Source organism: Mustela nigripes, chromosome 7, assembly GCF_022355385.1.
Source record: "Mustela nigripes isolate SB6536 chromosome 7, MUSNIG.SB6536, whole genome shotgun sequence".
In the NCBI taxonomy this organism is placed as follows: domain Eukaryota; kingdom Metazoa; phylum Chordata; class Mammalia; order Carnivora; family Mustelidae; genus Mustela; species Mustela nigripes.
In genome coordinates this window covers 32,170,275-32,442,281 of record NC_081563.1, presented here as the reverse complement: position 1 = coordinate 32,442,281, position 272,007 = coordinate 32,170,275, and the positions used below count along the sequence as shown (strand labels likewise).

At 41.5% G+C, this 272,007-nt stretch overlaps 2 protein-coding genes, 1 long non-coding RNA gene and 1 pseudogene across 5 annotated transcripts; 1 reads left to right on the top strand and 3 right to left on the bottom strand.

Annotated features, from left to right (window-relative positions):
* The first annotated feature begins 29,638 nt into the window (after positions 1-29,638).
* Positions 29,639-70,517, top strand: THUMPD2 (THUMP domain containing 2). Of its 2 annotated transcripts, none has more exons than XM_059405522.1 (10): positions 29,639-29,792; positions 38,675-38,810; positions 40,193-40,602; positions 41,724-41,801; positions 44,248-44,300; positions 46,078-46,165; positions 55,692-55,763; positions 56,286-56,400; positions 66,732-66,840; positions 69,711-70,517. In XM_059405522.1, the coding sequence occupies exons 1-10, from the start codon at positions 29,667-29,669 to the stop codon at positions 70,033-70,035; spliced, it is 1,512 nt and encodes a 503-aa protein (XP_059261505.1). In that variant the 5' UTR covers positions 29,639-29,666; the 3' UTR covers positions 70,036-70,517. The 2 variants fall into 2 exon arrangements, with proteins under 2 accessions (XP_059261505.1, XP_059261503.1); XM_059405520.1 differs by having other exon boundaries at positions 46,063-46,165.
* A 16,025-nt stretch (positions 70,518-86,542) lies between these two features.
* On the bottom strand, positions 86,543-135,669 carry TMEM178A (transmembrane protein 178A). Of its 2 annotated transcripts, none has more exons than XM_059405518.1 (4): positions 135,152-135,669; positions 100,231-100,344; positions 97,613-97,750; positions 86,543-87,541 (listed from the first exon to the last, which is right to left on the bottom strand). In XM_059405518.1, exons 1-4 carry the CDS (start codon positions 135,549-135,551, stop codon positions 87,300-87,302), a joined length of 894 nt encoding a protein of 297 aa, XP_059261501.1. In that variant the 5' UTR covers positions 135,552-135,669; the 3' UTR covers positions 86,543-87,299. The 2 variants fall into 2 exon arrangements, with proteins under 2 accessions (XP_059261501.1, XP_059261502.1); XM_059405519.1 differs by lacking the exon at positions 135,152-135,669 and adding an exon at positions 114,223-114,314.
* A 58,904-nt stretch (positions 135,670-194,573) lies between these two features.
* On the bottom strand, positions 194,574-206,829 carry LOC132022284 (uncharacterized). Its single transcript, XR_009405573.1, has 3 exons — positions 206,745-206,829; positions 201,342-201,553; positions 194,574-194,658 (listed from the first exon to the last, which is right to left on the bottom strand). It is a non-coding gene; the product is annotated as an uncharacterized LOC132022284 (long non-coding RNA).
* A 6,026-nt stretch (positions 206,830-212,855) lies between these two features.
* Positions 212,856-213,213, bottom strand: LOC132022283 (MICOS complex subunit MIC13-like; annotated as a pseudogene).
* Positions 213,214-272,007: the final 58,794 nt, after the last annotated feature.

Here is a 272,007-nt window from a genome sequence, read left to right as displayed (position 1 = left end):
AAAAAAAAAAAAAAAACAAAGATTATGACCAATAAATATGTATAGATTTCAGCTAAGAATATAAAATTTGATAAGGAATCACAGTGATTTCTATTTTTCAAGTCTAAACTTTGCTGAGACAGCAAAATTTCATTTTGCATTCAAATGAGTGCTGCTTTGATAGGCGCAGAGGGGTGTGGGTTTTTGTAGAAGTAACCCAGCAATAATCAAAAACAAACCGTATCCATTCTTCCACAGACAAGAGATCTATACATTTCTTTTGGAGAAACTGGAAGCTTAAAATTGTGAAGAGTGATAATGTATTATTTTGTGTCTTTTGTAACAGCTTGATTATACATAAAAATCTAGGCTACAACCAAGAACCCAAAGTAATAAAGCTTGTACACAAAATGGTAATCCATTGTCATATAAGATGGGAAAGTAGTGTTTCCATAACAGTTTAAAAGAGTTTTCATCACCTTTGCTAACAAGGCACTAGTTTCTTTTGCTGCACCAAAACGTTATAGAACAAAATACAATTGCTTTCCTTCACCCAAGATGAAGCTTCTTGATGTAAAAACAAGAGAAATGGACTCATAAAACACTTGCATTTTATTTAGTTATCTTAGTCTCTTCTTTTCAAGGGAAGGGTGGCATCTTGTGGCACAAACACGACTTACTTCAATAAGCTTACTTTCCCTCTGAGCAAAACAGTTTGGAAAACGACATCTGGTTGGGAGCAATTATGCATATTTTTAAATTTCTTTTCCCTCCAGGACCAACCCCTCTCCTGCCCTATTGTGCTTGTAGTTGTTGTCAGAAGACAGAGAGCAATGGGTGGAAGGTGCTTGGTTTATTGAACACAATCTGACAGCCAAACCACCAGAACAAGATGCTTTCTACACAGCTTCACTTACCTCTTCTCCTGGGGCGGGGACCCTGATTTTCAGATTTCTCAAGATTTTTCTCTCCTTGCTTACTTAGCCTAAATGATTAACCCTTCCTATAATTACCATCTCAGGCAGTTTGCTTCTAAAAGCACTTGGCCTATTTCTGGGATAGAAAACAGTAGCTGTGGGTTTATAGCAATTCAGTGTTAGAATTTTAATCACAGGGCAGGGGAGAAGGAAAGAAAGCCCTGTGCACTTGGGGCCATGAAAGAGAGAAGCCAAAGTGTTCCCAAAATGTTAATTTCATACCAAAGGAAGGCAAGAACGCTGACACTATTATGACTTCCATGGGAGTGAACTTTAAGTATAAACTTCCAGCTCTTCAGAAGATCTAATTTGGGGAGAAGCGTGTTTTCCTTTACTTCTCAGTGACAAATAAGACTGAGGTCTGACTGTGTTTCTTCCACACCCTGAAACCACACCGGCAGTATGGTAGATACACGTGTGCGTGACACAGTGATTAGTCCATTTAACCCCTTTACAGCTTTCACAACCAAAGAGCATCAAAGCCTTGCATAGATGTTTTAAACCATGCTTATTAGGGCTCCCTATGTTCCTCTATAAAAATAACATCAGAGCACAAACTATTTCACAAGCAGATGATTTCAGTATACATGCTGTATGAGTAGACATTTCCCCATGGCATGAAATTTAATGACAACATAGTGTTGTCCATGTGGTATATTTTTTAATGCCACACAACCCCCCAACAATTGTTAAGCACTAGGGTAGTTCTCCTTCTAAATAATACTTTATAAATCTTTGTCACATTTCTGATTATTTTCTTGGGAAAAATTCCCTCAAAGGTAAAATATGAGTAAAATAATAAATATATTTCAAGAGTCTTAAAATATATTGCCAAATTGGCATTAGAAAACATGGTACCCATTTACATTCCTTGAGATACAGTTTCACATAACGATTTGAGTTTTATCACTTCTTTAAACCTTGCCATTTTTGATAGGTGAAAACTAGTGTTTCATTGCTAAAAGACGAATGTGTTCTAGTGGACAAAATATTTATTTACATATTTTATTATATATGATTTTCTTCATTTTCACATTTTCAAGCCCTTTGTCCATTTTTCTATTAAATTGTTTATTTTTAAATATTATTTGGAATAGTCTTTTTATGTGTTGAGAAAATCAACGCTTTAGCACCAAAAATAGAAAATATCATTCTCAACTTTTCAATTGCACTTTAATTCTACTTACGGTATTTTTTCTTTGGATTCTGGTTTACCATGTTTATATATCTTAGTCTGCCAGTAGTCTCTTTTCTTCCTTTTCTAGCACACTTCAAGTTGCCTAAGATTTGGACCCTTTATTCCTACCAGAAATTGGCTTTCTTTCTTCATCACTCTACGATTTGTAACAGATTGTATTTCATGTCTGAAAAGAATGGATTGATTATTCAATAAACAATGATCAGACAATTTAATATCCAAAAGGAAATAAAACTTAGATTCTTACAACAGACCTTATACATACATACAGGTATGTGTGATTTGCAGATGAGTTCAAGATCTAAAGATAAAATAAATAATAAATGAAAATAAAATAAATAATAAAGTAACTAGAAAAAGGAATGAAAAGAAATAAAGGCTTTAAATCTAAGAATCTTGTATTCAAGTCCAGCAGAGTAGCAGAGATAATGGGGGCTTGCCAAAACGGGTATATGGATGATGTCCAAAAGGACTGTAGTGCCCAAAGGCCTGGCCAAATATATTGTTCTGCCTAAGAGAACCTTCCCATATTCATGATGGTTTAGGAGAAGAACCCCAGTGATGACTGACCATGAGTTTCTCATCTCTGGGAAGGTACTGCAAGAGAGGCATATAATTGCAATTAAAGAATATAAGGGAATGGGGCAGTTCTTACACACCTGAGTGGGGTCACGGACTCATAACTGATAGATTATAGATATATCAATAGATGATAAAGATCAAAGTTCAGATTTGAGATATTTTAAAGCTCCTTAGAAAACAGCAAAAATACGGTAAAGATAGGTAAAGTATATGAAAAGAAAATTCACAGGGAAAACATGCAAACGGGGAATAGACATATGAAAAGATCCCTGACCCATTAGTAGTCAAGGAAATGCAAAATCAAACACCAATTAGACATCATGCTTTTATCTATAAAACTGGCAAAATCAATAGTATTGATATTAAACAATCTTGGGAAAACTGGCAAAAACTCTCAGATGAATGTAAATTCGCACAATCCTTTTGGAAAGACGTTTGGCAGTAACTCCTCATTTTTTAAATGTATAAACTTTTTGACTCAGAAATCCACGGGTGCATGCCCTAGAAAAATACTTGAAATTATGCACAAAAGGAGCACAAACATTTTTTCAGCATTATTTTTCTATTTTTCAATTTTACAAGAAAAAATTCAGTTAATGTCTTTTACATAATTTTTATATATTTCTATAGCTTAGAAGTGAGTTTGCTGAGGGTAAGAGTATACACATTTAAATTTCTATCTCAGTGAACTAATATCCCACTAAAATGGTCTAATGGGCTCTCCACCCACCTGGTTTGAGAATACCTATTTTCCTGTTCTTTTGCCAAATCAGGTATTGTCAACTTTTACCAAACAGTGATTGAGAGGATGATATTTTGGTTAAAAAATTTGCTTTTCGCTAGTTATTAGAGAGGTTTTCAGTTTTTATGCGGTGAAAGTTGTTTAGAGTCTCTTTTATAGCTTCTGAGTTTTAGAATTTTTTCCTAAAGCTATTTATTTTTTCACCTTTTTAAAAATTGTAGTAAACTGCCCATAACAAAATTTCGTACCTTTACCATTTTTAAGTGTACAGTTCAACATTATTAAGTACAACCAAATTGCAGTGCATCCAATGTCCAAAACTCATCACCTTGCAGAACAGAAATTTTTTACCCATCAACCAGCACTCCAATTCACCTTTTCTCCCACCCTGTAGCATCCATCATTCTACTTTCTTTCTCCATGAATATGATCCCTCTGGGCTCCTCATATAAGTGGAATCACATAACATTTGTCATTTTGTATCTGGCTTATTTCAATGCAATTTATTTTCAATATTGAAAAACTGGAAATAACCCACTACGAAACAGAATAAACTATAATTTGTCCATACTTTTTATTACATGCAATTATTTGCATATTTTATAAAACAGATGCAGATAGACTGGCCAAGAAGGAGGTGATTATAACTTAGACAAAGATTACCATCTTGGGTGCAGGTGTAAAAACTGGCCAGATTCTGGACATATTCTGAAGTTAGTGTCAACAGTATTTTCAACTGGATTGGACATGGGATTTGGAAGAAAGATGACACTAGTGTTTCTAGCCTGTAGAAAGGGAAGATTGAAGATAGTATTTCCTGAGGTTGGGAAGATGAATGGAGAAACAGGTTGGGATGTGAAGGAATTAAGAGATGACTTTTGATGGTATTCAATCTCAGATATAAAACTGACATCTACAGTTGCATATGAAAATAGTAGAATCATTTAAGTGCATTTATTTTAATTCACTGTCTCGTGCTTTGAGATTAAAGCAGTTTTTTAAAAGGATTCAGTAACTTCAACAGGCAGGCTTTTAATGTTGTTGTTGTTGTTGTTGTTTTTTAACATTAAAAAATGTGTACCATATGCAAATACAATCTTTTAGCCAAATTTGCATTTTAATATGGTGGTCTATTATACAATACTACCACCTGTGTAAAATGAGTCAAACACAGCTTAATAGGACTTGGATATAATTTATAATACAAAACAGAATTATCACATTTGGTGATTATCAAAACAGTAAGCTGAATAAAATGAGAAGTTCCATCTGTTACTACCTACCTTTCACCCCTACATGAAGGAAATGTAAGAGGGAAGAGTTACAGGAGTTTCTCCAAGTGGTTGTAGAGAATGAAAGTTCCCATTTGGCAAGGACCATGTGTTATTCATTTTTGTATCACCCACAATGGCTTGTGTGGAGTAGGCGTCCAATTAACATTAGTGGAATTTAATCAAAATCTATTGAGCTGTAAAGAAAAATGTCACAGTCATTACTCAATACATTTGCACAAGCATTTAGTATGGAATGTTAAAAAAAAAAAAAGCTCAACTTCTGTTAACTTCAATTATCTACAATACAGATAGTAACTAACAAAATAAGTGAAAAAGGATTAACTACCATAAAAACACTTGTACTTTGCAATTTGAGAGAAGCTGCTTGTCACCTTTAGGCCAGAAAAGGACTAAGAACTGTAAGTAAATTAAAATTCATTGATTTAATAACTTAGGAGAATAGATTGGAAGCAGCATGTACAGGAGGGTGTCTAGCTTATCTTAAGAGTATATACAAGAAGACTTACTCTAAGTGCTAACACTCAGATTCAATCCTAAAGGCACCTAACCCTGAAACAAACAAACTCGGTGGAAAGATATGTTCAAAATCTAGTCAGAGGATCAACTCATGCTACTCTGGAGCCTACCACCATCTGAAAACTGATTAATTTCATAATAGTATCAATTATCTCTCTTACATCCTCATCCTCTCCCTTTCATATGAGCTCTTTTTTGTCAGTATAGAAATCTTTTTCATCTCTATGTCATCTTTTGCAGGATGCTTCTAACTATTGCCCTACTTCTCTCCTCTACAACCTTTTCATAAAACATGCGACCTTCGCTCTCTCTGCTCCCTCAGCTACATCCATTCTTCTTGCCACCTCACCAGTAATTACCTTTGCCCAGGGAGCCAGTGATGTTTTGCCTGCCAAATTCATTTAATATTTTAGCACACCTAACTTGACTACTTTTTCTCCTTCCTTGGCTTCTCAAATATTTTAATGACTGTTCATTTTACTATAAAAATTCAGGCTAACAGCATTTTGTGTGAGGACTTACCTAGTTTGAAATCTGTCTTTATTTCAGAAACAAATGCCTGATGGGAAATAGATTAAGACATGTCACAATGAAGTCCCAAAAAAACTCATCATATTTAATCAGATAATCAACTTATAAATACAATTTAAGAAGCATGTGGCAGAATTAATAATCTCATCAACCAGAGCCTTTACTCCCAAGCTAAGGCCATGGATAAGAGCAGACCAATGTTCCTGATCCCTGTAGACAGGAAGTTCTCAAAGAAAAAAGGAATAGCAGACTAGGTAATTTGAACTAACCCTCTCACTGAGGACAACTAAAAAAGCTACACCCAAAAAATAAAATAACTTATGAAATTATGTAGTATTGCTAGGCCAAGACTAGACAAGAACTTAGAAAGGTAAGCCCAGCCACTTAAAGCTGCATTTTTTATAAAGGCACTTTTGAGCTTCAAAACAATGAAGCTCATTTGCATTTTAGAGTCATCTTGAGGCCAAAGAGACAAAAACCAAAGTTTGGATACTGCCAAGGGATGGGACTCTGATAAATCAGTTTCCACTTTCAAATAAAACTATGACAAACATGCCCTCAGGATAGATGTGAACTAAAAATAAATCAGCCAGAGCAGGGACTTGTAATCTAGTCTCCAATCAGCAGGATATCCAGGAATCTTAAACTTCGCATCAAGATTAAGAGGTCCCAGAATGGTAGCTCTCCAAAATACCTAGCTGAACCAAATGAAAGTCCTCTCTGGGAGAAGCCACCATCACCCTAGGTATCAAAATATTTTCCCAAATGTCTTTTAAAAACAATGTGCAGCACAGACTTAAAGATAACTAAGCACACAAGGAAATAAACACCCCAAGCAAAAAACAATATAAATAATAAGTAACAGAAATGACTCACATATATAGTTTACCCTTGAACAACATGGACTAGGGGCCCCACTCCCCATGCAGGCAAAAATCTATGTATAACTTCTGACTCCTCAATAACTAATTACTAAGAGCCTACTGTTAGCCAAAATCCTCACCAAGAATATAAACAGTCATAAAGCAACCTAAAGAAAATATTGTTTAAGAAAGCATAAGGAAGAGAGGCTCCTGGGTAACTCAGTGGGTTAAGCCTCTGTCTTCAGCTCAGATCATGATCTCAGGGTCCTGGGATCAAGCCCCACATTGGGCTGTCTGCTCAGCAGGGAGCCTGCTTCTTCCTCTCTCTCTCTCTGCCTGCCTCTCTGCCTATTTGTGATCTCTCTTTCTGTCAAATAAATAAAAAATCTTTAAAAGAAAAAAAAGCATAAGGAAGAGAAAGCACATTTACAATATTGTATCAAAAAGAAAATCTACATGTAAATGGACCTACCTGGTTCAAACCCACATTGTTCAAGGGTCAACTGTATACAAAAACTGTGTTTATTAAGTTGAAAGAAATAAAGGCCAAGATTGACATTTTCAGCTGAAACTGAAAACTATAACAATAATAAAGATAATGAGAAGAGAAACAAGTAAAAGACTAAAACTGAAAATTGTAATTCTTAAAATTAAGAATTCAGCAAATGGTCTGAATAATACACTGCACACAGAAAATTAGCCAACTAAAAGAGTGAAAGATCAAATGAAACTAGTATAGTACCAAAAATTCAGAAAAGAAAAAAAGGTACCTGGAGGATGTACTGAGAAGGTACAATAAATGTTTTGTTGGTGCTCCTCTTGGTTGTTCCTCCCCAGAGGAGAAAGAGGATGTGTCAGAGGCAATATCTATCTAAAAGAGAGAGTGGTTGAAAATAGTTTCACAGTGATGAAAGACATTCATCTACAAACTGAAGAAGAAAAATAAATTCTAAGCAGAATACATAAAAAGAAACACACCTAGACACATCATGTCAAAAAGGCAGAAAATAAAGACTATGAGAAAATCTTAAAAGCAACCATAGTAAAAAAAGCTTCGAAGCATCAAAAGTTAGACTATAACTAACTTCACAATAGCAACAATAGAAGCCAGGAAACAATGGAGTATCTTCAATGTGTGGGTGTGGAATTCCATATCCAGGGAAAATATCTTTCAAAAATGAAAACAAAATACTAACATTTTCAAATTAAAAAAAAAAAATACGAAGTCATCCCCAGAAGACCCATGTTAAAGGAAATGCTAAAAAAATATACTTCATGTGGGGTACCTGGGTGGCTCAGTGGGTTAAAGCCTCTGCCTTCGGCTCAGGTCATGATCCCACGGTCCTGGGATCGAGTGCTGCATCTGGCTCTCTGCTCCACGGGGAGCCTGCTTATCCCTCTCTCTCTGCCTACTTGTGATCCCTATCTGCCAAATTAATAAATAAAAGCCTTAAAATATATATATATATATATATATATATATATATATATATATACATATATATACACTTCATGCAAAGGAAAAATGATCTGAGGTGGAATCTGAAATGCAGCAAAGGATAAAGGATGAATAAGGTGGTAAAAATATGGGGTAAATACGAAGGAATATTAGCTGTATCAAATAAAAATAATGTCTTGTGACCTTTAAAGTGTTAATAAAAAAAATTACCTAGAAACAATAGCATATTGGGAGGGTAATTAATAGAATTAAAATACTCTTAAGGTTCTTGGATTACCTGGGAGAAGGGTAAAAATCTTGATGTACTTAAGCTTTCACAAGTTTTTAATGAGTAGTTTTGGTAATTATAAGTGTAACTTCTAATTTTGAAGGTAATCCCTTACAGGATACAATAAAATGTATAATTTTTAAAATAACAGACCTTTTAAAGATGGAATCATAACTAAATTCAAAAGGAGGCAAAAAAAAAAAAAAGAAAGAAAGAATACAATGAGAGAAAAATAAACAAAGAATAAGTGGGACAAATAGAAGACACAAAACAAAATGGCAGGTTTAAATCCAAACACTCACTAATTTCATTAAATGGGCAGAATCTCAGAATTAGAAAGTCCTCCTCAGCTAGTCACAGGAAGTGCTGAAACAATCACAGACCTCTCCTGGACACAGATGGAGGAAAGCCATCCTGTAAATTTTGTAGCTGGGAGAAGCAGAACAAAGTGCATTCTTCCTTGTGGCAACCTGATCTCAGAAGAAAGGGGAGGGGAAAAAAAGTGGCCGCTTCCTGTTCCCAAGTTTACCAGGCAAATAATTAACTATCTTCCGTCCCCCAAAGAAATGTATGTGGGAGCAGAGAGTGGTCAAGAATATAACAGTGATTGAGAAAGCTAGGGAAAAGTCAGCCCACCATTTTAAGAATATTTATTTTTTCTAGTCTAGACCACTATAACATATTTGTTTGAGAGGAGGTTAAGGACAGAGGAAGGGAGTGTACATATACCAGGTCAATCTTTATTTTAAATATATATATATATGGTGTGTGTGTGTGTATCAAATCTCAAGAAAACTATAAATTCTCAACCAGGGTTAGGGAGGTATAAGGAGATTATCTCAGCTATTTCTGGGAGTTATTAGAACAAAAATAAAGAGTGGTAGGAACAGATACAAATAATTAGGAGAGACAGGGAAAAAGGATGGGTTAATACAAATTTTCAGATTAAATATAATTCCTTCAAGGCTCTATGTCTGTCTTAACCTATATCCCTTAAAAAATATCAGTTGCACAAAAGCACTTTTTAAGAAGGTGCATTTTTTAACTAAAATTAGAGAGCAGTTTCAATCAAAGGGCTCAGAGTTAGAAAAGATATCATCTCAATCCCTCCATCTTTAAAAATACCCCTGAACTAGTCACCTCAAAAAGATAAAAATATATTCTATATTTAAAGACCTCCAGAGAAATATTTCACATGTCATCATCTCAGTAATTAATTTTAGCACTTAACACAAATTCTTTTTATCAACTAAATTATCATTCACAACCTTGAGAGGAATTTCTTTTAAAAATAAAAAAACTAAATTAATTTAACCTACATCTTAAATCTAATTTTTTTTCCTCATGGAAGATAAATATTACATGAGCTCCATAAAGCTAGTGGTAAGATGCCCTGTGGAACTCTCAAGCAAACCTCCCCACAAGAAGACTTACAAAAGGAGAAAGTTGCATGAAAATGAAAAAACAGAAAGAGCATCGCTCTTCATCATTATTGCTTGACAGATTGGGTGTAGTTGCAGGATTTATAATGCTGAAGTGAATTGCTTGACTTTGTGGAAATCAATGAAAGTAAAATTCAATTTAAACTTTTTATTAAAATAACATAAATTTTAAGATGTGACTTTCCTGTCAAAGTAAATCATCAAGACTGGTAAGGATTACTAGAGGTAGAACCAAAGAGTCATCATTCGAGCACATGAATTATACCCTTGAAAGTAGAGTGTTGGCCCTTTTGGGCCCATCACAAAAAGAGAAGCTGAGCCAAGTCCATATACTACAGGCACGCCATTCTTTCCATGTCATCAGTCACCAGAGATCGTGATTGAACTGTTAAGTCAATTATATAGTAATCACCAGAAGATTAATTATTACAATTACTACAGTTATTAAAATCAGTGAAATTTGGGAAGGAGCTATGGTATATGCTATCCTTTTCAAACATTGTGATACAGTTTGAGAACTGCCAATAGTATAAAGAATGAACCCTTGTAGCATGACATTGAACTAGCCCAGGCTGCTAGCTCCCTCTGCTGAACCCTACCCCAAAGAAGCAAAAGCAAAACAGTGCAAAAACAAGCAAAACAAAGCAAAAAACAACCAAGAAGAAATCAGATGCATTTAAAAAACTAACATAAACCTCCTAAGAGACACTGGAGACCTTAAAAGTGATTATGACTATGAGTAGGGTGGAAATGGCACTCTCACCAGGAGGTTTACAAACCAGGGCCTGAGTTTCAGACTCTTCTCCCTGGATACTCATTAAAATCCAAGGTAGCAAGTAGCCTGGGTAATATAAACTCAGATGAAAAAAATGGCATATGAAGAACATAAATGCTATAAAACAAAAAACAAGAAACAAAACAAAAAGTAAACAAAGTTGAAATAATGGAAGGAGCAGATGAAGAATTTAAAGGAGGCAATGGCTGAGTGTCCCACTCTTGGTTGCAGCTCAGGTCATGATCTCAGGGTGGTGAAATCGAGCCCCCACGTCGAGCTCCCCACTCAGCAGGGAATCTGCTTAAGATTCTCTCTTTCTCCCTCTCTCTCTTTGCCCCCCTACCGTGCTCTCTCTCTCTCAATTAGTAGATAACCCTTTAAAAAAAAAGCAATTTAAAGTAGGCATAATACCAAGGACTAGTTACATGATGTAGAAATAAGAATTTTAAAGAAGAACCAATGAAGAATCATGAAATACAGGATGGATGAAGTGGAAAACTAATTTAGTGAGCTGGAAGACCAAGTCAAAGAACCATTCCAGAAGAATTCAGGGATTAACAGACAGAATATATGTGGAATATTATAAACCTACATAAGAGATATGACAACAAATTGTCACCATCTGCTTGGTAGTATGATGGCAGAATAAATAAAAGGAAGGAAATATTTGAAGAATAAATGATTGATAGCTTCCCAGAATCAAAGATGAAAGACCTCAGATTAAGAAGGCATGTAGAGTGCCAAGAGTCAAACAGAAGAGAGAAGATAAAAAGAAAATTCAAAATCTAGGTATCAATAGGAAAAAATAAAGGATTTCAAAGTCTAAGGGAAAATTCTAGGAGCTTCTAGAAAGAAAAAATAGTTCAACTACAAAGAGTTAAATTCAGATTATCCTCTTAACAAATATACTAGAGTCAATGGAAATACATTTTTAAAGTACTTTAAGAAAAGAACATTAAACTTAATATTTTAAGTCTTGTAAAGTACATTTATTTATTTTTTTAAAGATTTTATTTGTTTATTTGAGAGAGAGAGAGAGCATGAGAGGAGAGAGAGGAGCAGAAGAAGCAGACTCTCTGCCAAGCAGGAAGCCTGATTCAGGATTCGATCCCGGGACTCCAGGATCATGACCTGGGCCAAAGGCAGTTGCTTAACCAACTGAGCCAACCAGGCTCCATAAAGTACACTTAAATAGGAGAAGGCAATAATATTCTTTGCATGCAAAGTCTCAGAAGGTTTACCACACAAAGACTTGCTGTGAAAACATTCTTAGAAAAAGTATTTTAATGGGAAGAAAAAAAAATAAGCCAGATATCAAGGAAATCAGGGTAAGCAAATAATTCAACAAAGCTTATTTTGTCTGAAAAAATTAATATACATAATAATCTAGAACTTAAATAGGTTGATACTAAATGGGCTTTCTTCAGGAAAGAGGGAAGTAAAGGTTGTAGTCAGAGAGAAAACTCCATTTTACAAGTGAGGAAACTGAGTCAGAGAAAGGTTAAGAAACTTGTAAAAGGACACAAAGCCAGTTAAAAGCAGTGTCAAGATTTAAACTCAAGCTATCTGACTCAAAGTACAGTCTTCAAGGGGAAGATATGAATATTGACAAAAATCAAGAACTATGAAAGAAAAAACAAACGTAAGAGTAGGTCTTAGTAAGGTTTAGGTAACCATCAGATAAACAAAAATTTAAAATGTAACTACCTAATCATCATAAGAATATTTGATTTATTCATTGAAAAGAAGGAGAAGAGGGGCACCTGGGTGACTCAGTCAGTTAAATGTCTATCTTTGGCTCAGGTCATGATCCCAGGGTACTGGAGTCAACCCCCACATCAGGCTCTCTGCTCTACGGGGAGCCTGCTTCTCCCTCTCCTTCTGCCTTCTGTTCCCCCTGCTTGTGTTCTTTCTCTCTCTCTCTCTGTCAAATAAGTAAATAAAATCTTTTGTTTAAAATGTAAAAAAAAAAAAAAAAAGAGAGAGAGAGAGAGAAAGAAGAAGAAAAGAAAAATATTAATCAAATGAAAGTATGATAAGGAGATCATTTGAATTAAATGGTCTCAATAACTCTAAACATGACCATAACTAAAATAAATGTAAATAGTTAAAAAAAAAGGCAAAGAGAAATAGAGTATCAAATTGGCATAAAAACAAAAAGATGCAAAAATAAGTTGTCTAGAGAGATACCCTTAAATACAGAAAAGTTGAAAATAAAAGGGAGGAAAAAGATATAATAGGTAAGTATTACCCAAAAAACAGAGGAGAAATTTTAATGTCAGATGAAAGTAAGTTCAAGGCCAAAAACAGCAGAGGAAAATATGAATATGATATACAGATTAAAAGAATATAAACCAAAAAGGTCCAATGATTATATCCCTTCATTTAGAGCTTATCATATTTCAAGCACTATTCTAAGAACACTTGATGTATTAATTCATCCAATCCTCAACAACCCCTTGGGGTAAATATCATTGTCATCCCCCATTTGGCAGAGAAGGGAACGGAGGCACAGAGGATTAAGACGCATCCACAGAACACTTTCAGACTGTCTGACTCAGAGCTGACATTCTCAACCTCTATTTTCTGCTACTCTTCTAAATTGTAAAGTAACAACAGATAGGTTTTTAAGGACATAAATCAAGAATAAACCATGAATTTATTCGGAAATTTTATCACACCCTATAGAAATTGATAGGTCAGGTAGAAAACAAAGTAATAAAACACGGATCAGCAAATCATGGCTTGCAGACTGGCCACCTACTTTTGTAAATAAAATTTTACAGGAACACAGCTGCACACATCCATTTCTATATCGTCTATAGCTGTTTCTGAGTTACAAAAGCAGAGTTGAGTAGTTACACTTTAACCTATGTTTACCCTCTGTCCTTTATGAAAGTTTGCCAGCACAAGGTTTAAACAAAATTAACTAGTTCCACCACTGATACAAAGAGCATTACACCCAGAGAAGAGGGTCTGCATATCTTTCACACAGTGCGTCAGATTCATTATTGTAAAGCTCTAATTCCCCCTGCCCTGCGTAATAACACAGCTGTCCAAAATATAACCCTGATCACAACATCAGAGAATTAACAAACACGAAGACCAAATAAGTGAGATGAAGATCAGTGCCTTAAGAAAAGGCATTTGAATGTGACAGTGAAATGCACAGATTGCTGGTGCTAATTTAAATGAGTGCAGAGTTATGAACTAGTAAAATGTCTCAATGTAACTGTGAATATTAGTCAACATTTCCTGCACAATTACTTGAAGCACCTACTGCACACATCTTGAAGGAGAAAGCTGGTAAGATCCTGGGTATTGAGATGCAGGAGCAAAAATTCTATTCTCAGTTCTACCCTTTAGCAGTGCTGTGTTTGGGAAAGTCACTTAACCACTCTGTGCCTCAATTTCCTCATCTGTAAATTGAGGCTAATAATAATAACCACCTGACATTATTAAGAGGGCATAGAGTCAAGAGGTAAGGTAATCCAAGTTTAAGAGGCTATCTTTTGTTTAGTTCTGTGACTATCTCCTAATAATGACTGTCATGAATGATGGTCAAGGCAGAGATTTTTTTTTTTTTTTTATCAATACCATAGAAAGCAAGACACTTGTGCCAAGGTTCTCTGTGATAGGAAATCAATTTTAAGAATAGAAGTGCAAAGTATATATTCTCCTTTTTTTTAAGGTTTTATTTATTTATTTGACAGACAGAAATCACAAGCAGGCAGAGAGGCAGGCAGAGAGAGAGGAGGAAGCAGGCTCCTCTCGGAGCAGAGAGCCCGATGTGGGGCTCGATCCCGGGACCCAGGGATCACGACCTGAGCCAAAGGCAGAGGCTTTAACCCACTGAGCCACCCAGACATCCCAGTATATATTCTCTTAACTCTAACTCTAACCATAATGCTGTTGTTCAAAAGACTATAACTTGTTCTGATCAAAGCTAAAGAAATAGGTTACCAGACTTTACCAATATTTAGGGAATCCATTTCTTAGCATATGGGCATCAAAAATAAAGACAGAATAAGAAACACTGGCAAAGCTCATGACTCAAAGATCTGGTGTAAGAGCAGAACTTAGACCCAGAATATGTCATTAATGGTGCTTGGGGGAAAGTTTAACTTTCCATACCCTAGATAAACATTTTAATGTATATACTCAAAAAATAACCATAACCTCTACAACAAAGGAAGCCTAGAGAGGAAGATTAGAGTACGTCCATCCCTTTAGGTAATGTTGCATCCAAGACTGTGAATCTCTTCTGTAGGAAATTTCTTATTGCAAATATTATCATTTATATAAACAGAAGCAACTGACTCATGGCTGACCTTGTGTATCATGGGCTTCATGTGACCTGAGACCCTTTATGTAAAACATGGGAATCTCCTAAGTGATCAAATCTCCTAAGTGATCATTAGAACTCTTAAAGCCCATCTTTTTTCTAAAGGTTGTTTTTTTTTTTTTTCTCTTGTGCCTGTTAGTCCTTGTAGGAGAGCCTCTTCTATTTTCTCATCAAGGCTCAGCAATAAAGATCACAACTGGTCATTTTCATTGAGACTATTATTTAGAAAATTCCAAAATAAACTTTGAAAACTTAATAGTTTGAGTGGTATCACTGTTCTTGCCAAAAGCTACACTGGTAAAATTAAATCTTGTATTTAAATAAATTATACTATCAGTTCCAAAGGAAAAATAATTAGAATGAGTTTATAAACACTCCATCTACTGATCTGCCTTTTCTTAAGGTATACTGAAAAAAAAATACTTTCTATGGTTTCTAAATATTTTTATTGAATTAGGTTTAACCATGCCCAAAACATATGGTTGTGCTGATTTTCAAAATCATTCAAACAACACAAAGTGTCTTGGAATTTAATACATATTTCCTTCTGGCATTTATCTTCTGAATGTATTGAACAGTTTTAAAAAAAAAGGATCACCTCATAAAATCTCATTTCTGTAGGCAGTGCTGGTGTTAATGCAATCAAGTAGCATAAACAGGAAAACCCTTATAAAAAATGGTTACCCGTGATGATTATTACTAGTGTTTAAATTTGTTTCTCAGGGATCACACTTCTTACACCTAATCCAGGATGCAAGACTGGATGATTTGCCTCTGTCAGATATTGAAGCCTGGTAAAATAAACAGTTTTCATTTGGTACCATAAAACTTGAGACCAGAAGGTTATCACAATAAGTCAGGGAGGCAATCAGAACATAGAGCAATCTGAACAGAATATTTTCTTCCCCTCTCACTTCGGGCTGAAATCATGCCACCATGAAACATCAGCCAGTCTAGACCACATCTCTGAAACATCAGCCAGTCTAGACCCTGACTTCCAGAGACTTCTGTTTGTTCTGCAAAAAATAATTTTATGAGCAAAATCTTATGATTATCAGTTGTTCTAAAGAGAACCATAAGAACTCCTGTACGTTGCTACTGTTTGGCTGAGAGTGAAACTGTATCCCTTTTCGTGGATATTTTTACCAAAAAAAAAAAAAAGCCTTCTCCCTGGTTTTCAGCATTTACGCTATTCTTTTTTTTTTTTTTTTTTTTAAAGCTCTCTTATTTATTTGAGAGAGAGAGAGAGCACAAGCAGAGGAAGCTGGCAGGCAGGAGAAAGCAGGTTCCTCACTGAGCAAGGAGCCTGATTCTGGACTCAGTAGCTGGACCCTGGGATGATGACCTGAGCCGAACACAGACACTTAGCCAGTTGAGTCACCTGGGCATTCCTATTTGCTATACTCTTTATCCCCCAAGTACATTTAAAAAAATATATTTAAGAAAAAAAATTTGCCGAAGGATAGCTAGTGAAGAAGAATTTTCCCTACTGAGTTCCCTATAAGAACCTCTATGATTAGTTGATAATAGTTAAATATCAATAATATTTAATTGCAATAGGTAAATAAAGTTTTAAAATTAAAAAATGTTTGAACATTTTTTAAAAATGTTAAAGAATCGAAGAAATAATATTGAAGCCCCAGTCTCTGGAGATCTTGGTATTTCTTTAGATACTAGTTTTCTACCATTATCTTCAAATAATTTTAAAAAACCTTTTTATGGATAAAGAATACATGTTCCATATATACAATGGAGTATTATGCCTCCATCAGAAAGGATGAATACCCAACTTTTGTATCAACATGGACGGGACTGGAGGAGATTATACTGAGTGAAATAAGTCAAGCACAGAGAGTCAATTATCATATGGTTTCACTTACTTGTGGAGCATAAGGAATAACATGGAGAACATTAGGTGAAGGAAAGGAAAAGTGAATTGGGGGAAATTGGAGGGGGAGATGAACCATGAGAGACTGTGGACTCTGAGAAATAAACTGAGGGTTTTGGAGGGGAGGGAGCTGGGGCGTTGGGTGAGCCTGGTGGTGTGTATTGAGGAGGGCACATATTGCATGGAGCACTGGGCGTTGTCCATAAACAATGAATCTTGGAACACAAAAAACAAAATTAAATTTTTTAAAAGAGGAAGAAAAAGAAAAAAAACTTTTTAAATGTGTCACATAAAAATTAATCATTTGTGTGCATGGTTTTATACATATCTCAAGCAATTAATTGAGGTAAAATCTGAAGAAGACTCTTAGAGGAAATTAATTCCTGTATCTGTCTCTTTCCCACCTCTTTGCATTCATGGTTGGTGGATTTTCTTGGGAACTCACTCAAATGCTGTTAAAGTGACCAAAGCAAGCAGGAGAGTCAAGAGTAACAAGAGAGGCACCTGCCAGAGGTCAGAAAGAAATGGCCACTACTGGTTATATTCCTTTTCTATTTCCAAATAGAGCAATATGTTGCAGTCACAATATCAGCTGTCAAATCTTACCAAAATAAACCAAAACCTAAAGGGAGCAGGGAACTCTTACATGGTCATTAACCCAGAAAGGTACTTTCTTAGAAAATGAGCTCTGTGAGCTTTGACCTTTTCAGTCTCATTCATTACCATATTCAAAGGACCTAAAACAGATATAATAACGATTTTTAAATACCATTGTTTTTAATTCTGTAAATTTAAACTGCAGAAAATAATGCCAACTTCTGGGTTCTGAAGATTACACACCATAAGATGTCTAATGACAATATAAGATAGACAGGAGGCCATATACTGGTGTTTCCCATATGCGTAGCTAAAAATCACACCTGGCACAGAGCTGATGGATGCTTGAAAAGATTTTTGGATCAATGAATTAATATTATTTTTAAAAATTAGATATGCCATTCTACCATGCTTATGTTAATGATTGGAAACATAAAAACATAAATGCTAAACTTAGAATTATAGTATACCAATCATGGTCTGGTGTGGGGTTTTTTGTGTTTTCTTTTTTTAATTTAAATTCAGTTAATTAATATAAAGTGTATTATTAGCTTCAGAGGTAGAGTTCAGTGATTCATCAGTCTTATATAACACCCAGGGCTCATTACATCAAATGCCCTCATTAATGCCTATCACCCAGTTACTCCATCCACAGCCCACCCCTGCCGCCTCCAGCAACCCTCAGTTTGTTTCCTATAAAAGAGTCTTTTATGGTTTGTCTCCCTCTCTGATTTTGTCTTTTTTTATTTTTCCCTCCCTTCCCGTTTTGTTTCTTAAATTCCACATGAGTGAGATTCTATAATTGTCTTTCTCTGATTGACTTATTTCCCTTAGCATGATACCCTCTAGTTCCATCTATGTCCTTACAAATGGCAAGATATCATTTTTTTTAGGATCTTATTTATTTATTTGACAGACAGAGATCACAAGTAGGCAGAGAGGCAGGCAGAGAGAGAGAAGGAAGCAGGCTCCCCACAGAGCAGAGAACCCGATGTGGGGCTCGATCCCAGGACCCTGGGATCATGACCTGAGCTGAAGGCATAGGCTTTAACCCACTGAGCCACCCAGGTGCCCAAGATATCATTTTTTGATGACTAAGTAGTACTCCATTATGTGTATGTATATATTATTATGTGTATGTATATATGTATTATATATACATATAAATATATATTCTTTATTTATTTATTTATTTATCCTTCTTTATCCATTCATCTGTAAATGGACATCTGGACTCTTTCCATACTTTGGCTCTTGTGGACATATTGCTATAAACATTGGGGTGCAGGTATTTACCTAGTAGTGCAGTTGCTGGCTCATAGGGTAGCTCTGTTTTCAACTTTTTAAGGAACCTCCATACTGTTTTACTGGCTGCACCAGCTTGCGTTTCCACCAATGGTATAAAAGTTTCCCCTTTCTCCTCATCCTCACCAACACCTGTCATTTCCTAACTTGTTAATTTTAGCCATTCTGACCAGTATGAGGGGGTATCTCATTGCAGTTTTGATTTGTATTTCCCCAATGCCAAGTGATGCTGAGAATTTTTTCAAGTATCTTTTGGCCATTTGGATGTCTTCTTTGGAAAAATGTCTGTTCATGTCTTCTGCCCATTTTTTGATTGGATTATTTGTTCTTTGGGTGTTGAGTTTGATAAGTTCTTTATAGACTTTTGGACACTAGCCCTTTATCTGATAAGAATTTGCAAATATCTTCTCCTATTCTGTCAGTTGTCTTTTGGTTTTGTTGACTGTTTCCTTTGCTGTGCAAAAGCTTGTTATTTGATGAAGTCACAATAGTTCATTTTTGCCTTTGTTTCCCTTGCCTTGGGAGACACGTCTAGCAAGAAGTTGCTGCAGCTGAGGTCACAGAGGTTGTTGCCTGTGTTCTCCTCTAGGATTTTGATAGACTCCTGTCTCACATTTAGGTCTTCCATCCATTTTGAGTCTCTTTTTGTGTGTGGTGTAAGGAAATGGTCCAGTTTCATTGTTCTGCATGTGGCTGTCCAATTTTCCCAACACCATTTGTTGAAGAGACTGTCTTCCTTCCACTGGCTATTCTTTCCTGCTTTGTCGAAGATTAGTTGGGTCCATTTCTGAGTTCTCTATTCTGTTCCATTGATCTATGTGTCTGTTTTTGTGCCAGTACCATACTGTCTTGATGATTACAGCTTTGTAATTGAGCTTGAAATCCAGAATTGTGATGCCACCAGCTTTTGTCTTCTTTTTCAACATTCCTTTGGCTATTCAGAGTCTTTTCTGGTTCCATACAAATTTTAGGATTATTTGTTTCAGCTTTGCGAAAAAGTTGATGGTATTTTGATAGGTATTGCATTGAATGTATAGATTGCTCTAGGTAGCACAGACATCTTAAAAATACTTGTTCTTCCAATCCATGAACATGGAACATTTTTAACCATGGTCTGTTTTTGATAATTTTATTCCAGTGTAATTTATGGGAAATATCATGGATGTTTGTGATAGCAGTTATATATTTAGACAAATTATTTTAGAGTTTTAGCCAGGTCTTCCAAAAAACATTTCATTTTGGGGATTTATTTGCATCTAATTTGAGTTTGGTCTAGGATACCCTTTGTTTCAGTTTGAAATGCTTTTGTAAGCAGGTAATTAACGAGAGAACCATTATTAGGGAGACTACACATAAAGACACTTACAGCTTACTTAGCAAGAAAAAGTAGATAGTCAGGGTTCAACAATGTTATTAGGGATCCAGGCTCTTTCCAACTTTCTGCTTCCCCTTTCTTAACTTGGGGTATTGTTCTTAATGCTTGTTGCCTCGTGGTCGCAAGATTGCAACTAGAGCATGAGGCATCACATATGCATTCAAGGCCGAAAAGAGGAAGATGCTACACCAGATGAGTTCTCTGGTATTTGTTTCTTTTATCAGAAAAGCAAAAAATTTTCCAGAAAACCCAGTGGAGATTCATTGCCCTGAACTAGGTCACGTGGCCAACCTCAGGTGGACAAGGATAAACAGCCTGGACAAGCCAATATCTGATAAAGAAGAACAGGATTGCCTGGCAATGGTTCTCTATTCTAGCGGGAGGTATTTTTAAAATTCTAGTGCCTAGGCCCCACTTCAAACCAGTTAAACCTCCCCCATGGAGGGGAAACAGGAATCTGTATGTGCAGCCAGGAATGAGAATCACAGACTGGACCATTCAAGAGTCATTGCTAGGACTGGCACTTTGTCATCATGAGAGAAATCTGGGTTTTGTTAAAAAGAGAAGAAATAAAGAGGTCGGGTTAGGAAAACACGTAATAGTGCCAGCCACACCCTTCAACTTACTATTAGTCCCATAACTCTATTTGAAGATTCATTCTGATGTTCCTTCTGACATTCATTCAACAGACATTTATTAAGCACCTCCTATGTGACAGGTTCTGGGGACAAAAGATGGATAAGTTCCATAACTTGGAGACTAGTGAAAGGGACGAATATGTAAGGAAAAAAAAATCCATCAAAATCCAGTATGACAGGCATGAGGAGAAGAAGGAAATGGGAAGTTGTTCAGCTTTACAAGATGAAAAGTTCTGGAGCTCCATAGCCCAACCACGGAGATGACTACGGTTAATGTTGCACATTTAAAAATAGTAAATTTTATGTTATGTGATTTTTATAATGAAAAAACAGAAACAAAACAAAACCAATCTGAGAGATAAATCCTAACAGAAGAATAAAGCTAAAAGCTCATGGAAGACAAAAGAATCTTTTTTTTTTCTTTTTTTTTTTCCTTGAGAATTTTTTTCATTCATCAAAATCTTGATGTGCATAATGATCCAACTATCTTTTTCAGTAATCATCTGTCTCTGCCCCGTGATTTCACCCTTTCTGACCTGATCTTAGGATATCAACCTTGTATAGAAAGTGATAGATAGAGGTAAATATCAGTTGCTGCTTTCTGGGACACCCAGAAGACACCATCATGGGAGAGGAATCAGCAGGCCACACAGCCAGAACATCAGACAAGGGGAACTGCCAGTCTCAGAAATCTTGGAAGGGTTGAGCTTGTGCCCTTTTCCAGTTCTCTTTATAAAGAGGCAAGTATCTCATGAAGGATCTCATTCATATTTTTGAAAATATTTAAGGCATTTCTTAGCCTTTCCTTCATTTTGGGCAGAGAGGCAAGCAGAGAGAGAGAAGAGGAGGAAGCAGACTCCCTGCAGAGTAGAGAGCCCGATGCGGGACTCAATCTCAGGACCCTGAGATCATGACCTGAGCAGAAGGCAGAGGCTTAACCCACTGAGCCACCCAGGTGCCCCTAAACTTCTCTACTTTTAAACCCATGTCAAAATGAAGTGATAATACAGGGTGCCCGGGTGGCTCAGTGGGCCTTTGGCTTAGGTCATGATCCCAGGGTCCTGGGATGGAGCCCTACATCCCGCTCTCTGCTCAGCAGGGAGCCTGCTTCCCCCATTTCTCTCTCTGCCTGCCTCTCTGCCTACTTGTGATCTCTGTCTGTCAAATAAATAAATAAATCTTTTTTAAAAATAAACTGATCATAATAGAAAAAATGCTATATTGACTCATAGAAATTAAATATGAAATTCATGGTCAGTTTGCAATCCACTTTTAGCATTTAAGCTTAGAACAGCTAGATTTGGATTAAACTTGTGCCTCATCTGCCTTCCTCCATTTTTTTCGTTGCATTTGTTCCTTAGTTTTATCTTATTATTGAGACATTTTTTTCTCAAGTATTTGAGTATCATTCTGGTAGCATCTGGGTAGAAGGCTAACCATAATTTAAAGAAGAGGGAGGAATTTCCCAACCAAGTTATCACTTCATGCAGTTTTCAACAAAGTTATGTGCGTCAATGTTTTTATTCTGTGTGTGATCAGTTTGAAAGAGCAAATGCTGACCATATTGAGCAATATATTTAAAACATATGGGTATCACATTGGTCTGGAATTGTTTGGGCTAACAATGGTTTCTAATTATTTGTTGTAAGTGCTCTGTCTTCTGAGGAAATCCAACTCTTCAAAACTGTCATTGTTGTTCTCAGTCCACAAAGAGTCTCTAAGTTTGTAAGAGTATCTCCCCGCTCTTCCAACACATACATTCTTTCACAACTTTAGAAACTTGTCATTTATAAGAAGCCAAGCTCACCACCTCAGTGGAGAAGAATGCTGCCAACTTAAAGAGCATGTGTGCTCAGCCCAAAAAGTCTGGGAAATCTACACTAGGATCTACATCCAATGTAGACAACCAACATAACATCCAGTACAAACTACACACGATGTCCAGATAACAGATTTAAGCAATTCTGATTAATATGATTAATCCTTGTGCTAGTGAAAAGCTAGTACTATTTTAAATGTTGCTTGAAAAAACTAGAAGAAAGTGATCATCCAAAAATATAAAATTGAGACTGTTAGGCCAAGCCATGATTCCCTGATTCTAATCCCCATTAGTTAACCTGCTCTGGGTTGCCCGAGATTGCAATGTCTACCAGTGATTAAATATTAAGACGCTTGGTTTATATAAAATTTGTTGTTCCAGCTGAGGGGATAAATGCAGTTGAACCCAGCTGTTGGCTGGATTTCCATCATTTGAAATTGGCCTGTCTCCCCATAGTATGTCAGTGGTGACCACACATCCCTCTCTGTACATTTCCTGGTAACAGACCGACACACTCAGGTTCTTACCAGCTCTGCTCTGAGTTTCTGCTTCTGCTGAATTTTCTCAGATCAGAAACATCCACAGGCCCTGTAAATGGTGCTGCCTCTTTTCCACATCACAATACCCTGATACTTCGAATCCTAAAATACCTCAGGCAAAAATCTATGTTTTGTCTATTTGTTTTACTGAAAGTTGGGATCACAGAAGAGGGTTTAATATGGTAACACCAGAAACAAATTTAAATTGAGCAGTGACTGTCCTTAGAAATTCTTTAGGTACCACACTACTGGTTGGATTATCCCCACTGGCCTCAGTTTCCCACGCTGGTGTCCCACACATCCCTTTCCTTATCAGATTTTCCCTCTCACAGTATTCTCTACCTCCTGTTGATTTTTATGCAGAGAAGCTTAGTAATTTCCATATTTCTCTGGTTGGTGACTTGAAGCCTTGCTGAACTCCATCAAGGAAATTTCCTAAAAACTATTTTGTACCTAAGATAAAGCCAGCTTTTAAGATTTTTCCCAACCTGGCTACATTTAGATTTTGAAGATTTAAGATAATCTATATGGTATAAGTTAATAGGGTAACAGGGCAATAAAGCAACATATTGTGATAAAAATACAAGTATTATCTGCCTGTAATCTAGAAGCTCATCTAGTACCAAATAATGTCTGGCATTATGTCCTATTCTGAAGGTATTTCATGGAGGAACCAAATGACAACCTAACCGCATGTTGCAGGTTGCACACTTTTATTTTGTATCTATATTGTCTGTTTAGCCAAGTAATTCATATCATTTTAAAAATTCATAACATTAAACATAAGTAGTATATATTTTTTTAAGATTTTATTTATTTATTTGACAGAGATCACAAGTAGGCAGAGGGGCAAGAAGAGAGAGAGAGAGGAGGAAGCAGGCTCCCCAATGAGCAGAGAGCCCCCAAGACCCTGAGACCATGACCTGAGCTGACAGCAGAGGCTTTAACCCACTAAGCCACCCAGGTGCCCCATAAGTAGTATATTCTTAATTATTAAATTTCAAGCTTTCTAAAAGAAGAGTGTTGAAAGACAAGCCTGATTATGTATGGCTATATATCAGAAAAAGGTTTTCAAGGGTGCTAAAAATTGTTTTTTTTCAAAATAGCACAAAATGTCCACGAGCAAGGAAAAATTATTTCCCCCCAACAAAAAGAAAAATAGAGATGAAAACATATTTATATGCTTGCTTGCTCCATAGTCCACTCTCAGTTCTCAAGGAGATAATGGGAGAAAAGTTGATTGAATTAAGCCAACATGCTAATAAAATCTTCAGATTCTATTCTGCCAAATACGATTCACATTAAAACAAGGTACTCTCTATTTGTATTTCTGAAGAAGTAGAATCTGTCTTTGGTTATTTTTGTTCATTTGTAGATTACATTTGCTTGAGTTTTAAGGTGATTCTGTTTAAATTGCTATTGTTAAAAGAGGCAAAATAAATGACCATCTACTAGAAAGAGTGAGTCTCACCAGAAAATGGAAGAAGGGAATATCAAAATACAGGAATCTGAGCTAGTCTGGGACATTTATGCGGTTTTCCTCGTACTAAGAAATAGGAAGATTGGTAATAACAAGCCTCTAATGGAAAATAATTCATAGTAAATATACACACAAATGCAGCACAAGGAAAAGGAATATTAAAACAACAATCTGAGTGAGGTGAACATAACTGCAAGAAGAAAATAACTTGATTTTATTTAGGCAATATAGTTCATTCAAGTAAATTGAAGAAAATTGCATACTCAGTCATTTGTTCAGTCAGCTAATGTATCAAAGAAATAATTTTCATATCCTCTTCCAGCTGGGACATTATAAAGGTCTATCAGATATAAATATGGTTTTATGAGCTCAAAATATACTTAAAACAAATAAAATCACACCAAATACCCTAGTGTTTTGAAATATGCATTAAATGCATGTCTTACTTTTCCCAAAAAGCACTGGGTATACTACAATATATTTGTACATCAAAATAATAATGAAATAATATTTTCATTGCATAACGACATAACTAAAGCAAGATAATACATATAAAAGAATTCTCTCTCTAGATCAAGGCATGGAGATTACACCTTTTGAATTTTGAAGCTACATTAAAACTACAGTGACATAAACATTAATGAATAAATAATATTCCACAGGCAGTACTTACATACACAATACAGTGATTTTCTGCTCAATTTCCTCTTTTCTAACTGTTTATTTAAAGGAGCACTATTCAAGGTAGTTACCATGTACATATAAGTGGTTTAAATGATTACTGTGTGACCAATAGCTTTTTCTCAAATTGCTTTTGTAGTTGCAACCATAAAAATTTGTTGATTCTTTCACAATCTATACTGACTTGTTTGGAATATGTGTCCAACAGACTTCTGTGTCCATATCTGAGGTTTTACCACAATGTTGTAACTCCACTGAATTCTAAAAAATCTATAAAACCTATAGTTACTACCCTGGGTGGTGTGAGCATGAGTTCACTGTATCTCCATGGTGTGTACAAACCTTGGGGAGATGAGTTTCAGAAGATGGAGAATTGGAGGGCCTGGGTGGCTCAGTCAGTCAAGTGTCTGCCTTCGCTCGGGTCATGATCTCAAGGTCCAGGAATCGAGCCCTGCATCAGGCTCCCTACTCAGTGCAGTGTCTGCTTCTCTCTCTCTTCCACTGCTCCTCCACACGCACGTGTGTTCTCTCTTTCTCTCTCTCTCTCAAATAAATAAAATCTTAAAAAGAAGAAGGAGGAGGAGGAGGAGGGGAAGGTAGAGGAGAAGAAAGAGGAGAAGAAGAATGTCCTGATTTAGCAAAAATGCTCAGAGGGAAATGAAAAACCACCAACATAACAAGTGCTCACTGGGCTTCAGGATAAGTTTATTTATGCAACTCCACTTTTTTATTAAGTGCCTACTATGTGCCAGGCCCAACTGTTTTCCTTTCCTTTCCATATATTGCACTGTGCTGTCATCCTTCATGTGTCTCTCTCAGCAATCCAGCACCATCACCATTACCACCCATTAAACTAGCAGTTTCTCCAAGGCTGGAACCTCGTTATATTAACTGATACACTAACATGGACTCAATAAATATTTATGAGTGAATAAATAATAAAGGTATAAAATATATAAATAGAAGCATGCTAGAAAGGCAGCAGAAAACATTCTGGAAGATGTGGCATTCTACCTGAGACTTAAAAAAAAGAAATGGAAGAGAAGATGATTCTAGACAAAGGAAGCAGTATAAGCAAAGGCCTGGGAAGAGGGAGAGAGTGGGCATTTTGGAGAAGTTGGCAATTGAATGGGGAGAAGGGGTCTGGCTCGCCACCAATCCCACTCAAATGTACCAGAACACTGGAGGTGTGAGGGCGTGGACAAGCATGACATATTGAAAGGATCCTAAAGGTCATTCTGACAAGTACTCCTAGTTAAGGAACATTATTTATAAAGCATGTGGGGAGAATAAAAAGGATGCTAAGGAAAGAGGGGAAGTAGTAGGCAAAATTGTGAAGAAGTTACCTTTGGGGTCCCTTCTATCCCCTCATTTCCCTCCATTGGCCTCAATCCTCTACCCTTTTACCCATACCTCACTCCTAAGGGCCCCCATTGGTGTGGTGGTTATTACAATCTCTCCTAGATGAGGAGGACTTTCTTAGAGGAAGTTACATTCCATTTAGTTACATTCCATCCAATTCAGCACAAATTAACTGAGAAACTACCATAGGCAAGCCAGATGCTTGTTATGGATGCTCAGATCAATGAAGTCATCCCATCCTTAAAGATCTCACAACCTAAAGCATTTGCATTTTAATATCTAAGTACATATATCAAACACTTTTTAAAAGATTTTATTTATTCATTTGAGAGAGAGAGAGAGAGAGCTGCATGAGAGCACAGGTACGCTGGGGAGGAGCAGAGGGAGAAGGACAAGCAGACTCCACATTGAATGTGGAGCCTATGGGGCTTGATCCCACGACACTGAGATCATGACCTGAGCCAAAACCAAGAGTCAGTCACTTAACTGACTGAGCCGCCAAGATGCCCCTATATCAAACACTTTTAAGAATTTAAGGAATTGGGCACCTGGGTGGCTCAGTAGGTTAAGCCTCTGCCTTCAGCTCAGATCATGTGTCCTGGGATCGAGCCCCACATTGGGCTCTCTGCTCAGCAGGGAGCCTGCTCCCCCACCACCACCCCGCATCTCTCTACCTACTTGTGATCTCTGTCAAATAAATAAAATCTTTTAGAAAAAAAAAGAATTAAAGGAATTCCAAAACATGGAGATCTTGAAGCAAATAATCACGCCCTAAATTCTTAAAATGGTCCTACTTAAAAGCATTTCTGTTGTAAAATTGTTCCTGACAACTGCCAACTTCCTACTTGTTGAATATGCAATATTAAAACAGCAAAGCTCATCTGGACATGCTAAGCATCCATAGGGGTCAGTGGTTCTTTTCCAGTAGAGATATATTTTAATGATAAGCAGAAATGATGGAGCAAAGAGTATTTGAGTAATGAGGAGAGAATTCCAGGTAACTCTCCTCTCAGAAAATCAATTATTTTCCCCCTAAACAGGCAAAACTCCAGCTCTTTCACCTCATCTCAAGCACTGTATGAAAGGCATTCTTGGAAGTGCTGTGCTACAGCAAGACCCAACAGTGAGCAAATGTACCTGCCCCCCCACCCCCACCAACTACAGCAAGAGTAGCCCCTGACCTTGCTGACCAAAGGCTCCTGGGGACAGAAAGGCAAAGAAGAAAGGAAAAGAGGATGTAAGGGGAAGATTTTCTGGAGGACTGCAGCCTCAGCTCAGCAGTGGTTCTGTCCAGGAAGGCATATTGCTAGCCATGGAGGAGTCACTTCTTCACCCACCGTGGGCAGCACCACCATAACATTACCTCTACCCACCTCTCTACTTTTATCTCTACCAAGTCTCCAACTCATATAATTATGCTCTAATAATACCTAACTGATGATGTGGCCTTCCTGTCCCTCAACCCACCCCACTCTCAGACACACATACAGTCAAATTTAGATCTGCTGCTCATACTGCCTGAAAGGCTATACCCTCCATCCCCAGAGAGAAAGAGTGATTTAACTCCTACACAACCTTCAAGGACTGGCTCAAGAGTGACTTTCATCAGGAAGCTCTCCCTGCTGCCTTTCAGTGTTACCACAGCATCTTGGGTACATCCTTATTAAATCAATCATACCATTCTCAAAACCCCATAAAGTCCAAACCCTTGCTCACTCATATTGGCATCCTCAAGGCTTAGGGTGAGGCCTGGCAGAGAGTGGGTGCCCAGTATTTACTGAACTATGTCTGGGTGCTCACCATCTTGGGGACAGAGTGTAGGAAGTACTAAGGAGGTTTCATGGGTTTCCCCCAGACAGACTTGAGTGTCAGGAATCCCAGAGTATAAAGAAGTTGGGATGAGCTATGTCAACTGCCAAAAGAACGAGAACATAGTCTGGAGACCAAAAAAAAAGAAAAAAAGAAAAAAGAAAAAGAAAGGAAAAACAAAAAAGAAAGGAAAGAAGGAAGGAAAGAATTTGTCAAAATGAAAGGATGTGAGAAGTTGTTTTAGGACTGAAATGTTGAAACACTTGTGTTGCATAATGCCATAAGAATTTTCTTACTACTGTGCCAGTAGACCAGGAGCTGGGGTGGGGTGGGGAGGAAAAGAGGGAGACCCCTTATTTGCCTAGGTCCCTCTGGGAAGCACATGAGAAGCACTATTTAATAGTTTCTATATGTCTTCATATAACTACATATATAACGTCTTTATAACTTCATATAACTGCAGAGCTAATGTAATGCTGTCCACTTTGTAATATGGATTCTACTCCTCCCACGTAATCTTTTCATTGCCAATTCAAAATCCAAAATTAAAGAAGTCCCTTCAATACTGTTAAGAGAGACAATTAAATCAGGTGGCCTAAACTGGATGGTGCATTCATTACCTTAGTAGAGCAAGAAATGTGACCTATTCCATGAACATGAAAACATTTAGTTGGAGAATAGGAATTTCTGCTCTGGGTCACAAGGATTCCCAGCTTTGGCCCAATTCTTGGTGTAGACAGAATAGGCCTCCTTATTTTAGCAGAGTAGTGGGGCGGGAATGAGAAGAGGAGTGGAGTAAGTCTGGAGAAATAGAAGAAAGCTCATTACACTGGCCATCAAGACCAGCCTCAGCTGTGCCACTAACTATACCTCGGCCTGTCTAGGGATCAACTTCCTCAGTTTCCAAAAATAAGACAGATGGATCAGATGATATATATCCTTTTTGTAGATCCAAGAACAGATCCCAATTGTATCCCTTCCATCTGTGATTCTAAATAGTCCCACAGGCCTAATCAGGGAAGTTCCAAGCAGTTAGCCAAGCCAACCCACGGGCTCGCCTCCCAGGGGACCGCACCCCCTAACCCCACCTCCGGCTCCACCCCGCCCTCCGGCCCCGGCGCACAGCGCCGGGAGCGCGGGGACGCGCCGTGCGCGCGCCCCAGGCCACGTGACCCCGAGGCGCGGGGCCGCGCGGGCCGCCATGGTGGCATCGCCGACAGGTTCCGGCTGGAGCCCCACAGCGGGCGCCAGGTTTTTCTGCACCGCGGGCCGCGGCCTGGAGCCCTTCCTGATGCGGGAGGTGCGGGCGCGGCTGGCGGCCACGCAGGTGAGTCAGCCTCACTGCGCGGCCCGGCGGAAAGGAGGGCGGCCCTGCTCCCTCCGTGCCCGGGTCCGTGTAGACCCTGGAAAGCGACGCGAGTCCCCAGCTTTCAACCCCCGGAGCCACCGAGGCTACGGTCCTGGGCCTCGGAGTTCTGACACATCCTTTAATTACTGCTGGAAAGAACCGCCAGTCGTTCTCCCCTCTCCTCCTATGACCTCTTATCTCACGTCTGTAGTTTTATTAAGGGGGGAGAGCGTTGAGCGAAGTTATTTCCTAGATTCTTTAATAGAAGGTATAGGATAGTGCCCCTGTCAGTGAGACCTGACGTAGTTAGAAGCCTTTCTCCATCCTTTACGTACAAATGCTGTCTTCAGGTTGGGTTACTTGAGTCCTGCCAGTTTCCTGATCACCACTGTATTCACTTCGTAGGATTGTTGAGAGGATTATATGATAAAGGGTATCTCCACTACACAGAGTAAATAGCAGCTACGAAAGTGATAACAGTCTTGGAGGCCTCGCAGTCCGACTTCTGGAGGAAGTTAACAGTCGGTGATATCTATCTGTTCCTTTCAAAGAGATGAACGAGGTTTGGAACTTGAGTTTAGTTCTAGAAAATGCGGGACTGGTTTCTTGAAAGCAGAGAGAAAAGATGTAATCGAAACAGACTCCCGTAACGTGGTGGGCTCTAGATGACAGTGTGCATGATGTGTTTTTGGAAAAGGAAAACTTACTAAATGAAATTGACCACGCCACTCTAGCAACCCCTTACAGCGCAAGCCACAAAAGGATTTTCTGCAGTGAGGGAGGTGGAGGCCTGGAGGATAGAGGGGGTCATGAAAAATGGTATCGGTTTGGGTCACAGAACTTAACAGAATGCTGAATGTAGCTAATCTAAAAAAGCAACAATGTAAGAACTGCGGACATTAAGTAAGCATTTAGTCTCTGTCAGGCCCGCGTTCTTAGGTCTTTACTCTGTATTCACCTGCTTAATTTTCACAACAACCCTGTGAGGTAGGCTCTACATTTAACAAGAAGGAAAATGAAGCATAGGTAAGTCCAATAAATTATTCAAGTCATGTAAAGTGGTAGACGTGGAATTTAAACCCAAGCTGCCTGAACTCAGGCATGAATATATAATCATGTCCAACCCAGGCAGGCCAGAACCTGGGTCCAGTTCCTTGGCTCCTGTGCAGCTGTTACATCATGCTGCACTGATTTGAGGGGGAAAAAATAAAAAAAGAATGTTAACTTAGAATTCTTAGTATGAAAAATAGAAGGCTTGACCCAAATGGAGTTACCTTCTCTGTTTGTTCTCCATCTTCTCTAAAGACAAAATGAGACACGGAGGACTAAAGTGTTCATCACAGAAACAAACAAACAAACAAATCAGTTCATTATAGGGACAAACTTCTTGGCAATGAGAAGAATTAAATACCAAAAGATTTAAGGATTCGTATTTTGATTGTGTATGTTTTAATGATAGATATGCTGGGACGCCTGGGTGGATTAGTCAGGTAAGTGTCTGCCTTCGGCTCAGGTCACGATTCTGGAGTCCTGGGACTGAGTGCCATTATCAGGCTCCCTGCTCAGTGGGGAGTCGGCTTCTCCCTCTCTCCCTCTCCCTGCTCCTTCTGACTCTCTTGCTCCCTCTCTCTCTCTCTCTCTAAAATAATTAAAAATCTTTAAAAAAAAAATAAGGATAGATATTCTTGGAAATGGAATCTGAACAAATAACCTGTGAAATTCCATCTCAGTTTCATGATATAAACTCTGAAAAGTTAAGGCAATCCTGAAAGAATAATGATAGCATCTAACGTTTATAAAGCACTTAAAGTGTGTCAGACACGTTTATGTACATTGGATATGATTTAATCCTCAAAAGAATCCTATGTGAGAGGTCATTTTCCCCTCCATTTTACAAAGAAATAAAAAGAAAACTGACTGCTACATGGTGCAGCCGGGACTTGTATCTGAAGCTTTTTTGCTTTGAAGCCTGTGTGCTTTACAACTACGTTAAATTATGGTGGGATACCGTCCGGAAGCATGTAGGTTATTTCTGTAACAGCATGGAAAAGAGTGTATGTAGACTTTAGAGGCCAAAGATATGTTCAAATCTTAATCTCCTTTTATAGATTTTTAAAATTTGGGCAAAATACTCAAATTTCTGAGCCTCACTTTCCTTGGATATAAAATGGAGATGATAACACCTACTTTAAAGATTAGAGCAGGGGTGCCTGGGTGGCTCAGTCTGTTAAGCATCTATCTTCAGCTCAGGTCAGGATCCCAGGATCTTGGGATCAAGCCCTACATTGGGCTCCCTGCTCAAAGGGAAGCCTGCTTCTCCCTCTCCCTCTGCTGCTCCCCCCGCTTGTGCGCTCTCTTTCAAATAAGTAAATAAATAATCTTCAAAAAAAAGGATTAGAGCAATCCTTGAGATAAAGATTGATAGCATGTGGAACACAATGTCTTGCAATTAATAGGTGATCAATAAATGTTCCCAAAGAATGAGTTGCACAGTAATACTTAAAATCATTCACACGGTAACAAGAGTCTGTTAGAAATTTTGGTTTGCTTCAAGAAATTGATGTAAAATCTGAATTTACAAAACAAATTAATTCAGAAGTGATTGTTTACTTTTACAAATGAATCACACCTTTCTAATCAGTGTTCTTCCACTTTTAGTGGAAAAACATGGGGAGCTTGTTGAAAATGCGTGTCTCTAGTTACCACCTCCAAAATTGTTTCTTCCAGTAGAAATGAACATAAGCCCAGTCATTTGCATTTTAACTCGCAAACTCTTCCCCCGATTTAGGTGCTTCCTTGAACATGCAGCTTGCGATAGAAGATGCCTTGTGTATTCTGTTTAGCTTTTTATCCTGGAGAATTTCAAACACACACTAAAGTAGAATAGTGTCGTGAATTATCACATACTCATCGACCGGCTGCAAGAACCATTCCAGAGTGAATTCTGCTTTAATGCTCCTCCCATTCCACCTATGTTATTTTGAAGCAAACTTAAGATAACTTCATCTGTAAATGTTTGTCTATATAGCAGTGGTGTCTTATCCACAGGAGCCATGTTCCAGGACCCCCAGTGAATGGCGGAGAACATGGATAGTGCTGACCCTACATATACTATCTTCTACTATATATACATACCCATATACATACATATAAATTGGGCACAGTAAGACATTAACAATAAATAAAATAGGACAATTATAAATATACAGTAATAAAAGTTATGTGAATGCGGTCTCTGCTCACTCTCCATCTCTTGAAATATCTTATCATTCAGTACTCACCCTTCTTGTGATGTTGTGACACGACGAAGTGCTGAGATGAAGTGAGGTGGAAGACTTTAGGCTACTATTGACTGACTTTCTGACGGTACTTCAGGAGGAGGATGGGGCTTTAGGAAGGTGATTGACTCCGGTGACCTTACACTGTTGACCTTACGTCAGAGCAGAGGTCTTCTGCTTCCTAATCACGTGGTTGAGCGCAGTCACTGCCGGAAGCTGTAGCGCAGATAAGGAGACTATATATCTGGAATGAGAGAACTCCTATAGCATAATATATATGGTATAATATAGAAGAGAAAACATAATGGCATGAACTGCAGTATCATCACATATAAAAATATTTTTTTAGAGATCTTATTTATTTGACAGAGAGAGACAGCCAGGGAGAGCAGGAACACACGCAGAGTGTGAGAAGCAGGCCCCCAGTGGAGCCAGGAGCTCAAAGCAGAGCTGGATCCCAGGACCCCGGGATCATGACCTGGGCTGAAGGCAGATGCTTAACGACTGAGCTACCCAGGCACTTCTAAAAATGATATCTTATCAAATATCTAGTCTGTTCAAATTTCAACTTGTCTCACTTTTGTTTTTAAGTTTGTGTATTTGGATGAGGATGCAAATAAGGGCCATGCATTATGACTGGCTGATATTCTTTTAAGTATCTTTTATTTTTCCAAAAAAAAATTTTTTAAGCCTGTTTTAATTTATAGATTTTCCCTTCACCTCTCTTCTTCCACCCTGCAATTTATTATTTGTTAAAGAAGCAGAGTTGTTTGTCCCATAGTCTAGAGCAAGGGCCAGACAACTTTTTCTTTAAAGATCCAGATGGATATTTTATGATTTCGTAGGTCACATATGTGGATCACTTTGTGGTTTCTGTTATCCGTTCTTTGTTGTTGTTTGTTTTTAAATCCCTTTAAAAATGTAAAGACCATTCTTAGCTCAGCAGACCTCATTTTCTGACCCCTAGTCTAGAGCTATGCTATCCAATAGGATGTGGTGGCTAGAATTAAGTTAAAAACTCTGTAAGTCATATTTCAAGTGTTCAGAAGCCACATATGGCTAGTGGTGACTGCATGGGACAGCACAGATAATGGAACGTTTTTGTCATCATGGGAAGTTGTTGGACAGCCGTGCTCGAGTTTCCCCTGGTCTAGATATTGCCAGTTGCATCTCCATGGTGTAGTTTAACATGCTTCTCCGTCCTTTCTGTTTCCTGTAAATTGGGATCTTGTAAGTTGTATCTAGAGTTTGGTCAGATTCAGGTTAGATTTTTTTGTTTCCTCCTGGTGGCAAACTTTGTAGGTTCCTGGGTATATTTAATAAATATTTAATTTATATTGTATAATTAATAAAATATATTCTATATACACATGTAATATATATTTATTTTACCTGGACTACTTTTCTTTAAAGAAATATATTGGTAAAAATTAAGCTTTACTTTATAACAATGTTTAATGTATTAAATACTGTTGTTTATTATAACAATAATAGCAAGAATATTTTTAAGATAAAATCAATAAAATAGAAGTGTACCTAATGCCAGCTAGCCAGAAAGGCCCTGTCAGTGAATTAATTGGTCCTCATAAACCCATATAGCAAAGACTTTTAACTTGGGTCCGAACCTGAATAAGTCAGCCAGTTTTTTATTTTTTAGTGGGATGTTGGTGATGGAGGGTAGTGGGGTAGATCTAACCAAATAACCAGATAGTTGGATTATTTCATAGTTATTTTACTTAATGGGGTAATTGTATAAGGTTGATTTTTTTTTTTAAGAGTCTCTTCATTTTTTGGAGGGAAATTTCTTGAATTTTTTAAATTAAGTAAATTGTATTTTTTCAGTTCTCCTCAAATGAATCAGAAAAACTCAAGTACCACCTCAGCTCTTCACTTAACAATTTAAAATTAATTCTAAAACAAAATGGCATCTGTAGAATTAGGAGAACTTTGATATCACGTATCCTCCTAAGCATTTTTACCTAGGCTTAAACGTTTAGTTTTTGTGTTAGATTTGAATGCCTGAATTTTAAAAGGAAGGCAAAACCACTAACTGCTTAGATATGCTAGCTGACAACAGAACTGTTTTTACTTTGATAAAGACTGTTATTTCATCTTCAAAAGTGTTAGACATAAAACCAGCTGGTTTTAGACACTTGGTTATGATTTAATTCCAAATGGAAAAAACAGATTGTATATATAAATAAATTTTCAAATAACAAATATTAGGATGAAATGTCCTAAAATGCCACATTTCTCCCCTGGGTATTGTAACTGAAATATGACCAATTATAAGCAGTAAACTAAAGAAAAAGATTAACACCGGCTTCAGCAGTTTTTAAACTCATAAGCACCAAAATTCATTCTCCCTACTGCTTTAAGGTATAATACTCTATGTTTACCTTTGGTGGAGGTAATGCTTTCATGATATATCATTATTTGATTCTCATAGTGACTGTTTTGCAATTTAGTAAACTGGTGGCTCAGTGGATTAAGCCTCTGCCTTCAGCTCAGGTTATGATCTCAGGGATCCTGCTTCCCCGACCCCCTCCTCTCTCTGCCTGCCTCTCTGCCTACTTGTGATCCATCTCTCTCTCTCTCTCTCTGTCAAATAAAATCTTCAAAAAAAGAAGTAAACTACTTCTGATTAGTTGTATATTACTTGTGAAAGGAATGTAAGCCTAATGTTAATTTTTAAATAAAGAGAATAATGCTGCTTTTGGTTTTGAAAATATATTTAGCATTTTAATGCCTCAAAACTTCTTACGATTTGTTTCCCCAAATAAATTAAGCCTTTAGTTCCTTTTAATTAACTTGATTTTCAATCTTGTTTTGTTGTTCCTCCCACCTCCCCAAAATGATATTTTTAGAGGAAGAACACTGTATAAAATGTTTCCCTTCATATTCACATAAGATAAGATCTTTCTACAATTAAAAAGTATAAATTAGGGGCACCTGGGTGGCTCAGTGGGTTAAAGCCTCTGCCTTCAGCTCAGGTCATGATCCCAGGGTCCTGGGATCGAGCCCCGCATCGGGCTCTTTGCTCAGCAGGGAGCCTGCTTCCTCCCCTCTCTCTCTGTCTGCCTCTCTGCCCACTTGTAATCTCTGTCTGTCAAATAAAATAAATAAAATCTTTTTTAAAAAAAAGTATAAATTAATATCTAGATCACTGACTAGGTTAAAATCACTGGTCTAGATGTTTTCATCAGTTTGCTTATAGAACTTAAATCTTAAAACCATACATTTTCAGTAAAATATTTCATTCAGTTCCCCCACAATCTTGGCAAGATATTTCATGTCAGTTAGCTTGTTTTGTGACAGCTTTAATATCAGCTATATTTTTATGTCAGGTAGCATAAACTCTAAACTTTTTTTTTTTTTTAAGATTTTATTTATTTATTTGTCAGAGAGACAGCGAGCGAGAGCGAGCACAGGCAGACAGAGAGGCAGGCAGAGTCAGAGGGAGAAGCAGGCTCCCTGCGGAGCAAGGAGCCCGATGTGGGACTTGATCCCAGGAAGCTGGGATCATGACCTGAGCCGAAGGCAGCTGCTTAACCAACTGAGCCACCCAGGCGTCCTGACTCTAAACTTTTTTTAAAACTTGTTTTCAAGTTCTAAGCATTTTGAGATATCTATTTAGTTTTGATTTTTGTGGGAAAATGTCACTTTTGTAATGAGAAAGAAGTTCTAGAAACTAGAAATTCTTTTTTTGTTACTCCTTATCCCCTTAAATGTTGAATCCTAAACATTCTTCTCATTCCCTGCTTTCTCAGTCTGTCTTGGTCAGCTGCACTTCTAGTACCTAAGCTGTTTGCGTTTTATTTAATTTGTTTTTCCAGCTTTATTGAAATATAACTGATATATACCATTGTGTAAATTTAAGACGTGCAACATGTTGACTTGATAAATTTCATATTGCAGATGATTAACACCATAGCATTAGCTAACACCTCCACCCAGTCACATAACTGTCATTACTTTTTTGTGGGAGAACATTTAAATCTATTAGCAACTTATAATTATATAATATAGTATTATATGCTATAATCACCACTCTGTACATTAGGTCCCCAAATCTTGTTAATCTTATAATGAAGTATTTGGGTTTTACTTGATGTCAACCTAGGGCTTCCTCTGCAGTGATTCTTTTTCATCAAGCTAGAATGGTAACCCCAAAAATTACCATCCCAAAAACTTAATTAGACCATATCAGATCAAGAATACAAAAATACTTGGAATTTAAGTTCCCATTGGATGGGAGCTGCCTAAACACATGGGACCCTCCAAATTCCCCATTACTTCAGTTCTAGGAGATAACTTCAAACCATCTTAGTCAGCCCATGGCCACCATTAAATTAAGACAACCCACATCCATCCTGAGCTTGAGAGAATTGGGTTGATCCCAAAAGTTTTAGGGGTCCATTGGTATTGCACACCACTTGCCATACCTCACCAGACTCTATCGTCAGTGCACTTTTTATTTTCATTTTTTCTCTGGCTTTTATAACCTATCCATCCTGTCTCCAAAGACTCTTTCTATGTGATGCATATTTCTTGCTGTTGTCTCTTTTCCAGCTCCACAGCCAAGTGTCTCATTATTGCGATCTCAGTAATCTGCTTCTTCCTCCAGCATAACAATCTACACTTAGTACTCTTCTAAAGTAATTTTTTCTGCTAGCTAATTCAGTGTGTCGCAGCTTTCATCAAAAGTCTGTAATGGTTGACCATTACCATCTGGGATACTCAGATTTTCATGACCATTTATCAGGCTGGGCTGAGCTACACCATCCATTCACCTGACACTGTCAATCACAGAGCATATTTTGCCATACTGACTTAGAGTTTGCTTCAGCGAGCCTGTCACTCCCACCTCTGCATCTTGCCCTTTCTTCTTTTAGAAACTCTCTTCCCAAATCACAGGGCCCTTTTCCGAGATTTTTACTAATGATGGTTCCTTATTCAGGCTCTTTGTTTTACCTTGTACCTAAGGTTATCAATGCATTTATTATATTAACTTTTTTTTGTTGTCTTCTGGGTTTAATTCAATTTATTTTCTTAAAAATTTTTAACATTTTAATTTGTATGCCAGTGTATAGGTATTAAATTATCACCCATCTTTAGGACATGTGCTGGATGCTTCCTAGTAGACCACGAGGTAGGTGTTTAATAAACGCCTACTGATGATGTTAACCTTGGGCTGGTCACCTGATTTGTCCTAGGAGTGCCTGTGCATGCGCACATGCACACACACACACACACACACACACACAGTCTTTACAAAAGGTACCATGACATAGATTGTAATCTTGGTCACTGTTTGACTTCATACAGGTTATTTAACCTATCCAAACCTCAGTTTCATAATCTAAGAAATGGGGGTGATAAAATCTACCTTAGAAGGCTGTTATAAACAAGAGCGGGAAAATGTATTCAGAGTGCCTAGCACAGTGTCTGACAAATAGTACATATTTTAAAAATGGTTGTTTTTATTGTCCATCTAGACGCTGCGTTTTAATTCATTAAGAGAGGAAAAGGGAATTGATTCTTACTCTGACACAAGACTACATTAATCTTTTCTGTTTCTAGGTTGAATATATTTCAGGAAAAGTTTTCTTTACCACCTGTTCTGACTTAAATATGCTGAAAAAATTAAAATCTGCAGAAAGATTATTTTTGCTGATTAAAAAGCAGTTTCCACTTAATGTTTCTTCTGTAAGTAAAGGTATGTATATGCCTGTTGCTTTTACCCCCATGATATATTGTATTCCAAAGTTTTCTGCTTGATAATTAATTTGTAGCCATTTTACATTTTTAAGATTCATTCATACCTGTGGGATCATTAATTATGTTTTTTTTCCATATTTCCTGATTATCACCATATTAATTGCATTATCAGCTAATTTTTTTCTCTTTGCAATCTGTTGCCTATTTTCTGAGCCTTAGTGTCCTAAGTCACATTTCTTCCATTTTAGTTATGTTCAGACACCATCTCTAGAGATACATACAGTCAGATGCATTTATTTAGACCTAGGAGCATGTAATAATCCAGAATGCATGGCTTTGTAAATAGATCAAAACTGTCACTTTATACATCTTAACCAATGAATTATATAATTAGAAAAAATACTATGTAATAAAATCTCCTGCTTAGGGGACCTTAAATTTAAGGTTTTGAATAAATTTATACCCACTTATAAACCATTACAGTTAAAGGGGGCTTAAGAGTTTCCCTCTCCACTTTCTAATTTTATAAGTATGCTACTAAAATAATTTAAGGATTTTCATAGAAGCAAATATCAGATACTACTATACTAGACATTGCCTTAAACTTTGCTTTAATCTCTGAGATCATGTAATATTGTGGTCTGTACTAAACTGCGTCTGTAAAAATGCAAATGGCAAGAAATCAAAACAGGTCAGAAAAGTTATTATACAGCAAATCCTAAGGTGTTATACCATGGGGTCATTATAATTTACTCCCAGCATTCCACACATTCTCATCTTTAGAGAATACAGTAATTACTCTTGGGTCACCTTGATGAATCTTGTTCATCAAAAAAAGATTACAATGTATTGAGTGTGCTGGCAGTCCCTAAGTTATGAATGGGTTGTATATCTGAAGCATTACTTTATGAAAACTCATTTTATGATGTACGCTAATGTTGTATGGTCTAAGATAGCTTCAGTATTCATTTTCTCTGTTTCTGAGCTTTGTTTTGCAATTTATTCTTTTTTTTAACTTAGTTTTTATAGGCAAGATCAGTGTTATATCAAAAATCAATAATACTCTAGGTGTATGCGTATATTGAAGGTATAGATATATATTATCATAGGACAAATGATCTTGCTAAAATATAAGGTAATTCTATAGGAATTTTAAAACAGTTTTGATGTTAAGTTTGGAGTATAAGTAAGAACTTTATTCTGCACAATATTCTTATGTTAGATTATATAAATCCCAGATGACGGTGAACCCACTATTCACGTAGCAGTTTAGTAAAACTTATTTTAAAGAAATAAAGATAATGGAATTTAGGGGTGATGAATGTAATAGACTGTTTTTAAGGCTTCGGTATAGGACAAATTGAGATCTTATTTATTTAGGAAACATATTTAATGAAATGCAAAGACTCGTAAATGATGGTCCAGAGAGCTGGTTGAGTGCCATTTCAGTTTGGAAAAATCTTCTTGAACTTGATGCAAAAAAGGACCAACTTTCTCAAAGAGATGCTAACCCACTAAAAAGAAAAGTAGGAGAAAATGATGTCACCAATCCTAAGAAATTAAAAACAGAACCAATGCAAGAGCTGCAAGAGAGCAGGGAATGCCAACCGGAAAAGCAAATGGAAGAAGAACCAGTGGAGCAAGGAGATTTTCTCATGAACAGAGAAAAATCTCAAAAAGCATTTCAGAATGAGGTAGTAAAAGCAGCTGATGACCCAAGCCAGAAGGACTTGACGTTCAGAGTTTCTTGTCGCTGCAGTGGAGCCATTGCAAAGACCTTTACCGCACAGGTACGCTTCCCTCCCAGGGTGAAGTTCCATTTTCTGAATTAACCACTCTTAGATTTGAAATGAGATGGCAGCCTTCCACAGAATAGCCTCAGCAGATAACCAGGCCTAATTTCATATAACTAAATCTCTTTAAAAATGTATTTTCCTTTTTAACTTTATCTCAGATACTTTAGAGTAATGGTACGCTATTCCATGTAATGACCTCCTTTTGATACTTTCTCCCCCAAAGTTTCCTTAAACTAATAGATATCCTTGACACTTGGAAATTCTAATATTTCTGTCCTAAGCTTTTTGGGTTTTTCATCAGTTCTGTGCTTATTAATTGGTTGCTCTACACTACACCTTGTATGTGTAATTGTCAGCAGCACCCAGACTGCAAAAACATAAATACAACACGAAGTGTCAACTGTCTACAGGAGAGCGAACATAGTTTCCTTCAAAACACTTTATCATTTGGCCCTTACGAAGTTCAGTGATACAAGAGCACAGATCTGGGTCCTTTGGCCAGCCTTAAAATCAGGTAGACCCTAAAGACTGAGTCTAATGCTACCGTTCTGTAATTTGTCAACATATAGGATTGTAGTAGCTCAAATACTTCATCTTTCACCTTGCATCTGTTTCCTAAAAACCACAATGATCATTTTTATCAATTCATGGTCTGGTTATTACTAGAATCGAAATTACACATGAATAGACATCAATGCCATAGGATATGTTGGGGGTTAGAAGAGGTAAAATGCAGCCTTCTTGCCTTGAACAGAAAATGCTTTTGTGTCGTTTGTTTTTTTTTTTTTTTTAAGATTTTATTTATTTATTTGTCAGAGAGAGAGTGAGTGAGAGCGAGCACAGGTAGAGTGGAAGGAAGAGTCAGAGGGAGAAGCAGGCTCCCTGTGGAGCAAGGAGCCCGATGTGGGACTCGATCCCAGGATGCTGGGATCATGACCTGAGCCGAAGGCAGCTGCTTAACCAACTGAGCCACCCAGGCGTCCCAGTCATATTTTAATATTGTAACCCTAAGTTACCATCAGATAGTCTGACTCATACTCTTTAGTTTTTGCTTACATTTAAATGTAAAATTTTCATTTTTAGTGTCTTTTTCTATAACTTTTCTGCTTTTTCAGGAAGTTGGAAGAGTAATTGGAATTGCTCTTATGAAACAGTTTGGATGGAAAGCAGATTTGAGGAATCCAAATTTAGAGGTATTGAATGTTTGTTTTATTTTATATCCCTGTAACCTAATTGTTTAAAGACAATGTCAACTATCTGTACTGTACTTTTCAGTTTTGCTTTAGAATTTTTTAAAAAGCATGTCTAGATGGATGGATCAAACAGTCTATTTTCTCTTTAGCAGTAGAATAGTGCAGGTAATTTTGTAGTACTTTTCACTGTGAAAATGTCTTATCCAAAGAAGATGTTTTGGGATGGAATTGTTTTGTTACAGTTGAATTTTTTAAAATTTATTGTACGGTTGCAGAGATGCTCTCTTCAATCACTATAATACGTAACAATCTCTAAAATAAGTCTAGCTAATGTTAAAAAAAAGAATGGTTAAAATAAAGTTTAAAAAAATAAAAGAATGGGAAACCAAAAGGCCCACAAAAAATCCAATATTATTGTAACAGTGACTTTGTTCAGATTTTGGGATCATGTTTTTCTTTTTTTTCTCTATTTTCAAAATGAATTTAATGAGGTTACATGAGATTTTTTTTCATTGAAACAAAGCGAAACACTTATATGGGGAAACCAGTGCTAGCTATAAAAATATTCTTCACAGAGCCCCTGAGTGACTCAGTTGGTTAAGGGTCCAACTCTTGATTCCTGCTCAGGTCATGATCTCAGGGTCCTCTGTGCTCATCAGGAATCTGCTTAAGACTTTTTCCACCTGCTCCCCCCCAGCTCATGATATATATGTGTGTGTGTATGTATATATATATATATATATATATATATATATATATATATTCTTCACTTTTATCTGATAAATTTGACAGGTAGTTTAGTTATTTTCATGATTCATTGACCCATAAATTTATTATTCTATAGCTTTGAATGCAGTAATAGCTGACTGTATTAGAACATTTTGTGTTTTTATTTTTCAATGTTTTCACTTGATATTCTCACTTTTATAAAGTAATACCTGATGTATTTTTTCATTACTGTCATGAAAAATATTTGGGGGCACCTGGGTGGCTCAGGTTGGTAAGCCTCTGCCTTCAGCAGAGGGCCCTGGGATCCAGCCCCATATCCAGCTCCCAGCTCAACAGGGTGTCTGCTTCTCCCTCTCCCTCTGCCTCTCCCCCAACTTATGCTCTCTCTGTCTCTCTCTCTCTCTCTCTCTCTCTCTCTCTCAAAAGAATAAATGAAACCTTTTTTTGAAAGAAGAGAGAAAGAAAAATATTTTGACCTCAAGGATGTTTTGACATGAGGGTGTCCTCCTTCTGTTTCTTCTTTCCAGCTCTCTTATCTTGTACTCTGCTGGTTCCCAGCTCCCCATTTCCCCTTGACCCTCTATCACTGCCTCAAAATTACACTTTTCTCATAGTTTGGCTCCTAAGTAAATATAGCTCATTTAATTCCTACCAGCCAGTTAGTGTAATTAATAATAGCTGTTAACATAATTGACAACAATAAAATCATACAGTAAAAACTGTGACCAAAATTAACAGCAGAATCAAATCTTAACAAATTTTGTTCAGCAAAATTCAGGGAAAAAAATTTATAGTGGGAGAAGCTAGTCTTAATAACATTTGATATATAAAAATATCAGTGTATCTTTTGAGTATCAATTTTAAATAGAAAAGAATTATAATAAATACTTTGGCTAAAATAAATAATGCAAAGCACTGGCAAGTTTAGCTTTAATGATCAAGGATTTAAATTGACTCAGTAGGGTCCATTCCAGGTCATTCTTTTCGTTATAAAAATAACCTTGGGGTCAAAGTATTAGAGATCAAATGCTCTTGAGGTCGAACAGCAGAGTTGGAATATTCCATAAACTTTATCAGACTATGAAAGTAAGAATCTAATTTTTAAAATTTAATTGAGCTGCTAATTATACTTGAGACATTTAAATCCTCTTTATGGCCTAACAGAAGAGGGGTAGTAGAGAGGCTGAAGCTCACTTATGGTTGGTAGAGAGAGAAAAGATCACCCTTGCTATGATGTCCTTGGCCTGAAGAAAATTTTGTTACCCTGGAAATATGTGTAACTTGTGATGGTCCTGTGTGACCTCCAGTCTTATTTGAAGTTAGAATTAGGGTGGGTTTAGGAAGTCTTCTCTAGCCCACAATGCTGAAAAGTCTGATCCAGTTATGATTATTCAGAGAATCTCTGGAAAGAAAGACCTCAAGATGTCTTCAGAGCATGAGTCTCCATATACCTTATATACCAGATTATCCTCAGAATCTTTCTATGCAATCTACTAAAAATGTACTTTGTCTCTGCTCAAGAAAAAATATTATGGAACATCTTTCCCTATATGATAAATAAGGCCTTGTATTTTTAATTAAAATATGGATTATTTATGAAATAAAATATAAAGTAAATTAATAAATAAAACAATTTCACAATGGAAGTTTTCCAGTAGTCAGTGCATTTGGTAAAGCAGTTTCTGTTTTTTTTTAACTTTTCTATTTGCTCTTTCAGATCTTCATACATCTAAATGACATTTACTCTGTGGTGGGAATCCCTGTGTTCAGGTAGATATTGTTCTCTAAGCTTCATGTTTGTCCCTTAAAGTCTGTAAAAGTAAGAACTTTATGTTCTTATTTATAATATGAAACATCAATATAACAGAGGAGGCTAATGGTAAAGCATTTAAGTTCTTTACTTGAGCCAGTAAAGTGTGTTCTTGGTGCTTAATGCATGTGATTTAATCTGGCTGGTTAGAGCTATAAAAGATTTGATTGTAATCATTCACTGATTATGTGATTCATACCGAAAATTATATCTAATTATTTCTATTATTAAATGATTTTCACAGGCCCTTAGTCTGTTAGCATCTGGAGTTTTTATTAAAATAGAAAATACAGCACAGTTCTTAAAATTCACATGTGAACATTCTACAAATTTCATTGCCATTATTCTTTTATTGTGGGAGAATATTTCTAGTTTTTAAAATCCACTTCAGGTATCTCTCTAATCTTGCAGAGTACTATTTGATAATAAATGCAAATGATTCATTTCCCTATTCCAAAATATTTGTTGAACACTTATCATATAACAGGTACTTTTCTAGATGCTCTGGAAAGAAAGAGCTATTGGATGAAAATAGTGATTTCAGTTCCTTGGAAGCAAGTAAATGTCATTGGCCTCTTCGAAACATTTTATATGCACATCCCTGTTTACAAGTATAATGTGATTTAGATACCCTTTTCCTGGATTCTAGGCATGGAATATTTGTAAAGATTATAAAAATTTAATAGGAATACCCCATTAGCTCTAAGCTCACTTTTATGCATCTGTAAGCCAGGATATAAAAAAGAATGCTTAAGGTTATTGTAATAGCTCTTCTCAAGCTTTCTTGTTCATTGCATTAGAAAGATAGAAATAATATTTTGAAAACCCCTATCAAATCTGGAAACACTGATAGTAACCGTGATGAGGTAGAGGATAAAGTATGAAGTGAAACATAATGGAGGCCAGTGAACTCATTTGGGAGATGTCTGCTTCAGCTCTTCATTCCACAAATTATTTTAGACAATGCAATGTCATGCTTCATTTCATCTTTTGAGAAAGATGCAAATGAGCAAAGAACAAATTTACAAAAGCAATTTTTTTCTAGAAAACAGATTTCAAGGGTTAGCATCCATTCAGCCCTACTTCCCATACCACATCCATATCACGGAACAGTATGTTCCTCTTGATGACTCCAGATCCAGCAAGAAAAGTTCCTGTATATTCCATATGGGAAAGCAGGAAAGTATATTAACAATTTGAGAAAGGTTTTTCCCTCCTATATGATTAGATTTTTATAAGTCAAACACTTAAGAGTTTAAATTTTAGTTTTCCAACAAATTTACCTTCCTTTTTTTTTTCTTTTTTAAGATTTTATTTATTTATTTGAGAGAGAGTACAAGTGGGCAGAGGGACATAGGGAGAGGGAAAAGCAGGCTCCCTGCTGAGCAAGGAGCCCAAAGACAAAGGGCTCATGATCCCAGGTATGGGAATTCCAGGGTACCCTGGGATCCTGACCTGAGCTACAGGCAGGTGCTTAACCGACTGAACCACCCAGGCACCGCGCAAATTTACGTTTTTGAAATACTCCACTGGCTGGTTAGTCAAGGTGCCAATTAGAGAAGGTATTTTTGTAAAAAAGTTAAAATATTCCATAATCTAACAGATATTTAGCTGTATGTTAGTTGAATATATTAAGATGAGTCACAGATGTGAACAGGTTAGTCATTTTTATTTATATCATGATCTTCTTTACTGCACAGTAATACTGAGTGTATCCTCAAGTTCTTTTCTCTGTAGGGTTCCTTTAGCCAGCAGAGCTTACATCAAGACTGCAGGCCTCAGGTCTACCATAGCATGGGCAATGGCCTCTCTTGCTGAAATTAAGGTAAGGAAAATGTTTGCATTCTTAATAATAGCAAGCTCCTTTGCATAATCAGCTGATTGGTGAACATCTTGGTTGCTTGCTTTCTTGTCCTTTCTTTTTTTCTCTTTTTTTCTATCCTTTTCTTTCTCTTTCTGTTGCCCTTACATTTATGAACTGCTACAGCGATATGTTTTTATATATTGCTGAACTTCTGAGAGTATTTTGACTATAAAAAAGCTGAGTCCAAAGATAGTTACATTTTTATTATTTCAAATCTTTTATGTCACAATCACATGGCCTGTAAAACCTCTACTTAAATTTTAAGTTTTTCTCTGTGACTAAGATCTGAATCAATTTTTGTAAGTATTCGGTGGATAGAAGAAAATGATTTTTTTTTTTAGTCAAGGAATGTCTGCCATATTACTGTTTTACTATCTGCACAATTCTGAAAAAGGCATTTCAAAATTTCATTAGGTTACTATATTTATATTTAAGTTTTTGCACTTCTGCTAGTTGTTGCCTTAGCTGCTGTCTAGTTTGCTATATGCACATTTATAACTTTTACTGTTTCATCAGGAATCATGCCTTTTTATTGGAACATAAAGTTCTCTTTATCTTGATTAGTGAGTTTAAACTTAAATTTCATGTCTTACATTTGTATTCCTTTCTTTTTCTTGGTATTTGCTGTATTTCTTTGCCACTGCTTTATTTTCAACTTTGCATTCAGTTTGTTTTTTCACAACACAACTCTGTTTTTTTTTTTTTTAATTTAATTTTTTCAGTGTTCCAAGATTAACTGTTTATGCACCACACCCAGTGCTCCATGCAATACGTGCCCTCCTTAATTTCCACCACCAGGCTCTCCCAACCCCTCACGCCCCTCCCCTCCAGAACTCTCAGTTCGTTCCTCAGAGTCCATAGTCATTCATGGTTTGTCTCCCCCTCCGATTTCCTCCAACTCACTTCTCCTCTCCAACTCCCAGTGTCCTTATGCTCCACAAGTAAGTGAAACCATATTATAATTGACTTTCTCTGCTTGACTTATTTCACTCAGCATAATCTCCTCCAGTCCCGTCTATGTTGATACAGAAGTTGGGTATTCATCCTTTCTGATGAAGGCATAATACTGCATTGTATATATGGACCATATCTTCTTTATCCATTTGTCTGTTGAAGTGCATCTTGGTTCTTTCTATAGTTTGGCGACTATGGCCATTGCTGCTATGAACATGGGGGTACAGATGGCCCTTCTTTTCACTGTATCTGCATCTTTGGGGTAAATACCAGTAGTGCAATTGCAGGGTCATAGGGCATCTCTATTTTTAATTTCTTAAGGAATCTCCACACTGTTTTCCAAAGTGGCTGCATTCCAAGTTGCATTCCCACCAACAGTGTAAGAGGGTTCTCCTTTCTCCACGTCCTCTCCAACACTTACTGTTTACTGTCTTATTAATTTTGGCCATTCTAACTGGTGTAAGGTGGTATGTCAGTGTGATTTTGATTTGAATCTCCCTGATGGCTAATACTGATGAACATTTTTTTCATGTGTCTGTTAGCCACTTGTATGTGTTCTTTGGAAAAGTGTCTGTTTACGTCTCTGCTCATTTTTTGACGTGATTATCTGTTTTTTGAGTGTTGAGTTGAAGGAGTTCTTTATAGATCTTGGATAAAAGCCCTTTGTCCACAGTGTCATTTGAGAATATTGTCTCCCATTCCGTGCGTTGCCTCTTTGTTTGGTTCACTGTTTCCTTTGATGTACATAAGCTTTTGATCTTGATAAAGTCCCAAAAGTTCATTTTTACTTTTGTTTCCTTTGCCTTTGGAGACATGTCTTTAAAGAAGTTGCTGTGGCCAATGTTGAAGAGGTTACTGCCTATCTTCTCCTCTAGGATTTTGATAGATTCCTGACTCACGTTAAGGTCTTTCATCCACTTCAAGTTTATCTTTGTGTATGGTGTAAGAGAATGGTCGAGTTTCATTCTTCTATATATAGCTGTCCAATTTTCCCAGCACCATTTATTGAAGAGACTGTCTTTTTTCTACTGTATATTTTTTCCTGCTTTGTCAATATTATTTGACCATAGAGTTGCAGGTCCATATCTGGGCTCTCCACTCTGTTCCACTGGTCTATGTGTCTATTTTTGTGCCAGTACCATGCTGTCTTGGTGATCACAGCTTTGTAGTAAAGCTTGAAATCAGGCAACGTGATGCCTCCAGTTTTGTTTTTTCTTTTTCAACATTTCCTTAGCAATGTGGGGTCTCTTCTGGTTCCATACAAATTTTGGGATTGTTTGTTCCAGGACTTGTGAAAAATGCCGGTGGAATTTTTATGGGGATGGCATTGCAAGTATAGATTGCTCTAGGAGTATAGACATTTTAACAATGTTTATTCTTCCAATCCATGAGCATGGAATGCTTTTCCATCTTTTTATGTCTTCTTCAGTTTCTTTCCTGAGTGTTCTGTAGTTCATCTAGTACAGATCCTTTACCTCTTTGGTAGGTTTATTCCCAGGTTTCTTATGGCTCTTGGTGCTATAGTAAATGGAATTGATTCTCTAATTTCCCTTTCTGTATTATCATTTTTAGTTTATAAGAAAGCATCTGATTTCTGTGCATTGATTTTGTATCCTGCCACATTACTGAATTGCTGTATGAGTTCTAGTAGTTTGGGGGTGGAGTCTTTTGGGTTTTCCATACAAAGTATCATGTCGTCTACAAAGAGAGAGAGTTTGACTTCTTCTTTGTCAATTTGAATGCCTTTTATTTCTTTTTGTTGTATGATTACTGTTGCTAGGGCTTCTAATACTATGTTGAACAAGAGTGGTGAAAGTGGACATCTTTGTCATGTTCCTTATCTCAAAGGGGAGCTGTCACCTTTCCCTGTTGAGAATGATATTCACTGTGGGTTTTTCATAGATAGATTTTATGAAGTTGAGGAATATTCCCTCCATTCCTTTGAAGCGTTTTAATCAGGAACGGATGCTGTATCTTGTCAAATGCTTTTTCTGCATCAATTGAGAGGACCATGTGGTTCTTCTCTCTTCTCTTACTGATTTGTTCTGTCACATTGATTGATCTGTGAATGTTGAACCACCCTTGCATCCCATGGATGAATCCCACCTGGTCATGGTGGATAATCTTTTTAATGTACTGTTGGATCCTATTAGCTAGGATCTTGTTGGGAATCTTGGCATCCATATTCATTAGGGATATTGGTCTGAAATTCTCCTTTTTGATGGGGTCTTTGCCTGGTTTAGGCTCTGTTTTTATCCACTCTGATAGTCTCAGTCTTCCAGTGAGAGAACGCAGTATTACGACAGACATGCTTGATTATATTCCTCCTATTTTACTCTGTTTATAACGTCTTACACTGTTTCTTAGTTTTATTTTTGCTAATTTGATCAAGTTACTTGATAATCATTTCATTTCTGTCCTTGAGGTTGGAGATATACTTTATTGTTCTGTTCTACTAATAGTTCCTATTTCCCAGCTCTCTTGATTAAACACATAGGACTCTGCTGTTTCTTTAAAACAAGATACGAACTCTTTCCACTGTCAAGACACTGTTTTTAACCACCAGGACCCTCTAAACTGGCCCTCTTCCCTATCATAATATGAGGCCTCTAAAGTGCTTTTCTTCTCTTCTCCTGACTCACCTTACTCCTCCCTACAACAAGACCTTTGAAACATTTTTATACCCTTCAACCCTCAACCCCCAACAACTAGATTGAACTAAATTATTTATCATGTGTCAGAATTTCCCTTGAAATATGCCCCTTACATTTCAAAAGTCCTTATTTAGCACTTACATTAAACAGCCTGTCCTTAATCACTAAGCTCTAACTGTGTTTACACACACGCTTTTCTGGATAAATACACAGACATATCACTATGCATAGCACTCCTCCTTGTTGTTCTTCACTTTGTCTTTTCCTGTTGAGGTCTCTGCTCTGGTTCATTTGCTGCTTAGTTAAAACCTTTTCTTAGGTAATTTCCTCAGATGTGATATCCACATAATACACTGTCTGAAATTCCTACTATCCTCAAATTTGTTTTTTATCCTGGGATACACACCCATCTTGGCTGGATGGAAGAGTCTTGAGTGGCAGTCCCTTTCCTTCAGAGATCGTAGAAGCTCTCCTGTTGCCATTTACTCTCCTGTGTTCTAGATGAATAATACATGCCAGTATGATTTTCCCTTTCCTGTCTAGCTGTCTGTTCTTGCTTGGGGGAGGCTTGTAATACTCTACTCTTTAATCCTCTACAGTTCAGGGGATGAGTTAAATGGGTGATGGGTATGGAGAAGGCCACTTGTTGTGATGAGCACTGTGTGCTATACACAAGGGACGAATCACTAAATTCTACTCCTGAAACCAGTACCACACTATAGGTTAACTAACTTGAATTTAAATAAAATCTTGGAAGAAGAAAAATCCTCTGAAGTTCAGGAGTATTAGCAGGATACACTTACGTGTGTGTTTTCTACTCAGCCCCGAACTTGGTGTATCTGGCTGCTTGAGTTCTAATTCTGGCTCCACCACTAACTGACTGTGAAACTGGGGACAAGATATTCTACATCCCTGTGCCTCCATTTCTCATCAGCAAGATAAAAATAATTATCTCCTGGGGGGGCACCTGGGTGGCTCAGTCAGTTAAGCATCAGACTCTTAATTTTAGTTTGGGTCACATTCTCAGGGTTGTGAGATCGAGCCCTGCATCAGGCTCCACGCTTTGTAATGAGTCTGCTTGAGAGTCTCTCCTTCGCCCTCCCTCCATTCCTCCCCCACCCCCACACACGCACTCACTTGCTCTCTAAAATAAATAAATCTTGAAAAAAAAAAACCTCCTGGGGTCATGTGAGGATTAAGTGAATTAGCATTTATTAAGTGATTAGAACAGTGCGTGGCATGTAGAACGTGTTTAAGTATTAGCTACTGCTATGGCAATGATTATAATAATTATTAGGAATATATAATAATTATAAAAGTTATTTCTCTGTCTCACACACTCTTTCTTTCATTACTTATTTAATTATTATTGCCTCAACTGTTTTGCTTTAGTGACTTTTTTAGCTTAAACTACTTTGTTTTTCTGCTTGTGAAATTATTAACATGTTAAGCTTCCTGGAGCTATCCTCCAAGTTGCTTATCTTTTCTCACATGGCTTCCATCTCTTTATATTTTGGGTCTGCATTTTGAGTTATTCTTGAACATAATCTTCCAAGCTATAGCAAGAGTCACAGAGATATGTTCTACTTTATTTGTCAGAATTTTTAGCTTAAAAATCATCATTTTTTAGCTCTGAAGGTTTTGTGTGTGTGCACACTACATTTGAATATCTCTAAAAGCTCTTAGTTCTTTTGTTCGAATACTTATCTGTCTCCTCCAGGAGTTCCGTGTCACTAGATGTATGCTGGGAGTGTTCTGCCTATTTACTCTGTAGCTACTCACCGACCCCAGACCTTTGGATGTGCCATTATTTTCTTGTTGGCACACTGGGACTCAACTATGTTTATTAAAATATTTTAAATGGCCAAAATCCTAAAAATGGCAGAAGGCAAATGGATCTCTGGTGCCACTGAGGTTGTTGGCAGGGTAAGGAGAATCTGTTAGCCATGCTGAAAACTTTTCTAAGTGAAAGCTTTTCTATTCACTGGTCTCCCTGCAGATCTGTAGATCTCTGAAGACCAGGTTCTCCCTGGTTCCAGTGATTTTCCCCCTCTGGGCTCCAGGGCTGGTCTCTTAATCTCCCACCAAGCCATAGCTAAGAGGCCCCATACTAGTTCCTTCTTCTGGACCCAAGTGAAGCCCAAGGCTTTCTTTCTCTTAGCACTAGTTGCCTCTATGTCTGAGCATCACTTGGGCCCAGAGAACTAAATAGCTTGGAGCTGAGAGAAAAGAAGAAAGCTACTTTAAGATTATCATGTTCTCAGAATCCATGATTTTCTTTTTTATTTGATTTTAATCTTTAGTCCAAATTTCTTTTAGTGTAAGGAGAGAGAGTTATGGTTACCAAACTGCCAGTGATCTCACCACAGTTTATATAACTATATAACTATATATATATGTATATATATACACATTTATACATATTATATAAATATAAATTTATATAACCACCTTATACAAGTTTGAAATGTTACCTTTATCTTGACATAAACATCCATTTGTCAGAAAAGTAGAAAGTAAATTAAAATATTCAAAGCTAATGTTAGATAAAATTTTTCCTTACTGTGAGTTTGCCTTGCTAGAACCTAGAGTAAGAATGGTTTCTCTAAATGTGATCACCAGCATAGGACGTCTGTTAAAGCACATAAGAAGTAGCACAGCACAGTTGTTTTGGAGGAGTTTAGCAATTGTTACAAGATTTCTTTTCCTTCAGTGCCCGCAAAGCTTGGTCACGCAGCTTCAAAGAATGAAGAGGTAGACCAGATGAAGAGTGGTGGGCAGCAAAGCCAAGTTTATTGAGAATAGAAAGCTTCCAAAGAGGGAGGGACCGGAGAGGTTTGCCAGTTTAGATCTAAGGGGTTTTATGGGCTTGTTGGCGGACTATTTTAATCTGATTCACTCTCCACGTGCCTGTCACCCAGTCTGGTTTTTGTCATCTACCTGATCCCATGAGCAAGGGTGGAGGACTCCTTCTAGGGTGGTGTAAAATCCTTTTAAGGTAGTGTCTTCTTAGGGCAGGGACTTTCTTCATTATAATGACCCACAGCGTAAAATGATCCCAGTATCCAATCTTGGGTATGTCATGGCCACTAACAGTGAAATCTAAACGGGAGGAGGTTAGATATTTTTCACGTTTACCACAAGCTACATATCCGAACAAGGAAAATCAAGTTCTGTAAGTCTTAGTTATTAATATAAGCATACAGGAATACTTGTCTCCTGCCCAGGTACCCAGATGTCATAGCTAGAGAAGGGCCTAATATTTAAGGTCAGATTACACCATGGACCATGTTGAGGGGAGGAAGAGCACAATGTTTGATACATATTAAGATCTTAATAAAAATTAGTTCTCATACCATTGTTATTTTTAACTGAATTGTCATTTAGATCCTTATTCTTTTTACTTAACCACCCCTTCATGGGGCATCCATAGGATACTCCCCTTAGAATTTCTACCCAGGGGAAAATCTGTCTCTCTCTCTCCTGAAGGACATTATGTTTCTTTCCATTAGGTCCCCTCTGGCTCTGACTGAAACTTGGCTGTCCACTGAGCACTCTGCTTCCTCTGTAAACATATCAAGGGACCATGGGCCTGGAGGTGGTAGGTGTCTTGCTTGCTTCTCGTTGCTCCTTCTGCCCAGAACCTCTCTGTGCGTTTGAAGCACATGCCGTGAAATTATGCGCATGCAGGTGTCTCTAGCTGTCCTGTCCTTTCTATGGGAGTATAAGCTGCTATTCCTATCATAGTTCTTTATGATCTCAGTGGCAACTCTGTAACCTGACCCTTTAATGTCTCGGTTTCCCTGCCTCTAATGATCTACCCTAGCCATATCCTGGACCCTGTCATACCCAGAGGAGTATACCTTCCAAATATCTCAATTTCAGGAATCCTGCTCTTAGCCTCTTTCTCCCTGCTGTTCAATTCCTTTAGCATGCTGCCACACAGCCCCTTAACCCCTGGGACCTCTCGTCATTTGACCTTACTCATCATTGTCCATTACTCACCGCCTGTCCTCACCCCTCCTTCACAGCTTGGAGTCTATGTTCTACCACTATAGTCATTTCCTTGCCCACACTTTTCACTCTCTTGCTTCTTATTTGACTTAAATATTGGAATCCGAAAAGAACTTCAACATGTTCTCCTCACCAAATCTACCAACATCTTGGAGTCCGTGCCCACATACTTTGCGTTATCATCGTTGCAGTAAGTGAATTGTCCTTGTTTCACTCCAGTACTTGCTTCCTGGATTCTATTACCTCATGCCTACTTCCGGACTTTTCTCTCTACTGCACATTCCCAGCAGCATGTACCCTTGATTACATATCTTGCAATTTAAGAAAATAACCCTTTCCTGAACCCACGTGCTCCTTCTCTGCTTCCCTTTACAGAAAAACTCTTTAAAATAGTTGTCCCTATTTGGTGTCACTACTTCCTCACTTCCCCTTCTCTCTTGTGCCCACTTCATCAGGCTGACGTCATCAGCACGCCGCTGACACTGCTCACCTTGCTTACCTATTAGCACTTTGATCCTGCAATCACTCTCCTTCCTGAAATGTTTTTTTCCAGAGTTTTTTGGAACACCACTCTAGTTCTCCTCCTACATCAGTATGTGCTGCTGTCAGTATGCATTGCTGAATCTTCATCTACCAACGTCTATACTTAGGAGATCACTAGGGTCCAACCCATAGACTTTTCTTTTTTAACTTCTCTCACTTTCTAGATGACTCATCTAGTTCTCATGCTTTAAATATCATTTATGACTAACACTGAATGTTCCCAACTTTATATCTGCAGCCTGAACCTCTCCCCTGAACTCCAGACCCATATGTTCAACAAATTACTTGATGTCCATACTTGGTCTAAGAGGTATTTCAAAATTAACATGTCCAGAACTATACTCTTGTCTCCTTCGAAGCTTCTCCTTCCCATCTCTTCCCATCTCAGTAACAGAGAACTCTTGCAGTTGCTCAGGTCAAAAACTCTAGTCTAATTTCTGATTATTGTCATTCTTAAACATTCAATGTCCAGTCCATTGGCTCCACCTTCAAAATATACGTAGAATCTAACCACTTCTCACCACTTTTACCAATAACACCCTTCATTCAAGTCACCATCCTCTCTTGCCTGTTTCCCCTAACTAGCCTCGCTATTAAGACTCTTACCCTGTCTGGTCCATTCTCAGTAGAGCATCCAGAGTGATCCCTCTGAAGAGTAAATGTCACGTTACTCTTCTGCTCAGCACCCTCCAGTAGTTTCTCATTCTTCAGAACAAAACCAGAATCATTGCAGTACTTACAAGTTGTGACATGATGGTGACTTCCCCAGAATGGGAATAATTCCTTTTTTCTCCACATTTCTGGTTTTCCCAGGCACAGGTAGGATTAGACTTTCCCGGCCCCTTCAAATCATGTCTGTCATGTGACTAACAGGCTTCAGCCAGTTAAATGGCAGTGGACATGATGTGCCTCACTTCTACATGGCACCTTTAAGAGCCAGTACACCATTTGTAATGCTTTTCTTTCCCTTCTGCCACAGTCATGGGCAGCACTCCAGATGGGGACCACTTGACCAGCCTGGCTTCCAGTAGGAAGCAGAAACCCCCGATGCCCTACCGTGGGGGTGTAGCGTGAGGTGTGTGTTGTTTTCAAACTCTAAGGTGCGGGGACTGTTCCCACGTGCAGCATAACCCTGTACTACCTCTCACATGACCACCACCAGGGACCTTCATACATACCCAGCATACATCTGCCTTATGCCTTTAGCCACCTGAAACTCTGAATAAGGTGTAAAAAGCAATCATTGCTCTTGAAATTTATGTTTCTTTTATAATACATATTTAACAGGCTAAATAATGCCAAATCAATATTTCTGTCTGTAGGCTGGTGCATTTGTTTTCGATCCAATGTGTGGACTTGGAACAATACTTTTGGAAGCTGCTAAAGAATGGCCAGTAAGTTCTAAAGTAGGATAAACCAAGCAATATACTTACTTTAATCATTGTACGTATATTCACTTCCCAATTATTAACAAGTAGATTATCTTTTTAGGAGTATTGGTTTTGATGATATGAGTTGCTATGTCCTGTTGTCAAAATGGATTATGAAGGGTTAATTAAATTGCTTAAAAGACTGATAAATTTAGGAAAATGTGAACAGTTTCTGTGATTAGTCATGACAGACTATGCTAATCCCCAAATTCTTTAGACATTTGTTATTGTAAAATAAGGTTTTTTTACAGTAGTTTTTGTTATTGTAAAATAAGGCTTTTTAAAATAGTTTTTAAAAATTAACAAATACTTGTAATTTTTTACCATTGAATATCATTTTAAAGAAATACTATAAATTTGTTTTAACCTGAATTAACAAATCTATTAAATTCATTTTCATTATTTAAGAAGAAGCAAGTTGGTTTTCTGAACTACATAAACTGATAGTTTAACTCATACTTAAAACAGGACTTTCTTTCCTCGTAGGATGTGTATTATGTGGGCGCTGATGTCAGTGATTCACAGTTACTAGGTGCATATGATAATCTGAAAGCTGCAGGCCTTCAGGATAAAATTGAGTTACTTAAAGTCTCTGTTACAGGTAAGATATTAAAAATGCAAACTTTTGGGAAAATGAACATATTTAAATATATTTAGAATCATAATATTAAATAAAATTCACTTTCTAATATAAAGGTTGAATATATCTGTGGAGTTAATCCTTGATTTATTTCCTATAGTATAATTATAACTTATTTTTTTGAAAGATTCATTATTAGTAACATTTATTCAGTCTCCCTAAACATTTAAGTGAAAGTGCCTTTTTAAGATGTGTTTGTTGGGGCGCCTGGGTGGCTCAGTGGATTAAGCCACTGCCTTCGGCTCAGGCCATGATCTCGGTGTCCTGGGATCGAGCCCCACATCAGGCCCTCTGCTCAGCAGGGAGCCTGCTTCCCCCTCTGTCTCTGCCTGCCTCTCTGCCTACTTGTGATCTCTCTCTCTGTCAAATAAAATAAATAAAAAAAAAAAAAAATAAGATGTGTTTGTTGTATCTGAACCATTTCTCACATCATAACCAGGGATCACTTAATGTAGGCATAAAATAAGGAGTATTGTGTAATAATAATAAAACTTCAGATTTTTTTTTTTAAAGATTTTATTAATTTATTTGAGAGAGCACATGTAGCCAGAGCAGCAGGCAGAGGGAAAGGGAGAAGCAGCCTCTCCACTGAGCAGGGAGCCTGATGCAGGGCTCGATCCCATGACCCTGGGTTCGTGACCAGAGCCAAAGGCAGATGCTTAACCAATTAGCCACCTAGTGCCCCAAAACTTCAGACTTCTTCCAGATAAACTGAAATGCCCTAAATTGTCTTACCTTACCCTTGCCTCACACTGGACAGTATTCTTGTTATATAGAAATGAGGTAACCATCCCTGTGTGCTAAACCAGTACTTTCAGTGCTAAAACCAGAACGCGTTGGCAAACCACGACAGTTGGTCACCCTGTGAGGTAGAGGGAGGGAAACCTTTTACTGATGGGGGATCAGGAGGGACAAACATGACTAGAAATCAACTCTGCTCAGTCTAGTCAAAAGAACGCTTCCTTAAGGCCCATAGTATTTAGACCATTTTAGTCAAGCCTCACATTCCTTATTTCTTTCCCTTTCCTCTAGTACATCTTTCTCCCTTAAAAAATAAGCACATTTAATTCCCTGCTACAATGGTATTCTCTTGAAACAGTATAAACAGGTAGTAGATGGTCTCAGTATTAAACCTATAATCCGGAGGAACTAAATGTTATTTTAAAATTTTTTATTGTAATGGAAAAGTAGTAGAGTGTCAGGAAGAAAACATTAGGGTGACTTATGCGTAAAAACATAGTAAAGCAGCCCCCAAAGAAGAAGTTGCATTGTTGATTAAGATCTCATGTTGTTTGCTGCCAACAACTACTTTTTCAACCTGTCAAGGTTGGTTTTTTTTTTCCTTTTTAAATTTTATTTATTTATTTATTTTATTTTTGTGAGAAAGAGGGAGGGAGAAGAGAATGTGAGCGTGTGCTCACAAGCAGGGACAATGGGTGCACAGAGGGGCAGAGGGGGAAGCAGGCTCCCCACTGAGCAGGGAGCCCGATGTGGGACGCGATCCCAGGACCCTGAGATCATGACCTGAGCCGAAGGCAGACGCTTAATCCACTGAGCCACCCAGGCGCCCCTCTGTCAAGGTTTTTATGGGACTCTGTGTGTAAGACACAGGTTTTTAGAGGAAAACGACGGATGAGGAGGCTGAAATCAGCTTTCGTGAACTCTAATTTCTTTCAGAAAGCTGTTTTGGGGGGACCTTCAAGAAGACTGGGATGGGGAGCCTGGGTGGCTCAGTGGGTTAAGCCGCTGCCTTCAGCTCAGGTCATGATCTCAGGATCCTGGGATCGAGTCCCGCATCGGGCTCTCTGCTCAGCGGGGAGCCTGCTTCCTCCTCTCTCTCTCTGCCTGCCTCTCTGCCTACTTCTGATCTCTCTCTCTGTCAAATAAATGAATAAAATCTTTAAAAAAAAAAAAAAAAAAGAAGACTGGGATGGCTTCCTCAGCTATTGCAGAGCAGTGATTTTTCCAGTACTTTGCAATCTCCAGAGGGCCTCAGAGGCATCAGGAAGGAAGTACCCAGCTGTCTGTCTGACCTCTGCCATGCTTCCAACTCCGTTTTTATTTACTTTCATGTGGGGGGCATTTTCCATAAGATTTCACTTTAAAACCAAGCAAAGGATTTCAGTTACTGTTTTTAAGTGTTGAAAACAAAAGGTTCTCTAGGGCACCAATGGGCAAATAAAGGATCATTCTAAGTGCCATGTTAATAATGGACGAGAGCAGGGAGGATGGAAACCGGAAACACAGAAGCTAGTTAAGGTTCTTGCGATGATCCAGTAAGGAGTGAGGTGCCTCGGGCCCAAGTGCTATTCATGGAGATGTTGAGGAGAGGTCAGATACTTAATTTTAGAAGGTAGAGTGAGCAGGATTTATTGTTGGATTGAATGTGGCCTCGTGTGAAAAGGAGCAAGCATGACCCAGCTGCCTGACTTGAGGAGCTGGAGGGTGGGGTGGCCATTCACGGGGTTGGGAAAATGGTAGGGGTACAAGTTGGAGTTCTGGATCATTAGGCATCAAGTGGAGAGGATGGCACGGTTAGTAGCCCCGTACCCAGATCTGGAGTGTGAGGGGAGAGGTGAGGCATCATCAGTACGGGTAACATCTAAATCCAGGAGATCACCTAGGGAATAAGCATAGAGAAGGGAAAGAGGCCTCAGGATGAAGAGAGCAGTTGAGAAGTTGTGCTTACCCCAGGCCAGCATCAGCTGGCGGGGCACGTTTCCCTAAACCATTGTTGAGGCCAGATAGTATCATTGTACTGCAGGATTGCACTCTTAAGAACTATAAATTTGATACATTTTTCAAACTTAGTTTTCCTTAATTACTAGTGAGATGAAACATTTTTCACACTATGTCATTTGTAGATTATTCTTTTGTGAATTGTTCTCGGAGTAACTTTCTGGAAGAAAGAATGAGCCATCTATTTTAAATTGTTTCAACATCCTAACCTTTTAACATTAAATTTCAGATGAAGAAACCATATTTATTCTAGTGTATAGAGGAGCCAGTATTAACTGTTATTTAATAATTAGCCCTTCCTGGGTGCCTGGGGGGCTCAGTCATTAAGCATCTGCCTTCAGCTTGGGTCATGATCCCAGGGTCCTGGGATCGAGCCCCGCATCAGGTTCCCTACTTGGCAGGAAGCTTGCCTCTCCTTCTCCCACATCCCTCTGCTTGTGTTCCTTCTCTCACTGTGTGTTTCTCTCCCTCTGTCAAATAAATAAACAAAATCTTTAATTTAAAAAATAATAATAATAATAATTAGCCCTTTACTACATATCTTTACTTTAGAGGTGGACATTGTAGCTAAAGCCTAGTGTTTATTTTCTTCACTAATTTGGTTTTGCCTTTAAAAGCTTTAATCATAAACACAATTTAGAATGCTGAGACCCAAGAATTGTTCTTTGTTAGACATTGACAGATGTGGGGATTTCACATCTTTTTTACCATAGTAAGTAAGAGGACCCAGGGACTTCAGAGTCCAACAGACCGAGTATAAATCCTTGCTTCACCATTGTTTCTCCAGTGTGTGGCCCTCAGCAAAAGCATAGACCTCTGTATTTTGTCATCTACAGTATGAGAATAATCCCTACTTCCTAGAGCCCGTGGTGGGGATTTATCCCATAAGCACATTGAGTACTTTGCCTAACACACAGCACGAATAAAGACCTCAGGGGCGCCTGGGTGGCTCAGTGGGTTAAACCTCTGCCTTCGGCTCAGGTCTTGATGTGGGATTGAGTCCCGCATCCGGCTCTCTGCTCGACGGAGAGCCTGCTTCCTCCTCTCTTTCTCTCTCTGCCTGCTTGTGATCTCTCTCTATCAAATAAATAAATCAAATCTTTAAAAAAAAAAAACCTATTTAAGACCTCAGTCAATGTGGGTATGTCTAGGAAGTTAGTAATAACTCCCATTGTGATTTGTTTCTGCAGAATCACTCTCTTAGTTCTCTTTGTGTGCGTTAATGACTGGATTATTTTTCTACTTTTTTAGTAATGTTTACTTTGTGACTTTCTACTGGTATAAAAGAAGATGATCCTTTAATATGCAGAACTTGCTTGTGTTTATTCCTAAGTTTTAATTACCATGAAAGTTTGGAACCAGATGAATATTATGTTACAGGCTATCTTAGGAACTAATTAGTCATTGGTTAGGCTTTGTTTTTTGTTAATCTACAGATATATTTACATTCCTAGGATAAGATAGAGAGCTGTAATAGATACAGATTTGAGCAAAAGAAACACATGTATAAGTTAATTAAGACCACAAAATTGTCAACAGGAGAAAAAAGGAACGTTTTCCCTTCCAATTAGACATTACTTCAGTGAGATTTTATAACAAGCTTATTGCTAACAACTGTGCTTTGTTCTCAGGTGTCATTCCTTTCAACCCTTGTAGGAGTAAAGCCTGCTTTTTACAATACACCCAGAAGCTGCCCATAATGTGGTGGCTGCCCTTGATGGCCTGGGCCCTGGTGTTCTAGCCACGTGTTTTGTGGCCCATGTCATGTGATGCAAAGCTCTTGAAGCTGCCAGGCCGCCCATTTGGGGAATCAGAAGGAAATGTGGGAAGTGATGGGTTAGGTGTACATAGAGTATGTGGAAGTAGGGAATCAGAAGCTTCCCACAAAGAGTTGAGTGTTTTTTGGTATAATGGCTTTACAGTTTGTTACATGGTATCAGTCCTTTTTAAATATTCGATAACACTTATATTCTATAACAAACTCAGCAGTAATAAGTTTTTTAAAGCACATGTTTAATGAGAAAGTTAATAAAGAGTTTCCATTTCTCAAGTAAGCTGGTGAATACATTACTTAAGTAAAATGTTTGTTGACATTTATCATCCACTGTGTGGGCCAAGGTGATATCACTGATCAAATGAAACAGATGTATTTATAGAAGCATCTAGCATTTACTCTAAAACATAGTAATTATTTTAAGGAGATTGAGCCCCAAAACAGCCACTTATCAAAAACAGCTAGAGACGAATGCATTAACCATCATTCTGTGAAGCATGACTTTTCATTTAGATCAAATGACTATTCTAAATTAATTTTGCTCACTTTCAATTCCAAGTTTTCTTATACATGCAAACCAAATGAAGCTATAGCCATTAATTTGTTGGTTCCATTTGAAGACCTTTGCAGACGGTTAGGTGTTGCCAGTTTTGTATCACTGTTATCAGATGTATTCAAAAAGAAAATCCATTAAATCTGTTCCAGTGGTGGTTTAGCTTTTCTTTTTCCCAGTTCTTGGAAATGCAGGAGATTTTTTCTGTCAAAGATAACATCTTTTATAATTGTGAGTGCTACTGTAAATTCAGCTCAGAATTGCATATGTGTCTGTTTATGCAGTATTTAGTGGTAATTAGTATTCTAACGAAATCTATGAAGCAGAAATGTACTTGAAATCTGGCGTGGTATCCACATAATTCATAATTATCTTCAAACAAGCTCTGATGTTCTATAAATGAAATAGAAACTTAAGTTACCAAAATAATAAACTTTTGAAAAACATTTTTTAAATACACATGGGATAACTGACTTGCAAACTATTTGTGATGAAGGTGGTTGCAAAAACAAACAAACTTCATAACAGAACACAGTTTATTTCCCTGCCCATCATCAGTTAGGTTTAAAAATATTTAAGCCTTCAAAGAATGGCTTTTTGGATCAAAGTACTCTATAATTGTATTATAAAAGTTTTTAAATAAACCAATAGGCTCATGGTGGTTGCATTTTTCAAAAAATCTGTTGGAAATCTGTAATCAAAGAATTTAACAAATATAATGCCCCAAAACTTAAGTTTCTGCAATTTTTGATGATTGCAGTTATGAAAAACAAAACAAGAGGACATTAAAATCCCTAAAAACACCAAGGAAGAAATGAACAAACTAAAACTGAGAGCTTAATAATGAACAAGATTTAATTCTGAAATTCTATAAATACTCCTTGGCTATCTTATACGAAGAAGCTTCTAATGGCTTTCTTTAATTGGATAAATGTATATTCTAGAATGGAATGGAATCAAATTCAGAAGGCTTAGATTCTTCAGGCTCTACACTTGGTAAGCGAATTAAAAGAACAGTAGAGACAATTTGAGTTTTGTGTCATGAAAATGTTTGTCAAAGACACTATAAATGAAGACATTGAACTTCAGGGCTGAAATATTTAGACTTTTCCTATGTAAGAAATAAAATTGAGAGTATCCTCCAGTTAGCAGAATTTGCTCTGAGCTCAACTGTTACTTTAGAACCTGTAAAGAAAGGTTCTCTACTTATTTTCTCAAATAAAAATATTAGAGTCTACAAAGAAGTCTATTAGCCATTAAAGTGAAACTTTGAAGAATATTACAGGCAATTCTATGAAAAAAATTTGAAGTTCCTATTAAAAAAGTATTACATTCTTCAGAAAAATATCCATTAATGACATGGGATTAGAGATGAATACATCTAAGAAACCAATCAGTATAAGAATACAGATCACAAAATATCATTTTACTTGTTAATTTTAAGCTTGTGGGGTTTTTTTTATTTCAATGTGCCCAGATAATTTTTTTCAGTCCACTATAATAATAAACAATTTGTCAGCCAATAAATATTTCAAGAAGTATGTATTCTTATTTCTAATCATCTTGTTCTTGAAAATGTTCCTCTTTGGACTGTAAGTTAAAAGGTCACCAGTTCCAGATGCCAAACTACATTTTGCATATTTAAGACTAATTATGAGCTTCTGGATTAAGACAACAGACTGAAACTTTATGGAAGGATTTGTATTCTCCTGCACTTATTGAAATAAGAAAACAAATAATAAAAATAGAAGGAAAAAATCAGCAGCAGCAACCAAAGGTCATAATCTAGATGCAATAAACTTCAAAATCTGGCCACAATGGAAAGAAACAGGAAGTTATTGAGCAGTACTGTCAGTAGAATAGTGGCTATTTACAAGGTAAATAACAAGTGCAACCCCAAAAATATACCCATCCAAGATGTCATTTTAGTACAAAGACATTTCAGATATAAAAAATGTCAAGTGGGCCACCTAGGTGGCTAAGCCAGTTTAGAGCCTGACTCTTGGTTTCATCTCAGGTCATGATCTCAGAAGGGTGACACTGAGCCCTGTGTGGGGTACCCCACTCAGCACAGAGTCTGCTTGAGATTCTCTACCTAATCGTGCCCCATCCCCGCCGCCTCCTGCTCCCCACCCCCACCCTGGCTCACAAAATGCTCTTCCACTCTCTCACTAAAAATAAATAAAATATTTTAAAAAATAAAAAAGTTCAGGCAACATTTCACTAATAAACCCTGCAGGGGAAAATTTTAATAAAATCCAAACATCTAAAAGATAAATCAACTGAAAAATGAAGAAGGCCAAGACAAAGTGATTGGTCATGAGGACTGAATCAACTTGAATATATAGCTGATTTTAAACAGCTATGAGAATTACAGACACAGAACAATAAGAATGTTATAAATCCGGAAAGAATTTATAAAGAATGTTCAAACAGGAGGAAGTATGATAAAAGAACATAGGAAGGGTGTGTCCAGTTTTGTAGAAGATCTCAATTTATTTCATCATTTGTCTAAATATAAGCACAAAAACGTATCTCAAAGACTCTTAAAACCTATTGGAAGAAAACACATTACGGCCATAATCCTGAGTTTTAAAGCAGTTCTTACCCATTTTTGTTCTGGAAGGAGGGAGAATGGTTCTTTTTGTTCAAGACACACCAGTATGTTAATTTTTTTTTTCATGTTCTTGAATCATCCTGCAGAGTTGTAAAGGGGATGATTTTTACATACTTGTTTTGAGCTATGTTTCTATTTCAGAATTTTATCTCCTTAGTTACAGGCAAACTCCTTGTTCTCAGGCAGTTCAAAGCATTTAATAACAGATTCTACTGTGTTGAAAATCAGGGGTCAGGTGCTCCTGCTTTCAGGAGTTTCCTCACCAGAAACCCTGGAGGTGGGGACAACAGTCTGTGTTTCACCAGCCGTTCAGATTCTGATACACACTAAATAGTAGGTTTGGGATAAAGGGGGCGAGGATTTGCATTTGTAGTTCCCAGGAGATACTGCTGCTGCTGTAGCTCCCGATGACGCTGCCTGGGAGAACTGTGGCTCTGAGAACCACTGCAGGAGGAAAGGAGTAGGAAAGAGGCCCATCTGGAAGCAGTTGCCCTACGTGGCCTTTGAGGAGCCAGGGGAAGGACATGCTGTGTTGTGCAGAGCTGCTTTGAAGGATTCCAGCCCACTGATCTCCACCTAGCTGTCATCCGCCCGTACACACAGAGAGGACGTTGTTCATGATAACTACAAGACCTAACCATTACTGAGTGCTCACTCCGTGCCAGGCACCATTCCAGATGCTTTCCATAAACGACCTCACTTGTCAACTTAAGAGTACCCACTTTACAGATGAGGAAACTGACACAATAATTTCCCAAAGTCCCCTAGCTACTTAGAGACAGAGCCAAATGCAGGCTGTTGGATGCCAGGGCCTGCCTGCCTTCTCACACATACCCACAAAAGCTCATCTTAGGTTCTATGGGAAGAGAACATTGCTTAGTTCTAGAACTTCTTGAAAGAATTATTCTGTGAAGATTGTTCCTTCAACTTCTAAAATTATTTAAAGCAGTTCAGCAAATTATATAATTCAGAGTAGGAAAGTTGCAAATAAAAATAGAGACTGACAAGAAAAAAAAATGTTAACCAAACCTGAGCAAATTGGACAGCTAGTGTGTGTGTGTGTGTGTGTGTGTGTGTGTGTGTGTGTGTCTGTGAATGCAAAAGAAAGATGTGGGCTCAAACTCAACAGTAAACTACTCCATGGTTTCTCATGTATAAAACATCTGATTGCCACGATTGCCTTCACTGTACATTGCCTTGAGTAGTTCTGCAAAAATATTGAAACTATTTATATGTACATGTTCTATATCAACACCCAAAAACTAAATGTGTGAAGTTTAAATATGACTTGGGGGGCGCCTGGATAGTGCAGTGAGTTGAGCAATTCTTGGTTTCGGCTTGAAATTCTCAGTCCCTCTCCTGTTATGCTCCCTCCCCTCTCTAAAATAAATAGACAAATCTTTAAAAAATATATATGAGGGGCACCTGGGTGGCTCAGTGGGTTAAAGCCTCTGCCTTCAGCTCAGGTCGTGATCCCAGGGTCCTGGGATCAAGTCCCACGTCCGGCTCTCTGCTCAGCAGGGAGCCTGCTTCATCCTCTCTCTCTGCCTGCCTCTCTGCCTACTTGTGATCTCTGTCTGTCAAATAAATAAATAAAATCTTTAAAAAATAAAAAATTTAAAAATATATATGACTTAGAAAAAAAAAGAATTCCTGCCAAGCTTTAAAAGAATATTATTCTGAAACTTTTCTAACAACCTATTCTTATTCTACTAATCTCAAGCAAGGGTTAGAACTAGGTGAGATTTCCCAGGTGTTCTTCAGATTTTTCCCAGTTAATGGGACTTTTTGTTTTGTTTTTAAGTTTCCAGCCAACAAAAATGTATATGGTATTCAAAATAGTAAAGATTATTTACATTTTATTATATTTTTATGGAATTAGATGCTATCGAATACCTTATGAATACCTAATGTACATGATGGGTGGCAAGTAAAATAAGTAGAAAATGAAAAGTATACTCAGAAAATGTGGAAGTTAAACTTATGTCTGTCTATTACCTTCTGATAATCTAATTTCTGAGAATTGTAAAGATGAGAAAATTTAGATTTAGTAATCAAACACTATATTTAATTTTGTTTAGCGATAATCACTTTGTTGATTTGTTTAGCATTTTCTCTGGTCTTAGTACTTAAGTAGATGTTCTTAATCTTTTGGGTCTCCTTTAAAATTTCAGTGAAAGCTAAGATCATCTCCCTTAAAAGCAAGTATATCTACACATGCAAAATTGTATAAGTAACTATGAAGAGAGAAATACAAGTTACAGAACATGGTTTGTGGAAGGTTCTAGACAATTTAATGTATTTCTTCTTGGATCTGGCAACTTTCTAGTCATGTAATATGTTTAGAGAATTCAATTTTTTGATTAATTTAAGATTCTGCTTAATTTATATCCTATTGTCATAACAGAGAAACCAATTTTCAAAAAACAATATAATAACTTTACCATTTATTTTTTAGTGAAAAGCCTTGTGATTTCTTGGAAACAGTGTTAGCAACCCTAAGTTTTATTTAATATGCAAAAATAATTTGGCATACTTCAATTTTCTTGTATTTAGGTTGTAAATATTTGAACTTAATGTAGCTGGATTCTCTGGTTTCTGTATTTCAGAATTGCCATTGCCCTCAGAGAGTGTCGATGTTATTATTTCTGACATTCCATTTGGGAAAAAGTTTAAGTTAGGGAAAGACATCAAAAACATTCTACAAGAAATGGAGAGGTAAGTTGTTGAGTTTATTCTTACAATTTTTGAGTTAGTGGACATTTAACCAAAATATATCATAGTTCTTCAGTTAAGATTTGATTGCATCTTAGTGATTTATCCAAAACTTTTGTAGTTCAGTTTTCTAAGGTTTCAAATCAGAAGCTTATAATTGAAATAGTTATTCCATATCATCTTACACTATTCTAAGTTTTATTTTGGAAAAGATACCAGTTTGTCGTTATTGCCTGAAATTTGAGCATCTGAAATAGTGACGTGTATTTTAATCACTGAGTAGGTAATTTACCTATTTACTTGTAATCCTCCCCAAAACCTTGCCTGTTGTGTGTTAATCACCCATGCTTTCCAGATGAGAAACTGGGACCCAGAAAGATGAATTTTCTCGAGATCCCAGCTACTAAACCACACAACAGTTCACACAGGGAACATCAGTAACCTAGAGAGGTTACAACACTGCTTATTATAGAAGGAAGACAGGTGTTATTCACGGCATGGTTTCTAAGGTCAGCCTCAGGGAATCTAATTCAGTGAAAGTATTTCTTTGAGAGGTTCAGACAGTGAGGCCTGTTTTCCTATCTGAGAAAGGAGAGAACCTAGAACACATGGAGGAATAAAAAGATATGACTAAAAGGTCGGTTCATGAAATCGGCTCAGTTGGGCATTTGATAGAGCAAGACAACATAGATGTTTGAGAGCCTGTATATAAATAATGTCACCAACAGAAAAAATGAGCCATGGGTGTTGGGTAGAAAAAATTGAGTGTCAAGGCCGACATTCCATAAGAAGAATTAAAGCTTGACATGAACTCTGAGTCCAACCAGGAGCCATCTCAGCTCCATCATGTGAACTGGGTGCTACACACTTCTTTTTGGATTATCTTATTTGGATTATCTACCCTCTGATGCACGGTTAGCTAACCCTTGTCATAATTACGTGAGGTCTCTTTCTAGGCAACACCGATAATTCAGACATTTCCTCAGCTCCTGTACATGTTACCCTCAAGCAGATTTGGCAACCCTGAGTTCTTATTAAAACCATTTGAGGAGCTTTTGAAAAACTCTAACACTCATTTTCCACCCCTCCCCACTGAGGCTCCAATTTAATTGGTCTGGAGTAGAACATGGGTGTATTTCCTAACCACTCCCGAGCTGATTCCATTGTGCAGCCAGGATTCATAACCACAGCCTTTGTGCCTACCTAGGTAATTCACCAGCCACACTATTAAGCCAGCTCGTGGTGAAATACAGTATGCGTGAGCAGTGACTTGCATTTAGCCTGGAACTTTCCAGAAGATATTCAGGAATTCCCCCCTAATGTGAAGGCCTCAGTTGGATCAGTGTATGTATTTGGACATAAAGAACTTCTATGACCATGCTTCCCTGACACCTGCCCACAGACTTTGTGGTTTGATTTTTTACTTTTTACATAGTTTGAAGCTTTATACAGTCAGTATAGCATAACACAGTGCATTTTGGAGACAAACTTGTGTTGATTCACTGATTGTTTAGATGAGGGAAAAGCTCCTTGAGCTCCTGACGTCTTTGTCAGGTGTGGGAGAGATTCCCTGTAACTCCTGGCCCTCAAGCAGTCATCCTGTTTCCCTACGTATACACCCAAACTTACTGGAAGAATAGTCTACCCTGACATCTCTGCTTCCTCACCTTCCAGTCCCCCCTCAATTCTGGCAGACCAGCAATTTGCACCTGCCCTCAACCAAGATCACACACCCAGGTTCACTGATGACTTCTTGTAATCCTAGTCACTTGTTAGTCCTGCCGCACTACACACTGTTGAGACTATTTCCTTCTGGAAACCGAACATCTTTGGCTTCTGTGCCATCACTGTTGTCCAGACTTTCTTGTAGGATTACGGACCCTTCCTCCTCTCTCCTCCTTTAAAAGTGAAGTCTCTGTTCCTTGGCCTTTTTGCTCTTCTCACTTGGTACCGCCTCCGCCCCCCATGATGTCCTCCGCCTGTTATCTGCTGTGTACTATAAAACTCTGAAATCTCTCCCTCCACCGGTCTTCTCCTTGCCTCCAGGCTGTATCTGCAGCTGTGGATTGGAATTCACCCTGCACATTCCAAACAGTCTCTTTCCCTCCCTCCTCCTCCCACCCCCTCAGATTCACCCCCTGCTGAATTTCTTTGAGTGCCTCCCCCACCTGATGGTTTTCCTGTCTGGGCTTTGCTGCCTCCAGCTGCCTGCCCTGCTCCAGTCCCTCACTGTCACTTGGCCCACCTCACTCCTGCTTGTCTTTAATTCACAGCGCAGGTTTGGGACCCACCTAATGCATTCCTGGGGCACCTCAGACTTGCCTGGAGCATTTGCCACCCTCCTTAGCTCTCTGCTGGCCGCTCTCCCACTGTCAGTAATCTCTTTAGCTGCCCTGGAGACTGTGGTGTTGGTCACTTGTCCATATAGACCTGCTGTGCAGAATTTGCTCAAATGTTTTCATCTCAGGGTCTTCCCTTCCTTTTCTGGTCTTCCCTGTTGTCCTTCCCTTGTGCATGTGATTTATGGTGATTTTCTTCTGCCAACAGCCTACTACCTCTCATATATGCTGATTCTTTAGGATTCTTTCATTTGCCTTTTCCTTTGTACTTATTAGAATGTGACTATGAATTACTTTGAGGCTTGCCTTTTAAGTAGAGTAAAAATAGATAATTAAAGCAGATTTGTGTTAGTGATTCTGTAATTACTATAATGAATATGTATTATGGAAGCTACTACCTAATTATCAAAATCCTTGTGTTTAAATAGATAAAATTAAATTTCAAATTAAAAACACCAAATATTTAAAATAAAGTGGGATTGTTTGTTGTCTAAAAAGAAAGAAATACTCATGCCAATTACCATCTTCCGTCAGAGTGCTCCACGTTGGAGGAACCATTGTGCTGTTGCTCAACAATGATCACCACAGGCGCCTCCAAGACTGTGAACAGAGCGGCATCCCTTTGAATTCCAAGGGCAGCCCCACAGATGAGCCTGGAATCGAGAAGTGCTTGAGTCCCAGAGAGAAGACTGACCTATCGGACACAGTGTCATCTTCATCTGAAGCCAGCAGCCAGGGGGGCTTAGACAAAATGCCACCAGTTGGCTCTTTAGTGCCAGTGGAATGCTACCAAGTTAGCCTTGGAAGGACAGAGGCATTCATATGCAAATACAGGAAGTCGCACTCTTTGGGACTCTAGCAGGCTTGCTGCTGTGAGCCAGGTTCAAGTCCTGTCAGGGTAGCTGCACAGCAGTGAAGGTGGTTGTCCTGGACCCTCACAGGGCCCCAGAGTCCCAAGGAAGCAAACTCCCCTGAGGTCCAGCATCGCTGCTGGACATAGGTTCTGAGTAGAGATAAGCTTTACACCCAAAAGAATTAAAGTTGCCAACCAAAACCAATGAATGTACATTACACCAAATGACTCTTAAATTTCGTATTCTGTCAGAAGGTGAAAAGTTCTGCCCCGCCTGCACTATTTCTGAACAGAAACTGAAACTTGGAACAAAGGTTTTCAGGGGTTCACATAAAGTATACTGCAGTCATCACAAGGTTGGTGATGTTTTCACGATCAGATTTTTCTAAATGTAGAAACTTTTATGTCTTACTTCTTTTGCTATTAAACTTGATTTTTAAATGTGTAATTTTCTCCTCCATTGGAATAAAAATAATTTTTATTTGCAATACCTTTTGTACGTCCCAAGTTATATAAAACATTAATGGGAATAATAATATAAATCAAGCCAGTATCCTCCAACATGACAGAAAATAAAGTTTGCTCTTTTTATAAAAGCATTAATAAGTTGTCGCCTCTCCCTTATTTAAATTAAATACATTCCTTGTGTTTACTATTGAGAAGAAGATCTTCTTAACAGGAAGTTGATGAGAATATGATTTTCATTTTTTTTTCAATTATCTAAAGCAGTGGCTTGGCTTCTTGGCTGTTTTACTATTTTAACAACCTCTCCATGTTTGGGAAATTTCTCACCTGTGAAATTTTTGGATTACCTCTCCAAAGGAGAAGCTGAAGAGTCTTTTCCAGCTGGGGCGTGGCATGCAACTTCGTCCACTCATCACTGTGGGGCTAGTGGGGCACAGGTGATAAGTGGAAATTCTACCTGAGAGCACTTTATAGTAAGCCCAGTGGAATCTGAGCCTGTCCCGTATTCATACAACAAATATTGATTGCATACCTATTCTCTGCCAAGGCATTGTTTGGGGTCCTTGGAGCATGTCCGTGAACCAAAGATCCTTGCCCTCATAGAAGTTAAACACTCTAGCAGGGGAGATGGATAAGAAACAGCAGACACAATGAATAATTTATTTGATGGTCCGAAGGTAATAAGTGTGGGGCTGGGGGAAGGAAAGCAGAGTAAAGTGATCGGGAACCAGGAGGATGGGAATAGGACTGTTTTGCACTTTTAATGGTCAAGCCTCTTTGAGAATGGGAGATTGGAGCAAGTATTTAAAGGATATGGAAGTGTTCCAGGCACATGGAATAGCCAGTTGCAAAGGCCATAAGACAAGAGTGTGCCTGATGCATCTGAGGAACAGCGGAGAGGAAGTCGGACTGGAGCAGTCAGTGAGGGGGAGAAGGAGAGGTTGACGAGCAAGTCAGTGGCAGGCGGCAGGGGCAGGTTAAACCAAACAGATCACTAGGAGGACTGGCTTTGACTTAAAACTACTGGACAGGTTTGAACAAGGAGGAATCTAACATACATTTTAGAGAACCACTGTGATAACAGTAGGGGGAGGCAAAGGCGAAAGTAGACCAGTTGGGAGATTTCGCAATAATCCAGGCAAGAGAAAATGGTAGCCTGGCCAGCAGGAGCAGCAGAGGGGGTAAGGCACAGCTGGATTCTGAAATATCTTTCCTTTCTTAAACCGGCAGGATCTGCAGATGTGTTTGATGTGTGGTGTGATAAGTGGGGAGGAGGCAGGAGTGACTCTCCGACACTTGGCCAAGCCCCCCAAACAAGGCGCTTCCATCAACTAATGGGGGAAAGGCTGTGGAGGGGGCAGGCTGAGTGTGAGATGGCATTTTTAGACTCGCTGACTCTGAGATGTGCATTAAACATCCCAATGGGGGTGTTGAGTAGGCAACTGAATACATGAGTCTGAAGTTTAAGACAAAGTTCTGCCCTGGAGATAGAAATTTGGGGAGTTTCAGCATATTGGTGCCCTGAAACTGGATGGGATCACCAAAGGACTACATGGAGGAGAAGGAAGAGGAACAGGGCTGAGCCTCGGGTTCCCCCAGCACTAAGAGGTCTAGAGAAGGGAAGCAATCTGCAAGGGAGCAGGAGGAAAGCGAGGGGTTGCCCGGAAGGCCAATGAGCACAGGATATGGAGGAGGCAGTGATCTATCAAATGCTGCTGGAAAAGATAAAGACTAGAAATTGACCCATGGAGTTAGCAGTGAGTGACCCCCGACTATGGGAGTTTTGGTGGCCTGGGGAAGGAGCAAAGCCACCCTGGGTTGGAATTAAGAGAAAATAGTGGGGACATCTGGAGGTAATGAATACAAATGACTCTTGCAACTAGTTTTGCTGAAAAGAGTGGAAAATGGAGTTAGTCGCTTGGTGAGGGATGTGGAATCAAGAGAATGATATATTTTAAGATGGGAGAAGCAGCAGCATGTTTTTCATATTGAAGAGACTGTTCCGGGAAAGGTGGAAAACTCACGAGGTAGGGAAAGGATAATTGCGGGAGCAGTGTCCTTGAAAAGGGGGTTGGAATACATTCCACACATGGGGGAATTAGCGTTCGATAAGAGCATGAATAATTTCTCCATGGTTACGAGTGGGGAGGCGGCATACAGGCATTTCTGCAATAACATGATAAATGTGCTCCTGAACGTTTCATTCTCAAACTCATGCACTAAAAATAACAGAATTTACGGGAAAAATACCAGCCAGACCATTCTAAACCTATCCAACTTAGGAAATGGCATACTATCAAAAACGCCAATTAACATAGTTTGAAAGAACGGGTTAACATTCCTAATAAATAAATACACTTGACCCTTGAACTACCCAGGAGTGAAGGGGCCCTACCCCCACACAGCCAAAACCCGCTTATAACTTCTAAATCCCCAACAACTTAACTACTTATAGCCTACCACTGAACTGAAACCTTACCAATAACATCAATAGTCAGTTAACCTCTACTTTGTTAAACAGATTGTACCCTGGATTCTCACACTAAAGAAAGCTAGAGGCAAGAAATGTTATTCAGAAAATCATAAGAAAATACATTGGTAGCATGGTGGATCTGTTTCTTGAAAACAAACCATGGAGGCCGGCTAAGAGGGCAGAGCAAGGGCAGTGGCAGCAGGGGGCTGGGCCCTGGGACAGCGTGGTCACCAAGCCCGGTGGCCCCACCTCAACAGCAGAGCCACAGGGCAGGCCGGTGAAGAACACCATCAGCCAGGCACAGTCTTCCAGAAGGCATACTTCCAGCCCATGGCCATCAGCCTCTGGCCTCCCAAAGGCCACGGGGAGGGGTCTGCACTGGGCCCAGTGAGGCCACCCCCATGAGGCAGCGCTAACCAGCTGCAGCCCTACCCCTGCCTCCTGGCCATGGTCCTTCTGTGTCTGCCTAGCCTCCTCCCTGCCCGCTGGAGTTCTCCAACCACCCTGTCAGCACACGGGCTGACCTGCAGCCTTGCCTGGCCCTGGGACCCAGCGGTCTGTTCATGGTCTTCCATGGCCTCACCGGTTCCTCAGAGGGCAACAGGCATGACCTCTGTCTGCTCCCTTCACCTTTGATTTGGTCCCATGAAAGCAGAGGCGGGAAGCTATAAATAAATGCCCTTGTGGCTTTTGTGGTCAACTCTTAAAAGGGGGGGAGAGGAGCACCTGGGTAGTTCAGTCAGTTAAGCATTTCTTGGTTTCAACTCAGGTCATGATCTTAGGGTCGTGAGATCGAATCTGGAATAGGGCTTTACCCTGAACACAGAGTCTGCTTGAGATTCTCTCCCTTTCCCCGTGCCCCTACCCTCCCCACCCCACGTGTGCACAGTACATAAATACATCTTAAAACAACAACAAAAACATAAAAGTAGACCCCCATACTTAAAACCCATGTTGTTCAAGGGGCAACTATTGATCAGTAAATAAAGGATATCACCTTTCCAAGAAAAGGGCAAAGGCAGGTTGAATAGAATTTGGTAGAAGAAGGGTAGAGGCTGCTACCTACACAATAGGGATTTCCAAGACAGAACCTGTGGCCCAAAGGAATCAGTAAGAAGATGCAGTGAGAAGGCTTCATGCAAACCTTCTTCTTCCTGCAGTTTACTCATTCAGCTCATTCCATTAACGTCTTCACATTCAGCTGCTCTTATCTTGTAGCACAAAGTATTAATGCGCTAGGGGGGGAGAAATGACTTATGAACCGACCCGATTTCCACTTTAGAGTGACGTCATCCCCGACCTAGCAATAACATTTGAGTGACTGCCTATTGCAGAAACACACACTGTAGAACAGACTGTAAGTGGGAGCAGATGCTGGAGGGTGGGCGGATGTGGTGGTGGTAGACTGTGCAAGTTCTCTTCTGACTGCTTCAGTTTTCTCAGTGAAAAACTATGTGGTAATTTCCCCAGATCCTGACTCTACACCTGGAACGGTGCCCTGAGCAAATGCAGAATCTCGACAATGGCTCCCAAACCATGGAGTAAGGGTGACTGTTATCGGAGGACGAAGACCCCATCTACCTCAGGCTCCCCCCACCTCCCCATTCCTACCAAAATGGCCGAACAAAAGCAGCGATTCCTTTGTAAGAACTGCAGCTATTAGTGCTGTTAAGAAAGAGGCACAGATGCTTGATGAAATTCCTTGGTATCCAAAGGCAATCTATGGCACCTTTGGGTTTGTTGCTCTGACTCATTTACTTTTAATGGAGGCTTCCTGCAAGGGAGGGCCCTTCAGCTGGTCCAGGCCCGCTGTGAGCAGCTCTGCGTGTTTATCCTCGTGACCCAGCGGATGTAATGATACATGTAATGGCGGGAACAACTGCTCATCCTAGACTTGGATTCTCCAGGCAGCGGCACCTCCCGTGGATTTACCAAACTCCCCTACGCGCCACAGTGCTTCCCACCAGAGATCAGTTACAGAGATGGAAGTGAGACCACAGGCCTAGGCTCTTGGGTTTTCTCACCAAGTTCGCCACCACCGGAACGGAGTGGCGTGAGCTACCCTGTGGGCTGGCAGAGAGAAATCACCCCTCCCTGCCGGGCGCCGTGTGTGCTGTGACCCGCTGACCGATAGATGGAGCTCTTTCTCCCAAAATCGGAGTAAAGAGACCAATGGGGGAGAGGGGAAGGGGGTACGTATTACCGTATCACCTCTAATTAAGCAGGCAACCAAAATAGAACCCGCTTTCTGGAAGGGTGGCAGAATAAACATGGGGTCTCAAAGGTCAGCAGGGACAGAGGGCAGCATTCAGGGTCCACCATCAGGGGTGCCAGGTGCGGCGTGAACGTCCAGCAGAGGCTGCCGGGGCTCATTGTGGCAACAATCCCCTCATGGGGTTTGCCTGGTGTTCCTGGTTGTATGGTCAACCAGACACATTTTTTGGCCCTCTTGAGCACCTTAATTATTTTAAAATAAACTCCTTCTCTTTTTTTTAAATTTATTTTATATTTATATATATATAATTTTATATTTATTAATTTTAATTTTATTTATTTATTTGACAGAGATCACAAGTAGGCAGAGATGCGGGGCGGGGGGCGGGGCGGGGGGGGGAGCAGGCTCCCTGCTGAGCAGAGAGCCCAATGCTGGGCTTGATCCCAGGACCCGGAGATCGTGACCCGAGCTGAAGGCAGAGGCTTAACCCACTGAGCCACCCAGGCACCCCAAAATGAACTCCTTTTCTTCTAAACTACCTAAAGTGGACTGTTGATCGCACCTGGGAACCCCATCCTGCACACCTAGGTTTCTAAGCACGCTCATGTTGTGCAGCCTCTGTATGTGTCAATCTCACTGGAGGGTTTCTGTATAGTTCGCATTTTCCCTTTCGCCATATTTTCCAGGTCTCAATGTTTAATGTTTTGGCCTCAACGATTTTGAACAATACGGTCTTTTTTGCTCTGTTCTGAAGCCTTGCTTTCATCTTTCAGAGGAAAAAATACATGAGGGGGTGGACATCTTTGTGTGTATAACCAAGACGCAGCAAATGACAGAAAAATGTGTTTCTTCAGTAACTTGAATGACAGCATCAGAGATCATCAGAGGCCGTGGTTCTAATTATCTTAGTGTATTTCACAGAATTAAATCACAGTTCTGGGGTTCGCTAAAGCATCTTTAATATCAAATGCATAAGGCAATACAGCTTTTTGAGGATTTTCCAAAATTTGAGATTATCTTCTAGTTGGAGCATTTTATAGTATTTTCCCCACCTTTGGCACAGGGTGTGGCACATAAGAACGATTAATATTGCTTGAACTAAATTGTACTGGCTCCTGCTGGAGGGGAGGAAATAAATGCTTGTGATTCTGAGGATAGTGAATCAAAGGGACACTCAGAAAGCAAGAGACAGCTGTCAGGGAGACACCTACTTCCTCTATGACCTAGAAAGCTAAGGCTCATTGGGGACTCAAAATATATTAACTTTTGGGATGCCTGGGGGGTTCAGTCAGTTAAGCACCTGCCTTCTCCTCAGGTCATGATCCCAGGATTCTGGGAGTCCCAGGTGGATCTCCCTGCTCAGTGGGAAGCCTGTTTCTCCCTCTGCCTGCCGCTCCCCCTGCTTGTGCTCTCTCTCCTGCTCTCTGACAAACTATAAATAAAATCTTTCAAAATATATGTAAACTTTCAAGAGGAACCACTCACTTGGATATAAGGTAAATGATTGTTCAAAGAGCTATGCAGGAAAGATTTTGTACTAAAATTAGGTGAGATGCAAAATCCTGGTCATTAAGAAATCTCAAGGGAGAATTTTATGCATGTTATACCAATACTATATCCTATGGTGTATGGAGTGTAGCTTTTTCTATTTTCCAATTCTCTCACTCTCTCATCTACTCCTTCATTCACTGAGCTATCAAGCGTTGACTGAGTACTTATTATGTGTCAGGCTTCAGGGATGCTCCTTGGTAGACTGGCCTTGCCTGAAAAGCTGCCTTGACAGCAATCGGGAAGGAGGCAGGTCAGGGGCGGGTGGGGGGCACCAGCCGGAAGTCAGAGTGTTGGAGAGAAAGCTGTCTTAGCCTCTGGAAATGGAAGGATGAAACCACTCTCTGGAAAAGCTCCACGGAAAAAGATGAAGGAAATGCCGGGAAATGTTTGAGTGACAAGCAAGGGACTTGGGAATTTAAAACAACTGAAAACATGCCTAGGTACAAGAAGAGCTCAGCTTTCTTTGTCTTTCAGTTAAATTCCATGACTTTATTATGTTCGAGAGAGTCATGTGATCTGAAGTATAATTTTGCCATCTGAATGCCATAATCATTTAATATTGTCAGTTTTCATCAAGTTCCTTCAGCAAGTAACATCTTCCTCGGGGGTGTAACAAAGGAGCGCAATTACTCCAGGTCCCCCTCCCTCTTACTCATTATTTCTACTTCGTGGTCATGCTTCTGACACCCATTTGTGACTCTGCCCCAGATACCTCCATGCTATTAGAGATTGAATTCATCTTGGAAGAGTGGGCATATTAACGATGTGGTCTGCCTGTATGTCCCAAATGCCCAGCACCAGCCTCTCGATATTGACATGGAAACCAAGGAAAATTAATTCACTGAGCCAGAAGTTTTTTTGTTTTTATTTGTGTTGAAGTTGGATTATACCATTCTCCTGCTCAAAAGCCTCCAATGACTTTTCATTTGACCTGGTGTCCTGAGATGCACTCTAACCTCCTCTCTAACTCTGCCTCTTGTGTCCTGCCTCCCTTACTGACTCTGGAATATGCAAGGCTTTGTCCCATTTCAGGCCTTTGCACTACCTGTCCTCTCTCCAGGGGCATTTCCTCCCACACCTGCATTAGTCAGGATCTCTGCTCCAGTGCCCCCCTGTCAGCAAGGCCATCCCTGGCTTCCTTGTCACAACAAGCCACCACCTCACCAGCTCCATTTCTCTTCATAGCACTTCCCTCCAGCACAGGAGACGTGTCTGCTTGCTGTCTGTCTCTCCAGCTCCTGAAGGGAATGGCTTTGTTGATCTCACTGATGATCCCCCGCCCAGAAGTCAGTCTCTGGCACATACCAGTCCCTCGGTATAGATCTGAGAAACAGATGACCACACGCAGGTTACTTTTCGAGGTCGTCTGCCAACTAAGTGAACTAAGCCAGAAAGTTCCAGGATGCTGGACCCAGCTCCCCTTCGCTCCCTCAAACCCGTGCATTCCAATGTCACAAAGGAAAAAAAGAAAAAATGTTGACTGTTACATCCCGAAGGAAGATTTTCTTTTTTTTTTCTTTTTTTCCTTCCTGACAGGGGGATGTATGGAATCATGCAACACAGAACCAGCTGCTCGGTCGTTTCTAGGTAAAAGCTTGACATTTTCTGTGACACCCTTCTTGATTATGTAGGCGTATCACAGACCCACAGGCCGATTGCTTTAAAAATGATGAAATTACACACTAACTTCCATCTTAACCCATTGCATTCTTCACTCATCTGGCTCCCTGCAGTAGAGCTGGTATTTTGGACAAGGGAGGAGGGAAGAGGGTGTCCACATGTCCTGCTTGGTGTGGTTCCACGTGGCTCCACGTGGCTCTCGTGGCTCTGCCCTTCAACCCCCCTCACCCGCCTCCCACATTCTTCCCTCATGTTGCTTCAATTCTCTTGGAAACCATTTCCCACTCCCGTGAACCCTCTTTAAACTGTTACTTTATTTGGAAAACCCTTTGTTTAAGAACCGGCTCAGCCTTTGGATCAATACTGCATTAATCACTTGTGTTATGTCCCCCAGATTACCTTTCACAGTTGGTTTAATTTCAATTCCTAAGACCATTTTATTTGAGAAACATGTTGGCATGATAGCAATTTACCATAGTCACCACAGAGGCATATAAAGCAGAGACTAGTGCTTCATCGACATGTTTGCAGGAACACAGATCCTTAGACACGTGGGCCTCAAAACCTACAGATCTCACTTTCTGGGGACTTAGACACCTTGCCAGACACTGGCGGAGAGACGTTAGGTTCAGGCTCGAAGTCTGTTTCCTCTACTGTCAACAGGGATGACAGCCAGAGCTTCCACATTCCTCCCAAGGCCGTCTTGACATTTATTTTGAAGTTGCTGCGCAGGGACCAACCCCTCAAAGAGAAGAGAAACACGAAGTGCCCTCCTTGATGTGTACTAAGAAGCTGGGAAGATAGCCTTCTATTGACACAGCATCAGATAGCTTCATTGCATTATTGGAGTCATCTACACGCTGTGCTTTTAATTTAAAATCAGTTCACATTACAAAGGACGAGTTTACATTCAACTTGGAAAAGAATAGAAAAGTTTGCAAAAGCATTGAAAGTATTTCATGGGCATGTTACACGTGTGGCCTTGCCCGTGTCCCTGGAAAGCCCATCAGCTCCTGAATGTCTCCAGAGGCCCAGGAGAGATGACTGACTTTCAGGAGCTCACAGCTACAGAGTCAGGAAACAAGGACTAGAAGTCCTGAGTCTCGGAGTTCCTAGCCTATCTCTAACTACAAGACTAGCTAGCTTTCTTTTTGGAGTAATTGCTTTCATTGAATAATTTTCAAAAAGTCACCAGGGATGCTTTCACAGGACAAAGTAAGGAGGATCTACCCCACTTAAATATTAATCTTTGAGCAGCCCTGGTGACATGGGAATTTCTCAGAATGTTCCGTGGGGGGAGTGCCAGGAAGGTAATTAAAATTGCTGTCATACCTTTAGGCTACTGCCAAAGACAGGGGCTCCTGAAGGTCAATCAGTAAAGAGAGGTTCTGTGCTTATAAAAATAGGTCTGGCATTCTTTACAGAATTACAAAGGGCAGTATGTGCTCTGGTTTAGAAATGTAGCTCGTTGACTGAAAACTGCAGAGTGGGTGCACCTGGCTGGCTCAGTTGGAAAAGCATGTGACACTTGATCTCAGGGTTGTAGTTCAAGCTCTGTGTTGGATGGAGAGATTTCTAAAAAAAAAAAAAAAAAAAAAAAAAGGGAAAAAAATTTAAAAAAAAAAAAAAAAAAAAAAAAAAAGGTAAATAAACTTTAAAAACTGCAGAGCAGTAACTTCCAAGTGCAACCACAAAATCCATGAGGGAATGTTAATCTAGATGTATAAAAATCTTGGGGGGAAAGCTCAGATATGGTTAGAGCGGCACGATTAGTGTATGTGTTGGGTCTTGGGCTCGATGAGAATGCTATGCGGGAAAGTGGAAGGAATCACGACTTGGGAGTAAAAAGACCAGAATCTAAACCTTAGCTCCACCACTTAGTATCTTAGGGGAAGGTTATTTAACTTCTATGAGCCCTAGTTTCTCCATCCATAAAGTAGAGGCACTAACAATAAGACAGAGGTCATAAAGAAGATGGCCCGTCACTAAGGAAAGGCTGACTCATCCTTACACTTAGCATCTCATCAACGCCAAGAGACAGGACTGGAGAGGATTCTGAGAGTCAGAGCTGTCTTTTCCACTTCTTATTTATATCTAACATTTAGAAGAATGTAGGAACCCTCTGAACCGAAGGGAATGGGACTCCAGCACCATTCTTTTGGAATCAAGTGCTTGAAAAGCAGAGTTGGTTTTTTGAGTACCAATAGAGTCCAGAAATAATACAAGCTTTGGGAGAAATGAGAAAACCACAACAATCTTTGCAGATTTCTGGGTTCCTTTTGTGCTCTTATAAGCTTAACAGTGTCAACCGATGTGATGAGATGGTGTGTTTTCCGTGTGGTGAATGAGTTTGAAGCCCGCCAAAGCCACCGCCTAGTGAAGTTCAGTTCAGGCAAGTTTCTTCTAAAGGGTTTATGTGTTCCTCACAGCCAATTTGACTCACTGGCAAAGCCACAAGGATACAAATAAAAGGTGTTCTATGATTCAAGAACTAAACACCCCCACCTTGACATCTGGCTGTGATTGTGAGGTACCTATTGTGTTCTGGGAAGGTAGTCAAAGGAGTCCCAGGCCCTTCTTGTCCAGATAGAGTGGATTCTCCGTGAACCTGTTCTAGCAAGCTTTCAATGTACTTTCCAGAATTCCCAGAGGATGTCACTGCACATCTATGCAACTATTGAGGGAATTTACCCATAAGGTCCTGTATAGATTGAGGACATGTCTTAAGAATTTGAGGCTACAGTTCATCCATCCTCACAACCCACACTCAAGGCAGTGATGTCATCAAGGTCTTGGTCATCCAAAATGACCAGATCACAGGGCATCTTGTGAATGTTGGCAATGGCAGCCTTAACACATGACAGGAAGCATGGCCAATAGTCTACCAGGTATGATGTGAGCTGAGGAAGCTAGTGGGTGACATCTGTCTCTTCCATTAACTCACAATCACTACATGCATTCCCCTTGTGGCTGGATCGGAATCTTTGCAGTCACCATTAATTGATAAAATTCACACTCAAACTGAGCAGTACAGCTGGCATAGACAGCTTCCAGAGAACAACTAGAAATTAAAGAGGAGGAAGCTGGCAGTTGGATCAGTTAGGGAGAAGGTACACTGGGGTCACTGGACCATATTCTTACCTAAAGCTTTTCAGTCCTGGGCTCTACTCAGTTAAGGATAACCGCCATCTTGTGTGACACTGGGTTTACCATGACACTTAGTATCTTCCCCCCATTTCAAATCCTACCCTCCCTTTTGTTTTGGTTGGGTTTTTTTAAAAAAAAGATTTTCTTTTTTTTTATTTGAGAGAGAGAGAGAGAAGGCACAAACAGGGGAAGTGGGAGAGAGAGAAGCAGACTCCTCACTGAGCAGGGAGGCCAATGCTGGGCTTGATCCCATCCGGGATCACGACCCAAGCCTAGGGCAGACACTCAACCGACTGAGCCATCCAGGTACGCTCCATCCACCCTTTATTCCCCTTTGATACAAGAATCCCTTAGTAAATGACCTAACTCTGAAAACTGCTTAGTTGCCATCCTTGATAATGTCTTTTTCTTTCTCCTCTCCATCCCCTTTACCAGCAGGTCCTGTCAACTCCATCTCTGAAGTATATCCACCCTCTTGTCTCCATCTTCATGGCCACCTTTGGGTCCAGATCACCACTGTGTCTCCTGGATTCCTGCCACACTCTTCTCTTCAACTGTCTTCTCCACCTCCACCTGCTTTTTCCAATCCATCTTCCATCCAGCAGCAATACTCACATTTTAAAATGACAGTCACATCACATCCCTGTGATGTGATTAAACTCTCATTGCCTTCTACAGCCAGAGTAAAACCCAGCCTCCTCCGGGCAGCCAGCATAGCTCTGCCCTATCTCTACATTCTCATCAGCTCCACTGCCCCCTTGTTCTCGCCTCTCTAGCGCCCTGGTCTCTCTGCCCCTGTCCACAGAGAGGCCCAAGCACTGCCCAGGACAGCAGAGAGCAGGCAGTATTTTACCATACATGCTGATAGGGGAAAAGAACAGGAAATAGGAACAGGAAAGTATCTTACAGCCAACCAATTTGTTTTCCTTTTATGGAAGCTATAAGAAGATACATGCTAATACATTTTAGAATAAATAGAAATCCTGCCTTGAAGATTAGCAAAATACAGGTTGCATATGGGCAGGGAGTATATTGACAGGCAAATTCCCACTGTGATAGGGTACCTTGAGTCTCTTCAAGCATTTGTGGTTGTCCTACAGCAAGAAGAATTTCCTCTCCTTCCAGTCCTAGGATAGGGTCCTGGAGAAACTCAACTAATACAATTTTAAAAGGGCTCTTGGTCAGTATAGCTGTTTGCATTCAAAGGAAGTCACATTTGAAGCATTTCTTTCAGAATTCTAATTAGAGATTTAAAACATACCTGCACATAAATGGGAAAGCTTTAAATGGAGGTGTAGAACCATATTGAGGTTACTAACTTAATACTGTTTGAGCCATCAAATAAATGTTCCATAGTACTTAGTTCATAACACATTTCAAGTTATGTCTGGGCTAGTTTTGGTTAATAGTCCCTTTAATTATTCTAATGAGGCTTACTTGCTTGCCAAGCTATAGTCTCATTTCATTTAACCTATTATACTACCATATATTTTTTGATGGGCTCCCTACAATTGGTGCTGAGGGAGTCACTTCTGTCCAGGGAAGAAGAAAGTTTATCTTTGTGATCTGAATTCATGCATTTATTTGGCAAAGATTTAGGAGCACCGACTGCGTTCCTAGGCAGAGCGCTGCCAGCACAACACAAACAAGGCACAGTTTATACCCAGGTAGGGGTGAATAAGTGATTACCATGCAGAGTGTAACGAGCGACAGGCAGGCTTCAGAAGGGTTGTATGGAAGCTGACACACAAGGAAAAATCAGCCTGAGCCTGGCAGAGTGGGAGTGGGAGTCCCCAGTAGTGGAAACAGCCTGAGCAAAGACGGAGCCAGTGACCTTCCCTGGGTAGCTCACCTTGACCTTGTGGCCTTCTGAGTCTCAAGGATCCTAGATTCATCTTCATCTTTAGCCCAAGTAACCTTGAAAGTCCAAGAACCTGGGTTCCTTAGCTCAGGTAATTGAGGTCTACCTGGACAGTCCACCTTTAGTTGTTCTCAGGTATAAATTTCAAATGGGAAATCTTTGAGAGGACACTCCCCTGCAAGTAATAATGTTACTTTTTGTGTAACTGAGGATAGATTCAATTAAGAATGATATGAAGTGAAATGCACAGCCAATGAAAGTATAATTCAAAAGAAACTTATTTTAGTCACTGTATGGAATCACTTTAATCCTGGACTTAGGAAATCATTTGGGGCTTAAAAGGGTGACTTTAATTTTTACTTGTACTTTACTGCATTTTACTAGAATTTTACTTGTGCTTTATTGCATTTTACTACCAGGGTATAAACTGTGTCTTGTTTGTGTTTTGTTTCCAGAACCTTTGTTCTCTTTCATTGATGTTTCCTAAGGGCCTAGAATAGTGCTCGGCCCCTAGTAGACACTCAATAAATATTTCTTGAAAGATATAGTGATTTTTATGGAGAAATTACATTCTCTGTAAGTTTCCTACATCGTGGACTATAAAGGGTCCATGTACTCCAGTGAGAGGGGTTAGGGTTCCCTCAGAGTGAGCTACAATTGTTCTAACATTGCCAGTAAACCAAGGACAACATTGTTAAAAGGAGGGGGCTGTAGGGCTTATGATGATCTAATCCAGGTTTTGAATGAAGCTCTCTTTTTTGGTGTACGTTGTCTATCAATGACAGATGGACATGACTTTAGTCTATAATCCCAAGTGTTCTGTAAATACACTTCCCAGCCCTATCTTGCAGGACTGGGAGGAAATTGGCCCTCACTCACTGTTGGGGATATTCACACACAGTTGTGCCAAAATCCTTGAGCCTTCCAAGGGTCAGACTGGCTACCAGTGAGAAGGTCATTGTTCCAAGGGCTTTAGTTTCCCTGGAAGCCCCACACAGACATCCTTTCTGTGGTCCTGATGCCTTTAGGGAGTGTGGGGCCCAGCTAATCACATGGTTGCCGTGAATTTCTCTTTCAGCCTCTGGGATGCCCCTGAGCGCTCGAAGTCCCCAACCTCAGTCCTGAGCCTGTCCTCCCCTCTAGATCCCCTGCATTTCTCAATCTCAACCACCTCTGCTTTCTGCCTTGTAGAAAAATCTCCGAGGCAAAGTAATACAGTCTGGGCATGACATGCATGTAGAAGTGGGACAGAGAGAACTTAAGAACAAACAGATTGTCTCAATAAATTACTCTGCTCCATGCAGTAGTGAGCGGCCGTTTCCATCATCCTTCATTCATAAGCCGGTGAAGAAAACACCTCCTGGAGAAGCCCATGGGTGGGGACACAATGCCTGACTTTGGCAACATTTGCTCACTCTTCAATGACAGTAAATAGAAAGCAAGGAACATTGGGCACAGCACTCCTTGCTCTGAGCTCACTTAGGCTGGAAGGCAGGGAGGCTGCTTTTGCCAACCCAAGTTTGAATGTAACTGAACTCCCCTGGCTTCTGGGCACCTTTCTGGTGTGTGAACCCTTCAACCTTCTGTCACTCCGAGGCTTTCTTCCATTCTCACCTCAAATCCCTAGGAAGCTTCTCGGAAACTTCAAAAGTCACTCACTCAGACACTGCTTTGGTGGTTGGAATATAAATGTTGAAGAGTCTTGACATTCTCTATGGGGATCTTTAAAGAAGACTTCAAAGAAACAGCTCTCCTGCTTTGAGAATTTCCCACATAAGTAATAAATGAAAATAATGCCCCTTTCTATATGTCTCTGATCTCACCCTGAGGGATGGGTTTATTAAACAGACCTGAGAGATTGCTGAGGAGTCTCTCCACGGGTCTCGGGAGCTTGTGTGGTCACCGGAATCACTGAACCTCTCTGAAAAGGCTCACGTGACAATATGTGGACACTGTCATTTACAAGTCAGGCTTTATTTGTGGGGGAGGGGTGCAGGAAGGGGTGGATTTCATTATCGTTCCCCTTTCTTAAGTTCCAAATCAGTTTTTATAACAAAGGAAAAGTGCATCTTTCACGAATTTAAAATCTGAAACAATGTCTTACTTCTGGATGTGGCACCTTCCCTAATTCTACAGAGCATCTCTATTCAGCACACCATGTGTGTAGGGAACAGGACAAGGTTGGAGTTAAAAGGAAAAGCTGGGGGGCACCTGGGTGGCTCAGTGGGTTGAAGCCTCTGCTTTCGGGTCAGGTCATGATCCCAGGGTCCTGGGATCGAGCCCCACATCGGGCTCTCTGCTCAGCAGGGAGCCTGCTTCCTCCTCTCTCTCTGCCTACTTGTGATCTCTGTCAAATAAATAAATAAAATCTCAAAAAAAAAAGAAAGAAAGAAAGAAAGAAAAAGCTGAGAAGTTAGCTGGTGCCAACCCGTCTATTTAAAGATAAGGAGACACAATGGAAGGATTTTAACTTTTGTCCTATACCCTGGCATGGGGAAAGGATTGAGAAAAAATGAAGCAAACATCCTAAGGCTGATCCTCAGCTTCCTTATCACGAAAATGGAATCATTGTTCCTGTCTCACAGAGCTTTCCAGAAGGTTAAATGAAATCATACCTGGAAAAAAAAAAAAAAACATAGCCCAGTTCCTGGGACACAGGAAGTGCTAAATAAATATTAACAGCGGAGGATACTACTGCGGCTCTGGCCCAGAACAGTGACTCCCAATCCCAGCTGCACATCTGAACTTTCTAGGATGTTGTTTCAAAAATACTCAACGCCTGGGTCCAGCTGCAGACATCCCAAGTCAATTGGCCTGACGAGGGGCCCAGTTCAGGTGTGGATGAGGAATTCACTAGGTGATTCTCCATGTGCAGCCAAAATGGAAATCCACTGCCCCAGGAGATCCAAGGACAAAGGAGAAACTATATATCCTTAGCACTAGCCCATTACCAAGCAGGTGGTAAAAGGAAGCGCAAGAAGAAAACTTAGAACACCAAGGTAAGGTTTTCAAAGAAGTTTGAAAATGACATCTTTTGTCAACAGTAGGTTAATGACCCACCTAGTTGAAATGAAGCAATTAGTAAGACTTCATAAGAGTCTTAGTAACACAAGAGAGTTTCCCTCTGTCCACATGGCTAAGGAGACCCATCCGCCCACCACTGAAAGAAGACACACCCATGTTAACAAGAGGGCAGCCATTTAATGCAGAAATCCAGTTAACAGAAAGAGACAGAGGTTAAACAACAGGTAAAACATCGAACAATACTGCATAGTGTCACGGATTAGCTCTTAGGCGGTTGGTCTGTCTCCCTTAGGATCCGGATTCCAGTACGAAGACAGAGAAGAGACGCCCGTTGAAAATAAATAAATAAATAAATAAATAAATAAGGCAACAGAAGGGGAATCTTCCTGTTGACAAAGAACATCCACGAATAATGCACAAATATTTGGTGCTGACACAACAAGACACCCTCAGGACAAGTTCCAAAGATACCGCATTCAAACTGAACAAGCGTGTAACGATGACAAGAAAATTATACTCGCTTTGTTATGAATCCTTTAGCAAATAGAAATGACTCTCAGGTAATTGTTATATACAAACTTTCTGAAATAAATGGCAATCATACAAATTTTTTTTTCCATTGCAATTTCCTCTTTTTTCTAAACCTAGAAATGTTCCATGGCACCGCTCCCTCCATCTCACAGTCAAAGCATAGATAGTCATTAAAGCACTTGAATCCACAGTAGTCTTGTCCGTAGAAAGGTATGGAGGTTTTGCATGATTTTTTTCTATCAGTCATCCAGAAAGGGCTGGCAGGCAACAGGTTGGAATGTAAAAAGACCGTTTTGTGCTTGGGATCCCGACTTGAACTCCACTCCGTTCCTCTCAGGAGCCGTCTGCATTGTGGATGGGCCACTGTCCTCCAGTGTGGACAGTCATACCGTGGAGTCCCTGCCAGACTTTAGATGTGCAATCTTGGTCCGGCTAATAAATGGATAAGCAATGCAGAGACCTCCAGCTGCCACAATAAAGCCTAAACTACACCAGGCACAAAAGATAGACCAGCTGTAGCCATGTTCCACATCATCAGGCAGGCTATAAATTAGCTTTGGGAGCCGGTTCAAATCATAGGAGATGCTGGCAGCATACGTGCAGAGGGAAATGGTGCAAAATATCCCTATAAATAATACAAAGAGAACAGAATGATTGGTTACAGTGTTGCCTGCTACAACGCACATGCCAGACAGGCCTCTGTGAAAATCAGGTCAACTGATGAGGTGGTCACTCCAAATTAGTAAAGGAGCTATAATGCTCATGCTGGAATTAACTTGAATTCGTTCAACAAACATTGGCAAAACCTTTATGCACCAGACTGTATGCTAGGTATGGAAGGTATACAAGTAAAGAACACAGGAGCATATTCTGATAACTTGAATTATGCAGGATTATCTTGCTCGGATGGTGATATATATTTGAATTTATTTTGGGGTTTTGTTCTTAAAGCTATGAAATAAAAGTTCTATCTTTAAGGAAAAGATCTTCTAGAATCACTCACATCTAAGATAAAACAGTCTTCTTTTCCCTTGTCCTATATCTGATCTGACACATTTTTATATAGTTGCAAGCATCATATAATGTCTGTTTTCCTTTTCAGCTACCATTATCAATAGCATTTGTCATGGTCCCTATAAATAATACTTTAAATGTGTTTCTCATGTGCTAAATTATGTTTTAAGGTTCAGAGCATGACACATGTTAAGGACTCAACAAATCATTGTATTTTTCAATGAATGGATAAAAGCTTTTGTTTGTCTTTTTTTTTTTTTCTTATTCATTATTCATTTGTTTGAGAGAGAGCACAAAAGGTGGGGAGGGGGAGGAGGAGAAGCAGGCTCCCCACTGAGCAGGGAGCCCGACATGGGGCTCAATCCCATGAACCCAAGATCATGACCCTCGCTGAAAGAAGCCACTTAACCAACTGAGCCACTCAGGTGCCCCAAATAAAAGCTTTTAAATGATACAAATTAAATCCAGGATGTTGGGATTGAGGTAAAATAGCTGAGTAAGGAGAACACATACTTCAACCATTCAGAATATACAAGATAATTTGGATGACATAAAGAAAGCGGATCTATTTACTTCTTTGTACCAACACATGTATGTATAATTATCTGTCCTTCCAGGACACTAAAATCAGAACTCTGATAAAAATTTCCCAAACACAGTATTTTTAGTATTTAAGTGACACTCCTAGGATTTAGGTGGTTCTGTTCCACCACAGTGGACCCCTATGGATGCTCCTTTGGGATGGCCAGGGGATCAGAATGAGGCTTTTGCCAGAGATGGGTCATGAAAGCAGAAATAAACACCTAGTGAAGTATTGGAGTATCCAGTTTGTTCCAAATCCTGTGCCTCTCTTCTTCATACTTTGGTTTATCCCACATACAATGGAGGTTGCATCTATTGGCTGGAAATTGCTTTGGAGATATATTGAACATCTCTGTAGGTGACAGAGACAGATTTGGGGACTCAAAAGAGAAGGCCAGAAGTAACAGATTTCCCTTGATCCTTTTGATAGAGCTCTGGGGATCAGAAACACTAACAGAAAAGCAAACTCAGAGAAGGCAGCAATTGGGAGGAAATAAAAATGACCTTAATGCCATTTTTAAGTGTCAGAATTCTGCTTGCTCTCAAATTACATAAAGGCACATTGCTTGAACCCTTTCCCAAATGTGCGTTCAGAAAAGAAATGTTTCGAATTAAAAGGACACTCGATCTGCAATAATTTGATATTTCCTACCCTTTGTCTGATTCTGTTTTTAAAATCTAAAGGGATTCTATTTTCCCAAAAAGGATAAAAATCTTATCTTGTGACTTCCTGCTCTAGATTATTATGGCAAATGTATCACTTTAAGTTCTCCAAAGATCATGATGGAAATAATTCTTTCATAAAGGAATGGACTCATCAAAAAATAATACTCCTCTGCTTTTTTCAAACCTTGTGAAAAGCAAATGTTCCTACATTTACATCAATGTTTTCATTGGCACCATAACAAAGAAAATGTTTATATATAATAAGGTCTTTCTAAGAAATGCTGGTAATAGAACAATAAGGCAGTTAGAAAAAATTGATCTCTAGAGTATCAACAGGTAAAATATAATAATAGAACAATGACCCAATCACAGGAAAACAACTCTGTTTTGCATTCAACTGTCTGCACAGAGCTGAATGCCTAAAAGCAAGGCTTTTTACGAGTAATGTAGTTTTAATGACCTCTGAAAACTTGAGTTCAAACTAAGATTTTAAGCATCCTTTGATGTCCAAATGCACTAAGCTGAGAGGCAGGAAATGTGTATTTTGGTCCCCAGATCTGCTCCTAATCATTGTGTGACCCTGAAATTACCTAACCTGAGTCTTAGTTTCTTCACTCGGTGGGGGAAAATTGGGGGACTTGGTTACTGAAAACCCTTACTGTGTCAAATTCCTGTGATTCTGTTATTCCAAAATAAGGCATGGAGCAAGAACATTCCCCCACCCAAACTCCACCAAAAAGAAGAAGAAAGCTGTGTATATACTATACATGCTCCCTTTGATTTTATACTAAACATTAATTTTGTTAGACCTTTCCCCTTCCAGCTCCACAAAGGTGTTTTTGGTGAAATGAATTTCAGCAGAACACCACCAGTTCACACAGAATAGAAAAAGATTATAAGAAATCAGCTAACCTGAGGACTTAACCAAAAGGATGATTTTCTCTGCCCTCGGTGTCACGAATGATTGTGCCTTCCATCTGTGTACCTCATGGACACCTCGCTTGATGTGACTGATAGAAACTTCTGTCTCTGATGGAGCTGCTGAAACTCCCTAAAGCTAATCAGCAGCCCACCGTGAGCAAGAGTTGGGCACTTCATGTCATGCTTTTTGCTACTGACCTCACCTTAGAGCCATCTTGCCTCACAAACCTGATTGCTCCTTTTTCTTACTTGTATCACTTCTCTCTATTTATTTTACGGTGATATATATGCATGTCTGTGCCACTTAAATTCTTTTTGGAAGAGGGTACTTGTCAAATCTTGACAAAAACCTGCCTTATTTTCTGTTGTCTTTATGCACTCTGCTTCAGGTTGGGGAGGGTTACCATGAGCCCACAAACACGTCCCCATCCGCCCGCCCCCTTCCCACAGACTGTGTCATGGGGGTGCCCTTTGGTGACGTTTTTAATTCTTCCAAGACGCTTTTGAAGTAGTTCTGAGAAAGAGGAAAGCAAGGAGTCACCAAAAAGCATACGCAAGAGTTCCTGTGTGTTAGACCCTCACATCTCAGAGTCGGCACACAGAGCGACAGCGTGGCTGTTATTTGTGGGATGGGCAGGCGTGTTTCTGATTATTACTAGAAAACATACTGAGGGGAGAGAAAGCTTTGTTTCCAACTTGCCCAACAAGATTTTGTAAAAGAGGCCTACCCCACTCAAGATATTTTAAAAAGGGGGGAGAAACATCCTCACTTCAAAGATACCAAGTGTAACTTAAATGAAGAGAGCATCTTTGTTGTAGCTGGATTCTTATGCTGATACTGAGGAATTCTCTCTCTCACTTTTAAGATTATTTATTTATTCATGAGAGACAGAGAGGCAGAGGAGATGGAGAAGCAGATTCCCTACTGAGCAGGTAGCCCAATGTGGGACTTGATCCCAGGACCCTGGGATTATGACCTGAGCCAAAGGCAGATGCTTAACCAACTGAGCCACCCAGGCACCCTCCTTTTTTTTTTTTATTAAAAAAAGAAAAAATTTTTTAATATACTGCTAAATTCTATTTTAGCTCCATATGCACATCTCCCAGTGCTCCTGTGCTTGCTTAGGCTGCCGTCACTAAGCATCAGAACCTTAGGTAGCTGAAACAACAGAAATTTTCTCACAGTTCTGGAGGCCAGAAGTCTGAGATCAAGCTACTGGCAGGGCTGGTTTCTTCCAAGGCCTTTCTCCTTGGCTTGTAGATGGTGGTCTTCTACTTCTCTTTCTAATGTCTTCCCTCTGTAACTGTGTCCAAATGGACTCTTCTTGTAAGGACACTGGTCATTTTATAGGATTAGGGCCCACCCTAATGATCTTATTGTACCTTAATCACCTCTTTAAAGACCCTGTCTCCAAAGACAGTCACATTGTGAGGTACTGAAGGTTTAAACTTCAAGCCTAGGGATTTGAGGAGGGACACGACTCAACCCATAACATCCTATGCGTGTGCAATCAATGTATGAAGTATATTTCTATTTCTTTTATGGGTCTTAGCAAGACTTTACTATTTTTATATGTTAATCAGTGATTCTGCAATTAGTTATCAAGCATCTACTACATCCCACCCCGGGTCTGATCATCTTAGAGGTGGTTTAATGAGTCCTCGTTGATCACAGCTGTGATTGGTTTGATGTGGATGTGACCAGGAACCCCAGGTGCTGTTTCCAGTCCACTTCCCAGCATGCATCTCGGGGCAAGGTAAGAGACACCCTTTGGACTAAAGTTCCAGGTGGATCCTAATAGTGCTGAGCACAGGGAGTCAACAAAACCAGCCAAACAAAACTGAGTTCTATAACACATTGAGTTCTACCGACCTCAGGACTGGGGCATCCCAAGTTACCCCTGTAAGACTTAGCCAGGGGGCAAGTTAGCGCAGATAATGCCACACGTTTGTCCGTAGCAATCCAGTTCATGCAAGGTATGCAGCAGGGGTACAAAAAGATAAATAAGGTACCACCCCTGCACTCAAAAAGTTCAGTATCTAATGGTCCTTCATGAAGACCCATGAGGAGAGAGGTCATCTCTCCTCCATTCTTCTCCTAGGCTCTCCTTCCCTTCTGCTCACTCCCTGACCAGCCAGGAGTCTCCTGCAGTCCCTTGCAACCAGGACGGATACTCTTGAGCCCAGCTTGAATCCCAGGCTGGGTTATGGTTATTGCCCGTAGCATCTTCAAGAGTGAAGAGTTACTGGTTCTGAAAAGCCCGGGATGCAACTACTTTTCTTATAATGCATTAAAAAGCTTTCCACCAATATTCTTAATTAGAAGATACAAGGATGTTGCAGAATTACAGGGTTGGAAGGGATTTTTTCGGATCAGAATGGAAGTAAATTTATGCAACCATTCCAGATCATCAACCCAATTTCCTTCCCTGAACTCCTCGAGGTGCCTGTGGCCAGCTGGCAAGCTGTAATGAGGGTAACTGGGCCCCTTCTTCTGACCATCCTCCTTTGATGTGCTTAACAGTGTGAAAGGAGTGGGAGCTGCTTCATCCCAGTTAGCCTGCTTGATAAATAACACAACTACAACACCCAAAGGCATAAACATTGATTTTTTTTTTTTTTTTCCAGTCCTTCAAACGATGGCCTGCCCATCATCCTGGTCTCTTTGCTCTTCCAGCAAAAATGCCTCATGCTACTCTCACACAGATTGCTCAAAAAGCCATTCCCAAGTTGTCTTTCCTAAATGAATGCGCAAGAAACAGACAACACTTTAAGAAGTAAAATAGAAGATCCACAAGGCACAATTACTAAATCAAAAAAAAAAAAAAAAAGAAAATCCCATCTTTCCCTGAAAGATCTCAGCAATCTTATTTAATGCAAACCCTGACCTGGTGTGACATGAGGCTATTTATAGTCCTTATTGATCCTGCTTCGTGTGAATATTCATATGTTTTGCTGCAGAAATGTTAATGGATTTGATTTTAGACCGTGCTGAGGGTGTTAGATAATATAAGATCTATGCACCATATTTACCTTTCTAAAATAAAACTTGAAAATCCTGAATTCCAAAACACATCTGGCTCCCAGTGTTTCAACTCAGGCACTAAGGTTCTGTGGTTTTAGGGTCATAACCAATGGATAACCTAGATAATTCTATATATCTACTATAGTGGCTTTTGGTTTTTTAGTTTTGTTTTTTTCTTTCATTTTGGTTTTTTGGTTTTGAGTTTTTGGGTTTTTTTTTGTTTTTTTTTTGTTTTTTTGGGTAATGTGTTGAAGCAAAAGAAGGGATAACCGACCATGGTTGTTGACTGTCGCTGAGCTTTCTTGGGCAGCCTGGGCCCTGTTAGCTTTCTGTCTGCTGTCACAGTACTCAGTGGACAGCCCTGCCTGGGCAGGGGAATGGATCCAGTGGAGAGTGAGGCCCCTGTGAAGGGAGGCCAAAGCTGTAACTAATTTTTGAGATTCCCAGTGTTTTAAAAGATAATAAAACAAGAGCAACAGCCACATAAACATTATACTTTAAAATGCTTACATTGAATAAATAAACACTTTCAAATCTTTGTATACATAAGTAAAATTCTAATCATTTGGCTTATAGCACCGTGGCAATCTAACACAATCCGTCATCAAATGTTGATGGCAAATGCTTTCACAGGCCAAGAGCAGATGAGCTGCAAGTGTCTTACCCTCTCAGTCCTCTGCCTGTACCTCTTCTATATCGCGTGTGTGTGTGTGTGTGTGTGTGTGTGTGTGATCTCAGAGGTCACGAAGTCCAAGGGCCACCTCTGGTTCCCCTAGGGGATATGAAGTCTATGGAAGGCCCTTTGTGAGGCTCCAGGGGAAAGGAAGGGGGCAAACACTAGCACTGCTGGCCCACATGTGGGTAACCAAGAACTGTCTGCAAGCAATAAGGCAGAAGGAGGAAGACTGTTTCAAAGTTTCCATTTTAACATCTCAAACTGTCACATCACTGACGCTCCTCATTGAAGGCTTGGCTAATAAGTTCAGGCGGAGAATGGAGATGCCAGCACATTAGAAGCAGCTAAGTTTAGCATCAGAAATCTGTGGGAGAGATGCTGACAAGGGCTGCTGAAGACACTTCTGCTTAATTAAAATCAATTCTTTTAACCCTTTGCTGCTCACCTCTGCAGCTACTGCACGTGAACAGCCTCCAGCTAATTTATCTCGGGCAATGGATTCGTGTCGTTATCCGGCGTTTGCAAAGGAAAGGTAAAGGCAGTATTTGAAACCGCAAAAAAATAAAACAAACCTCTCTAAGCCCAACAGTAAGGGAACAGATGAGCACGACATAGCAGATCCGCCCACGGCAAGGGCCTGCAGCTCTCCAACATTATTGAAAACCACTGAGTAGAGCAGCGTAACAAGCTTATGGTGGGAGAGTAAATGGAAGCCCAGAAAACTAAGTTCTTTAATGGGATGATGGTTGTGAACTTTTTTTTTTCTTTTTTTAAGATTTTATTTATTTATTTGACAGATAGAGAACACAAGTAGGCAGAGAGGCAGGCAGAAAGAGAGAGAGAGAGGAGGAAACAGGCCCCCTGCTGAGCAGAGAGCCCAATGCGGGACTTGATTCCAGGACCCTGGGATCATGACCTGAGCCAAAAGCAGAGGCTTTAACCCACTGAGCCCCCCAGGTGCCCCTTCTTTTTTTTTTTTTTAATGAGGCAAAGTCAACAGTGAGATTTGATTCAGAATAAGAAAAAATATTTAAATCACCCAATTTTTCAGGTGGTGGGAACTACAAGAGGATTTTCCCCTTTATTCCAAAAATGTTGCTTGGCCAACCAAAGCAAAGAAAGCAGAAGAACGTTAGTTTGTGTCTGTTAGTCCCTTAGGACAGGTCATCAAATGCCAAGTTGATAAGTTTGGGTTTTGGGGGGTTTGGGGGGGGGGTTGGTGGTTGTGGGATTTTTGTTATTGTGGCTATTGTTTTGTTTGTCTTGTTTTTGTTAACCAGTTGCACGGGGGTTTTGATGACAAATTCTGAGGATGCCTGAGCCAGTGCGGCCCGGAGTTACAGTCCACGTGTGGATCAGAAACGAGGGCCGCGCAGGGAAAGGCGGAGCCGGCAGCCGGCCACCTGGCGGCTAGCTCTCCTCCGTGTCCACCCCGTGTTCAACAACCACCCTCCGTTCATCGAAAACCAGACCGGCCCACGACCTTCACGGGAGCTCTCACTACCCCTGGCTTTTATGGCCCAGTGATTTAGTTCCTTGCTAATAATTGTTTTATATCTAAGAGCATTCTAAATTATTTATGCATTATCCATATTAAAGTATGTTTTTAAACCATCACTAAGGCTTTCTTGTCTGTAGCCCCCCTCATTTTTCCTGACAAGGGGCCGTGATGTGAGCCTCTCCAGGGTTGGGGGAGAGTGAACCTGCAGTCAGTCCTTTGACACGAGTAAGGAAAATGGGGGACTCAACTAATAAAAAGGGGAAGAAGATGGACAAGATTTTTAATGACTCTTATGGCCCAGCAGAGGCTTAAAGGAATCTTCTGGGCAGAAACAGTCTCTCTCTCTGCTTCTTTGCTACCCTGACCCATTCTTTCAGTCATTTGGGTTTTAAATGAGGCATCCGGTGGCTGGTCTCAGGGTTCAAATCCTCCTCCAAAATGTCAGGAACTAGAATTTTGGCCTCCCCGTGCTACAGTCTTAGCGTATTCACCAAATTCTGGAAAGCTTAAGTCGGTTTTCTGCTCAGACTCTACGAGGGCCATATGATTTCAGAATGCTCTGTCTGCGTGTTTACAACAGTGACCCATGTTACTCATAGGGAGAGAAAGGGACCCATGGCCATCAGAAGGAAGGGTCTCTGCCTGTGACTTGGGTTCCTCAGGCCTCAGACTGGCTGACCAGAAGGCAAAGCGCCACCTACCTGTCAACCCTGAAAGACTGGCAGACAGAAAATGGCGTCAGCCAATGAGAGTCAGGTACAGCTGCCTCCAGTTAACGCGGGCGTGCTGAGGGGCCATTAAGTGAGACGCGCTGGCAAACCCAGCCATGGCCACTTGAAAACTGAACTCCAGAGAAGCAGAAGTAGGCTTGTTCAAAATGGCTGCATATCCACAGTCATATTAGCTCTGATACTGAGTGAAACTGTGCATTTGACATTCACTAATCACTAATACGTTAATTTTTACCTTTGTGAAGGAGCAAAAGGAAAGATTTCTTCCCTGTCACCACCTTTAGTATTAGCTGTCAGCTCAGCTCCTGACTCCTTCACTTGCTAATCGAAAAGACCACAGACGCGTCTCCACACACCATCCTCCTTCCAATCCCCTGCTTTAAGATCAAGTCTCTCTTCTGCTTAAAACCTCCCAGTGGTTGGGGTGCCTGGGTGCTCAGTGGGCTAAATGTCTGACTTTGGCTCAGTTTAAGATCTCAAGGTCCTGAGATCAAACCCCATGTCAGCAGGTAGTCAGCTTGTCCCTCTGCCCCTCCCCCACAGCTCATTTTCTCTCTCTCTCTCTGTCTCTCAAAAAAATAAATAAATCTTAAAAAAAAAAAAAGTGGGGGGCGCCTGGGTGGCTCAGTGGGTGAAAGCCTTTGCCTTTGGCTCAGGTCATGATCTCAGGGTTCTGGGATCGAGCCCTGCGTCGGGCTCTCTGCTCAGCGGGGAGCCTGCTTCCCTTCCTCTCCCTCTACCTGCCTCTCTGCCTACTTGTGATCTCTGTCAAATAAATAAAATCTTTAAAAAAACAAAAACAAAAACTGGTGGCTTCCATTATTACGCTTAGATTGAAATTCAAACCACTGTCTGCATCCCCCTGCTCTCTGGCCACATTGGTTGGTCTTCTTTCTGTGGCTCAAAACACACCAACTATCCCTGTCTCTAGGGCTTGGCATCCCTGCCCCTAGGGCTTGGCTCACCCCCTAAGCGCACTCCCAAAAGCCGGACGCTTTTCCTAATTCAGCCTGGAAATCACCACCTCAGCAAGGTGTCCCCTGAGCCCCCTACTCCACCTTGTTTGTTTTCCTCACAGCTTTTATTACCATCACACCTTATTGTCTCCTTCTCCTCTAGATGAAAATGGAGAAGGATTTTGTCTCCCTTATTCATCGCGTCTCTAGTACTTAAAGTAGTGCCTGGTACATACTGAGTCCTCAGAAACTATCTGTGAAGTGAAATGAATGAATGTTTTGTGTGTAAAAATGATCCCAAAGACACCATCACTAAGAGAAGTACTTGGAGTTGGCTTTCAGCTCAGGGGGGTGGTTTTGCGGATCACTGTCTCCCCGGGCACGCTCCTGATAAACAATGGCCCATGCTCCCCAAGAGTCCAGGCCAGGGCTAGGGCTGGGCTGCAGAAACGAGGTCTGCATTAGGACCACTGTTGTTTTCTTTACATTCTCTATCACCCACCAAACCCAATGACCCCTGGCTGCTTTTCTCACAGGGGCAAACAAAATTAGCAGAGCAAAGCTGGCCACAGGCAGAGCAGCCTTCCCTTCTGCCCAGAGAGGAGTCTGAGGTGTTCAGCGTACCTGTCATGAGGAAAAGGAGTCCGGCCACGTGTTGGGTCAAGCTTTCCTCCCAGAAGAAACTGACCGTGGCCACGATGCAGCCGCAGAGCAGCACGGCCACCGCCATGCCCAGGAAGCCAGCCGTGATTCTTCTCAGGTCTACTCTCGAGGTATAGACATTCAGAATGGGAAGGAGAAAGAACAGAGTTATTGAAAACTAGAGAATGAAGAGCTTTGCGAACATTGCAAACACTAGTCAGTGGCACGGGCAGTCTTGGGGTCTGCAGGCTTGGGGTGGTTTAGGGATGTCTCTCCCCAAGTTTTCCACCAGAAGATAGATGGGGTCAGAGTCTACCTTCCCTGCGTGCACGGAGACGTCTGCACCACGCAGACAGCAGAGCAGAGAACAATGCCCGAGTAAACCTGGCTCATAGATAGCAGTTACTTAGGAAACAGAGAGCGAAATATCTCCACTTTCGTTAAAAGAGCAACGGGAATGCAGCTTACCACCGCTGCGGGGCTACGCTTAGCTTGGCTTTGGAGAAAGCGCCTACAAGCTATGCTGCTGGGAAATAGGGTTTTACCTGAGCACCACAGGTGCCAATTATTTTATTTGTCTTTGTCATAGAGACACAATCGTGATCCTTAGGACAGAAGCCCAGCCCCTCCCCCACCTCCGATGCAAAACCAAGACACGGATCGATGACATGGACCCAAATATATTTTCGCTGTGCTCGTTGTCCTAAAGCAGCACTCTGATTGCCCAACCTCTGCTCTTTTTCTTCTTCTATTTCCTTCCTTCCTTTTCTTTGGGGAACAAATTGAGTTTTAAAAATGAGTTTAAAAACTCATTTTAAAAAATGAGTTTTTAAAAATTTAAAAATTGAGTTATCTAAACGTCTGTGATCCTTCTTAAAACAGTAGATCTCAAGCATAGATGGTCTGTCCCAGAGGCCAGTCAACAGCTCTGGGCCCACATGGACCATTCCTTTCTTTCAAAGGGATTTCTTTATTTCCAGCTCAGAGCATCTAAATGAAAGCCAGTTGCCTAGAAGAGGAAGTGTAGACACCTCGGGCCAAGGGCGGTGATCATTTAAAGGGGCTGAGTTTAATGTTAAGGGAATAAGTCATTTTGTGACATCCATATCTGAACAGGGAAATGTCGTCATAGGTCAGCCATTGTTGTCTCAATTTCCTAAATTCCCTGTGGTTTAAGTAGTAGTTCTATTGTCTACAACCTTTAAAAGGCGCGAGGTTCAGATATAATCTACATGGGATTTGCATTAGTACCAGGCGTATTAAGCTTATCTGGGAAACCTGGTACACATCCACAAATGTGACAATCTTAGAAAGAGCTATGCAGGCAAATGCTGGAAGTGTCTTTCTGTCCTCAAAAAAGTATCTTTCTGAACCTTAAAAAAAGATTAAGAGAACACTCAAATACTGCCTTGCTGGGCAACAGCAAACCACAAACTCCTCGAGTAAAGAGGTGAGGTTCTTTCTCAGGCTCCTACATTGATCTTTTTTCACTGGTCTTAAAACCAGTGACTACAGGGCTTTCAGGACTGTTGATTAAGACAAAGAACTCCAAACACACTCATAAAAAATTCAGGTGTAAGAACACTTAGACAAAACTCTAGCTTAAATCTGCCAAGAAATCCTAGAAAAGATCAGCCAACAAGAAAGAATTTTCAGGAAGTCGTACCATTAAGAAATAAGCCACATTTCAGACAATGACTTTCCAAGTCCTAAATTTGCCAATACTAATATGTATAACGTGAGACGACGGCTAAACCAGTGTCCTAAGAACTTCCTAGTCCATGTTTGAGATTCAAAACAATGTTTGGATCTGCAGATATTGCCTCACAAAATGAGATTCTGCTTGGTTTTCTGCAGTGGTTTCGGTCACCAAACAAGATCCCCAAAGTTCTTACTGTTTATTTCATTGGAAAATGACGTCAACCTCTGACTAGGGTCTAGTTTTTTTGCTTTCCTGAGTCACCTATCACCAGGCAGCATGAATCAGCAATTTTCAGGTAAATATCAGCCCCCATTAGTGTTACACTGCATGATCCTTACTAGATTTTCACAATTTCCTGACTGTGGAAAAGAGTGGTTCCCATTGTCGAGATATCCTCTGATGACAGACATCCTCTAAGAAAATTGCAACATACACTCATAAAGATATTTTAGCAGAAATACCAAGGCCTGAGGTAGATATGGTGGCTAAAATGAATATTGTATCAACAAAACAAAACTGAGAGTACCTAAGGTACAATCTCCTTGGTTTACCAAGACTAGTGGCAGAACAGGTCCCCGTGCCAGATGACCTGGTAAAGAAAAGATGCAGGAGGCCATTCATGTACAGAGGCCATTTGTATACAGATGCCGCCAGGGCAGAAACACACACCGCCCTGTCTCACAAAGCCTCAGGCATGATTTTCAGACATTCCATCTGTAAACAAGTTGTGGAGCGTAGTGAAATGACTCTCAGAGTCTCTGACCAAGTTGGATTTGGCCCATAGGCCCACAAATGCTCAGCACAACATCTTTTGGTTCAAACCTGAGAGGGCTAGTGGGAATACTGTTTGTTCAGAAAGACACCATTTCCTCTCTGACCCTTCCCCAGAAATACTCACGAAGCAGGTGCCATTCATCTTGCTGAATTGTCTTGGTTAAATTGAAAGGAATGTTTCGTAAGCGGATTGGCTGAGAAAAGTGGTACTTGATAGCCGTGCATCTCTGTGCAATACCTTGAAGGAAATAAGAAATGGGATTTACTAGTCTGGGCATTTGTAACACCATTCTGTGTCCCTAAACTGGGTTGAATGGGGGAAGGGATAGGAATCTCTTGATGACACACAGTAACACGGGCAAGTTGGAACAGTGAACACCTAAAACATGACATGATTTTTTAAATCATGCTTCACTCTTGAATGTGTTAAAATTGATAAGGATCTAAACTCTCCTAAGTGTTTTTCAACACTGAATTTGTGTTAACTAAACACAAAACTCCACAAGGAGAAATGGCCCAAAAGTATACAGATAGTTGGGGGAAATCAATTTAAAATTTTAAGTTAACCCAGATAAGTTACATGAGCCTGAACTTGATCCAATCTCAAACTCTCAAATGGGAAGCATCAAAAAGATCATTAAGAAGTGTGTTATTTGGAAACCAGAAGACACAATTCCATGAAAACAATCCTCCTATTGGTGGTTTAGGTGGTGATTCAGTGACCAGAGAACCTTCAACAGGATCTTTAACACCAGGGCAGCTGATGTATTCCCTTAACACAAATTTTACTGACCTAAATTCTGGTCCCCAAGAGAAAGAGTAATATTAAAGGTAGAGAGGGGGGAAAAATAAAAATAAAAGTAGAGAAGAGAAAGAAAAAGAACTCTATCTTTTCTGGTTGCATGACCAGTCCTAGGTGCAAAATTTTGAAATGGGCAATACCCATTGCTTTATGTGGTACCTTCTTCCACCCTCCCTTCCAACCCAGGCTTTAATTGCATAAATAAATATGAGTTTATTTTTCCCCTGAAGTCTTCTGAGTCCCATGATTCAGCCTGAGTCCTATGATAACCCTGGCAGCAGCTTAAAAACAACAACAACAAAAACAAAACAAAAAAATAAAACAAAACAAACACCTCATAGATGCAAATAAACCTCTAATTGATGGGGTTTGATGAACTATAGAAATAAAGTGATTTTTTTAGAGGGGGAAACTACTATTCAATGGATTATGAGCCCATCTCTGAAGTGCAGGCACCTATAGGATCATCTTCCCTAAAGAGTTTCTCACACAGTAGTGTACATCAAGAATCAATGGGGAGCTAGTTAAAAATGTAGATTCCTGGATGGACCCACCCAAAGATATTCTAAATCAAAAGATCTGGAGTGGGGCCAGGAAGCTGAACTTTAACAAACATCCCAAGTAATTCTGAGACAAGCAGTCCTTGAATCTCTTTTGAGCAATACTGCCCAAGACTCTCTCTGCTTTTGGGAAGCTTTTTTATTTTTTTCCCTTATGAAAGCACAGATTCTTCCAAAGTTCAAAGCTCTTTTATTTTATTCTTTGTTTTTTTTCAACATGAGCCCATGGCAACAGTTATGTGGTCTAAGGCATAGGAATTAGCTGTTTATAAGTCAGAAAAGGCCTGTGCTTACAAAGAACAAACAATCTGGTATGAGAACAATAGCAGATACCATGCTGCAAATGTATTAATAGCTTGCATTTGTATTTTTCAAAGCTGTCATTCCACTTGATATTTGTCTTCAGGGTGACCTTGGGGCTCCTGTAAGCAGGGGGTGAAGACTAAGGCAGAACTGAAGACATGCCCAACATACGCACAAAGCCCATCAGCAAAGACTGAGACTTATTAGCTCCAGGCAGCTAAGGACATTTCTGTCCATTAGCTTCACACAAAGCTAGTCAAACAGAGACTTCAGGGACCACATATGACAAAGAATACAGACTTTACAGAATTAGTTAAAGAAAGACACTAAAAACCCAACAGCAACAGCACAAAATAATACCAGACCCTGGGGAGGAGGAAGAATCTAATTTCCCGAGTTGCTACATAATATTATTTTAAATACTCAGTTTTCAATAGAAAAGTACAAAACATGCAAAGAAGCAAGAACATATGGCCCAGGCATGAGGAAAAAAGCCAGCCAGTAGAAACTATCACTGAGGAAACCCAGATGTTGGACTTACCTAACCAATACTTTAAATCAACTGCTTAAACTATGTTCAGAGAACTAAAGGAAATCATAGTCAAAGAACTAAGGCAAGTATGAGAATGATGTCTCACCAAGAATATCAGTAAAGTGACAGAGAGTATAAGAAGAAGGAAAAAAATAGAAATTCTGAACTTGAAAAGAATAATAGCTGAAATGAAAATTCCACTAGAGGGGCAGAAGAAATAATCAACAAACTTGAAGATAAGTAAATTCAGATTATCCAGTCTGAAGAAAATAGGGGAAAAAGTGTGAAGAAAATAAACAGAGTCACAGAGATCTGTGAGACACCATCAATCATTCCAATGTAAGTATAGTGAGAATCTCAGAAAGAAGGAAAGAGAAAAAGGGCCAAAAAGAATAATTGATTAAATAATTTTCAAAAACTCCCCAAATGTGATGAAAAACGTACATTCTTACCTCTTACATCTAAGTTTGATGAACTACAAGTAAGATAAACTCACAGCAAGCAACACCCAAATACATCATAATCAAACTCCTGAAAACCAAAGAAAAAATTTTGAAAGAAGCCAGAAAAAAGCAACTAATCACATCTTCCTCCAAAGAGTGGAAGAGTTTCTCGTGATAAACTATGTAAGTCAGAAGGGAGTGAGATGATATATTCAAAGCACTGAAGAAAATCAGTAAGGAATTCTATAAGCAGCAAAGTCATCCTTCAGAAATGAAGAAAAAATTAAGGCATTTCCAGTTAAACAAAAACTGAGAGAGTAAGACTCTAGTCACTAGGCCTATCCAATAAGGAACAGTGAATGAAATGAAAGGACAGTTCTGAATCCACATGAAAAAATAAAGAACATTTGTCAAGTCCATGACATGGGTAAACATAAAAAATGGTATAAATGTATTGTTTGTGTTTCCTGTAACTTTTTTTCTTCTATCTGATTTAGAAGACACAAAGCATTAACCAGTAATTATATATCTGTGTTGAGGAACATACAGTGTAATTTGTATGGTAATAGCTGTGCAAAGGACAGGACATGGAGTGGGCTATAAAGCAGCAAAATTTTATATACAAATGAAATCCAGTTGGTATTAAGCCAAAATAGATGGTTATAAATTAAGATGTTAATTATAATTCACAGGGTAACCACTAAGAAAATAACAAAAAAAATACAAAAAGAAAATAAAACAAAAGGGATTTTAAAAGGTTGCCGGAAAACATTTATTTAACACAGAAGAAGATAGTCAATGGAAGAGAGTAGAGGAACATACAGAAAACACATAGCAAACTGGAAGACGTAAGTCCTCCTTGATGAGGAATTACATTAAATCTAAACAGAACAAACATCCCAATCAAAAGACAGAGATTGGCATTATAAATAAAACAACATGATCCACCTATATGATGTCCACAAAAGACGCACTTCAGATTCAAAGACACAAATAGGTTGGAAATAAAAGTATGGAAAAAGATATGCCATGCAATCACCAAAAGAGATAGGAATGGCTATCCTAATATCAGACGAAATAAACTTCAAGACAAAAATTTTTACTAGAGACAAAGGCATTTTAGAATGACAAAAAGGCCAATCCACTGGGAATTTATAAAATTGTAAACAGATGCAAAATCCCAAATACCCTCCAAAATCTAGGAAGCAAAAACTGGAGGAAGAAATAGTTCAACAATAACAGTTGGAGATTCAAATATCCTACCTTCAATCTGGTAGAACAAGTAGACAGAAGACAAACATGGAAACAGAAGACTTGAACAACATTCTAAAATTAGACAAAACAGACATCTACAGAACACTCCTCCCAACAACAGCAAAATACACATTCTATTTGAGTGCACGTAGAACATTCTCCAGGGACAGACCGCAAATCTCAATAAATTTAAAATTATTAAACTCACAAGGTGACAGAAAGTCACATTAAAGTCATAATGACATATAAAGTCAAGGTTTTCTGACCATCCTACAATGAAATTAGAAATCAATAACAGAAGAAAATTTGAGAAATTCCCAAATTTGTGGAAATTAAGTAACACACTCCTAAACAACCAATGGATCCAAAAATAAATCACAAGAGAAATTTGAAATCACCTTAATGAAAACAAAAAACAATGTCACAACATACCAAAATTTATGGGATGCTGCTAACATGCTTAGAGGAAAATTTATAGCTGCAAGTGCCCATGTTAAAAAACAAGACGTCAAATCAATAACCTGTCTACCTTAAGAAACTAAAAAAGGAAATGCAAATTAAATCCTAAGCAGAAGAAAAGAGATTATATAATTATAGTAGAAATAAATGAAACAAAGCATAGAAAAATAGCAAAATAAGCAAAGCCAAAAATTGGCACTAAGATTAATCAAATTTACAAATCTTGGTCTCCCAGTTGGCTCAGACAGTTAAGTGTCTGCCTTGGGCTCAAGTCATGATCTCCAGGTCCTGGGATAGACCTGCCCATCAGGCTCCAGGCTCAGCAGGGTGTCTGCTTCTCCCTCTCTTCCCTGTTTCTCCCTCCAACTTGTGCGTGCGCTCTCTCTCTCTCTTAGATGAATAAAATCTTAAAAAATAAATAAATAAAATAAAATTGACAAATCTTTAGTTGGACTAACCATAATAAAGAAAGGGAAGACTCAAGTTACTAAAATCAGGCATAAAATAGAGGACATTACCAATAATCTTATGGAAAGAAAAAGGAGTTTAAGAGCATACTACAAAAAAAAAAAAGCCAACAAATTAGATTATACAGGCGAAACGGAAACTTGGTAGAATGCCACAAACTACCATAACCGGCTCAAGAAGAAATAGAAAATCTGAATAGGTCTATAATAGGTAGAGACTCAGTTAGTAAATAACTCATTAAAAATCTTCCAATGATGGGTCACCTGACTGGCTCAGTCAGTAGAGCATGGATCTCTTGATCTAGGGGTTTGTGAGTTTGAGCCCCACATTGGATATAGAGGTTATTTAAAAATAAAATCTTTAAAAAAGAAAACTTCTAATGAAAAAAGTCCAGGACCATATGTCTTCACTGGTGAATTTTACCAAATATTTAAAGAATTAACAATCATTCACAAAATCTTCAAAAAAATAGAATTCCCAAATCATGGTAGGAGGCCAGTATTACCCCCCGATACAAAAACCAAAAACATCATAAGTAAAGAATAATTCAAAGTATTCCTTATGAACAGCTATGCAAAAATCCTCAACAGACACTAGCAAACTGAATTCAGCAACATATAAAAAGGATTGTACATCAGCACCAGGTGGAACTGATGTCATGAATGCAAGATTGCTTCAACATACGAAAATCAATTCATATAATAGACCTTACAAATAGAATAAAGCGCAGAAACCACAAGCTCATCTCAAAGATGCAGAAAAAGCTTTCGACAAAATTGATACTCACCACAACCCTATAAACCAGATTAAGAAAAAGAAAAGTAGGATTCACTCCATTAAGTAAGTAGAAAACTGAAGTTCAGAGACGTCAAGGAACCAGCCTAAGGCCACAGTGCAAAGCAGTAACTGAGCTCTAAAACATGTGTTGTTACCCAAACTCTGTATCCTACTCGTGTAGGAAAATGAGAAATCCTAATGTTTTCGGAGTGCATCTTAATTCCGTGGGTGGTTAGAACTGTATTATTAAGCAAACTATCAATGTGCAGTGAAAAACACATTTTTTTCTCTGTTTAGTAACAACATACGCTCTTTTGGAAATAAAGCTGATACCTAAACGAGGCTTCTGTCCATATATTACCCCCCATCGTTCAATAACGGTATTTGGAGATGGGCTTGGCTCTGTGGCTGACTCAGGGATTTCATCCCACCTGCATCTCACAGAAGCTGCTTATGGATGGAAATGGGGAGAAACCATTCTCTGAGAGTCCAAGGGGCTGGCCTTAGAACAACTTCTGTGCTGGGGAAATCACTGTGGACATTCTCAGGGCTCCACTCCTCAGCCCCTTGCTGGGAACAGGCATGATCTCAGGAGGAAGACAGCAGAAAGGAGGCAGGCAGCAGGCCGATGCACTCTTGCTTCCCCGGGGGGCATCTGGCTTGTGCCAGGAGTGAGGTAAGCCGCACACACAGAGCCAACTTACTTTTCCTTCCCCACTAGGCTCCCAGGCTAAATTTAAACTGCCAAGAGCTCTGAAATGAGAAGAGAGAAAAGGAGTGTGGAGAGGAGCAAGGTCCGGACTGGACGGTAACAAGCCGTTCTCCACGATCCCACGCATAGGGAGCCCGGTGGTGAGCCCAGAGCTTCTCAGCTGAGCTGGCAAGAAAACAGTCTGCAGCTCCCGGGCTCCAGTCCCTTGGAAGATGATTAGAGACTCCAGGCAGGATTAGGAGAGGAAGTAGGAGTGAAGGACGGACCAGCAGCAATGTCAGAGGCCTGCGTTAGCTGCATGATCTCCTTGTTCTTAAGGACCGGATCCGCTGCTCCAGCAAAAAGTCGGAGAGGTGCAAAGGGGTGAGTATTTTATTAAGGTCGGCATCCTACAGCATACACTTGAAACTGACAAAATGAAACTAGACTAACATCACACAGGAAAAGACCTGGAGTTGCCTGACAGCTCGCCAAAGACAAATGAGGTCGTTTTGATGAAACGACCAGTGTACGCATCTACGCGGATGGTGGTAAAGACAGAAGTTCCCTGCGATGTTCTCTGAAAGAGTTGATGCTGTGAAAGTCCACAAGGAGGCATTCGATTCCAATTTTTTCAAAGCCGTGCATGCAAACTTTGAAATTAACTGGCTTTCTGGGTAGAGAGAGCAGTGAAGCTGGCTCCCTGAAAAGGAACACAGAAAAGCATGAGCTCATAGCACCAGATGGCATCACACAATGGGGGGAAGAAACATGCAGAGGGTTGAAAAGAACAAGTTGTGATCTATATTTAGTGATTAATTAGCTTCTTAAAGGGCCAAGTAGAGCCAAGTTAATGATGATACAAACCACAGAAGAACAGACATAAATATGTCGCACAGAGGTTAGGAATGGGGCTTAGGGTCTGGTGAATTTCTATTGTCTCTGGTGCTCAGAGCGAGGAATTGAATTCTAAGCTAAGTCACAGAAACCCATACGCTAGGTTACGTGAGAGAAAAACATGAGAAACCAAAGATGCTGTAAGAAGTCCCTGTGAACCAGTCAATGACAAGGCAATGGATGTGGTAGCTAAAGGCCGTGCAGTCAGACTTAGATTTGAATCCTGGCTGTGTGACTTTTGGCAAATCACTTCACCTCTCTGAGCCACTCATCTGTAAAAGAGGGGCAAGAATGGCAGATATTTTACTCTGTTATTGCAAGGAATGAAAGAGGTCATTCAAGGACGTAGCATGGGACGCAGCCAGTCACAGCACTCAACAAATGTCAGCATTTGGTTATGAAATATCTCTTGGCATCTGCTCCCATTCACCATAACAGAACTATTGCCACACGCTAACAGTCTGCACCCTAAATGTGCATCGCAGATTAACCCAAGTGTGTAAAGAAAGAGACAGACAACAGGTAACGGCTGCCTGAACACCAGTCTGCCCAGGGGCTCGCAGGTGTCCTCTCTGCTCATGCTCAGGGCAAGACGCCCCCCACTTCACTCCGGAATGGCTGGCCAACTGGCCTCCTTGCCATTGCTCTCTCCACCCTCCAACCCACCCTCATGCCTCTGCCGGACAAATCCGCTGTGTGAAGATCTGGAGCCCCCGGGGTCTCGGCTGCCCATCTGTAACGCAGCATGTGAAAACCCTGAAGATGTCTGCCATGTCCACCTACCATTTCCACTATCATGTACTTCCTATGTTTCTTTACATTGATTACTCTCAGCAGGACAGAGTTTTACTTCCCATAAAGTAATTTTGTATTTATTGTAGAATTACATATTTATTTAAAAATAAAGTACCCAGCACATAGTAAATGCCACATAACAGCTTATTAGATAGGTTTAATGCTATGCCCATGTACTGACTTCCACACGTGGACAAACAGAAGATGAGAAAATCTCTGGTGCACACTTAGAGCAATAAAGCCTGAGGTTTTTATCCTCTGCCCCTGTCTTGCCTCTATCCAAGGACATACCATAATCAGACCCAGGCTCCAGACCTCTGTCATTTATCCCTGCCATCCAGCTCAAGCGCAACCGGTCTCCAGGGCTATCCCCATCCCTTCCAGGGATGTATCTTGGCAAGGTAGTGGCCATTTCTTATATAGCTATATGGCCATCATCTTGGGACAACCCCGGACACCCTAGGCACATCCGCCTCCCCCTGTCCCAGTTGAATGCCTTCATTCAAAATGCCTTCCAGAAGGAACGCAGCAGCCCACGCAGCTCCCTCAATTCTCCGGCTTTGTTGGGATGTCAGAGGCTGGGCCTCCCCAATCTGGCTCCTGATCACTAAGTCTCTGTCATTTCATAATAGATCAGAAACTCTGCCTCCCTCTGAGTGTCCCAAGGTCCTGAAGAGCCGAGGCTGTGACTTCTTTCTGGGTCCCTGACGTTTAAGATCTCAGGTAGCTCCCGCTGCTGACAACAGCAGTATAATCTTTGCTTCATTCATCCAGCAGAGGAGATAGTCAGTGAACAGTCTGCACTGTTTCCTGGAACACTGCAAAGGTAACTTGGAATTCCATAACCGGCCCGTGGGCAGAAAAATAAAGAACTTCCCCCTGGCTCTGCCTGCGCCCCTCCTGGTCTGAAAGGCAAGATTCAACCTGGGGTCACAGGGCAGCGTGGCTGCCGAATTGTCCTCAGATTTCATTTCAGAGGGAATCAGGGGCTAAGCAGACAAAAGAAAATGCTTTCCTCGTCGCCTCCTGTAGGGGGTATAAACAGCCCCCACTTAGATCAATGAAACAAATACAGTGAGTGTAGTGGCCCAACACTGACTTTAAAGCCTCAAATGGCCAAAACCAGTCCTGAAGTCAAGCCCTAAGGGCAAACTCATCACCAGGTCTCCAGAATTAAGAGGACAGAGATTTAAAATTACAGACAGTGGAGGGGCACCGTTCCAGGAGAAATACCGAGAATCGATAAGCCACATAGAGAATTTTAAATTGTCTAATAGTCACGCTACAAAAATAAAGAAGATTAATTGTATTATATTTTAATTTAATATACAATCAATATTCTGAAAATTATTAGAGAGGGCTTTTTAAGTCTATTTATTTTTTTAGTAATCTCTACACCCAGCTTGGGGCTTGAACGTGGGACCCTGTGATCAAGGGTCCCACACTCTTCCAGCTGAGCCAGCCAGTAGCCCCTATTAGTGAGACAGTCTACATCCTTTTTTATACCAAATCTGTGAAATGTGGTGTTTTCCACTTACAGCACAACTCCTTCCCTTTAAGTCTCATCCCAAACGCTAATCTCATGTGACTGGTGGCCACTGTACTAGAGAGAGGAAAGCTCCAGATGGTGAATAAGACTCTAAATAGAGTAAAAGCCACTGAGAGCAAGTGCTTGATCTAGGAAGTACTTGAAAGGTGTGAACGTTGTTTTGTGTTTAGACTCTCTCTGCACAACCTACTAGCCTGTTCTGCTACCCTTGTTTCTTACTAGTAATGGACAATCAGCTTCTCACTTGTGTGAAATTGTCTCTCTGTTCACTCCATATTCTCTCTGAAGCAAGACAACCTGGATTGGTGTTCTGGCTTCACCACTCACTAGCTGTGCATCCTTAGCAAGCTTCTTAACCTCTCTGGGCATCAGTTTCTTCAACTGTGATATACAGACAAAGGTAGTCTGTTTATCTCAGAGGAGGATTAAATGAGACACATCATACTGTTAGTGTTAGCTTCCATCATCATCGTCATTATTATTATCATTATTATTACTGCTGCTACTGCTCCTTTATTTACCTGAACAAACACAGACCGCTATACTATTCTTTAAAGGCAAGACTCTGGTAAGTTCCTTGAACTGTAAACACACGAACTCTAGAGGCCAAAGAGGGAGGGTTCAATGACAAGCCTGACAGATTCAGCCTACCACAGAGAGAGTAAACATCACAGGAGGTTGAAAAGGGGAGGGGCATTGGAGCAAATCAGATCGAAGAGTGCTCCAGAAGCACGATCTGGAACACAGGTGGAAACTGTCACAGTATTAAGGCAGTGAATGACCACCAGTTGGCTGAATTCATTTTAAAATTTCCTCTAATGGAGTTATTGTGTTATATCTACAATAAAAAGTAATACAACTTGCGGCACCTGGGTGGCTCAGTGAGTTAAAGCCTCTGCCTTCAGCTCAGGTCATGATCCCAGGGTCCTGGGATGGAGCCCCGCATCGGGCTCTCTGCTTGGTGGGGAGCCTGCTTTGCCCCCTCTCTCTCTCCACCTGCCTCTCTGCCCACTTGTGATCTCTCTGTCGAATAAATACATTTAAAAAAAAAAAAAGTAATACAACTTGGAAAAATCAAAACCAGGGATTCTCGGATTCTCAGAGCCATCATGGCACGGCTCTGAGATGGGTGATCATGGTTGATCGTGGCTGGTGATTAGCTGGTAGGACAGGAATTCATGAGTGGAGATCAAAGAGAGGATAGGATTTTATGTGATTTATGGGGGATTTCAGCCCAGCTCAGTGCACTCTGCTTCTCTCTCCCCCCCACCTTTCTCCTCACCTTCACTTACCTTCTCTCTCTAGCAGGAGGCAGCTTCTATTCCTTCTTTTTTGCTCAGAGTTGCCAATGTGGGCAAGGGGGATGTGACTATCCCCCTAGCAAGAAGCCAGACACCCTACGCCATATCTTGTACCCCAGGCTCTGATTCTTGTGAAACCAAATACAGCCCATTGGCTCAGTGGAAGCTCCAACTCAGTACATTGTAGTATTTTCCTTCCCACAGGGGATACCATGTTACAGGCACTGCCCGACAGTTACTGCTAGTTACTCTTGGCTCTGGTCATGACATGCTGACCTCAGAGAGATCAATACAGTCTGAACAAAACCTGTCTTAATAGTACACGAGTCTGAAGCTGTTGTTAATACACACCTGAAGTTCAAATCTCCTGGATTCTGGAAGGCATCCAGTCAGTGTAGGAAGCAAACGTAAGCTTTATTCATTCTCCAGTATGACTTTTTCAATTAGTATGGATATCGATGAATATGATTTTTTTTAATTGGGAGGGTAAGCCTGTAGGGTGTGTGTGTGTGTGTGTGTGTGTGTGTGTGTGTGTGACCTTTAATATGTGCTTATAAGAAGCAGCGTCCTGGAGTAGAAGGGAGAATACTGGCTTTGGAACCAGCTGTGTGACTTTGAGCAATAAACTCAACCACTCTGAGCCTCCGTTTCCTCATTTGTGAAGTAGAAATAATACAATCTCACAGACTTGTTATGAGGACTGAATGAGATCCTTATATACCAAGTGTCCTAATCACATCTAGTCCATAGAGACAGTGACCTTCCACTCCCTCTTCCTGCTGTCTTTCTAAGAAGGACCAGAAAAGTGTGGGTCCTGACCTGAGGAACTGCAGCCTGTGTAACTTCATCCTTACCTCCAGCATCTCGGAAAAAATTCGGGGGCCAACTGTCAATCATTACCTTTTGCCGCCAAAGTCAATTACACCACCATGCAATCTTTCTTTCTTTCACTCATTCATTTATTCATTCATTCAATAAAGATTTATTGAGCAGCTGCCTTTTAGACAGAGGACCTACTTTCTGAATTTAGAATATGGTTCCCCCAAAATGAGAAACTAAAGACTTGAAACTAAACCATGAGTCTGAAACAGGGAGTGTGAAGGGAGAGAGAAGGGATAGAGGGGAGAGAGAGAGAGAGAGAGAGAGAGATCTCCCATCTGCCACACAGGGACCCAGGAACACTGATGGCTTTAGCAATTTCCCAAATACTCAGAAAAGAGCAACTTGCTGGAGAAAGATGAGCCATTGTGGAGTGAGCTGACCGTGTTCCAGGGCAAATTATCCTTAAAAACAGTGCACCATTGGCCCCTTCCAGGTGGCTGGATAGACTCTTTCTAATTGAGCTACACTTGCAGAAGTTTGTCTCCTTTATGAAAATGAACCCTGGATCAAGCTGAATTGACTAATTACCAGTGTAGATGGAGATTAGGAAAGCAATGTTTGGTAGAGCTAATTTATGACGGTAGAGACAAGGGTAATAGCTCTGCTCAAACTGTGAAAAAATTTAAACATATTTGCTACCATGAACAATGTTCTCGTGTCCCCTTCACCAGATGGGCTGCTGGATTTATGATGAGACGTGTCACAGATACACATCAAGATAAATGGAAACTGGGAGCCCTTCAGAGCCAGCCTTCGGGATCTATAGAGAGCGCCTGTTCCATTGCTCGCTCGATAATTGATAGAGCTGTCCTCCTGGGTCTTGGTAGGCTATTGGAATCAGTTTCAAAAAACAATATAAATTGATTTGAAACAATATTTTCAACCTTTTCCAAGCAATGATCAACTCTAAGCCACGATCAAGCAAAACTGACAAGTCTGCTTTCATTTCCTTTCTCACCCCAGCCCCCACGTAGTTCGGTGGACTGGCAGACCCCAGAGACAAGAAGGGAAGGGGGATAACGTCTCCAAATTGAATGAATTATCGAGGCTTCACTGGAAGGAGAGAGGAGCACTCAACACCTTCCAGCGGCAAGAAACTTATGGTAGAGGAAGAAGCCAAATCCCGAAGCCGTTTGCGGCAGCGGTAAGAAGACGGCAGTCTGGGCAGGACCCTCTGTCTTTGGCAGCCTTTGCCACTATTTCCCGTGTGTGCTGGTTCCTCCAGCAGCCCCACAGGCATTGCTAAGTCAGGGCATTAATCTGTAGCCAGACAAGCACCCTTGTGAGGCCACCGACATTGCTTGAGCGTGGTTATAGGAAAATGATGATCAAGCTTTTATTTATTACATAGCATGTGACACTGTGTTCAGAGTGCCTCGCCACACATGCTTGTAAGTTACATAAGGAAGACATTCTGTTCCGTTTACAAATAAGAACAAGGCACAGACCACTTACGTGGCCTGCCCATGGCCACATACCTAAGTGGTTGTGATAATAATTTACAGAAGGCTTGCTGCATCCCAGGCTCTGTGCTCAGAGTTCGAGTCACATTTCCACCATGAGACAGGTGCCATCATTACCTCTGTTTTACAGAGGAGGAAACTGAGGCTGGGTGAGCTTAGGTCAACTGTCCGCAGTCCCATGGCTAACAAGAAGCAGAGCTGGTATTGAATTAGCATCTCCTTCCAAAGCCAGTCTTTGATATGTTAACAGACTTTGTCCGATGAGAATCCCTATGACTACACCTGATCATACCCAATTAGGCCTGTTACAGGGACAAACACAAAGCCGGCAGGCATGCGTTGACACGGGGCATTGATGGGGCATTGCGTTTACCACAGAATTCTTTTATACTTCCATCCCCTTTGCTCTCACACTGCCCTCTACCCTCCAGGAAACAGAAAGAAAGACTCAAGGAGACCACACTGTCCAAAGGATTTCTTTTCCTGCTTGCTGAGCAGGTGGTCAGGCCCTGAAAACCCCAGACCCAGACCGGGACTGAGGAAAAACAGGAGGAGGGACAAAGGAGTGGCTGAGGAGAGAAGAAGGGAGGGGGTGGGGGTGAAGGACCACGATGGGTAGAGACCAGAGCTGGCATCGCTCTGTAACCCGAGAGCCCCGGACACACATGAGCCCCAGACTGACGGCGGAGGTGCTCAGTACCTCAAGTGAGGGTCCCATCGCAAGGGAAAACCTCCCCCTTGACCAACCTCCCCCCTGATCCAGTTGGAACTGCCATCCATTTGGGAATCTCTGCGTGGGGAGAGGTCCGCCCCCACAGCCACACACTCCAAAGTGAAGTCCCCACTGCTCATCCTACCAGAAACTCACCCACCCACCCACCCACACGGTTCCAGCCGTCAAAACAACCATCAGGTGCTCGAGGCCGAACTATACACGTACTTGCAGTCCAGTTCCAAGGACGGCGTGCAGCCGAGCTGTACTTCTCTTTCTGACCACCTGTGCTGATCCCGTGCAGCCCCGGGAAGCCTGGTCGGAGGACACGGAGGACAGGAAGAGGAGCCGCGCCTCACGGCTGTCCCCGCTGGATCCCGTCACACACGCGCCCCGCCACATTCCAGCCCACATCTCATCAGAACATGCCCACGCAATGTTTCCAGCCCTAATTTTACATCAAGCAGCGTGAATGACAGAGACAGCCAGACGGGAAATTTTTTAAAAGTGCCAATAAGCGGTTTTGCGAAGCATCACTTCAATCCTCTATTTGAAAATACAGTGTTTCGAACCAGGGAGCAGGCAGGGCCTATCAGAAAGCACAAAAATTAAAAATTTATGTTCAACCCCACCCCCCAACTCCCCCTTCACCTGGTGGGGCCAGCCACCCTGCCCTGTTTGGGCAGGCCCTGAGCAGCTCATCTGCTCCCCAACCTGCCCCCAGGCCCCATGCTCAGTGTGGCCTCTCCCTTGAGCTTCCAGCCCAGCCCCAAGCCGGAGCACATTAGCATTCCTGACACTCCCCACAACCCAAGGGGAAAACTTGCAGCTGCCTGCTACTTAAGCATCACCCTGGGCACCAGAAGCCTCAGCCTGTGCATAACTGACAAGGAATATGTTGATAAGGAATGGGACTGTTCCAAGTTTCTGAAGGATAACTGGTAATTAAAAGGAAAACCTAATTTAAGAAAATCCTGGAGAAATTTTTTTTAAACTCTCTGGCAACATCCTTTCTGGATTATTCTTTGCCAGAAGACTTCTGTTTTCCTTTGTTGGGTTTTCAAAGCCCGAGGCTAGATATCCAGTGTTCCAGGGATCCCACAGGCCTCAGCCTCCTCAAGGCGGTGACTTTAAAAAGCCTTGGACCAGAAGTAGAAGGGCCGCGTGTTTCCTTCAAGGGCTCCTGAGTACCTGTTCTCCCCATCTTGGCATCTGGTGACTTCCTCCCTGAGGCTGAGCACAGGGCCCTCTGAGGACCCCGGTGCCCCAGGCCAGCAGCTGCCCCCTCTCTTTTGTAGGGCAGCACAAAAGGACTGGGACAACACCATTCGTAGCCAGGGGCACAAATGTGATGAGAAGAAATCAGCCTCTGCAGGGCTCCCTGTTTCTGGCTGTAGGTCTTTCGCTGCTGACTGGTTTCATACCACGCGTTGAGCCAGCCAGCTGCCAAAAAGCACCCTGAGACACACAAAGAGAAAGGGACTCCACAACGTACACCAGGAGCTCCATCACTTCTTAGACCGGACCTGTCCTTCATGCCACCTTGCCCTCCCCCCTCCTGGAGGTCGGCCTAACATTAACTCAGGGCCCTCTCACCTGCTACCTTTATGAAATCCTCACAGTCTTAGTTCATCTGTAAAATGGGGCAGATCATATTGATTTCACAGCGTCTTCCTGGGACTATAAGAGCAGGGACTTTTGTAAATGACCATCTTCAGTCGGCAGCTCCCATACCGCCCAACCAGGTCCGTCTAACGGAACCGCTCTTCTCCAGCCCGATCTGCTGATGGGTTTGTTTGACCTCGGCTGTGGGACGTTGTTATCTTCCCCCAGTCCAATCCCACCTCTACCCTGAATGAAAACAGACACCCTGCCCTCAGGAAGCTTAGAGTCTACTGCTAGACGCTGGCATTATTGAAATCATAGCACAAGTGATGGCAAATGACAAGACTAACATAAAGGGAACCCCAGGGCTCTGAGACCATTGAACAGGATACCTGAGCCATGAGGGGAAGAGGGAGGCAGTCCAGGAAGGCTGAGGTTTCAAGGAAGGGCAGGAATATGCTTGCAGGGCAGAAGCAAGGGCACGGACAGGCCTTTGAAGAGGAAGGTCTGCAGGAGTGGGGGGCAGAGTGTCACTGGAGAGGAAAGTGGGGCTAGATCATGGAAAGCCTGAAGGTGGGTTGAAACTTGCTCTTTATCGTAAGCCTCAAAAGAAGTCACCACAGATTAGAAATGATCATTGAAGACCTGATCAGAATTGATTTTTGTTTGTTTGTTTTTGAAACAAACAAGCATAAAACACTTCACCCTTGCCTTAGTGTGGCGAACTGACCGGAGAGGGCCGGGAGTCATCTTCGTGATGCAAATACAAAAAGGCTCCTACAAAACTGCTCTTGGGGAAGGCGGCGGCGGTGGGGGGGGGGGGTATATTGGGGTCGGGGGGAGTCCGAGAGGCCATCCTAGGGTGAATTTTAAAAGTCAGTCTGAATCAGTCAGGTCCTGGGTGGTGACATTAGGAGGAGGAATGGGCATTCCAGACAGAAGAGCAAAAAGCGCCAAGTGCAGAGGTAAGAAGCGTTTCCAGGGGCTGACGGACAGGAGGTTTGAGGCTGCGGAGCATAAAGCGTGAGACAGTGAGTGAGGAGGGTAAGAAGCTGAGAAGGGAGGCTAGCAGAGAGCAGCAGCCGCCGAACACGTTCCCCCCCCTGCCAGGCCTCATCTGGGAAGTTATCAGGAGCCACAGAAGGGTTTAAGCAGGCCAACCATACAATCGAGTCTCATTTCAGATCCATGATCCTGTCAGTTGGGCCAAAAAAGAGATATGAGGACCTATGAGAGCCGGAAAGAGTAAATTAACTAGAAGGCCGGGCATCCACAGGTTAAAATATTATGCCGATATTAAAAATGATGAAATTTGCAAAATTCTTGTGGCTTAATACTGGATAAGAAGCAGGATATATTGTGTTCTCTCAAATATGTCTTTGTGTATATATCTGAATAAAGATCGGATGAAAAGAAATCAAACTTTCACAGGTTTATATAACTAAGTTGCAGGGTTACAAATGATTTTTGTTTTCCTCTTTGTAGGTTTCTGCATTGTCTACAATGAGCATATGTTTATGAAAGTTCACAATGAGGAAAATGTAAGGATTTAAACAACATAAAGTCAGCATGAATGGTCCTATCAAACAGGTAGCAATGACTTCCATTTTGCTAGTGCCTGATATCCAGTGACCCTAAATCTTCAGCCACAAGATAATATCATTCTCTCTGTGTTCACAGAGAGGAAAATGAAAAACAGGGAGGCAAAAATTATTCATTTAACATGACACAAAGGGCTAGAGGCAGAGCAGATAGAAACCAAGGACATGTGTATACACTCTTGAGCTGGTTCAATTCTTTTTGCTGAGAAATTATTTAAACAGAGCAGATCATGCACAATCCAATAATTAAGATAGCCGAAATAATTAGAAACAGTCCAACAGACTGCATGATTATCAGCCCAAATCAATAAAGAAGAAGTCAATCTGAAACCTTGGATAAATAAGGCCGGAGGCTCTACTGTTACAGGGACTGTCACTCCAGAATCCGGAGCTCAAGTAGGACAGTATTTTTCTGGAAGTGAGGAAGGGCCAGCATTAGTTGGGAAGAAAGCAGAAGGTGCTCCCACACTGTATCCATCATCTCCCACGCTGATTGTTAAAAAAGAGGAAAAACCTAACCTGGAAGGCGGGGTGGTAACACAATCGCCGCCGCAAGCTTGACTTCTATGCCAGAAGGGATGGCCCGGGCAGTCCCTAATGACTGGTCATCTCAGGGCTTTTCCTCCACACCTCCCTATCGCTCTCAGGAGTTACAAAAACACCATCCTGGATGAAGCCATCCACACAGTTCTTAGACCTTCCTGCTTCCCCCCTGCCCAGGATGGGCTCCGGGTCCTCCACCTGGGCAAAGGAGCTGTGGTCCCAGGAGAGCCCCAAGTCTGACTGCTTCTCTGACTGCACCCACAAAGCACAGCAAAGAGAGCCCCAGGAGAGACTGACCAATGTGATGCTTATTAATCAATTAATTAATTAACACCAGAAAAGCTTAAAGAAACCCAGTGGTATTTTGCAATATGCTTCCCATTGCCTAAAGCAACATTCTTGGCTTTGTCGGATGGTGAGGTGAGATTATGGGGAGGGGGGATGGGGGAAGTAGGAGGCTTCCCAAAATTGCCAAGCTTGCAAGATTAAACAAGTGCAAATTAGTCAGTGTCCAAATTTATGCTGAAATGGAAGATACTGTACTTTGCAAGCTAATAAAGTGGCATTTCCATGTAAATACACAGCAAATGAATCACCAATTTACATTTTCTTAATCTACTACAAGTGGTCTCCAGGATCAATAGAATGACAACTAGAAGTTCAGCATCCCGTGGGTCCTAACTGAGCCTTGCCACAGCCAATCCCAGGCATCTGCTTTATCTAAAGGAGGGAATAATGGGCAGTCGTGGTAGCGAATGGCGGGCAAGCCAAGGCTGCGAGCAGGATGACTGTGTGGGATGCCCTACAAATGACAGGCCATGCTTGTCCATCACCCAGACACTGCCACAGACCTGCCCACCCCCCCTCCTGGTGACCTCTTTCTATTTCTGAGCCCTCTTGGCATTCTTGCCTTGTCACAGTTCTCTATTTCTTTGTAGGAAGAATGGTCACAAACTAGACATCGTTCCATAAATAGTACCTTCATACTGTACTTCCACAAGACTTGTTTCTTGCCACACAGAAGAGGAGCCCCCCCAAAAGTCTCCTGCAGTGACAATCACATCCCACAGTCTACCTCCCGAAACCTCATCTAGAGACTATTCGCTCTAACTTCACACCTAATTCCTACATGCTTCATCTATGACGCCCTGTTCCTAGCCCATTAGAAGCAGCAAAGTGGAATATATAAAAGGTCAGCTACAGGCAGACCACAGAGGCAGAAGGAAGTGATATTTAGAAAGCAGCCAGTGTTTAAAAATATATATATATATCAGAGCAGCCACAGTTTTTTTAAAGAATAGTAGACTGTTTTATTTCGTTTTGAGGCACACAGTTCTACATACCTCTGCATGCCCTATGGTACCTAAGTATTATATCATCATTCATAAGGATGACCTGAATCATGATGCGAAAGTTAAATTTGGTGCTCTCTGTTTCAGAAGGCAAGGATGGGCATCACCCATTGAATAAATACATCCATCCATGGAGATGCACAGAAAGGTAGGTTTTAGCTCTCTGGAAAACTCACCCTGACTTCCTGATGCTCTAAATAAATCATGAAATGTAATAATTTGGAAAACTCTTAGAAATCATGAAGTCTGACCCTTTACTTTAGAAAACCACCAAGAGGGATCTAGAGAGGTTTATGTGACTTGCCAAGGTCCCACAGGCAGCAAGAAGAGCTGGGCCTAGGCCAGGAGCTCCAGGTGCCCAAGTCTCCTCATCCCACCCCCCCCCCCAAACCCCCCCCCCCCCCAGGCTATGCCCCCACCCCCTCTCCTCATTCCTGCCCCCCCCCCACCACATGGACCACCCCTACTCTGCATACAAATGGTAATTACCAGGAGTTCCGATGTCCTTCCCCTGGACCACCTAGGCTTACTCAGGGTACATGTGTCCTTTTTCTCCTTGTGAAAAGCTGCTTTGAGGGATGTGGAAGGAATGTGCTGTGTACATTTAAGGTGTTCTTTTATACTCCGTGAGTATCTCATTCCTTGTCATATGGCTACTCCAGAGACATTTCACTTACTTAATTTATAATCTCCCAAGGATTGTGTAAGACTGTTGTATTACTGTTTGTATAATTAAACAAAGAAACAAAATCCCAAAAGAATGAAGAAACTTTCCAAGAAATATTTTCCCAAACCAAGAGAGCCAAATTAAGACCATTATGTGATGGCTTGCCTCTCCTTTTCTATGGACTTGCTTCTCTCTCATCTTCCCCACCACCATTTAGGGTAGGTTAGTTAACCTTCTTCAAACAGTTTTATTTTCCTCCTCTTAGATAACCTTCTAAGTAAGTCTTCCAAAGAGCCCAAGGTTTAGGACAGGGGCAAGGTGTGGTGTACCTCCTCAATACCATAGACCACATACAGTCTGTCTGCCAGAAGTCACACTCTGGCTCTCTCGATAAGAACCAGCCTGACCCTGATGGAGATGATGCAGAAGATTGGCCTGCCTTCCTAGTCTCTGGCTTGCGTGGAAGGACTTAAGTAAAAACAACGGGTCCCGTCAAGGATCAGAAAGTTGCATGGCGAATAGGCCATTATAATTATTGCCATGGATGACCAAAGAGGTCATGTAGGTATATCCTTTCCTCTGCAAAGGAGGAAACTTGGGGTCAAGGCAAGTCATATCACGTTCAAATTTTCTGAATGAGGCTTTCAGTAAAATTAACTGTTATGCCAGTTACAATATGTGGCAAGTCACTGAAAATATCATTTGAGGGGGGAAAAGAGAAACTGAAATGAATAATCAGGATTCATAATATAGATTAAATTAAACTGATCGAATATAACTTCCGGGTATTTAACACAATGGATTATTAAATTCGGAGAGCATATCTTTAAAACTTTTGAACAAAATGAAGCATCACACATAATTGTAGACTTCCCATTGACTTCACATGGATTATGAGTATTAAATACGCTTCGAAGCAAAGAAAGAATAAAGCTGGAATTTTTCCTGTAGTAACAAAAAAAGTATACGATTTTTTCTTTCATCAAAATCTTTTCAAAACTTCCCCTAAGACATTTAAAAATGAGCAAGTAAGGCAAAATTTAAATTGTACTATGCAATTTTCTAAAGGGTACTCCCTTTTGTTCTCTTTTATAAACTCTGACTCCAGTCCCTAAAACCAGATCTACCTTATTATTACCAATTCCTTATGAAATCATCTAAGAAGAAGAAAAAAGTAATACAGTTGAATTCTTCCAACCAAATGGCAAACATTGCTCCCACAGAAGAGACTTCCTGGAACAATATAGAAAGTCCTGCTTTCTCCTTTGAAATCCTCAGGAAACGAAAAAGAAAATTAAGCAATAAGAAAGCCTGTCACATTCAAAAAAGCAAAGAAAAGACATATGGGTGAACAATTTGAAAACAAGAAAAGGCTCTCAAGTTTGGATTGTCCTAATGCTTGCTTACCTGCTTCTAGAAAGAACTGACCTTTTCCTCTCCTTACACTTTGCAGAGTTAATTAAGCTGCTGTTTTCTGGGCATCCTATAATTACAGCCGCTTAATGCCTGAAAAAGACCCACCAGGTTACACGGATCCAATCCCTGTATTTACGAATAAGAAAATGAGGCTCTGGGGAGGTGAGGTGACTTGCCCAAGGTCACAGAGTGAGTTAATCACAGAGTGGGGAAGATGCCCCAAGTCTCCGGACTCCCGTCTCCATGCCCCAAGTCTCCGGACTCCCGTCTCCTCAGAAAACTTTTGCAAAATAAACTTGCTGGAAAGATCACTTGAAAACGTCAGCAAAGCCACTGGTCTCTTAGAGAGCCACTTCTGCCAGAAAAGCCCTAGGGGAGCACTCCTGCATTGCATCCCCCACGATTCTGTTGGGGGGAGGGCTGTTCCTAAGCAATGAGCCCGCCGCAGATGAGCAACCAAGAGTCTTTCTGGAGTGTGTTCCAGCTGTTCTGCCCTCTGGCCGAAGGAAGTATGTAATTGGACTTGCAACAGTTTTATTGGGAAAGAAAAGAGTATTTAATATACCAAAACTGTACAAAGAAATACTTGGAATGAACTTTGCAAAACACTATGTATGTACCGCATTCCCAGTATTTCTAAAGCCCCCTACTAGGTCCTGGGAGAGAACAGAGACAACAGAACCGTTCCTTGAAGGTAGAGACTTCCTGCAGAGATAAGCAGGGAGACAAGAAAACCTCAATGATAACACAATCCTTTAGTTCGGGATTAAGAACAATTTATGAGGAAAATCTCCCATAAAGAAGCACCCTGTTAATTTTACACTGATTCTTTGAACACTTCAAAAGGAAAGCATAGCATAAATGTTTTTGTTTTTGTTTTTGTTTTTTACATCTACTACTATCACTACTTTTTTAAAAAATGCCAAGGACTTCATCTTTTTGAATTAATTATTAGAGTCCAATGCTTTGAAAATGGAGAATAATTCTCCCTTCTTAACCTTGAATTGAACAAAAATGATGGAGTGGGAGAGAAGAAAGCAAACCAGATAGGATGGCCGTGATATAAGTCAAGCCAATGCCATTTTTTTAGCAGCCATTCTATGGAAAGATCACCATGTGCCCGATACTAATCAGGTGGCACCTGTCCCTGGCCTTAAGGCAGGAGACGAATGGACAAGGAAAAAGCCACAATACAATGTAGGAAGTACTGTCATACAGGTATAGATAAAGCATACTGGGGTCTCAGCTAATAAAATAACTTTGCAGCATGAGGGGCTGAGGCGCAGGTCAAGGAAGTATCTATGGCATGAAGCTTTCAAGGAAGAGAGCCCAGACGGACAAGAGGGCGTGGTATTTCTAGCAGAGGAAACAGAATATGCAATGACAGACTGTGAAGAGCATCTGTATGGAGAGAAGAGCAAACAGGCTGGGGTAGCCCAATCCTGATTTCACTGAGGAGTGGCTGGGTAGATCACTGGAAAGGGAGTTAGAGCTAGACAGGGAAGATTATTTTATGACTTTTAGGATATGCTGAGAAGTTGAGACTTAGAGCTGTGAACAGTGGGAAACCATCCAATTTTTTTTTTTTTACCCTTTTAACCATTTTTAAGTGAATAATTCCATTTCATTTAGTACATAGTATAGCCATTGCCCCCTTTTTTTCAGAATATTTTTATCAATCCAATAGAAAACCCATTAAGCAGTCACTACCGCTTCCTCCCTCCTTGGTTTCTCTATGGATTGGCCTATTCTGGACATTTCTATAAACAGAATCATACAGTACATTGCTTTTTGTGTCTGGCTCTTCCACTTAGCCTAATGGTTGCATGATTCATCCTTATTGTGGCACGAATCAGCATATCGTTCCTTTTTTATGGCTGAATAATGTTTCATTATATAAAATGCCACATTTTGTTTATCTGTTCATCAATGAGTAGGCATTTGGGTTGTGTCCACATTTTGGCTCATGTGAATAGTGCCGCTATGAACACTTGTGTAGAAAAGTCACCAGATAGCTGCTCATTTGTTCCTTCCTGCTTTCTTTTCTTTTCTGCCTGTTCTCCTGCTTTTTTTTTTTTTTTTTTTTGAACCTACAAATTGGCATGCAATCTGGTGGTCCAAATATATGTCCACCCACATACCTTGCGGCTCTACACCATCTTCTGAGGCTTCTGTGCTAAAATCCTCCTAGCTCATCCCATCTGTAATGGTTCAGATTGTTTTCTTGCTTTGAAATGCCTGCTCTAAAGAGGCATCAAGCTTTAATAAATAGGACTCTCAGTTTCAAATGAGATGTCCAAGAGGAGCCTAGTAATTCCATCTGAAAATGTGAGGTGCCCTGGAGTGGGTTGGCCTGCTGAGATGACCAGGGTTCATCCCAACACAGTCTCCCTCCACCCACTCCTTCAAACCCAAGATCACACACAGCCACCAAACAACTGCTTCCTCACGTGGCCTTCTGGGTTTGCAATTTTGAAAGCAAACAATTCTTCACAGAAATTTCATGGCTTATTCAAGCCCTTAAAGACACTAGCAACGTGTCAAATTGGAATTGGTTAGTTTCTCGGGTTTTGAACCCGGGCCTCTACTGGCACATCAGGACACAGACAACAGCTGGGGTAGGGTTGCTCATTTTCCTTCTCAAGTCGTTCTAGTGATAGATGCACTTTGTCATTGTAATTACGGTCACTCAGGTACCAGTCAAGGGATGAGAATGAAACATATGATTGTCACTGTTGTTTTCCTACTGGAAATTAAAACGAGTCATACTGTGGAGTGAACAGATTTTTTTAAACCAAGCTGGCTTGGGGGTAGGCGCAAGGCCTATTCAGAGTAATGATCTCCACAGAGCTCTTCTCTGATGTGCACAGAACTTCTGTGTAAGTTGCGGGTGGGGGTGGAGGAAGGGAAATGCTGTATAACCAGGAAGCACTGAACCACTGCCCTCACCAAACCAGTGTGCATTGAACTTATCAACGGCACTATCAGACCTTAGGATACATCTATATCCCCTAAAATGCACAATTTTAGACATTTTACATTCCATTTTTAAAAGTGTAATTACCAACAGGTCTCCTTAGAAACAACCACAAAGAATTAAAGATTAGAGATTAAAGAACCACAACTGGCTCCTTACAAAGGCACCAGGCTTTCCAGATACTTCCGTGTATCCAAAAAAGGTAGTAGAATATGCTGTCTTCAAATATGTCACTTTTGCATAAGGATTATTATGAACTGAAAGCAATTGAGAAGTAGATTTAAGAAAACTTTTCTGCTCTCCTTCTTCCCCTCTCTACCACGAAGGATAGAAGCCAATCACCAGAGAAAATTCTAGACCCTTATCAGCCCAGAGACAGTATCAGATGATCGACATTTAACAAACAAACAAACAAAAAAAATCACTGAAACTAGTCCTTGTTTATCCTTAGTTTTCCTCATATATTTGCCTTCCCACAATCTGTCAGTCCTAAAAACTCAAAGGCCTTCTCCTTTGTATGGTCTCTTCTTAAAAAAATGTATTATTCTTTTGTTATGATACTATAGAAGCCCAAGTTCTAACCACCACTTTGAGTTACTTATCTCTTAGCGCTCCCATGTGCATGAATCATGCACATGTTAAACTTCTGTTTGTTTTCTTTTATTAATCTGTCTTCTGTCAGTCTGATTTATAAGGTCCCAACCAGAGAAGCTAAGAATGGAAAGGGAAAAAAGATGTTTTTCTTCTCCTGTGCCCATCAGGGCAGGATGTGGAGAGAGAATACAGTATATTTGGAAAAGCTAGTAGTAAGCTAGTAAAAAAATCTGGGTTTTCAGTCCTGCTCCACCTGCACAATGATCAAAGGTAGGACAGGACAACATTTGGAGCCCCTTGCTGGGAAAGGCACTGTGATTGTACACACACCAGCCAAATTTCCTTAGGTGACAGAGCCCAAACCTTATTCACCTGTCAGGCAGCCAAATGCTTCCCTGGGGAGACTTGGCCTTTCCCCAGGGCCAGGGGAAAACTTAATTGGTCTAAGGGAATTATGATAATTCCATCCCATTTGCCAGAGATTGGTTTAGGAATGGTCATGTGACAACGGTCCCACCAATGGCACCAGTGGGAAGTCTGCTCAGAGACCTTTGGGAAATTACCCTTACTATTAAAAAAGGTTCACAAAACAGGGCATGGCCTCCCTTCCTTCCTAGGTTTTGAACATCACTGTGTAAGGAAGTGACTCGTGGCTCCGCTGTGACCAGGACGAGACAAGCCTGAAGGCAAAAACACCCATGTTGGGACCACTAAAGCCCAACAGCACTGAATCTTTAATCAGCCCTGCGTACAGGCTTCCTCCAGACATCTTGTTATGGGAGATAATACGTTTTCCTTGTAGGTTAAGCCATTTTATTTGGGGTTTCTGTTATTTGGCACTAAGAGATCCTTAACTGATAAATCCACCTATGTAAGTAGATGTTTATCAAGCACTTTATTAATTGCATTTTTAAAAAATTAGACCCACAGCTCAAATTATAATGTTTCATACCTAATCAGAAATGCTGCTGTACCTGACCTTTTCAGAAATAAAAACAACTGTAGAAAACTACATATGTGGTAGGGGGGACAGGAGGGGGAAGTTTGTCGTTTTAACCTGTAAACAGAACTGGAAGCATGCTAACACAAAAACTCTGTCATAGTTTAGAAATAGAAACATGCTCTAAAACGTACCCCTGCCACAAATTTCCAAAATGAAAATCCAGGGCCTGTTAGTAAGAAGCACTCAATTTCCCCCATGGCATAATCAAAAATATTCTTGCAGAATCATATGTATGTGTGGCTTGGAGACTAGGGAATGACTCTGTTTAATGCTTCTCAGGAGCTCTCAGACATATTTATTTCAATAACCGTGCCACATTTGGAGGGCATACAAAACTGTGACCTTTTATATGCTTTTTCTTATCATTTTAAAAAAATTTTTCCCAAATCAGGTGTGTCGGGACCAGTTCAGAAGACGAAGAGGTAATGAGTTCTTTATACATCTCCCAATTTTCCAAATCAGTGGTAGTGTCTGGGGATGACTTTGGGGGACCAAAGCACCCATGCATACGATATCCATCAGCCTCTCTTACAACCCTCCACCCCTAAAAAATTATAGACGAAGTCTCTATCCCCACTGCCAGTCAGACTGGTGTCTTCAAGCTTCTTCTATACAAGACGGAAGGGCCTCCCTGATCCAAATAATAGACTCTGTCTTATTAATTAAAACAAATTTATAAAATGATGCTGAATACAACATCCCCTCCCTCCCAGGCATTCTAATAAGACACTTTCAGAAAGAAAAGGAAGGAACTGGCTCTGGTCTGCTGGAAATTGACGGGCACTGGAAGCACGTGTGAAGATCTTCCATCATGGGCATCACAGCGAGAAAAGAAGGTGAGCATCGTTGCTCCAAGTTCCTTTCAACTCTGTGGATCTTTGATTCTATATGTGCTCACCCATTTTCCTCCCACCAACCTGAGTTTCCTCCAGAAAGAAAAGGTGACACTTGGGATGAAAAAAAAAAAAAAAGGAGAAAATGACAATACGACTTTGATGCTGCTTCAGCGGACATCTTCTGGCTGGATGTTATCTTTTACTGTTGAATAGCAAATGCTTTCCTTGTGTCTTTTGTTTTGTTTTGTTTCCACACTTGAACAAAAGACACTATTTTTCAGAAACGTTCATGTTAGCTGTCACTGTCACTTTCCTGCCACTCCTTACTTCAGCTTATCACATTATTTGCTGAATACTTGCGAGTTTCAGCTTCTTCAACAGATACTTCCATTCTCTGAACACCCAGGTGTCCTCCAGTATGTTCCATGAGAAGAATGAAGTGACCTGGCCCAAGGGATTCTGAGGTATCAGTGGCATAAAACAAATACTGAGCCCCAGTTGGCCTCGGCTCTATTATATTTTTGGTTTCTTCACCCCTACGGTTGTCTCCTGGGACATCAAACTGTCACGGCAATGACCGGTATCATAATTTCTCAACCACATGACAGGTGATCACTTCTGTTGTTTTTCAGGATAACTTCACGGAATGCCATTTAAGGGGATGCCCAGGCTTAAGATTCCATGACAACTGTCAACATCACTGCAAGCAGTTTTCAAAATTGTAAGAGCTTAAGAAATGGCATTTAAAGTCAAATTTGTCACCTACCCAGACTTCCTACCTCGTTGCTCTGGGTATGGTTAGGGAAACACAACCCCACAACCCCACAAGACAGGAGGACATAACAACCCGTATTTTTCACTAAGCAGCCTCTTATCACCAACACTCAGTAACATTGTTGACTGACTGACTGATGCAAATGCTCACATCCCCTACACCAAATAAAAATCCTTAAAATGTAAACAAAAGAGATCAGAGCCAAATATAGCCCTCCCTCCCCTGCCCACCCTGCCTCTTCCACTGTGATAGACCCTAAGCGGGCATTGGCAGATGGAAGCATCAGTGTTGATTTGCAGTAGAATGACCTGTTGCAAAGAGACAATTAAGCCTTCTGGAATTATCGATACATTCAGAATTTCCCACTTACAATTCTGGAACCTCTCCCCACGTACCTATATAGCATCAAAATACTTGGAGAAAACCAAAAGGGAACACAGTAGCACCTTTATGTCCTTCGAGGAGAAATTAGTAAGCTGATTTTTACCTGTGAACAGAATATCAAAAAAATCTGAACACTGGGGGACATCTAGCAAGTTATAGAAAATAATTCCATGTCCTCAGTCATTTGAGATAACAGAAACTAAAACATGGCTCGTATTGTTCCCCCCTTTTTTTTTTCAGAGGCTAATGTGTTCTCTGATGGGCGTTCCCACGACATTATTGTGAGGTCTGCAATCAGTTTATCTGGCTGAATTTCAAGAAAGATGGAGTGCAGCATAGTTTCCATTACCCTGCAGGAAACAAAGGCTGTCAGCCTCAGACACGGAGGCCGAGTCGCTCATGCTCCAAGTTCAGTTACATCCTTTTAGTTAAAACTAGCAATAAGATAGATTAATCACTACAATCACTTTTAACCACAGGGAAACACTATAAGAAAGTGAAAAAAATCAACTGTCATAAATTTTATCAGCATTTGAGGATAAAGCCCACTTTCTATTTACAGTTGCCTATATTTTGATAACAATCTTTACAACGGCTGTGCAAAGCTTTAGACAATGTCAGTGTGGTGGTGGTTTTGTGTGTGTGTGTGTGTGTGTGTGTGTGTGTTTTAAATAACAACCATAGGAAAACTAATTTTTTAAGCCTGAAGCAAGTCTACATGGTTCGGATGACCTTGGCTGAACTGCCTTGAAATGGTGAGCTAACGTTTGTTTTACTCCAAAGGAAACCTATCTGCTCTTTGAAGTTTCTGGAGATCCTCAGTTTGGTTGTTTTCAACTTTTCCTTTCTACTTTACCAGTTGCTTTTGCAAGGGGCTGGCAAGCGAAGAGGATGACCAAATCTCATATTTTTATTCTTTTAGCCAGCAAATAGTACCAAAAAATAGAACTCAGATGTCCACGTAATTGAGTATGAAAGGACAGAGGAAGTTCCCTGGGAGAGAAGGTGAATAGGAGAAAGGTGGGTGGAGGGAATCAGGAGACCACACCAAGGTCACAGCTGGCTTGGCAGAGGTCACAGATCAATAATCAGGGGGTATACTGCCCTTCAGGTGTAACAGAGATGAAAGGCAAGTTCATCGTTGGTTAACGGTTGGGAAACCCTTTGACCTGCCTAAATTTCTTCAATGTTCCCACTCCCCCTGGGCTCCAGCTTAACATCTGGAGTCTCCCTTTCTCCCTCAATGGATCTGAACGTCCAGATGCTCCCCTAACAAAAGCTTATCGCCTACAGCAATCAAGAACACTTGCAATTACCAGTAGTCAGCCTGATGGGGTTTGAGGGCTCTTTTTGAGCACTGGAGAAGAAAAATCAGTAACTAAGGAAAGAAAAAAAAAATCACAGCAAGTTGGATATAATTGAATGTGAACCTTCTATGACATAGCAAAAATTCTTCCTTTTTTTTCCCCCTCAAAGCCATTGCTAAATGTTATCCATGAGACATGGTAGATACAAATGTCATTGATTCTGGCAGTTCTGATCCCAAACCACTTAAAACCCCACCCACTTTTGTGTTTATAAATGACTTTTACAAGACAATTCCTATGTGTGGTTGGAAGGATTTAAGCAAGTGTCTTTTTCTGAGAGCAGAGTGGCAAGTAAGAATTTAATTTCTATTCAACATAACCTTCAGGACGTTAGCAATAGAATGCATTGAATCATAAAGTACTACCCTTGGCTATGTTCAGCCACAAAACACCTTGCAACAAAACCACAAATCTAGTCATTAAGAGTTGTGTAGTACAAGCTGGCAGTTGGTTAATCAAAAAGGGCTCATTTAATACTGTGCCTGGTGTCAGAAAGGATACAGAAAATCAAATGTGTCTCTCTCCGCTGTGCAAGATGAATGTGTGTGACAAAACAGTGCACCGGGAGGCCCCCCATAAAGTTCAGCTGAGGAAGGAAAAATCCCTCCTTTTGGGCTCAGATGAGAACTTGGCTCTGCTGTTGAGTAGTGAGAGAAGCCCTCTTCAAAGTGGAGTGAGCACACGCCAGGGGGTATACAAGCAATCTTTTGGAATGCAGGGTGAAAACAGTTCAACTTGTGTTGATATCTGTTACCGCCCCACTTCCAAATTTGCTTTTGTCTGTGTTCTATGATGCATATATTCGTATGGTCCATGCCATAATTTAAAAATGAGTAAATATAAATTATAGAGAGTGAGAGTCAAAAACCATTTCAGAGACCACTTGCTTTCCAAGTGAAAAAAGAAAAAGTCTTAATGCTATCCCCATCACCCCCAAAGCTGAGGAATTCCTTTGCCAGCAGCACCTTCTGGTTCAAGACAAGATCTGAAAACTAGATGTGAGCCAATGGGTCAGAGAGGAGAAACAGTGCTGGTCTCAACTGTCCTAGATCATCGGCTCTTGGGCGATAATTATTCTAACACAAATGATACTTTGGTCTACAAATGAGCTGAAGAAAAGCATCAATCTACTTCTGTGTCAGGTAGAACTTGGTGGGTCCTGTACAGACTATTAATTTCATGGAAAATAAGCAACAGGGGAAACAGATAAATCATTAGCAGAGTGAAGAGCAGATCCAATGAATTCCTACCAATTTTCCTACTTTCTCTTGCAGAGAACAAAATGACAAAGTATATGTGTCCCACTGTCTTTGATATCTCTGTTTATCTCATTAGATGAAAAATGCTTCTGAAACCACAAGGACATGTTTTATTTCAAGTTTCAAGAATTCAATCCCAAATGATTTATACAAGTTAACATTATGCATACAAAATACCATCTTCACATTTCTGAAATTCTACCCCTTTAAATTTCATAAAAACAAAACCCTGCAACAGTAATATTCCTTTTGTTTTTTGCAGGCCATATGTAATATTAGGATTTGATTGACATCAACAAAGTACATATATTTGAAACGTAATGTTAATTGTTTTTAATGAAAATTTTTAATTAAAAATTTTTAGAAAATTTAAGTGAAGCCTAGTAAGAACAGTTGGAACTTTTGATACAATTTCAATGACTAATTCCCATTCAAAATTAATTTCTCCAAAGTTCTACATAATGGATTCACAAGTCTCATCAATGTTTATTTATTAAAATAAGTGTTTTCAGTAACCGAAAGTAGCATTATATAATGTTTTTAACTGAGTCTCCTTCCATCTGTCCTCCTATTTGAATGTTCATCCAGTAGTTTAAACAGAAGAGCTGTACTTGGAACAGAAGGGCCAGCATCTCCCAAAGGGCAGAGTGCTCCATCACTCTGCACGTCTCCTCCATCATTTGCCTACCAGTGCTAGCAGCCCTCCCCAGGTCCTCCTCCCGTAACCTACTAAGGGTGGTTCCTACATTACTCACTAGAAACTCCACCAGTTGATATGAACTCTATGAGGACAGACATTTGTATCCTTTACAACTAGAGCAATACCTGACACCCAATATTTATTTGTTGAGTGAATAAATCAGATGAATGAATGAATGAATGAATGAAGAACCTATCTGTAGGTCACCTCTTCTCATTTCCAGGGCTTCTTACGTAATCCACGCCGTGTCTCCTGCTCTACTGGTTTTCCGTGACTTTTACATGGACAGGTTTCTTTCAAACCTCTAACAGTTCCAGTGGCACAGAGGGGCCAGAGCTCTGAGCTCTAAATCCATTCTCCCAAGTTCCTGCAATTAGGCTCTCTCAACTTCCAGGTCCTTCTGATTGGTCAGTGGGGGATGCCTTCATTTGCATACAGCACTCATTTTGACCAGGGCAGCAGCTTCCTTAGCATCAAAAGTTAGCTACAAGAAGGAACTATATGGAAGAATCATTTAGAATCAACTGAGCAAGTCAAACACAAAAGAACCCCATAGCCACATCTTCATCACAACTTGGCATATCATAGGCTTTCAATGGGCATTTATTGCACTGGATAGTAAACTATGGGAATAGCGTGTGAACCTAATCTCACAAAAGATTTTGCAGATTATCCCATAGAGCAAGAAAGTAAAAATGTGGACTGGCCAATGCAGTGTTAGGAAGAGGACTTGCAGATGGAAAAACACCTGTAATCAAACCATGCTGGTGAATGGTTGTCAGTCTGGCAGAGTAGCCCGGGGTTCTAGTCTTGGCTCTGAATGCATTTATGAATAGCTCTACCACCATTCTAATCAAAGGTCCTTCTCAGAGGTCCAGTCTAGACCTTCTAGGGTCACTCTGGGCTAGAAGTGAACTAGAATCATAATGAAGGGTGACAATTAGAATTTGGTAATTTTTCCCAAATATTTGGTCCATCGAGCTGGATGCTTTTCTGGCTCATGAGATTTCTCTTAAGTAGATTAAGAAGAGCTAGTCTGTACATTTCATTTCTAAACTAATTTTTCATTGTTTACATGGACTGTTTCTGTCTCTGCTACATCTCTCAGAAATACTCCTCTGGCCTCCAGTAACATGAGATTAAAATAATTCCAACTGTGAGGATGCTTTCCGTATTACAAACTCACACTTTCTTCTCTGCAACTTCTACTCACCTCCAGGCTTTCCTTCTGAGTCCTATGAAGAACAGCTCATCTCTTTTTTTTCCTCAAAAGCTCACTAAATACCCCAGGTGGTTCTGGGGTCCTTTGCCACCTCACCCCACTCTCCCATCTGAGGCTATTTTTCTTCTTTTCTGATGATTAAAATTGCTAAATGTTAAAACTCTTAAACAAGGTAATTCAGAGAAGAAAGTACAAATAGACCATAAGACCCTATTTATCTTAATTTTTAAATTAGATGCGATGTTAACCGCTGGATATATATGATTCATTTAAGAAATTCATGCCACAGCCACTAACGTCAGATGCTGAAACAAAGGTAATGATCAAAATCAAATTATTCATGGAATTATAGAATTTTAAAGCTGTTCATTTTGCCTATTCATTTCATAGGTAATGAAATGGAGATCCAGAAGGGTTATGTAACTAGCCCAAGGTAGGCTAGTTGCAATGTTAAAAGTACTTGAAGCGTTTCTGGCCATCTTCCAAACAATAAATTATGATCCTATCATGTAATGATATCTGTCATTCTCTCCAAACCCCTCATGTCGTAATAATGTCAGCTCATTAACTTCCCAGAAAGCTAAATTTACACTGTTATTATTACAACAATGTTAAATTTTAGAACTAGAATATTCCCCAAAGAAGAGTCAGCTTTCCTAATACCATAGACAAGAAAACTGAAGGCCATTGAGGTCTGAACACTTCCTGGAGGGTGCACTGCACTGAGCAGTAGAGCTTGCAATGGAGCCCATGTCTTCTGGTTACAGCCTAGAACCCTTCGTGTTCTGCACAAACAATTAGCTAAACACTACCAATACGACAAAGCTGATTATTGTTTTAATCTAAAACACTGCACTCATGATGAAAAAAAGCCAATGAATTTAACTAGTATGGGAATCTTATGGAAGTGTTCGGCAGGACAAACATTTGCCAGAAAGACTATAGAAGAAGGGATTTTGAACAATAGGTGGGAGACTGATTCAATGACCTCTAAAGTCCCTTTACCTTTAAGATTATTTGATCCTGGACTACCCCGGAGCTGGGCACCTCAGCTAGCCAGGGCACTTCCAGAGGTGGGGAATGTGCAGGATCCTGTGGGGGTCCCTCTCCTGCTGTTGGGTTAGACTCTGCCCTGCTGTTTCAGGCACTCCTCTATATGCAATTTACATGCAATCAACTACTGTAGGCATAGAAAGAGTGTAAGGCAATGCAGCTCTGTCATTTCCAAAGACAGACTACACTGCTTAGCTTTCAAAATTGCCTTGCCTAAATGAGCATTCCATAACGGAGCCTCCAAATCCAGCTTTTACAGTTTGTTCATGTACTATGCTACTATCAGAATTAATTATGCAGCATTTTCATGAGGTGAAATCAGATCTGGATGTGAGTTAGGAGAAGAAAGAAAAAGGTGCACTTCCCAAAGGAAGGTTACTGTATCTTATTCCCCCTAAAAGAGCTGGAGTCCTTCCATGCACAGACAGATTTCAGATGGCAGTCCCCAGCTGAGCTAGCCATGAGAAAGAGGAAGTTGACATGTATGAGAAATGAAGAAGATGCCAACTAACAAGACTCTGAAGGCCAAAACGTTATTAACCCCCTCCTTTCTACGTACTCCCATTCCACACTGCAATTCCACACCAGTCTGTTCACTGGCTTTGCTGAATGGCTACTAAATACTAAAATGCAGTGATTTTAGACTTTTTCTTTTTCTTGCAATAATGAGTCCAAGGAAAAGAAAAGAGGTACCCACCCCATTCCAGAGAAAAAGAATTGATATTAAGAGTGGAGCTCTGAAAGTTAGAAGGAAACTTCACCAATGGGATTGTCACTTGAATATTTTTACATGAATGAGACTACCAAAAAAAAAAAAAAAAAAAATCAAACTTCTGATTAACCACACATGGGAGCCAGGTGTTGCATAGAATTCAGAAGAGCAAACTGATGCTCTACAACTCTGGACCAAAACCAAAACTACCACAAAAGCAACCTTACAAGGTATCACACACCAGAGATTCCATGCCACATCCAGAGAGAAGCACTTCAAAGGGTTGGGAAGCTTCTCTCCTCCCCTCACCCCGTTGTGCCCAGACATTGAGGATGGAGTGGGGAGTCACCAGGAAGGTTGGAAAAAAGTAGATATCCTATCGGTGTTCAACTGCCTCGCCAATGAATTCATGCTATCTGAGGTCCAATCAACAGGAAACCCTGCACTTTGGGGTTGGGAAGAAGGTCTTGGGCCTTCTTAGCTTCCCTTTAGCCTGCCAGGCTGGGATGGCCACAGCAGTTCCATCTAACGCCAACATGAGCACAGTATAAGAAGAAGCCCCTTGCCGCCTCTTCGGAGGCTTGCACCACTTTTCTTCCAAAGGTATTTCTCAAAGGAAAGCACAACTTGAGAGATGCCCGGCTGGGAAGGGTCTGGTCTTTTTTAATTGTTACCTCCGTAGGGGAGCAGCGTCAAGAAAATCTACACCTGCATTCCAAGTCAGGCAGGTGTACAAAGACAGGGAACGACGAGGGCAGAGGGAAACGGAGGCAAAGGAAGGAAAGAAGCAGATAAAGGGGGGGGGGCGCCTAAGGCACAGACTTGAGGGAAAGGGGAGGAGAGGGAGAGCAGGATGAGAAGGAAAGAAGAGAGTCTTGGAAAGAAAGAAGAGCGAGAGAGGGAAGAAGGGAGGAAGGGGGTCGTCAAGAAAGGGAGAGAAATGAAGAAAGGAGACGGCCGGGAAGGATGAAAGAATGAGCCGGGGAGCGGAGCGCGGGGACGCGGCCGCGGGAACCGGCGCGCCCCTGGGGAGCCGGGGGCTGCGCTCTCCGAGCGGGCGCCCAGGGGCGCAGGGCGCACCCGCCGCTCACCTTTCAGGATGAGGGTGTCGATGTCCCGGTCGATGCCCAGGAAGTAGCACTTCCTCCAGAGGCCCGAGTAGGTGGCGAAGAGCGGCCGGCCGCACTCGGCGTCCAGCCCGCCGAGCCCCAGCAGCGAGCGCCAGGACTCGGGGTCGGCGCGCCCCGGGCCCCCCGGGAGCAGCCGGCGCCCCAGCGGGGGCGAGTCCCGCAGCGGCAGGTGCGACAGCGGCATCAGGCGGTTCTTCTGGTCCGGGGGGTCGGCGCCCGCGCGGCTGCGCTCGCAGCTCTCCTTGTGGCGCCGGGGGTCGGTCTCGTACCAGTGGTCGGTGAAGATGGCCGTGACGAGCAGCCCCAGGGAGCAGAGGCTGAGGCCGAGGCTGAGCGCCGTGACGAGCGCCCGCGGCTCCATGGCTTCCCGCCCCGCCGCAGCCGCCGGTGGGCTCGCGCGCCGCCGCCAGACACAATGCACTTGGCCTCGGCTCTCCTCCGCGCTCCCTCCCGCGTTCCCCCACCTGCCCCCCACCTCCCTCCCGCGGCCTCCCCGCCCTCGGCTCCCGGCCCAGCTCGCTCCCGGTCCCCCTCCCCGGCACGGCTCCGACTGCCCTCCCGGCCCCCCGGGCCCCCCGGCTCCCCGCCGCCCCCCGCCCCGCGCCTCTCGCACTTTCTAGCCCTCCGCCTCCTCCCCAGCCCCTCGCCCGCCGCTCGGCGCCCCCCACCCGCTCGGTCCCCTCGCCGCCCCCCCACCTCCCGAGTCTGCCGTCCGCCCTTCTCTCCAGCGATCCCCTTTCCCTTTTAAACCCTCCCTGCCGCCCTCACTTTTCCCTCCTGCCCTCCTCTCTCCCCTAACCCTGTCCCCACTTCCCCCTACTTTTCTTCAACTCTTCCTCTCTCTTTTCCCCACTCGTTTTGTCTCGCTGTTTGCGGACTCCGCGTCCCTTTATAGCCCTGCCCTGGACTCGAAGCTTCTCTCCACCTACCCCTGAGCACACTGCCTCGCGTCCTCTCCCCTCCAACGACCTTAAAAGACATCCACCGACATCAGACTCGGGCTTGTCACTTGTCCAAGTTGATTTTGATCAGTGTCCCGTTTTGTACCCAGAAGCAAATCCCATCCAGATCGGGCTGCGTGGTAAAATTTAACTCTTTGGAATCGTGGTCTGGAGTCGAAGACCCTTTCTCTTGACGCCTGAAGGATGCAGCCTCTTAGACCCCTTGGCAGCTCTCTGGCGGTGCTCTCTGCCTCTCCCTTGCCCACTGCCACCTCTAAGCGTTCTCTTTCCTCCAGCCTCTCTTCTGGAGGGAAGGGGGGGGGGGGAGGCACCGAGTGTCACTGAAGCGTTAGAGCGATGGCCGGGGATTTTCTCCCACTTCCCTTCAGCCTGCTCTGAGACTGAGTTCTTTTTTGTTTGACCACCTCCATCTCCCGGCAGAGTGATGGCCTCCTGGAATTTCTAGAAGAGCATAGGATCAATAAACCCTTGCAATGGCACCTGCTCTGTGAGGTGATTATTGCATTTGAATAAAGAAAGCCCCCGGTAATAAATCAAAGTAATGATTTTCTCCCGTGCAAGTTTCTGGCATGGAATGGGACCACAAAGTCCCCATCTCAGCTCCCTTCTGTTCTTTCAGGGCGCTGTGCAGTCCATAGATGTTAATTAGGAGACTGACAGATTCACATTCACTAAAATGAGGAAATGTTTAGAACCCAGGGTTACTGGAAGATTCAGTAACCGCTTATGCTGTGTAGTCTTACAACAGAGGTGCAAAACCCTTGTGCCACTTAATGCCCTTGGGGCCATGTCAGGGACAGAGAACCATGCTGCAGGAGCCCGGGATGCCAATCCTTGTGTTCTTATGCTATAAAATATTAATAACGATCAAGAGATTATGAGGCATTCATTAGATGCTAAATGTCATTACTCCATGATTTAATGGGACTTATTAATTAGTGCCCCACATCAATTGGTATTAATGGGATTTATATACTTCCTCTGGAATGACATCTGTAAAGGTGGAATGAGAATCTTGCTGGGATTTATTTTCATTGCTGTTTGTGCTCGGCGTCTTCAGAGCATGTATTTCTGCTGAAGGTTGTAGTCCTCTTCTGAGCTGTTTAGTTCACAGATAGGTCACCTAAGCAAATCCTTCCGTCGCATCGGACCCCTGTGCCCGTATCTGCTGACCTGACAGTGTGAATTATTGCTTGGGTTTTCTCACAGCTTCAGCAAGATCTATGGGGAGCTCTGGTCTAATTAAGGAAGACAAAGAATTATAATTTTAGTGTTTCTCTCACCTATAAGCTTTTCCTTAACAGGAAACGCTAAGCTCATCAAAGGAGTCTTATCTGGATTTACACCAAAATGACGAGACTTAGAAGCCTTCTTTTATTTATACGCTATAATGTGTGTAAAACCCTAGATCTTTACGGATACGCAGAGAGAAATACCTTTAACTGTAAACCTACAGTTGACATCTGAAATTCACTCAAGTGGTCATGTGTCCTGCTATTTAAAAACAAAACAAACAAACAAACAAAAAAAAACCCCACCTCTTGAGAGGAGGTGATTACAGACCTTGCAAGCCTCAAGGGCGATCGAACCTTTGGCAAGCCCGCACCCCCATTTTCATACACCAGTGCCCTACAAGACATAAACAGCCTGCCACATTTCAGAGCCGCTCGATTATCTTCACACAATAACCCTGTCCCCAACAGAAGTGGACGGAGGGAAACCTCTTTTTCAGGCACTTTTGTTCAACTTTAAAGAGCATAATTCTGCTTTGTTTACCTAGCCACAACTCTTGGATCATACCCTTCTTAGAGAATAGCATTATTTTCGAAGCTCATTCATGGCTCTGGTTAAGACCGGCCTCAGCATACAATCCAAAGGTTATTGTATGATGGATTACCCTTGATAGTATTTCATAAAAAAAATGTCATGCATTACAAATATGGGCCAGCAGCCTGTAATGAGACCGCTGCCTCTGCTGGTGCAGTATCAACAGCCTCAGCGGGGATGGGACACATGATACACACACAGGCTTTGCTAAAGCAACTAACTGCACAGTGCACCATCCGTGTCCTTAAAACTTCTCTTTTGGATATTTCCCACTACCAAGTGTCACCCACTAACCCCCACTCTGTTACAGGAGTGGGGATAGGAAGATGAATGGATAGTTCCCATCTTCAAGAGGCTCCCAGTCTAGTGGCCAGAGACAGTCACATCAATTGCTCCATGTGCTGGAGCAGAAACAAGAATGAAGTGTTGCTGGAACAAGGACTTCCTGCCCGGGGAGGCAGACAGGCAACTTAGAGGTTTCCGAGTTAGCGCCAAAGAATGAGGTAAATTTCACCAAGAGGATTAGATCAGAGATATTGGCATTACAGTCAGAATAGACTGCTTTGATTTGTAGATCTACTTCACAAGCTTGGAGGCTTTCCTATTTGGGGCCACCGTAAAATAAGAACTTTTTTCTACATTTTCAAATGGTAAAGCTGACAGGTTCTAATGCCTGATGACAAGCTAAATGCTTGTAGGTAACTGGAAGCAGAAGCAGAAGCCAGAATACAGTCAGCGGATGAGGGCATTTAGCCAGGCAGAGACTCAGAATGATAGGAGACCAGATACCCCGCCAGGGCTGTGCGGCAAGTCTCGGCTGTGCTGTGACCGCGTTGGTTCTTTGCCTGTCTTCAATTTCTGCTTTGCTGTCCCCAGGTCTGATCTCCCCCACACGTCCCCCAGAGAACCACAGTGTCCAAAAATGACAGGGTAGAGCCAGGGAGTTGTCACTGCCGTGTCTCACTGCCTTACTGAATTCCACGTGTCCAAAATCAAACCCTTCTATCTCCCTGTGTCCGGCTGCTTCTCCCTGCTTCTCCTTCCTTGGTGTTGACAAGTCATTCAAGTTACTCCAACTCGGTATTTTAGAATTATCTGTCACCTTCACAAAAATCATAGGGATTTTTCCTTTGAAATGTCTTTCAGAGCCAATCCTTCCTCTGCATTCTCTCACTTGCCATCACGATGTCTCCATCACCTTACAAGCGACTATCATTACAGCCTCCTCCTTGGCCTCCACGGTTCCGGGAGCAGCCCTGCCTGCCGTTATCCTGGCTACTGTCGCCAAATGCCTTTTTCTCAAATATTACTTTGATTATATCATCCTTCAGCTTCCAACTCTCCTTTCTAAGTTGGAGAGAATCACCCACTATATAACTCTGGAGTCCTTCTTTATTCCCGTAACATTTAAACATCCCAACAGACATGTTGGCCATGTTTAAATATTTAGAAAACAAAATATTTTTGCCTTCTGCAAACACACTTATAATATCTAGGTGCTTTGTGACATTCATTGTATTTCTCTTGACAGTCAGGAAGTTCTTAAATAAATATTTCCTTATAAAATGTCTGTGTGTGGGCACCTGGGCGACTCAGTTGGTTAAGCCACTGCCTTTGGTTCAGGTCGTGATCCCAGAGTCCTAGGATCGAGGCCCGCATCAGGCTCCAGCTCCATGGGGATTCTGCTTCTCCCTCTGACCTTCTCCTCTCTCACGCTCTCTCTCTCAAATAAATAAATAAAATCTTTTTTAAAAAAAGTCAGTGTGTGTGTGCACATGTGTGTGCGTGTGTATGCACACACACAGATCTCCAATCATCACAGAACAATGGCAATGATTTATTGACATATCTATACTAAGCAACCCATGCTAACCATGAATATTCTTTTTGGCTCCAATGCTGAGACCAAAAGCAATATCTTCCCTCATTTCAAACATTTAGATTCCACAGGATTTAGACAATGCCATTTCACCAAAACCACACTCTGGCTTTCATAACAAATGGGAATATATATATATATATATATAATGGATAGTTCCCTTTTATTTATATATATATATATATATATATATATATATATATATATATATATATATAATATCACACACTTTTTTAGCCTTTAACATAAGGATGGTGTCAATTATGTTGTTAATCAACAATATGTCATTTCTACCAATAACTGAGGTTGAAGTCACCACCCTACATTGTTTCCATGAAACAATTTCATTTTCATTCAAAAGATATATATAGTACCTCCCAAGTGAGTTATTGCACTAGGTCCCACTGGTTTATACAGAGATGAAAAACACCACAGTCTCAAGGAACACTAGGTCAGTGGAGAAGAGAGATAGACCAAGAGGCTACAAGGAAGGGCTGCCTGGGATGAGAGCCATCACAGAGGTTCACACAGGAAAATCTAGTAATGAGGGATTCATTTCCATTGGGAAGAATATAGGTAAGCCAAGTAGAATAGATGCTTTCTCAGTTGCGCCTTGGAGGAGAAGGGAGATTTTCTGTATGTGTGTCAACTCAGTCCAGGGCAAAGCCAAAAGTAAATTTTAGAAGCAGTGCCTACCACAGTACTCCTCTCCACCCCACGTATGTGGTTAAGTCATCTTGGCAGTGCCATTTTGTCACTAACTCGAAGCCTGGAACCATAAAATACCACAAAACCCCCAAAATAGATGGTGCCTGATAAGTTTCTCATTTCAGTGACACACCGCAGAATGTCACCATTCTTTTTCACATTTCTGGATTAAGCTGTTTCCTTTTTGGAGCCTTTAAACACATATGGTGGGAAAAACACGCGCGCACACACACACATTCAAAGAAACCCATAACCATGTTAAATCCCACTCGGAGTGGGATGTTTTAGCAGATGGTGGCTTATTAATTGCCATACGTAGCTGTATTCCCCGCCTTATCTGTGTGTGTGGATACTGGGTTTTGAAGTTGAGGTCTAATGCAGCTCATTTAGGCCATGTTTGACAACCAGCAGAGACTTGGATACAGCTAAGATACTCAGTCTCTCCAGTTCATAGCAGCCTGAGCCGCTGTCCACATGAGCAAAAGAGCTAGTGTTTTCAGTGTCTCCCCTTTTCCTTACCCTTGAATGTCCTCTTTCAGCTGGGTCTGCTCTAAGACACCAGGACCTGGGAACCACACAGAGGTGCTGGAGTCAGACCACCTGTAAATTCCAGACGGCTACTTCCTACCTGCTCGCTCTTAGCCAGTTACCTAACCTCCCCAAATCACCTAAGTTTGGAAAAACAGGTATATCAATACCTACTCCACAGGATTCATGATGACCACATGTTAAATATGTTTCCTCCCAACCCCCACTCCCTTCTTGTCCCTACTCCATTCATGTAAACATATCAACGTGCTTCAGAAAACCCATGGCCTAATTATATTAAGCTCATATCATTTATATGTCATAAATACAAATGTCTGACTATATTATTAATGATGTGATTTTTTTAATATTGCTTCTATTATTCTTGTAGGAGAGACAATCTATTGTTCTCATTTGTCGGTTAACATTAATGAGCACCTTTTAGCCAGGGAGAGAACATTCCAGGTAGAGGGAACAGCCAGTGCAAAGGTCCTGAGGCATGGAAGAGCTTTGTACTACTGAGGAACTGAAAAGAGACCACTGCAACTAGAGAGTAGGGAGTGAGGCCACGAGTGGTATAAGGCTCATTTGCAGGGTTAGTCAGAGGCCAGATAGTATGTGGTCTTGAAGGCCATGCTATGGAGTCTGGACTTTAGACAAAAGAAAACCTTGGAAGAGTTCTAAGCGGGGAGGAGCATGAGTTAATTCACATTTTAAATGCCAGAAGACTATGTGAAAAATGAATTGGCTCTGGGTGTGGCAGACGCAAAAACAGGGAAAAAAGTCAAGAGTCTTATTACAACAGTCTAGACACGGCATATTGTTAGTAGCTTAGACTAAAGAGACAGCAACATTAACAGAGAATGGGTGGAGGTCAATGTCACAGCATTACTATTAGCCCAGAGGAGGGAGGGGAGAAATCAAGAACCATGCCTTCATTTCTGGTCAGTTTGAACCGTGGTATACATGTATGGAATGTCAGGCGTACTTGGGGAGAAGTAAAAATTCTGTTTTGGACTTGTTAGGTGTGAGATGCCATTTAGAAATCTCAGCTGGCTCTATGAGCCTGAGAGGAAGGGAAGGAGTCTGGAATGAAGATTTAGATTTTAGAGATGTCAGCATATAAGTGTTATATGTATGTTGATATTTAAATTCTCAGGACTGGATACGACAGCTTAGGGGGAAGTGTAGCTCGAGGAACAGAGAGATTCAGGTCAAGGCCTCCTTGTAGGCACTTAAGCATCAAGACCATGCATGTCCCCCCCGAGCCAAGGCAGGGCAGTCCAGTGACGGTGACACATAGAGAGACTGGGATGTGGAGTCAGATAGACTTGGGCTCAAACTCTAGCATGTTGAGGTTTTGTTTGTCTGTTTGTTTTGTCTTTTGTTTCTTTGTGGGAAAGAGGGATTTACCTCACCTCTCCAAACCTCTGTTTCCTCATCTGTGCAATGGGGATCCAAGGAGTAATTATTCTTCTTAGGGTTGCTATAGGAATCAAATCCACAGTGAATACAAAATATTTAGCGACGTAGCGTAAATATTTACACTATAGGAAATGCTGCAGAGATGAACGGCAACTCTTGTCATTTATCATCCCCAACAATAATATTTGGTTACTGCTCCCATTTGCAAACCATAATCCCAGTTACAGTACAGACCATCACTCTCCCAAGGACTGTGCCTAATGAAAAGCCCAGAGACCTACCATAAGGCCCTGAAAAACATAAATCGCCTATAGTGCTGGTAGAATGATGGGCACTCAAAAGTATGAGAAACCATTATGCTCTTTCAATAGGCTCTTCTGTTATGAGCCCATAAAGGAGGTTTAATGCTATTTTGTGAATAGCCAAAATAAGCTGCAGGAGTACAATAAGGTATCTCCATTTCTCAAGGTCTTTAAATGGGCTGGATAGAAATGCCTCTCTAGAAATGACTGCCCATACCTGCTGCATTGTATGGGTACGAGAATCATGTTAGGAGAACGCAGGGCGTGCCTGGACCTTCCCCTCCCTCAGCAGGGGGGCCGAGGAAACCCAGAGAGGGCGAGAGGACCCTAAGCCAGCAGGGGATAGCATCTAGAGGAGAGAAGTAAAAGAGACAGACTCCTTATAAGGCCCGGGAGAAAAGAGCAAAGACTTGAGAAGGACTCGAGACATAGCCAAGAGGCAGCTGCTAGAAGTCGGAAGAAGTTCTCTACCTATGATGAGAAATCCAAGCTTTGGCTCACACGAGCTACATCAGCATTCCAGATTCAGACTACCAAGACCGGGAGATGAGGACTGAGTCAGATGTGCCTGTAAAAGGTGAATTCCACACGGGTCTGCAGGCAGCTGCCACCATCTCAGAGAGCTCACCATCCTGGACAACTCCTTTCTTACCTTCAATCTTGATTTGGATAACCTTCTTGAAATAGTTATTTGGGTCCAAGTAATTGTTAGCCAGAACACGACTAGCTGTCAGGAAGGAGATCCTCTGGAGAACACGTAACAATATGCTATATTCTTTAGGGTTGTCAGCATGCCAAGGATTTCATCCAACACAGTGGAGTGGAATCATCTGATGTGCATGGTGCTTGGAGAAGCATCCCATGCTTTTGGAAGGAGTAACCAGGTCGGCAGGACTTGGCTCACACCTCCCCACAGCTGCACCTGAGCCCCTGTAATGAATGGGTGCCATGTGGAGCTGAGGGTCACTTGAGTGGAGAAGCAAATGAAACCTTAAGGACAAATTACCATCTCACCTCCGACTGCTGGTCTGGAGAGGTAGGACCTTGTCAGGGTCAGATTTATGAGGCTGATTAAAAAAGAGAGAGAGGAAACGCACCAATGGCCAAAAAGGATTCCAAGTAGGTAGCTTTGATGTATGAGTTCCATCTGCCTAATTTATCTGGTGTCTACAATCTGTATGTGATCAAGAGCCTTGGACTGTGTGAGTGGCAAGTCAGGGAGGCGGGTGGCAGTCGGGGAGATGTGTCTTAGTGTTTTCCTGCCAGGTTACCATGTGCCCTTATGAATCCTGCTAAGACAAAAACACACCAGAAAGGGATTCTCTCCTAAGCGTTCCAATATTTAGCTAAAAAAAAAAAAAAAAATCTCTGAAGTTTTTTAAAACATTGAAGCTTAATCCCAATTTCAAGCAGTTGCTTTCTGGATATTGAGAGAAATTCTTTCATTTCTCAAGTTCCTTTACTGTCTGATTTTTTTTTTTTGGTCCTAAATTTTGTGGCAAGAGTTTTCATTACTTCCTTTTCCCACTCTCACTCAGCACTCTACCTTTTTCCATTTCATATCAGCCACTTTAGCCAAGAAGCTCAGGTTCTTTGTGTCAATAAAACGGAACTTAAAATGGCTCTCACGGCAGAATTGTTGACTGAATTTGTACAGCACCCTTTTAAGTGTTATATTTGGTAGCAATGACAGCAAACTAGGTATGGAATTCGGAAAGGGGGAGATCAACCTAGTATAGAGCCAGGATCAGACCAAAGGCTGTCTGAGGTTCCTGGCAATTCAAAGGAAGCTTGGAGAAGAGGAGCTACAGAAATTGCTATCAAGAAGCAGTGGAGAAAGAGGCAACGATAGCAAATAGTACACAATCAAGAAATGTTACCTAGGTACTACTATTCTATAAATCTATACAGTGAAAGCTGCACAAAATGAGCAACATACCAAGAAGTAGGCACGGGTCAGAGCAGGTTAGAACAGTAATTCCCAAGCCTGGGTCAGTGTGGGTTTGGGTGCTTAAATTTGGATGACTCATGCTTAGGAGAATGGCCATTTCCACAATTCCGCAGATCTTCTTGCCTACTACTACTTTTTTTTTTTAAGATTTTATTTATTTATTTATTTGTTTGTTTGTTTATTTATTTATTTATTTTAGAGGTGGAGGAGGGGCAGAGGGAGAGAGAGATTCTCAAGCAGATTCCATGCTAAGCACAGAGCTGACTTGCAGCTCAATCTCAGGACCCTGAGATCATGACCTGAGCCTAAATCAAGAGGTCAGACGTTTAACCAATTATGCCACCCAGGTATCCCTAAAGATAGAAATTTGGGAGCCAACAAGATCTACATACTGACGGCATGTTAAACCATGAGATTGGATGGTGTCACCCAAGGAGGGAATGTGGATAGAAAAGAGAAAAGGGCTGAGGATTGAGACAGGGAAAACTGCTACAAGTGGGGGTCTAGGAGATGAGTCGGAGCCAGCAAAAGGGACTGACGGGAGTAACCAGAGAGATAGGAGAGTGTGGCATCCTGGAAGCCAAGTGAAGAAAGTTTCAAATAGGGGACAGTCACCAAATTCTCAAAGCTTCTGACTGGTTAAGCAAGATGAGAAAAAGAGAATTGAGCATTGGATTTAGCAAAATGGAGGCCTTTGGTGACCTTAATAATAGTATTTTCAGCAGATTGTTGGGTACGTAAACTTCACTGGAATGCATTCCAGAGAGAATGGGAAGAGAGAGGTTGGGGCAGTGGATATAGATCACTTTTCCAAGGAATTTTGCCATGAAGTGAAGGAGAAAAAAATGGATACTGGGAGAGTTTAGAAGTGAGATTGAGAGAGGGTTTGTTTTATCGAAGATGAGAAGATAACAGCCTATTTGCCTGCTGATGGGATTGATCCAAGAGAGATGGAGAAATTGATACAAAAGAAGAAGAAGAAGAAGAAGAAGAAGAAGAACAGAACTGCTGGAGCAAAGTCAGTGAATGGCCAAGATTAGGTGAGTGGAGAGGCTGTCTTAGGTAGGTGAATGAAGAGTTCATCCCTAGTAACAGTGAAAGGAATTGAGGACATGATGACAGTTGCAGGAAGATGGGTGGGTGGATGATTGGACCTTATGGAAGTTCTCTGCTGATCTATATTATGCTCAGAAAATGTTAATGTGTTCAGAGGAAGGAGAAATCTTATAAATAGAGATGGCCAAAGAAGTACTGATGAGGAAATTGGGACTTGAGCTTTGAAAGATCTATGGGAGTAAATTGGTAGAGAGGAAGAGAATATTTTCAGGGATGGAAAACCACGTGCACCCAGATATAGTAACAAACAAGGTTATGTTTCTGGGACAGTGAGCATCCTGGTCCTGCTAAAATGGAAAGATTGTGATGAAAAGTTTAGGATAAATTTGGAAATATTGATTAGATTCAGACTGTAGAGGCTTTAAACAACATTAAGATCTTAGGCAATGAAGAAAAGAAGAATGATTGATGGAGGAAGGGAGATTAGGAATTAACTCTAGCACCGGCAGTGAAGTCAATGGTGGTGAGAGTCAGGATGGTGGCATTGGACACAAAGGATGAGATGCCAGAAATACTATGAATGAAATGGTAAATAGGTCAACCAAAGAGACACAAATCCTGGAGATTCAAGCCAAGATGATTAGGACAACGATGGATCTGTTGGTAAAACAAATAAACAACATTTAAATTAGTAAGTAGGTAGATAAATCAGGAGGGAGAATGGATTTGAAGGCTTAAGCTCTGGCCATTTGGGTTTGAGAAGACAGAAGGACATCTGTATGGAACTGTCCACTGGCTAACTAGACAAGTAGATTTCTCAGGTATTCACGTAGAGGTGACTATGCTGAGAAATCTGGCGGCGGGGGAGACGGTACATGTAGAAAAGGAAAGCAGGGGCTGTGTCTGGAGGCCAGTGAGAGGCGGAGCACAAGGAACCAGGGTCTCGCAGCCTGTTGTGAATGAGTCAGGAGAGCCACACAAACCAAGGGCAGGGAGTTTCAAAAAGTCCTGGCCAGTGGTTAGAGAATTGCAGGCACATCCAGCAGTCAGTAGAGAGAGAGAAGGGGTCTCAGTGACATGATCCCTGGAGCCTTCAGTGGGTCAGTGTCAATAGAGAGGTGAAGGAAGGAATAAAATTTCCAGGTCTGAGGGATGAACAGAAGTTGAAAAAGTTGACAGGGAAGAAAGGTAACACAAGTTGAATAATTTTTGTAGAACTTTGGCAATCAAAGGAGGGAGAAGAATCATTCTATAACTAGAGGCCAGAAAGATTAAAGTCTTTGAAGACAGAGAAAGGTCACATTTGTATGAAGAAAAGACATGGAGAAGGAGAGACCAAAGTTACTTCTAAGATGGAAATTAAAGCGATAATTTGAATAAAGAAAAAGTATGATATCACTAATATTATTATTGCTTGCATTTTAATAAAATTTCATTTGTCTCAGACTGGTTTGATGTCAAATATGGAAATAAAAAAAAAATCTATGAATATCTCATTAGACCTGAGGGAGACAAAAGAATGTAGGTCCAAAAGTAGAAGTTTCCTTTTTCTACCACAACTTTGTGGTTGTGGTAGGACAGAATAATTCCTCTCCCTGTTTTTGAACCTAGGAATGTGTTCCCTTACATGCCAAAAGGGACTTTGCAGATGTGATTAAGGATCTTGAAACAGGGAGATTATCCTGGATTTTCCAAGGGAGAGCAATCTAATCACCTGCATTCTTAAAACCAGAGAGAGAGAGAGAGGTATACAATGAGAGCAGGGTTAGAGAAACATATCATTCCTGGCTTTGAACACAGAGGAAGTCGGCCACAAGCCAAAGAATGCAGGAAGTCTCTGGAAGCTGAAAAAGGCAAGGAACAGATTCTCCCCTAGAGCTTTTAGAAAGGAACTCTGCCCTGCCAGTGCCTCAGCTTTAGCCTGGCAAGACTAATTCTGAATGTCTGACCTACAGAACTGTAGAGAAAATAAATTGTCTTGTTTTAAGTCCTTAAGATGGTGGTAACTTGTTATAGCAGCAACTGAAAACTAATACTGTTTTCAGACAGGTAGCCTATAACTCACCACTACTTCCCCTCTTCCTTTACCCTGTTCCCTCTTTGGTCATCCTCCAAGGGTCTACTGAATTCCAAAGAGAAGGTAGTTAAAATTCCTGACAGCCGGAGATGGAATGTCTGAGCCAATCCCCCTGAGCTCCAGGCAGCCATTTTCTTCAGGCATGTACTTGGGCAGAGCACTCCTTCCCCGACCCAAAGTGCTTGTCTAGCTGCCATCCAGAAATAGGAGAGGCTTGACAGTAAAGGTAGCAAATGCTCCAGAAAGGAACAGAGAAACCTGAGTGCAAAAGATTGTCTGTTACCATCATATCCAGTGGGTTCTTCAGACATGTGCAGACCCACGAGCTGTTTCTGGTCTCAAACAGCCGGGAAGATCCTTTCAGCTTTTTTTTTTTTTTTTTTTTTTTTTTTAAAGTTTTTTTTTATTTGAGAGAGAGAGAGAGAGCATGAAAGGGGCGAAGGGCAGAGGGAGAAGTTGGCTCCCCAATGGGCAGGGAGCCCGATGTGGGACTTGATCCTGGGACTCCAGGATCATGACCTGAGCTGAAGGCAGTTGCTTAACCAAATGCGCCACCCAGGTGCCCCTCCTTTCAGCTTTCTGTTGACCTCAGTCATAATGGATATCCACCGGGTGTTTAACAGAATGAAGCATATGCAACTATTGCCCCAATTACATAAACCCAAGTTATCAAGGCCCTAGCAGTTGCACTTGGACTCTAAATATTAACTCCGAAAAAGGACCCAAGTTTCTTGAGAGTTACTCTTAAGGCAGGTATATACTGGGTGAGTAGTATTGATTCCGAGGAGGAATTTACTATACAGCAGGAAGGAAAGACATCAAGGGTAACCAGTAGAAATAAAAGGAGCTAAGTTAATAAATCCAAGGGAATGTGGACAGATCATGAATATTTTACGGACAAACAGCCCAAAACAAAAAAACGAAATAGGAAAGAGTTTTGTAGGGTGACAGCCATTAAGAACACTGATTGTAGTGAGCATTTCCTAATATTTGCAACTGTCGAATCGCTATGTTGTACACCTGAAATAAAATTCTGTATGCCTACTATACTTCAAGAAAAAAAGAATCAAACCTTTAAAAAAAAAAAAAAAAAAAGCCATCATGACCATAAGGAGAATAGGAAGGAGAAACCAAAGAATGTTAATATTCTTAACACTATAAAAGTTGAAAGGTGTCAAGAATACAGTTGGGCTACGTGTGTCTAATTGGCACCATCTGGGGAGGAGATCTGAGTAGGGGGTTGGAGGAAGGGTGTGTCGAAGCCATAAATGAGATCATGAAAGAAAAGAAATGTGTTACTAGTCTATAGGATTGACTTGGACCCTTCCAGCAGAGAGCGCTCCTGGCCCAGAGACCTGTTTCCTCTCTGGCAGAACCAGCAAATGGGCATAGGTATTTAAAAAACAAAAAAAAGTATTTGTATATAAACATTGTCTTTCCGGTCCTACATGGAAGAAAAGCCTCCATACATAGGCCAAGAAGCGCTTTGACCCCCTTGTACTCTGTGACTTACCCTGCCTCATCAGGGTTCCAGAGGGTATGTCCACCCAGGTGGGTAAATCACAGAGAATAGAGTCAGTGGCACTAACCATTCATTGTAAAAACAAAACCAATGTTCAATAATGTAGGTGGGCTCATTTTCGATGTAGGCTTGCTTCAGGGTACCACAGGTTACAGCAAACAAATCCATTGATCCTGATAATGTCCTTACCTAAGTCATTCCTAATAAAATGGATGATGTGTGCTTATTTGTACATTTTTCAGGAATCTTTTCTCTCTAACTAGAGAAGGGAGGGGCAGGCGTTCGTGGGTAGAGGGGCAATAATGTGATAAATCTTTTGCAACTTTCAGATGCATTTTTGTTGACATTCCGTGGTAATTAATAGTAAGGTTTATATTTTAGCTTCCGGTACCTTGTTAAAAGGTAGATAGTAAGAGGTGTGCGTATCTATATCAACTTGCATACACCCACACACATTTATAAATATATAGCTCCTCTCAACTTGACAAGTGAGTTAATATACATGTGTATGTATAATGGGCTGGGGAGAAGGACCAGAAGCTCCCACCACTAAGAACCCACCGCCACCTAATAATTGTATACCTTAATTGCAGGAAAACTGAAAAAACAAGCTAGCTCACATGACAAAGTAATCTAGTGGTCTTGGGAGAAAAAAACATATGAGTAAGCCTTCCCAAATAAATAAATAAATAAATAAGCCTTCCCCATGCTTATTAATGCCAAATCAGGGATCGGCAGTAGAATAGTCATATGTTAGTACACATTATATGAAGTAATAGGTTATAGATCCAATGTTATGAGCACTCCTCTTTGCCAATTCTTTGCTTCTTTTTTTTTAGAAAGAGAGAGAGAAAGCACACAAGCAGACAGAGAGGCAGGCAGCGACAGAGAGAAAGGCAGGCTCCCCGCAGAGCAAGGATCACGATGAGGGACTCAATCCCAGGACCCCGAGACCATGACCCGAGCCGAAGGCAGCAGCTCAACCCACTGAGCCACCCAGGTGTCCCTCTTCGCTTCTTTTTGAGGTTAATGTAATTTATGTCTTTTTATTCTGATGCTTTGACCTCTGGGGCTTTGTTGACCCTGAAGAAATGAACCCTCTCAGGGCTAACCAGTTCTTGGAGGGTAAAAACCTCACCTGGCTTTCATAGGCAGACCAGCCAATCCAGAGCCACACCTAAACCACCTCCTTTCCTGGGGTTCCACATGCTGAGCCACTGTATCCTGCCCTAATCACCCCAGAGCAAGGTACCCAGCAAGTAGAGACACACCCTCTACCCCAGAACTCACCGGAATTATTCCAACTAGCCAATCCTAAACCTCTTTACCCTGCCTCACCTGTTTCTTCCTGTAGAGACCATAATAAAAACTGTGTATTCCCCTCGTGCCCTCTGCCTCCTGGCTGACCTTAGTGCTTCCCTGTGCCCCCCTCCACCCCTGCCATGGCATGGCATGGCTTAGCTCCGGCTCCTGGGAACCTTCAGAAACAAACTACTTTCTCAGTGGCAGTCATCTCTTCATCTATTGGCCTCCCCATGCTCAAATAAAAACAAAATCTGCATCTCAAAATACAACCCTATGAAAAAAACAAACAGGCAAGCAAAAGGACACAGCCGTCTGGGTATAGGCTCATGAAAACTGTGTTGATTAGTAAAACATGAGGATTTGAGTGTTTGAGAGGACTAATAAGACTAAGGTGATAGTTCAGTCATAAGAAAAGTCAATTATTTTACTCCGACCTAAATTTGCCAAATATTCACATTGCAAATTCAGTTATTTAGCAAATATTTATTTAGATCTACAGTATACAAACTAGATCTGTATAAAACTATCTCTCTAGGGGCGCCTGGGCAGCAAAGTGCAGAGAGCGCCTGACTCTGGATTTCGGCTCAGGTCAGGATCTCAGGGTCTTGAGATCCATCTCAGACCTCTGAGCCCTGTGTGGGGCTCCAGGCTCGGTGGGGAGTCTGCTTCTCTCCCTCTGTTCTCCCCCGACCCCAACATGCTAGTTCTCTCGCTCTCTCTCTCTCTCTAAAATAAATAAATCTTTAAAAAAACAAAAACAAAAACAAAAACCTCTCTACTCTTATTTAGGTGGAACCCTTATGTAAGCTGTAATTCCCAAGATCAGGAGAGAATAATTCATCTCTGGTGGGCCAGGACCACCTGAATCAGTAGAGATGCTCGCTGTGCAGGTGCATCAGGATTTCCTATCTGTGACACCTGGCAAGGAGGGCCACAGCAGAGATAATAGGACCATATGACGTTGGGTTCCTTCCAACGAAGCTATAATAATTCGTCCTTTAAATCTCTTTATGAATATCTAGATTTTTACTCACACCGAAGTATGCTAATGGAGGGTATGTCTGCCATGTCTTTATAACACAATTATCTTTGAACGTATCCATGGAGTCGTCCAAAACTAATTGAGGGTGGAGGGTAGAAGTATTTACTTGGTTTCATTTAAATTATTGTATACTCTTAGAAAACTTCCCCAACTTGATTTTATAGTTGAGAAGACTGATACCTAGAAAAATAGTGATTTATCTAAAATTAATGGCTAACTGGGGATAGAATCATTATCTGACTTCTACTACAATTGTACTTGAACTTGTTGTGTGATTTAGAGCCCATCAACTAACTTTCCTAAACCTCAACTACTCTTTCTGCAAATATGGATAATAGTATCTCTTCCCAGCTTCATTGCATTATTCAAGATGTGAAAAGTGCTTTGTAAACTGTAAACTAGGAAATGAATAATGTATGTTATTAATAGTATCATTAAAGTGATGGAATAAAAGGGCTAGATCAATAAATGGCTTGGACTTATAGTTCCACCTTCTCTCAGAAGACAGAACCCACATTCTAGAAGCACACTGGGATGAAATACTTCGACCGGTAGCCTGGAGCTACTGTAGAACCTCTGTTTGTAATTATGGATTTATTCTTCTTGGCTACTGTGTAATCCCAGGATTACTTTGGGAATCTTGACTGAAAAGCTTTTAAATTATTTAATCTCCTCTTGCAAATATGTATTTAGTTACAGAAGTAATACATGTTAATTGCAAACTTTCTAGCAACAGAAGAACGCAGGAAGCTCAAGCAATCATCCCTCCCTCACCTTCCCAAACTCTAACCCCCAAAGGCAACAGTGTTACACACATATAGTTTTTAAAACACAGAAATGGTAACAAATCAAATATGTGTATATATATATATGTATATATATATACATATATATATGATATACGTATATATGCCCTTTGGTATTTTTCCTTCGGCAGTCTATGGTGGACAGGCAGAATGGCTAAAATAAAAAACACAAGGGTGCCTGGGTGGCTCAGTGGGTTAAGTCTCTGCCTTCAGCTCAGGTTATGATCTCAGGGTCCTGGGATTGAGCCCCGCGTCGGGCTCTCTGCTCAGTGGGGAGCCTGCTTCCCCCTTTCCCTCTGCCTGCTCTCTGCCTACCTGTGATCTCTGTCAAATAAATAAAATAAAATCTTTAAAAAAAAATAAAATAAAAAACACAAGAAACAAGTGTGAGCGAGGATGCAAACTGTTGGTGGGAATGCAAACTGGTGCAGCCACTGTGGGAAACAGTATGGGGTTTCATCAAAAAATTAAAAATAGAACTACCCCATGCTCCAGTCATCACACTATTGGATATTTACCCAAAGAATATGAGAACACTAAGTAAAAGGATATATACAGCCCTATGTTTGTGGCAGCATTACTTACAATAGCCAAATTATGGAAATAGTCCCAGAATCCCTCAATAGATGGATGGATAAAGAAGAGATGGTACACGGTGGAATATTACTCAGCCGTAAAAGAGAATGAAATCTTGCCATTTACAATAACATGGAGCGATCTAGAGGGTGTAATGCTAAGGGAAGTCAGTCAGTCAGAGAAAGACAAACACCATACGATTTCACTCATAGGTGGAATTTAAGAAACAGAACAAATGAACAAAGGGAAAAAAGTTGACAAACCAAGAAACAGACTCTTAACTAGAGAAAACGAACTCGTTACCAGAGGGAGGGTAGGTGGGAGGGTGGGTAAAAGAGGCGAGGGGCATTACAAGTACCTGTCTTGCTGAGCACTGATATACGGAGCGGTAGAATCACTATATTGTACACCTGAAACTAATACAACCCTCTGTCAGCTCCACTGGAATGAAAATACAATAAAACAAGGGGGGTTTTTTTGTTTTTTTTTAAATGGATGGTGGACATCGGTTGCCATGTAAAGCTGCCTGGCTGCTTTTCCCAGCTGCATACTACTCTCCTGCATGCCCCCAGCATCATGTGTGGCCCCCTCCCATTTAGGTGGTTCCCAATTTGTCATGCCTACAAACGATTCCATAATTAGCTTCACGGTGTATGTATTTGGGGATACTTGTTGGAGTACTTTTGCAGAACTGATTCTGCAAGCCAAAGGGTAAACCCTTTGGGAGGGCTCAGAGAACCCAGGCTTGTACGTTTTCACTTGAAGTAAGTGTGCTGACTTTCCTCGCCCCTTCTTCACCAGCGACACCTCAGGGCAGACAATTGCACAAAAGCCCAAGGCTGCGGCAGTCTAGAAGGTGCAGAGCTGGTAGCAGGACCAGAATAGAGCCCGTTGCGTAAGAGGGGTTATCTGGCGTGCTCTGCAGAGTGACTCAGCCCTCACATCATGTGCCTCTCTCCCTGTCAAACTCGGTGTTCCTGCCGACGCCAGGCATCTGTGTGGATAATGAAACTTTTGACAACGGCAGCCTAGGGTTGCTTTAAATATACCAAGGAGGTCACGTCAGAGTTAGTGAGCAGTCATAAATAACTTCCTAATGAATACAAACAAGAGGACACCGAAACTCCCGTTCTGCAGCAAGGTCAGACTCATTCTCCATTTGAAGACGGAATATCGATCCCTCATCAGCCAGGCAAGGCTCTGGCCCGCCCAAAGCACACTTCTACCCAGGGGGCTGCTCACAACCCAGCCTCTCTCAGTTCCCACAGTCTCAGTCTATGCATCTCAACTCCAACTTCTGGGAAAATGCTGGAACAAATCCCAACTTTCGGAGTGATCTTCAGCTTTGAGACAATATTTTCAGGAGTCTAGTTGTATTTCCTGAACATTCATGGACAAATTCCTAATGCATCCAATTTTCTAGACCGACTATAATTCACCTGTTATGTTTGGACTCTGGGCTATGCTATAGTTTTTCTAAATCAAAATGTTTCTTATGCTTAAAAGCCTCCCTTGTGTTCCAAAGCAAAATTGGTTTCCTATAAAAACTTGGCATCACTATCATTAATTAACAGAAAGCAGAATGCCTCTGTGTGTTTACCTTCACCAAGTGTATCCATGCAACACATTTTTTCCCAGAGGCACAGTTTATTCCTATAGACCCCAAATTAAGAATGTATTAAAAAAAATAAATGCATGTCTTTCACCAGCAGGGAAGTTTTGAGAAGTAGACTAATATATTTCATGAACAGACATCAGACACAGGGGTGTGAAAATTAAACAGAGCCTCTCACTATGAGAAAGTAAATTATGTTAAATCATTCACTTTATCTGAAGCTACTTTGCTGTGGCTTGATCCAATTTGCCCAACAATGGGCCAGCCAGTCATTAGCTGTCTGTTGGCCAGCTTTCTGTCTGATCCAACTGATTAGCGACGCAAGGTACAGGTGTGTGTGCCCATATGCACCCAGGTGCATATGATTTATTAGTAGTTTTAACAATAGGTACTCCCAGAACTTTCGAGCTTGAAGTTAGAATTCTTTGAGAGACTGGGGACTGGAAAGGAAGACTTTAACAAGGGTTCTCCGTATGGTTTCTTTTCAGTTGGCATAATTCGAGTCATTGTACATCGAAATCTGGGAACCATATTGGAGTATTAGTTAATTTCTACATACATGAGACGATTTCACGGCCTAACGACTTCTGGGTACACCCCTGAAGGCTGGAGCCACATTTTATATTTTTGCCTCTGTGACTATTATAACGAAGTGAGGAATAATGCCGAACATTAGACATTTGATAAACACTTGCCGACTTTAATTAGAGATGATCTCTTCCCTCCACTATTTATGTCCTGTGATTGAGAACATAAAATATTTGAATTCAAAAATCCTCCTCAGAACCCTTCAGGCTGTCACTCAGAAGGCGCAGGAAGCACGGTGGGATTCGCAGTTGAAGGAAATGGCCTCGTTGGCAGTTCTCTTTTCTTCTCCCCCTTCTGCTGAAATCCAGGCCCGAGCCAAACGGAGCAATGCCATGTGTCCTGGGAGCGCTGAGTAACATCAATTCTATTAAACTGAAAATGGGACAGAGCCCAGACTTAGGCAGGCAGGAGGCTTGCTGGGGCCTTGGCAGCAAAGGGCAGGCAGGAACGGGCAGTGTGAGGCAGAGTCAAAGCCAGGCCAGCTGCAAACTTGAGGTTTCTGAGTCCCGTCTGACAGGTGCTCCTGCCCAGGCCGGTCCGGAAGCCATAGGGCCTGCAAGATCCACTATTGTTCTCCCTCTCCCTGCCAGAGTCCTGCCTGCCCAGGGGCCATCTGTGTGGTTTTTTTTTTTTTTTGTTTGTTTTTTTTTTTTTTTTTTTGGTAGCCACCCCTCACCTCCAGTGATGATGTTTCTTCTTCCTCCTCATTTCAAGATGCTCCAAGTGCTTTTCTAGCACCGTGACCATCATGACCCCTCAAGTCAGGACTTACTCTATGGGAGTAGAGTAAGGGCTCTACACCCTTGACGGGCTGCCTGATGCCCCCACAGGCAACAGCCGGCAGCCCATCATCCCAAGCTTATCCTTTGCCCTTGGCTTTGGGCTTAGAAAGGCTCAGACTTAGGCTCAAGGTGCAGTTGTCAAAAGGGATGGTGAAGTCAGCCCTGGTTCAGAGTTTGTGGATACACAGAGCTTCAGCCCAAAGGAAAGAACCCAGTAGCAAGAGATTCGTAGGGCAGCCTCCGTTGTGACAGCAGGTGGGAGGCGGCAGGTGGGAATAGTAGGAGAGGCAAGAGCTCTCGGGGCCAACGCCAAGACTGACATTTGTAGCCACGTCACCGGACACCCAGGCTGGGAATTGTGAACTAGTCCTCAAGATGAGGCCACCTGCCAGAATTGCTTGTGAAACGGAAATGGACATGAGGTTGGAATTGGGTCCATTTTAAAGCCACCTTTAAGGAATTCAGGAGGATGAAGCAGGAAGAGAGAAAAGATACATACAAGAAGGAAGTGATATGGATACTTCTTGGAGGAGACACAGACTCGAAAAATGACTTTATAGTCTAGGAAGACAGGCAGAGAAAGATCTTTTATTTCCACTAAAAAGAACTGCATCTGAGAGAACTTTTAGGAAGAAAAAAAAGGTGGCATAGTTAACAATTTTAGGTTTTCCAAACTAAAGAGAAAATGGTTATGATAGTAGCTATAAATTTACTCACAAACCAGGAACATTTCCTTTTGGGGGGTCTGCACCTTGCTGAAGGAAAAAGAATAAATTTCCATTTCAGAACTCACAAGTTCCAAGTTAAATGACAACTTTCTCAATAGAGGAGGCCATTCAAAGTCAACGTGCAGACTTCAAGGGGCCTGCTGGATATAAGGTCACATCTGAACCCACACACCTGGATCCCAAGGCATCCTCCCGAAAGTATGTGTCGGCGAGTTCATTCTCGCCACTGCATCATCCAGCGTGTCCCTCGAAGTCAAGGCAAGTACCAGGGCAGCAAATCCTTAAACATATGCTTCAAACCTGGATAATTGCCCAGAAGTAAAATACATCCAAGGATCTGATATTCTGACATTTAATAAAAGTTTGAATTATATTTGCAGTCTGCTGTGATTTAATTTTCTTGAGTTCAATATTTAATAAAACAATAGAAAATTATTACAAGTATCTTGTGCAATTCAGAAACTCCTGGATAGGAACCTGATTCTGGGGTCAGATTGAAAGAGATTAAATCCCAGTTTAGCCACGTACTAGTTGTCCGACCAGTGAATTACTCAACCTACCTGTCCCTCGTTTTTTTTCTCACCAGCAAAGCAGGAATGATTACCAAATCGACTTAACATGGCTGTTGTGAGGATTAATGAATTATTATATACAGAGAGGTTAGAGCACTGCCAGGCACGTAGTGAGCATTCAGCCTAAGTTAACCAAGTTTATTATTTTTTAAAGTGGAACCAGGCTAAGGGCGACTGGGTGGCTCAGTCGGTTAAGCGTCTGCTGGGTCATGGTCCCGGGCTCCTGGGATCAAGTCCCATAACTGGCTCCTTGTTCAGCAGGAGTTCGCTCCTCCCTCTGCCTCTGCCCCTCCCCCTGCTTGTGCATGTGCATGCGCGTGCTAGCTCTCTCTCAAATAAATAAGTAAAAGTGTTATGGGGAAAAAGTGGAACCAGGCTACCCGCTCTTCTCATTTGTTTGCTTGCTCATTTGTTTCAAGTAACTGTCCAAACAGCTGCACGTTCTCTCAGTTTGTTTCAAATATTCTTCCAAAGAAATTCTTAGAAAGAAAAGAATTGTACTGATTGCAGATTTCAGCCTGGGGAATCTGGGGTTGTGGGGACACATCTGAACCAAACAGGATCACAGAGAAATCTGACTTTAGGGCACTAGCCTAATTTCAATTCCAAATCCAAGAGAATTTTCATAAATCACAGGGAAAGAAAGACATGGTGAACAGGTAACACACTTGAATTTCCGGTGGGTTGTTTCAATGAATGAGATTAAAAATGAACCATAGCCTTGACATGCGGCTAATAATGCACTGCGTCAGGGCAAAGTACTTGTGAAAATCATGCTCGCTAGCGACAAGTGTTCTGCTTCATTTTTCTATTAAATCTTGTTGGGGGCTCTTGTTTTTCTTCCTGGATCTCTGATTGTTTAGGTAGAATAGGGTATAAAGGGTAACAATGACATTTAAGAATGATAGCTCCCATTTGTGGAGAGTCTAAATTGTGCCAGTCTCTATGCTAAGCACAATACATTTAATTTTATAAGAAGTCTAGGCTGTAGCTATTACTATTACATCAGTTTTATAGATGGTGAAATGGAGAACAGAAAGGTTATATAAGTTTTCCAAGATCACACAGCTAATGGGAAGCTGACCTAGCCTTGAAACCCAGCTTTATCTGTTTCCAAAAGACCCTGCTTTTAACCACTGCTCTGCATTAAACTCTCTTAAAACCACAAACAGGGGGGTGCCTGGGTGGTTCAGCAAGTTAAAGCCTCCGCCTTTGGCTCAGGGTCCTGTGATCAAGCCCCGCAGCGGGCACTCTGCTCTGCGGGGAGCCTGCTTCCACCTCTCTCTCTGCCTACTTGTGATCTCTCTCTCTCTCTCTCTCTGTCAAATAAATAAATAAATCTTTAAAAAAAAAAAAAAAAAAAAAAGAACAACACACAAACAGGTTAAGGACTCTGGCGCCAGAGGTGTGAACAGCCTAGCCAAATACCCCCTTGTTCTTCAAAGGCAGAGCCTGGGACTTGTACTTAAGATTCCTGTCTGACAATTCAAAATACTTTTTTCTGTACCTAATTACTACCTTTTTAACAAAAGCGTTCCTATTCTAACTTGGGTAAACTTCTGTGTATCCCTTTACTGAATGCTAAAAAGAATTTCCCTTACGGGAATGACTTACCCTTCTTTCATAAACTCAGTCAATTCTTTTATAATCCAAAAAAACCCACACAAAATAAATCCCACAGGTTAGTAGTCTAAGCACTCATAATTTTTTTTTGTTCTTTCTCCTGCCTTCAAAATTGCCACTCATGCAACCTGTCACGGACTCTGTTCCGGGGACGGTGGCTGATGAAGGGAAAAAAAAAAGGAGAAGACGAAGACCAAATCTATTTTCTCAATCAGATCTAGCATTCACCAGATGATTGCAAAGTAAGAGATGTGGGTGACAGCAGTCACCTGATAAGGTCTAGCGTCCTAACTAAGACCCCATTGTGTCCAATCCGTGTGTTAACGATGCCCGCACTACCCTAACCATGTGATGATTAGGCATTGTTCACCAAACCAGGCATTAGGACTGACGTTTAAGGGAAAAAAAAAAAAAAATGGTGCCATATATGGAGAATGCAAATCTGATCACAGCAATAATAATGCTCTTTTTAGTTTATACAGAGATGCTACCGCAGCCTCTGTATAAGCTGTTTCACTCTATTAGTATCATCACAGTGAAGGTCCCACACTCACTCACTTCTCTGTTAAGAGGGTGTCCTCCCAAGAGAGGGAGGGGAAAGGATCCAGTTTAGGGATATAGGACAAGGGGCAATGGACATGGGATCTACTCAGTCTCTCTGGAATCACCAGCAGAGCGACAGAAGGACCTCCCCCCCCCTTAAAATTGTCCTTTTCACATAGTGTGACAAAATGTTGGTAACTGTTGAATCTGGCGATTGGCAAAGGGATCTATTGTTCTATTTGTGTGAATGTGAAAACTTCACAACAAAACCTGATTTTTTTTTTCTCAAAGTAATCTTTTCCTTGGGAAGAATCTTCCTAGAGCCTTGTTGCAGTGAAGATTCCCATCCAGAAAGCATGGAGTCACAGAGGGCAATGGACTTGAACCTAGAAACCCATGACCTCTGGCAGTCCAGCTACCTCTCTGGCCCCACACCCTTGAGGGTCCAGCCTTCCCTGACTCCCAGTCTATCTTATATTCTCCTTTCCTTTTGCTCCTGTCATACTGCTGATTGTCCTTGTCATATTATATTTCCTTTGTTTTCTCCCCCATTCTCCCAGGAATAGGAGAACTCCTTGAGAGAAGGGGTCACAAGCTATCTGACGTTGAATACCAACCCCTAGTACAATGTCTACATGCAACCAACACTCAGTAAATACTTGCTCAGTCAAGGAAGAGAGCAACTGACATTGAGCTCACTTAGCACAGTGGCTGGTATGTAATAAGAACTCATTTAATGGTTGCTCCTATAATAATGATTCTTATTATTACTATCATTTTTATTACCCACCTAGTGTATGCAGTCTAATCACCACCTGAAAGGTAATGCTCAGGAAGTTCTCAATCACACCATCACTAGGTAGCAGAATTCGAACTTAAGACCATCTGTCTCCAAAACTCATGCTCTTACCTCTGCATTATTCTGATCTATTTCTCGTGTCACTGACAACTCTAACAAAATCAGCCTGTAGATCAGCCTGCATGGAGCCAAAGGACCTCAGTTGTGGATTATCCCCACCGATAGGATGTCAGCTTCCAGAGGCTGGACACCTGGCACTTTCCATGGCTGAAAGGAAGAGTCATCAAACGGTTCCGGGCGGCTTAAACTCAATTTAATCCCTCAGTGAACAGAAAGAAACAAACAACAGTCCCTATAAGTTCATGTGGTTGAAATAATGTATATTTTACTGAAGTCAGCAGTTTTCTCCCCAAATATGCATTAGTGTTAGTTTACTGTGCATCCGCTCTTCTTCTTTAGACTGAGTTTAATCGTGATGATATTAAACCACGTGGGTGCTGCGCGCCCAGCAGCCCAGGTTTGGGTGAAATGTGAAGAGAACACTGGGCTGAAACCGTTTCCTTTTTCTTTATCTGCATTTGAATTCCCCCTTTTCTAAGGAGCTGTGAACAGCAGCTGTCATGTTGAGACCAAGTGTGAGGGCAGACGGGCTGTGCAAGGCATGCGCTAAGAGACGATCAGTCTATTAGCTCTGCCTGCTTTGCTAACTTGGTGATCTCAGACGAGCCATTGTATGTCTTTATGCTTCTGTTCGCAGGGCCATAAATGAGAGAAACAACGGGCAGAGGCAGTGAGATTGGGAGTTCAGATTTGCAAAGTACCCTGAAAACCCACATAAGAGTTAACAGAAAGGAATTTATTCTAATGCAGATCATGCATTACGTTAGACCCCACATTAGAAAGGTATTGAGAAAGCACAGATTATCTGAGCTTCACTATCCCATGCTGTCCCAGCCCTCAGCTGAAGAGCCAGTGCCAGGGGTCAGAGCCAGCCATTCACAGTCAGAATGCAGCCTCGGGATCCTTTTGGCTCCAAGAGATCCGCTATGTCCTCCTTGCCATGTAATTTCCCTGTGAACCGAGGCAGGGATCCAGGCTTGGACTTCCAGGACCAGCCCTCTAGACACCCCTTTTCTAAACCTTTTCCCCAGATCATCAGATAAAAGTATAAATGTGTGGAACAACCTAGAGGAAGCTTACACTTGCAGCTTCTCAGGACCTTAGAGTAAAACTCAAAATGACCTGCCTGGCAAAGGAAGGGAAGCCCTTAAGACAACAAAATGAACCACTAACGTGGTGATACAAGGTTAAAGGCAGGAGTGCGTCAGATCCTCAGAAGTCTGCCAATACCTAACTGTCAGTGTTTCACCTCTTCCTGCGAGTTTGGGACTTACCTAAAGAAGAGCAGCATGAGGGATCTTAAAGAAATCCCAAAAAATCAGACATTTCCTTTTATGACAGCAAGCCTGCCTCCCACAAGCTCCACACACAAAATAATAAATAGGAAAATAGTATGGGAAACAGGAAATAGTAGCATCAAAGAAGACTAAAGGTTCAGAAAGCAGAAGAGAACCTGCAGTTGGTTTAACAACTCGTTGACTCCAAGGGTAAGTCTAGAAATTGGAATCAAAATGGAACACTCCTTCCCAAAGGAGTCCATAAGCCCTTTCATGGTGAACAAAGGGGGAACAGCAGATCAGGATGCCTGGGAGAGGTATGCACCCAGCCCTAAGGGTTAGGGAACCATTGCCAAATCCCTGCTGAGGAAAAATTTGTCTTACCCTTGTGTCCTGGGCAAGGGCTAAACATAACTAGTTGTGCAATGAGTAGACTGGATGAATGAACACATGAACAGGGAATCAACTCCATCAAGCACATTGAGTTCTCGTCAAATAACCCATTCATGTTTTTAAGCTTCATTCAAAAATCCTAACCAGATAGTGTTTTTAGCCATGAAAACCTGAATCTGACAGATCCCAAGTGCTACCTGACATCCACACCGGTGAACAGATCATCCTGAATTGGAAATACCTGCACACTCACCATCTTGAGGAGAGACGGTGAAAACACCACATAGAAATGACAATAGCCAGTCTTCATGTTTCCGTATTTGTCTCTTAACCTTGTACTGGGGCTCCTCACCTAGTCTGCCCCTCCTCACCTTACCTGAATTGCCACTCCCCACACACAACACTCCTATTCCCTCAGTTTGCAGTACTCTGGTTAAAGTAATTTATATTAAATTATGAGCTGTAATCTTTCCAGAAGCATATGCATTTTTAAAATAGAAGATCCATTAACAAACTCCAATTGATCCTCAATGTAAAAGTTTTAGTTAAGTGTAGGCGATTTAAGAAAATATATATATTAAAACACCCTGGTCTTGAGATGCAAGTTATTGAAAGCAAATCAAGCTACTTCAAGCCAAAAGGGACACTCTGATTCATTCTTTTCTCTCCTATAGACCATTTTAACTGCTTCTTTAACCACATAGCAGAATAAAGTCGTCCCATGTTCTAAAGATTCCATGTTACAGTTCTAGAGACATACTGCCCATCCCTAAAAACCATTTCTAGTTTGTGGAAAGAAAATCTCACTGGTACAGCCTGGCTCCCTTCAGGGCCAGGGACGTAGGGGTAACTAGCTCAAATACGAATGCTCAGTTCCAATGTATGGGTGGGGAGTTACGTTAGTTGGTATCTTATTATCTGGATGGACATCCTAAAAACTATCTCCTACAAGAGGTTTTCCTTCAGGGAACCCTTAAAATCAGTGTTTTCTGAACTTCCCTGATGGTGGAATCATCAGATCCTCACGGGAAGAGTCTGAATCAATGGGTCTCAGACGGAACCTGCAACTGTCTGTTCATAGTAAATGCATCAGGTCATCTTTATTATGAGAGAAGCTTAGGAAACCCTTGATGACTCAAAACACAGAGGCTCCTGCCTATACAGATGGACATTTGTGAGCTGTGCACCCAGCCCTGCCATTCCACAAATCTTCTCAAAATGTCTTGGCTTAAGAATCTCAATGAAGTTACTCTGTCCACAATCAGATATCTTGGGAATCCTCTATCATGAGTTATTGCAAAGTCTTGGGAAGTGATTGTTAAGAAGACTCAAAATTAGGGGTGACTGGGGGACTCAGTCAGCTGAACATCCAACTCTTAATCTTGGCTCAGGTCTTGATCTCCTGATCTCAAGGTCATGAGTTCAAGCCCTATGTTGGGCTCCATGCTGGGCTTGGAGCCTACTGAAGAAAGAAGAAGAAAGTAGAAGAAGAAGGAGGAGGAGGAGGAAGAGGAGAAGAAGAACAATAAGAAGGCTCAAAATTACCCAGATTTCAACTTTAATTGGAGATAGGAGTCAATTCTTTCAATGTTAGATGTAAAGCAAGGATTTATGAAAAAGAAACAGCTTTCCATACAGATTTCTCACTTTTCTTTAGAGATCAGAGTGATACGAAAAACTTTCTTCCCTTAATAACTTCAACTGCTTTGGGAGTAGATGAACTTGGCATCTCTCACATTCTCTCTTCACTCCAATGTCATCATTACAGCCCACCTGGGGATTCTGGTCTCGGGCATTTTATCACAGAGCTTGGAAGATCAATTCGCCTCTCCTAGAATATCCCCATAAAGGGTTGATGGGACAGTGATGGTTAGCAAACTACAGGCATAGCTTTCTTTACCTGTTGTTTTAAGACTCAAATAATATGATCCTAAGGCAGAAAACATGATGCTGGTTATCTTTAAGTGGGGGTCATCAAAGAAAGCAAGCCACTAGTTACAACTAGAGTAACGATCAAACGACAATTAATGACAAATGCTAAAATCCTTTTCCTGGGTAAAGTACAGTTGAATTTTTAAAAAAGAAGGGTGTTGGGGCACCTGGGTGGCTCAGTGGGTTAAAGCGTCTGCCTTCAGCTCAGGTCCTGGGATCGAGCCCCGCATCAGGCTCTCTGCTCAGCGAGGAGCCTGCTTCCTCCTCTCTCTGTCTCTGCCCGTCTCTCTGCCTACTTGTGATCTCTGTCTGTCAAATAAATAAAATCTTTAAAAATAATAATAATAAAAAGAAGGGTGTTGCAAATAAGAAATACAAAATGCCAATGAATGTACGAAAAACTGTTCCACTCAGTAGGTACACAAATGAAAAGAACAATGAGCTTCATTTTTGCCTATCAAATGGGCAAAGTTAAAAAAGAATAATCCTCAGTTCTGGTGAGGCCATGAGAGGGGATAATACATTGCTGGTAGGGGGAGCTCCTGGGTGGCTCAGTGGGTTAAAGCCTCTGCCTGGGATCAAACCCTGCATCGGGCTCTCTGCTTGGCGGGGAGCCTGCTTCCTCCTCTGCCTCTCTGCCTACTTGTGATCTCTATCATATAAATAATATAAATAAAATTATATAAATAAATAAAACCTTTTTTTAAAAAAAAGGGGGGGTGCCCTGTTTTAATAACAACTTGACTTTGGTTGATTAAAGTAAGAAGCCGATTAATAGCCTGGAATTCTCTAAGCAGCAATTGACAAGAGACACAAAGACCGTGTTCCCAAGATTGCAAAGGATATTGTCCAATCAGGGCTGGCTGGCCATCTTCAGTCACCTGCGAGTGGAATAGGAAGGAGAGAGCCTTGTCTGCAGCAAGGAGAGGAGGAAGACAGGGAAACAGAGAATGTGTGCTTTGTTACTTTGATGGGTAGAGAGAGGGGTCTCATTGTCTCCCTCTTCTCCCTACTTTAAAATAAGTCCCCTTTAGTTGAACTATCTTGAGTCATGTAAGAATAAGCCTTCAAATTTAACATATTATTTCAGAAAGATGATGTTTCAGATCAATTTTTTGGTCTCACTTTTGCTTTCAGTATTTTTTTTAAATTGTAATATGAAAGCCTACTCTGCCATTTACTGAATGCCTACTGAATGTCATTCCACTGTCTAGATTCTGTGGGCATTTCAAGCAGGAAATTCTGGGCTTTTTGGAAAGAAGAAGGAAAATTCGTGGCGATAAGACCAACAGAACTCCGTATCTGCCCACTTTGTAGATAGATGGCTCAAAACCTAAGTAAGAGGGGCGCCTGGGTGGCACAGTGGGTTAAGCCGCTGTCTTCGGCTCAGGTCATGATCCCAGGGTCCTGGGATTGAGTCCCACATCGGGCTCTCTGCTCAGCGGGGAGCCTGCTTCCTCCTCTCTCTCTGCCTGTCTCTCTGTCTACTTGTGATTTCTGTCTGTCAAATAAATAAAATCTTTAAAAAAAAAAAAAAGAAACATTTAAAATAAAAAAAAAATTAAGTAAGAAAGACAAAATAATGACCTGAACTTATAAAGCCAACAAGCAGCAGCCTAGAGGTGAATCCTAGTTCCATGACATAGTGTGTGGGGGTTTGGGCAAATTGCTTAATGGTTTTGTATCTCCGTTTCCTTATCTGTAAAATGGGATTCGTTTTTATACTACTGTCCAACTGGCTGATGAAGGATTAAAGTGAGATGAACCATGTAAAGTTCTTAGCATTGTGCCTAGAACATAAAATAAACCTTTGTTGTAACTCCCAGAGGTGGAGAGGCTGTGGACTCTGAGAAACAAACTGAGGGTTTTGGAGGGGAGGGAGGTGGGGGTTTGGGAGAGAGTGGTGGTGGGTATTAAGAAGGGCATGTATTACATGGAGCACTAGGTGTGGTACATAAACAATGAATCTTGGAACACTGAAAAAATAAAATTAAATTTAAAAAAAAAGAGAGAAAAAAAAGGATTTCTCCCTTTCCAAGAGCTAGAATCCACCCCCCCCACAGACACACCAGGGTTTCTCAAACTTCAGTGCCTATGAATCCTACCCCCAGATACTGCTAAAATGATAATTCCATTCAGTAGGTCTAGTATGGGACCTGAGAATTTGCATTTCTAACTAGTCCCACTAAACCTATGGGCCACTCTGCCAAGCTGGTAGTGTTAATAATTCTGCCTCAAAGAAAACCTAACACATAAAAGCCTTTCATACCTGTTATCAGTGTGCAAAAGAATCGTCAATTAACTGGGAAGCTTGAAGAGTGGAGCCTTTTGGTTACTTAGATGTTCTAGTTAAATTGGGGTTAATCACTACCACGTTTTCAGTCTCAGCTCCGGGAGCAACTGTTTCTAAAATATATTATTAGTTCACTTTTTTGGCTTTGGTGAGTCTGGGATATAATTTAATCTTCCTTTGATGATTTGTGAGGCACTTCAGGCTTTTACAGAGCTTCGGGTCATTATTTAGAACATTCATTCTCATTGCCCAGTTCCATAGACACGGGAGTTAGAGGATAAGAAATTGAACTGAATTTGTTCAGACTCAGAGCATAGACTGAAGTCTGTGGGAGCGTTTTCACGTGTTTCTACTAACTCTTTGGAGTAAGAGTCTTTTCTTGCTGTAAACTGAAACGAAGGGTGCTTTTTTGGTTATGGAAAGGGCCCAAGTGTTCTCTGCATCGATGATTTATACACAGTGAGTCATAATCGTATCAAGTCAGGGCCTCCCTCAGGCCGCCCTGACGGACCTTCTGTGGAGACGTCCATCGCAGACCTCGAGGACCCCGGAAGCCATTTTCCCTTACCACTCACCCAAATGCTCCTTCCCCCCTAGTCTTGTCTTCACATAGAATGAGGGTAGCTTCCAAACCGTTTCTCAAATACATAGAGTCAAGGCGGCTGGCTACTACTGAACATTCAGGAAACCTGCGTTTTTCCTTAGCTCGTGGTGGTTTTACAGAGGATTTCTGCTGCGTGGGGTGGTCATTTCTCAAGCTGTTTCGAGCACAACATCGGTTAGAAACCACATGGACCGTGTCTAGTCTTGCCCACCTATTTTTCTCAATTCAGTTCCGTTCCATTCTTTCTCTACTATTCCCTCCTTCCTTTCTTCTTTTCCTGGCTCTTCTCCCTCCCAGCCCTTGTGACTGAGGCATGACACATGGTGGTCACACTCACCCAGGAGGCTACATCTTCTCTCCAGGGCTCACCCTTAGTGTCCGACCCTTGCCCTCCGAGCTTTCTCTGTTAACACTCGTTCCATTCTTGTAGGAAAACTCGGTCTCCTTTTGACACATTTAAGTCAGACCGCATCTCTCCTGGATGTTTCTCTGATTCTGCACGCCTGGTACTCTCAGCACACGCGCGTGCTGACCTCAGAGTGCTGGCACATGCTCCTTTTGGAGACTGAGACAGATCAAGTCCAACCCTCCCTTCCATTTTGGTCCGCAATAGGCACGGAGGTGAAGGTCTGCTGGAACCACCCTGCACCCCTGCCCCTACCCATCCAAAATAATCCCGAATCTAACCCCCAGAAGCTCTGAAGGATGACGCAGATTAGTTGTATCCAATAGAAATATAATGTGAGCCACGGATGTAACTTCCAATTTTCTACATGTTTAAAAAAATAAAAATAAAAAGGAACAGGTAAAACGAATTTGAATCATGTACTTCAATCTAATATACGAACAATAATATCATTTCAACAAGTATTTGATGTAAAAAGTTATCAGCGACGCCGATGTTTTACATTCTTTTTTCCCTACAAATGTTTCAAAATCCCAGGCACATCTGAGTTTGGACCAGCCACGCTTCAGTGGCTCGGGATCTGCACGTGCCTCCTGGTCCCCACACTGGGAAGAATGGCCTGTGGATATTTAGTGATTTTCATAAAGGAGCGCGGTGAGAGGTTTTTCCACAGGCTATCATAAAGGCTACATCCTTAAAATCTTTTTTCAGATAATTCTCTGCACCCAAGGCAACTGCTGAGACTCTCTCTGTTTACCCCCAACCCCTCCCTACTGGGTCTCACTCTCCCTTTCCCCTCCTCCTTCAGAAGTTGCCATTGGTGCCCAAGGGCCCCGACACCAGCATAAACTCTCCTGTGACTGCTTTTTCTTTTTCCAAAAATTCGTCCTCCCGGAAATGTGGTGAATCCAACTGTCTGTTTTGTTTGCTGATTCTTAAGCCGGCCCCGCTTTCTGGTGGGGGCCACGCCTGGGGAAGCACTGGGGCTCCCCAACCAAGAGCAGATGAGCCGTTCTTCAGATGCGTGGGGACTTCACCAAGGCAACCGAATCTGCCTGCAGTGAAAATGCTTCAGCTCCCCAGCCCACTTTCCAGAGCCCTTCCAGGACGGCTGCCAGCACAGCTCTGACGGGAGGGTTAAGGGCAAGAGCAAGGATTCTGCTCCAATGCAAACACCGGTCACTCCCTGCAACGCCTGAGGACCTTAGGAATGAGAGTGTAGGGGGACACGAGGCAAAGCAGCTCTTCCTAGACCCCAGTCTTATCACAGGCAGCTGTAGGGGCTACAGAATTCATCATGATCTGTTTTTACAGTGTCTCTGTCGACACCAATTACATCTACTCTCTGCTTCTCTAAGACTCAGACGTGCCATCCCCCAATGACATGGATGTTGAGTTACAGCTTCCTGTGATGGGAATGGATTTGTTCATGTTCCGTTCTAAGCCCCCTTAAGATTCCTTATGAAACACACAGTTTTACATCATAAGTTGGGATGAGATGGCAAACTCTGCTGATAAGATTGGGTGCTCTATCTATGGAAAATAGACATACATAATAACATCACATTGTTGGAGCAACTGAATGAAGCCTTGGTAATACTCTATTCCCACAAAAGATATAATCGGACCATACAAGATCTACCCCAAAATAAGCCAAATTATCACAAGAATCAAAATTTTCTCAGACTCTGCAAGGTCATTCAGATCAGGAGAGACCTAAAGCTAATCTCTTGAACCCAAGAGTTTTCTAAACCAGTGAAGTATGGCAGAAAGGAGTCATCCAGGGAGAGAATGGATTTGACCTGCATTCAGTTCAGCATCTTTCACCACATATCAATCTCTCAGGGAAACCTTGGGCTTCAAAGAAATCTGACGACTTTTCATCAACCCTCTGTATCTAAACATTAAAAATATCTAAGAAATATCGATTGTTCTTTTCACTTTTCCCTGCCTGAATTGAGTCATGCCAACATTGAATGGCTTTTTAATATCTTTGACATGGTCCTCCTCCTCTGTCTGCCAATAGTATAATGCACTATTTGGCTGGCGAGTTTTCTCATTTCTTTTCTCAACTCAGCAGCCAGAACTGCTTCTCTCTAGTTGGCCGAAGTTGAAGATGTCCACTCCTGCTGACTTTTGTGCCCGTTCCTTGTCAAAAATCTGTAATATTTAAGATTTTTTAAATTTTTCTCAGCTTTTTTGGGAGGGTATTATCTGTGGCCAGAAATTCAATGTTGCCTAAATTTACTCTATGGTTAAAAAGTACCTACCACAAGTCTCGACTTCCTTGCAATCCTCAAGAAATATTTGTCAAGTAAGACAAGTTAAGCAAGAATTTGTATACACAACCCCATTAACTGAAAGATGTCTTGTTGCTATTTGTAAGTATAGGAGCACGTCCTTCTGGGTGTGGTACAGAGCGAGTTCATTTATGATACTTCTCTCTGCTGGTCTGCAAGATGATAATTTCAGAAAAGTTTAAGAAGATTGCCATGCAGTGGAAAAGGTCTAAATGAGCTGGAACCTGCCACTAGCTAGTTGTGTTCTTGGAAAGTCACTCAATATCCATGAACCACATCCATTTTTGTCTGTTAAAATAGGAGATTAGATTAGACCAGTGGTTCCCAATGCACAGGTTTCATTTTGGGGTCCTCCAAGTCCCTGAGTTCTCCAAATCCATGTGTACCCCTAGTACTATAGTATAGATGAAATAAAGGACATGCTTCACTCATATAAGTGTAGTTATTTGTTTCAAATAGATGTAATTATTGTTCTGATTCATAAAGTTTATTTGTTTAATATTTTATTTATTTGAGAGACAGAGAGAGGGAGCATGAGCAGGGGAGTGGAAGAGGCAGAGGGAGAAGGAGAAGCAGGCTCCTCACTGAGCAGGGAGCCCGACCCAGATCTCCATCCCAGGACCCTCAGGTCATGACCTGAGCCTAAGGCAGACATTTAACCAATTGAGCCACTCAGGTGCCCCTCAAGTTTAAATTCCTGTAAATGATTATTGAATTCATAAGGATATATTGTCACTATGCACCTTCTCTATCCATGGATGTTATAATGTAAATCCTACTGAACGAGAATCCAAGATATGTAGAGGTCAAAAGGGGGTTCTCGCAATTGAAAAGGCTTAAGAAACTCTGTGGTATAATAGTCTGTAAGATCTCTTGCAGCAACAAAATTCTGTAGCTAAACATTTCTATTTTGACAAGAAGTTTGTCCATGTTCTAGTTCAAAGATCAATAAAGGAAATAACTGAGTGTGGAGTAAACTTGGAATAACTGTCAACTCCCACCATGCAGACCAGACCTCCCCCGGTCACCCTGCGCTTTAATTAACAGCAAAAGCTCTCGCGGAGGAGAGGAAAATTCCAGATGGGGTTATTGCTGTCTTAAAAGATTCCTTGAGACTTTTTTTTTTCCCCCTCTTCTCTGTTCCATTTAACTGTCAGCTCACTTCCAGCTCTATGTTTCTGGAATAGTCCGTCTATATGAATTACAGCAGCCAAACATAAAGAAAGTAATCTACTCTCAATTATAGCCAAAGTGTTTTAACTTGAAACCAAGAAGTCTTTTCAAAACAGGCACATGCAAATAGTAAGCAAATTATACCCAAACCACAAACCACTTCTGGGAACATCTAATTATTTTTTTTCACCTTAATATAATGAGCCTTAGGATAATTCTGATGGTGAGAACTATTCCAAGGGTATAGGACTATATAATCATCTATGTAAGAAGCCAAGTTCAATAATTATAAAAATAAAAGGATATAATATCCTTTTAAAATTTTAGCTCCAATATAGTTAACATACAGTGATATATTCCTTTCAGGTGTACAATATAGTGATTCAACAATTCTATACATTACTCAGTGCTCATCACGATAAGCGTACTCTTAATTCCCTTCACGCATTTCACCCATCCCCACACCCACCTCTTCTCTGGTAACCATCAGTTTACTCTCTATAGTCAAGAGTCTGTTCTTTGGCTTGTCTCTTTTTTTCTCTGTTTTGTTTCTTAAATTCCACATATGAGTGAAATCATACGGGATTTTTCTTTCTCTGACTGACCTATATGACTTAGCATTATGCTTTCTAGATCCATGTGTGTCACTGCAAACAGAAAAAGTCCATTCTTTTTATGGCTGAGTAATATTCCATACAAATTCCATATATATATATATGTTTTTTATGTATGTATATATGTACATATTTATTTATTTATATTCTTTAACTATTCATTTGTCAATAGACACACTTGGGCTTCTTCCATAATTTGGCTATTGTAAATAATGCTACAATAAACATAAGGGTGCATATATATTTTTGAATTCATGTTTTCATATTCTTTGGGTAAATACTGAAATTACTGGATTGTATGATAATTATATTTTTAAGTTTTTGAGGAACCTCCACGCTGTTTTCCACACTGGTTGCACCAGTTTGCATTCCCACCAATAGTGCATGAGGGTTGCTTTTTCTCCACATCCTTGCTCACACTTGTTGTTTCTTGTGGTTTTGATTTTAGCCATTCTGACAGGTATGAGATGATATCTCATTACAGTTTTGATTTGCATTTACCTGATGATGAGTGATATTGAATCTGTTCATACACCACTGGTATGCCTTCTATAGAGAAATATCTATTCATGTCTTCTGCCCATTTTTTAATTGGATTATTTGGGGGTTGCAGGTGTTTTATATTATTTATATTATATATATTATATTTATTTATTTATATATAATATAAATTCATTATATATTTTGGATCCTAACCCTTTATCAGATATGTCATTTGCAAATATCTTCTCCCGTTCAGTAGGTTGTCTTTTAGTTTTGTTAACTGTTTCCTTCATGGTGCAGAAGCTTTTTATTTTGATGTAGTTTCAATCGTTTAATTTTGCTTTTGTTTCCCTTGCCTCAAGAGAGGCATCTAGAAAATGTTGCCATAGCTGATGTCAGAGAAATTACTTCCTGTGCTCTTCTCTGGGATTCTTACAGTTTCAGGTCTCACACTTAAGTCCTTAATCCATTTTGAGTTTGTTTTTGCATATGGCGTAAGAAAGTAGTCTGGTTTAAGTCTTTTGTATGCAGCTGTCCAGTTTTCCCAACACCATCTATTTATTGAAAAGACTCTTTCCCATTGTATATTCTTGCTTCTTTTGTTAAAGTTTAATTGACCATATAATTGTGAGTTTATTTCTGGGCTCTCTGTTTAGTACCATTGATCTATGTGTCTATTTTTGTGCCAGTACAATAATGTTTGGAATGCGGTGGCTTTGTAGTATATCTTGAAATCTGGAACTGTGATACCTCTAGTTTTGGTCTTCTTTTTTAAGATTGCTTTGGCTGTTTGGGGACTTTTGTGATTCCATACAAATTTTAGGATTGTTTTTTCTTGTTCTATGAAAAAATACTGTTGGTATTTTGATAGGGATGGCATTAAATCTGTAGATAGCTTTAGGTAGTATGGACACTTTAACAATATTGGTTCTTCCAATCCATAAGCATAACTATCTTTCCATTTGTTTGTGTCATCCTCAATTTATTTCATCAGAGTTTTATAGCTTTCAGAGCATAGGTCTTTTATCTCCTTGGTTAAGTTTATTCCTAGGTGTTTATTCTTTTTGTTGCATTTATAAATGGGATTGTTTTCTTCATTTCTCTCTCTGCTACTTCATTATTAGTGTATTGAAATGCAATGGATTCCTGTGAATTGACTTTGTATCCTGTGATGTTACTGAACTTGTTTATCAGTTCTAGTGTGTTTTTGGTGGAATCTTTGGGCTTTTCTATATATGGTATCATGTCATCTGCAAATAGTGAAACTTTTGTCTTTTCCTTACCAATTTGGATGCCTTTTATTTCTTTTTCTTATCTGATTGCTGTGGCTAGGAATTCCAGAATTATATTGAATAAATCTGTCAAGAGTGGATTATGTAGCCTTGCTCCTGACCTTAGGGGGAAAGCTCTCAGGTTTTCACCATTGAGTATGATGTTAGCTGTGGGTTTTTCATCTATAGCCTTTATTATGTTGAGGTGTATTCCCTTTAAACCTATTTCATTGAAGGTTTTTATTATGGACAGATGTTGTACTTTGTCAAATGTTTTTTCTGCATCTATTGAAATAATCATATAGTTTTAATCCTTTCTCTTATTAATGTAATGTATCTCACTGATTGATCTGTGACTATTGAACCACCCTTGCATTCCAGGAATAAATCCCATTTAATGATGGTGAATGATTTTTTTAATATTGTTGGATTCAATTGCTTATATTTTGTTGAGCATTTTTGCATCCAGGTACATCAGACATACTGGCCTGTAGTTCTTTTTTTTGTCGTATCTTTATCTGGTTTTGGTGTCAGGGTAGTGCTAACCCCATGAAATGAATTTGGAAGATTTCCTTCCTCTTCTATTTTTTTAGAGCAGTTTGAAAAGAATAAGCATTAACTCTTCTTTAAATGTTTTGTAGAATTTACCTGCGAAGTCATCTGGTCTTGGACTTTTGTTTGTTGGAGTTTTTGATTACTGATTCAATTTCATTGCTGGTGATTGGTCTTTTCAAATGTTCTATTTCTTCCTATTTCAATTTTAGGAGGATAGGAATATCTTTTAAAGAGGTAAGGAAACAAAACGATAACTTACTTATTATGTGTTCCTTGAGTGATAGACAATCTTATTTATCTTTGCATCCCTGAATACTAGCATTTGTTTATGGTTGTTGTTGTTGTTAGAGATAAATATTTGTTAAATGGTGAATTTCCTGAATTCACCATAAAAAAAAAAAAAAGCATTAGAATTGGGAGAGGATCTTGATCACCCCACAACTAAAGATAGGATTAGAAATTATCAATCACAATTTATGAAATTAATATAAATGATACAGAATTGAAGAATACTTATATAAATGTTTTCTAGGGCTTGGTGAAAAACAGGCAATAAACCAATAAAACATATCACTGTAAAGAGATAGGTATCAATTTTTCCACTATCTTAACAAATGACTTCTCAGGACTGATGTATCAGATTACATGTGGAGTTAGCAAACTACTGTGACAATATGAAGTGACTAAAAATGTCAGAAGAATGGCCTATAGGGACATTTTCTCCAATCTAAATGTGCCAAAGAGTAGTCGGCAGTAAAATAGTTAGAAAAAGAATGAAGAAAATGATTAAAAAGAGAGGTGGAGGGGTGCCTGGGTGGCTCAGTGGGTTAAGCCTCTGCCTTCAGCTCAAGTCATGATCTCAGGGTCCTGGGATTGAGTCCCACATCGGGCTCTCTGCTCAGCAAGGAGCCTGCTTCCCTCTCTCTCTCTCTCTCTGCCTCTCTGCTTACTTGTGATCTCTGTCTGTCAAATAAATAAATAAAGTCTTTAAAAAAAAAAAAAGGTGGATCAAGGTGCTCAGGAAATACAAAGTTCAGGCAAAAACTAAACAGCTGACTTAGAATGTTTCAAAAGAGAGAAGGCATTGGTGAGTTTGTGACACGCAACTAAGTTGTTACATGACAACAGAGAAACTCCAGCCAAGAAAGATTTATAGGAATAATAAAAGTGGAAATGAACATTTTGTTTTAGTAAACACAATTCTAGCCACTTTACTTTCTCATCTAATTCCATCTTCTCAATTCTGTCAGGTAGGTATGTACAATATGATACCATTTTATAGATGAAGTTAAAGAGCTTTGCCCCCAGGTGACCCAGCCAGAAAATGGCAGGACCGGGACTCTTTGATTGATGTTCCACATTATACGGCTCCCATTAAGGATCCTAATGGAAACCAAAGGAACAATGGATTTAAGGAGCAAGTGGAGAAGCACCTTTGACTGTGAAAAGTTCAGTGTTGACTTGTACTCAGTTCATGAGAAAAGCCTAGCTGCACACAGAAGAAAGGTGAAATGGTCCACTCTATAAAACAAAGGGTCTGAGCATCATTTTAAAAGGAAGAGAAGGCATTAGTAACAGAGGCCATGGCATTGGAAGACAATATTTACAAGACTTTTGTACAAATTCTGCTGCTATGGCTGACAAGAACAGCCAAAGGCAATGATATATACAATCTGACAGTCTGCTATAGTGAGGCAGGAAAGAACTGACAGTCTGGGTCAACTTAAAAGAAGTCACAAAGAGGGGGTGGGGAAAAAATTTACTAGATTTTGAGCTGGAAAAAAGCTTTTTGCTCAGATAATACAAATCATATACACACAAACTAGACAATACCACAAAACAGTGTGATATCAAGAAGCATGGGAACTATTACTTGTGATGTAGACTATAAGAAATATAGGAAATCAGATCTTGGTACTAGATAGCATTTGTGTATTTTACCATAATTTTTAAAAAAAGATAATCCTAGACCCAAATTTGAAAAGTATTTTTAATTAGAATTCAATTAGACAAACAAAAACCAGTAAGGTTTCATTGAATAACAGAGGAAGTACTGAATTGAAAATCTAGAGATTTAATATAATATTTTTAAGCAAATACCTTTCTGTTTCTAAAATGTAATTTCCTCACTGATAAACAGACTATAATAATAGTAGGAGGCTCTGAGGATCTTTGTGAACATTAAATGCAATGGTGTTTGTGAAAATTGCCAGTACTATTTGGTCTTCATCATCATTATTATTATTCCTGCCCCAGTCCTACTTAGCACCGTGACCTTAAACAACAGTAAAGTGAAGTGGAGATGGTGGGTTAGACTAGATTATCCCCTTAAACTCTCACATTCTTTGCTTATAAGAATCATCTCTTTCTCTTCAAAATTACATCAATGTATTTTGTAATAGATAAGCAATTAAAATATGTAAGAACACAGCAACCCCATACCTAGTGGGTAGAAAGAGAAATTAAACTGACAAGAGAAGCAAGCTGCCCATCTAATCCCATATATTTGTTGTAATAATATATTTTATTTAACCAAGGTATCCAAAATATTTTCATTCTAACATATAATAAATATAAAAAATGATTAAGGATATATTTACATTTCTTTTTTATTGAAGGGCAGCTGACATATTTTTACATGAGTTTCAGGTGTATAACTTAGTGATTCAAAAATCTCTATACTTTATGCTATGCCCACCACAAGGCGTAGCTCCCATCCATCAGCATGCAAATTACAGTATTAAATTACACTATTACAGTATCACTGACTATATTCCCTATGCCTTTTATCCTCATGATTTATTCATTCCATAAGTGGAAGTCTGTACCCCAATTCCCTTTCACCCATTTTGTCCATTCCTCTACCCCCTCCCCTCTAGCAACCATCAGTTTGTTCTCTGTATTTATGGGTCTGTTTCTGCATTTTGTTTATTTATTTGTTTATTCATTTGCTTTCTGCACATACAATTTCAAAAATGCCTTTTCCTAATGTTTGTCCAACTAACGTATAACTGACATCACATTAACTCCCAAGAGAGACAACCCAGCAGCGCATCTTCGCATCACAGATCTCTGAGTGATGCGCACATCGCTGGCATTCAGATATGGCTCCTCTTAATCCAACAACCTGTAGTTTAAATAATCAGTGTAATGATCCCCTACACCTCCTTGACATGGTAGGGGAAAGAAATCAGCATATCTTCAATTACAGGTCTATTTAGAAAGACCAACATGACAAGTTCTGCAGCATGTACCATACCCTGTAGAAGAACTTAAAATTTTGACAGTGGAACCAATCTGACTGCTCAGGTTTTGCCCTGTACACAGATCACCCAAATTCATTATTCTCTAAGGCATGCCTGAAATGAATGCAAGACAAAATTTCTTCTGGAGGTCTTGCCCCTTACTGTGCCTTTTGTATTTGGTGTTTTGACAAGGACCTGGGGATTGCCTTAGAAACCTAAAAACCCCAAGCTTTTTGAGGTTGTCATTTCTCTGGCAAGTCAATACTTTTTTATTTTTTATTTTTTTCATTTGACAGAGAGAGAGAGATAGAGTGAGAAAGCACAGAGGGAAAGGGAAAAGCAGGCTCCCAGGGAGCCAGATGCCAGGCGCAAACCCAGGACCCTGGGATCATGACCTGAGCCAAAGGCAGACATTAACTGATTGAGCCACCCAGACGCCCCGCAATTCAATACTTTTTAAATCCTGGTCATCTACTGATTGGAGCCTACTTCTGTAAGTGAAAACCAGAAATCCTTTCTTATCGTGCTCTTGATTACAGACCAGAGTCTTTTGCATATCTGTCCCTTAGCAGCAGGTCTTAGCTCTCAGCTAAATGACTCCTCAGCTAAATGATAGCCAATCAGTTCTGTGCCCAAACTGAAGCCATTGGCTGCCTGTTTGCTAGAGAATGAATTATTACTTTACCACCAGCACATGCTCAGCAGGATAGTTTGGGAGAAGGGCTTAAAGGATCAGGCTTCCAGATTTCTCAAATTCCTCCTGAGTCCCATCATATCCCCTCCCGTGTCTCTCATCTCCTCACTTCTGCCAACAGTAACTTCAGCTTGGGGCAGGGTTATTGGCTTTTGTAGTCCCGTGAGGTGCCTGATTATCTGAGTCACAGCAGGCTTGGGTTACTGTTCATATCTAAATAGGGGAAAGGCATCACTTAACAAAGTTATATACTATTTCCTTCCTTCCTTCTTTCAGAGGGACCAATTTATGCTTAAGCTTTTTCTTTTCTTGGAAGATATGCAAGAAGCAGGCAACGTCCTAAAATTTTGATGAGTCTTCTAAAGCTCCAGTCTCAGCAGACATGTGGTCTGAGTCCAAAGAAATAACAGGTGACCCTTCAACCATATTTTTCAGAAGAGCATAACAGTGTCAACTTTCCTGCCCTTGGTATGGAGGGTGCTCTCCATCCTGTGCCACACTTAGGCTCATCCCAATCCTCACAATAGAGTCTATCCCCAGAAATGGCATATTCCTAGTACCAGTTCTATCCCTTTTTCACAGTTATAAAGGACAGAAAACCAACCCAAACTATCTTAAGATAAACAAAGGAAATTTAGTGGGTTGTGTGACTGGAAAGCCCAGGAGTAAGACTTCAAGCACAACTAGATCAAAGATTTTAAACAATTCACTTGGACCCTTCTTAGTTTCTCATTCTCCCCTTTCCCTTGTTCTTATTCTCAGTCTGTGTCTTTCCCTCTATCTCTTAGAACTGCTTGTTTCGTTTTATTTATGGTGGCTTCATTCTTCTGTCTTGTTATAGATGGACTGTTCACATGACAGGAAAGATGGCCACTGGCATCCCATACATCCATATGACTGGTAGTCCATATATGTAATTTAACCAAGGGAACTCATAGACCCTATTTGAATTCTGTGCCCATCATTTGCATAAACCATTGTGGATGGGTTATCACAACGAACCAGGTATAGGCACCTACTCACTCTGAAGTGATAATTGCACCAAAATACTGGGTTAGAGGAGTAAATGTTCCTCAATCAAAGAAAAGAAAAGAAAAGAAAACTATCAGTCTGAAATACTTGTCTTCCATGCTTGAGGGCATTCCCAATATTCATAGGATCATAAAATACACTCTCCATTTATCTTTTTTGAAAAATGTACTTGAAGAATTACAGATAACCAAAATTAAGATATAAGAAAGAAGATATCCAGATATGTAAAAATACTGGTGTGGTCACTTTCATCAGTTTTGACCCAAGAATTGGAATTAAGTTTTATTTATGTTATCAGATAGATCCTGTCATCCTAGAGTGAAACTTCTTCTTTTTTTTTTTTCTTGTCAACTTTGCTTCTTCTTGGCTTCTTTCCCAATTCCTAGAAATATGATTCTCATCATACATTTAAGATGACATCTCTTACTGGATTTGACCAGTGAAATATCATAGTTGGTACATAATTATTAGGATGGCTAAAATCCAAGAATACCAACAATATCAAATTCTACCAAGTATGTGAAACAACAGGAACTCTTATTCATTGCTGGTGGGAATGCAAAATGGTACAGCCACTTTGGGAGACAATTTGGCAGTTATTTACAAAGTTAAACATAGTTTTACCATACAATCCAGCAATTTACCAACAATCCAAATACTTCTAGGTATTTACACAAATAAGTTGAAAACTTATGTTTATAGCAGCTTTTTTCATAACCGCCAAAATTTGGAAGCACTCAAGACATCCTTCAGTAGGTGAACAGATAAATTGTGGTATATCCATAAAATGGGATATCACACAACAGTAAAAAGAAATGAGCTATATTTCTGTTTCCATAACACAACCTTCTGAACCAGACACACAGCAGGGAAGTACAAGTCATTGACACCTCGACCAGGATAATCCAGTGAGCTCCCTGTTTTCTGCTATTACATTAAACTCAGGACAGCTCCAACAGCCCAAAGACTACCCAGATTCAGTCCTAACGAGAAACAAGCTTGAAGGACCCAACAGTCATACCTACTTTGAGGAAGGTAAAATGATGTGGGTTTTAGGATAATTTGAAAAGGGAAAAAAAAATCCTGAAATTTAGAGATTCTAAGGAAAGAGTCACCCTTAAATAATTTGTCCAAGTTACAGGGAATCCTGGGAAAAATTAGCCTAGTTCAAGGGAACTCTTAATCAAGAATCAGGCAAGTTGTATAGACTATCCCACAAGCACAACCAAAGATATTGATCTTTGTCTTGATATAGCTACAGCTTCTCAGAAATACTGTTAGTTAATATTTCATTTCCCTCCAGCCTGGTATCTTTCTTCTAGTTATCCTTTAGCTATCCTTTGTTATTGATTTATTCCTTGATTGTGCTGTGCTTAAAGTATGTGGTCTGTAGATTACAAGTTCTTGACATTTATTGAGACTTGTTTTATAGTCCAGTACATGGACAGTTTTTGTAAATGTTGCATGACATGCAGGATTCTATATATTTAATGAAATAAAACTCCTTAATGATCTGTGAAGCTATGAGAAGACATAGAAGAATCATAAATGTCTATTGCTCAGTGAAGGAAGCCTGTCTGAAAAGGCTGCACATTGTATGACTCCAACTATATGACATTCTGCAAAAGGCAAATCTATGGGGACAGTGAAAAGATAAGTGGTTACCAGCAGCTTGGGGTAGGGAGAGGGAGGACTGAATAGGTTGAGCACAGGGACTTTGGGGGCAATGAAACTCCTCTGTAATTGTTAATACATATTACGTACTTGTCAGAACCCACAAAATGTACAACAGAAAGACTGAATCCTAATTTAACTGTGGACTTCAGTCAATAGTAATATAACAACATTGGTTCATCAAGTATAACAACTATACCACACCGATTAAGATGTTAATAATAGAGGAAACTGAGGCAGGTATATGGGACTTCTTATTCACTTTTTTTGCAAACCTAAAACTACTCTAAAAAATAAAGTCTAATAAATTAAAAAATAAACACAATCGGCTGAAGCATCTTTTGGTGTCAGAAATAAAAAAGTGTTCAAAAACAAAATGTGGGTATGTCAAAAGGACAGAGGAGCCAATCTAAAAGAGCTTCCAAATCTAGCCGAGGCTAGATCAACTTATGTAACAAAATAAATGATGGTAGTATGGGCTTATAATCCAAAGAATAAAGTAAATATTCAAAAGTCCATACTGACATATATAAATAAGTAAGTAAGAGGACACCTGAGTGGCTCAGTCAGTTAAGCATCTGCTTTCAGCTCAGGTCATAATCCCAGGGTCCTGGGATCTAGTCCTTCATCAGTCTCCTTGCTCAGCAGGAACCTGCTTCTCCCTCTGCCTGCCACCCTCCATGCTTGTGCACGCACTCTCTGGCTCTCTCTCTCTGACAAATAAATAAAATCTATATAAAAATATAAGTAAGTAAATAAAGAAGGGACGACTCTTCCTTATGGAAGAATTCCAATTAAGAAATATTTAAGGAATCAGGGGCATAGGAAATCACCATTAGAATACTACAGTGGTAATTGCTACCTGTCAGATCTTCTGTTGAGTGCTCATATTAGTAGGTGAAAGTGAAGAGAAACAGGATATTTGTAGAGTCTCAAAATATTGCCCACAAACTATTTATTAATAACAATGGAGAAGACAGTAGCTATACAGTAGAGAAATCTGACAGACACCACCTTCACTCAGGGATCAAAATTAATATCACTAGTAATCAAATATATTGACTCATGTACCCACCAATATGGTGCACTGAGAAGGGTATGTAACACCTGTAGGACCCTTCCCAAAATTCATAATCACAATCTGATCATGAGGAAACATGGGGAAATCCCTAACTGAGGACATTCTATAAAATATCTGATCAGACTCCTCAAAACTATTAAAGTCACAGAAGACCCAGAAAAGCTGAGGAACCATCCCACATTGAAGAAGACTAAAGGCAAAAAGTCATGGCTGGTTCCTGGGCCGAGAAGGAAACACAGTGGGAAAATTGATGAAATCTGCATAAAGTCTGCAATTTAGTTATTGGTATTAGACCAAAGTCAGTTTCTTAGTTCTGATAATTGCATCATGGTTATGTAAGATGGGAGCATTAGTGGAAGTTGGACAAAAGGTTTATGAAAAAGGTCTGTGCTGCTTTTGTAATTCTTCTGTAAATCTAATCCCAGAACAGAGAGTTAGGGGCACCTGTCTGGCTTGGTCAACGGAGCCTGTGACTCTTGATCTGGGGTTGTGAATTTGAGCCCCACATTGAGTGTAGAGATTACTTGAAAATAAAATATTTGTTAAAAAAAAAAAAAAAGACAAAACTTAACAAAACAGAAAGTTAAAAATAATGGTTGGTGTTGTTCTGTGCTAACGTTTGTTACCAGTATCTAATCCATTCCCAGAACTTGGAAGACTACTAACTAAAAGCTTTGTCTTTCCTCAAAGGTAGAGTCCTATAAAACATGACAGTCATGCTCATTGATGAGAAATCTGAAGAAGTTCTATATGTTATTATTTTTAAAGATTTATTTACTTATTTAGAGAGGGGTGATGTGGGGGGACAGGGAGAGAGAGAGTCTTAAGCAGACTCCCTGCTGAGCTCAGAGTAGCCAGAGGTGGGTCTGGATCTCAAGACCCGGAGTTTACCACCAGAGTAGAAACCAAGAGGGGGAGGCTTAACTCACTGTGCCATCCAGGAGCCCCTGAAGAATTTCTGTATTTTAAATGTTAAAACCTAATGGCTCTAATCCTTTGCATGTCATCTTCAATCTAGCCCATGGGTTTGCCATGAGGACTAAACAGGTCATTACATGTAAAGCACCTACAAAGTGGCCCACAGTAGGCACTAAATCAAAGACAGCTGTTGCAATGGTTGCTATTCTATAAACCACGAAGAGACTATTGCTCGGTTTTAGAGCTTCAGGTGGCATAGATTAGTCTTTGTACTTTTCTGTACTTTTCAGATTTGCTTTAACACTTTTATGATAAAAACAATGGGCTTCTAGAAAAGATTCATACCAGCTGTTTGTAATTTTTGTTAAAAAAAATTACACCTATAGTCATATAACTTTCCTCCTACCTCCTCATTGCCCTCAAGAGAAGCCTGAGTCCTTAACACAAAGAAGGTCTGCTAGAACCTGCCCCTTCTTTCCTCTTCAGCCTCAGTTCTCATTCACAACCCCACAATCCAGCCATAATTCATGTCTTTGAGCTGCTGAAAATGCTGCTTTCTGTCTCTGCCAATGCTTTCTATTCGGTCTCTTTCTTGGACACTTTTCTTCACCTTACTCTACAGGCTAACCCCTTCTCATCTTTCAGAAGTCTCTTGTTGGGGTGCTCATTCACTGACTTCATTCATACCACAGAATTTTGTCGAGCTTCTACTTTCTGCCAGGACTCTGGGGTAGAACATGAACAGACCAGGGCCCTCTAAAATCAAGGACCTAGTGGAAATCAGACAACATGCTCACTTTGTGTAGTTTGAGTAGACTTTAACACAGGGTTGATTTAAGAAGGTGTAGGCAGGGTGTAGAGAAACCACAAGGGATGGTCACAGTGGACACCATTGGGGCTGAAGGGGCAAAGGGAAGAAGTAGCTAGTGGAGCCTGGAGAGATTGCTTGGAGAGGCCTCCTGACAGGCTTGTGACTTTCAGTCAAGGCCAACAGCCATCCTGATGTGACCTCCTCGTCCAGAGAGGAATAAATTCCCCAACTCAGCCCCCCTCGGTCCAATCTCCTGCTGGCGTTCCCCGTTAGCAAAGCCCAACCTGTTAACACAGGCAAACACGACTGACAGAGACCCAGTCTGCTGGGTCGGTGTATAGGATGGAGAAGGCAGAGCATGTGACTGAAGGAGTGAATGGAAGACCTTCAGCACAGACCTTGCTCTCACACAGTCTCTATTCTGGTGGAGGAAGACGAACAGTACAATAATAGCCAAAATTCAGGGAACCCTGACAATGTGCCAGGCACCTTCTAAGCTCTTCAGCAGCTGTACCTGACTTGGTCCTCACCATAACTAATGACCTCCAATTGACAGATGAGGAAACTGAAGCACAGAAAGGCACTGGAGGCATCAAATCTCTATCTTCTTGGTCAGTCGCATTTTCTCCTTTTCTGATGGAGGTCAACTTAGGAGCTAGGGCAATCAATCATCACAGTTTCCCAGAACTGTCCGTTTTCCCAGGATTTGGCATATTCAGTGCTAAAACCAGAACAGTCCCAGACAACTGAGATAGGAGATGGCGGCGGCTTTTTAAAAGCATTTGTGAAATCCAGGTTCACCTCCAGGAGCCTACCCACTTCCTTCAGGTACGTGACAATCAGACATTCTTGATAGATGGACAGATGAATCCCTATAAAATTCAAGAACAAGGGCACCTGGGTGGCTCAGTGGGGTAAGCCTCTGCCTTCAGCTCAGGTCATGATCCCAGGTCCTGGGATCAAGCCCCACATGGGGCTCTCTGCTTAGCAGGGAGCCTGCTTCCCTCTCTCTCTCTGCCTGCCTCTCTGCCTTGTGATCTCTGTCTGCCAAATAAATAAATAAATAAAATCTTTAAAAAATAAAATAAAATTCAAGAACAGAAAGAGAGCCGCTTGGATAGCAAGGTCAGTCACGCTTTGATTTCAGTTCAGGTTGTGATCTCGAGGCTATGAGTCGGAGTCTGGCATTGGGCTCAGCATTCAGCAGGGAGCCTGCTAAAGACTTTCTCTCTCCCCCTGCCCTTCCCCCCTGCTTGCTCTCTCTCTCTCTTTTTCTCTCTCTCAAATAAATAAATACATCTATAAGCAAAAACAATAGAAAAGAAACATACCTAAGAGACCTAATTTGAAAAAAGACCAAGTCACATCTAAACTCTAAATAAACCATGGCAATGTTTTGGGAAACTACAAATTAATATTTGGGGAAGATGGAAAATGAGGGAAAAATGAGTATTATGAATAAAAGATAGAGTTTTTTGTTGTTTTTTTTAAGTAGTAAGATAAAGCACTAAGACTAATGGTCCCAGATATACACTGAAATACAGTTGCCAACGTGGGTATAAAAAAATATCAAAAGAGCTGGATCCAAAAGGAAAACACATTATAGAAAAAGAAAAGAAAGAAATAGGAGAGGGGAAAACAATATTGAGCATATTCTGTTAAACAAAATTAATATGCAATTATAAGTATTTGAGTATTCATACTATGTAAATGCCTTTTGCAAATGAGATTATAGCTTTGCTTGCAAACAGTAAGCATGCTAAATAAATGTAAGGTGCTATTATTTAAACAACAACCACAACAGCTAGTGGATGGTATTGGCAGCAATCCGTACAGAAGCCTCAAGCCTCCAGGAAGATACTGTCTATAAGCAAATGGGCACCGCTCACAACACCTCCACAGCTAGACAGAGGTTAGCAAATGAGAAATAAAGCTTTCTCTCTAAAGTCTCCTATGGATTGAAGTTGATTGGTTGGTTGGACAATAGCATGGGGAGTTTCAGGGTACATGTTCAGGGGACAGAGTCCTTGGGCTTATGATTGCTGGACAAAATTTCTTTGCGGGACCAGGGGCAAACTCAAACAGAGCCTTAGCCCAAGTAGATGGCCCTCCAGCTGTGGCACTTGTAACTGTGAACACATCTGTGCTCCCGCTGTCCACTCGAGTGCCCTCCTCCCCCTTCACGTGAGCCCAGAGCCGAGGAAGCACAGGGACCACAGGGGAAAAACTGAAGTCACTGTGTGTTTAGATCAGTTCTGCAGGACACAGCAAAATCCGAAACGGATTGTGACCTGCTGATAATCTTTCACAGCGAACTAAGTGATCATTGATTAAAAATAGCTTTGAACATGTATCGCACATCTATTTCAGGCCTCGTTTTATTTGGAATGCAGAGAGAGCTGGAAGCCAGAGCTCCATGAGCAGCAGCTGGAAATCTACTCAGACATTCTAGCCAATTCACGTCAAGCCCAGTTGGCAAAATTAATGCCATTCTGCGGTCTCAGTGAAGGAGAGATTGTTAATTATGCCCCACTGCCCAGTGGTTTCTATTATGGACACATCTGGACTGAAAGGCTCATTTGAAATCCCCAATTTCACTGCTTCCCAGAGTCTAAACCAAGTTTAAAAATTGATTTGTGAGGATGAGAGTGGAGTGCACACAAACTGCCTTGCCCACAGACTCCAGGTGAGCTCTAATGAAAGTCTGTCCCGGTTTCAAAGGCTCTTTTATGCCTTTGGTGCTCATATTTTCATCGGTGTTTCCTGCCAGTTCCTAAAATGCAGTATTTGGACAGGTTTCTCGGTAAATAATAAATAAAACACACACTCCCATCTCTGTACCTCAGGGCTAAGGAGCCTCGCCTCCATGTAACCTCCACCACGGCAGGCTGACATTCTCATCTCTTGGATAGGAAGGCAGCCTGGGACCTCGTCTGTTTTGAACAAAAAGCTTTCTAAGGAACATTACTGCCCTGCATCAAGAGACAGCCGTTTGTTTGGAGGAAAACTTCCTTCCAGATGATTGCTGGCTCCTGTTTTTGCTGCAGGCATGGTAGAGGGGTGCAGGCACTGTTGGAGGTGCCGTAATTGAGAAGAGAATTAAAACAGATCCTCCGTGAAACCCAAGGTGCCATTCAAATCCTACAGGGCTTGAAGTTCTGCAAACCGGCCACTTGCTGTTGTGCTTAGATCTCAGATCGCACAGGTCCCTATGCTCGGTTCCAACTTCCTGGAGACCACCAGTGTTCACAGAGCAGAGAGCAGCACTGGCCCAGGTAGCAGCCCCAAGGTGGAGGTTCACCTTGCTGAGTCGGGTGTCCCTATGTGAGGTGAGATCAGAGGCTCCAGGAAGCTGTGTTCCCTTCCCCCACCCTCCCTCGAATGGCCTGATGACTACAGTTCATTTGAATTTGTTCCTTTACATCAAACCTTTCAAGGCTTCATCCTTAATAAATAGTAAATGCTCTTAGGAAGGGGTGGTCATGCCTTGTCCATCACTTATACCAAATGGTGGCTGAGCTTCCAGACTTCTCTTCACAGCAGGGATTCTGATGGAGGAAGAAAATTTCAACCAGGGAAGGTAAAGCAGGACTGTCCCCTAAAGGAAAGCAGCAAGACTAAGCACATTGAAAATAGGCTTCTCTGGAGACTCTATTGATATGTTTGCCTGGAACTAACCTTGCTCAGGCTGTCCTAATTCACATAAATAACTTGGTCGATGGATCAGCTTGATAGAAATCAGTCTTTGATAAGACTGAGGAAAATCTGTCAGCAGAGGGACTGAAAATTATAGAAAATAATATATAAGCTTAATTTTAAAAGAGTTTCTGAGCTATGGGGCTGCCTAACAATGGGCCAGGGAAGATAGAGACAGAGCTGCTCCATCCCTGGGAAGCATTTTTTTTTTTAAAGATTTTATTAATTTATTTATTTGAGAAGGAGAGAGACGGGGAGAGAGCGCATGAGTGTGGGGGCAAGACAGAGGGAGAGGCCGACTCCCCACTGTGCAGAGAGCCCAATGCAGGGCTGGATCCCAGGACCCTGAGATCATGACCCGAGTCGACGTCATATGCTTAACTGAATGAGCCATCCAGGTGCCCCTCTGGGAAGTATTTAAATGACGTCTGCATTCATTCCTGACAATGGCGCCACAGAGGACAGTTTGCCCTAGACAGGTGTTAGAACTAGATCAAGCTGGAGGTCTATTCCAATCTAAGGGTCCAGTGGTTTATTTAATCAGCTCAGGGATACGCGTGATTCTGACCAAAGGAGCCAAAGTCAGTGTGACATCACAACAGCCAAAGCAGAAATGCAGGTGCACAAGACTCAAGGAATAGGAGATCAGATCACAGCTCCTCTGTCCCTCTTTGAACTGCCTCAGGATAGAAGAGGGGACTGCAAACTTATCTGACCTAGACACAGAGATCCTTCAGAGGCAAGGTCACCGTGCAGGACTCCTGGCTCTGCCTCCCTGAGCTGCCCACAATGTACAGGACAGAAGGTGGTAACTATAGGGTCAGCCCCCTACATTCCTCTCCCATGAAAACTATCTTAAGACTGTGAATGTTTCTTCCAGCTGGAGCTAGAGAAGCAAGTCAAAGAAGGGAATGACAGGTAGGAGTCAAATTTGGAAACTAGGTGGTATCCAGATTTGTTCAACACAAGGGTAGATCCCGGATTCAGAAACATAAGGGAAGAACAAGTGCTTTGGAAGCAAACAGATTTGCCTTCAGACTCCACATATACTATGAGATTCTCGGCAATTTCCTTATATTTTCTGAGCCTCAGTTTACTTTATAGAGAAAATGGGGCTAACGATGCTGCCTTTAAGGAATTGTATGAGAATTAAGTTAGAGTTTGGGGAAAAAAGAAGAAACTGGGCTCAAAGTGGGCATTCTGTAAAGGTTAATTATCCTGCTTCCTACTCTCTTTACACAGCAATTCCCCCCACTGGCTGCAGAATCCAATCTCCTAGGACATGTTTTCGACCATTCCCATGCCTGAGCTTCCCTTGCCTCAGAGATTCTGATGTAACTCATCTAGCATAAGATGTAGTCATCAATATTTTCAAATATTTAAAAAATCTAGGGCACCTGGGTTGTTCAGTTGGTTAAGCATCTGACTTTGGCTTAGGTCATGATCCCAGGGTCCTGGGATTGAGCCCCACATTGGGCTCCCTGCTCAGCGGGAAGCCTGTTTCTCCCTCTCCCTCTGCCTGCTCCCTTGCTTGTGCTCTCTTGCTCTGTCAAATAAATAAAACAAATCTTTAAAAAAAAAAAAAGTCTTCCCAGGAGACTCTAATAATTTCCCAAGATTGGACTACTGCCCAAGGATATCAGAATAAGTATCATCCTTGGTTTTGAAATTTTCTATTAAGGTTTAGACAAATATTTTACATCCCTAAGTCTTAATTTATTGGTTATTTTAATAAGGGGAGTAATATTCTGACTTTATAGAATTGCTCCTAAAAGAAGTAATTGACAATTAATAGATGCTCAATAAATATTCATTTTTCCCCCTCTCTTTTCTTGTTATTAATCAGGAAACACATGTGTTAAAATATTAATAAATCAATAGGGACAACAGACATGACATAATACCAATCAGAGAGTTTTGAAATTAAGGAATTCCTAACTCCCTTAGGCAAGAGTATCTTACCTATCTCCTGCTACATAAAGTTAAATCCCAGGATAGGGATGGCAAACACGGTGTCCTTTTACCCCATTCCTCCCTTTCATGCTCATGGTGGACATCACTAATCTATTATAACACTCTTTCCTATCAAGCCCCAAAGAGGTGTCAAAGTGCTTTACCTTACAGCTCTCTAAAGCCTATGCTAATAATTAATCAGAGCTGGCATTCGTATTGAAACAGATTTGCCCTCCTTAGTTTAGGTCATTGGTTTCCTCAAGCCTGCAAATGAAGACTATTTCAGAGATGGTTAAGTAGGTTCCCTGGTAAGTGGAGAGTGTATTACCAGAAATGAAGGCAGACCCCAAGAGTGGCCAGCTTTATGCAATCTGATCTACACTGAGCTAAAAACCTATGCTTTTCGGTGAGTTTAGGGAATGCGGTTGGATTGGGGGCTGGGGGGGGGGGGGGGAGGCAGTGAGTAAACACCAAGCTAGAAAGAAAGAGCTGGTACCTGCGTGGTGTTTGGTGCACTCAAGATGTGCTTACATCCTACAATTTCCAGGAAGGGCTATCAGATGGTTTTCCAAACGCCAGATTGTTTCTTGGACTTGAAAATGTGAAACTAACAATTGCACTATTTCTCCCCTAAGGTGATAGGCAAAGGCTCTGATGAGGAAAAACTCATGAAGCTCCAGTCAGCGGGGGGCAAGGCAGGGGGTGGGGGCGAGCCCGACATTGGTGTCAGCAGGCTTATCACAGCCGAGACCTCACAGATGCCAAGGACTGGTGTGAATGGCTGGGGGCCTCCTCTGCTGTGCCCACCCAAGGACAGCCAACACTTCAACAAATGGAGGCTTCCGCTGATATTCCTTATTACTGATTAACCCCTTTGTGGGTGGTAAGCATGTTGGCTTGTCATAGAGCAGCATCAGCCCCTGCTGGGTGACCCTGTGAAGACTCAGAGCTGACACCACAGCAGGCACAAGTTATAATTCTGATAGACTGGTAGAAAGCCTTTTTTTTTTCAGGACCTTAAGTAAAACTGTAACTTGCTTCACTCAATCTTTCCCTTATAGTTTAAAAGACCAAGTGCTCCCCTTTTTGCAAATTCAAGGGCTAGAAGCTGAGAAATTAAGAACTCCTGCCCATGCAATAGAAGGTGGGTTTTGTTCATTTTCATTTTTTACCTCCAAAAAGCGCTCCTGTCACTTCTACTCCCAGCATGGAAAAGTCAGCAGAGTGACTAATGTCACAGGGCGGTGACAGCCTTTAGGAAGCCATGCAGAAGCATGGACGGGGTGTCCCAGACCAAGGATTCGGGGCAGGGAGAGGAGAGACACCAGGCAAGAAAGGTGTGGGATGTGGAGCTGCCAAGTAGAAGAGACAGCAGGTGTGGTTGGGAGATGGAGCAAATAGGTAAATATACTGAGGATCGTCCGAGCCAAAATGCTCATTGTCAGAGAAGATATTTATAAACATTGAAACAGGAAATTTAGGAAGAACTCTGAGGTGTTGGGTTGGAATTGAGGTATCAGTGTGAACTTATGTTTTTATTATTGTGTGGATGTGTATAAATATATACAGGTACACAGATATAGAAATAGTCACAGATATATATGTGTGTGTATATGTATATACATCGATTTACACACACTTACATATGTACAGTATATGCATCCTATCTCTGTCCACTGAGTGAGCCTAAGAGCAATGGCACCCCAGTACCAATTAATAAATTGAGTGCCTAGATCTTGGTTTCTAAATATCCTTTATAAACAGAAACTAGACATCCTTGAGAAAATGGCTGATTCCAGGGCTGCAACAGAGAACATGTAAGTTGACCCTGAGTTATCATCTTAGATCAGGAAATGAGGAAAGGCTCAATGAACATGGGGATGTGCCAAAAGGACACAGGAGCCAGTGTGATAGGTTTGCATCTGGGACCCTTCAACAAGAACAGTAGGAATGGATTACAATCCACTGAATAAAATTGGAATCCATGCGTGCATATTCATATACATGCTGAATGGATGGTTGAGGGAAAAGAAAAGCTTCCTAACAGAATACCAACTCATAAAAATGGAAGAAGTGATAGAAACAGACACTTGCCATGCAGCAACCTTGATAAAGTTGGTCGATTCGGTCAATGGAGGGTAAGGGCAGTAGTTTGAAGTTTAACCAGGAATTGAATATTGACTGATCTTGGAATATGTCCCCATAAAACATTAATCAATTCCAAAGGCCAAAATATTCAATTTAAGGTGGAGAGATTGAACAGACAACAACATAATCAAGTGACCAAGGTTAGTGGTGAGTAGAGGTGACAATATCTGTCTCCTGGTGTGAGGCACTGGGGAGAACATGCCTCATTCCTGCAAAATTACTGCCCAGGATGCATGACCTCGGCATATATATCCTATGACCAAGTAATTGCATTCCTAGGTATTTTCCCAAGAGAAATGAAAGTGTAGGTCCACAGAAATACTTGTATAAGAATATTGGGAGGAGTTTTCATCACAAGAGCAAAAAAATCACAAAGATCCCAGGTATCAATTAATAGGAAAATAAACTGTGCTGTATTACAATGTAATACTACTGAATAGCAAGAAATACAATAATAACATAGACGAATCTCTATGCTGAAGGAAGTGTTACATAAAAGATATACTGTATCTTTCCATTCATAGAAGTTTTTAAACAGGTAAGGATGGGAGAGGGGATCAGAACAGTAGTTTCCTACAGGGGATTGATAGACAGGTGGGGAAAGGGCCCCAGGGAAGAGACAGGAGGGAACTCGCAGGTATGGTCAAGTTCTCTCTGACTACAAGTTCGAGGTAAGCAAATGGAAGGATTAGTTACAGCTCATCAAATGGTACACTTAAGATTTGTACATTTTTTTGTGTATCAATTTTACCTCAAAGGGAAAGAAAAAGAACTATAAATGAATATTAAACTATAGCTATTGATATGTATACAGAAGTATTTAGGGGTAAGTGTATTTATTGACTGATGTCAGTGACTTACCTTGAAATGCAACCCCAGAATGAGATGGATCAGTGGAGGGGTAGAGAGAGAAACAGCTGAATGACAGAGCAAGAGTAGTAAAATGTTATCCAGTCTAGGTGGTGGCTGTGTGAGTGTTCCCTGTAAATTTCTTTGATCTTTCCTGTTTGTTTTAAAATTCCCACAGGTAAGTGCTGAAAATATACTTTAAAAAAAAAAAAAAGGTTGCTGTGGACTAAAATAGGAGGAATGGAGTCCCAGTGGTGAAACAGCATGATGTTAAGAGTTGGGTCAGCTGAAAAGCCGGGGCATATCACACCAAAGTAGGTCTCTCTTGTGTGTGTGCTTAAAGAAACAAGATATAGGAAAATCTATGGGTCAGTTCTTCCCATCATCCCTAATGTCACAATCATGCAGTATGTCCTATCTGTTTGATCACTAACTGAAAGAAGACTCTAGAACACCAAATCAACCTGATCATTTTAATTGTCTTCTTCTGAAAGTATTACCAGTTAACCAAAGTGCATGAAAACAGCTTATTTGATACAACGGAATATCCTTTCATTTTTGTGCTCTGTCAGTAGTTATCTCCCAGGAATGTTCATCAGAATGGGATGTCTTACTTTTTGTTGTTAAAGTATTATCCTGGGGGCACCTGAGTGGCTCAGTGGGTTGAGCCTCTGCCTTCGGCTCAGGTCATGGTCTCGGGGTTCTGGGATCGAGCCCCGCATCGGGCTCTCTGCTCAGTGTCCCCACTGAGCTTCCCCCTCTCTCTACCTGCCTTTCTGCCTACTTGTAATCTCTCTCTCTGTCAAATAAACAAATAAAATCTTCAAAAAATTAAGTATTATCCTGGCAATGCATAGTATATTACACTAAGTATTCTGCTACATGTTTTGTGCCTCATATCCCTGGACAGTGTTCCATGTCAATACATATAAAACACATCTTCTGTAAAATGGGAACAGGATAGTTGTGAAGGCTAATTTAGTAAATAACTTACAAATAACCTAGAACAATGTCTGATACATGGTAATTGTTTAGTTAATATTAACTATTTTATTCCATTGGACAGGTGTTCCATAATTTGTATAATTTATTGATGTGCTGGTAGGTTGCTGCCCTTTTTTCCTTATTTAGTACAAATAATATGGAATTGAAAAATCATATACATGTATCTTGATACATATAAATATTACTTGGATAAATTCCTAGAAATGGAACTACTAGATCCCAGGAAATGTACCCTGTGCCAGTCATATATTTATTTCTCTCAACAAAGCCCATCCTCCCATACTTTGCTTTGTGACCCTGGGGTGGGAATTTATAAACTGCCTTTCCCAAGCTGCCTTGCCAGCTGACTTCTTTTTTGGTTTCATCCGGGAAGATACTGCCTAATCAACCTCCAAAATGGTTGCTTCAGTTTGAATTCCCACCAACAGTGTATGAAAGGGCCTCTTTCTCGTTTTATGGAGTGTTTTGTTGTTTTCTTTAATACAACCTTAGGGCTCCCATCCAGACCTTCTGAGTACGAATCTGGAGGGGTGGGGCCTGGACATCTGTGTTTTTCTAGGAGCATCACAGGTGATCAGCACGGCCAGAGAAGAACACTGTTCTAGAGCTTTGATTCCCAAAGTGTGCTCCCTAGATCACACCTGGGAGCTTGTTAGAAATGCAGGATCTCAGAAACTGCATTTTAACAAGCTCCCCAAGGAACTCACATGCACATTAAAGTTTGAGAAGAACTGCTCTATAAAGGATGCTCTCAGATGAGCAGCAACACAGCCAGTTTTGTGGGTTCTAAAGCTTGCATCATTTGGGAAACCTTTTTTTTTTTTTAAACCAAAAGAGAATACAAAATTACAAATAAAAATTGAGTACAAATTGAATATTTATTTACAATGAAGAAATAAATCATAATAAAATACTAATTTCCAGGAGTTGAAAAAGTCACAAACATCACAGAATCCAGGGGGGAAATGATAAAATATGTTTACAAGTGAACTGATAACACACATCTTTATTATTTTTCTAAATTTTTGGCCATTTCATTACATGATAAGCAATGGTTCCTGTCATCTTTCTACCTATAGAGAGAGGGAAAACATAATTCAATCTGCAAGAAATAGTTTTTTATTATTGATCATTTAGGGAAGTTTTCCTCAGCTTCCAACTTGTTCAATGTCACATCAGATTTTCAGAGTTTTGTCAAATCTGGGATAAGCTCTATCCAGTTTCCTTCAGCTGTGAACTAGAAGACTCACGGCATTTCAGGTTTCTTGTGCAATGGTTAATTTTAAATACCCTTTTCATCAATGATACTCATCAACCTTTTTGTAGTCCGTGTCCTTAAGTGGAACGTTACATTTTCCTTCTGCTTTGCCATCGCTTGTCCTGGAATGTCCCAATTCACACAAATTTCCTTCTTCAGTTATCATTTTATCTGTATTTTCTTTGCTATCATGCTATTTCTTGTCTTCATGGTTTTTTAAAGTTTATTTACTTGTTTTAGTGATCTCTACACCCAATGTGGAGCTCAAACCCATGACCCCAAGATCAAGAGTACATGCTCCTCTAACTGAGCCAGCCAGATGTCCCTTGTCTTTGTGATTTTGGCCATCAGAATTTTTAGCTTCTGTTGTGATCAAGTAAAAAACATTTTGAAGTTTCTGCTAGTGTTCTTCATTTCAGTTTAGAGTTTCTTCCCTTCATACTTGAATTTGAGTATAATCAACCATTCTGAAAATTGATACAAAATTAATCTGAAATTAAGACATCTACAAGAGTATGTCAAATACATTTTTAAATTGTGTCTACAATATATTGAGCTACATAATAGAAAAACCAAATTACTCTTCTCCTACATCAATTGCCTTACTGATGAATATAGGAGCTCTGTCACCAGAACCTTTGTTTCCTTGAAGCTTTTTAATGCAGTGTATCAATATTACATGCCTTGTCATCTAAAACCAGCAGAATTCATCTAGACAAGATGAGTCATCTATGCTAAGAATTATTTTGAGATGCATAAAACCTGCAACCTCACAGACTTACTATTTCTAGTACTATTAAAGGTTTTCGCTCCTACAAATGCAGACATTCTGGTAAATTCTACTTTGAGCCCTTTTCATAAAAAAAGAGAGAGAGAAAAAAAAAAAACAACAACAGTGTGTTTATAATGGTATATGCTGCATTACTGAGTATTTTCTTGATGGAAGAACACTTCCTTTCTTTCTTTTTCTTTCCTTTTTTAGGCATCCTGTAGAATCAAATCCTCCATTTACCTTTACATGTTTGATGATTGCAAGACACAGACCACCTTCTGGCTCTGCACATTCCAAGCATTGTCTCCCTCCCCTTCTCCCCCTGCTTCCAGGGCCAGGTATTGTAGGAGCATTTCATTCCATGACACCATGTGTGGCTTTGTATCTTCATGCCACAGTAGGTGGTAGAAATATTCGTGGAAGCCATACTTACATGAGAAAGGCAAACAACAGGGGAACTACCATAAAGACCTATCATTAAACTCAAAATCAACATATCCCCAACTCAGCTTCCCTTTATCTGGATCCAAAAAATGCCTGCCATCTCTTCAAGGTCCCCCAACATCTAGGGAATTGTAATGAAGTTGGGAAGGGGTAGAAAGAGGCCGCTGCCTTAGCCGATTTCAGCCAAAATATCTTTCTTTTGAAACTTTACAAAAATTTATGGCCATGTAATAGACTTTGAGAGGGCCCCTCCTGGGGCTTTTGAAAGGAATTATGCAAGAAAAGATTCCTGAAACTTAAGCGTCATTAAGGTCATGGTCCATCTGTCCCTGCAGAGGACCACATAGGATCAAAATGACAAAGCAGAGAAATGTCTTCAAAGATCCCTAGTAGAGGCTCCTTGTTACAAATACTGGGAAACTGAGGCCCTCAGAGGTTGTGTCACTTCCTCAGGACCACACTTACTGCCCTATTTGCCACACACCGGCACAGGATCTCAAGAGATACCTTCCAATAACCATCTCATGTAAACATCTGGAACCAGACTCCTCAGGGCTGGGTAGCCAAAAGCCTTCCCTGCCTTATTTCATCCAGTTAGTAACAGAGTCAGGACCAGAAACTTGACCCCACATCCAGTATTCTTTCTCTGGAGTGCTTCTAACTTTGTGATTGTTCCCCTGAAGATCTCCAGACTCTGATTCCCCTGAAAAGCTTTAGTCTTTGGGAGCTAAATTGATGCCCAGTGTGTACTAAAGGAAATAAATCATTAGAAGAGGTGTCACTCCAGATTTCATTTAGGCAAAGCAGCAAATAAATACCCCCCACTCTGTGATCAGTCTCACAGCCTCTCACAAGGTACTTGCCAACAGAGATATTTTGCTGACCCATTGAAGCTCACGTGACAAAGGAAAAAAAAAAAAAAAACCCTTCCATACAGTCATAGTCACAATGTATATATTAACGAGACGTGGTTTAGTACCAAATAGGCATTCTCTGCCCCAAAGACAGAAGGATTACTGAATGCTGATACTGACGCTAATGTTCGTCTATTACAAGTGTTTCACGCTGTGGCTCTATTCTGATTTGTGCCTTGAGATAAAGATTTAATATCCCTCATTTAAATTACAGTATCTATTGGATTTTTATGGGCTGCAGTATGCTCCTATACTAACATTTCAACACAGTCATTTCCACCCAAAGATTTATTTGATCTGACAAGTCACACACGTCACACAATTAAAACAACTGAAACATCAGCTCTGTGGGCTACATTCTATTGTCTTTATGCATACAACAATTATTTTTTTTTAAAGATTTTATTTATTTATTCGACAGAGAGGGATCACAAGTAGGCAGAGAGGCAGGCAGACAGAGAGAGAGGAGGAAGCAGGCTCCCTGCTGAGCACAGAGCCCAATGCGGGACTCGATCCCAGGACCCTGAGATCATGACCTGAGCCAAAGGCAGCGGTTTAACCCACTGAGCCACCCAGGCGCCCACAACAATTATTTCTTGAATGCCCCCTCTGTGACAGAAGCTGTCACAAGTGGGAAATAGGAGAGGCATGTGACATTGAAGGGGGATAGAAAGATGGATACAAATATATGTCCCCATGGAATTCCTAGACAAGTAGGAGAAATAGACACCTGGCAGCCCAAAATTTACAATGCAGCATGGTAGAGTCTGAGACCACAGAGGAAGAGAATATATTTTTGATCAGGGGAGAGGGAAATATGAGACAACTTTGAGAGCTGACATTTGAGGGAGTTCTCAAAAGACAACATTGACCAGAGAGCACAGAGGCAGGATATTAGACGTAGGAGGTCCAACAATGTGCAAAGTTTTGGAGATGTAAAGAAGAAGGTTTAGGAGACAACTAGCATTTGATCTGGGCTACACCCAGAGTGCCTGGGAGCCCCGAGGGAATTCCTAGAGAAAAGCTGAAATTCAAAGAGTATCAGAGCATCCTGTGTACCCTGCTAAGGAGAGAGGACTTGCTTCTGTAGAAAATAGTAAGATTTAGGCAGTGTTGTGACATCATCAGGTCTGTGTTTAAGAAAATCAAGTATAGGAGGGATGCAGTTACAATGCTGGGTGGCAAATGTCCAGGCAAGAAATAAGAGCCTGAGCTATGAAAATGCCACCACTTTAACTGGCAAAGGATCTCAAGAGGTACCTTATGATCACTACATTTGAAGGGGCACGTGTACCCGAATGTTTATAGCAGCGATGTCCACGATAGCCAAGGTATGGAAAGAACCTAGATGTCCATCAGCAGATGAATGGATCAAGAAGATGTGGTATATATAAACTAAGGAATACTATGCAGCCATCAAAAGAAATGAAATCTTGCCATTTGCAACAACGTGGATGGAACTAGAGGGTATTATGCTGAGCAAAATAAGTCAATCAGAGAAAGACAATTATCATATGATCTGAGGAATTTGAGAGGAAAGGCAGGGGGTTGTGGAGGGTAGGGAAGGAAAAAGTGAAACAAGATGGGATTGGGAGGGAGACAAACCCTAAGAGACTCAATCTCAGAAACTGAGGGTTGCCGGGGGAAGCGGGGGGCAGGGAGAGGGTGTTTGGGTTATGAAACTGGGGAGGGTATGTGCTATGGTGAGTGCTGTGAAGTGTGTAAGCCTGCTGATTCACAGACCTGTACCCCTGGGGCTAATCATACATTATATATTAATAAAAAGGGAGGGGGTTAAAAAAAAAAAAAGAGGTATCTTCCGATAACCTTCTCATGTAAACATCCGTAACTAGAAGCATCAGGGTTGGGTAACCAGCCTCAAGCCCTGCCCGCCTTCTTTCATGCAGCAAGCTATTATTTACAACATAAAGTTCTCAGACCACTTCTGTAAGAACACAGGTGTCTGGAGGACCCAGATCTGATCTCTTCCTCCTCCCCCAGCCTAATGATCTCATGTGCCATCCACTTCGGTTTTACTTTTTCCCCCATCAAGGAGGCTGGATCTAAGTGGGCCAGTAAGTCTGATTCATAGACACAACAATGATGTAAGAGGCTTGGGACCTCAGTCTCAAATCTCCTCCCTTTTAGGCCAAATAGGAAAATAGAGAAATGCACTGACCCAGTTGGAAAGAAAGTATCAGCTTATTATTAAGCCGCCAAGCACCCAATAACACCCCAAATGCAGAGTTCACTGGTAAAAGGTAACTGAGGAAAAAAAGGCTATAGTTTAGGACAAATGGGGCCTCTCTGCTCCCATCCCAAATGCGTACATGGGGGCCCGAGCTCTCAGCAGGCCCATGATGAATGAGCCCTCAGAGCTGACAGCAAGTTCACTCCCTCAGCCATCAGAAGGGCTGAGGTCTGCAGAAGGCAGCGGAAAAAGGGAGAGTTTCCTACGGCTTCCCCTGCTCCCGGGGGGGGGCGGGGGGGGGGCTGGTGGTGAAGAGAGCCCTTAGCTCTTGCGTCTAGTCAGTGAAAGCCTAAGGAGAAGCCAGAGGTGTTGCCTTAGTCACAACCATCCTTGTCCCTCAGTGGCCAAGGAGGTCCCAGAAAGAGGATGCAGCAAGGCAGAAACAACCCCCTGCACAGTGAGAGGGGCAGAAATATTTGGTGAGAGGCAGTTTGCCAAATAAAACACAAAATGCAGAATGCCTGGGCAGCTCAGGTGGTTAAGTGTCTGCCTTTGGCTCAGGTCATGATCTCCGGTCCTGGGATCAAGCCCCGCATCAGGCTCAGCAGGGAACCTGCTTCTCCCTCTCCCTCTGCAGCTTCCCTTGCTTATACTCTCTCTCTCTCTCATACACTGTTCCTCCCAAATAAATAAAATAAAATAAAATTTTTAAGTGATTTTAAAAAATAAAATAAAATACAGAATGCCCAGTTAAATTTGTATTTAGGACAAACAACAAATAGCCTTGCAGCATAAGAACATCCCAAGTAGGGACCCTGGGCGGCTCAATTGGTTAAGCCTCTGCCTTTGGCTCAGGTCAGGATCCCAGGATCGTGATGGGATCCCACATCAGGCTCCCTGCTCAGCGGGAAGCGTGATTCTCCCTCTGCCTGCAGCTCCCCCTTGCATGTGCGCACACTCTCTCCCTCTCTCTCTCATTCTCACTCTGACAAATAAATAAATAAATAAATAAATAAATAAAATCTTAATTGAAAAAAAAAAAAAGAACGTCCCAAATATATTGTATGGGACATGCACTAAGAAATGTGTTGTCCGTGTGGAACTGGACACTCTACACTTCCATCTGATAAGTCTCATCCCCAGTGGAAGAGTCTTCCTTGGTGGCGGAGATACTCACATCCCCACCTCTGCTTGTGAAGCCCAGGGCTCTGGCCATGGAGAACTTTCCCATCACGCAGTCCATCAGCTGACATTTGCTCGTGATGAGAGCGAGGAGGCCCAGAGAACTGCGAGAACCGGCCCCCAGTCCCGCTGCTCATGGAGGGCAGACCAGGCAGCAAGATACACCCACAGATCCCGCCACCGGGTTCTTTCTCTTTGGTCACCGCAAGTCCCCTTTGTCCCTTGGCTCACCATCTCCTGGATTAGCTGAATATTCCCTCAGGGCAAACAGAATTATTTTGTCCTACTTTCTCACAATGCCTATTGCGATGCTTTACGAGCCCCACAGGGTCCTTGATACCGTGGAGTGGCGGGCCATGTCACTAAGTTACCTGGACAGCTGCCACCTCTCCCCATCGGCCACCTCCCTTGAGGTGCAGCTGCCCCGAGGGCTGCTGGGAAGCTGGCCCAGCCTCCAGCCAGGTGTGAAAATGGTCTGAGCCCTCTGGACAGGCCATGAAGTACCACCCTCCCGGTAACCGATGGCCTTGCAGTGGGGACATCCTCTCTGCGGGGGTTAGCCTTCAAGGAAAACGCAGCTACCTTTCAGGAAAGGCAGTCTTACTTGCATCAGGAGCTTCATCCTCCTCCCCAGCAAACCTCTGGCCAGAGCTGCCAGCAAAGAACCAGCTGGACTTTGAGGATTTCTTTCTCTCCTTTCCCTTACCTCCCTCTTGTGGACAAGCAGGCACGCAGTTAGCACAAAGGCGGTGAAGGAGAGGAGACCACCACCAGCGGCACAGCCAGGCTGAGGTCTCTGCCACACCCAGCCTTGTGCAGCAGCGGGATGCTGACAATTTGATCTTCCCCGAGGCGACCTTCCCCGCCCACCACCACTTCTCACAAATCACACCACACTGTCCTCTCCTTGTTCCCAGCACGGGTGTGGGGGGGGTCCCATGCTCTCATGACTGAGCCAGCCAGATGCCCCAAACACAGGCTTAACCAGGATGCCCACATGCTTTGTGAGGCTAGTAATAGCATTTATTTAGTGCTTAGTAAGTACAAGCTTCTTTTTGCTAATCTTCACAGCAAGCCACTGAGGCTCTGAGGCTTGTGCCCATTTTACAGATGAGGAAACTGAGGTTGGGAACCATTAAACAACACACAGAAGCTTTTCCTCTAAGTGGCAGAACTGGGATTCAGACTCAGAAAATTCTGATACGAGACTCTAGAAAGTCCTCCCCAAAAGAGGACTTTATGCAGTAATGGAAATGTTCTGTGTCATCCAGAATGGGAGGCAGTAGCCACACGCAGCTCCGGAGTGTTTGAAATGGAACTACAGCAACTAAATTTCAAATGTTATTTAATTTTATTTATTTCTAATGTCAATAGACACGGATGACTCGTGGCTCTTCTGTTGACCAGCACGGCTTAGACTACAAACCCCTCTGTTATTCTAACTACTCACTTTCCTCTTCCCTACACGCATACGTCCATGCCTACCCTGAGTGGGTTAGGGAGATATTCGGTTCACATCATTCCCTCGGCCCTCTCTTCACAAAGTAGACTCCAACTAGAAAATTGATAATGGACGTGTGTATGTCCTTGTTGACACTATAAGGCAAGGAAAAGCAAATTGATGACATAAAAGACAGGAGCTCTTACCTTCCCTCTCCTAGTGACCAGTCACGTAATTTCTCTGGGCCTCCGGTTCTGCCTCTTTACAAGGACAGAGCTGTACTCCAGGATCCCAAAGCTCACTTCCAGTTTTCACCTTCTGCAGGTGGAAAGGGCTTCCAGAAGCCCTCTCTGGCTCTCAGGGTGGTACATTTAAACCAGGCACCCCAGGTGATGAGTCTGGCACCAACAGTGATTACCTAGAGGAACAGTCAGCGAGCATGCTTGATTGTGCACATCTAACACTCCATAATATATGGGGTTCTTTTTTTAGAACCCTAATCAGAGACTCCATTTACATAATTAACATCTTTAGGAATAATTGCAAATGACACATCTGTTCACTATCACCTCCTTGGCAAACTATGTGTTATAAACACAGTTTCTTGAACTCTGTAAACAGTTGGTGCCTGTCCTTTGCTTTTCGTGTGCGTCACTTTCCATCTTGGTGAGAACCCTGCGTGACCTAAGCCTGCGTGGTTCCACCCCTTCTGCCCATGGTACTCAAACCAGAGCAGGACCTGCTTGCAATGACTAGCTGTCCTGACTGGCTACAGAGCATGAGCTCTTGACGTTGGCTCCCCAGACCAAGTCTTCAGAGGAATCACGAAATGTGATGAAATTCTACATGTCTATGGTTGTGCATGTCCATTCTGGGGACAGGGTTCATGGCTTTCAGTAGAGTTTCAGTGGCTTAGAGAAATGGGCCATAGACTGCAAGTGCCCATAGTGAGCCTGGACCCTCTCTGTTCCCAGAAAGCATGGTTCCTTTTTGGAAGTAAGGCCAGCTTTATGTGGGGCCTCACATGGGATATGATATAATATAATGGAATCAAGAAGGCTACCCAGGCTTCTCAAACTTTAATGCGCATATGTATTAGTTGGGGATCTTGTTAAAATGCAGAATCTGATTCAGTAGTTTGGGGATGGGCCCAAGATTCTCCTGGTGGCCCAGCACACACACTAGGAGTAACAAGGCACTAGACCAAAACCATGTCGGCATCCTCTCCCCTCTCCTGCATCTTCGTGCCGTGTAACTACTTATGACGATACTTAATTTCCTGAGATATATATAGCCCTGGGTACACTTTATTCCTGACTAGGACTTTCTCCCCAACTAATTTATCGGTTGCCTTGCTCTAGTGAACTAAGCTGAACAACTTGGAATCCACAAGGGCCCCCTTTATCCTTTTCCTTTCCAGACTAAGTCAGGCACAGCCCTGGTCAGCTCATTAGTTTTATTTCCCCTCAGCCCCACACTGGCCCAATTTAGCCCTTCAGAATGAGGTTGGTTCCCACAAATGGCATTCCTAGCTCAAACAGAACTCGGACAAAGTAAGTTGTTCCATCTACGTACCCTAAATGTGAGTTTCCTTTGACTCATCCCAATAAATGTTTTGTTTCCCCAACACTCGCTAAAAAAGCATGGGACCCTGATGCTTATTTTGAACTAAGACGGTATTCATCTGAAGGGAGAAGGCTCTGGGTGGTCTATATGAAACAGGTTGCCCAGGGAAAAAGTGAGGACCCCTTCACTAATCTTATTCAAGGTGAACAATAGCAGAGATGCCATAGAAAGGATGGAGTGATGTAGTACACTGAAAAATATGGCCACAATATTGTGCGACAACTCTCCTCATGGGGTACAGTCTGCTTCTCTGCCTTGAGCTTGGGCTGCATCTTGTTTTCATCAATCAAATGTGGCAGAAGAGTTCCAGAGCCCAGCCCTCAAGAAGCACTGGCGCTTCCTCCCTCTGAAATGCTGAACACCATGTAAGCAACCCAGTCTAGCCCACTAGGAGGGGAGCTGCATGGAGAAAAATGACCATCTTCCAGAACATGGGTGAGGCCACTTTGGTTCCCCAGTTCAGTACAGCCACTTATGTGAGCCCTGGGGGAAAACAGCAGAGAAACCACACAGCCAACCGAGAACGGTGGGAAAAAATACATCACTGTCCTCCATCAGAAAGGCTGAATACCCAACTTTTGTAGCAACATGGACGGGACTGGAAGAGATTATGCTGAGTGAAATAAGTCAAGCAGAGAGAGTCAATTATCATATGGTTTCACTTATTTGTGGAGCATAACAAATATCATGGAGGACAAGGGGTATTAGAGAGGAGAAGGGAGTTGGGGTAAATTGGAAGGGGAGGTGAACCATGAGAGACTATGGACTCTGAAAAACAATCTGAGGGGTTTGAAGTGGCGGGGGGGTGGGAGGTTGGGGTACCAGGTGGTGGGTATTATAGAGGGCACAGACAGCATGGAGCACTGGGTGTGGTAAAAAAAAATAATGAATACTGTTTTTCTGAAAATAAATAAATTAATTAAAAAATATATATCACTGTCGTTGTAAGTCACTACATTCTTTTCATAGGTAGCTTTTATTAGATTAAAAAACTTCATTTCTATTTTGAATTAGCAGGATCTTTTTCATAGCGAATAGCAGTTGAGGGTGATCAAATCGAAGTGACTACGTTTTGAGATGGTTAGTTATATTTATACAACAGTAGATAACCGAAACGGGTGGGATGCTCACATAGACCATCTGAAGACTCTTCAAATGTGATTCTGTGTTTTAAGTAATGTTGGGCAGGGGGAGGAAGGAGTGGGCAGTAGATTAAGCTCCAGTCAAGCTTGTTCTTCTGTGTCTCTACAACTCTGTTCTCCATTCACAAGTGTGGTTTCTGCACAGGCTTTTGTTGCCAACCTACCCTGTGAGAGAAACAATGAATGTCTTTCCCCACCAAAAGGCGGCTTCCGATCTTTAGTGATGCTAATAGAACAGGGTGTCCTGCTTGAACTGCCCCAAGGATTTAGATAGGCTCCAAGAAACAAGAAGGTCCCATCTCCCCACCAAGGTCCCATCTCCCCACCGCCACAAAGTGCTATTCCTGCGGGCTTTGAGATTTAGAGTGCAGCCGTGGGGTGCCTCGGAGAAGAGCTGGGAAAGCGAGGTGACAATGGCAAGGATGGGTTAGTGTTCCCCCACACCTTGACTGCAAATCCATTGCAAAGGACTAATTTTAAATCTCATTAAAAAAAAAAAAAAAAAAAGGAATGGTGCCAGAAGCTGAAGGAAGAACTTGAGGAAATCTAGGCACACACACTCTGCCTCAGAGCCCAGGAGACAGAGCTGGGGACAGGATGTCTCCCTTCCTCACCCTGCCCCAGCTCCCGTGGGCAGACCCCAGCAGCTTTGGCTTCCTTGGAGGAGAAAACTATGGATGGACGTACCGCGGTCCCATCAGCCAACCCACACAAGGATAAGGGCCCCGGACAAAGGAGTCAATGCACAAAATGAGCAGCCAAGAGAGGCCAACTCTTTGGGGAACCTCCTGGAGACAAAGAGGAGAGCCTCTGGGGAGAAGGCGAGGGGGTCTAGGGTGAGCACATGAGGCTCCGTCTATAGCATCCGTGAATGTGTCCACACATAGACTCCCAGGCTGGTTACACAGCCAAATTAAAATCTTCTTCAGTTTCTCTTCCTGATTGTCAGAGATTCCCAGACCTGCACCAGATACTCCGATCTCATCCAGGTGCTTCGTACATCCTCCCTTTCTGAAGAGCTGCTCTCCTACAGGTGTTTTAGGTTATGTACACACTGAAGCTAATATCCTCAGCTGGGTTGATATTTCAACAAAGTTTTAAAATAAAGTTAGGGAATGAAAGTTTGGAGCTCAGAGGGGTAACTTAGGACTTCTTATCCAGCTACTTGCCTATTGTTATTTATGGAATATGGAGAGATATCATATACAGACAGAGAGAATATAGATATATAGATACATGGTATCTATATATGGTAATCCACGCACTATTTTACCTCAAGTAGGATACAGGTTGCATTATATTCTTATTTCAAGAGGAGAAATCATGTATATAATGGACCAGGTTACAGAGAATAAACCAATTGGCCCGATTCAACTAGTTTTTGTTACGTCTTGCTATATTGATTTCCTACAGCTTATTCCTTTTTAGTCATTAGGAGAATGCCATACAAACTGTTTTTTTTTTGTTGTTGTTGTTGTTTTAAGATTATTTATTTATTTATTTATTTGTCAGAGAGAGCGCGCGTGCGCGTGCACAAGCAGGGAGGGATGGCAGGCAGAGGGAGAAGACTCCCCAGGAGGAGGAAGGAGCCCAATGTAGAACTCAATCTCCAGACCCTGGGATCATGACCTGAGCCGAAGGCAGACGCTTCACCGACTGAGTCACCCCTGGTGTCCCCATACATACTGTTTTTCAGTGCCCAGTTTAACAATTTGGTAATAGCTAATTGTTACCCCACAATTCTACTCTGTGGTTGTATCTTAGGCTATATACCCTAAAGAGAAAATCTCATACTTGGGTCTGAGGACACCTCAACAGGAATATGCATCATAGCATTGTCTGTGGTAGGGAAGAGTATGTTTATCAATAGGGGAGAATGAAATAAATTTGGAAAGCAATACAATGCCACAGTTAAAATACTTGAACTAGACCTACCAATATCAGGATGGATAAATTGCAATATGATGTCAAATATAAAAAATTCAAAATGATACTTATAGGAAAACCACAAGAGTTAATATTAAAAGCTCATCTCCAAAGAGAACTACATATTCTTTCTGTATGTATTCTACATAGCAAAATTTTAATGAACAAGAAAGATAAAATCTGGTGTTGTGATAACAGTTCTCTCTGGAAAGAAAAAGAAGAACACAGTGGAGTAGAAATACAGAGATCTGGCTACACAGCTAGATTTTATTTCTAAAGAAGAAGGAGAGAGATGTGAAGAAGGAAAAAGAGAAGGTAGGGAACCAAAATCAATATGGCAAAATGGCAAATCTCCATAGTTAGTACCTGAATATCAGTTACATTCTTTTTCAGTTTCCTTGTCTATTTAAACTCTTTCCTTTTTTAGGGGCACCTGGGTGGCTCGGTTGTTAAGCGTCTGCCTTCAGCTCAGGTCATGATCCCTGGGTCCTGGGATCGAGCCCCACATCAGGCTCCCTGCTAAGCAGGAAGTCTGCTTCTCCCTCTCCCACTCCCCCGCCTGTGTTCCCTCTCTCACTGTGTCTCTGTCAAATAAACAAGCAAAATCTTGAAACTCTTTCCTTTTCTTAAATTTAAAGATAACGGACAAATTACCAGCAAAGGGTCTTCATTCCCTCTGCTTTGATACTAGAGGAACTTCCCGGGTTTGCTAATGCTCCAGGTACAAGAAAACGCATCCCTGGTTTACACGCCACTTCTCACCTCTTCTCATTCTCATACCATTTTTCCTTACTCTTTTTACATGCTTTGCTTTTGGTTGCTCCCCAATGACATTAGCCCCAGGAGACAGGATAAGAGGGAGAGAGGTTGGAAACACAAAAGCCAAGCCCTTGTAAGACACGAAGAAACACTTACTCGAGACAGCCCACGGTGGAATGCTCAGACACAAGTCATTTAGCCAGCCGACAGGAGGAACAATTACTGCTGGCTTAAAAGATTGGTTGATTTCTCCGGCGTCTATTTGCCTGCAGTTCTGGCTCCCTGACAAATCAAGTCAGATCAATTTGTACCCTAAAGAGTAAATGGGAGGATGTGATTATTTTCCGGTTCAATAGAAAAGCATTTCATTTCAAAGGGCTGCTGCATAGTATTTCTTTTGACATTCACTAGGAACAGGTCAAGTCCCTAGAGAGTAAATACGGGTTCTCAGGAGGACAGCCCTGTGGTGCTGCTCACCTAAGCTTTGGGAACAGAGGCAGGATGTGAAGGTGAACAGAATGCATTCTCCTCTGAGAGAAAAGGCTCTGCGTACCCTACTGCCTACTCGGTCCAGGCGGTTGTAACAAAATACTATAGACGATGTGGCTTATCAACAACAGAAATGTACTGCTCACAGCTCTGGAGACTGGAAGTCTGAGGTCAGGGTGCCAACATGGCGATGTTCTGGGAGGTGTGCTCCTCCAGCCCTCTGATGGCTTTCTTCTTATTGCCTCATCCCACAGCAGAGAAGAAAGCTAGCTAGCTCTCTGGGCTCTTCCTAAAAGACCACGAATCCCATTCCTGAGGGCTCCATCCTTATGATAGAATCACCTCCCAAAGGCTTTACCTTCAGATACCATCACACTGGGATTAGGTTTCAACATAAATATTTTGGAAGGACACACATATTCGGTCCATCACACTCATGTTTAAGGAATATGTTTCTTGGCTCCTGAAAGGAGTGAGTCTGTAAGAGTTAACAAAAACGTGTTAAAGATTCAAGAGGATGGAAACCTAATTCTACCAGTGGTCAAATCAAGATCTAAAAAATTACCCCCGAAAAACAGAACCGAAAAAGCAGAAATGAACCTCTGAAGAACAAGAGGGAAACAGAGGGGAGAGAATATTCACACCAGTTTGGTCCTTGACACTTCGATACACTTTACTTGCCTGGTAAGAGATTGGTTCACTGAGACATGGTGTTGGGATGGAAGCCAAGTGAGAGAACCTTGGTTGGTTCTGGGTTCCTGTGACTGAGGGCTTCCCCTTGCCCTCTGCCTTCTCAGAGGTTATCTGACCCCTGAACTCAATCTTCAGGGCCAGCTTCAACCCCTGCTCCTGCACTGTTTTCATTCCCTCACCACACTGATGTTATAGCCGACATGGAGGTATTGGAATAATGTCACGGAAACATGTGGGCTTTGGGGACAGGCCGCTCGGGTTCAGTTCTCAGCTTTGTGGTTTATGAGTTGTGAAACCTTGACGAATGACGTCAGCTTCGATTCCTTCATTCTGTAACACAGGAACAGGAATAGCCCTTTCTTCACAGGCTTGTTACAAAAGACAGTGGGTATAAAGCTCTTACACAGTCCCTGCCATAGATCGAACACTCTGCAGATGTTCATTATAATTATTGCTGTTATTATCTACCACCTTGGGTATGTGATGCTGTTGGACTTCCTATGAAAGACTTCAAGATTTTTAAATCCAAATTTAGTGAGAATATGTCTATGACATGAGCATCAGGTCTGTTGGTCACAGTGAGCCTCTATCCTTAAGGGTGAGCTAGAAGTTTCCTCTAGGTCATTGTTAGCCGCCATGGAATTTTCATCCTTTTTACATTGATCGCCATGGCAATCAGATATTTACCAATGCTCCCCATCTCCACAACCTCTACGTGAGGTCAGTTTATTCACGAAAACCAGAGTGTAGCAATGTACAAGAAGTCAGAAGGCCAGAGTTTGGGCTCTTTCCATGGCAATAACCAGTTGTGTGGGGGAGAGTTTTATCTATCATCTCTGCCTCTTGGTTTCCACAACTATAAAGTGAGGATCGTTTTTCATGTTCTATTCACTTCACCAGGTTGTGGAAAATTGAAAACACGAATGCGAAGGTATGTTGGCTTCTAAAGGGTGAAGATGAAATGTAAGAGATCATTGTTGGCTGGTCATCTATATTCTGCCATCTGCGTGTCCTAGAATGCATGAACCCAACAGAGTCTAACACAGTAATGTCTAGAATGCAGGAAGTACATCTACCGAAGACTGCTTAAACAAGCCTCATATCGGAAACAGCACGTTTTTACAACTAGGCACTTCATATATATTGTTGATAATACTGGGTCCCTGAATCCAGTTTAAAGCTCTTCAGTATAAACTCTAGCGTCTATCAGTAAACTGATCATGGCTGCCCCATACTACATACACTTAGCAAATGAAAAGCCTTCCATCCTAAAACAAGAAACTGACGGAGCACACTTTCTGGCAGGTTTATAGTATTTGCATCTGAATTTTATTTTTATTTTTTAACATTTTCTCTTTTTTTGACAGATAGAGATCACAAGTGGGCAGAGAGGCAGGCAGAGAGAGGGGGGAAGCAGGCTCCCTGCCGAGCAGAGAGCCCGAAGCAGGGCTCGATCCCAGGACCCTGGGATCATGACCCGAGCCAAAAGCAGAAGCTTTAACCCACTGAGCCACCCAGGCGCCCCTGCATCTGAATTTTAAATGTCTCTTTTCATCAAGGAATGGTAAGGGACAAATAAATTTTCAGTTTGTTTCTTTTTAATAATACAATTGTTAAGTATTAACCAATTTTGTGTTTCCTGACTCTACGGAGAAACTCCCTAGAACCATAGCCAAGCCCGTTAAAAACTTTGCAGCAGCAGGAAATGGCTGTGAATATTTTCTTTGGACCACTATTAGGACTGGGCTCACACCTACTGCTACTGTTATCTGATGCATGGTCCCAACAGAAATGATGTTCACAAAGTAAATTGTAAACAGTTTATTTGCAACAAGCATTTCCCGCTGCTAAAGACTTTTGAGCACCCTGCTTCATATCCTTGGGCAATTTGGAAATGATTAATCACCACTCCTGCTTAAAGAATGCAAATCTAAGCAACTAGGGAAAATACATTTATTGATATTAATGGGATTTATTTCAGACTTCTTTTTAAAGGATGCAGTCCCCATAGGACTGAGAGCTGAGCTCTCAGGACCTTTGTTCACAGGAAATCGCTATGACCTTCTCTTCATGCCTTTGCGCATACTGTTCCCTCAGCCTGGATGTCCCCATTCTCCCACTATTTCTTTGTCAATGTCCTTCCATACACCCCTTGGTCTGTGGTGCCTCCTTCCCACCCCAGCCCCAAACCAACTGCTCTTCCTTTGCGATGTCAGAACCATGCCCCTCTCTGCAGTAGCTCTTCTGCTTTGCTTTTAACTCCTCATCTCCCATAGGATATTCTGTTTCTTGAAGGACATGACCCCATCATTCAGATTTTTATCTTTTTCTCTCTCAAAACACATGCATATATAGCACCTACATGACGCTTTGCCCATAGTGAACACAAAATAAATATCAACCCACAGAATCCTAACAGTCATAACATACTCCTTCAATAAGCATCTATTAAGTACTTTCTATGTGCAATATTATGCTGGACTCTGCAACTGGAAGGGGATAACACAGATAAATAAGACCCAGTCCGACGGAGGAGACAGCCATGCCAATAAAAATTATATTTGGTAAATGCTCAGATCAAAATGTACAAGATAAAATGGGTACACAAGAAAGGGAGAGACTTACTCTATGGGGGCCGGGGGCGGGGGTGCGGTCCAGACAGGCTTCACAGAAGAGGTGAACCTCGGTCTTCAACTAAAAGCATGAAAGGAATTCACCTGAAGCAAGGGTGTGATAAGTCTGGAAGTCATTAAAGGAAAAGGGAATCATTTATGAAAAAAGTCCTAACTGTGGTAAGAATGATGGGGGTGACGAGGACCGGAGCTTGGGCATGCAGTGGTAATACAGGGGGATGGGCTGGAGAGAGATGGAGCCAGATTGGAGTTCACCTTGACCCAGCAGGCAGGAGACCTGCCAGGTTTTGCAGCAGGAGAGAAAGTGGGCCAGAGCTGGGTTTTCGGATGATCATGCTGGTGGCTGGTAGCTTCGTGGGCCATAGCTTCTGGCCCTGGTTTTCCTTTCCTGCCCTCAGCCCTGGGGCTTCACTGCTCACTGGGGAATTTAGAACAGACGATGGTGAGTTCTGAGGAATTGTTAATTCCCTTTAATGGCATTTTTTTCAGTCCAAAGCAGTCACATTCTGAGAATATAAATTTACTTCTGCATACTTTCACGTAGATAATCAGAGTAAAATAAATGTTGTTAATTAGTGTTGGTCTTAAAGACTAACAGAATTTAATCCCCACCCCCACCCCCACCAATGGAATAGCATTGCCTTCATAAGGAGTCAGAGAGGAAGGGCATGGGGCAAGTGAAATGTATGAATAAAGCAATCACAGTAGTTTAATTAAGTGAAACTCAGCCAGCTCCTGTGAATGTGACCCCACAGACTTATTTTGTTTGTATTTCAAATCATCCTTTCTTGAAAAAGGGAAGAAGCGTGCCTAATAAGAATCTTCCTACATTCCTCACGCCCCCCCACCACCAGCCCCCCACACCTCCACACCCCCGCCCAATACACACAGTTTTAGGCAAGCCTGATCTAAATGGAATCATTTTCCAGATCATCAGTAAGAGACAGCGGGAGCAGTTGACAGTGACCTTCTGAGTCTTTCTAACAGCCCGCAAAATGCTTCACAGAGCCTGTAGGGAGTAGAACTATCCTAAAGCCTCAGGAAAGGAGGAGTCGGGGTGGGGGAATGCTCTAATTCTCAATTGGTTTTACCACCCTTTGTTTAGTCTTAAAGAGCAGGGACGGGCCTGGCTAGAAGCTAAGAACACTAATTTCTCAAATACCAGGCTCTATTTTGAGGGACCATAACCTTTAGCAGCCCAGAATGGGAAGATCTCTTTCCAAATAGCCACTATTTCCTTTTTCCAGTCCTTTGAGGGGAAACAATTAGCCTGTTCATTTCAACCCTTGACTCATCCCTGGCCAGTGAGACCAACAGTTCAAGTCTGGGCTTGGGAACAGGACCTCCCAGGTTCTGTTTGGGGCATGTGATGTACTCTCTCTAGGCCTGAGCCTCTCGTCTGTAAATGAAAGTAAAAAAAGCATCTACCTTGGGGCTCCTGGGGGGCTCAGGCAGCTGAGCCTCTGACTCTTGGTTTTGGCTCAGGTCATGATCTCAGAGTCATGAGATTGAGCCCTACATCAAGCCCCATGTCGGGTTCCAAGCTCAGTGCCGAGTCTGTTCGAGATTCTCGCTCTCCCGCTCCCTCTGCCCCTCTTCCTGCTCGCTCTCTCTCTAAAATAAAAAAATAAAATCTTTTTTAAGTTGTGAGGATGAAGTAAAATAATGGCTGTGTCTGGCACTGAATAAGACCTTCATAAATGTTAGCATCATCAGCAAGTGTCAACAAAGCCTTCTTACCTATTTTCTCCTATCTGGGAATACGAATTCGTGGGAATTGATTCATCACATACCTTTAGAAATAGAGTTGCAGAATCTGGGTTGCCAAACGTCAAAGAACATCAAATCCAATGTTTCTACTCTTCAAAGGAAGAGACTGATGTTCAGTGATCTGTCCTAGAGCTCTACCTCTTTTGCAGTCAAACTGGGACCAGGACCCAAGGTCTGCAGTTCTAATTAAAAGCTTTTCCACCATGTCATGCTTTCCTCTGTAAGGATCTGAAACCTCTCAGCCTTGCTGAGCACCTGAGAAGCTAATAGACAGTTTACAGAGCTCCCAGACCATGCTCCACCTTGGGTTAGGGTGACCAGCTGTCTGAGTTTTTCCAAAATGGAAGGTTTCCTGAATCATAGGACTTTAAGTTCTAAAACCTGGACAGTCCCAGGTAAACTCAACAGTTTTTCAGCTTACTTAAGGCAGACCCTCAAAAAGTATTATTTTTTTTCTTTTCTTTCTTTTCTTTTCTTCTTTCTTTATTTTATTTGTTTTGTTTTGTTTTGTTTTATATTTGTTTTTGCTTTTTGGGGTTTTTTGCACCTCCAAAGTCCTTTATTGCTCTGGCAAAGCCAGGAGATGCCCTTGGAGTGGGGTCCCAGTCCCAGTTTGGAGTCTCCAGGTTTATGGCACCCCTGCCCCTGTTCCTGACTGGGGCAGGCAACCTCCTCTGATAGGCTACTCAGTTCGCTCCCTCAGGTGTTCCCAGCCCTCCTTGGAGGTTTTGCAGTCCTTAGAGGGAGCCACTAATGGACTCGACATCACTGAAATAATGCCTGAATTCCAGGTGTCACAGATGGGAGTTAAACTTCGGAGGGGCTGGGAGCTAGGGTATCATTGGACCAGTCTGCTCACACACATACTGGCTGAACTGGTAGTACAAGGCTGGAGGAACTACCTCTTCCGCCTTCTGAAGGACAGCCTGGCTCTTGTCACTTGGTCCCAGCAACTCCTGGTCATATACCAAATAGATGGCACCCCTAGCCACACTGCCTATGATGAGGAACCTCATCACTGACCAAACTCAGGGCACCATGGTCACTCAACACGGCAAGTGAGCAAGGACACTTGACTCACCCAGGAGAATGAATGTCTCCTGAGAACAGAGTTCTCCGTGTGAAGGTGACTGGCCTAGGAGAGGAAGACATATGAGGAAGGGAAAAAGGAAGGGTCTGGCCCCTTTGTCAACAATAGGAAGTCTGGTTTGCCAGAGAAGTATATCTTCTTGGTGAAAAGGACGGTGTCTCAAAATGGATCCTCAGTGAGAAAAGAAAAATCAAAAAGTAAAAATGAACCATATCTTTTTTTTTTCCCCTTTTATCTAAAGGAAGAACGCCAAAGGTTAGCTAATAAAAGCCACAAACAGGTACAGGCTAGCCCTGGTTCATTTTCCCTCAGGCCCCTATCCTAGCTGAGGGCTTGGAGTGAGGCTGGAGCTCCCTCTCAGACATGCCCCTATTCCGGGGCAAAGAAACACGACCTGAGTCTACACCTCTAAGGGCTGCATGGAATGGGGGACCCTAACGGAAAAGAATGTTCCCGACATGAAGAGGTAACACCCTGTGAGGGAGAGAAATGGGAGGACAGAAGAAAAACTACAGCCACTAGCCAGCTACTTTCAGAATAATTGAAGGATTCTTATACTGTGCGTCACAGGCAACCCAGAAGGACAGTCAGGAACCACAAAGCCATATTTGAGGGCCCAAGACTTTGCTATGCACAAACATCTATCACTGTCCCTCCAAAACAGAATGGTAATTCCTGAAATCTAGTGCTTCATTAAACTAGTAAAATAAGTGCCTTTCTGCCCCAACTTCCTTAAAATTGCATATTGGCAATATGGTCTTTGCTCAGTGAATTAAACCTTGAAACATATGGAAGAAATGTTTTCCCTTTTTAGTAATAATAGTTTAGTGCACAAACTCCACCTGTTGGTAAAAGGTAATAAACATGCCCACTGTTCATTTCCAATTCCTTTTTGGAAAGTTCCCACTTCTGCCAGACACTCTTTCAGGTGATCTTGGGTAAATCACAGCCCCTCTCTGGACCCGAGCCTTCTCTTGGACTTGGTGAGTTTAAAAGCTCCTTTCTGTTCTTCCATTCTATGCTATGACAACATAGTAACATAGATATATTGCCTATACTCCCAACAGCTTTAAGGTTCTGAGCAGCCTTAGACTGTACTTAGAACTGGTCATGAGAAACAGACCCAGAGCAAGGTGACTGGAACAGGTGCCTTAAGACTCTGAAAGTGGGAGTTTAGGAGTCCAGAGACAGACTTGCCCAAATTAACCAGACCAACCTACAAACACCAGATATATATCAAGGGGGAAAGAGGTTACCATCCACCTGATTCTCAGTCAATAGCTTTACTGGTTTCGGTTGCTAATTCATGCATAAGTTATTCCTGCAGCTGAACCAAGATCACTGAACCTGAAAGCACAAGGTTCATATGCCCAATGATGAAACTTGGCAGCAAGGCTGGGATCTCATTCCTCAACAGGGCTGTGCCATAGATACCTTCAGCATAATACCAACTAGCTATAAATATACCTGTTGTTCATTCCCACCCCCATCAATAGCATACTTTTCCCTATCTGCCACTAGTATTCTGCCACTACTGCCTAATTACATATGCTAAGCAGGCCAAAGTGTAGTAGACAAAATTTAATAGTAGATGGACCCTTCCTGAAAGACACCTTTCATTTTTCCTTGAACACCCTGACATGGTTTTTGCTCTACCAGTTACCTCCTGCTGCTCCATGGTCAACAGGCTACCACAACCTGGGCACCCCAGCTATAACCGCCACTTCCATGTTATTATTCTCTAGACCTTTCTGGAACCATGTTCTTTCTTTGGAGTTTCATCTCTCTCTCTCTCCTATTTTTTTAGGGCCTTTGCTGCCAACAAGCTAATGAATCTTAGTTAATTTAGGAGCTAGAAAGGGATTCTTATACTTTTTCACTTTATGTCCTTCACTTTATTTTTTTAAGATCTGTCCATCCACTTAGAAAGAGAAAAAACACTCATGTGGGGGAGGGGCAGAGGGAGAGGGAAAGGGAGAGAGGCAGATTCCCCAAAGAGCTGGAACCTGACCCAGGGCCTATCCCACAACCCTGAGATCATGACCTCAGCCAAAACCAAGAGTCAGACACCCAACCGACTGAGCCATCCAGGTCTGTCCTTCACCTTGGTAGGACAAAGCAGTTATATAACAGTGGAAACAATGTCTCATCTAAAAAGTTCTTCTAGGGACACTTGGGTGGCTTAGTAGGTTAAGCCACTGCCTTCAGCTCAGGTCATGATCCCAGGGTCCTGGGATCCAGTCCTACATCAGGCTCCTTCCTTAGTGAGAAGCCTGCTTCTCTCTCTGCCTCTGCCTGCCACTCTGCCTACTTGTGTTCTCTCTCTCTCTCTCTCTCTCTTTCTCTCTCTGACAAATAAATAAATTCTTTTTTAAAAATAAATAAAAAAATAAAATAAGGCTGAGATTCCAGATATGCTAGCATTTTTTATCTGATGTCCTCAGTCTGTCTCTTATAATAACTTATTTTGAGGTATGCCATCAAGCAAGAAAAATCTCCTAAGTCTTCACGACATTCTCTGGTGGAATTCTTGTCTCTCCATAGGAGATCTAGGATGTAAAATAGTGCCTGGCTCCCATTGCTTTTATCTGGCAGGTCAGTCACTGTACTATAGCAACACTGAGTAATAATCATCTTTCATATCTGCTTGAGCATGCTTCTCTAGATCATATCCCTGGAGTCAATAAGCCTAAGGACTTCTGAGGACATTTCCAGCCAGCTGAGCTGAACATTTCCCAGACTGTCAAATGAAGTTGTAAGATACCAGGACAATTTGAATAAATAATTGTGGACAAATAATTTCTGGCTCCCTAAGCCATGACGGCAGAACAGGATCTCAGTGCTCCCTCCCCAGCTCCTTGAGGCATTCTCTTAGCCACCAGGGTCCCAGCAGCCAGATGCCAGGCTGATACTGTTGAGAATACTGCCCTTTGTTTCAGTTGGAAAGAAGTTTGGCAAATTTGCAAGTGCTGTGGTATGAAAGAGAAAGCAGAGTCTGGCTTCAGAGGGTTTGGGGACATTTATCAGTAAGAAAGACACTAGCTTATGTCTTGGAACAAGTTGTTTTGGTTTTCTTTCCCCCTCTGTATACAAAGTACTAATGAATTACTTCTAAGGAAGAGTAGGAGACTAGGGAGAGTGACAGGGAAACCATTTGTAACTGTTCCTTTTGTCCTTTTCTAGTCCCACTTCAGACTTCCTTTATTCTTGTTCCTTAGAGATAGGAAAATTACTTCATATAAATGTAAAAGAAACGTTTAAAAGATAGATAGAAGTATTTTGTAGAAAGTCTCCTTCAATGATTATACAAAATATGAGAACGCTCTGCAAATGATCCAGAAGTCAGGGCAAGGGAAGAATCCGGTTCGTAGCAAGATTTGTTACCAACTAAAAATCTATGAGCCAAGAGGCCAAGAGATTAGTACAATATGGGAGCTGGGGTGGAGAGTGCCAGTGGGTTGCTGTGGTCATGAGCAAAAAATAGAATCAAAAGGTCAAATGTAACAGGAAGGAGTGAGCAGCTCCCAGGGGTCAGGACAGGTGAGGGTTAGGATTCCGGAGGTCAGGGCCATCCAGGGAGGCGCACTAGGGAGTAGAGACCCCACCCCAAGTCAAAGGCTCCATTGCACTTTACTTACAAATCCTGCCTTGGTAGAACCCAACCTGGGAGTTAAGCCAGTGAGCCAATGGATATTTCCAATAAAAGAAAGAACAGGAAACCAAGGGGAAAAAAAACAAAAAAACAAACTAAACTCCCGAGGCAGACCAGACATTTAACAGACTCAATTTTCACAACTCCTTGAGAGATAATGTAGGTCATCATTTCCAGTTGCTTCACACCTTTTACACATTTTGCTATGTTTGGACAGTTCCCTGCCTTAAGAGTTCTGCCTCCCTAAAGTCGGAAAATTTGCTCCCCTGAAGACCTTGGCAGCTAGAACACAGGCATAGAGCCTAAGATCTGCCATTAACATGTGCCCAGGCAACAGTCTAATAGGAAGTAATGAACCAGAGGAAGGAAGTGATGCCTGGGACCAATCTGTTGATAAGGGTGGCGGCCGAGGCATCCAGTTTTCTGGGGTTCCGGATGGATTCCTGGCCCAGAAATATCAGTGCTGGCAGAATTCCAGCAGAGCTGAGCTCCTGGCCACTGACCTGTGCTCTGAGGGAAAGAAGGCTCAGCAGCTTCCTTATCGGGTCACCCCTGCAGCGCTTTCAGGCCTTGACCCCAGAAGCTTAGCTTCAAGCCTGCTTCCCTCCCTCTCAACTGCCCTGTGAGCCACCCGATATCCGTCCTGCTTAATCAGCTAGAGTCAGCTGCTGGTGCTTATAATCAGGAGCCCTGAGTGTCTAGAGTTAAGGATTGCTGCCATCCCTTTTTAGCGGAGACCAAAGAGGAGGAGGAGAACCTGAGATACAAGAAGCTAAGACACCTGCCCAAGGACATATAGCTTATACGTAGCAGAGGCAGAATTTGAACCCAAGACTGTCTGACCACAAAGCTGGTGTTGCTTGCAATTTATTAGAAAAAGATCAAAGGGAAAGTACGTTAGGTGGGGTGCGGTACGGAATGGTCCCGGTAATATCCTGCAACTCCACCTACCTTCGGAGTTGGGACACCTTTTTGTCTTTGTTGTGCTCTGTTCCTTTCTGACTTAACTGTGCCAATAAACAGATGGGTGATACTAAAGATAAGCTAGCACGGCTGATTCCCATTGCTACCTTCAGATATTGTCGTTCACAGTTTGTAAGGGGTGGGACCACTGTCTGTAGATTGCTGAGGAGGTGGCCAACTGTTTGGGTTTTATTTACCACTGCTTTTGATGAGTCACAGAGAATTATGCATTATTCATAAACTGGAGGTTTGAAGAAAGTTCCTGCGTACACAATTTCTGCTCCTTGGCTCCTCCAATCCAGGACTGATATAAATAGCAGCAGGTAATGGAGAATACAACCCAACCTATGCTTTCATACTGCATGAACTAACACCCCGGGGAACTGGAAAGAGAGGCTGGAAGGGTGAGTTTTAATTCAGAGTCCTGCCACGTGTACTAAAAAATGATAGCAGGGCATAGGCATAGATACACAACAAATTATCAATAATCTTAGGCACCTGAAAATTCCAATATCCCTTAAGGTGAATAAATGAAAAAGAAATAGGTCTCAGGCAAGTGCTAGGAGTCTGAACAGTTCCAACAAAAATGGAAAGTAGCAGAAATCTGTCCTAAAGATGTAAACCCCCATTCTTTCCTTTTTTTCTTTTTAAGGATTTTATTGGTTTCTTTGACACAGAGAGAGAGAGAGAGAGAGAACACAAGCAGGGGGGAGCGAAAGGCAAAGGGAGAGGAATAAGCAGACCCCCTGCTGATCAGGGAGCAAGATGATGGGCTCAATCCCAAGACCTTGAAATTATGACCTGAGCAGAAGGCGGCAGCTTACCAACAGAGCCACCCAAGAGCCCCCCAACTTTTTTTTTTTAAAGATCTTTACTTATTTACTTGACAGAGAGAGAGAGCAGGAGCAAGCACAAGTAGGCGGAGAGGTGGGGTGGGGGGAAGAAGTGTCCCCTCTGGGCAGGGAACTAGACCATGTGGAGCTTAATCCCAGGACCCTCGGATCATGACCCAAGCCCAAGGCATGCACTTAACCAACTGAGCCACCCACGCGCCCCTAGGTGCCCCCTCCTCCTTTATTTCTAAGGTGTTCTCAATCCCGCCTCTTCTCAAACAGCTGAATTAAGTTCTCTCTCTCTCCAAACTCCATTCAACAACCTACTCATTCTCCGTCAAACCAAGATCCAAAAGACAGCTGCTTAAAGAACTACTCCCTCCACAGTCATTTGCACTTGAACCCAATCAAAATCTCAACTAAAAGGGTTGCATTTTGTGGTGGATATCAGTTGTACTTGACCAAAAACTCACTTTTTGTATCTTACGCCAAAAAAACATAATATTTGATTTATTACATAAAGAACAGGTAACATATATTGTGGTGGTTCAGTTTGATGAGTCAAGTTGACTGGGGCACTAGATTAAGCAGTATTTCTGGGTGTGTGAGGGTGCTCCTGGGTGAGATTAGCATTTGAATCAGTAGACTGAGGAAAGCAGATGGCCCTCCCCCTTATGGGTGGACCACTTGAAGGCATGAGTGAAGTAAAAGGCTTCTTAGAAAGAATTCTTACTCTCTGCCTGCTTTTCTTTGATCTGGGGCATCAGTCTTCTGCCTTCAAATTCATACTAGAAATATATTGTTGACTCTCCTGGGTCTCTCGCTTCCCAACCACAGATCTTGGGACCTCTCACTCTACATAGTCCTATGAACCAATTCCTTAGATTTCCCTGGAGAACCTAAACTAATGCATGCATGCATTCATTGTAGTACTAAAAAATAATGGATACTCATGGACTTACCACCCAACCCAAGAAGTAGACGGCTATTGTTCTCCTTTTTCCTATTCTCCAGCCTCCTTACCAGTTGTCCAGAAATGTCTTGAACACTTTTAACGTTTTGATAGTTCCCCACTCTAGATCCTGCCTTCTCAACAATAAAGGAAAAGGAAATAAAATAAAAGATTGTACTTCCCAGTCCTCCTTGTGCTAGGGTGTCTAGGGGGCTTGAGACTCTGTCAATCAGATGCACCCATGTTGGACTGATGGGGAACTAAAGTTTGTGGGTTTTTAAAAAATTAACATATAATGTATTATTTGTTTCAGGGGTACAGGTCTGTGATTCATCAGTCTTACACAATTCACAGTGCTCACCGTAGCACATGCCCTACCCAAGTTCCTTCACCCAGCTACCCCATCCCTCCCACTTCCCTCCTCTCCAGCAACCTTCAGTTTGTTTCCTGAAATTAAGAGTCTCTTATGGCTTATCTCCCTCTCTGGTTTCGTCTTGTTTCATTTTTCCCTCCCTTCCCTTAGGATCCTCTGTCTTGTTTCTCAAATTCCTTATATCAGTGAGATCTGTCTTGTTTCTCAAATTCCTTATATCAGTGACATCGTATGATAATTTTCTTTCTCTAATTGACTTATTTCATTTAGCATAAAACCCTGTAGGTCCATCTGCATCTTTGCCAATGGAAAGATAACATTTTTTTTATGGCTGACTAGTATTTCGCTATATATGTATATACCACATCTTCTTTATCCATTTATCTGTTAATGGACATCTGGGCTCTTTCCATAGTTTGGCTATCGTGGACATTGCTGCTATAAACATTGGGGTGCACGTGCCCCTTCAGATCACTGTACTTGTATCTTTGGGATAAATACACAATAGTGTAATTGCTGGGTCGTAAGGTAGCTCTATTTTCAACTTTCTGAGGAACCTCCATATAGTTTTCCAGAGTGGCTGCACCAGCTTGCATTTCCACCAACAGTGTAGGAAGGGGAACTAAAGTTTATACAGGAAAGAGCCAGGGCATATTTCTATTCATATTTTTAGCATGAACTGGAACCAGCACTTTGGTGGCTTCCTGATCATAGCAGATGCTATAGCTCCCTTGGAAGGTTATTTTGGAATGTGGAAGTACACACTGGGGTTATTCCTGGAGGATTACCTAGAATCGGTTTCTTTAACCTTTGTAACAATTCTTTAAGGTCTTTGTCCCTTAGCAAATTTTTTTCTGCTTAAAATAACCAGAATAAATTCATTGACCACGTCTAAGGGACTCTGGCTAATACAAAACCTGAACCGTAAGTGATTGCAAACAGCAGACTTCAAGGACATGAAGCTTAGATTGGCTCTCTGACCTTGCCAGGTTTGAAGTTTTGGGGTATTACTAAGTGATGGGACACTAGTAACCCGTTATACGTAAGGTAGGAAAACAGCAACTTAAATGATTACCTTTTGTCATTTGGAATAAAGTATCTACTGAAGCCAAACTTTTGCTTTCCCTTTTGATTGCTTCCCTATAGACATCATTATGTGGTGCTAAGGAATAAAAGAGGCATGGGTTGAGAAAGCTCCCTCTGTTGCCATCAGTGAGCTTCTAAAAGGAAAGACAGGCTTTAAAGAATTTAAATTCTCAGACCAAGACATCATTAAAGTTTCTAGGAGTCCTCTAAAATAATTTTTTATCTCATAGTCACAAAACTGGCATGGCCAAAAAGCAAATGCAGAGCCAGATTGAGCTAGCGACTGAATTTCACTGTGGGCTGCACCCTACCCTCACTACATAGCTCATGTGAAAGTTAGGAGATTATTTGGGAAAGAAGGAGCCACAAAAATTGGAAAGAGAGAATTTGGGAAGATCTAGATGATTCTGAGTACCCTAAAACCTCACTGCATCTTCCTTACTGAAAAAAGCCATCCCTCTTCTATAGTGGAAGATGCTGGTCTGGCCCCTGCTTGAAGACTTTATACTGACCTCATCTGAGACAGCTGTCTCATACAGGACTTCTGGCTCTCCCCCTTCCCTACACCTGTGACCTTTCATTTCCACCTCACTTAAAACTAGCTCCAGATCAATCATGTCCCTGGGGCCCAATTTAAAGTCAAACATGGAAGGGAAAGATTCACATGCCATAAGAATTGCAAGATTTTGCTAAAACTAATACTGACAAAAATCTGGAGACTATACTGGGTATTCCACCAGAGACATAATTTTATGGACCAAATTATTGGCCTGGATACACTACACCAGAGATTCTGGATTCATTTTTCTTAGCCTGAGGCAATTACTAACTCGGTTAGTTGACTGAAATCTGGATCGTACTATGGCCTATTGCTGAAGGAAGCTGAAATGTGTGACTCCAGAGGTTCAGAGAGATAAGAAAGCTGGAATGGTTTTCTGACATACAACATCTAACATATACCCAAACTAAGCCTGAAGAACACTCCCTTTTCTAAGGCATTGAGGAAAACATTAATGAAGAGAGAACCAGGATCTTGAAGAGTACTTCACTGAATTTCTTCTGTACTCCAGAGATGAAGGTAGGAGATATTGCTATTTAAAATAGTTGTCTGGGGTGCCTGGTGGCTCAGCCAGTTAAGTGTCTGCCTTCAGCTCAGGTCTTGATCTCAGGGTCCTGGGATCTATCCTTACATCAGGCTCCCTCCTCAGTGGAGAGTCTGCTTCTCCCTCTCCCCCTCTTCACTGCTCATGCTCCCTCTCTCACACTCTCCCTCTCAAACAAATAAAACTTTAAAATTAATGAATTTTTTAAAATAAAATAAAATAATTCCGTGATTTCAGTAGGGTTGGTGGACACCCAGAAGTGCAGACATGACATAGTAGGATTTAACTTCCAGAAACAGAGGGGATGTGGTTATTATAATAGCAGAATGAGGGGCACCTGGCTGGCTTAGTTGGTGGAGCATGGGACGCTTGATCTTGAGGTCCTGAGTTCAAGTATTAGGTATAGAGCTTACTTAAAAAAAAAAAATAGAATAATTTTACTTGCAGAGATATTTTGGTAATGGCTAATTGATCATGATGTTTCCTTTTTTTTAATTTGTTTTTATTTATTTATTCAACAGAGGGAAAGAGGGATCACAAGCAGGCAGACAGGCAAGCAGAGAGAGAGAGAGGGAAGCAGCCTCCCTGCCAAGCAGAGAGCCCGATGCAGGGCTCAATCCCAGGACCCCGAGATCATAATCTGAGTTGAAGGCAGAGGCTTAACCCACTGAGCCACCCAGGTGCCATGATCATGATGTTTCTAAAAGTAAACTAGATGGGCAGCCTATGAAGAATGTACTTGACCTGTATAACTGAAAATAAACCTACACTTAAGTAATCATATCTAACTTAAATCATCACTAGAGAGTCATGGCCTATCTTTCAAGATCTATACTCTCAATTCAGTAAATGAAAGGGAGGAACGTGGAGGAAGGACATCATAAGAACCTACCTGAAAATCTTCCTCTACCCTTTCACCAAAAGTACCTGCATACACTTACCAAGATAATTGTATACTAGAGAAAGGGATACATCTATACTTTCACAAATTATTGGACATGGCTTTGAATTTGTCTTAAACCCCAGTGACCCAGAACATCACTGTTTCTCCACACACACACACACACACACACACACAGCAGAGCCTTATCTAGGGGTATCCAGTGATAAATGAAGTTTGAGTCCAAATCTACTTCCTGATGGGCACAAAGTTTCTATCAATCCAACCCCTGGTAATTTGCCCCAGTTCCTGAATTACAGTATGAATGAATAATAAATTCAATAAAAGCAGAATCCTCAAATTGTCTTCCTGACCCAAAGTAAGCACTATTGGAACTGTCCCCTCCTTAAAAAAAAAAAAAAAAATAGTAAACCAAAAGCAATGCTATGTTTTTAAGAATTCTGGGACTCGGGCGCCTGGGTGGCTCAGTGGGTTAAGCCGCTGCCTTCGGCTCAGGTCATGATCTCAGGGTCCTGGGATCGAGGCCCGCATCGGGCTCTCTGCTCAGCAGGGAGCCTGCTTCCCTCTCTCCCTCTCTCTGCCTGCCTCTCCATCTACTTGTGATTTCTCTCTGTCAAATAAATAAATAAAATCTTTAAAAAAAAATAAAATAAATTTAAAAAAATAAAAAAGAATTCTGGGACTCTTCGTGTCATCATCAAAGAAAATTAAGTATGGTGATTTCCATTACATCCCCATTTAACTCACCTGCTTAACATGTGCAGTGAACCGATGGATATCAGAACTTGATAATGAATTATCAAAATCTGAATTAGTAACTTCTGTTGCTGCCCCTCTTCCTCTAGTTTGTCTGTCATGGAGTAAATTGACACCATTCTGACCATCTAATATGCACTGATTATGCATTTGTAGAAATGCTTTATTTCTGGGGCACCTGAGTGACTCAGTCATTAAGCACCTGCCTTTGGCTTAGATCATGATCCAGGGTTCTAGAATCAGGAATCAGCAGGAAACCTGCTTCTCCCTCTCCCACTCCCCCTGCTGTGATCCCTCACTTGCTGTCTCTCTTTGTCAAATAAATAAATAAAATATTTTTTTTTAAATGCTTTATTTCTCTATCCCCAAAACCCTAAAATACCAGAAGCAATTTGCTTTCACCTGACAGGTACATCACCCCATGTCCTGCCTCTGAGCTACATCAATTCTCTGTGTGTCTTTTACATGTGAGAAAAATGAACTTCTAGCTGTGTAGTATTGTTATTTCAGGTCTCCTGAACTACTGGCTAAACAAAATTCCCAGCAGAAATCCAGACAATGTCAAAATATGTACCATAGTCAATGAATGTGGAAAGAAGGACTGGGAGATATTTGAGCCTTTCCTATTTAATGCCCAAGAATAAGAATTTAGAATCTGATGGTCTTTCTCAAAGGCTGTTAAAAAGACTCTCTTAATTATAATAATCCACCTACTGGTGGTCCACATGCAGTCAAGTTAGTAGATGAATCAAACATTCTAAGTTAAAAAAAAAAAAATCCATCAAAGTGGTGATTGGGCTGAATTGACCAGTTGTTCCATGAGACTAACAAGTCAATTCTAATCAACAGCCCTGAATAGATTCAGTCTGTGAAAGTCAACTGCCTTTGATAAACAAAATAGCCTCCTTTCTACCATGCAATAGCAATTTTTTTTAAGTTTGTTTTTGTTGTTGTTGTTTTTATGTAGATATAGCCACAAACCTATTCATTTACTTCTGGTCTGGAACCAATACAGAATTAGCTGGTTTGACTGAAAGCTTAAGCTCTGTAGACCTTAGTAGTGAAAGAATAATAATACTACCTTCCCCATAAATTTTGGAGTTATGAAGATGAATGAAACCATATTGGGCCAATTTCCTATTTTATGTAAATCTAAGACAAAGTCAGAGTCACACAGGATTAGAACCAAAGGCACTGTTTTTCAGATTCCCAGAAGAAAATCACTTTATCAACATAAACTTGGCACAATTTCGAAACACAACAACATCCATCTTATCAGCCCATTGACTGGTTGTAGTAAGTTGTGGTATTTTCCTTATTATTTTATGCCTGGAGCCACAGAAAGATTAATGTTACAACAGGTAAAACAGTGTGATATTTACAGCTTACTCTGGTGGTGAATACTAAAGTTCTTTCCTATCTCTAGCTTCCTGAAGACCACAGGAGAAGGTCACACATGTGCTGTGGAGAGAGTCCATGCACTTTCCATAATGTTCAGTCTGCAGATTAATGTCCATGTTCAAAAGCAAGAAAGACAAGGAAAAACTGCCATCTGACATTAAAAGCCAGGGTATAGAGCAATGAATCAATTTAGAGTACATACTGTTTATGCATAAGAAAGAAGATCTGTACCCAGCTCTGGGTCAGAGACAAGCATTGATTTTATAGATTAGAATGCAGCAGTGAAATATCACTTCCAAAGGGACCTGCTGGCTTCTGGATTTTCAAAATATCACCTCCATCAAAGAGTCTTGTTGAGAATGTCAGGTACAGGCTGGAGGCTACAAGAGCTACTAAGGCCCTTGAGAAGTTCTATTTCTGTGGCATCAGGGAAGAAGGGAGTGAATCCTAGGTGACACTGTAACCTGAATATCATGGGACCCTTTCAGTGCTGGCAGCATAATGAACACCTGGACTGCAGGTTATCGAAGAGTCAGATATGCCATTCCAAAATATGCCACTTGACATATTGATTATTTTGAACCAAAGGCAATTGAGAAATAGATATAAGAAAAGTTCTCTATCCTTCCCCTATTTGTCTAAAAGTAGGACCTAAGTTTTTAAAGATGCCCCTTTCCCTCTCATCAAAAAGACAGAAGTCAATCATTGGAGCCAATTCTACACCCTTCTCAGCCTAGAGAAGAATCCATGTAACAAACTTTACTAACAAGCTGTTCTTTTCCATTAGTTCCCCTGTATATTTACCTTCCCACAATTTGCCCCCCTAGAAACTGAAAGTCCCTTTCCTTCGTCTTGTCACTCCTCTAAAAATGTATTGTCCTTTTTTTAAGATACTATATAAGCCCAGGGGCGCCTGGATGGCTCAGTCCATGAAACGTCCAACTCTTGATTTTGGCTCAGGTCATAATCTCAGGGTCATGAGATTGAGCTCCACATCAGACTATGCACTGAGGGTAGAACAAGCTTAAGATTCTCTCTCTCTCTCTCTCTACCTCTCCGTCTACCCCTCTCCCCTGCTCACACACATGCACACTCTCTCTCTTAAAAAGAAAAAAAAAGTTTCCTTAGGGGAAAAAAAAGATACTTACAAGCCCAAGTTCTAACCACCTCTTTGAGTTATTCATCTCTGAGTGCACCCATGTACATGCACAATGCACATATTAGTGAACTTCTGTTTGTTTTTCTGGTTTGTTTTTTTTTTTAAGATTCTATTTATTTATTTGACAGACAGAGATTACAAGTAGACAGAGAAGCATGCAGAGAGAGAGGAAGGGAAGCAGGCTCCCTGCTGAGCAGAGAGCCCAATGTGATGCGGGGCTTGATCCCAGGACTCTGGGATCATGACCTGAGCTAGAGGCAGAGGCTTTAACCCACTGAGCCACCCAGGCACCCCATGTTTTTCTACTGTTAATATTTCTTTTGTCAGTCTAATTTGCAAAGCTCCAGCCAGAGAATCTAGGTGAGTAGAGAGAGAGTTTCCTCCCCCATGCTTGAATTAGGCCACCAGGAAGATAGCTCTCATGTACATCTGAACAGTTACCACAAATCAGAAATTTGACTATGATTGAAGATACACATAGGGTAAAACATGAAGTCCTCAATGAATGCACAATCCAGTAGAGGAGAAAAACATGCAAGCTATCCATTAACATAGAGTTTTCAGGCTTCACCTATCTTCCCTGCTACATAAAAAATTCTGTTGACCAGTTGTTCCATGAGACTAACAAGTCAATTCTAATCAAGAGCCCTGAGTAGATTCAGTCTGCCCAGTGGGTCCTCCCTCGCCCTTGGAGAAGTAGACAGCTTTCCCAGACAGTTCCAAGACTTGGAGATGCTGTCCTGGAAAAATGAAAAGTTAAAGGCCAAGGAGGAGATCTGCTTATAAAAGATACTGGGTAGATGTACCAATAAGTAGAGGACTGGAAAGGAGGAGAGAGATGGGGGAGGAGGTGGAGGAGAATGAGCACTTTGAATCTGGAGTGAATTGGAGAGGAAAGATAAAGGGTCTTAAGAAATGCTGTTGTGTGTTCTGGTCTTGATTCCTTTTTGTATTGTTTGGTAACTATAAGGTAAGATAAGGCTTCCTTTTCATTGTTTTGGGCTATTTGGGCTCTTTCTTCATATTCCGTGTCCTTACAGAGATTGGACCACGTGGGACCTGAGGATCACAACTCAAATTCTCCCTGGATTTACACCCTCTATATCTGAGCCCAGAGGGTACTTTTCACCAAGTTGCCAATGAACAATAGAGGTTGAACAGGCTTAAGCCATATGGTTATTTGTAGAAAACCAAAAAGCCAAGTAAACATTGAGAAAACAAGACCATAGTCAATGCTACAAAAAAATAAGCAAATGCATAGTGAGAGAGGCCAACCAGGGAACAAGTCTGGGCAGTAGAGCACCTTCTCAAACTGTAACCAAACACAATCACCACCAGATATGGATTCTGGTGGCACCTGGATGGCTCAGTTGGTTAAGCATCTAACTCATGAGATCGAGCCCCATTTGGGATGCTCAGCAGGGAGTCTGCTTCAGTCCGTTTCCTTCCTCTCAAATAAATAAATCTTTTTTAAAAATGCAGATTCTGCTCATCATACCATTTAGGGTGGCTACAATGAAAGAAAAAAAGAAAGAGAAAAGGAAGGAAGGGAGGGAAGAAGAGAAAGAAAGAAGGAAGAAAGAAAGAAGGAAGGAAAGAAAGAGAGAGTTGGCAAAGATAGGAGGTGGAACCCTTGTGCACTGTTAGTAGGAATGTAAAATGATGCAGTTACTATGGAAAACAATATGGCAGGTCATTGCACTTCTGAATATACCAAAAAGAAATGAAACAGGGTCTCAATGAGATATTTGTATACCCATGTTCTTATCAGTACTATTCACAATAACCAGGAGGTGAAAGCAACCCAGATGCCCACCCATAGAAGAATAGCTAAACGAGCTGTGATCTATCCATACAATGGAATATTGTTTAGCCTTAAAAAGAAGGAAATTCTGACACATGCTGCAACATGAATGAACCTTGAGGACATTGTGCTAAGTAAAATAAGCCAGTTACAAAAACATAAATATTGTATGATTCCACTTATATAAAGTACCTGGAATTCATGGAGAGGAAAAGTAGATTAGTGGTTAGCAAGGCCTGGGGGAATGGAATGGGCAAGGAAATGGGAAGTGGTCTTTTAATGGATATAGTGTTCAGTTTTGCTAAAATAAAAGGAGATATGGAAATTGGTTGCACAACATTGTAAGTGTACTTAATACGACTGAACAGTACACTTAAAAATGGCAAGATGAAGGGAATCAAGATGGCGGAGGAGTAGCAAGCTGAAATGACATCAGGTCGCAGGAGTTCAGCTAGATATTACTATTAAACCACTCCAAACACCTACAACCCCAACAGGAAGAAGAAGAAGAGAAGAAGAGCAGCAATTCTAGAAACAGAAAATTGACCACTTTCTGAAAGGCAGGACATGTGGAGAAGAATCTGAAGACATGGAAAGATAGACCGTGGGGGGAGGGGCTGGCTTCCAGTGAGCAGCAGAGCAGCAGAGCCCCAAATCAGAACTTTTAGAAGTCTGCTCCACTGAAGGACATCGTTCCAGAGGCTAAGCAGGGTTGGAGCCCTCATGGGGACAGTGTGGTCTCAGATCCCGCAGGGTCACAGAAGGATTGGGGGTGTCTGAGTGTAGCAGAGCTCACAGGTATTAGAGCAGGGAAGCTGGTTACAGAGATGGAGCCAAGGAGTGAGCTCTCAGCTCAGGGTTACTTTAAACCAAGGTCTGCGGCACAGTCGGGCCACTGCTCTTTAAGCAGGTATCCCACAAGTGGCAGATCTGGGGAGATTCACCTTCATCTGCTGGAAAAGCAGAGCAGCAGGATTCTGCTGGGTTTGGAGACTCCAAACAGGGCTGTGTGCCAGAGACAGAAATGCTCCATCACAAGCCGGGTGAGCTCGGAACATGGCCAGAGACCAGGGAGATGGGAGTGATTGAGCGTTTTTCTCCCAGGGTGCACTGAAGAGTGGGGCCCTGAGCTCTCCGCTCCTCTGGGTTGGAGATTGGGAGACTGCCATTTTCATTCCCATCCTCCAGAGCTCTACGGAAAGCATTCAGGGAACAAAAGCTCCGGAGAGCAAATCCGAGCAGAATACTTAGCGAGGCCCCTGGCAAGGGCAGTGCAATTTGGCCTCGGGCAAAGACATTTGAGAATCACTACAACAAGTCCCTCTCCCAGAAGATCAGCAAGAATATCCAGGCAAGTCCAAGCTCACTGATCAAGAACAGCAGAATCCCAGAGAAGGGGAAAACAAAACATGGAATTCATGGATTTCTGCCCATGATTCTTTAGTCCTGGAAAGCTAATTAAATTTTTTTAATTTTATTTTTTTCTTATTTTTTTTAACTTTTCCTCTTTCCTCTCTTAATGATTTTTAACTACTTTATCTTTTTTTTAATTTTTTTAATAAACATATAATGTATTATTAGCCCCAGGGGTACAGGTCTGTGAATCGCCAGGTTTACACACTTCACAGCACTCACCATAGCACATACCCTCCCCAATGTCCACAACCCCACCACCCTCTCCCGACCTAACTAGTTTATCTTAACAATACCTTCCCCAACCCAAATTTTTTTAAACCTTCATTATTATAGTCCTATTTTATCCTTCATTTTATCTAACTTTATTTTTTGTATACATATAAGGTTTTTTCTTCTAAAATATTTTGGGATACATTTCCTTCTAATAGATCAAAATATACCCTAAATCTAGCACAGGGCTTTGTTCTAGTCTCCAGCCTAAGGAAAATCTCTCCACTTTCTTTTTCTTTCTTTTTCCAACCAACTTACCTTATCAATTTTTTGAATTGAATTTTTTTTAATTTTCATCTATAGTCATATTTCATCCTTTCTTCGTGTTTACCTTATTTTTGTATATATATAAGTTTTTCTTTCTTTAAAATTTTGGGAGGTAGTTTCTTCTAAGAGACCAAAATGCTCCCAAAGTAAAGTGGGTGGCTCTGTTTATTCACCAGTCTTATTTATACACACCCACCCACACACACAAACACACACACATACGTTTTTTTAAATTTAAAAAAAATTTTAAACTTCTTTTTACCCCCTTTCTTCTCCCTCTGATTTGTGGTCTCTTCTGATTTGGTTAGCATACATTCTTCTGGGGACTTTGCTATATATATATATATATATATATATATATATATATATATAATTTATTTGACAGACAGAGATCACAAGTAGGCAGAAAGGCAGGCAGAGAGAGAGGAAGGGAAGCAGGCTCCCTGCTGAGCAGAGGGCCCAATGCGGGGCTTGATTCTAGAACCCTGGGATCATGACCTGAGCCAAAAGCAGAGAATTTAACCCACTGAGCCACCCAGGCACCCCTCATTCATATATTCTTATCTGGATGAAGTGAAAAGGTAGAAAAGCTCACCATAAAAAAAGAACAAGAGGCAGTCCTGAAGGCTAGGGACATAATCAATACAGACATTGGTAATATGTCAGATCTAGAGTTCAGAATGATGAATCTCAAGGGGCTAGCTGGGCTCAAAAAAGGCATGGAAGATACTAGAGAAACCCTGTCTGGAGAAGTAAAAGACCTTTCTGGAGAAATAAAAGAACTAAAATCTAACAAAGTTGAAATCAAAAAAGCTATTAATGAGGTGCAATAAAAAAAAATGGGGGCTCTTACTGCTAGGATAAATGAGGCAGAAGAGAGAATTAGTGATATAGAAGACCAAATGATGGAGAATAAAGAAGCTGAGCAAAAGAGAGACAAAAAACTACTAGACCATGAGGGGAGAATTTGAGAGATAATTGATACCATAAGATGAAACAATATTAGAATAATTAGGATTCCAGAAGAAGAAGGGAGAGAGATGGGGCAGAAGGTATATTGGAGCAAATTATTGTAGAGAATTCCCCTAATGTGGCAAAGGGAACAGGCATCAAAATCCAGGAGGCGCAGAGAACCCTCCTCAAAATCAATAAGAATAGGTCCACACCCCATCATCTAATAGTAAAACTTACAAGTCTTACTAAGTGACAAAGAGAAAATCCTGAAAGCAGCCCAGGACAAGAAGTCTGTAACATACAATGGTAAAAATATTAGATCGGCAACACACTTATCCACAGAGACCTGGCAGGCCAGAAGGAACTGGTATGATATATTCAGAGCACTAAATGAGAAAAACATGCATCCAAGAATACTATATCCAGTTAGGCTGTCATTGAAAATAGAAGGAGAAACAAAAAGCTTCCAGGACAAACAAAAACTAAAAGAATTTGTAAACACCAAACCAGCCCTACAGGAAGTATTGGAAGGGGTCCTCTAAGCAAACAGAGAACCTAAAAGTAGTAGACCAAAATGGAACAGAGACAATATACAATAATAATCACCTTACAGGCAATACAATGGCACTAGATTCTTACCTCTCAATAGTTACCCTGAAGGTAAGTGGGCTAAATGCCCCAATCAAAAGAAACAGGGTATCAGAATGGATAAAAAAACAAAACCCATCAATATGCTGTCTGCAAGAAACTCATTTTAGACTCAAAGACACCTCCATATTTAAAGTGAGGGGGTGGAAAACAATTTACCATGCTAATGAACATCAAAAGAGCTGGAGTGGCAATCCTTATATCAGATAAATTACATTTTAAGCCAAAGACTGTAATAAGAGATGAGGAAGGACACTGTATCATACTCGAAGGGTTTGTCCAACGATAAGATCTCACAATTTTAAATATCAATGCCCCTAACATGGGTACAGCCAACTATATAAACCAATTAATAACAAAATCAAAGAAACACATCGACAATAATACAATAATAGTATGGGACTTTAACACACACCCCCTCACTGAAATGGACAGATCATCCAAGCAAAAGATCAACAAGGAAATAAAGACCTTAAATGACACATTGGACAAGATGGAAATCACAGATATATTCAGAACATTTCATCCCAAAGCTAAAGAATACACATTCTTCTCTTGTGAACATGGAACATTCTCAAGAATAGATCACATCCTGGTCACAAATCAGGCCTCAACCAGTACCAAAAGACTGGGATCATTCCCCACATATTTTCAGACAACAATGCTCTGAAGCTAGAACTCAATCACAAGAGGAAAGTTGGGAAGAACCCAAATACATGGAGGCTAAAGAGCATCCTACTAAAGAATGAATGGGTCAACCAGGAATTTAAAGAATTGAAAAAATTCATGGAAACAAATGAAAATGAAAACACAACTGCTCAAAATATGTGGATCACAGACATATAGATATGTATATATATAGCAATACAAGTCTTGTTTCTTTCTCAAGAAACAAGAAAGGTCTCAAATACACAACCTAGCCCTACACCTAAAGGAACAGGAGAAAGAAAAGTAAAGAAAGCCTAAAGCCAGCAGGAGAAGAGACATAATAAAGATCAGAGCAGAAATCAATGAAATAGAAACCAAACCAAAACAAAACAAACAAACAAAAAACCAGTAGAACAAATCAATGAAACTAGGAGCTGACTATTTGAAAGACTTAATAAGATTTATAACCCCCTGGCCAGACTTACTAAAAAGAAAAGAGAAAGGACCCAAATTAATAAAATCATGAATGATAGAAGAGAGATCACAACCAACACCAAAGAAATACAAACACTTATAAGAACATATTATGAGCAAATATATACCAGCAAATTTGACAATCCAGAAGAAATGGATGCATTCCTAGAGACATATAAATTACCAAAACTGAACCAGGAAGAAATAGAAAACCTGAATAGACCCATAACCAGTAAGGAGATTGAAGCAGTCATCAAAAATCTCCCAACAGACAAGAGCCCAGGGCCAGATGGCTTCCCAGGGGAATTCTACCAAACATTTAAAGAAGAATTAATACCTATTCTCCTGAAACTGTTCCGAAACATAAAAATGGAAGGAAAACTTCCAAACTCATTTTATGAGGCCAGCATTACCTTGATCCCAAAACCAGACAAAGACCCCACCAAAAAAGAGAGGCGCCTGGGTGTCTCAGTGGGTTAAAGCCTCTGCCTGCAGCTCAGGTCATGATCCCAGGGTCCTGGGGTCAAGCCCCGCATCGGGCTCTCTGCTCTGCAGGGAGTCTGCTTCCTCCTCTCTCTCCACCTGCCTCTCTGCCTACTTGTGATCTCTGTCTGTCAAATAAATAAATAAAATCTTAAAAAAAAAAAAAGACCCTACCAAAAAATAGAATTACAGACCAATTTCCTTGGTGAACACAGATGTAAAAATTCTCACCAAAATACTAGCCAATAGGATCCAACAGTACATTAAAATGATTATTCACCCCAACCAAGTAAGATTTATTCCTGGGCTGCAAGTATGGTTCAACATCTGCAAATCAATCAATATGATAAAATACATTAATAAAAGAAAGAACAAGAACCATATGATACTCTCAACAGATGCTGAAAAAGCATTTGACAAAGTACAACATCCTTTCTTGATCAAAACTCTTCAAAGTGTAGGGATAGAGGGTACATACCTCAATATCATCAAAACCATCTATGAAAACCCACAGTGAATATCATTCTCAATGGAGAAAAACTGAAAACTTTTATGCTAAGGTCAGGAACACAGCAGGGATGTCCATTATCACCACTGCTATTCAACATAGTACTAGAAGCCCTAACCTTAGCAATCAGACAACAAAAAGAAATTAAAGGCATCCAAATCAGAAAAGAAGAAGTCAAACTATCACTCTTTGAAGATGATATGATACTTTATGTGGAAAACCCAAAAGACTCCAGTCCAAAACTTTTAGAACTCATACAGGAATTTAGTAAATTGTCAAGATATAAAATCAATGCACAGAAATCAGTTGCATTTCTATACACCAACAACAAGACAGAGGAAAGAGAAATTAAGGAGTTGATCCCATTTACAGCTGCACCCAAAACCATAAGATACCTAGGAATAAACCTAACCAAAGAGGCAAAGAATCTGTACTCAGAAAACTATAAAATACTTATGAAAGAAATTGAGGAAGACACAAAGAAATGGAAAAACATTCCATGCTCATGGATTGGAAGAACAAATATTGTGAAAATGTCTATGCCACCTAAAGCAATCTACACACTTAATGCAATACCATCAGTTATTTTTCAAAGAAATGGAACAAATAATCCAGTATGGTATCGGCACAGAAACAGACACATAGATCAATGGAACAGAATAGAGAGCCCAGAAATAGACCCGCAACTCTATTGTCCACTAATCTTTGACAAAGCAGGAAAGAATGTCTGATGGAAAAAAGTCTCTTCAACAAACGGTGTTGGGAAAATTGTAGAGCCACATGCAGAAGAATGAAACTGGACCATTTCCTTATACCACACACAAAAGCAGAATCAAAATGGATGAAAGACCTCAATGTGAGAAAGGAATCCATCAAAATCCTTGAGAACACAGTCAGCAGCAACTTCTTCCTAGAAATATCACCAAAGACAAGGGAAGCAAGGGAAAAAATGAACTACTGCAACTTCATCAAGATAAAAAGCTTTCACACAGCAAAGGAAACAGTCAACAAAACCAAAGACAAATGAAGAATGGGAGAAGATATTTGCAAACGACATACCAGATAAAGAGCTAGTATCCAAAATCTATAAAGAACTTATCAAACTCAACACCCAAAGAACAAATAATCCTATCAAGAAATGGGCAGAAGACATGAACAGACATTTTTGCAAGGAAGACATCCATATGGCCAACAGACACATGAAAAAGTGCTCCACATCACTCAGCATGAGGGAAACACAAATCAAAACCACATTGAGATACCATCTCACACCAGTCAGAATGGCTAAAATTAACAAGTCAGGAAATGACAGATGCTGGCAAGGATGGAGAGAAAGGGGAATCCTCCTACACTGTTGGTGGGAATGCAAGTTGGTGCAGCCACTCTGGAAAACAGCATGGAGGTTCCTCAAAAAGTTGAAAATAGAGCTATCCTACAACCCAGCAATCGCACTACTGGGTATTTACCCTAAAGATACAAATGTAGTGATCTGAAGGGGCACATGCACCCAAATGTTTATAGCCGCAACATCCACAATAGCCAGACTGTGGAAAGAACCTAGATGTTCATCAACAGATGAATGGATAAAGAGGATCTGGTACACACACACACACACACACACACACACACACACACACACACAGGAATACTATGCAGCCATCAAAAGTAATGAAATCTTGCCATTTGCAACAACGTGGATGTAACTAGAGGGTATTGTGCTGAGCAAAATAAGTCAATCAGAGAAAGACAATTATTACATGATCTCTCTGATAAGAGAAATTTGAGAGGCAAAGGGGGGGGTTTTAGGGGGTAGGAAGGAAAAAATGAAACAAGATGGGATCGGGAGGGAGACAAACCATTAAGAGACTCTTAATCTCACAAAACAAACTGAGGGTTACTGGGGGGAGGGGATAGGGAGAGGCTGGTTGGGTTATGGACATTGGGGCGGGTATGTACTATGGTGAGTGCTGTGAAGTATGTAAGCCTGACGATTCACAGACCTGTACCCCTGGGGCTAATAATACATTATATGTTAATTAAAATAATTAATTAACTTTTAAAAAATGGTAAGATTGGGGGTGCCTGGGTGTCTTGGTTGATTGAACATCTGACTCTTGATTTCACCTTAAGTCATGATCTCAGGGTTGTGAGATAGAGCCCTGAGTCTGGTGCCATACTCAGTGGGGTCTACTTGGAATTCTCTCTCCATCTCCCTCTGTGCACCCCCACTCACTCTCTCTCAAATAAATAAATCTTTTTTTAGAAAAGGTTAAGATGGTAAATTTTATGTTATTTATACTTTACCATAATTATATTATTTTTGATACAAATTCTGATCCTGTAGATCTGGAGTGGGGCTAGAGATTATGCATTTCCGAGGAATCTTTTTAAAATCCCAAAGCCTAGGGTATACCCCATACCCATTCAAATACGACCTGTGATGGCAGAACCCAAGCATAAGTGGGTTTTAAAGCTCCCCGGGTGATTCCAACGTGCAGACGTGCTTGAGAATCTTTCTTCTCCACTGAACAGGTATTCACAAGTAGAATCCATCACAGTTCATTCTAATAATGAAGTGATTAGACAGCCCAGAACAGAGTTTCTCAATCCAGGCTTCACTTTAGAATCATGTGAAAAACATTTAAGAATACTTGTGCTTTGGGGGTGCCTGGGTGGCTCAGATGGTTAAGTGTCTGCTTTCGGTTCAGGTAACGACCTCCAGGTCTTGGGATTGAGCCCTACGACAGGGCTGCTTCTCCCCCCCCCCCCCCCCCCCCCCTCATGCCCTCTCTCTCTCTCTCAAAAGAATAAAAAGAATCTTTAAAAAAAAAAAAAAAAAAGGATGGCTCGGTGGGTTAAAGCCTCTGCCTTCAGCTCAGATCATGATCCCAGGGTCTTGGGATCGAGTCCCAAGTCAGGCTCTCTGCTCAGCGGGGAGCATGTTTCCTCCCCTCTCTCTCTGCCTGCCCCTCTGCTTACTTGTGATCTCTGTCTGTCAAATAAATAAATCTTAAAAAAAAAAAAGAAAAGAAAAGAAAAGAAAACTTGTGCTTTGTCTCCAACATTTCCCACCTCCCAAGAGATTCTAATTTAATTGGTTAGGAGAGAGGCTCAGGCACTGGGAGTTTCTAAAGCTTCTCAGGTGAATCTAATTGAAAACTCTTAGGTGAGATGCTGCCTGTTAACCTGGCCTTCTGGTCACCCTGCCTCTCTGATGTAGCCTGCCTGCTTAGACGCCAGCCCTTGTCTGTCCTCTGTGTGAGTCCCAGCGTCCCACACTCTGATATTGTTCTGATTATCCATGTATTAAAGGGTGACTGATGAGGAAGGGAGCAGAGTAGCAACTGATCAAGAGAATCCAGCAGACGCTGAATGTTATCAGAATCACCAAGTCACTCCTTTTGTGCCAAATAGCTTCATGCCCAGGAAATTCTGATCTGTGGCCATAAGGCACGCAGGCTTACAGTAAGCCTCACAGATGCATGTCATTCATTACAAACGCAGTCAGGAGAAGGGTGATTGATTCACACAACCTTTCCCACTACGGGGGTAGTGTGGGCAGGGCTTTTGGGGAATATGGGTGTGATGGTTAATTTTAGGTGTCAGCTGATGCACAGGGGGCCCAAAGATGTGTTTAATTATTTTTTAGTGTTTCTATGAGAATGTTTCCAGATGAGATTAACATGTGAAGGGGTAGACTGAGGTAAAGCAGATGGCCTTCTTCCGTGTGGGTGGGCCTCATCCAGTCCACTGACGGCCTAAATAGAATAAAATCCTGAGTAAGAACAAATTTTCTCTCTCTGCCTGACCATCTTTGGGTTGAGGCATCGATCTTCTGCTTTCAGACTCAGACTTGGAATGGAACTTACACTGTCAGCTCTCCTGCTTCTCAAGGCCTTCAGCCTGGGATTGGAACTCTACCTCAGCTCTCCCGGTCTGGACTTCTCTCAGCCTTCACAGTTGGGTAAGCCAATTCTTTAGAGGTATGTATATATACGTATATATATGCTGCGTGTGTTTGTATACATAGGTATGTGTGTCTGTGTGTATATACTATATCGAAATGTATTTAAATAGACACTATATATTTATACATTATATATTCATAAATATAAATATTTATATATTATAAATATTATAATTATATATTCATATGTAATATATAAATGTATTTATATAATATATAATGTATAATATATAAATATATTTAGATATTATATAAATATAAAATAAATATATTTAGATATTATATATATGCCCAATACATGTGTGTATATACATATATGCCCAACATATGTATATATATTTCATATATACATTTTATGTTTATATAAATATATTGTATATATCTAAATATAAATATATATATTTAGATATTTTATGTATATATATTTTTTATATATATATATATACCCAACACGTGTACACATTCTATTGGTTCTGTCTCTCTGGAGACCTCTAATATAATGTGCCCTAGTAGTATTTCATTCATTTATTCATCATATAAAAATACATATTTATTGAGAACCTACTATATGCTGTGCACAGTTTGAGGTGCTTGAATAAAATCAGCATGTCCTCTCCCAGCTGTGGATGATAGATACCCTTTCCCAGGTTAGTATCAAAATCCAAAGACTGGTACCTTGGACACAATAGAAGATACAGGTTCTGTGCAGACTAGTGTCAGGTCTTATTAGCAGAGATTTGACAATCAGGCCAGGTATTAAGTCTCTAGCTGCCATCTGTAACGTTAGACCCAGAGCTTTAGGCAAACTCAGGGGCACAGTGTCATGCAGGGCTAAGGAGAAAACATACTTTACAAACATTGATTGCTTCTTGTTATACCTTGCTAATGTAATCTGCGTTGCAGATCAGAATTAGCATAATATTATGGGTAATGCCGGTAAGAATGGCCTGAGCTGCAGCGTTGTTTGCAGCTTTGGTTTTGTTCTTCAGGAAATTGCTTTAGGAAGGGCATAGCAAGACCTTGTATTTTCTGGCCAGAGTTTTAAGGGCAAACAACTTCTTTGCCCTTTCCTTTTTCATATTATAAATCATGAGTAATAGGCTACATCACCGCATCATTTATGATTGCTCCTGGCCAAAGAACATTTAACAAAATTCTGTTAAATCACAGGGTTTGTGGGTTTCGTTTTGTTTTGTTTTGTCAGTTCCCTTTGACCTTTCAGATCGAAGCTGTGACTAACAACAATGTTTGTGCAAATTACGTTTGCGGTGTGCTATTTGTAAAGAACCGAAGCCATGGGCTTTCTAGAAATATGTCCTTACACACTACACATAAGTACAACTCGTCAGAGTACTAGTTTTCTGCTGATTACATGTTGGCCTCTCTCGTCTGCCGTATTGTACTATAAATCTCTTGCGGGCAGAGGCCTTGCCTGTTCAAGAGGATATATTTCATGCCTGCTGAGCTGTTGGACTTCTTGTGGCTTTTTGATGATTGTTCACTGACTTCCTTTAATACCGAGAAAGACAGACTCCAGGAGGGACCTTAGCCACTGATTCTCCAGGCAGCCAAGGATGCAGATGGGGTCAATGGCATTTTCTGGGGCTGGGAAGGATTTCCTGTTGGGGGTTGGCAAGATGCTTGAATCCCCTCTGCAGCCTTCAACTTGACCTCAATCTCTGGGCACTGGACATGGCTCATTCTTTCACATTCACCTACTGGCAGACATCCCACACTTGGATGTCTACTTTGACATTCTGAGCTGAGTCCCCACTTCAGTTCTCTGGAGACCCCTCACCACCAGATCTCTGTCGTGAAAATAAAATTTTTCTCCTGTCTAAGGTATTCATTCTCATGTCTACTCAAGAGTAAAATAGGATCATTGGCCAAAGTCTTCATTAAACGTGTAATTTTTCCAGATTTGGTAGGGCCAAAAGATGAAGCTGTGGTTTTGATTTTTTTTTTTTTCCTCTCCAGCAGAGAAGCAAGAATATGGAGATCACTGTGTTCTTGACCCACTTTGACCCTTTAGAAAACCATTTGTCTCTATGAGGTAGATTGGCATTGACCACAAATAACCCTTATTAATCCAATTTTCACTTTTTCCTGATTTTAGATATTTCCATCATTGTTATCACACCTCTCCAGGTTAATTATAGAGAAAGGCGATGAATTTAAGTGCTTAACTCAAGGATGGTTCAAATTTTAAACTTGCAAGTACTTGAGATTAGGAAACATGAATTGCATGCAAGAGAACTTTATTTTATGTAACTATTTTTGTGTTTTCCTCAATTAGAATATCTTCATTCTTTTTCTCTGAATATAAAAATAATATTTTCACATTATAAAAAATTCAGGCCATATAGGAATGAATACATTTCAATGAAGTGAAAATTCTTTATGATCTCACCATCTAACGATTTCTGTGAATCTTCTTAAACGGAGATATAGTTCACACACTATAATATTCAGCCTCTTAAAATGAACTATTAAGAGGTTTTTAGTATATTCACAAGGTTGTGCAATCATCAGTGTTACCTAGTTCTAGAACTTTCTCATTATGCCAAAGAAACCCCACTACCTATCAGCAGTAACTTCCCATCCTCTGTCCCCCCCCCAGTCCCTGCAACCACTAACCTACTTTCTGTCTATGGATTTCTCTACACTCTAGACATCTCTTTTTAATGGAATCATACAACACGCAGTCTTTAATGACTAGAGCCTTTTACTTAACGTTTTCAAGATTCACCCACGTTGTAGCATGTATCCATATTTCACTCTTTTTCATGCCTGAACAGCATTCCACTGTCTGGATATACTACATTTTTTCACCCCATTTGTCATTTTTGATGAATATTTGGATTGTTTCCACTTTGGGATATTATGAATAATGCTGCTATGGACACGGAATGTACAAGATCTTGTGTGAACATATATTTTCAATTCTGGCCTAAGAATATTTTAATGAATAACGTTTCAGATTTTTTCTATGCACATCCATGTTTACAGATAAATATATGGTTCTATATTGTATTATTGTTCCTATTTATTCCCCTTTACTGTAGGAGAAATGATTCCTATAGGCAATCAGATGGCTGCCAAATGACTTCCAAGCTAACTATCCCTACCTCCTCATCATGCCCAACGTTTTCTTGCCTTGGCCAATGGCCTGTGAGTGGATATAAAATGCACCCCCAACCAAGCAGAAGTTTTAGGGTCATTGTGCATCTCTGTGAACTTTCTCTTTCCCTCTGCCACGAGTAGGAGATTCAAAATAAGTCAGACCCAGTCTTGTTCTGGGTCCCAGAATAAGAAGAGACAGGAGCTGAAATGCAGCTTACTGTAGTCATTAACATATATATGAAAGAGGAATAAATTATTATTTTAAGCCGCTGAGATTCGGGCGCCATCGTTTCTGTAGCAAAGCTGCCTAATGCATAAATAAATCATTTATAGCTGCTTTTCCCACCTAAGGACGTAGTGCGGACATTTTTTACAGATGTGAACATGTAATAGTGATGCTACCAAAACCTAGATCCAAACAGATTAACTGACTTGTTCCAGGTGACAAAATGAGGAAGAGAGACAAAGTCAATTTTCTATCCCTGTTCTGATTTGCAACATGGTTTTCTAATCAAAGTGAAGAAAAGGGTAATCTTGGACATTTGGGGGAGATTATAGGAGGCTTATAAAGATCCTCCTGCAACTGCATTTTTGTTGGGCTGAAAATTCCCAACTCACTCATGCTGTGCTAATGAGTTAATACTAATTAGAAAATTGTAAAAAACTGAAATATGTGTGCTATGCTTCTTGCAAAAAGTTTTTTTGAAGCAGGAGAGTATGTCCTAAGAATTAATCCTTATTCTTTATCATTGCAGGCTTTGTGTCTGGGATGGATTGCTACTGACAAATAAGTAGTTTTCTGCTTTCAATTCATTTTGCGTGCCTCACCAAACTGCCACTGCATTTTGCATGATTTAGCACAATTGCCTGCCTTTGCCCCAGAGGCTGGGTGCGTAGCCGGCAAGGGGCTACGGATAGAAAGGAATCTTGGCCAGCATCTGCCCACACTCCGTCTGGTTTAGAGCAGTACTTTCATCTCTTCTTCTATCTTAAACTCATAAATAAATAACAGTTCTGCCTGACTTATTTTCAGAAAGAAAGGATTTTGGTAAATTACCACTAATGTTTAATAATAGCTGACCTCTTACAATCACCATGGTTGGAGGACTCGGTTTTCAGCGCTGATGTCTCTTAGAAGGGACAGAATAGCCACTGGTGGGCTTGAGAAACCTGAACCCAGCAGGCCTATACAGGAAGAGTTTTCCTTCCTTATATTATACTAAATAGGCAAAACTCTGTGAACAATAACTGATTTCCGTGCTTTAATAGAGGTAACAACGGGGTGCCTGGGGGTTCAGTCGGTTAAGGATCTGCCTTCAGCTCAGGTCATGATCCCAGGATCCCAAGATTGAGTCCCACATGGAGCTCAGCATCAGGCTTCCCGTTCAGCGGGGAGTCTGCTTCTCCCTCCGCCCCTCCCCCCACTTATGCTCACTCTCTTTTTCTCTCAAATAGATAAAATCTTTTAAAAAATATAGAGGTGGGGTACCTGGGTGGCTCAGTCGGTTAAGTGTCTGCCTACAGCTCAGGTCATGATCTCAGCGTCCCATAGATCAAGCCCTCATCAGACTCCCTGCTCAGCGAAGAGTCTGCTTCTCCTCCCTCTGCCCGTCCCCCACTTGTGCACACGCACACACATGCACACGCGCTCGCTCTCTCTCTCTCTCAGATAAATAAATAAAATCTCTTTTAAAAAGATTTAAAAAAAAAAGATTTTATTTATTTATCTGAGAGAGAGAGAATGAGAAAGCAGGAGAGGAGAGAAAGTCAGAGGGAGAGCAGACTCCCCATGGAGCAGGGAGACCAAAGCAGGACTCGATCCTGAGACTCCAGGATCATGACCTAGGCCAAAGGCATTTGCTTAAACAAGTGAGCCCCCCAGGTGTCCCTAAATAAAATCTTTTTAAAAATAGTGGTAAGAATGGCAGAAGAAAGAAGTTTCTTTTATCAATGTCTTATTTCTCAAGACGTATATATTTACACATAGAAACGTGGGTATATAGCATACTCCCAGAACGCTACAGGTGTTAGCTTTTTTTACCACAGAAATTTTCTATTTATTATGGCATAGACCTTTAGAGATCATATTAGTCTAATCTCCTCAACTTATAAACAAGAAAAATAATACCCTCAGAACTTGAAGGGTATTTCCTAAACCCCCGTCTCCTGACTCCTCATCCAGTACTCCTCTCACTCCGTGCCACCTTCTTAGTAAGTATACAACCAAGAGGCAATGGCTCAGACTGGTTCAAGATGGGAATAAGATGTCACCATTGAATCTGCTAGAAAGCTGAACCACCAACGCAAGGTGCCCTCTCAGTAAGCAGAAAAAATACTGTCAAAGACTAGGAACAAAGAATTAAAGTCTTCGCTGGGCCCAACACAGGCTTTGTCTGGTGGCAGAGTTATGACAAAGATTCTCCAATGCTCACATTGCCCTCTCCACCTCCAATGGGACAAGGGCTGGTCAGAGACGGTGTCCTCAAGAGCAGTAGAACAAGAAACACTGAGAGGGAGCTGTTGTTAAGACAGTGCAGATATATTAACCGCTGAGCCCAGCAAGATCTGGGCTTCCTCTGTGAAAGCAAAGAGCAATTGTGGTGCCTCTGGTTCTTGTGAGGTTAACGGAATTCTCTTCATCCAGCCAAGACCCTTCAGTGCCTGGAACCAATGGGAGATCAACATTCTCTGGCCAGATTCCCCACAGTGTCCACATTTTGCCATGACCCATGTCCTCTGGAACTGGGAGAAAGGTCAGAGGAAGCAAGATTCTGACACAAGGTGGCAGAGGAAAAACTAAACTCAGCAAGTGACCCCGAAATACGACTACGGACTCTGATCCAAGATCAAGCTTCCAAGGGGGAATTAGAAATGCCCTTCATGGGAGGCTTACATGGGACTTAGTCTATTTGTTTTTAAACCACCAGGTTATTCTTAGGCACAGTGTTTCATAAGGTCCCCAAGATAAGCCAGTGTTTGGAAGGTCAAAAAGCTGAAACACCCAGGCTCGGTAATAGAACTTATGGGAAAAATTAGGTCATCCATGGTTCTAAGGCCCCAGAGGGCCAACAGTCTAAATGGTTTTCTTTTTGAGCTTTCAACAATTGCTGGGGGGATGGGGTGGGAGAAGCAGCTCAAACTGTAAGACAATGTGGAAAGCAGACCTGGTGTGAATAATCTTAATAGAAAGATCTTTTTTTCTATAAGTAGGAGGACTTGTGCATCAGTAGAATTTTTGGTAGAGACCTCTACATAGATTATTCTTGGCATTTTAAATTTCTTTCCCTTTTCTCCTTTCCCTCAACTCCCCCAAATAGCCTCTGCTCACTGAGAAAACAAATTCAAAATGCCAAATAAATCTTCACTCTTACTAGAAAACTCCAATGTGCGGGCATTCTGTCACTGCTTGTTATTAAGTGATTTGTTTCCAAAATGTAATTTTTTCCCCTTTTTTCTTTTTTTCAAGCTTCCCCCACCTTTGGTGCTCCCAATCAGCTGTTTTTGAAGACTTACCTATTAGGTCAAGGAGAGTTTTATCTGCTTATTCCGCTGGAATGCAGAAAGGGAGGTTAAGTGGCAAGATCAAGGACACAGAACCAGCCAGGAGCAGAGCAAGAGCCTGGAGGCCCTACCACCCAGGGTTCTGCATGCCTCATTATTACACAGCCTCTCCAAAACCCGTGCTGAGACTGAAGTTCCTCCAGCTTTTATTGTCACCATTAAAAATATTAATGGACCAAGAATCCAGAAGCCCAACTAGAATCTTGAAATACCTTACCATGGTTGAGGCACACTCAGTGGGACACATCATTAAACTGCACTGCCCATGGGCCAAGCAAGATTAAAAAAAAGAAGAAGAAGAAGAAAAGAAAAGAACCCTACTTGTGAAACAAGGGGTGTACTCAAGGGCACCCCCATTATGGTCACCCCTTTATTAACATGGGGGCCCCATTCCCTTAGCACATTGGTGTCAGCCTCATTATTACCAGAGGCAGAAATTGTATCTGAGATGTTAAGATATATTGAAGTGCTGGCTTCTCTTCCCTGGGAGGGCATGGGTAAAGCACTCATCTACCTCACCACTCCCTTGCCTTCTATACTTTACAATTTTTCCTCCCATATTTGTGATGGGAGCCCACTGGAGATCACCAAGGGTTGGATTCAGAAGGATCCTTCTGTTCCCAGGAAGCCAGGCTAAGTGGGCTCCAGGCGTGACCCTGCACTGGGCCCTGAACCTAGGAGCACCTCCCATAACCATTGTAAGCAGTTGGTCTTCCTGACCATGAACGTGCACTGAACGCATCAGAGCTGCTGCCTGAACCTCACGAGTCAGGGCAAAATGGGGCGTGTTCCTGGCCCACCCAAGCTTACTAGTAAGATATCTAGCAATATAGCAACACGACACCCGATTTAGAGCACAAATCTGGTGCTCTAAATCAACATTTGGACTGTTCACGATGAGAAACCGGGGGCTCTAATTTTAAATTCTAATTTTAAGGATTCATACTGAGATGTTTGTTACCAAAGCAGAAAGCCCTCAAAGGTCGATCCTGGATGACATTAACCTGAATCTACCTGGTAATAGCATGCAAAGAAGGACACCTGCTTTCTAATCTCATTTCCATCTGTAGCTAGCCTTGTGACCAAGTCACAAGGCTTCTCTCGGCTGTGGGACTTCCTTATCTGGGGAAAGGCAGTGCCTCCCGTTTGAATCACAAGTGCTTCAAAATGACATTACGTAACATGAGTGAAAACACGCGGTGAAATGGGCAGCTCTGTGTTCAAGAGGGAGACAATTATTATGTCTTTGTTCACTTGTCATGCCTTATGAAAACTTGAGGACCCTTGTTGGCCAGTGCCAATGTCAGCCAGATTTTAATCATCCCCAGCGTATTCTAAAAGCTGTCCATTCTAAGCATCGTCATATGGTATATTTTTCTCTTTTTAATACCAATAATATATTTGTCTACGTCTTCATAGTGTGTGTGTGTGTGTGTGTGTGTGTGTGTGTGCCCGCACACTTGTGTCCTTATCTAAACCTTTCAATGACACAGGAATCTGTTTTCAAGGAATTTTTTTTAAATGTATTTCCTGGACTTCTTTTTTTCTCAGACCTTCTCTCCAACATCCACCTAAAATTAAAGGCTGCTGTGCAGGCAGCCTTTTCTTTAACCCTGCCTAGTGATGCTAGGGATGGAAATGCACAGGAATTGCTGAGATGACAACTGTTTGGTTGGGAAGCAGCCCGGACTTAGAACAGAGGCCTCCATTACTCAGCCTAAAACGTGGCCATGGCCTCTGTATGTAAACAAAACCAAACAATAAACAAACAGCAGCAACTACAAAACCAAAAACCTACAGATTCTCAGCAACTAATTTGCAGAGGAAAAAAGACAGAGAAAGATGAATAAAAGAGATTTAAAAAGAGACTTGAAGTCCTATTTTTTTTAAAGATTTGCTTATTTATTTGAGAGAGGCAGGGGAGGGAAGAGGCAGAGGGAGAGAGAATCTCAAGCAGACTCCCTGCTGAGTGGGGAGCCTGACATGGGGCTCAATATCACGACTCTGTGGTCATGAACTGAGCCAAAACCAAGAGTTGGACGCTTAACCAACAGAGCCAGCCAGGCACCCCAAAAAGAGACCTGAAGTCATATTGGTATATAACGTCCATGAGAAGGACACTTTACCTCTGTAGTATCCTTTCCCCAAACCCATAACTTCAGTCTAGATAATGAAAAACCATCAAATAAATCCCAGCTGAGGGAATTACTACAAACTACCTGATCAATATCAAAGTCATGAAAAACAAGGCCCAGAAGCTGTCACGTATTGGAGGAGTCTAAGGACTCGTAATGACTAAACGCATTGTGGTGTCCTGGATTCAATCCTGCAACAGGAAAGGGCCTTAGGAGGATAACTAGGGAAATCTGAATAAAGCCTGTAGGTTAGTTAGCGGTAATGGACCAACGTTATTCTCTTAGTTTTGACAAATCCGCTATAATTATGTGAGAAACTGGGTGAAGGCTACATGGAAACTCTCAGTACTCTGTTTGCAACTTTTCTGTAAATCTGCAATTATTCCAAAATAAACAATTTATTTTAAAAAGGAGAGAAAGAGAAATGTAATAAACATTCCAAACAAGATTTATTTGAATCTGGACCAAACTATTTAAAAAATCCGTTCATGAGACAACTAGAAATTTAAGCACTGGATATTTGATTATATGAAGAAACTGTTAATTACTTTTAGGTATGCTAATGGTATTATGGTTACATATACATATTTTTTTAAAGGAGTCTTTATTTTCGGAGAGACAAAATATTTATAGATGAGATAATATAATGTCTTGGATTTGCTTCAAAAATAATACAGGAAGAGAGAGTTGGTGGGGATATCAGTTAAACAAGCATGAATAAATGTTGAAAATGGGTGATGGGTATATATAATTCATTACTCTACCTTACCTTCTTTGGATATGTCTGCAGTTCTCTAGAATTAAAAATATTGATTCCAATTAAATATAAAATTCATTATAAAATTATAAAATTCATTATATATTCTAATAATAATATATTCTAATTAATATAAAAATATTCATTTGGAAAATCCATAATCCTTTTGGGGTTTGGTCATTTTGATCACACAGCATTATCTCTGCTGCTGTACTGGCCACCTCAACCACTTTCCAGTTAATTTCCACTCAGCCTCCTGTCCTCACCAAACCCACAGGCCAGCTTCAGGGTCAAAGTCCCCTCTGGATACGTCCACTCACATGGGCTTCTGGAACTTGCTCAAGGATGCTGGAACATCATCCTCCAGCTGCGAAACCACCCCAAGAACCTGATAGGGTTTTCCTTCCGGAAGCCATAGGGGCCATAGAGTCCCAGAGTGAGGAAATGGGGTGTCTATCATGAGTCTTATGGCAACCCTATCCTTCAGCCAACCCTAGGAACAGAGAGATTCCTCTTCTCTCTTAGTGATGATTTTGACATTTTCATTCCTTTCAACCTCAAAGCAAATTGAATCTGAACGGAGATGAGCAGGAAGAGAAGTGACGACAAGTCAATGCTTAATTTTAATGCAGAGCTTTTTTCTTCTCCAGTGCAGAAGTCTTATTAAAGAAACAGCAGGATGCTGACAGGAAACTGTTTGTAAGTAGAAATAACACTTATTATAACAAGTCAGAACAGCAGGCAGATAGGTTTGTTTGTTTGTTAATTATATCTGGTTTTATTTTCTAATGAGTGCCTTAAGAAAGGGGGGGAATCATTCTGACAGCTGTTTGAAACCAACTTTTAAATCCTCTTAGAAAGACGATAGGGAACAGGAGCAATCAGATTCTATGAAGCAAGAGGAGGTCTCCCCCACCCCCTTTTGTGGATCAGATCCGTGAAGCTTAATGACTTCTAATCCCGTGAACGGGTATATAAATTCCTACTTTAGCTGATGCATGTGTCAACAGATAGAGAAAGTTTTTTGATCAAGATATACAGGGAATGCATATGTAATTTGCCCTCTTAATGAAGAGTAATCTAGAGGCCTTCTCTGTATATGACATTCCCAGAGAGAACAAAGTAAATGTGCCTTTAGAGGAAAGTGTTAACTTTATCCAGATTAACTTGAACTAAATGCCTACACACTATGAATCACAAAAGATTGATAATTTTTAAAATGAGTACTCAAATGAGAAAGGGGAGAAGAACTATTTGGGGGGCAGGGTTGGAAGCAAATTAGCTGGCAATAGTGTTTTTAAGTTGTCCTCGGGGTAAATTAAGCCATCTGCTTTTTTGCCAGATATGAGTAATTACTAAAAGAAGGCAGTGGAGTTCACATCTTGGCATTTTTATCCACAGTTAAGGTTTCACATTATACAGTCGCTCTCTTTTCTTTCTTTCTTTTTTTTTTAAGACACGTTATGTGTAATAATAAATTACCTGCAAAACCAATCTAGGATACCTTGGAGATCAGATGTATGCAGGCAGAGAGGTCTGAATCATTTAAACTATAGCAAAAAAATAAAATAAAATAAAATAAAAAAGCGAAGTATAAAATACAATAAGGGAAAAAGCAGGTTTGACTAGATAATGCAAATCACCATCTCGATTCCCAGAGGGACTGCCCTCCCTCCTTTTTCCTCGGCATATCCCTTGCCCCAGACCACCTTCACTACTCTGCTTTGAAGGATGCCTCCTACAGAAAGTCCTTCCTGGCTAACCGACTGATCCTTTTGTTCTACTTCTTGCTACAAGAAGCATGTCTGTATTTCACATTTGGCCCTTTTCAGCTTGTTTTATGTCATTATTAAAGTGTTCCTCTGCCTGCCTGTGTGTCTTTATTTTATCTACCTGCTTCTGGAGAAGTTCTTTTTTTTTTTTTTAAGATTTTATTTTTTATTTATTTGCGAGAGAAAGTGCGCATGCGTGTGCAGGAGCAGGGGCGGGGCAGAGGCAGAGGGAGAAGCAGGCTCAGCTGAGCCTGGAGCCCCATGCAGGGCTCATTCCCAGGACTCTGGGATCAATACCCCCACAGACCAGACAGCTTAACCAGATGAACCACCCAGGCACCCTGGAGAAGTTCCTTAAGTACCCCACTGTGTCTTCCATTTTTCTGGGTATTTCCCGAGGATACTGCTCAATGTTTGCAAAGAAGACTCAAGGACATTGCCTGTGGACTTTGTAGAGCCAGTATCAAATGTATGGCTTGGACTTGGGCTTTGAGTCCCTTCTAAAAGTTTTGGAGGGAAAACATGCGATTATATAAATAATTTTAATTAGATTCTTTTAAGCTTCTTCAAACCTGTTGTTTTGGGATGTTTTTGTTTTTAAGATTTAATTTATTTATTTTAGAGAGAGAGCACGAGAGCACTCACACGGGCAGGGGGAGGAGCAGAGAGTGAGGGACAAGCAGACTCCACGCTGAGCTAAATCTCACAACCCCAAGATCATGACCTCAGCCGAAATTAAGAGTCCTCCACTCAAGGGACTGAACCATCCAGGTGCCCCTAAACCTGTTTCTTTATCTGTTCTGTAAGGATAATGTGAAATCCCCCTCCCCTCTCTCCTTTAAACAAAAACAAAAACAAAAAAACCTGGCTCTTCTTGTTTTCGGTGAATCAAGGGTTTCTTCAGGCTTGCCTGAATTTCACGAATAAACTCAAAAAACTGGCCGGTGGACTCGATGCAAGGCTGGATCTCAGGGCAGCCATGCCTCCTTCTCCAAAAGACTGGCTTGGTTGCATTCTTAAGTTAATGTGATGCCTAGAGCTTGGGGAAATTTGGCACAATAAAGAGGTCTGAATTCCGTTAACCACAGACGGTGGCTGAAGTCCCTCTGGAGAGAAAGAAGGAAATAGAATTCTTTATCAAATTCTCGAGTCCATGGAATTCTGGCAAATCACAGCCATGTTTCATTCAAGGTGGGAATGAAGTGAAGTAGGGCAAGAGGTTGGGAACTGGTTTCCTAGGGATGGAAGTAATGATCTTTTGAAAAATTCTCCAAACGGGATTTTTCAACCTCTCATTACTAGCATCCAGCCCCCTCAGGAGCCTCTCCTGAGGCTGCTTTAGCAACGACATTTAGGCTTGCCCTTAGAATTTCATCTATGTTGGGATTCGGGAAGGGAGGAGAACTCAGTGAGAAGAAACACATCCTTTCTGGTATGGCGCCAGGGAGAGCAATCCAGTCTGCAAAATGTCCCCTTCTTAGCTTTCACTCCGCCCTCACCTTGCAAACCTTCTCCCCAGAATTTTTAAGAAAACCAGTGGAAGAGGTCGTGCTGACAAAGAGAATAACTGTATGCAAAAAAGCTGAGGTATGGAGGTAAGAAAGAAATCAGGATAAGGGTCAGACAACTAAAGAAAAGAAGCAAAAGGAGAACTTGCCATTCACAGCCCCGGTGATATCCGTCAGCTGCCACATCGTGGTCATGCTGGGTAGCGGGAGAAGCCCAGCAGAGAGAGCCGTCACCAAATGTCCAGAGAGGGAGTTCCAGCCACGTGACCAGCACTCATCAGCTATGGCCTGGCTGCGTCTTGCTGTGCCTTCTAGAGCTTGGTTTCCCCATCTGGAAAGAAGTAAGGGCTGCCTTCATAGGCGTGCCTGTGCTTTAAGGCTCTACTCTCACCATCTTGAAATTGCTAAAATTCACCACATTTTCATTTTGCCCTGGGCCCCACAAATGTTGCACCCCTCCTGAAAGTGAAGCTGGGGTCTTAGTGGTCCTGGTTAAACTAATTGTTTCATTTCCCTTATTCGGCTTTAAGTTGTCTGTAAAAGGATCCTATGAAATCAGTGAGGAGAGGATAAAAACTAGAAAAAGCACACATTTGACAATAAATACACCGTATTGGCAAATGATGTGCTCTTAATCAATCAGCGACTCCAATGAATTGATAAGGTTAGCTCTACTCCTCCATGTTGACTAATTGTCATAAGATACTAAGTTACATAATAACTCCTGAAATCCATACTGAACGTATTTGAATCCTCTGGCTCTCTCACTGCCAGGTAATGCTCATTCTAAACCGTAATTCCCATTGAGAAATACGACGTAGAAAAGGTGTGGTTGTTTTGGTTTCTGGTCAAGATTATAGTAACATTCATAATAAAAAAAATTTGCTAAAAACTGACTTTGAGTGGGGATCTTTGCTAGACTCCAGGATTTCAGATTTCAGATTAGGATCCAAGTCAGGATTAAAGTTAGGGGTTAGGATTATGGTTAAGGGTGGGGATTAGGGTTAAGGCAGAGTATCTGACCTGAACACTAGAATCTAGACAGACTATTCGTGTATATAAATAATACATATACACGTACCCACACTCACACACAAGAGCAGAAGGAGGAAGTCTCAGTTAAAAGCCAATGAGCCTCAGAGTCCCAGAATGTTGTAGGAGTTCAGGGGAGGGGACTCATAGGAAGCAGGAAACCAGTTCAAGCCATCATGGTCCCCTGGATGGCAATGGGGTGCACCCCATTGTATCACCTGCTGTGGGGTTCCATAAGTTTGGGTGTCACCATCAAATCAGTGACTGTGTGGTGAACACCCATTTCCAGGAGGCAATGGCTAGTTTTATGGAGATACAGAGGTGACCAAGTTAAAGTTCTGGCCTCCAAATCGTTCCAAGCCAAGTGAGTGATGAACACAGAGGTACGACTAAAGTCTCACTATTGAGCCACCAACCCCGCCCCCTACCAGCTGAGTGACAAGAGGACGCAGAGAAGATGAGTCAATAGAATTCTCTTTGCATTATTGATTGAGACATTGAGTTGAAAGATGAGAAAAACATCAATCAGGGAAATCAAAAGAAGCAGTCTTCTGTCAGGAGAGGTGCTCCCAGAAAATGTGGCTAAGGGGAGAGGCTCTAGTTTTATGCATTAGCTCCCTGTCTGACATTCCCAAGATTTTCCAGATCCTATTTGCTCAGGGCGACAGTCATAAAAAATAATGTTAGCTACTTTTCTAGAAGTAAATAAATATACAGTGTAATTTTGCCATGCTTTAAGCAACCCTGGGTTTTTCAATCCCAACAGATAGTTCACTGAAGAATTCTTGACTTTATAAAATCTCTCACCACAAGATGGCCTTAAAAAGTAAACTCCCATAGCAGTACAATTTAGGTAGAACCTGACTTGCAAAAAAAGAATTTCTATGCAACACTGAAGCAGCACATATGCTGCATAAAATCAGGTAGCCTTGTACTTGATCCAAAATCATAAATAAAATAAGAAGCAGTCATTCTTCACCAGCGTTATTCAATTGAGAAATATGGACGAGCAATCTCAACCATCTTCCCATCAGTGGCCATATTATTAGACCACTGCTTTCCAGTTTCCTGTGTGTTGACAGGAAGCTGGTCTCCTTAGAAAGAATAAGGCAATATATACCCGCAGGATCATTTCTTCAGCCCCATTAAATATTACCCAGGCCCAGTTTGTCTACATACAGCTGCTTCCTCTGCAGGGAAAAGTCCGAAATAACAGATTGGCTTACAGTGATTTCCAGGCAAGTTCTAGAATGGAGAATTTAGATGCTGATTGGTGAGCCCTTAGAAATTAAGAAGTGATCACTCAGAGTCAGCCTGAGTTCACTAAAAAAAATAAATAAATAAAAATTAAAATGATAAATAACATCTTTTTCTTTTGGAGCTACTTCCTGTATCAGTAAAGCTGAGGAGTGCTATAGATGAAACTGAATTTCAGAAATGTATTCGAGGGCGCCTGGGTGGCTCAGTGGGTTAAGCCGCTGCCTTCGGCTCAGGTCATGATCTCAGGGTCCTGGGATCGAGTCCCGCATCGGGCTCTCTGCTCAGCGGGGAGCCTGCTTCCTCCTCTCTCTCTGCCTGCCTCTCTGTCTACTGTGATCTTCTCTCTGTCAAATAAATAAATAAAATCTTTAAAAAAAAAAAAAAAAAAGAAATGTATTCGATTAAGTCATGAAATTGTCAGAGACATAGTGGAAAAAAAAAAAGTGTGCGTTCAATGAAAATGCAATTATGTGGATTTGAATTTTCTTGAGCAACCATACTCAGTGGTTGATGAATAGACCCTTGTGAACCTGTGGGGAGGACCCTAATGGTATATCCCAGGGCTCTCTGCTGCTCTGCATTTTATAAACGTCTGGAATAAAGATTTAAAAAGCCTCGTCACCAAAATCACATAGTATACAAAACTGGAAGGCTAACATATTAGATAGCAAAATCTGGATTCAAGGAGTTTTAGTAAGGCAGAAGAAAAATCAAAACCAACAAAATATAGTTAATAAAATCTACATGGAGGATTCTATATAAGGTGAAAGACAAGATCTGGCTTCACAGAAGGACATGTGTTGGAGAACCAGGTGTTTCAACTGGCCACAGGTTTTATATGGGCCCTTAATGAATCATGGGTATTAAGAATAACAACAAAAAGCAGATAGATTCTTGGCAGATAACATTTATTTTCTCCTTGGTTATCAAGGATTCTTATTTTCTTTATACTACTGGAATTTTCCAAATTTTCTACAGTGAACATCTGTTATTTTTATGAACAGAAAGAACTACTCTTAGTATTTGAAAATATTTAAATGGCTGTCTATGGAAGTTGGAGCAGACCATTCTGTATAGTTTCAGACGCTAAAACTAGGAAAAATGACTTGACGTTACAGAAGACAACTTTAGGCCAAGTATCCAGCTTACAGTGGAGTGAGTGCCTAACCCCGAAAACATCAGAGTAAATGTCGGCTAATTACAAAAGTAGCATAGTGGGGCACCTGGGTGGCTCAGTGGGTTAAAGCCTCTGCCTTCGGCTCAGGTCATGATCTCAGGGTCCTGGGATGGAGCCTTGCATCAGGCTCTCTGCTCAGCAGGGAGCCTACTTCCTCGTCTCTCTCTGCCTGCCTCTATCCCTACTTGTGATCTCTGTCTGTCAAATAAATGAATAAAATCTTAAAAAGAAAAAAAAAAACTTAAAAAAAAAAAGCAGCACAGCATAGCACAATGGTTAAAAACTCTGACTCTGCCAAACTGCATGGATTTAAATCTCGACTGTGCCATTTACCACTCAAATGACTGGAGCTAAGCATTCTGCTCTCTCTCCATTTATATAAGATGCATGATGGTGACAGTATTTAAATCGTACTTTCCCATACGGTTGTTAAGGACTAAATGCATTCGTCCATATAAATGGCAGTAACTGACCTGTGCTCGATAAGCATTAGCCACTGTCATGAGTCATATGGAAAGGATTTCTGCTTTGCTTAAGAAATTACACTACATGATTAGTAATATTGCCTCCAACTTCATGACCTGATTGTTCTAGGTAGCAGAACACCTTTCCTCGGGTGGTACTCTCATTGCCTAAGCCTGAAGTGAGCAGAATCCTAATAATAACAAAATCATTCTAGGAGAGCTAAAGATACAACAAAGGAGGATGTGCTCAAGGGCTATACAGAATCTCATAGGTTTCATTACCAATAATCGGAAGTAGGTCCAGCTGCCCTGGATGTATAGACCAACTCCATGAACTAAAGCCTTAATGACTCAACAAAGGATAGGACATGGATGAAACAGCCAGAAGAAGAGAGAGCCAAAGAAATTAGAGAAGACAAATGTCTGTATTCATTCATTCATTCATTCATTCAACAAATGAATTTACCAGGCACTCTGCTGGCTCCATACACAGAAAACCAGACACAGTCCTTACCTTGATGGAGTCTCCACTCAGCAAGAAATGTATTTCAACCAAATAGTCACATCAATTAAAAAAAAAAAAATTAAAGCTGTGATCAGTGTATGAAGGAGGAATACCCAGGGCCACATGGTAGAAATTTGCCCTAGTCATAGAGGTCAGGGAAGATAGCTCCGAGGAAGCCGTGACTGAGCTGAGATTTGAAGAATGGATGGAAGTTACAGGGCAAAGAAGGAGGAGGGCGCTCTGGGCAAAGAGTAATTAGTGAGAGGCAGCACACTGAGGAAAAGCAACTGAGAGAAGGCCAGAGTGGCTGGAGGGCAAAAAGCCTGGCAGAGCATGGTTCGAAATAAAGCTGGATGGGTGCAAGCCTTGGGGTCATGTTAAGGAATACTGTATCCCTAAATAATGGGAAACTATTCAAGTAAACATTTTTAGGTGGGGTGACAGCAGGACATGAAGTTCAGACGAAGAAATCCCTCTGCATATATTGTAGGAGGTGAAGATCAAACTGGCTGCAGACAGACACATAAGGAGGTGTTCACAGTAATCCAGATAAGAGATGATGGCAGTTTGGACCAGAATAATGGGAATGGAAGTAGGGAGAAGAGTATGGGCTCACGAGAGGTTTAGAAGGCAAAATTAAATGTGAAGGCTAAGGCAGAGGGAAGGGTCTTGGTGACTCTAAGTTCTGGCTTGCTTTACCATTCAGTGAAACAGGAGCCACTGACAGGATTGGAAGGAAAGTTCAAGCTTTTGGTTTTGGATGAGTTACATTTTGGATGCCTGGGAGATTGCCAAATGGAGATGTTAAGTAGGAAGTTGGACATGTGAATCCAGAGCTCAGGGGAGAAGTCTAGGCTGGGGAAACATTCTGGCATGAATAAAATATGGAATAAGAAAAAAAACATGTCTAGGATTGAAACTTGGGTATTTTAATATTTTTTGACCTGGGAGGAATAGATAAAGCTGCAAAAGAGATAGTAAATGGGCTGTCAGAGAAGATAGAAGAAATGAAAAAGATCTTGTGTCAGGGAAGCCAGCAAAAGACTGTTTCAAGGGTAGGGGGGTGGTCAACAGTGCAGACTGCTTCTGAGAGGTCAGGGAAGGTGAATGACCTTAGCACAAGCCAGCACAAACAAACTGTTTGGTTGGGTTGATGGGGCAGGAGCCAACCTGAGAGTGACCTGAGGATTGAATGAGAAGTGAGTAAACAGAGTCCGTAACTACAGAATTCTTTCTTTAAGTCTCTGCAAAGAGGAAAAGAAAATGCAATAGTCTGAGGAGAACATAAGGTTGGGATAGTGTTGTCTCCACTCAACCTACCCCACTCCCAAAGGGAGGCTTAAGTATGCTTTCAAGCTGACAAGAAGAATCCAGTTGACAAGAAGAGATTGAAAATGAAAATATATGAGGGATAAGGGATTGAAAAGGATAGATGGCCAGGGGACTTGCCTTTGGGTCAGGGAGATGAGGCAGGGAGAAGTGCCTGGTGGCCAAGTGGTTACAAACGACAGGAATTCTGTCAATGGTATGAGTGTGCTGGCCAAGGGTGAAGCCCCTGGTATCAAAGCTCCATGTCACTCCCTGGTTTAGGATTCCAAGCAAAGTATTTATGAGAAGTTAGTGAGAGACGACCAGAGAAATCCTATCTCATCCATCTCAGAGACTGGGTCCTCACCCAAAATTGAAACAGTAGCAGCCCCTAGGGGTGAGCGTTCTCAGCAATCTCTCCTGAGTTGAAATCCCGACCAGTCATTTTCTGAGGAAATGACACCAGGTATGTGTCCTCACTCAAGGCCCAAAATTATTTCCCGAAACCACAGTGTTTGACAAATAAGGGAACTGAGCTCCGACCCTACTGTAGCTCATCGCAACCAGAGTAGAAGAATTTGGAGTCTGCCTGCATTCAACTTTCCAGTGTTTTTGTTTTGTTTTGCTTTTAAAGATTTTATTTATTTGAGAGAGGCAGAAGGACAGAGGTTTTTTGTTGTGCCCCCCCCCCCCCCGCCTCCCAGTGTTTCTAAAGTGCAGAATATTTTCATGGCATGAAGCCATCATCTGAGACGATGTCCCACCCCCAGGTCTTGTAAAGTTGCGACAGGGAAGGAAACACACTTGGGAAGGAAATCTTGAGCATCTGCTGGGTGCCAGGCTCTGCGTCCTTGGCCTTCTCAGATAAATTTAATCCCTACAATACTCTACAACATGTGGATCTGAACTTCTACCCGAGATGAGAGAAATCTGCTTAGCTGCAAGCTCCAGGCTGGTTCCTCTGATCTCCCTGGTGGCCTTCACATATGACCCCAGGCTAATGGGGCCCGCCAGGCCCTGGATGAGGTAGGTGTCTGAGTGGATGGCATTGCATTTCCCTAGGCACTTCCATACCTCTCCCAGCCGACCGACTGCTGGGAAAGCTTTGTATTTTTATCTTCTCAACTTTCCTTTTTTCCAAGTTGTGTTCCAGACAAATATTTGTGGTCATTGCCCAATAAAACAGAAAGACACAAATGTCATGGGCTGAGAAAAAAAAAAAAAAAAAAAGGCAGGGAGGATTTTCTGCCTACTTACCAGGGACCTAATACATTATTCTTTTTTAAGCCAACAACCTCAACCCCAATGCCCATTGCCAAAGCCCTTCTCTTCTCTCGGAAGACAGAAATGGAGCAGACCCCTGAGAAGGGCTTCCAGGAGGAGGTGAGGTTTCTAAGAAATAGGAGGTGAATCTCCTCCCTGCTCCATTTCTCAGCTGTATATTCCGTATGTTTTTGCCACTAAGGACACTTAGGATTAAGTTTCCTTGTCACTTGCCCACTATCATAATGCAATACCTCCTGTGAGAATATCTCATTATTCAGCTTTGATGTTCTGGCTTTCTATCAATTTTTCTTGGTGTCTTTTTTCCCAGCTTCATAGTCAGGTGATATAGCAAAAGCCTAAGTAGAATGCTGAAAATTGATCCCTCGACTCATAAAAGCAGTCCCTAAACAATTTGCTCCTAAGAAATCAACAGCTCCAAACCCAGAGGACCTACACTGCACAGGGCAAGTAAACACAATGCTTCCATATCCGCCCTCCCGAGCGCCCTGAGGATTGCTGAAGTGTGTCAGAGATTCAGAAGGCGGGAGACGAATTGCTACTTCCTTGTCTCTCCAACCTTTGTCCCCCTGCCCTGGCCTCCCCCACACTCCTCCACCGAAGATCAAGGAGACTTTCTTCCCACAGGTCAGCACAGGCTGGTCCCCAACTGAATTCAATGATGAATCAGTCAACACAAATTTATTGAAGATCAGCTACACGGGAGACTAGATTCAACGTCCTTTCATTACCGGTATTCTGTGTCGTTCATTAAGGATGAGGAACATAACACTTTGAAAACACATACTGTAGAAATGCTGAATGATAGAGGTGACTAATAATAACTCATCAGTCTGGGTGGAAAGCAGATTTCACTAACGTGGATAAAATTACCTGAGGAGTACAATGCATCTACTGATTAGAGTGAGTCAGCACCCACACACTTGTGCTATTTGTAAAAGTGATATTCTTTATTCAGCGTTTAAGTCACACCTGGCATTCAAAGCCTATCTGTTTCTCAAACACAAGGCCCTGGAAAGCTTTTCCTTTTGAATATACCGTGGCATTGTCTTATTCACCAGAGTGAGTTCAAGTTATGGGCTCTTTTCTCCAACACGATGAGAGAGGAAGAAAAACGTTGATGTAAATTTATTGTGGGTTCAGTTCATTGACCCATCCATTCCTCCAGTGAGCAGTACCAGTGATGCCAGGTACCGAGACACCAGGGTGAATAAGAAACAGCTCACAGTCCAGCGGGCACCTACACAAATTACAGCAATTAAGTATTACGGGCGCCATGACAGAAATCTGTAGTCATTATGGTACGGACCCCCCCAAAGCCTTTACAATGGTTCTAACCATGGAAGGTCATAAAAGACTTCACAGAAGAGATGAAGAGGGATGGCTTGGCCAAAAATGCATGACATTTCAGATTCTCATCCAAGCTCAATGCATTCTGTTATTGCATTCTGTTCTATACATCCTGTCATTAAGTGACTAATCTTTCTAGAAACAAAAGAATTTGTTATTTCTGGTAGTAATGATAGACACGCTTAGGAGCTGTGGCATTCACTCAGTCAAAATGTGTGAGATGTTTTTAATTAAGGTCTGTGGTCTCTATATTCTTCTGCAGAATAATCTACAATTACTGTCAGACTTCTTAGTCCTCAGCTGGCTCAACTCCCAACATGAGAAAGCAATGATCTCAACCCATTCTGGAAATATTTTCTGGCCCAGTAGCTACTAAAGTCACACATTCTAGAGTTGTGACTTCACCATTTAAAATATACATGGTGAAATTTGAATCAGCTCTGTAGTTTTGTTAATAGTTTTGTACCAACGTCAGTATCCTCATTTTGAAGAATGTACTATGTTTATAAAGATGTTAAAATTGGGGAACTTGGGTGAGGGAATAGATAGGAAATCTCTGCATTCATTTTGCAACATTCCGACAAATTTAGAATTAGCTCAAAATGAAAAATAAGGAAATGCATGTGTGTAAATATGTATGCATGTATGTACGCATTTACATTTTTATGAGATCAGATCTAAGTCTTCTTAGATCTGTCTTCTAAAAACAATTGTCAATCAGATAAACTAAATATGGAAACTGAAAGCAGGTATTTAGAAACTTTTATAACAATTTAACATTTTCACAATATTTAAGCATATGATCATTTTCTTAGAAATTTTTTATTGCATTTTTAAAGTATCGATCTACATTAGTTAGCATTCCCCAGAGAAATAGAACCAAGAAGGGTACGAGTTTGTGTGTGTTGTGTGTATGTGTGTATATATGTATATAGAGAGATCTATTTCAGGGAAGAGTTGTAGTCCAAAGGCAGTCTAAGAATTTCTCCTTGCTCATGGAAGTTTTGTCTTTATTCTGGTAAGACCTTCACTTACTTGGGTGAGGCCCACCCATGTTATAGAGGTAATCTGCTTTACTCAAAGTCTGCTGATTTTCATGTTAATGTCATCCCAAAAAACACCTTCACAGGAATATCCAGAATAATGTTTGACCTGGGCACCATGTTTGATCTGGGCACGATGTTTGATCTGGGCACCATGGCCCAGCCAAGTTAACACACCCCAAAAAATTAACCATCACATAACTCCATTGGAAATTGGAAGTTTAAAAAAAAAAAAAGAAAGAAAGAAAGAGAAGAAAAGCCTTTCACTGAAGATAGCTTGAGAAGCATGGTATAAAATAACTTTAGTAGTTGGGACACCTGGGTGGTTCAGTCAAGTAAGTGTCTGCCTTCAGTTCAAGCACAATCTACTGTTGATCCCATGAATGACCTTGACCTCATCATTCCCACGGTGTCCCACAGGGATCCACATCCCCATGTTTCCCTCCACCCTTAATGTCCGCCGAAATGCCCTTATGACTTTGCTGTGGGGTCTGGGGCACCTGGCATGTAGTTTGGGATTCATGGCTCTATTCTTTCTCCCGTTTTGAATCTGTTCTCTCACTGGCAAAACATAAGCATCTACTTTAAGTGCCTAGCAACCACCTCTACTAAACCTAGGATTAAGCTTCCGCTAACTTTTACCTCCATATTATGGCTCTGGCCCCCCACTGCTGCATTCCTCCCTCTGTTGGAAGGCCTCCAACCGCTAGGCACCCCAAACAGGTACCTCAGAGAGCACCACAGACTCTTTTGCTCTGCTACATATCAACATAAGAATAGTTTTTAACTCTATTTTTAACAATTAGATCAAGACTGAAAGCAGAACAAAAACAGGTGTACATTTGATACCTTTCTCACTAATTTTTAGCCGTTCTCATTCCCATCTTTATCTAATCCTGATTTTTCTATTCGATTATGTTTATTTCACTCACCCCCAAATTCCTCTAATTCTAGTGAAAAGTCCCTTGGATCATATAAGTGGCTCTAACAGTAGTGTCTTCAGGCTCATGTGTAGCTTGAAATCAAGCACCTTCCCCCCCCCCCCCCCAAATCTGGGTCAACACCATCTCTTCATCATTAAGGTCATTGTCATCATCATAATATAAACTATTTATCCTGTGTGGCTGGTGTCAAGAGTTAGAATGGTGCCCCCTCCCACCCCCGTCTCCTATTCCTAGTGTTTTCCTGGTTCATTGCTCACAGGCAGAGGCAAGGGGAGAAGGATCCATACATCTCTTATCTTCCCTTGTTGGTAAAAGATTGTCTCTCCCTCTTTCTCTTTGTTTATGAAGATCTTCTCGGTTCTTTTCTCTCCTGTTTACTACCAGCTACATACAGTTGGTACAACCTACCTCTGGTATGAAGCTACTGTCTTATAATGGAGACTATATTCCCTCGCTAGGGACAAAGCCAAGCTTACCAGAACACACTATTTAAAACCTCTTTCATGGACACATGGGTGGCTCAGTTGTTAAGCGTCTGCCTTCGGCTCAAGTCATGACCTGAGATCAAGTCCCACATCAGTCTCCCTGCTCAGCAGAGAGCCTGCTTCTCTCTCTCCCACTCCCCCTGCTTGTGTTCCCTCTCTCTGTCAAATGAATAAATAAAATCTTTAAAAATAATAATAACAAAATTAAAAAAAAATAAAACCTCTTTCATAATAAGCAGCATGCAATTTTGGGTAGTGGCACAGAGGGGTTTCACTCTCCAGGACCGGCCTTTCCTGCCAGAACACAGGAGAGCAGTGTCCCCACTGCCACGCCCGTTTCCCCAGCCTGATGTTGAACGTCCCCCTGCTTTCTTGCTGGAGCTTTTTTATAAACCAGGTGTCGACACATATATTGGATTCTTTATACTTTAATCCGTGTCCCATTTTGAAAGGGTTGACAGAGCTGGGCACATTATTCCTTCAACTCTAGCTCCTTTCTGATGACCTCGGGGGGATTAGCGGGCTACCTGTTTGGAGCAAAGTTCCCAGAAGCCACCTCGCTGTGTTTGGAATCCAGCTGGCACACATCCTCCCGTGGGAAGGCTGATGAATGGTGTTCAGCCAAAATTAAAAGCCTTGGAAGAGTACAGGCCCCCGAGCCGGAACAAAGCAGCTGAATGATTGTTCCTTCTGGGGACAGAGGTGGGAGCATTTTCTTGCACTGCTCGTGGGGATAAAAGTGAAGTCCAAACTTCTGGGTAACAGTGACTCATTATCATGAAAGGGCCTTCCTGCTCTGGCAGAGCTCATTACTTGAGTGGTAAATGAAGTGTCGTTCACAGGGGTGCCTGGGTGACTCAGTGGGTTAAAGCCTCTGCCTTCGGCTCAGGTCATGATCCCAGGGTCCTGAGATCGAGCCTCGCATCAGGCTCTCTGCTCAACAGGGATTTTGCTTCCCCCTCTCTCTCTGCCTGCCTCTCTGCCTCCTTGTGATCTCTGTCTTTCAAATAAATAAATAAAATCTTTAAAAAAAAAAAAAAGAAGAAGAAGAAGAAGAGGAAGAAGAAGAAGAAGAAGGGTCTCTTACAGTGAGAGCTGATGGAGGTGGAAACAAAGAAAAAGTCCCTAACCATGACCCGCATTGTGGAACAGGGGGAAGCATTCTGAAGCGATGAGAGAGACCAGCCCACCCCCAGATCGCCCTCAGCCACGTTTTCTTCCTTCCTGACTCATCAGATTTCTTCAGGGAAAGCCTGCAGAGAAGGGATTAGGAAGTAGGCAAGGGAGCCAGGCTTTTCTGGCAGCGTGGGGCATTTTGATTTCAGATTCTGCAAATCTTCGAGAACAGACTCAGTGTGCTAGCGTTCTAGGCTCGAGGCCAGCAGCTCGAAGCACATCAGATGGTCGGCGCCACCGGCATGAGACCCAAGGACTTTCCTTAGGGCTGCCCCTCTCCGGAACTTAGAAGATGTCAGCACAGGTTTGCCTTCTTGAAACGTGCAAATGTCACCAGCCGGGAGTGGCAGATGCCAAGAGGCTTCGGAAAACAAATCTCCATCTGGTAATGGGTTAGGCTTCCTGGTACACAGATGAGAATAGTTTGAAACAAAGTGACGGAAGCACCGGTTTGGCTTTTCACATATTGTTACAGGCTCTGGGTCATTTCCTGCCTTTGCAATTTATTTCCTCTGCAGGTTCAACAAAACCTGCTGAAAGACAAGAAAGAGGTTAGGGCTTTTCTTTGCCTCCGGCCCAGCGAAGGGCAGCTCCACCTCGTCTGTGAACTTGTTTCTCCGCAGGGGCTGCTTCTTCCCAGGCTCCTGCGGGCTCATGGGGAGCCTGGGAGTAGCGAAGCTTCGGGAATAGAATTAATTAGGGAAGGGAGCCATCTCCAGTTGAGTCAGATGAATCCTCTTGTTCCTCGAAAACCATAAGGATTGGGAAGGAGGGATGATGCCTTCCAGAGGGGACCTGTCTACTTCCGTGACTCCACACAGGGATGCAGCCCCCCTGAAGGAAGGAGGCAGAAACCTCCTCCACCCGGCTGCACCCCAACCTCCTGGAGGCAGCCACGGAGCCAGATGGATACTGCGGACAGGGACATTTGCCGCAAGAGTGATGACCTGCTTTGTTTTATTTTACTAGAATTCATTTCCCGCCTTGTGCCAAAAAAGATTGCAGATAGCAACAGCTGCCTTCCTGGCAACATTTTTGTGCTCATTTTGGGCATTTTGAAGGTGATGTGAAATCGTTATTGCAAAATCTCTCTGCAGCCCCCAGGATACCCTGAAGACCCTCTGCCATTCAGGGCAGAGAGCCTCGAAGGGGCCAAGGGGAAGGAATCCTCTTGCTCTGGGGGCTACAAACTTAAAAAAGCAGAGACTGCAGCCACTGCTGTTCCTCTGAGTCTGGAAAGGCTTGTCTCTCTGCAGAGGGACCCATGGTCACAAGTTCCTTCTGCAAAGCCAGCTCATGCAAACCTTGCTCTCAGGAGGAAGCTCCTGAAGTCTGTTCATGTGTCCAGAGCCCATCTCCCTCTAGATTGAGAGGTCCGAGTTCACAGCCTTCAAGACACAGGTAATTTTGACCCCACGCCTCCTTCTAGATACAGCCATTGTCACAGTAAGCAGTCGGTCAATGCCAAGGAAGTGGCAGCTGGCAATCCCTGTATCTTGGTGCCCCCAGTCCCCAGAAACAAAATCCAAATCTCCCTCCCCTCCCCCTCTGCCTTGACAGGAGGCCAGGTGATTACCATGGCTCAGGAGAGAATCCAGCTGACCTTTCCAAAGCACGCCGTCTCATCAGATGTCCACAGAAACGGTCTCCTGTGACCTTCACAGAAATGTTTCCAACATTTAGGAAGTTCCAGGGGAAGGAAGGAAGTAGCTAGGGACAAAGTTGGCTCTGTGAATAATGCAGGGTCAGAAATACTTGTAGGGTATGATTTTCGAACCAACAAGACTTCCGCTCAAGGGCTCCAACCTCACCCCACGAAAGTGCACTTGGCGGATTCAGGCATTGTATTCCCGTGTTAAAGTTGTTCCTGGGACTGGGAACTTTGTAAGCCTTTGCCTTTCAACTTTAGAGGATCTGAGTGCACAGGTGTGGCAAAGAGCCAGGAATCTGTGTTTTTATCAAGTCTACCTTCTGACGCTGGTACAGGGGGCCTGTGGCCCACACTTTGGAACAATATGCTGAAAAGAACTGTGGGTCATTGTCACATTAGAATGGATTAACTGGTAATACAGGACAGTGTTGCTTGTGGATTGCAGGCCAGGCTTTGGCCCACTGTGAAGCCATGGGCAAGACAATTTAATCCTCCAAGACCAAAGCCTCTGGACCAGTTGGTGATCTCTAAAAATCGAGTTGGGGACGGGTTTCTTAATGATGGCCCACAAGTCTGTGAAGAAGCATAAAGCCTGGTCCAAAGCGTCATGGCTGCCAAGCCTCCTCCAGCGTGTTCTAAACACTCAGTGAAGCTCTGTGGTGCAGAAAGCCCCAGAGGCCACGGAAGACCCTCTTCCTTGACCCAGAGCTGCAGTCCTGGTGCCTGAGGTCTCGGGGTGCCAGACCCACCAATAGATACTTCTTTGCTCCCTGCCATTTCCAAATAGGGAAAAATGAAAGGGAGAAGATTAAATTCATTCCATGCGTTGTCTGTGTGGGAGAGCCGACAACGCTGACTCCATCTTTAGCCCTCACTCCTGTTCATGCCCACACATGACCTCCGTCCAGGCTGCATGTTCAAGGCCTCATGGAAGCTAATGGATGCCCCGACCGGAATGCAGGAACATTCATTCTTATCTTTCCTAGAGTAGTGCAGGCCCCACTTCAAGTAACAAGTAGAGACGAACAACACACCTCAGGTCTCACTTCAGATAACTACGCTGTGACCTCACCACCATGCCCCTCACTCCATAGAAACTGGGGGGTAGGGTCCAGAGGAGCAGAGAACAGCCGTGTGTGTCCTGCCCTGGTTGTCTGTCTGTCCTCCTACCTGCCTCATCTCCCCCGTCAGCAAACTCCCCTGCCTAAAACTCTCTGTAAATGGAATGGAGTCGCTTGCTTCGGTTCTTGGTCTGAAAGTGCCTCGTCCGACTGACCCTCCTTCGCCTTCAAAGAATATCCATGACCTTTTAATTCTCAAGTAACCTCAGTATTAATAGTTCCATTTTGAAGATGAGAGAATTATAGACGACGGAGGTTGACTAACTTTCCTAAATTCCCAACATCATGTGGCTATTGAGTGCTTGGGTATTCAAGATTTTATCTATTTATCTGACACACAGAGAGAGAGCGCGAGCGCGCACATACAAGCAAGGGGGAGGGGCAGAGGGAGGTGGAGAAACGGACTCCTGCTGAGCAAGGAACCCAGTGCAATGACGGCCTCCATCCCAGAACCCTCGGATCATGAGCTGAGCCGAAGGCAGATGCTTCACTCACTAAGCCATCCAGAGGCATTTGTGTACTTCAGTAAGTGAGAGCCCTCCCTCCGCCCATTCCCCCCACCCCAGCTCTTCTCAACCCAGGGCAGAGATGCCCAAAACCTGGGTCAGCCAGTGCCCTGCCATGAAATAAATGGCACCCCCCAACCTGCCGTGAAACATCAACATCCTAGTAATAGAGATCATGCTGGGATGCTGGGCACCCCCTAGTGGGAGGAATGAAGAGAGAAGGCAGCCGGTGTCCATGCTGTTCTCAGTCATCCATCCACCCCCAGCTTCCTGCCCCTCAGCCACCTTCGCGTTCCAGACCTTTCTCACTGTTCTTGGAATGATTCATTCTTCCCACGATGATTGGGCCTTTTGCCCCATAAAGCCCTCCCTGTCTTTACAGACATAATGAACTAAAATTAAGCAGAAGGCGACTCAGGCAGAACAGCAGGGGAAACTTCCTATTGGGAGAGCTCTTGAAACCCTGAAATCCCTTATAAGGCAAACCGATTAAGACCCAACTGCACTGGGCAAAACAATAGAGAATATCTTGGAAAGATATTTTTGGAAATGAGGAGGTTAGAGAAAGGCTAGCTTCCTGGTTTCAAGATATATGCTAATGCTCACATCTGACACCCTTAGATTTCAGACTTACATTAATTCCCCGTGCTGTCTTACTGCCTTCTAAGGTCAAGAGAACACCCAGCATTTACCTATTTTGGGATAAGCAGATAAAGCCCTGTCCCAGCAGAGGGATAGCCTGTCTGTGGACTGGGCACATTCCAAACTTTTGTCACTATCACTTAACTCTTTAAAGACCAGGGCCGTAGCGCCCCACAACAGAGCATGAGCCCTATTATATTATAATCAACAAGCCATTTTCTGAATACCTACAATATACAAACTCAGGCAGGCTGATCATAAGAATCAGCCTTGTGCATTTTTAAGATCTGCCTACATCTACTTTAGTTCTTTATCCAAGAAAGGGCCTTAATAAAAGACAAAGAGCTTAACATAGTTGAGTCCGTGCACTAAGAATTCGGAGTATATGCACTATCCATATTTTAGCTTGATACCTGATCATTTCACTGGGCAGGGGTTCACCAATCTCGTCCTGGGGCCCAATGCCTGTTGTTACAATTACACAGAGCACCCCACATCCCTGCAACTTTGGCTGCTATGGTCTGACCTCCTGGATCCGAGCCATCAACTCATCAGTGCTCATTCTCAAGTTGACCTCTGATAAGTTCCCTGAAAACTTACAGTTCCTAATGCTGGAAATGCCAGTGCAGGAGTTTCACGGCTATGGTTCCTGGCTCCTCTTGAGCCTCGTCCCTTGGACATTCTAATCTCAAAACCACTGTCAGTGTCGATCGCTTTCATCTTTTCAGTCATTTGATGATGTTCATCTCTCTGACCACCAAGAACTTTGGAAGACTCTCTACTTCAGGCACTTCTATTTTTGGGGTCCAGATTGGCAGCCTTTCAGACTCACCAGAGGCCCCGCAGAAGGCCATGCTTTGGAGGGTCAAAGGGCAAACAACACAAGTTCACTGGACATCTGGGAGAAAGAAGACAGGGGTCAAGGATGCCCCAGCTTGGTCAGCGTCACATGCCAACAGCAGAAGCTGTTGGGATTCCTTCCTGCCTAACTTGGGCTTGATGAAAGGCAGGCATTCTTTGGTCTGGAGACCTCTGGCCTCGTTCTGAATGGGACACCCAAAGGGCAGAGCAGGGTTCTCAGCACGCAGGAAGGACACACAGAGTGCCTTCTCCAGCCTGGGAGACACCAATGCCATGGTGACTTAGCTGAGCCACCTGGAGTGCTTCTGTCAGTGTAAGCTTTCCCGCACCATGTGAGCTGGCCTTGACTTTGTAAGAAAGGGTAGCAATGTGTTTATGTGCTCAGACGAGAAAACATGAAGAGAGAATGAGGATTAGAAAGAATGAACATGAATGGTGGCTGCGTTGGGGGGGCCAGAACAGACGCAGTCCTGAGCAGAGGCCTCCGTGCTGACAGATAAGTGGACTTTCACTACTTCTGTTTCTGTTTTCAAAGAAATAAAAGCCAAATCATAAGTCTAAAACCGTAGGTGCATTCATGTGGGGAGAGGAGGAAACAAGGTGTCGCGTTCCAAACAGATATTAGCGCCGCAAAAAAAAAGAAGCCTTTTAATCTGCTAGTAGAAGTATGTCTTTCCTGAGAGTCACCATTGATTAACCACCAAAGAGAAGGTGACAAAAAATTCTATTTCATGCAGACTTAAGAAGCAATCATTCGGGCTGTCTCTAGTGAGCTGGATTTCTAGCTCTGGAGGCTTTCCAGGAAGAAGTGAAAGGGGCACAACCTGAGCAGTTATGGGTAATTCAGGTGCTGTTTTGTCAGTAAAGATGAGGAGAGGGTGCCTGCGCTGGCCCAGAGCCCCAAAACAGATCCATGGCTGTGGAGCTGAAAAGATGCCCTGAGGGGAGGGAGCCCCTGAATCAGCCAACATCGAGAGCCAACATCGAGCCCCCTAAACAGTGCTTGTAGGCAGCAGGTAGAAGCTACCTGTTTCCGTGCCTACAGCAAGGTGGAGATGCGTTATCTGCTAATATCCCTGAGGGAAAGGAGTTCGGAGCCGGCTGGAGAGCTCCCAGGAGGGACAGGTATGCAGCTCTTGGATGATGTCCAAAGAAACTAGGTGAGGGCTTGAATTCTGGCGAGGGAAGCAGGGTGTGTAAGACCTGAGGAAGCTGGGCAGGAGTCATTAGGCCTACACTCAGGCTAGGGAAATTGGGGTGTGGTGCGTCCAGGAAGGATAGGTATGAGCATTCCAGAGCCCAGATAATGTTTATGGAAGAAGCTTCAGTCAACACAGAATACAAGTCACTCTGGTTGTCCTCAAGCCATTTCTGCAGTTAAGTTTTTGACTCCTTTAAAAGCTCCACCTAAGGAAGCTGTCAATAAAGGCAAAGCTAAGAGGTAACCATCGTTGGGGGGAGACGCCCAATCTGTCCTGGAGAGCCCAGGATTCCATGCAAGCCCTTTGACTTGAAGTAGACAGCTATGTTTGTAAATCAGCAACTCAAGTTAGAGGGAGCACTCTACGCCATCAACTGAGTTTTTCTTCCCTCACTTTTGAGAAAGGCAAGAGACCACTCTACAGTATCCTTTCTGCTCTTTAGTTTCTTCTTGTCCTTTCTCCCAGTTATGTGCAGTGCTGTGCTGGATGGAGCCTGTTGTACCCCCTCCCGACTCTGTGTTCAGTTAACGTCATGGCGGCTTACAGCCGGCCATGATGGCACTACTCGTGCTAGGTAAATCAGCAAACTCTACAAATTAGAGCTTTATATTTATTTCTGGAGAGCCCAATGTAAAACATTTACTGGTGCACCATGCCTGTCACTGAGAGTTTGTCCACAGGAGAAAGGGCAGTGAACTGAGGGTAGGAGTTTGGGGTGAGGGGAGAGTCAGGGAAGGCGAAGCCAAGAGGGGTTAGGAGGAAGTGGCACATGGCCAAGATTGGTTTTACCTCCCTCCCAGATATACAACCCCACCCCGAACACAAGCCTTCAATTCAATATTTAACAGTTGTTTGGTGAGAACCTGCTCTGTGTTTACAACCACACATAGACATTGTCTTCTGTTGATTGGGGGGGGGGGCGCTTATCTTCCCACTTGAACATTTTTTGAGGTTTGTGGTACAAAATACAATAACGTAGGTGTAGAATGTTTTTCCTATAGAACATTTTCCTAGAATGAAAGTGTTTCTCATAGATTCAATCCTACTTTTCCTCTTCCAACCCCCCCAAACACACACTCACAATAGTGTGTGTCCCCTGCTCCGATATGTGCTTCTCAATTGACCTTTGGATTCAACATCTTAAGTCTTGTAAAAATCTCTCTGAGCTGGGTAATTATTACTCCCTCTAGAGGAGAATTCTTTAACTTTGATGTACATGCAAATCACCTGGGGAATCTTGTTAAATGCAAATTTGAGTTCAGTGGGTGTGGCTGGCGCTCCAAGAGTCCCCACTTCTAACAAGCTCAGGTGATACGGAAGCTACCCGTCCGCAGATGATAATATTAGCAAGGCTCTAGACTGAACTGAACCTTCATTCTGCCTCCCACAGCTCTCTCCCTTCTACCTCTTCTACTTGAAGAAATCCCATGAACGCCTCTAGAAGTGAAGCCCCTCCCAGGAGATTGGACCAGGAGTGGTAGCATAACCAAACAACCAGATCCATATGCCAGTATGGTTAAATTCTCTTTCAAAAATCTGTACTAGAGGGGTGCTTGGGTGGCTCAGTTGGTTCAGCGGCCAACTCTTGATTTCAGCTCAGGTCATGATCTCAGAGTCCTGGGATGGAGCCGTGAGTGGGGCTCCACGTTCAATGGGGAATCTGCTTCAGGATTCTCTCTTTCCTCTGTTCCTCCTGCCACTTACTAGCACTTTCTGTCTCTCTTCCAGATAAATAAATAAATCTTAAAAAAAAAAAAAAAAAAAGAATTTGTACTAGAATGCTGTCTCAGTCTGGGATCCCCCCCAGAGCAGAGCCAGAGCTAGAAGTTTGCATGTAGTAATTTATTTCAGAATCTCAGAATACAAGCATGCAGAATATGGGAAGTAAAAGAAGGAAGAAAAACTAGCACAAGGATGTGTTATTGAATTAACATATGGTGAAGGGCAACAGGTGCTCAGTCCCATGGGACCCGCTAATAGACCTTCTGATGATGCATCTCAGTACTATCTCCATTTATCCAGGCTTTCCTTCAGAAAGTATCGATTAAATATTTGATAACCCTTCATTTTCCAGTTTTCAAGTGATGACTTGGTTCCCTAACATCTTCTAAAAGACCCCAATAAATTGTATTTTAGTATAAACGTGAGTCATGGATTTAAATATATTTAATATACTTCAATCCATTGCTGTTATTATTCTAAATGGTGCTCAAATTTATCCCATCTTGGGTCAATAGGATATTGACTTATTTGTGTTGGCTGCTGAGTCTTTTTGGTATAACCCCAGATATCTTTGATAGCTTCCTTCTTTTCTGATATAAGCTACTCTAGAGCCACTCCATCCAGTAGAACTTTCTGTGATGATCGAAATGTTCCGTGTCTGCACTATATGATGCTCTAACTACCAGCCACATATAGCGATAAATACCTTAAATGTAGTTAATACAACTGAGGAACTGATTTTTAAATTTTATAGAATTTTGATCAATTTCATTTTAAATAGCCACATGTCGCTAATTGCCCCTAGACAGCACAATTATGGAGTTTACCTATTTGAATTACAATTGAAGAAAGCTAGGTACAGAGAAGCAGAAGGACTTGTCTATGATGGAATTCAACCTTTCCTTTTTTAAGATTTTATTTATCTGGAGTGAGAGAGAGTGTGCACGAGAGAACATAAACAGGAGGAGGGGTGGAGGGAGACTGAGCAAGGAGCCCAATGAGGGACTCCTTCAGGACCCTGGGATCATGACCTGAGCCGAAGGCATACACCCAACCGACTAAGCCACCAGGCACCCCATCATTCTTTATCCATAGAATATTGCGGGAAGTCAGTGCATCTGAATAATCTGGGGAAACTTTGTAAAATATTGATCTCTGAGCCCCACCTCCAGATGTTCTGATTCATTGTGTATGAGCTGGAGCTCAGGAATTTGTTGTTTTATTATTGTGATTCTGATGAGCCACTAGGTGCAGGAGCCACTTCGTGAAATAGCCAGGATGTGACACTTATGTTATAGCTACAGTTCATTGAAAAATCACTCCAATGAATCAGCTGTACATCTTTAACACTTTCTAGTCAGTTCTAGAACTTCTCAGAGGACCATACCACACTGCTAGTTATGCAGTCAAGAGCTATAGGTTCTCACAAAGGCTTGCCTCTCTCTGGCTTCAACACAGGTCTTCTGGCCTTAGTCTGTTTAGGCTGCCATAACTTAAATCCCATAAACTTGGTGACTTACAAACAATGGAAATCTGT

Bases quoted from the DNA above. Each gene is read 5' to 3' on its own strand.
- TMEM178A (XM_059405518.1), bottom strand. From the start codon at position 135,551: ATGGAGCCGCGGGCGCTCGTCACGGCGCTCAGCCTCGGCCTCAGCCTC. The intron at 100,345-135,151 runs GTGAGCGGCGGG...ATTTCCTTCAAG, and splicing joins CGACACCCTCATCCTGAAAG to GTATTGCACAGAGATGCACG. The intron at 97,751-100,230 runs GTGAGTATTTCT...CCTCGAGAGTAG, and splicing joins AGATGAATGGCACCTGCTTC to ACCTGAGAAGAATCACGGCT.
- THUMPD2 (XM_059405520.1), top strand. From the start codon at position 29,667: ATGGTGGCATCGCCGACAGGTTCCGGCTGGAGCCCCACAGCGGGCGCC. The intron at 38,811-40,192 runs GTATGTATATGC...TTATTTATTTAG, and splicing joins TGTTTCTTCTGTAAGTAAAG to GAAACATATTTAATGAAATG. The intron at 46,166-55,691 runs GTAAGGAAAATG...TTCTGTCTGTAG, and splicing joins CCTCTCTTGCTGAAATTAAG to GCTGGTGCATTTGTTTTCGA.